Below are 247,734 nucleotides of genomic sequence, written 5' to 3' on the forward strand. Positions count from 1 at the left end.
TTCTCCCACATCCGCTTGTCACACTTCCCCTTAAATTTATCAATACTATTCACTTCAACCACTCCCTGTGGCAGCGAGTTCCACACTCGCACCACTGTTTGGGCAAAGAAGCTCCTTCTGAATTCCCGATGGGATTTCTTGGCGACTCTTTTTATATCGCTGGCCTCTAGTTATGCTCTTCCCCACAACAGGGAACTTTCTCTCTACAACCACTGTTCCACAGTCAGTCACATCAAATAACTGAGCTGGCAACTTGACAGAGACACGTGACAGGGCATCACTAATGGAACAGAGCAGCAGTGGAAGTTACAGATTTACACACTGTGACAAGCAGTATCTCAGCACCACATTCAGCTTCAATAGTCTCTCCTTATAAAGCAGCCTCAATACCATGTGCCAGTTGTGGATAACAGTGATGGATGATGCCTTGACATTGTCACAGGCTCAGATCCTAAGACCCACATTGTGCTGTGTACAATATGAAATTAAATTATTCACACTTCTTCTACAGCCAGAGAAGATGTTTCTTATTAATAAACTCTGGGACAGACACTAAAGAAGTGACAATATGCAACTCCGACCCAAGGTGCCCACCTGTCAAAGTGTTCTTTTCTTAACTATTGCAACATTGAAGAGATGTCAGCTGTCAGGGAGGCCTCATCTATTGTGAAAATCCAGAGCGAGGTTAGATATCAGGAGGTGGTTTTTCTCCTGGGGGATAGAGAGCCTGTGGAACAAGCTGCTGACTTTCCAATGAATATTCCAGGATGTAGGGTCTTCAGGCGAGACAGGGGAGGAGGTAGAAGAGGAGGGGTATTGCAATATTGATCAAGGAATCAATTACAGCAGTAAGGAGGGATGACATCTTAGAAGGCTCCTCAAATGAAGCCATATGGATAGAATTGAAGAACAAAAAAGGAGAAATCACATTGCTGGGAGTGTACTATAGGCCCCCAAACAGTCAGAGAGAAATAGAAGATCAGATATGTAGGCAAATTTCAGAGAAGTGTAAAAATAATAGGGTAGTAATAGTGGGGGATTTCAACTTCCCCAACATTAACTGGGTTAGTCATAGTGTGATAGGTTTAGAGGGAGCGGAATTCTTAAAATGCATCCAGGAGAGCTTTTTAAGCCAGTACCTAGAAGATCCTACAAGAGAGGGGGTGGTCCTGGACTTAATTTTAGGGAATGAAGCCGGGTAAGTGGTAGAGTTATCAGTGGGGGAACATTTTTCAGATAGTGATCACAACTCCGTTAGATTCAAAGTTGTTATGGAAAAGGACAAGGATGGGCCAGAAATCAGAGTTCTAAATTGGGGGAAGGCTGATTTTATTAAGATTAGATATGATTTGGCCAGAGTGGACTGGGAGCAGATACTTTTAGGTAAATCTGCGTCAGAGCAGTGGGACTTATTCAGGAAGGAAATAGGGAGAGTACAGGACCAACATATTCCAGTAAAGTTAAAGGGTGGGACCAACAAATCCAGGGAACCCTGGGTGTCGAGGGGTATACAGGATTGGATAAAGAGAAAAAGGGAGGCTAATGGCAGATACCGAGGGCTTAAAACAGTGGAGGCCCTAGAGGAGTATAGAATGTGTAGGGGGGAACTTAAGAAGGAAATTAGGAGAGCACAAAGTGGGCATGAAAAAACATTGGCAACTAAAATAAAGGAAAATCCAAAGTTATTTTACAAGTACATTAAGAGTAAGAGGATAACTAGGGAAACAGTAGGGCCCATTAAGGACCATAGTGGTAATTTGCGTGTGGAGCCGGAAGACGTAGGTAGGGTTTTAAATGAATACTTTGTGTCGGTGTTCACAAGTGAGAGGGACGACATGAGTATGGAAATCAGGCAGAAGGACTGTGATATAATTAAAGAAATTAGCATAGAAAAGGAGGAGGTCCTAAGTGGTCTGGCAGGCTCATAAGTAGATAAATCTCCAGGCCTGGATGAAATGTGTCCCAGGCTGTTGAGTGAGGCAAGGAAAGAGACAGCAGGGGCACTGGCAATAATTTTCAATACCTCTCGGGCCACAGGAGAGGTGCCAGAGGACTGCAGGACTGCAATGTGGTACCGTTATTCAAGAAGGGAGGAAGGGATAAACCAGGGAACTACAGGCCAGTCAGTCTAACCTCAGTGGTGGGGAAACTATTGGAAACAATTCTGAGGGACAGAATTAATCTACACTTGGAGAGGCAGGGATTAATCAGGGACAGTCAGCATGGTTTTGTTAAGGGGAGGTCATGTCTGACCAATTTGATTGAATTTTTCGAAGAGGTGACCAGGTGTGTAGATGAGGGCAATGCATTTGACGCAGTCTACTTGGACTTCAGCAAGGCTTTTGATAAGGTCCCGCATGGGATACTGATAATGAAGGTAAGAGCCCATGGGATCCAAGGCAATTTGGCAAATTGGATCCAGAATTGGCTGAGTGGCAGGAAGCAGAGGGAGGTGGTCGAGGGGTGTTTTTGTGACTGGATGCGTGTCCAGTGGGGTTCCACAGGGATCTATAGGACATAGGAGCAGAAATTAGGCCATTCGGCCCATCGAGTCTGCTCCGCCATTCAATCATGGCTGATAGGTTTCTCAACCCCATTCTCCCGCCTTCTCCCCGTAACCTTTGATCCCCTTACCAATCAAGAACTCGTCACATGGTGCCAACTAAAAAAAGACCCATTTACGCCAGCTCTCTGCTTCCTGTTAGCTAGCTAATCTTCTATCCATGCTAATGTGTTACTCCCTACACCATGAGCTTTTATTTTCTGCAATAACCTTTGAGGTGGCACATTATCAAATGCCTTCTGGTAATCTAAGTACAGCACATCCACTGGTTCCCCTTTATCCACAGCACATGTGACTCCTTCAAAGAACTCCAGTAAATTGGTTAAACATGATTTCCCTTTCACAAAGCCATGTTGACACTGCCTGATTGCCTTGAATTTTTCTAGTGCCTGCTGTAACATCTTTAATAATAGCTTCTAACATTTTCCCTATGACAGATGTTAGGCTAACTGGCCTGCAGTTTCCTGCTTTCTGTCTTCCTTTTTGAATAAAGGAGTTATATTTGATATTTTCCAATCTAATGGAACCTTCCCTGAATCTAGGGAATTTTGGAAAATTAAAACCAGTGCATCAACTATCTCACTAGCAACTTCTTTCAAGACCTTAGGGTGAAGTCCGGACCTGGGGATTTGTCAGCCCACAGCCCAAACAATTTACTCAATACCACTTCCCTGGTGATTATAACCTGAGTTCCTCGCTCCCATTTCCTGATTTACAGCTATTTCTGGGATGTTACTTGTGTCCTCTATAGTGAAGACTGAAGCAAAATACCTGTTTAATTCATCCGCCATCTCCCTACTTTCCATTATCAGTTCCCTAGACGCAATCTCTATAGGACCAGTGCTCACTTTGTTAACTCTTTTCTTATTTAAACATCCATAGAAACTCTTACTATCCATCTTTATGTTACTAGCTAGTTTCCTCGCATATTCTAATTTTTCTCTCCTTATTAGTCTTTTTGTCATTCTTTGCTGTTGTTTATATTCTTTCTAATCTTCTGACCTGCCACCTGTCTTTGTGTAATTATATGCTTTTTCTTAAAGTTTTATACTGTCTTTAACTTTTTTAATTAACTACTGATGGTGGGCCCTCCCCTTGGAATTTTTCACTCTCATTGGAATGTAAATATTCTGTGTATTCTGAAATATCCCTTTAAATATCTGCCACTGAACCTCTATTGACATATCCCTTAACCTCATTTGCCAGTTCACTTTAGCTAGCTCTGCTTTCATGCCCTCATAATTGCCCCTATTTAAGTTTAAAATACTAATCTTGGAAGCACTTGTTTCTCCCTCAAAATGAATGTAAAATTCAATCATATTATGATCGCTGCTACCTAGGGCTGCCTTCACTAGGTTATCAGTTAATCCTATCTCATTGCTCAATACCAGGTCTAGTTTAGCCTGTTCTCTGGTTGGCTCCAGAATGTGCTGTTCTAAGAAACTATCCCGACAACATTCTATGATCTCCTGATCTACGCTACCTTTGCACATCTGATTTTTCCAGTCTATATATAGATTCAAATCCCTCATGATTATTGCTGTACCTTTCTGACAAGCTCCCATTATCTCTTCTTTGACACTCTGTCCTACTGTGTAGTTACAATTAGGGGGCCTGTACATCACTCCCATAAGTGACTTCTTACCTTTATCATTCTTCATCTCAATCCAAACCGTTTCTACATCCTGGTTTCCTGAATTTAGATCATCCCTCTCTAATGTGCTAATACCACCATTAATTAACAAAGCCACGCCTCCACCTTTTCCTAACTCCCTGTCCTTCCTAAATATCATGTACCCTTCAGTGTTCAGGTCCCAATCTCTGTCATCCTGTAGCCATGTCTCTGTATTGACTATCAGATCATACTTATTTATTTCTATTTGCACTATCAGTTCAATTGTTTTGTTTCAAATGCTACGTGTGTTTACATAGAGCCTTTAGTTTTGTCCTTTCATTATTTTTGTAGCATCTAACCTTATCTGCTGATATACCCTTAAAATTGTACTCTCTGTCCCTTCCTGTCACAGTCTGTTTCGCATTTCCCATATTAATACCTGTCTCTCTTGCCTTGTTTCTGCTCTTTGGTTTACGACATCTTCTCAAATTTGATCCCTTGCCCCCACTATTCAGTTTAAAATCCTCTCTGCTTCCCTAGTTAGGCGGCTCGTGAGGAGACCAGGCCCAGCACAGTTCAGGTGTAGATCGTCCCAATGGTACAGATCCCACTTTCCCCAGTACTGGTGCCAAGGCCCACAAACCGGAACCCACTTCTCCCACACCAGCCTCTGAGCCACACATTCTTTAATCTTATTTATTCTATGCCAATTTGCATGTGGTTCAGATAATAATCCAGAAATTATTACCTTTGATGTTCTGATTGTTAATTTAGTGCCTAGCTTGTCATACTGACTATACAGAGCCTCCTTCCTCATCCTGCCTATGTCTTTGGTACCTACATGGACCACAAACACTGGATCCTCCCCCTACCACTGCAAGTTCCTCTCCAGTCTTCAGTAGATGGCCCGAACCATGGCACTGGGCAGGCAACAAAACCGTCTGTATTCTTGCTTTTTGCTACAGAGAACAGTGTCAATCCCCTCACTATACTGTCCCCTACTACCACTACATACCTTTTTGCTCCCCCCACTTGGATGGTTTCCTGTACCATAGCGCCATGGTCAGTTTGCTCATCCACCCTGCAGCTCTCACTCTCATCCAAACAAGCGGAGAGATCCTCAAACCTGTTGGAAAATTGCAGAGGCTCACACTCTTGCCTCTGGGTCCCCTTGCCTGCCTCACTCGCAGTCACACCCTCCTGGCCCTGGCCACTGACCAAGCCAGAAGACCCTATCCTACATAGTGTGACTGCCTCCTGGTATAAAGCATCCAGGTAACTTTCCCCCTCCCTGATGTGTCACAGAGTCTGCAGCTCAGCCTCCAGCTCAATGACTCTGAGCTGAAGTTCCTCAAGCTGCAAACATTTACTGCAGGCGTGTTTGCCCTGGGTCACAATGTTATCCAGGAGTACCCACATGTAGTCTTGATACGTCACCTATTCTGCCATCCTTGAGGTGTTATAAATAATTACTTAACTTATTTATGTTGCTTTCTTATATATTTGATGTCCCTTTACCACCAATTTGTGTACTATTTTAAACCTTAGTGATAGAATAGAACTTACCCACTTCCAGATACTCACCAAACAGCTAGCTCCTTTCCCTGTAAGTACAGCAAGAACCAATTTCTATAGGGTGAGAAAGATAGAAAAAGGAAACAAACATGTCCTACCCCACCCCCCCTTCCCCCCCACCACCCCCTCCGAGAGTGAGTTTACCCTGTCTAAACTGCAAGAAAGAACTTAGCCAACTTACACAGTACTTTCCAGTTACTGCTAATTACAAACTAGATTAGATTTTAAGAGCAAAATTTAAGAACAGAATTAAAACTCCCCTCTCAGCAAGCTCCAAATCTTCACTCAGTTTGTCAGCTACACTCAATCAGTTTGCCCTGGTTGCCTATGGGCAGTCAGAGGTGAGTTTCCCATATTTTTATCTGGTTTCTCACCTCTCCCAGAAGATCACATGCTGCTGTTGGGGTGGGGTTGTCTGTATTGTGATGCACAATGGAAACTCACTGTGTGGAACAGGGCGGACAGACCAGACAGGCTCTTCCTGTCCTTCTGCTGGCCGTGATATTTGTTAAATCCCAATTTTCCTAACAAAATGAGTCACGGTCCTGGAGGGTGGCTCACCACCACCTTCTCACAGGCAATTAGGGATGTGAAATAGCAACATTTACATCCCATGAATAAATAAAAACAACCCACTAACCTCTCTGGGATGGGGTCTGCTGTAATATCCATCACCAGGAGCAAGGAGGCATCAAACATTGATGTTTCTAATCTTACAATAAACAGCAACTGTACACTATGTAAAGTAGTGAATGCAACAAATTGGTCTTGCCCATTAATGGACGCTGAGGATGTGAATGATCTAATAGAGGTTTTGAAGATGATTCAGGGAGTTAGATTGAGTAGATAGAGAGAAATAATTTCCTCTGGTTGGGAGGGGGGTGGCACGGGGGGAAAGTACAGAAAATGGGGGCGTAACATTAAAGAGTGAACTCAGCCATTCAGGGGTGATGTTGGGAAGCACTTCTTCACACAAAAGGTAGTAGAAATCTGGAACTCCCTCCTGCAAATAACTGTTGAGGCTGGGCAGTCAATTTAATATTTCAAAACTGAGAGATAGATTCAAGCAAAAAGCAAAAATACTGCAGATGCTGGAAATCTGAAACAAAAAGAGAAAATTCTGGAAAAACTCAGCAGGTCTAACAATATCTGTGGAAAGAGAAACAGAGTTAAAGTTTCGAGTCCGTTTGACTCTTCTTCAGAGTGATAGATACTCCTGTTTCTATATTCATTTCCTCCTTGTGTGGAGAGGTGGTTTTCATAGGATTGAAACTCATTACTAAACTCATCAATTGGATTAATTTGTAGAGGGAACATGCACTGAGCCACGCAGAGTGAAAGCTCCTGATACAATTTTGGGTTAGTGCCTCCCAGCCTAGTGAAGGGAAAAGCAGCCTAGGTTCACACACTTTATTTCTCTTGTGGAGTGACTCTGGCTGTAAGTTACGGGTGAGAACAGGATCTATCCTGGCTATGGTGCCCCAGGGGCCAAACAGCCCACCGATGCTCATATATGAAAGACCGATGGCAGAAAGCACTCATGGAATTGCAGTCAAGCAGAAGTCACTACCCCTTCGGGGAGGATGGGCAATCAATTATTATAACACTCCACAACAAATGGCTACATAGTTATTGTGTTAACATGAAATGTAGATGGCAGGTTTCATTGAAGCAACAAGACTGTTGTGTTAAGCTGAGGCTGTGTATGCCCTATCGGAAAGATCCAACGTCACTATTTCAAAAAAAAAAAGTAGGGGAGTTCAACCTGGTGTCCAGGCCAATATTCATCCCTTCAGACACAACACTAAAACAGATCATCAGGTTACTGTTGTTTGCGGGAGCTTGCTGTGTGCAAATTGGCTGCCACATTTCCCCCTGCATTTCAACCTTGACTACATTTCAAAAGTGCCTCATTGGCTGTGAAGCGCTTTGGTACGTCCTGAGTTTGTGAAAAGTATTACAGAATTACAAGTCTTTCTATCAGTTAAACATGCTCCTCTCAAACACAGATCATTAATGTAACCCTTAATGGTGATCACCTTGTATGGACATTAGAATTAACATTAAGACTCTTCCAATTACAGGTATCTCACTTTGTGCTTCCTCATGAGGTAGAGTGTGCAAGGGCTCAAAACAAGCACTTGAACAAAATATTTCATTGTGCGGAGTCAACAGAAATCAGACCTTTAAGGGGGAGCTGACTCTGATCCTGCAACAGGCTATGTGATCTCCCAAGGTGTTGGAACACTGTGAAGTAAAACCAGCATAGTCTTCAGGTGAAGGAAAAGTTAAAGGGTGGAGGATTATGGGGCCAAGGTATGCAGACATCATTAAATCAGTCCTGTTTGAAAATCACAGATTCTGTTCTTAACTACAATTATAAATTCCTACATCCATACTGACAATAGAAACCTCTGTAAACTTGTCACGCTGTAATTACAATCTCCTGCCACTGGTGACACTGCAGAGCAAAGTCTTTAGAGATACTTCTCTTTATAAATGGAACCATCCGACTTTATAATAGAAAGAGTTGGCAGGAAGTGCAGGCAGACATAAGTCATGTAACATTGCAGACTTTTAAAATGTCAACAGTTTGCAAACAGACAAGTGTTCAGTGTTTGAAACTGCCTGCTGCTGTGACATGGAGAGAGGCAGCTAAGCCATTGTATTGTTCAAACTCTCCATGGGGCAGATCATTCACCTTGCATTGCTTTGTGGGCAGGATGACATATTTTGAATGGCACTTGAGCCATAGAAAAATATCTTTTTCGACATTACTTATAAACAAAAATGGAATACTGTACTTACTCATTGTGAGATAGCTTTACAGTACAAACAGTAATGTCACCCTTCCAGCAGTGCACTACAAAGGTAAAAGCAGCACCACCCCATCGGCCATCTTGCTTTGTAAAGTTGTGATGTTATTACCTGTAGTTTCCTAGAATATGTTTCAGAACACCCAGCAGTGTACCTTTAATTACTAGGGACAAAACCTCATCTACGCCATTTGGTTGCTGGCAGACCCTGGACAGTGTTTGCCTGATCGCTCTCACCATATCTGATAAGCTCTAAACATCCTTTCGCTTCTTCACAAGATCGAACCTTATTGTGAGGCGAGCGCAGGACCATTCTGAGGTGCAAGATTTGACTGGCTCCTTCTAGAGCTGACCCAAGTCTTGTTATCGTCAAGTTTTTAATAGGTACATCTGGAGGCCGGCAGGAGTGTGTGAAAGATGGCTCAGTTGTGCAAAAGGCATGAGTACCTGCTGTGCTGCTCGGTTTGAGTGTAAAGCTCTGTAAACCAAGAAATAAAATGTAAAAGTGCTCGAACATTGATTTCCCCAATGACCAGACTCTAAAATAACTTCTATAACAACCTATTTACTTTAATAATTGCTACAATAAATTAATTTAATGCACATTCTTTTTTTAAAGAAAAAATATCCAGTTATCACATCATTTTATGAATGTGTCATGTTTATCCAAAAGAAAAGAACCTGTTTGGGAACAGAGTGACAGGTTATCGGGATCTTGATCAAAACCAGTAATGAACGTTCTCTTTCTTTTCCATTCTTCTCAGATAAAAGCAGGACAAATTGGCAGGGGACAGCGGTGGGTGTTGGTGTGGCAACAAACAGATTGTTAAGTGTATGTGATTAAATATCCTGAAGTTTAAAAACATTAAATGTTCAATATGACAGAACTCGGTTCTGCGTGGAACATTGCAGCTCAGGCTCGTGGCCGCAGTTCTTCGCGTGATTCCTCCCACGCTCAGCTCCCCCAGTGGACAGATCCAGCTATACCACACACACTGACAGAAAGAGGGGAGCGGGCGCTGATGGCAGCTCTTGGGTGCCCAGTTAAGAGTTGACCCCCTCGGTTTCTACTTTGGCTTGCCATCGAGGGGCAGGCTCTCCAGGAGACACTTCAGCTGCTCCTCTCCCAGTTTGATCTTGTCCTCCAGCTCCCTTTGCTCAATGATGAGGGCCGATTTCATCTTCACAAAGTGCTCGTAGTCCTGGAAGAGCTCATCCGTCAGGTGACTGGAGAGGATGTCAAACACCACCCGCTCCCTCCTGTCCAAGTTCTCCTTCAGCTCCTTTGCATCTTCGTGCTGCCTGGTAAGGAGCTTTTGTTTTTGAGTGAGGGTCCTCTGCAAACAGAGAGAAAAAAATGCAAAGCATGAATCAGTTAAATATTTGATAAAACTCACCCCACTCATTTCTGCACAAACACTGAGGGAACTACATTTCCTGAAGCCGCTGTGAAGAAACCCTCAGGCAAGACAGCTCTCCACACCCTTGTTCCAAAATCAACTCCCCGTTAAGGATATGATTCTGGTTGTACTCTCAAGTAGGTGCCGCTGTTTGTTGGGGTGATGCTTGGCTTATACTACCTCACGCCAGTTAGAGTGTCAGCAGGCCATTCAACCAGGAAAGGCATCTCCAGAATCCTCACACGTGGGCTCTCTAGCAAAAATCACTGGATAATGTTCAGGAGTAGGATCCCAGGCCAATTAATTCTCCTTGGAGCTGAGGTATTCCTGGTCTATGTGGATGAGCTCCTCCCTGGGTACTATACATAATTAACTCAGAGTTCAGGACAGCCTTGGACTTTAGGCACCATTTTTGTTTCAGTGGTTAGAATCCTCACATCTGAGTCAAACGGTCATGGGTTCAAGCCCCACAGCAGAGAGCTCCTCACAAAACCCAGGCTGTCAGTCCAGTGCAGCATTGAGGGAGTGCTGCACTGTCAGGGGTGCATCTTTTGGATGAGATGTTAAACCCAAGGCTCAGTCTGTCCTCTCAGGTAAATGTAAAAGGTCATATGGCATTAGCAAGAGCCGGCAAGTTCTTCCCAGTGCACTAGCCAATATTTCTCTCTCATCCAACATCACCAAAACAGATGGTCTGGTCATTATTTCACTGCTGTTGCTGGGATCTTGCCGTGTGCAAATTGGCAGCTGCAGTTCACCACATTACAAACCGTGATGAAAAAAGAATTTCATTGGTTTTAAAATGTTTCAGAATGGCGAAAGGCACTATATAAATGCAAGTTCTTTCATCTTCTTCATTCTGATAGCCAGCATTGACCAGTGAATCTGCAAGGACACCAGGGTTAGGAATCTCTGTCCAAAAATGTTGATCTCTTTCAGTCTTTGCTGTTTGTGGTTCTAGAACTATCTTCATCTTTTCTCCATGGTATACGACTAAAAGGAAACAATTACTTTCAATGTCATGGTTATGTGCACTTAGGTGCCTGGAATACAAAGTATGGATAGGTCTCTGGAATAACTGGTGAGTTATTATTTAATATTTGGTAATAGTTCTGTTAGCAGTGCAAATTATTACATTCAGGAGCTGAACTTAATGATTATGAGGTGGATCAGATCGCTGCACACAGCAAGTACAGATTGTTTTCTAAGTGATCAGACTTTGAGGGTGTCACTGGCATAGAATCATAGGAAGTATACGGCACAAAAAGAGACCACTCGGCCCATCCTGTCTGCACCAGCTGATAAACGAGCTACCCAGCCTCAGCCCACTTTCAGCACTTGGTCCGTAGCTCTGAAGGTTACAGCACTTCAGGTGCATATCCAGACGCCTTTTAAATGAGTTGAGGGTTTCTGCCTCTACTACCCTTTCAGTGAGTTCAGACCCCTACAACCCTCTGGGAGAGGAAGATTTTTCCTCATCTCCCCTCTAATCTTTCTACCAATCACTTTAAATCTATGCCCCCTAGTCACTGACCTCTCTGCTAAGTTAATAGGCCCTTCCCATCCACTCTCTCCAGGCCCCTCATAATTTTGTACATCTCAATTAAATCTCCCCTCATCCTCCTCTGTTCCAAGGAGAACAACTCCAGCCTCTCCCATCTTGCCTCACAGCTGAAATTTTCCAGTCCTGGCAACATCCTTGTAAATCTCCTCTGTACCCTCACTAAGTGCAATCACACCCTTTCTGGAATGAGATGACCATGACCAGAACAGCACATAGTATCGGCATGGCTGATATTTATTGTCTATTCCATGTTGCTCTCAGGTGATGGTGAGCATCCTCCTTTGCAATAAGTCAAAGGCCACTTCAGAGGGCAGTTGAGTGGGACTGAAGTCACCTACATGTCAGACTGGGCAAGAACAGCAGCTTCCCTTCCTCAAGAGCGTTGAATGAATCAGTTGACCTTTTCAACAATTTAATGGTTTCATGATCATTTTTACTGATCCTAACTGTTCATTTCCAGGTTTTGTAAACTGAATTCAAACACTCAAACTACCATATTGGGGTTGGAACTGACATTTCATGACTTATCAGCCCAACCTCCGGCTGACTAGCCCAGTATCATAAACACTACACTAAATAATGACATTGTTGCTTTTGTGTGGCCTCTCTTGTTAGGTGGCAAAGTCTTGAACAATGCGGGAAGACACAAAACCACATACCCGCTCATCCGGAGAGGCACTCTCCTCCAAGGTGTTGAGGGCATTCTCTACCCTGGCCAGCCGACCAGAAAGGGACAGCAGCAGGTTGACTATTTTGTCCAGATCTCCAATGAACATTCGGAACTTGTCGAACTCGTTGGGTTTGCAGACCTCTTTGACGAAGGCCTCCACCTCGTCGCCTAGGAGATTGTTGGCCTGGATGTCATCCTGTAGACTTTCTCGGGCCTCACGCAGCACCTGTAGTTTCTTGCTTATACTGTCGATCAGCTCTTGCTGTGGGACCAAAACAAGACTTCATTCTGCTGAGCAAAATTGATAAAAAAGACCCCCAGGATTTTCAGAAACACTGCACCGCAGAGCCAATCTTCCCACAATCTCAGGCTGGCTACACTTACACTTGAAGACCTTGATCTTGGATCCCTCTTTTTTCATGGATTTTCATTGTGAGCCCTCACCAAAGTCACATGTTTAACAGCCTAAGACTATGGCTGAACATAACTGGCTGTTATGATGCAGCAGTGATTGGGTGTGAAAAGGAAGAAAGTGAATTCTTTGGCTGCTAACCACACAGCAGTTCTTAGTTTCTGCAAATGGAACTTGGCAGTAGAAAAATTGGAATAAAGAACCCTCCTGGAAACAGATCGATCATTGCCTCCTAGTTTTAATCAGTGGCATTATGAAAAAGAACCCACTTAGTTTACAGATTTATGCACTTCAGACCTGTGGAGATGCTGATTTGTAGACATTTGTTACATCAATACATTCACCACAGGCCACATGTCGGTCATGTAGCTCCAGATGTGGCTAATTGCATTTGTGATTAATAAATAAATAACAAATAATAAACACAGTCATTGGGATTATGATCTCAATATTCATATTTGCATGGTGTGTGCATATGAATTTTAACCCTTCTTTGCACTTTTTGGTAAAAGGTTGAAATGAAAAGCAGAGTGCTGGGGTGTTTTTTGACTGCTGTGAGTGCCTTATTCCCTGGTTCGATGTTTAAATACACACACGGAGTACATTTACCTGCAGAATGTGATTGTGTGTACGGGGTTTTCTGCTAAAATGAGTGCATGTGGCTAAAACCGTGGCTCTGTATCCAAACCTGTGGCTAGTCAGTGATTTTTATGGAGAGCAATGGACCACAGAGTCTGACTGACAGCATTCCACAGATTACTGAACCTTTAGTATGGTCAGTCAGAAGTTTGGCATGAGCACAGAGCCATGTTTTAAGACTCTCTAGTTCAAGCTACTGTGAAACCTACACCAAGCTGAGGGGCTGCTCTTTCCCCACCATGCAGCCTACAGTAATACCCTTACCAGCTTCCTAGTTCAGATGGAGAGGCAAAGACTTTGGGTCCCCTAGCGATTCATGAAGTCACTGCTAGAGTGTAGCCAGTTACACAGAATACCAAAGCAATCAGTAGCTGCCCACTACATATCCCAGCTCTGACCTACAGCAAGTCATGTAGGCTTCATATCAGATTTTTGTTATCAATCATGTTCTCCTGGAGCTAGCTGCAGCCCAAAGAAACTCTGTGTATTTAACCTGCCCCCTCCAAGAAGCACCTTCTAAATTCTAAGAAGATACCAGCTCTCATCTTCAAGGGATAGACTGGGATTTTGCAGAACGTGGAACTCGATACCATATGGAGTAGTGAGGCAAACAGCAGAGATGCATTTAAGGCTAAGCTAGATAAGAGCATGAAGGAGAAAGGAATCGAAGGATATGTTGATAGGGTGAAATGGGAGGAGCTCATGTATATCATAAACATGGGCTTCGTGGGGCTGAATGGCCTGTTCCTGTGCAATAAATTCTGTGTAAACAAGATAATTTTAAAACAACTTGAGGTCGCTCACTGCGATCGCAACTTAAGAAAATAAACAGCTCTTTAAAAGTAGTGATATAGATTCTGCTCTGTGTAATGGCTCCATTCCAAGGGGAACATCACCTCCCATTTTAAACATCACCTCCCATTTTAAACAAAGATGCCACATCATGCCACGACACTTCAGAGAGCTCTACAAACAAGCTTTACAAATGAAGAACACATTAGGAGCCACAAGCATTCCAATAAGTGCGACAGTCATTGCTGGATCTGAGCCAGCTATAGCTAAGGCAGTTTAGAAGTTGCATTCTATTCTAAGCAGAGGCCAGGTACTACAGTGCAGTGCCCCTCAGTACCTCAATTCCTTAGGCTGAATGAATTACCAGATGAATTACCTTCTTTTCTGTCAGGTCATGATTGAGTTCATCTTCGGAGTCCTCCTCTTCCTCCATCTGCTGCTGCATATCCTTCATCTTATTCAGCAGCTCAGCCTTCGGTGCAGATGTGCTGTAGTAAGTTGAGCTCGTGGTGAGAGAGACTCCAATGGGCATAATCTCTTCTTCCCTGGTCAGAGACACAGCCCATAATAAGCACTAAAGCACCGCATGCCAAATTTCATCAAATAAAGTGACCTCCATTCGTGTACTATCAGCAGGGGCACACTGCTGGCTTTCTCCTCAGCTGACTGAGCTACTAACGGCCAAGAGCTGAGTGCTTTGCTATCTAATGCTGGGCAAATGTTTACTGGTTTGCTGTAGCCCTGATGGGAAGGAGTAGGAGCCAAACAGCCCTAAGAATTGAGGTCAGGCACATGCCAGTGTCTGTGGAATATTGGGGCTGAGCAGTGAGATTTATAGAGAACAAGGCTGACTTTTCTCTGCCTTCTGAAGTGGCTGCTCGGTTGTATTAAACCTGCTACTCAATGGTTCAAGGAGGTCAGCTTCTCAGGACAATGAGGGACGGCCAATAAATTCCAGTCTTGCCCGCGATACCCACATCCCTAAAATTCCAAACAGGGAAGAACTGCAAATGCTACATTAATGAATTCCAGTGAGCTGAGATCTCTGGGCAGACCCCTCCCTGTGAATTTTCCTAGCTGCTTACTCTTAATCAATGTCCTTACCTTTCCTCTGTAGCCTTGGGTGAGTAAGATCGACTAGGAAGCCGCTTCCTGCGTTGCTGTGCTTCCTGCAAGAAAGTGTCATCTTTGGGGAATATCCCTTCCATCAAATCCATGGTGGTCTTCATTTTAGAATTAGGAGACAAAATATCAGCCAGGGATCGATCTTTGTCAACGATCTCCCTCACCAATTCCTCGGACTTGATGTCCTCGACGCTCTTCTCTTTAGTTGTCACATGGCTGGGCACAGGAGAGAGTTCCTCGCTCTCCCTCGAGCTGCTCGCTGCCACTTCAGACTGTGTGGTGCTCAGACTGGTCTTCCTGACCCGCTCTGGCTCCAGCTCCTGTCTGGAGTACGCGGCAAAGAGTGAATAAGGATTCTCGCAGGTCCCGATGCTTTGCAGCTGCTCTTTGTTGCCGAAGCCAATGAGGTCCACGTTGTTCAGGAGGTTGTGTCGACTTTCCTTCTCCGTCTGGCTTTCCGAACACACTATTTTAATCGGCACCTTCTTGACCGTCGTGTTGTTCTCCGTCACTTTCTCGATCCTGTCAAAAGATAAAGAAACATTTCTCAGCAGAAAGGAGGCACGAGGAGGGAAGGAGACAGCAGTGCAAAAGGTCAGTCAGAGAGGAGACAACAGGTCCTCTGCTGCAATGGCTGTCCAGCTTGCTTCGAGACCAGTCTTCAGCTATTCACACAGACCTTTCTCAATGTGTAAATCAACACACAAGCTGACTGGCTTCTCAAGGTAGCCACAAACATTACTTCCCTTACCGTGATTAGCTGCTAAATCTTTACACTGAATGCCACGAATAATCATTCTGGGTGGAATGACTGATAAGATTGCTAAGTGACCACAAGTGAATATAATGTATTGAATGGCCGTTTGCAAGAATGCATGAATAATAAAAGGCAGCGCTGCGCAGCTAACCCAGTCCACCTTTAAGACCGTTTACAGAAAGGAGATCGAGTAAAAAGAAGCCAGTCACAAGGAGAAAGAACTAAAGACACAAGTGCTCATTGTCTTGCTTCGCATTCCTACTGTGGAGTCTCACCCACTGAGAACACACAATGGACATTCCAGCATGATTTGGCAACCGTTAAACACTGCAACATCTGATAGGTAGCTCCTGGGGAGTTGTCCCAGTTCCGCGGTGTGACTGCTGATGCACATTTCTCTTCTTTCAGCAATGGCTCTGGTCTCCGAATCAGAAGGGTGCTGCTTTAACTTCCACACCAGCTACTTGGCTGCAAAACCTAGGCTCACATGTCAGTGCAGGACTGAAGAGGTGCTGCATTGTCAGAGTTGCCATCCCAAGTGGGCATAAAACATTCCACGACACTGTTTGAAGAACAGGGAGTCCCCCCCCCCACCCCGCCCCCACCCCACCCCCACCTCTCCCCACCCTGCCCCACCCCACCCCCACCTCTCCCACCCCACCCACCCCGCCCCCCACCTCTCCCCACCCCGCCTCCCCACCTCTCCCCACCCCACCCCACCCCCACCTCCCCCACCCCACCCCCCCACCTCCCAATGGCCCAGTGTCCTGGCCAATATTTACCTCTCAAGCAACATCACAAAAACAAATAATCCAGTCATTCATCTTACTGCTGTCTGTGGGAGCTTGCTGTGCACAAGCTGCATTCCCTACATTAAAACTTTGTTAAAAGCAAAATACTGCGGATGCTGGAAATCCGAAACAAAAACAAATATAGCTGGAAAAAACTCAGCAGGTCTGACAGCATCTGCGGAGAGGAACACAGTTAACGTTTCGAGTCCGTATGACCCTTCATCGGAACTAAGGAAAATTCTGATGAAGGGTCATACGGACTCGAAACGTTAACTGTGTTCCTCTCCGCAGATGCTGTCAGACCTGCTGAGTTTTAAAACTTAGTTATTGGCAGGTCTCTGGAATGTCCTGAGGCTGTGAAGATCCTGCAGAGACAGAAGCTATTCTTTCAAAGTAAACAGTTCAATCTGGGCACAGTGAAGGCAATAGGAGTCCTGCTCTGGTGGGCTGTGTATTCTGAAATTAAAATCTCTCTCTTTGACCAAGCTTTAGTCGCCTGCCCTCGTATCACTTTGTGTGACTCAGTGTCAGATTTTGTTTTTTAACATCCCTTGAGGTGATTTATGACACAAACGCAAGTTGGGTACTATAATGTGCTATAAGGGCCACCTCCTCTGGCAACGCCACTTCACAATGCTGCAAAGGAGGCACACAACACCGGGAACAGCTCCTGTTGAAAACTTCTGTTTGAAACACAAGCTAAAAATTGAAAAAAAATAAAGAATTGGCTCTGCCAGGCGCCTGCTTTCTATCATCGGAAATACCATCTGAATTTGGTGTCTGGCTTAAACCTGGAGCCTCAAATTGCAAAACAAGAATGGGCACTGCCACTACATTGCATATCCAGCCTCCATATGAAGCTGAGAAACAAGGAAATCCTCTCCAGACATAACCCTTCCCATAGCACCATATAGCACAGGCCCATTGTGTCTTTACCTGCTCTTCCCCAAATAGCCCTGCAAACCATTTCTTTTCACATGTTTATCCAATTCTTTGTCGAAAGTTACCATTGAATCTGCTTCCATCACTCTTTCAGGCAACACTTTCCAGATCATAATGGTGGCGTAATGGTTATGACACTGCACTCGTAATACATACACCCACAGCAGCCAGTGGAGTTTAAATTCAACTAATAAATGTCTAATATAAAACCAGTCTCAGTAATGGTGACCATGACAACAATTGTTGCAAAACCCATCTGGTTCACTAATGTCCTTTAGGGAAGGAAATCTGCCGTCCTTACCTGGTCTGGCCTACATGTGACTCCAGGCCCACATCGATGTGGTTGACTCTTAACTGCCCCCCGAAATGGCCTAACAAGCAGTTCAAGGGCAATTAGAGATAGGCACCAAATGCTGGCCTGGCTGGCAACACCCACATCCCACAAAAGAATTATTTCAAAACTTGCTGCGTAAATAAAATTTTCCTCATCTCCCCTCTGGTTCTTTTACCAATTACCTTAAATCTGTGTCCCCTGGTTAACAACCATTCTGACACTTTGAACAGTTTCTCCTTATCTGCTGTCTGTAATTCTTCCATAACTTTGAACACTTCTGTCAAATCCTCTCTTAACCGACTCTGCTCCAAGGAGACCACCCTCGCCTTCCCTGGTCTACACATAGAACTGAAGCCCCTAATCTCTGGTACCAATCTAGTTAATCTCGTCCGCACATCCTTAAAGGCCTTGACCTCCCTCCTAAAGTGTGGGGCCCAGCAATTGACACAACACTCAAGCTGAGGCCTAACTAGTAATGTTTAAAAGTTTGCGCACTCTCAGTTTGGAGCTGACAGTAACCCCCCCCCCCACCAACCCCGCCTCAAGTACCACACCTAAACTGCCGTACACCGTGAGCAATCTCGGATAGGGAGCATCTTTTGGCTATTTGACGTTATGGGGCATCACACCATGGTTCATTCCTGTGTGCACCCAATGCTCACATACATGAATTTGCCAGCAGGAATCGTTATGTAACGATCATGAGGGAGACTGAGGGCTGTCATTTATCAACCTCCTCCTCCAACAATCCAACAGCGTTGAGGCACTTTCCAGAGATCAGCCAACAGGAATCAAATCTGGCACTTTGAGCCTCAGCTATTCATTGCCCTCAGGAATTGTGAAAGTGGGGCTCATATAAATCCCAAACTTAAAGAGGCTTCTATATTCGTTACCTAGGAACAGAATTAAATATGTGCACCCTATTAGTTTCCTCATTTTCTGTCATACTTCCAAAGACAGGCCTTTGTACATCCTTAGGCCTTCTTCATGTAATGATGTTCTTGGTCTCACCGTCTCTACTGACCTTGGATGTAACTTCCACATCTCCTCGTCTTCCCTTTGATTCTTTTGCCAATGATCATTAATCTGCGTCCTCTGGTTACCAGCCCCTCTGCCAGCTTAAGTTTCTCCCGAGTATTCTATTAAAACCCTTCGTGGTTTTGAACACCTCTACTAAATTTCCCCTTTAACCATCTCTGCTCTAAGAGGACAATTCTAGTTTCTCTACTCTCTCCACATAACTGCCCTGAGAGAGGGCATAACTATTCAGCCTACTGGAGGGCCCACCTAACACATCCCCCATTGTTAAAGCTCCGTTTGCTCCTTAGTGCAAGGCTCCTTCGACAGCATCTTCCAAGCCCACAAACTCTACACCTAGAAGGACAAGAGCAGCAGCACACATGGGAACACCACCACCGGCAAGTTTCCCTCCAAGCCACTCACCATCCTGACTTGGAATTATATCGCCGTTCCTTCACTGTCACTGGGTCATAATCCTGGAACTCCCTCCCTAACCTACACCACATGGACTGCAGCGGTTCAAGAAGGCAACTCACCACCACTTTCTCAAGGGCAATTAAGGGTGAGCAATAAATACTGGCCTCACCAGCGACGCCCACATCCTGAAAATGATTTTTTTTTTAAAATAATTAGTTAATAAATAATTACCTGGCCAGGTCATCATCTTCCACAGTTAGCGGGGGCTTATCAGTGAGTTTCTGTGGTGCAAATTGCGGAGAAGGAGACCGAGAAACATCCATCGGTAGCTTTGGGATGAAATGGAACGCCGAGCTTTTATTATTGTCCTCTTTCAGCAGCACTTTCCCAAGGTGGGCATCCCTGGAGGGTTCGCTGAGCTGAGGCCCCCGTGAACTGTTGTCACCACTGGTAGCAGAGCGCGGTGGTAGATCGGTGCTACTGGTTGGTGCTTCAGTTGTGCCCACGCACAGCGGGTCAGGTGGACCCTGCGTGGGCTCCGGCGCAGGGGCTGCCCCCGAACACGGGGGCTCCTGTTGCCTGTTCTTGTCGGTTTTTGGTGGCGCTGTCCCTTTCCTCCGACTGGCCGCTGCCAGTTTCTCCTCAGCCCAGGCGAGATCCTCACCTGTGGCCCAGTACGTGCTCAGCGTCTGGTTCGCAGGACAGGCCTGCAGATGGTCCAGTTCAGGTTTCCTTTCTAACTCGTCCCCATCCGCTCCCGGGTACCGGTGCCCGCTCAGCATGGTGACTGGGCGCTCATGCCATTCCTGAGGCAGATTCTCACTCGTTTGTGCATTTCTTTCAGACCAGTTGTGCTTAGAATTTTGCTCCAATGGAGATTTCTGTCCCTCCGAGGTACTCTCTATACTCCCAGAGTGTAGGCGTCTGCCAATAATCAAAAAACATAATGTAAGCTTCAAGCAAGGTTTAATCGTTGAATCTTACAGTGCAGGAGGAAGCCATTTGGCCCTTTGAACCCTAGCTGGCTCTTTAAAAGAGCTAATCAATTATTTCCACTGCCCTCTGCTCTTTCTAAATGGAGTTGAGGTATAGATCAGTCGTGACCTGTTGGAGTGATGGAACAGGCTTGAAGGGCTGAATGGCCTACTCTCTCTTCCTGTACACCACTAAGACACTAACGATTGTAAATCTTGGATGGCTGGTTCCCAATTAAGACCGAATCAGTGTCATATTAATATCATTCTGAGTGGTCGTACTGCTGCATTGGCAGTTACCAATAAATTGTTTTAAAGGAACTACCTGTCTTAAATTTAATCATAAAAAAAACCTTAACATTTTTTTCAACCATAAAGTTCTTAGCCTCCAAGATCATCTTTATCCTTCTTGTAGTTTGTTCCCTTCCAAACGAAATTTTTAAAAGAACACATTTTATCTAATGGACAGAATCACAGCACAAAATGAGACCATTTGGCCCATCACACCCTGTGCTGACTCTTGAAAAGCTGTTCACTCAGCTCCATACAGCTCTACAGCTTTTCTTTGTAACATATTTATCCACTTCCTTTTTCAAAGTTATTTATTTTGGAATCTGCTCCATTCCTGGTCTAACATTTCACAATGGCAAAGAAGAAGGAATTGCACCGAGCCTCTATGTTGCTTTGTTAAAATGATTTTAACTTGATGCACTCCACCCTGGCCAACGGCAACCAATTTTCCCCTCCAATTTATCAAATCTAAACCCTAACTTTGAATATCTCGTAACCATCCTCAAGTTTGAATGGAAAGAGCCTCCTGACCCTGGGATTGTCTATATTCCTTCATTTCTCTATCTTCCTCACAGCTTTGATCTCTTTGCTAAATTAAGACACCCAAAACTGGCCACAAGATTCTCTGCGTTCCTTCAGGGTTAAGTGACAGGACAGAGCAGGCAGTCAGGTAGTCAGGGCTGTGTACCTCACAACAGACGGCACAGGATCAGTACACTGGGCTCAGGGTGCAGACCCACCCTTCATTGTCACATGTAGAAAATGTGGCTGCAGCCAGGAGGAAAACGTTGACTTGTAACCACTGTTACCAAGGATGCCTTACACAGAAAACCACCCTAACAACAAAACAGAGCCTAGTTACGAGCTTGACTGCAGGCCTGCACAGGTTGAAGTTTCACACAACTATTAGATGTTTCTTACCACACGTTGGCATCATTAGCACTGCCTCCCAGAATATGGGGATGAGCTGACAAGGTGGGGCTCTAGGCTGTGCTAACAGGGACAGTTAGGAACTCAAAAGCTTATTTCCCAAATCCAAGTCTAAAATGATCTAAGAATTCAAGAAAGAAGAAAGGAAAAATTGCATTTAGATGGCACCTTTCACAACCGAAAGCACTTAGCAGCCAATTAAATATTTTTGAGGTCACTGTTGTAAAATAGGAGACGCGGCAGTTAAATTGTGCACAGTAAGATCCCACATACGGCAATGTGATTACAACGAGATCATTTGTTTCTTTAAGTGATCTTGGTTGAGGGATAAATATTGGCCATGACTCTGGAGAGAACACCTTTCCTCTTCGAAATCGTGCCATGAGGGCTTTTATGTTCCACCTGAGGGGCAGATGGAGCCCCAGTTTAATTCTTCCTCTGATATTGCAGCACTCCCTCAGTATTGCACTGAAATGTCAGCCTTCATTACGCACTCAAGCCTCTGGATCTTGGATCCACAACCTTTTGACTCAGAGGCATGAGTGTTACAACTGCTAGAATCAGAGAAACAACGTGTTATTTTACAAAGAGCCATGCTTAGCATTGCTGAAGATGGAAATGCCCAATGTTCTACTTAAATCGGATCCTGTCAGTATAGCTGCCTGGCAATGTGTGTGGTCTATGGCCCCCTCTGTTGGCCGTTGATTGGCATAACCAGAGTGGTTATGGGGAGTAATGGAGCTTTTTGGCCTGACTCTCTTCTCCTGTGTGGAAAGTTCTGTTCAATGCCCAGTTTGTCCAGGTCTAGATTGCAACTCAGATTAACTTGGAGCTCATCATACCCACGTGTCAGTCTGTGTAAAAGAAATCAGCCGGGAACACACGGTTATGAGGCGAGCAACCCGAATGTGTCTTTTCAAGGTGGAAAGATCAGACTCTGGTTCAGTTCACAGACTTCAGTGTGAACGAAGGGGCTGAACTGGAAACAGGAGAATCCCCATCACCCTTCACAAGGAACCTTTTCTTTAACAAATCACTGAAAAAACAATCGAACTTGAATGGAGAGGCTATTTGTGTGTGTGTGCCTGCACGTTCTTGGATAATCTGTTTTAATGATGGTGGTTGAAGGCTAAGTGTTGGATCAGACATCAGGAGATGTCCTTGCTCATCTTTCAATTGTGCTGTGGGGTCTTTTAGGCTCACCCAAGATGACAAACAGGGCCTCTGTTTCATGTCTCTTCTGAAAGATGGCACTCCAACAATGCAGCAATCCCTCAAGTACAGTATTGGAGTGTTAACCTGGAACACAAGCCCGTAACATGTCCAAGAGTAAGTACCGGGAATGTTCAACTCTCGAGTCACATATTCTCCTGATTTCAATAATGTCTATACGGGTGACTGTGCTGATGATCCAGCAATGAGTGAGCTGACCTCATCAGCGAGTAGTTCAGTCACACAGACAGGCAGACCTGATTTAATACCCGGTCTGTAATGAATTACCTGACCTCAGTAAGTTTTCATTCCAGCTGAAAATGAATAGAAGCTATAATATGTCTCTTCTGTGTTTTTCATAAATATATTGTTTTTTCAGTGTATGGGATATTTTAATACTGTGTCACTGTTTATTTAACTCTCTAGCACAGAAAATATTAAGAGTCAGGTAGATTTAACCCAAGCCCAGGAGTTAATCATCACTATGTCCCCTTTATTCAATCTATTTAAGTTTTAGTTTCGCGGTCAGTTAAAACAGTCAGTGCACCGAGTCAATCATTCTTCAAACAGCACAAAGATTAGCAGCATATCTGTCAGTGTCACAAAGCACATGCAAACAGTGAGAAGAATGGGGTTGAACCCAGCATTCTGACTGGCACAGGCTGCATTCAATCTCATGCAACATGCTGTATAGGTCTTACAGTTCAGAGGGAGCAGAGAGAGAGAACAGCACTTCCAAGAATCAGTTGTGCCCAGAGGAAAGATCCTGCAAAGTGTGAAATAACCAATCAGGTTCATTTATTGAGCTATCATCTCTCCAAACCTTTTAACACCCCTGTGTCTAGACACACACAGTGCAACACCAAATCCAACTTACCAGAACTGGTGAAAGGAAGGAAGGAAGAACCTACATTTATATAGCAGCTTTCACAACCTCAGGATATGCTAAAGTGCTTTATCACCCAATGAAGTACTTTTGAAATGTCTCAGATGTAATATAGGAAATGCAGCGGCCAATTTGCACACAGCAAACTCCCACAAACAGCAACAAGATAATGGCCAGACAATTTGTGTTAGATAAAAGCAAAATACTGCGGATGCTGGAAATCTGAAACAAAAACAAAAATAGCTGGAAAAACTCAGCAGGTCTGACAGCATCTGTGGAGAGGAACACAGTTAATGTTTCGAGTCCGTATGACTCTTCAACAGTTCTGAATCTGTGTTAGATGTTGGCTAAGCGATGAATGTTGACCAGGTCACTGGGAAGAACACCCCCGCTCATCTTCGAAATAGTGCCATGAGGTTTTTATGTCCACCTGAGAGGTCAGATGGGGTGTCAGTTTGACTACAGGCAGTGCCGCACTCCCTCAGCACTACACTGCAGCATCAGCCCAGATTATGCGCTCAAGCCTTTGAAGTGGCTCTTGAACCCACAGCTTTCTGACACAATGGCAAAAGTCAAAGCTGACACCAAAAGCAAGCGCCACAATAAGTGCCCACCATAACCGCTGCTTTTAAAATAGAATGCTGTTTCTTTCTGTCCTCTCTGGTCTTTCTGGATCACACAACAACTGTGACCAGTCTACACCAATCCCATTATCCACTAAGTGGATCACATGTCCACTAGAGTCAAAGTAGGGTTGTCAATGCTGATTGGTTGTATTCATCACATGTTCTCCCACTTCTAACAGCCACCCCGCTATGCAATCCTGGTAATTGGACAGACATGGTCATCACCGTGACATCCCGCCTTCCGAAATCAATTAGGAAGTGAAGAGACGGATATTTCTTAACTGTTAGCCGAACAACCTTTTCTCCCCTCATCTCTAATATTTTTTATGACTAATTAACAAAAACATCCAAACAAAATTAATAAAAACTGTACCAGTTGTTTTGTTTTGAATGATTTTTCTCCAGCAGTTACTTGCAGGAGAGTTTGTGGGGGGGGGGGGGGGGGGGGGGGGGGGGGTGGGGGGGCCTCATCTCCAATTCATAGAAACATAGGAGCAGGACTAGGCCATTCAGCCCTTCGAACCTGCTCTGCCATTCAATAAGATCATGGCTGATCGGGTTGTGGTCAACTCCAGTTTCCTGTCTGAAGCATATAACCATCGACTCCCTTGTCTATCAAAAATCTGAATTTATTCAAGGCAAAGTTAGACAATGACCCAGCCTCCGCTGCTTTCTGGGAAAGAGAATTCCACAGGCTGACAACCCTTTGAGAGAAAATCTTTTTGCCTCATCTCCCTCTTAAATGGTAGCCCTCTTATTCTTAAACTGTGTCCCCTGGTTCTAGTCTCTCTCACAATTGGAAACCTCCTCCCAGTATCCACCCTATCAAATCCCTTCGGGATCTTGTATGTTTCAATAAGATCACCTCTCATTCTTCTAAACTCCAATGGATACAGGCACAACCTGTTCGACCTTTCTTCATAAGATAAGCCCTTTATCCCAGGAATGAGTCGAGTAAACCTTCTCTGAACTGCTTCCAATGCAGTTATACTCTTTTTTTCAAATAAGGAGACCAAAACTGTACATAGTACTCCAGATATGGACTCACCAAGTCCCAGTACAGCTGCAGTAAAACATCTCTACTTTTATATTCCATTCCCCTTTCAATAAATGCCAACATTCCACTTGCCTTCCTAATCGCTTGCTGTACCTGACTTTGTGCAATCCTTGTACCAAAACAACCAGATCCCTCCGTACTGCAGAGTTCTGCAATCTCTCTCCATCTAAATAATTTGCTGCTTTTCCATTCTTCCTGCCAAAGTGGACAGGTTCACACTTTCCCACATTATACTCCATTTGCCAATTTTTTTGCCACTCGAGTTAACCTGTCCATATCCCTTGGCAGATTCTCTACCGCCTCTTGACAATTTACTTTCCTACCAATCTTGGTGCCATTGGCAAATTTAGCTGCCATACATTCAGTCCCTTCATCCAAGTCATTGATAGAGATTGTGAATAATTGAGGCCCCAGCACTGATCCCTGTGGCACTTGCTGCAGCAAAAAGATCCACTTATCACTACTTGCTGCTTCCTGTTAGCTAACCAATCCTTTATCCATGCCAACTCGTTAACCCCTACACCACGTCATCTTATCTTGTGGAGTAACCTTTGACATGGAACCTTATCAAATGCCTTCTGGAAATCCAAATACACCACATCTACAGGTTCCCCTTTATCCACCTCGCTTGTTACTTCCTCAAAAAACTTTAATAAATTAGTTAAGTATGATTTCCCTTCCACAAACCCATGTTGACCCTGCCTGATCAAATTATGATTTTCTAAGTATTTTGCTATAACCTCCTTGATAATGGATTCTAGCAATTTCCCTATGACAGACATTAGGCTAACTGGCCTGTAGTTACCTGCTTTCTGTCTCCCTCCTATCTTGAATAAGGGTGTTACAATAGTTATTTTCCAATCAGCTGGGACCCTTGCAGAATCAAAAGAATTTTGGAAGATTATAACCAATGCCTCTACTATCTCTGCAGTCCCTTCCGTTAAAACCATAGGATGCAGGCCATTTGGTGCTGGGGGCTTGCCATAGATATAATAGTTTTTGCAGCATCTTTTGCCTAGTGATGGCAATTGTTTTAAGTTCCCAGAAAAATTTTTTTTGGAAAAATATACTTTATTCATAAAATATCTGAAAGAACATTACAAAACATTTCTAAATGGCCAACACAAAAAGTGCAATCATATTCAACTTTCCCACATAGATCATGAGGTGCTTCAACACAATCAATGAACATTACAGACATTTCAATATGGTTATTACAGACAGACAGTGCAATGGGATTCAAGTTATCGACATAGTTTATGTTGCACTCTGAGGTGCTTCAATACAATTATGATACATTTAGTTTTCACTGCATACATTCCTTGTGAGTCATACAGCCCGAGGGGTCTATACAATTCCCAGCCCCTCGGCGCACTCTGGCAGAAAGGTCTTAGACAGCGACCTTTCCCCATTGCACCTTTGCACTGGCTACCCCAAGCTTTAGTGTGTCCCTCAGCACGTAGTCCTGGACCTTGGAATGTGCCAGTCTGCAACACTTGGTCGGGGACAACTCTTTGCACTGGAAGACCAACAAGTTTCGGGCAGACCAAAGAGCGTCTTTCACCGAGTTGATGATCCTCCAGCTGCAGTTGATGTTCGTCCCGGTGTGTGTCCCTGGGAACAGCCCGTAGAGCACAGAGTCCTGTGTCACAGCACTGCTCGGGATGAACCTCGACAGAAACCACTGCATCTCTCTCCAGACTTTCTTTGCAAAGACACATTCCACAAGGAGTTCCCAGAAAATTCCTAGAAAACTCCAAGGACAATCCTGGATGGTTGGCCACCCTGGGTCTAGGGGAGATTCCCCAGCCTCACCCAACAGCTCCTCACAGTGACAATGACTGAAAACACAGTGGCTTGGGGGGAAATCCAATCTGCATCCTACCACCCCTTGACCCAGCAGGTGCGCGGTGGATGACAATAATACACGGGCAATAAGAGAATATCAAACTCAGACCTGCTGCTGAGGCTGGGAGGCTAAACACAAAAACATCTACCCATCTTTTCTCTTTTCAAATGCTGTGCATTTTCAGCCTTTCATGTTATTATTTCAGACTGGCTGTTTCCCTCTCATTTTAAATATGTTTTGTTTAAATTTCAGAGACGCATGGAGATCATTTGCATCCCTAACACCACTCAATATATTCTCCAAATATTTCCCAATTTTCTTCAAAAAACAATCACAATTGCATCAGGATACTGAAAAAGACTTGCAGTTATATAGCACCTTCCACAACATTGGGATGTCCCAAAGCATAATCACTACCATAATGTAGAAAATGTGCGCACAACATGGTCCCACAACCAGTAACAAGACGGTGCCCAGATAATCTGTTTTCGTGATGTTGGCCAGGGGTTAAATATTGAGCAAGGCGCCAAGAGAACTCCCCTGCTTTTCTTCAAATAGCGCCATGGGATCTTTCACATCCATCGAACAGGACAGACACATCCTTGGTTCAAAGTCACCTGAAAGTTGGTACCTTCGATGATGCAGCCCCTCCCCAGGTACTGCACTGGAATATCAACCTAGACCAAATGCCCAACCCTCTGGTGTGGGACTTGAATCTCCAATCTCTGACTCAGAGGCAAGATTGTTAATAACTGAGCCATGGCAAACGCTTGCCAAGTACACAATGTGCCCAGAGCACAAACTTCTAAACAGCCTTTAAAGCAACAAGTTGGCAATTTTGGTTACCAACCTACCCTTGGCAGTCTCACTGAGGGAGGGTCCCCATGGTATATAACTCATATGAATCTGAGGCCAGATTTAGTGACATAGATTCAAACTGATCAGTACTCCAGTTTAAATTTCCCAAGTTCATGATAAACAGCAGCTAGGGAACAGAAGGATAGAGAGAGGGGGGCAATGATTCCTCTTTGGAGTGGATTCAGACTGAGTTCCACAGAGGTGCAAGGACAATTCAAATTCAAAATCCCCACCTCACTCAGACCCTTCTGTGCTCGAGGGTGTCGGGGAAAATAGTGCCACAGAAAATAACCCTTTTGAAAAACAATGAGTCATGAGCATTCTCTCATTCTCCCACGAACTCCTCTGACCCAACCAAAGTAAACATTAACTTCACACAGTTGTGGTGCCAATGTGGAATGGTGTTTATGAATTTACAGCAGGCAGGTGTGTATATACTGTGTGTATCGTGAGAGATTAGAACAATATAAAGAAAGCAGAAAGATCCAGCTCCTTGGATCCCTGTAAAAGCACACTTTGGCAAGGGAATATTCATGCTTCCGAAACCTCCCCCCACCCCCTCTGCCAACAACAAAAATTCCTGGCTGGGTGGTGGAGGTTGGTTTCATAGACGACAGTCGTCCTCCTCATTCTCACTCAAACAGATGTTATTCAAGGGGAAGCTGTCAGCTATTTGATCACAGGAGACATCGCTGCCTAGGCTGATCCCAAGCCTGCTGGACAAGTGAACTTCCAACAGGGCCAGGCATCACAAGCAGGATTCCCCACCCATTTTCTTTCCCTGACATGGAGGTACTGATGCTAATTGTAATGCTGCTACCCCTGGCCCTAGCTCACATTACCTAGGTCAGCAGAGTCTAGGCGCTATCTTTAATTCTACTACACACCAAAAGAGTGTAGAATTCCAGACTTCACCCATTTGTCTTTTCTCTGTTTTCCTCTGTTCAGTTCACCTCAGACAAGACAGCAAGATTTGCCTGTGCCAACATTCCATAAGCTGCTAGTGCAGAAGTGTGGGAAAGACACTCTCAGCTTAAATCCCTCAGTAATAAAGAATTGCATTTGTATAGCAGTTTCAGTAACCTCAGAATGTCCCAAAGTCCTTTACAGCCAATGAGGTACTTTTGAAATGTAGTCACTGTTGTGATGTAGGAAGGGAAGCAGCCAATTAGCTCACAGGAAACTCCTACCAACAGCAATGGATAATGAGCAGTTACTCAGTTTTTGTGATGACTGAGGGAGAAATATTGAACAGAACGCTGAGGGAAAACTCCCCTGCTCTTCTTTGAGCAGCACCGCAGGATCCATTACATTCCCGAGAGGGAAGACAGGGCCTCAGTTCAACGCCTCATCTTGAAAGATGGCATCTCTGACAGTGCCGCACCCCCTCAAGTGCTACACTGGAGTATCAGCCTAGAGCATGTGCTCAGGCCTCTGGAATAGGAGATCATCCCTCAACCTTCAGACTTTGAGGGAAAAGAAAGCCACCAGGGAGTCACAGCTGAGAGCTGCGAGGTTAGGAATCCTCTACGATGATTGCTGATGGGGGAAGGTCATTTGTCCATATTAATCTACACACCCAGAAAGACCTTAAATAAGCACATTTCCACCAGACCCCACCCCCCACTGCTCCCCCCGCGCCGTGGTGGTATCCAATTGCATCTTCAATAGTATAACGAATCTTTACACTGGCTTTAATGTTTCAACTTCTCCTCTGTGCTCTGAACTAGATATAGTGCTCGAGGTGCAGTCTGAGCAGAGGACTATATACTTGATGGCTTTTCTCTGTTTGGATCTATGATACCATATTCGATTAGCGCTCTCAGTGTTGAGATTAGGCGCTCAGTGGGTGGAAATCTCAGACATGAGCTCTGGTATCTCAATCCCCTCCTACTCCTCTGCCACCCTATCGAACCACCTTATCCTGTCGTCATTTGTTTTTGGCCAAAGCTGTCAGTAAACCAGTCAACGGGCAGAAGGGATTTTGTGGTTGATAATGTGTGAACGTAGTCTCACTAAGAGGTAAACCTGCCCTGTATCCAAAGGCACTGCATTCCTGGAGGACAACAACTCTTATCAATAAATCAAAGAAAAGCTCACTTTATTTTTGCTGGGAGCTGTCCCCAGAAGGATTTCAATCTCAAAACGGTTATGGACAGTTTGTTGTGAGGGCTTGATGTAGTAACTGTACCGTTCACCAGGAATTCACAGACAAGAATACGCTTCCTCCATAAATGGGCTCATCCAAAACTCTGCTGCCCATGTCCTCACAGTACCTAGTCTTGTTCAGCCCTGTGCTTGCTGACCTAGGTTGCTTCCCAGTCCAACAACACCTTGAATTTAAAATTCTCATCCTTGTGTCAAAAGCCCTCTATTGACCTCACCCACACAACCCCCCACCCTCAGTCCTGTCTCTGTAACCTTGTCCAGCACTATAACCCTCCAAGATCTCTGCACTTTTCCAATTCTGGCCTTCTGTGCATCGCCATTTCCCTTCACTCCACCGTTGATGGCCATGCATTCAGCTGCCAAAGCCCGAAACTCTGGAGTTCCTCCCTGAACCTCCCCACGTCCTCTCCTTCTTTAAAAAGGCTCCTTTAAAACCTGCCACTTCGACTACATTTTTGGTCCTCTGTCCTAATGTGGCTCAAGGTCAAATTTTGTTTAATATCATTCCTGTGACGAGCCGTGTGCCATTTTATTACATTAGTGATGCTATATAAATGCAAGCTTTGTTGTTGCTCCTGTGTTTTAATGTGAATGGCAAACGCCACCAGTTGTGCTAATCTTTTTATTTATGAGTGTACAGACTGATAATACACAGTGACACTGCCAAGTTTATCCTTCCCTACACAGACATCAAACAGCCGAGGTTTGAACCTTGAAAGGTTTCATTATTTCTTGGCCCAAGTTACTTGAGCTTTCACTACTCACTGTTTGTAAACCTATTTGTAAATCTGTCTCTGATCCCCTCCCCATCCAGCTGCATTAGCCAAGCCCCTTTCGGGGTCCTCTTTACCCTCTCTAATATATTTCTTGTCCTCCCTCCCTCCTCAGTCCCTTTACCTCAGAGCTTTTGTCTTCAATTCTCTGATTCTGTTTTTTTTTCCCTCCTTGCTGGTTTAACTGTCCCCTTCAATCCAGGGTCTCCCTATGTTAATCCTCCCTATCTGCCCCTTGCACTCTCCCCACTCAGCTCAGCAAACCCCAACTCTGTCCCTGGGGGCCTCTCCCCTATAGGTCTGTCCTGCACTCATCTCCTTGACTCCAGCCATACTTTACAAACTCTCTGACTATATTCATCCTCAGGATGCAGACAACGCAGGTAATGCCAGCATTTACTGCCCAACTCTAGTTGCCCTGAGATGGTGATGAGATGAGCCTTTCCTGTGACGCGCTCGGCAGCACTTGCATACGACTGAGCGGCCATTTTGGAGGGAAGGTAAGAGTCGACCATGCTGGTGTGGGATTGGGGCCACATAGCTCTCAGGTCAAGTAAGGATGGCAGGTTCCCTTCTCTAAAGTACAATGAGCCAGTTGGGGGTTTTAAACAACAGCCTGACAGCTTTCGTGGTCGCTTTGACTAACACTGGCCATTTATTTCCAGATTTATTTTTAAGCTGAATTCAAATTCTCAAAGCAGCAAGGTGGGATTTGAACTCCTGTTCTCAGGACTATTTAGCACAGCGACACAACCACGACACCACAGTCTCTCTCTTACCCAGCATGGACTTCCCGCCACTCTGTACTACTCTGGCAGTGTTGCCAGTGCCAGTTTGACATTTTCCTGAAGGTTTCATCACCGATTTCCAACTACAGCTGCCCCACCACTTGGGCCAAACAGCCTCATTCCCTCATCCTCAATATTTTGTATATAATGAGTTATCAAAACCATTCAAGGAAAATTAAAAACACACGCAGGCTTTAAATTTTTTTAAAAACATGCATTTCATTTGACGATCTGTATGATTTTTCTGCCAAGTTGCTGAGCCTCGTTCAATTGGGAGACTCCAAAGGCCGTGTTGAGAGGGCAGGAGCTGAAGCCATTGCTGGCATTGTCCTTGCTACACTGGGATGGAATAAGAGACAAATTATTTTTTCTTATTTGCTTGTGGGATGAGGGGGACGCGGGCAATGACAGCATTTGTTGGCCGTCCCTAACTGCCCTTGAGGAGGTGGGGGTGAGGCCACAGGGAGGGGAGGAAATTGAGGAGATGCTGACCCAGACCCGGCAGCTCGCCTTTCCTGCCAGTGACTGAGGGGACAAGTGAACAGTGGGGTGTAGGATGGGGACAGCTGTAAACACTACCCCGGTCCTCCCTCAACCTACGAACGTCACAGATTTCTGAGGTGGGGCCCAGGCCATAACACAGCACCTCGCTGTAACCAGGGGTCAGAGCAGAGGCCTCAGACAACGCCCGATTGTCACGAGAGGTCACTTTGTGAGCTTTTTGAACATCGGCCAGAACAGCAGAGTGTTTCAAAAGCCAATGTGACACAGATTTACTGATTCTGTGCTGATGCCCCTCTCACACAACAGCCTCTTTTACAATGGTGCTCTAGAACAGTAAAGCATTAAGACAGTACAGGACTATTTAAAGGGACCATCCCTACCTAAAGGAGGCCAGCTGCATTTAAAAAGTTCTTGGCAAAAAAACAACACAAGTGATTTATCTCACTATATAAACACAACAACAACTTTATCTATATAGCACCTTTGGCATAGTAAAATGTGTAAAGGTACTTCACAGGAACACAATCTTATAAAAAATTACACTGAACCAAAGAACAAGTGGCTAAAATCTTGGTCAAAGAGGGTAAGTTTTAATGAGTATATTAAAAGTGGAGAGCGAGAGAGGTGGATGGAAAGCAGAGTACCTTCTCATTTGTTTTTGTAGCATGTGGGTGATTGGCTTAAGTATGTGGGCCCTTTAAATTTTTTTTGCACAGCCATGCCTGCATGGTATCATAAAAGGGCTCACTTGTGGGCAGTCTCCACGGGAACCTCCGGTTGGCTGCACGCTCTTGCAGCTTAGAGGGAATTAGAGGGAACACTGATGAAGAGATACAGTGGTTTAGGGAGGGAATTCCAGAGATTCAGGCTCTAGTGAGCTGAAGGGGGCACAGTCGTCAGTGCAGGAGTGAGGAAAAGAACATACAAGGCAAAGGCTTGCCAAACAGTGTCACTTCGAGTGAGACAGTGTCCCTTTAAAGGAACCGTACAAAGGACAAGGGAGATGAAAATCCTACGTCAATATTTTGATTCTGCTTAAAAAGCCAGCACGGAGTCCTGCTTCATTCCCACCCATACAGTGAGCAGTTAAAGGGTACTTTCACTCCCAACACGGGGGGCTCAGAGGATACGGGAAGCAAATTGCAGAAGTAGAACTTTCCTCGGGAGTTGGCAGAGCATGGGTTACCTGCCTAATTACCCGACTCTCTCTCTCTTTCACATCCCGTGATCTACTACAACTCTGGCATCATTACAGCAAATTCAAATAGACCTGACATATGCTTACCATTCGCTCCTCGCTAATTTGCATTTCAAAGAGTTCACAGGGAAAAACCTTTTTTTTTGCATGTTCTAGTTTAAGCCAGAACTCTTGCAAGACTTTCAAAAAAGCTGCGTCCCTCTCTCATCTCCAAACATTCACCACCCCTCCACCTCACTCCGACCCTTCCTTTGCACCATGAAGAAATGTATGAGAGGGGTAGAGTGTGACAGCCAACTCCAGAGGAGAGGAACAGCCCAACGAGTAAACACACAGCAGCATCCGGTGATTTAAATAAAATTGCTGAACACAATTAACCATAACTTTAAAATAGCAACGGGCGTTTGAAAAGCTTACACATTGCTGCGCACAAATTTCCTCACTTCTCCAGAGAACTTACCTCTGTCTGCTAGAAAGAAGTCCTACCCCCTCAGCTAGAGATGACTGTCTCGCTCTCTCTCTCTCAAGTTTAAATGACAGGACCCTCTTTACAACGTGACTGCTTTCAAAACATCTCCCTGTTCCAAATGAGTGAAGCTCTCACTCCAGGCTTCCTACACCAGGCTGCCTTTGCTGTAATGAATTACATTCGAGTGACAATCTCACAGATGTTCCACCATAAACCCCACCCACCCCACCCCGCACTCCCTCTGTGCCCCACCCATACCACACAGCTGATTGGCTGAGCCTGCACATTACATCGCTGGCAGTGACCTCACCCAGTCAAAGGGCTGAACCAACCCCAAAGCTTCAGTCTGGCTCTCCCATCAAAATGTTCCACAAACGCTTCCAAAACGATGAAAGAAACATGCACATTAAAACCAAAATGCCTCGAGCTGAAACATCGATTTGCGGATTACATCTGCACAATTATTTTTCCCCCCCCCCCTATTTTGCTTGATAAAAATCCTACCGGCATATCAGCAGCTGGGAGTGTTCCCCTCGGAGCAGAGAATGTTAAAATGAGCTTTAATAGAGAAGTTCAAAATTATGTGGCGTTTTGAGAGAGTCAACATGGAGAAACTGTTTCCACTGGCAGGAGGGTCGGTAACCAGAGGATGCAGATTTAAGATCATTGACAAAAGGGCCAGAGGGGAGAGTAGGAGAAATATTTTTACGCAGCAAGTTATGATGATCTGGAATGCACTGCCTGAGAGATTGGTGGAAGCAGGTTCAATAATAGCTTTCAAAAGGGAAATGGATAAATAATTGAAAAAGGTGACCAATATGGTAAGTGCAGGGGAATGGAATTAATTGGATGGCTCTTTCAAAGAGTCAGATGGGGCTTCCTTCTGGGCTATAAGATTCTAGGAATGCTCAGATTGGCTTTTGTTTTGCCACCTGTAATCTTTCTAGTTTGAATCTTAGTAGAAGATAAAATAAATGATTCTAAGTTGCATGAACAGATACTGATCGTAACTAAAGTGAATAGAGGCACTGAGTATAAAAGCAAGGAAGTTACAATAAACCTATATAAAACAACTGATTCAGCCTCAACTGGAGCACTGCGTCCAATTCTGGGCACAGCATTTTAGGAAGGATATGAAGGCAGTAGAGAGCATGCAGAAAAGATACATGAGAATGGTTCCGGGGATGAGGATTAAGTGGGTAGATTGCAGAAGTTGAGGCTGTTCTCCTTGAAGAAGATTAAGAGGAAATTTGATAGAGGTGTTCAAAATTATGAGGGGTCTGGGCAGAGTAGATAGTGAGAAACTGTTCCTGTCAGCAGAGAGATCGAGAACCAAGGGGCATTGATATAAGGTGATTGGCAAAAGAAGCAACAATGCCATGAGGAAAAGCTTTTTCAGGAATGCACTGATGAGAGTGTGATGGAGGCAGATTCAATCAAGGCCTTCAAAAGATAACTGAATAATTATCTTAAGGGGAAAAAATTTACAGGGCTACAGGAAAAGGCAGGAGAATGGGAAGCTGAGTTGCTCTTCCAGAGAGCCAGCGTGGTCACAAGGGGTCAACTGGCCTCATTCTGTACTATAAACTATTCTATGATTCTATGACTGTAAAGTAGGCTGAATAGAGACTGTAAAATAGTGCAACCATTTTACGGGTTATCAGTTTTGCATTTCCTGTGGTTGTTTTATTACTTCCCTGTTTATCTTGGATTCTGATAACCCAAAACGTTTGGCCAATGGAACTTCAGACTTTCTTAGCACCCTGTCAACACGAGGCTTTTTCTAATTTCCCCACCCACCCCGCCCCCCCTCCCCAACTCAAAAACAAAGGTATATAAACAGAAAATGTTGGAAATACGCAGCAGGTCAGTCAGCATCTGAGGAGAGAGAAACAGAGTTGACATTTCAGGACAATGGCCTTTCATCAGAACTGGTTTGCCAACCTGAAGTGCTAACTCTGTTTCCCTCTCCGCACAGATGCCTCCTGGGCTGCTGAGTATTTCCAGCATTTTCTGTTTATATTTCAGATTTCCAGCATCTGCAGGATTTTGCTTTTGTTTGAGCATTAGGTGGGACACTCCAGGACCTGCAGTTAGGCAGGATTGAGCATTCCCAGATTAGACATGGACTGCCAGATGGAGTCAATGCACAGTTTGGTTCACCTGTCCCCTTGATGCCCCAAACCCCACTCCCTAGGGTTATATGGCGTTTAACCCGAGTGTTTTTTTTGGAATGCGTGGGGAGTTTATTTAAATGAGCAGCTCCTTTAGATTTTTCTGCACACAGGCGGTAATTTAAAGAGGCTGACTTGTATGTGGCCTACAGGAGCACTTTCAGCTCGGTGCACTGCTTAGAGGGAGCATTACACTGAACCAGCGAAATACTCTCGAGTCCCACTCACTTTCACAATGACATAGCTTTGACTTGGGTTTAAGGCTTGGGGCTGCCAATTCCATCCCCCCCCAGGATACTCCTGGAGTCCAGGAGAGCGAGAAGCATTATGGACGATGGAGCCCATGGGGTGGATGGGCAATAGGTGCTGATTCCCCACAATCGGGGTGCTTTATCCTGAGACCTCATCAGGGCTCCCGCTCCCTGACACATAATAACAATGCCCACCTGATATACCCGGGGGCTCAGAGCCACTGAACCACCCATGTACTGGTCTCAGTTTCTATGGAAATAAGGGACACCCTGACAAAAAATAGAATCGTTTGTTTTCAGGTTTGCCGTGCACTTTTAACTGGACCTGGTTTACATTTGCTGCAAGCCATTGGCCTCCAATGCTCAGTCAATGAAAGGCTCACATGCTTATCATGGAAGGGAAATGATGCCACTCTAGGGGGACAGTCAGCAGATCATGCCCATCCTCTGGTGTCCGGCACCGATTCTCATTATCATGCACTCAGTGCCAAGAGGCCATGCCGGTACCTGGTGGAGCTCACCCTTCTGTTGACGTGTGAAGCCAACCCAGCCAGCAGGTGGTGTTCACGACACTGAATGAACTGACACTCTGGCTGTGGTGCACCAGCATCACCCTCTGGGCATGCTACCCCGGGGGTGTGATTCATCACTTTCTGCTCTCGTGATTAACTTGCGAGAGTGTCATTAGCACTCAAACTTAAATCATCGTCTGCCTGCATTACATCTCTCTTCCCCTTCTTTGCTGTAAGCACAAACTCCTCACTACAGCAAGGCCTTGTAAGGGCCTACTGCCCCCACCCCTGGACGTCAATCAGCAGTGGAAACCATGGCTGATTCGCTGTGTTTTCCTTCCGCCCAGAGAGTTTCAAACAAATATCACACATAAAACCCTTAGCGTCATAACACAGAGATTCCCCTCGACAGTTCTGGATTGTGAGTCTGATATTCCTGAAGTAAGGCAGCCATTTTGCAAAGGTCAACAAGCTATGGGTGAAACGATCACGATGTTTCTGCGAGGACGGGAACAGGGCCCGCAAACCTTCGCATGTGCAGGATGTGTAGGGCAATTGTTGGCCACTCGATAATCGCGGGACTCTACTGCACCAGGACTGAGTTTCCACTGCGTGACTACTACACTATGGGCTGGCTTAGTTTATACAGATAGCAGACTTTTGTTAGAACAGCTGCAACTCAGCGGTGCTCTCTAAACAGACTCCACAGTGAAAAAGAAATGATTTGTGCCACGCCAGTGAGAAAAGTGCTGCCCTAGGTGTCTTCTTCTCCTCTGGCATCTGCCATTAATAGGCCTCGCTGTTGGTGTACACCAGCTCTGGGACTGCTTAACTGTTCACAGCGGCAAGGCTGGAGACCCTAATACATCTCATCACGAGCCATTTGAAAACAGTACAGATGCACCTGTCATTACGGGTGAGGCCATCGAATCCGTTTAATTCCTTTTCTCTCGCACATGCCCAGTTTTCTTTACCCCACCTTTGACATCCATGCCATTAACCGTCATTCTGAGCTCCGGAACGCTTTCCCCAGAACTCTTCACCTCTCATTCTCCCTTTAAAAAGCTCTGTAAACTCCTTTCCTTGGCTGAGCATTTGGCCTCCTGTCTTAATATCTCCACCTTTGGCTCAGTGTCAAGTCATTTTGTCCAATGCACCTTCTGTGCTGCCATCTGGGATGTTTTATTGCTTGCCGTCTAAATGTAAGCACTTGTTCCAATCAAATATAGCCGCTTTAATTATTATTTGAAAGAACGTGTACACACACTGCGCCTGTTTCAGCTAAACAAAATTAGTGACAGCCATTCGCTGGTTCAGTCCTCAGGCCAATGCCTTAACCAATCAGAGTCAAGCTGCCTGGTTTAAATTTCAAACAACGCTTAACAGTTAACTATCATTCACCATTAATTGGTGCACTCTCCATGGCAAAACCTCTACCAATCAGAGTCCACTTGTCAACCAATCAGCACTCTCTTCTCATGCAGTATAAAGTTGTTGCTTCCCCTGACATTGATATTCTTGTGATTGTCCTGATGAGTTCAAGACGAAAAGCTTCGACAAAATGTCTATTTTCAGCAATATCTTGGTATGTTGGGAGACCTGTGCATCATTCTCCCATTACCTTCATCTAGATCGTGAATAAAAATAGTAATGGTCTGAACACCTTTTCCTGTGAGACATGTCTCTAAGCAGCTCCAGATCTACTGCTATAAAATGTCGCTCCTGACTCTTCAACCTGCAATCCTAAAGAACATGGTTTCCTGCTGGAAGTGCAGCACTAAGCGAACATCAGAACCTATATCAAAAGGTTAAGCAATGTCAAGAAGAAAAGATCTATTGGTCTATCTCCCTAACAGTGCTGAATGACTGCAGTGGAGATAAAACATTTCACAGAATGAAAATGACATCTTTAGCTGTTTGACAGGAAAGTTTCAGCACATGGAAAGTTTCTGTGATGTTTGAATGTTACTGTAATCAATGAAGTAATGGAGAGAGTGAAATGAATCAGTGGCAATGCAGGGACAGGAGGACATCATTCAGCCCCCTCCCAGCCTGCTCTACTTTTCAATGAGATCATGGCTGATCGGAACTTCAGCTCTATTTATCCAACTTAGCTCCATATCTCTCAATACCCTTTTCCCAACAAAAACCTATCAACCTCAAACTTGACAGCTCCCATTGACCCCCAACGCCCACAGCGTTTTAGGGGCCGAGAGATCCAGTTTTACTACCCTTTGTGTGAAAACGTGTCTCCCGATTTCCCTGCTAAATGGCCAGGCTGTCGCTTTGTTTTTGCCAAAAAGCTTCAACTTGAGGTCAAGGGCTGACAATGCAGGTGAGTTAACAAGTCCTCAACACAGGGTCTCCACTGAATTACACAATTGCTTTAGGGCTCGATCAATGACACGTATTTGTTGAAGACATCCGACCTAGTTTCAGTGCAGGAGGCTATAATTTCAGCGTTGGAGCTGCTAAATATCCTGGGACAACTTCCAGAAACCACCCTTCCCGACAATAAAAATCTAGCTCCCCAGGCTCGGTTAAAATAAGACCACAAGAGGTCACAGCTCATGGGTCCACATCAGTGCACAGGAGGTACATCACCTCGTGACGCCCTTTATTTACCCACCTTGCGGGAAGGCTTGACCTTCCTCCTCCTGCTTTGGGAGCTGAACAGTCCATCTCCTTCTGGTAACCTTCGGGATGTCTTCTCACTTCGATGGGAACAACCTGCAGAATGGTTACAACGGGAAAGTTCTGTTCATCAACCTATTACTTAACGTCTATAAGCTGTATTTCATGCAATGCAAAGCAGCTAATTTTGAAATCAAGCTCTGTTAAAGTGTAGAGATCTTGGCCGTGGGCTGGTGTTGGGATTGGTGGGGTGGGAGGGAGGGGCGGTTGGTTATGGGGAGGAGGAGCAAGAGATTGCTAACTTGCTAACTGTGCAGCCTTGGTTTCCTGTACAGCTCACAAGCCTCCCTGATTTTTTGTTCATTTACCATGTACTTATACCATCTTAAACCATTTTGGTTTCCCTATACTCAGGAATGCGTCCCAACCAGATAATTGTAGGGTTGAGGCCTGAGCCTCTCATGTAAGCCTGCCTCCAGCTCTTGGCAGAGAAGAGCCAGTCCTTCGACTGTGCCACTGGATTTACAGGAGGGGTAAAATGGGTCTTGGAAAACAGGACAAAGCACAGCGACATCTCAACATTACATTACTTTTCCACTGACTTCGTTTTGAGCTTCTGCCAAGAGCACCATATTTATTCTGGGGAGAGAATATAGGAACAGGAGGAGGCCATTGATCTCCTTGAGCTGCTCCTCCATTCAGTGAGATCATGGCTGACCAGTGACCTAATTCCATATACCCACCTTTGCCCCATATCCCTTATTACCTTTGGATAACAACAATCTATCAATCCGAGATTTGAAATTAACAACTGATCTAGCATCAATTACCTGCTTAGGAAGAAAGTTCCAAACTTCTATCATCCTTTGCGTGTAGAAGTGTTTCTTCATTTCACTCCCTAAAGGTCTAGACTTCTTTTAAAACTATGCCCCCTAGTCCTAGGCTTCTCAACTAGCAGAAATATTCTCTCCATATCTACCCTGTCCATTCCACTTAATAGCTTGAAGGCTTTGATCAAATTAAAGGGGGAGGGGTTGCGACAAAGATGGTTTGTTCCTATTCCACTTGACAAAGATTTATGGAATGGAGGGATGACAGTCTAGGATTTGGTGGCCTAGATAACCAGTCATCCTACCCGGATTATACACTGCCAAGATAAGGGAAAAGAACTCCAAAACAAGCTGGCAAAAGCACACGCTAACTTAGTCCAGTAACAATGCAGGTCGGACCATACTTCCATGTGGGTTGGGGAAGAGAATGATGGCGGAGAGAGAGGTGAGTGCTACACTTCAGTAACTCAGCCAGATCTTCTGTTGTGAAAGTGGAGCATGATTGCTGGAAGGCTGTTCAACTGTGAGGAATATCACAGTCAAATCCACAACCTGTCCCCAGCCAACATTACCGAGAAGGTCTATCCAGCAGACGTCACCGGGTAACAATCAGGATGGGTTTTTTTTTTTACCCTGTCCTTTCCTTAGACGAGAAATTCTTAAAACAAAATCAGCATGCCTAGGTCCAGCCCAGGAGGCAAACCAGGGACTTCCCTGATCCATACAGTGAGGAGGCAGGTGTTATTGTGGAAAGTTGCATTCATTGCCGATTCCTATTGGTCCCAGGAGGCAATCCTAAGGCTCACATGAGGCAATTGGAGTTAGATCAGTTGGAGCCAAGGTTTCACCGGTCATTTTATTCTGGAGCCAGTCCAGGAATTAAGCAGGCATTTTGAATTCAAGTTCAAAATTTGAGGGCAGGAACCTTTACACAATATGTGGAAGGCAGATTTTCACTGCAACACCACCTTCCCATCGGATCTTGAGCAAACCCAAAACCACGGGGATTGCTGCTTTTTCACAGACTCTCTGGGGTTGAGCCGAATTTCGGTTAACCCACAGCTGAGTCTGCGCCACACAGTTGTCCTGTGTGGCTTCTTCACTGAGATTTACTTGTCCTTTGACCTCCCACTCCCCTCCCCCCACACCGGCCATGAGCAGAAGCAGCTTGATGGCATTTCCGTTTGGTGAAACCCTGGGCTTTAACCAGCGCCACCGTGGCCATGCATTGCCAAATTCTGTGGTTACGCACGTTCGCTCCACAGTCACCGCCACTGAGGACTGTGCAACAGCGACTCAAAAGTAAACCGACCCCACAGCCTTCCCATGGGGGCTCAGGTTGCCAACTCTGGTTGTCCATATTCCTGGAGGTCTTGTCACATGACTTCCCATCTGGCACACTCCCCGACACTCCTGCCATTGGTCCATGCTGGCAGCTTCCACCTTCCCCACACCATCTGGAAAGCTAATAGAGACTCTTCCATACCTGATGGTCGATTCTTGACTGTCAGTCAAACAATCTTCCCACCACCTCACCATCTCCAATATTTTCTATAATTCATGAGCAAAAAGGTGTACAAAGGAAAAGAAAAGAAAAAAACACCCAATTTTATTTACATAGCGTAATGATTTTTTGCCCTAGTTGTTTGAAGCAATGTCCTGGAGATTGGGGTAGGGTTGGCTATCCTAATTACTCTGTTCCCCAGAGAGCATCTTCATCACCTCAAACTAAAAATGAGCGATTCCACAAATGGGAATGTTTCCTTCCAATGACAAGGCTGGGAATGACCAATTCCCCCATGATCATGTGGCCTTGCCCAAGGTTAACAGAATCACTGAAAGCCACAAAATACCTTAAAACAGTCCACACAAGCTCTTGTACACAGATAGGTGACTTCTACAGATGATGGGAGTTTTGATCAATGTGGTGCAATACAATTTCTTTCTGTCAAAATCAGTGACTAACACCACACATGAGTGATGAAGTAGGTAATGTGTAACATCTGGCTCATCAGCTGGGGGTGGGGAGGGGCGATAGAGGAACAGGAAGCAAACTAAGAGTGCATCTTTCTCCTCAGTGTGGTTACCAGGTTGACAATCTAGAGAACCTGCCTTCAAAATCCACCATAAAATGCTGGAATCAGTAATTGTGACCATGAAGCTGTTGGATTGCCATAAAAACAAACTGGGTCACCGATGTCCTTCAGGCAAGGAAGCCTACTATCCTTACCTGGTCAGGCATAGAGGTGACTCCAGGCCCACACCAATGTGGTTGACCCTTGACTGCCCTCTGGCTCAGCTGTCTCAGGCTGGCAGCAGCTCCAGTAGAAAGCAGCTCACCGCCACCACCTTGTCTGATCAGCCAGGGGCGGGCACTAAACTCAGGCCTCGCCAGAGACGCCCACATCCCGAGAATGAGTAAGCCTGCCGGCTGGGAGCTTGAACAAAGCTCATACATCAAAGTAGCAGCAGTGATGGTTGGGGCAGGTCGGCACACTCTGGTTTAACAGGGAACACACAGTGAGAGACTAAGGCAGGGCTTTCTCTATGACAAAGGTCTGACTGTGTGATGCGGTTTCCAAGTACTTGTGTAGGCGTACAGTCATTCCAAAGAAACCTCAAGGTGTGTAAACATGAGCCATCCAATAATGCTCTTTATTTGCATTCCTTGCCCTGTAAATTTGCACTTGTGAAAAGGACCAAGCACAGCTTGGTGCTGCAATAATGTGTAGACAAAATTACACAAGAATTCCAGAATAAGAGAATAATTCAAGCCCTTGAGGCTGCCCTGCCATTCAATTAGAATACGGCTGATCAGTATTCTAACTCCACTGAGCTGCCTTGGCTCCATATTCTTTAGTACCCTACCTAACAAAAAATCTATCAATCTCAGTTTCTGACATTTCCAATTGACCCCCAGCCTCAACTGCTTTTTGGAGGAGAGTGTTCCAGATTTCCACTACCCTTTGTGTGAAGAAGTGCTTCCTGACATCATCCTTGAACGGCATAACTCTAATTTTAAGGGTACACCCCCGTGATGTGGACTACCTGCCACCCCCACCACCCTCCCCTCCACCCCAGCAGAGGAAAGAGTTTCTATCTACTCGCCCTATCAGCCCCTTTAATCATCTAAAACACATAAATTAGATCATTCCTTAACCTTCTACAATCAAGGAAATACAAATCTAGTCTATGCAACTTGTGTTCATAATTTAACCCTTTAAGCCCCAGTATTGTTTGGCAAATCTAACATGGACAAGGACAACACAAGTGATCCTTGCCATTAGAGTCTTTGATGAGGTTTTAATAAGATCCTGTGAATCTATCGCACTTAATTAACAAGTACAAAACAAATGTTGGAGGTAATCTTTTAACTTAGCTCTGGAAAGTAAAACTGGCATTCAGGCTCAAGTAGGAACCACCTGATTACAAAGGAAAGGAATATAAAAAAGGACACATGACCCAACATGGGTAACGCAAGAATACATTAGCAGGAGTACGCCATACAGCTCCTGAGCCTGCTCCACCATTCAATAAGATCTAAGCTGATCTTTGATCTCAACTCCACCTTCTCGCACTAACCCCATCTCCCTTAATTCCCTTACAGCCCAAAAATGTCTCCACCTCAGCCTTGAATATACTCACTGAGAATCAAGGTAGAGAATTCCAAAGCTTCATAGCCCTTTGAGTGAAGACATTTCTCAGTCATCTCAATCCTAAATGGCCGCCCCCTTATCCTGAGACTATGTCCCCTAACTTTGGACTCTCCAGGCAGGGGAAACAGCCTCTCAACATCTCCCCTGTCAAGCATTCAGAATCTAGTTTCAATGTGATCGCTTCTTATTGCTGTAAACTCCAGAGGCCTAGTCTACTCAATCTCTCCTCATAGGACAATGCTCACATCCTAGGAATCAACATAGTGAGCCTTTGTTGTATTCACTCTAAGATAAGTGTGTGGAGACATTTTTTTGAATTGTTTCATGGGCAAGGCCAGCATTTGTTGCCCATCCCTAACTTCCCTCGAATTGAGTGGCTTGCTAGGCTATTGCAGAAGGCAATTAAGAGTCAACCACATTGCTGTGGGTCTGGAGTCACATGCAGGCCAGGTAAGGAAGGCAGATTTCCTTCCCTAAAGGACATTAGTGAAGCAGATGGGTTTTTACATTGTCATGCTCACCATTACTGAGACTAGCTTTCAATTCCAGACTTTTTATTAATTAGATTTAATTTCCACCAGCTGCTGTGGTGGGATTTGAACCCGTGACCACAGAGCATTAGCCTGGGCCTCTGGATTAGTAGCCCAGTGACATTACCACTACACCACCATCTCCCCCTGAGAAACTGTAAACAGTAATCCAGGTGTGACCCATGATCCTGATTGTATTTATTTATTTTTATTAATTTACGAGATATGGGCGTCGCTGGCTAGGCCGGCATTTATTGCCCGTCCTTAATTGCCCTTGAGAATGTGGTGGTGAGCAGCCTTCTTGAACCGCTGCAGTCCATATGGTGTAGGTACACCCACAGTGCTGTTAGGGAGGGAGTTCCAGGATTTTGATCCAGTGACAGTGAAGGAACGGCGAGATATTTCCAAGTCTGGGTGGTGAGCGGCTTGGAGGGGAACTTCCAGGTGGCGGTGTTCCCCATGTATCTGCTGCCCTTGTCCTTCTAGATGGTAGTGGTCGTGGGTTTGGAAGGTGCTGTCTAAGGAGCCTTGGTGAGTTTCTGCATCTTGTAGGTGGTAGACACTGCTGCTACTGTTCGTCAGTGGTAGAGGGAGTGAGTGTTTGTGGAAGGGGTGCCAATCAAGTGGACTGCTTTGTCCTGGATGGGATCAAGCTTCTCGAGTGTTGTGGGAGCTGCACTCACCCTGGCAAGTGGGGAGTATTCCAGCACACTCCTGACTTGTGCCTTGTAGATGGTGGACAGGCTTTGGGGAGTCAGGAGGTGAGTTATGCTCCAGAAGTTGGGAAATTAACCTCACGCATCCTTGGTTGCCCTGACAACCAAACGGCCAGCTCAGAGGGCATTAATACACAACTCCAGTGTGGGACTGTAGTCATGTGAGGGGTGCAACGGGGTTGCAGGCTTTGGTGAACTAGTTGTGTTTTTTAAACAACAATCTGTTTTGGCTTCCACAGGTCGCATTTTTCTGGTGCCAGGCCAGTTACAAACTCAAAATCTGATTGCCACAATTAATAGAGCCCTTTAAAATTATGAAGGGGTTTGACAGGGTGAATGCAGAGAACCTGGCGGGAGGAACCAAAACTAGGGGACGTCAATGTAAAGACAGTCAACTCATAAATCCAAGAAGAATTGTCTTTACCCACAAGGTGCTGAGAATGTGGAGCTCGCTACCACAGAGAGGAGCAGAGATGCACTGCAGGGGGTGCTAGTTAATGAAGTAAAGGAGAAAGGAAATATTATACTGATGGAGCGAGATGAAGGAGGAGGCTAGACTGGAGCATAAACCCCAGCATAGACGGTTCGGCCAAATGGCCTGTTTCTGTGAAATCCATTCTGCGTCAGTCAATGTGAACAGTGGACTGTACAGCTGTCAGTACAGGAACCAACCCCTCAGCCTCCAGCTGGTGGCCCAGATATACATTTCACGTAAACCCTGTTGTCGAGGTGTTGTCTTGTTAAGTCACGGGGCAATGGAGAGACGGCCGTCTGTCTGCAAGAGTCGATATCACAGCAGCTGGCACCCTCAGCACGTACCCGAACTGCTGTGTAAATCCGACCCACCCTCGCATAGCCCAGCTGGATTTCACCACCCTGTGGGAATCCTCAGGGCAAAGGGAACGTGATAAGAGTTCGGAACTGTGTGTGTTTGCAGCGCATCGCTTGCTCTGGGAGCTCAAAGTGCAATGCTGGACAAACAGACTGCTTACTTTAGGAAAAAACAATCACCTTAGCAACAATCAAGAAGCAGAGGGAGGGTAAAGTGAATTACCTGGATGTAGAAGTCAGTGGAAGGGGAGGATCTGGATCTCTCATGCACATACTGTGGATCCACAGGCTCCTGGAAACTCTGCTCAAGGATATTGTCCGCAGAATGGAACCTTCCGGAACTCCTGGCCTCTGAGAGCTTCCTCTGCTCTCTCCATGTTGCCTGGTATTCTGCAAAAGTACCCAGCCGCTGTGGTTCTGCTTTGTGCCCACTGGAGTCTTGGTCACCTGGGTACCCAGTGGGGGTTGGCCGCTCAGGGAGCCTGTTCGGTTGGACCACAACGTTCCTTGGCGGCCAACTGCCCCCCGGATCACGTCCCCCCTGGGCGCTCTCACAGCCCAGCGAGCTGGCCCGGGCTCGGCCTTCAGCCTCAGAAGGGCAGTCCTCTGCTTCAGTGCTGCTGCTCTTCCCGGACTGCCTCCACTGGGCCTCCCCACCGCTGGGACGGGGCCCTTGTTTGGGTGCTGGCCTGCTGTAGGCCGGGGTGGGGCGGCCTGTCTTGCTGCCAACTTCAAAGAATTGCCGCCTGTCCGCAAAGGAGCTCGGGGGCACCGTGCCCGGCTGAGGGGCCTGAAGGTCATCGGGCACGCCCACCTGGTTCATCTTGTCTGGCTCGGAGTAGGAGCGCAGTTTCTGCTCCGGGGTCAGCCTCTTCCTGCCACCCACACGGGCCAGGTGGTGAGTGGTGGCTTGCGCTGGTGCCCTGGGGTTGCCAGGCAACGATGAGGGGGGACCCTCCTTGGGAGCGTGAGTGAGGGCCGGTGCAGGGTAAGCAGGCGTGCGGCGGTCTGACAGCATGGGTTGGCGGGGGACTACCACAGGCCCCAGGTCTCTCCGTTTGAAGGAGGTGGCCCTGAGGACCCGGGCCTGAGCCTCCTTCAGGTCGTCCTTGTAGGAAGCGGAAAAGGAACCGTCCGAAGGGGCGGCAGAATTGGGCGGGGGCTCCTCCTGGCAGCTGCCGGCAGCTGCCTCCACCTCTGAGGTGCCCGACAAGGCGGCGGCACTTTTGCTCTTCTGCAGCTGGGCCCGCTTCATTTGGATCTCGTGGCGCAGGGCGGTGGCAAAGCGATCACCCCGCCGCTGCTGCTTGACCAGCGGGTGGACGTCAGGCGGCGGTGGGTGGCCAGAGCTGTCAGCCCGGGGTACTTGCAGGCTCCGGCTTTCCTGTGCTAGGGAATGGAGCATCGGCGTTTTGTCCGGGCAGATCATTCCGCTCCCCATCTCCAGCCAGCAGGGGTCCTGGGGCTGGTACCGGCCTCCGTCACAGTAACCCAGCTGCTGGTAGGACTGAGTGGCCGTGTGATCGGGCCCGTAAACCGTGCCGCCGCTTGCACTGCCACCGCCTCGCTCTTCCTCGTTGAGCTTCTGTGCCCCGTTGCCCTGGGCACTGGTCCTCACTCTGGCACTCCCTTCGAGCCTGCAGACGCCGCTGCTGTTGTTGTTGTCTGGGGGAGAAGGCTGATATCGGGGGGGCCTGGGGGATGGGCTGGGGGCTGCCATGTTGCTGCTGGGCGCTGGGCTCGGGGGGTAACTCACTCCTTTATAGCCATCCCGGCACTCCACCTTGACCCGGGAGGGTCGCAGGGCCACCTGGGCGGGCTGCCTGGAAGTGACGCAGTAATACCGGCTCTGGCTGCTGTTGTCTGGGCTCGGCGAGCTCTCCAGCCTTGCGGGAGCCACAGGGGCTGTTTTCATTGGCCTGGCTTGGGTTTGATCGTAACGCTGAGAGCTCTCAGCCGACAGTTCTTGGGGGCAGTGATAAAATGCTGAGCTGGGTGCTGTCCCGGTCCTGTCCAGGCCAGTGTGGTAAAAGGTGCTTTCATCGCTGTACTGCCGCTGGTGAGACGAAGGGAAAGTGGGCAGGGAGAGGCGGACGTCGGTGCTAGACAGGGAGTACTGCAGCTTGCTCAGATTGTACTGCCTGCTATTGTCTAACAAGGCCGGGGGAGACACATCACTCACGTACGGAGGGCTGGGCTGCCTCACCCTCCTGCTCTCACCCACCAGCCTCTGCTCACACTCAACGGCCTCTGAGGCCCAATTCCCCGGGAGTTGAGGCTTCTCTGAGGCCTGGTGGCGAGAGGCCCCGTTCCCATCACTCAGACTGCTGGCATGCGCCTTCTCGTGCACTTTGGTGGCAGCGAAGCTGTCGCTGCGGACAGGAGGGGGTGGGGGAGGAGAGATCCTCCGGGGGGCACGGGTATCGCCGGCGATTCTCTTCTCTGGAACATGCCACACTGGCCCGAAGCTTGCTCTGCCCGAGCTGTAGTGCCTGGAGGCGAGTTGCTCCTCTGGCCGTGAGCTCACTCCATCTTCGTTTGCCAAGTGTCCCTGTTTCTCCTCCAGGCCATCCTGATCGGCTGCACTCTGACCCTGCCGTCCATTACCAGGCCTTGAGGCCTCCCAGTGGGACATCCTGTTCAACATGTGCTCAGTGGAGGATGAACTGTCGCTTTTGGAGGAGGACAGGGTGTAGTCCGGTGTGCTGGAGCTGGTGGAGAATGAGCTGTAAGCTGAATCCCGCTTGTTGTGCTGAGCAATGTGGTCCATGCTGTTGCTGGATTTGGCAGGGGACAGCCTGCCTTGCTGGTAGATGGGTGGGGGCTGGTCGAGGCTGTCCATGCTTCCCAGAGAGCTGAACTGGTCAGAAATGCGGTGCAGGTTGGTCTGGTCCCATGTGTTGGAGAGGTCATTCGATGAGGAACTGGAGAGAAAGCAAAATGGAAGATGGGGTTTGAGGCACGGCTATACATATAACAGGCATCTTATCATACAGTACAGGAGGTCAATCGGTCCATCATACCACTGCTAACTCTTTGAAAGAACTATCCAATTAGCCCCACTCCCCTACACGTCTCATTCTCAAGTATATATCCAATTTGCTTCCATCACCCTTTCAGACCAAAACAACTTGTTGCCAGAAAAGCTTTCTGTTCAGCTTGTTAATATTAAGAGGTTTACAAGATTAACATATTTTGGGGCTGTCGTTTTAATTTAGGGTATGTGAAGGGGGTCGTGTGACCTGTTCTGAAATCTGTCTGATATTAAGCCTGGGTGGTTTGATTGTTAGAGATCAAAGGAAGGCTTAGATTGTTCAACTGAGGAGAAGGTGCAAGTTATTTACACTTGGAGACAATGGCAGCAATATCTGAGTTTGCAATGGATAGACTCTAAGTTGTTCAAAGTCCCAGGAAGGTGTTGAAATTATGGGTTGTGAACAGTTGTGCTGTAAGCTGTTTACTTCTAAGAGGAAAGGAAGTTAGGATCAAGGATAGCTAACCAGCATTCCTACTTGGATACAGGTTACTGTGTTTCGCGTTGTTATGGGGAAGAGTGCAGGGGAAGCGCATTTTTAAGATCATGTTACAGGCTTCCCTACAAATCAGTGAATATCACAGACTGACAGCAGCTCTACGTGGTCAGCAGAGAGAAGAGGCTGCTGGGTTCCTGAGCTACCACAGCCAGACAGCGGGGCTGGAGACAGTCTCTAAGGATTCCAGGAGGTATGGTCTGGTATGGCAGGGGTAAGAAGAATCATCAGAGCAGGCTTTACTGCTGGTGGTGTTTTAAGAAACTCTCCAAAAACTGAGGAAAATCCTGGAGACAATCACTCGAAGTTACTGTCCAGTGAAACAGGGATACGGAAACCCACTGGAAGCTGGGAGCAAACGTGGGCTGTTTGCTAAAAAGACTGTAATTCCATGGATAGTGGGCGATAGGTTTAAAAGGGAAATGTTCCTCTCTGTAGTTTTAAGTGTAAGTTGCCTATAGAGAAAGAAAATAGTGTTTAGTCAACAGTGTGTTTTTAGTAATTTGTTACTTTTTGTTCCTTCATGGGATGTGGGTGTCGATGGCAAGGCCAATATTTGTTGCCCATCCCTAATTACACTTGGAATTTAGTGGCTAGCTAGGCTAGTTCAGAGGGCAGTTAAGAGTCAACCACATTGCTGTAGGTCAGGAGTCACATGTAGACCAGAACAGGTAAGGATGGCAGATTTCCTTCCCTAAAGGAGATTAGTGAACCAGATGGGTTTTTAGAACAATTGATAATAGTTGTCATGGTCACCATTACTGAGACTAGCTTTCAATTCTAGATTTATTAACTGAATTTAAATTCCATCAGCTACCGTGGTGGGATTTGAACCCATGTCCCCAGAGCATTAACCTGGGCCTCTGGATTACTAGTCCAGTGACATTACCACTACTCCACCATCTCACCTTTCCTGTTACAGTAAACGCTTTAAAACATGAAATCTTGAGGTGTCGCTCTTTTATCTAAAAATTGGAAATTCAAATCGCTTTAAAAGTTATCGGTCTCTACGGAGATCATAACAATCTCTTCTCTGGTTCTTCTGAAGTTATCTTAAATCTGCCTCCTCTAGTTATAGACTCAGCCACAAATGGAAACAATTTCTCCTCATTTATTCTTTTTAAAACCTCCTCATAATTCTGAACACCTTTACTGAAACGCCCCTAAATGTCCTCGGCTCAAAGCAGAGCAATTCCAGGTTCTCCAGCCTCAACCGAACGCGGGATCCCTCAGCCTTGGGGTTTGTTTCGGTGAAACTGACTGTGTTCTGAAAGCTTTGGGGTGGTTGGTCAAGAAGAAAGCAGTTCCTGAGGCAACTAACCCCTGGACAGTGAACAGCGGCTGCCTAGGTGAAGTTAGGGTTGCCAAGTCTCCAGGATTGCTCTGGAGTCTGCTGTGACTGAAGGGTGATCTCCAGGACACCGTAACCAGCGACCAGAGAGAAAGAAATATTATAGGGGCCATTAAGAAAAAAAAAAATGTACGTTTATGGGTTGAAAAAAAATATTGGTGATGGGGGAAAGAAAGGCAGTTTGACAGTGCTAGGCAGTGGGAAATCATGTGATGGAATTTCCAGAACTATGTCCACGCACAGTTGGCAACACTTGAGTGAAGTACCAGAGGGAAGCTGACAGTGAGAAACCTATAACCCAGAATGATTCTCCTTCAGAAGGTGTGGAAAAAAAACACCAGCACTGGTCTCTCAGTTGATAAAGTGTTACTGGCGGCAAGTTGATGGATCACCACTAAAGATTTATGGCTATTATCCAATTATTTTCCTCAATTTGCTCTTCTAATCATTCTAAATACTTTAAAAAATGCTTTAAAAAAATCAACCACTGTATAAAAATTCCTGTACTGCAAAGACAGTTTTATTTTTTTTCCTGTTTGGAAGAAAAAGCAAACGACCTGAAGTATTTTGGATTTTACAATATGCTCTTTCAATTCCAGAGTCATTGAGTCATTGCAATTCTCCCATCGAGTTCATTCCCGGTCTCTGTAAAGAAATCCGGTCAGTCGTAAAGAAATCCAGTCAGTCCCATTCCTCCTGCTCTATCCCCGTGGCCTTGCAAGTTTCCTTCCCTCAAGCTATGAAGGAAAACTGAAAAGAATGGACCAGAAGCCCTGGACTCGACCCTTAATTTGACCAAAGCCAGGAGGCATATTGGGAAGCGTGGCCAAGTTTGAAAGGTATTATGGATATTATTACTGCTTTGGACTGTTGAAGAGAGAACCTAACTGCGAGACCTTCTGTACCATCAGGGAGATAAAAGCAAGGTTAGAGATAAGACAGCTGTCAGGCTGGGCCTTGGGCAACTCGCAAATGTCAGCAAGGTATTCCGCAGCAGCAGCAAATATATAAAAGCGGCTGTGACTTCTAGGAGGCCAAACTGGAACCATTCAAAGAAGATGTCAATGTAGAATTTAACCCTCCCGACCCTCAAAACAGATCATTCTGAATTTCAAGATAAGGTTGTAAGCATCTTTAGCTACAAAACTGTTGTATCATAACATCATTAAAACCAATTATTTATAAAGGTTTCACAATCCCAGTTAATTCTCATCTCTCATAGTCAAAGGAAAAACAGAACAAAACAGAGTTAGAGGCCAACCTCTCATTGTGGAATGATAAGGCAGTAAATGCAGTAAGGACTCCTTTCTACCAGTCAGGGATCAGACCCAAGATTAAACCAAATGGAAAAATCTTAGAAACTAAGACAGTGAGAGTCGCAATGTAGAATAAGCAGAGGAAAATCAGCAGAGGCCTAGTCAGAGTCGATATAGCAGAGACGGATGGGATCACAGTAGCACATCATGGAATTTACACAAAGAAAACAGGGTTGTATACTATACCACGATGACCATCACATTCACAACCACATGAAAATACATGATGTGGAATGGAGTGAACCTTTAATAGAGGTGTTTAAAATGATGGAGGGATGGGACACAGTGGATAGAAGCAGACTGCTTCCAGTGCTCTGGGATAGTCCAGATCAAGGGGAAGACGGATACATTGATTAAATGTAATAGAATTAGGACTCAGAGCAGGAGAAAATGTTTTACGCAGAGAGTTGTGAGGCTGTGACATGATTTAATGATTGAAGCAGAGAACATATCAAGAATCGGTTGGAAAAATGGCTAATGGGATATGGAAACAGAGAGGGCAAAGGATTAGGATACTGCGCATGTAGAGGGTAAACACCATCACAAACCCGTGAGACCGAATGGCCCGTTCTGTGTTGTACTTTTTATGTGATGGGTCAGGAGTCTGGATACATCGTAATCTATTTGACGTGTTATTATACGACCAAGAAACCATCCTGGAAGGGATTTTCAGGAACAACAACAACTTATATTTATATAGAGCCTTTAACATAATGAAATGTCCCAAGGCATTTCACAAGAGCATTAAAAAACAAAGAATGACACCAAGCCACATAAGGCGATATTAGAGTAATGACCAAAAGCCTGATCAAAGAGGTAGGTTTTAAGGAGTGTCTCAAAGGAGAAAAGTGAGAGAGGAGGCGGAGAGGCTTAGGGGGGAGATTTCTGGAGCTTGGGGCCAAGGTAACTGATGGCACAGCCACCCAATGAAGGAGTGATTAAAATCAGGGATGCTCAAACGTGTCAGAATTAGAGGAGCAGAGATATCTCAGAGGGTTGAGGGGTTGGAGGAGATGATAGAGATAGGGAGGGGTGAGGCCATGGAGGGATTTGAAAACAAGGATGAGAATTTTAATATCAAGAAGGTTTCTGGACCAGGAGCCAATGTAGGTAAGCGAATACAGGGGTGATAAGGGAAACAGGACTTGCTGTGAGTTAAGACAAGGGTAGCTGAGTTCAGGATCATGTCAAATTCAGACAGGGTAAAAATTTGGAGTACCAGCCAGGAGTGTGCTGGGATAGTCAAGTCTAGAGTTAATGAAGACAGAATTGAAAGTTTCAGTAACAGATGAGCCGAAATATGAGTAAGGTCGAGTGGAGTTATAGAGGTGGAATTAGGTGGAAATTAGTACAGACTGGTGGACATAATGTTGGCAGGAGTTTACAACCAGAAGAAAGCAGGTAAACAGTAATGTGGGGAGAAAGGATATTATTTACAAGGAGGTTAGGGGAGTTAGTGCTGGAGGAGGACACGGAGCAGCTTTCAGAGTCTCAGCATCGCCACATCCAGCTCCTGGACAGAACCAGGAGCACATCCAGCTCCCGGACAGAACCAGGAGCACATCCAGCTCCCGGACAGAACCAGGAGCACATCCAGCTCCCGGACAGAACCAGGAGCACATCCAGCTCCCAGACAGAACCAGGAGCACATCCAGCTCCCGGACAGAACCAGGAGCACATCCAGCTCCCGGACAGAACCAGCACCATGAGGTATGATAAAGCAAACTCAAAGATTTCTCCACTCGAGCCATCTTCTCATAATTACTCCAGAAAACTGTAAGGGAACAGCTGGTTACAAAGGAAGACAGGAACAGGAGTATACCATTCTGCCCATCAAACCTGCTCTCCATTCACTGAGGTCCTGGGCTGTTCTTGAACCCCATTACCCAAGTTTCTCCACATCCATTGATATGGGGGTTGATTAAATCTGAAATTCTGGAATGCAGCGGGAACTACTCTGGCAGGAATGATCTGGACATCTTTGATGCGCTTCCCCTCTTGTGGTATTGTGACCATCAGTACGACCAAACTCTGTAAAAATCTTTTTGGGTCATTAACTTTGGTGATGTAAAGTAGGTACCATCCCTCCTCCTGATACGCCGGGAACTAAAGACCAAACACTATCTCCCCTGTCGTTGAAGTCTTCCCTTTAACATAAGGAGACTCCACCTGGTATATAGTTCCCCAGGTGACAACAATAGTCATCCCCAATAGCCATTTTCCATAATTCTGGGTAGTTAATGTTGGCAGGCTATTCAACAGGGTATGGCCTCATCACAATTAATTCAAATCCAATCATCAACTGACATCACACAAAGATCAGAAGCTTGTATTTGCTCTCCTTAGGCAGGAGTCACTAAGGTACACTTAGTGCTTCCCCCCCCCCCACCACCTCTCAGTGAGTCCAGGTAATTCAGCACAGACCCGATGATTGAAGCTTGGACTTCAATGGGTTTTCTACATCAATGATTAATGCTTTATGAAATGCAGGTTACTACAGGAAACATTGAGGCAGAGGGGTGAAAACATAAAACCAGCAGTAGTGGAGATCACAAACGAAATGGTTTTGAAGTGGCAACAGAAGGTGGAAGAAGAAACAAGGGTTTGTAAAATGTTCGCAGGTCTGATTCCCACTTTAAAACACTAACTCCCAGATAAGCTCCTCCAGCTAGATCTCAACACTTTACAGACGACAGACTTAGGGGCAATTTGAACAATGTTCCATAAAAATAACAAAGGGGCTAGAGTGTGTTTATGTGAAGGAGCCAGGAGGATTTGCCAGACAATAAGTAAACCCGTAGGACAGCCCGCTGGCTCATGTGGTAGACGCGGAATCTCTGAATTCTGTCAAGCAGGAGTGGAACCTGTATCTCGCCGGAGCAGTCACCCCTCTGCTGTAAAAAGGGAGCGATCCTGTCATGTTATTTTGTTGTTATGTGGCCTACTTGACTCGCTTCGATCTCCCAAAAGGCTTGGAGAGGAATTTCAGGTGACAGGGCCAGTGATGGCTGCACCAACTGAAGGCCGAGTGAAGAGAGAAGGAGAAGCAAGGCGGCCAGATTTGGAAGGACGTTGGCGGAGGGTGCAACAGGGGGGAACATCAAGGCCACAAACAGGTTTCTCGACACGGAATTCAAACTCAAGGCCAGGGTGCTGGGGGTGGGGGGTGGCGGGGAGGGGGTCATTTTGACTCTTTGCAACAGTGTCAAACAGGTGATGGTGGATCGGCTGCCCTACTAGACCTTTCCCCTTTACATTTCTATTAATCTTCTTCACCAATGAAACAAAAACATACATGGCCTAAAGACCAAGAGGTAAAGTATTCCCCCCCCTGAGTTGAAATGCGAGGTTTGCAGGCATGACAGCAGGAAAGAAACATGGCGGACTGAGGCACTTACGTGGCGTGATACCTTGAGTGCCACGATGAATACACCCCACTGGACGACAGCTGCATCATGGCAGATTCCGGCTGGCTGTCGGCGAACTTTGTTGAATGCCAAGAGTGGGGCCTACTCACTGGCTCGTTACACCTGAGGGGGGGCAGGCAAGAAAAATTTACAAGTGAAAAAAAAATAGCAAATTAAACCGGGTTTTTTTTTTAAACATATTTTTTAAATCTCAATCCGTTCAATACAAAAGCTGCCTCAGGAATGTGCAGCATCACACAATTCAAAGAAAAGGGTAGAGCGATGCTCTAATGAACTGGGCAGGCATGTGCTAGTCAAGTAAGGCCTCTCTTAAACCAAAGCTTACAGGGAGGGCAGCAACGAAGCACTCATGGCAGGGCCCTTAGCTGCCAATCATTTTGGCTTACTGTTATTTAGTACGCAGGGTATTCTCAAAATACGCTGACTTTAATTCAGGAGGCTAGCTCTGTCACAAACACTTCACAGCATTCAACTGCAGAACTGAACTAAACTTCGCTCTGTAAAATGCAAGTGAGGCCTACCTCAAGTTAGACAGACCAGTGAGTCTTACAATAAAAACACTTCGGCTATTTTTTTCAAAATGCAGTGAAAGTGACTCTAAATCACATTAGCTTCAGGTATCAATTTTCACCTGGCATTTTTAAAATCAGTAAGAAATAGTTATTGATAACAGGGTTCAAGAGTGGCAATCTTGAGAGGCCTAAGCTCACTGGGCGCTTTTGATCTGGCAAAGCAATGAGCAATAGGTGCACTTCACCTCTAATGACAGGTCATTAACTGGAAAAAGGACAAAATATCTTTAGGCTACACAGAAATATCACAAGGTCAACTTCTGTCAGATTAGCCTTTTCACCTGGCGACTCTGGCTGTCAAACACTCTCAGTTGACTAGCTCAACGAAGGGGTTTACACTCAGATGGAATTTCAGACTTCTCTTTCAATTACCATGGCTATGGAATTACTCTTCGCACCTGCACTTAAAAGTCCTTGTATCGTGTCCAAAGAATTAACTGCCGTGTTCAACAAGCACTTGTCCGTTCAAGCGGAGGGAGCTTGACATCAGTCACTAAAGGCGGAGAGGGAGGGGTCAACCTATTCTCCAGCTTCTTTGATCCGGACCATCAAACGAATCCGGGTGAATGGGCAAAAAAAAATATATCTTCAGAGAGATGAAGGGTGATAATGTTTCTTAAGATCACAAGGCTGCATTCATGGTCTGTGCGTTTCTGACCACTGGGGACCTTCACTGGAGCCTGGCATTATCATGAACACCTAACCCGAGTGAGAACCTACAATTCCTTCCTGGAGAATACCCAAGCCTCACACCAACACAAAGTCTATTTTAGCAAGTTTCTTGGATGGTTCAACCTATTCTATGCGAGAGCATAGGAACTGTAGGAGACCATTCAGCCTCTCCAACCTGTTACTGGAACACAGGAACCGGAGTAGACTATTCAGCCTCTCAAACCTGTTCTGCCATCCAATTAGATCATGACTGATCTTAATTCTACTTACCCGCCTTTATCCTTTAATAATCTTATCTAACCAAAATCCACCAATCCCAGTTTTGGAATTGCCAATTGACCCCAAGCCTCAGCAACCTTTTTTGTTTGAGGGGTGGGGGTGGGGCAGAGTTCCACTACCCTGTGTGTGAAGAATTGCTTCTTGGCATCACTCCTGAACGGCCTGGCTTTATTTCCAGAGTCCTTATTCAGGACTCACCTACTAGAGAAAATAGTTTGTCTCTATTTTCCCTTTTTGAAACCCTTTATCATCTTCAATTGGATCACCCATTATCTTCTATATCCAAGGCTGGCCTGAGCATTCTGTCCTCATAATTTAATTCTTTTAGCCCTGGTATCATTCTTATACTCCTCCAGCGAGCTGGTGCATGTTGTTTAATAAAAATACTGGCATTAATAGCAAAGTATGGTGAGAAAAATTGGACAGGGAAATTGTAACAAGTGTGAGCTACCCAAAAGACTTTGTGTGTTACTGATAAACCACCTGTGACGCTGCTCATGATAGTGGAGATTGTGTGACAAGGGTTCCAGATAAAAATGAAACGGGAAACGTTGAGAGACAGAAATGCAGAAATAGGATACTCTAGGTCAGTCACAGGAATTTCGAAGGATGCCTCCATAAGGTGAAAACCTACAGGGATTTCAAGGAGAAAAGCTTCAATAGAATAGGAGAGACCGAGGTGCACTTGTTCTAAAATCCAAAATGCTGGGAAACGCACATTGGAGCCGATGTGGCGCCGTCTGCTGGATGGAGGCCTGAACCACAGCCGCTTTTTGTGGCCGGAGGTGAACAGCAAATTCCCATTATAAAGGTGGATCTGAAATGTTGGCAGAAAAGCTTTGTTTAAAAATTGTGACAACAGGAATTTTCCTACTTCCCATGACTGAGAACTCTGGCTGACAGATGGAAGAGCCACCAAGTACCAGTACCTCTGGGGATATTCGCTGCTGGCAACATATTCAACTATTCCTGGTTGTGGGCCTTTCATCATCTAGCAATCACTATGCTTCTATCCTGAGCTGGTAGCACATAAACAAACTAAGCCACGAAAGCTGGCGCATTGCCACTAAAAACTCAACTCATGTCCTTCAGTGAAGGAAAACTTGGTCTGGCCTACGTGGTTGATTATTAACGGCCTCAGGGTGACTAAGGACAGATACTAAATGCAGTCTTGTTAATGTCACCCACATCTCAAGAACAAATATTTTAATAAAGCGCATACAAGTATGTAATCCTGTATGATGATCAGAAATTCTACCCTTTACTGACATAATGGGAATTGTCTTGTACTTTCCTTTCTTGGGCCATTGTCAGACATGTGGTGCTAAGGATCTGCACCAATAACCTGGACTGCTTCATACTGGAAACGGAAAAAGGGAACCAAAGCTATATTCTAGCAACAGAGGACAGTCACGATCACGTACTCACATCACAACCATACAGATACCAACATGGATTGTTAAACAAAAATGGAGGAGTAATGTAGAGATAGTCAAAGATTGGTGTTCTAGTCTGCCATTGGTCAGATGGCTGGTGAGGAGGGAAAGCATTGGTGGTACTGGGAGTTGGGGGATGCAGGGAGGAAGGGGTAATGGGTAAGCGTGCTGTTACCTCATGGAATTTCTCAAGATCTTCGTCAGAAAGCTCCTTGCCACTTCAGCTTCTGTTTCAGGAGGAATTTTCTGCGCTACAATATCCACCATTTTGCCCTTCCTGAGTAAGCCAAAGAATGAAAGGAAGAAATTCAGCCAAGCAGAGGTCTAGAGACAGAAAGGAGGTGTCGGAAAGTGCATGTGGTCACAGCCTCAAGACTAGGCCATAAAGTTCAAAGAAAGGCAAACAGTTCTGGGTGGAACATGATCTTGATACCATTCTGAATGCTGACTGGCAAGGAAATCCTTCCAACCAACACAACCACACACTCTAGGCATGCATGAAGCACTCCTGTATTACAGGGCCCAACCCTCATTGGCAGATATATCATCATCTCACTGCTACAATTAGAATGGCGCTTGTATTTGGGGCCCCATTTTCCAATATTCAATTTCTCCGGCTGTTTTCAAAGGCGGAGAGTTTTGGCGAGTTAGCACCCAGTCATTCTCGAATGTCATCCACCAATCGTGTTACTTCTCCATTCCCCAGAGGTTTCCCATTTCTATCCCAACAAGGTTTAAAGTCAGGTGACCCAAGGATATTGTAGGCAAAGGCACTGATACCAATCAATTTTCACTCATCAACCCCCACAAAGAAGACAACATGGATTCCCTCCTCATGGGTGTCCCCACCAACTACATTCAGTTTCTGAAACATCTGGGAAAGGTCATCAAAATTTTAATTTTTATGGTGCCTTTCATCTTTCCCATTACAGCACAAAACGAAGCCATTCGGTCCATCATGTCTATTCCAGCTACAGTATGAAGGGTTATGGGGTCCAGGCGGGCAAACAGAGTTAACATGCAGATCAGCCATGATTTAACTGAATGGTGGAACAGACACAAGGGGCTGAATGGCCTCTTCCTGCTCCCACATCACTCCACTTTCAAGTATCTCATTCCCGACCTACAGCACAGAAGAACTGGCTGGCTTCAACTAGCTGACCTTTTGTTTTTTGCAACACAATACCGCACTTTTTTATTCTTCTGCTCGGTGCAATATTTACAACGGCCTTTTTTTATCGGAAGGCAGCAGCAGGTAAAATAGATGCAAGTTTTATAATGAGAAAGGGAAACAAGGCTCAGCCATTTCTCCTCCCCAGTAAAGCTGAAAGCTTCACCCGACAAAATAAATTCTGGCTTCACTGATAAAATGGAAGACCCACTCAAAACGAGTTTTGACCTGCCAGACCCTGGACAATATTTATCCTGATTTGGGTTGTTCCTAATGTGTTTGATCTGATACCTTGCGAGAACAATACTGTGGGGGCTTGGTGGGGGGGGAGGCTGGGGCAACAACCTGGCACACGCTTAAGCACGTGCTGCAATCCTTTCAGTGCCGATCAGCACAGGGCAGCATAAATCCAGCCTCACCTCTCTTCCTCACCTCTCCACAGCCTTAGGCTTGCTCGCAGTCCAACGTGGCTTCTTCTCAATTCTACTTCCTGCTATGTTTCTGTGGTGCCGTATTGGCCTGTCCTGGCCTAGTTCTGCTCCCTCTTCCCTTCTCCACCCTATCCCTGGAAACCAAGCAGCCTGTTTCATCTCCAATGCCTGCAGCTATTCATTCACAGACGAGCCATTTGACAGATTCGATTTGGTTATCAAAATACCCTCAGGAGTAGCTGTGAATGGACTGGGCTACTTGCTTTCAAATCTACCCTGTCGAGCCCCTTCAGAATCTTGTACGTTTCAGTTCCTTATCCTTCTAAACTCCAGACAGTATAAGCCCAATTTATTCAGACTCTCATTATAGGACAACTCTCTCAACCCAGGAAGCAATCGAGTGAACCTTCCCTGGGCTACCGCCAATGCAAGTATATTCTTCCTTAAAAATGGAGACCAAAACTGTGCACGGAACTCCAGGTGTGGTCTCACCAAACCCCTACACAACTAGGGTTGCCAACCCCCCCCAGGATTGGCCTGGAGTCTCCAGGAATTGAAGATTAATCTCCAGTACACTGACTGCTGTGTGCGACACTGGAGAAAAATCATTGGGATATCCAAAAGATTTTTTTTTTTGATCATTTCCTTTAAACATTTTTCTTTACCAGATATAAAAATATTGAAAATAGGAGAGAAAAAGGCAGTTTGGCTGACAGTCAAGCAACATCTAATTGGGCAATAAGTCTTTTTGTATCCAATTGCTGTAGGAAGGCAGTGCATCACAAGGATGGATGTATTTTTTTTAAACAAAAAGTGATAGTTTTAATCACTATCAAACCAGATTATAATGATGTCATACTTTGAACAAGCATTGGCTAACTATTGGCTGGAGCATGGAGGCAAGTCATGTGATGAAACCTTCAGGAGTACATTTAATCACATTTAGCAACCCTATACTCAACTGTAGCAAGGCACCACCCCCATCAGTGCAGCATTGCCTCTGTACAACACTGAAGTGGTGATCTAGATCACATATTCAAGTCTCAGGAGTGACTTGAACCCACAATCTTCTGACACAGAGTGAGAGTGCAACCACTGAACCACGGCCAGAAGGAACCAGAATTAACTCAAAACAGGTCTGACAGCATCTGCGGAGAGGAACACAGTTAACGTTTCGAGTCCGAATGACCCTTCAACAGAACTAAGTAAAAATAGAAGAGAGGTGAAATATAAGCTGGTTTAAGGGGTGGGGTGGGACAGGTAGAGCTGGATAGAGGGCCAGTGATAGGTGGAGATAACCAAAAGATGTCATAGACAAAATGGACAAAGAGGATACATTGTTTTATCTCTACCTTTTAGCCTATTTCGATCCCTTCCCCCCACCCCACCCGGGCTATCTGTACCTTGCTTGTCCTGCTTTCTACCCTTAATTAGCACATTCCTTAGATAATATCACCACCTTCAACACCTCTTTGTCCCTTTGTCCGTGACATCTTTTGGTTATCTCCACCTATCACTGGCCCTCTATCCAGCTCTACTTATCCCAACCCCCTTAAACCAGTTTATATTTCACCTCTCTTCTATTTTTACTTAGTTCTGTTGAAGGGTCATACGGACTCGAAACATTAACTATGTTCCTCTCCACAGATGCTGTCAGACCTGCTGAGCTTTTCCAGGTATTTTTAGTTTTGTTTTGGATTTCCAGCATCCGCAGTTTTTTGCTTTTAACTCAAAACAGGTTCACTTCCAGAACAAGTTAACTGTTAATTGCAGGAATTAGAAAGAAGGTTTATGGGGCTCCTTTGACTCCGGAATGTTATTTGGAGTGATAATAGTTTTCCTGGGGTGCTGGGCCAAGCGTAAACAACCATTTGTCCATATGGCAGCAGTGCGGGAATAAAGCGATCAGCAGGATCTATAAGCTTTGAGAGCAGCTGGATTAATAATGCAGAGCACAAGGTTCAAAGGGGCTGCCGGCTCATAAATGCCTCAAACACGCTCACTGCATTTGTCGCTGGCACTCTGCCATTCAGGCTGTCCGCACAGTGATCAACATACAGGGCAGGTCCAGGGAAGGATGTGCAGCGACTATCCCTCAGAGAGTCTCTTCAGGATTCAGCCAAGGCCAGCCTCAATCCAGTGTGGCCCACAATAAGCCAGGCCGTCAATCCTCCCCTCCCAGTGGATATACATTTCTACTTGGAAATTATACAAACCCAAAAGCGTATGAGAGGAGTGCTGTCCACTCGCTCTCCACACCTCACTCTGCACTCATCCTGTTGGGCTCTGGGTCCAGCTGGTACAACAAATTTCCACACTTCTCAATATTTTTTTTTAAGAGCAATGTTTTCAAAACATTAGCTGTGGGTGTGGGGGACGGAACACCATCGGTGAGCTCACACTGAGGATCATTCAGTTTACAACCCTGTGAAAAAGGTCTCTGAAACACATTGCTCACATTGCAAATTTACAGTCCAAGAGGAACTGTTAACTTGTTTCAAAAATCTCCAGAAAATAAGAAGACTCGAGAATGAAAGTCACAGTACCAGTGGGGACAGGTATGTTACTGTGTAACACTGGGGTACAGTACTGGTGGAGACAGGTGTGTCAATGTGTAACACTGGGGTACAGTACCAATGGGGACAGGTGTGTCAATGTGTAACACTGGGGTACAGTACCAGTGGGGACAGATGTGTCACTGTATAACACTGGGGTACAGTACCGGTGGGGACAGGTGTGTCACTGTATAACACTGGGGTACAGTACCAGTGGGGACAGATATGTCACTATATAACACTGGGGTACAGTACCGGTGGGGACAGGTGTGTCAATGTGTAACACTGGGGTGCAGTACCGGTGGGGACAGGTGTGTCAATGTGTAACACTGGGATACAGTACCGGTGGGGACAGGTGTGTCACTGTATAACACTGGGGTGCAGTACTGGTGGGGACAGGTGTGTCAATGTGTAACACTGGGATACAGTACCGGTGGGGACAGATGTGTCACTATATAACACTGGGGTACAGTACCGGTGGGGACAGGTGTGTCAATGTGTAACACTGGGATACAGTACCGGTGGGGACAGGTGTGTCACTGTATAACACTGGGGTACAGTACTGGTGGGGACAGGTGTGTCACTGTATAACACTGGGGTACAGTACTGTTGGGGACAGGTGTGTCACTGTATAACACTGGGGTACAGTACTGGTGGGGACAGGTGTGTCACTGTATAACACGGGTACAGTACTGGTGGGGACAGGTGTGTCACTGTATAACACTGGGGTACAGTACTGGTGGGGACAGGTGTGTCACTGTATAACACTGGGGTACAGTACTGGTGGGGACAGGTGTGTCACTGTATAACACTGGGGTACAGTACCGGTTGGGCCAGGTGTATCACTGTATAACACTGTGGTACAGTACTGGTGGGGACAGATCAATCACTGTATAACACTGGGCTACAGTACTGGTGGGGACAGATCAATCACTGTATAACACTGGGCTACAGTACTGGTGGGGACAGGTGTGTCACTGTATAACACTGGGGTACAGTACTGGTGGGGACAGGTGTGTCACTGTGTAACACTGGGGTACAGTACTGGGGGACAGGTGTGTCACTGTGTAACACTGGGGTACAGTACTGGGGGACAGGTGTGTCACTGTGTAACACTGGGGTACAGTACTGGGGGACAGGTGTGTCACTGTGTAACACTGGGGTACAGTACTGGGGGACAGGTGTGTCACTATATAACAGTCAGACTCTCCTGTAGAGGCAGGTTTCCACTCAGAGCTCCACTGTGTCACAGGAACAGAAGGAGGCCATTCAATCCCTCGAGCCGGTCCCAGCATTCAGTTAGGTCATGGTTGATCTGCATCTCAACTCCGTTCAAGGATCTTGCCTTAATACCCTCGCCTAAAAAACATTTATCAACCGTAGTTTTTCAAATCTTCAACTGATTCCCAGCCTCAATAGCTTTTTGGGAGTGGGAATTCCAAATATCCACGAGCCCTTGTGTGAAGAGGTGCTTCCTGACATCCCCCTTGTGGTACCTCCCCATTTCCTTTCTCGGGTCTCCCCACTAGACACAGCCAACCACAGCCGAGGAGGTCGCACGGCAACTCATGCTCCAATCACTGCCGGCGTTGCCCTGAAGCCAGCCATGCTGGCCTTTGGGTAAAGCAAGAGTCAGCCACCATATCCAAATACAATAGGGCATTAGAAAAGAAATCAAACTTAAATGTGTACACTGCATTTCGCATCCTTAGAATGTCCCAAAGTGCTTCACTTTGAATGAAGAACTTCTGAAATGTAACCACTGTTGTAATGTAGGAAATACAGCAGCCAATTTGCAAACAGCAAGCTCGTGCAAAAAGCGATGTGATAGTGACCAGATAATCTGTTTTAGCAATGTTGTTTGAGGGATAAACATTTCCTAAGGATAACTTCCCTGCTCTTCTTCTAAGAGTGCCATGGATCTTTTACATCTAACTCAGAGGGAAGATGGAACCTTTGGTTTAATGTCTCATCCAAAAGATGGCACCTCCAATAATGCAGCACTCTGCAATGGAGTGTCAACCTGGGTTTCGTGTTCAAGTCTTGGGGGTGGGGCTTGAACCCACAACCTTCTGACTCTGAGGCAAGAATGCAATCATTGAGGGAAGGCGACCTGGAGCCCAGAATGAACTCAATGATGTCTACTGCACAAGGCTGCTTCTAGTGCCATTGTACTGGAAGCTTCATAACAATCGAAAACCAACCTTCAAGCTATTGGCCTCATACCCCACAACAATTGATATCATGTAGTTGGCACATTTACACTACTTCAATCCCCCTTTCAATACTCACACAGAGGTGGCATTTAGTTTTTTTTCAGTGCTAAGTTTAATCTGATTTTAGGATTCCAATTCAAGTACATAGAAAATAGTTTCTCCTATCGATGGAGTTAGATGAAGAGGGATAAGAGGAGGTTCATGTGGAGCATAAGTGCCAGCATTGACCAGTTGGGCCGAATGGCCTGTATCTGTGCTGTAGACTCAATGTAACACTGTCTCTGTTATCCACGCGCTCTCTTTCTACAGAACGCTACAATCAATGGCCAATGTTAATATATTACTTATAACAGCAGGGCCGATTCATCTTGAAGTCCGTATTCCATGTGCCACTACAGGATCTACCAGACAGCACAGGCTCTGGAAACAACATTAACCAGGTCCACCGCAGGGGTAGTTCTCACCCCTGATATCATTTTGGACATTAAACCCAGCAGTTTAAACCAGGAGCTGAACTGATCACCTCACTCCTATCAGGCCCAGATAGTTGAATTATTTAAAAATTTTAGATTTTCACACACACACACACAACCTTTAAAATGTGCACTAGTACATTGTTTTGTACATCAAATCCATGCCCCTCCTCTGAAAGTATGCAAAAAACCTCATTAGCAACCATGCCCCTGGTGTACCAAATTTATCCTGCTTAATCTGGATGGTCCTGGAGTCTTCAGAATTAAAGGATGATCCCCTGAACACTGCCGCAAGCAAACAGGGAGAAGAATTATAGCCACATTAAAAGATTTTTTTCTTCATTTTCTTTGAACATTTTTATCTTTCAGTTGTAAAATATATTGGAGATGGAGGGGGTGGTGCGGAGGGTGGAAAACAAAATCTGTTTGACAGCCAAAATTAATCCAAGTGGCTCAAGATAAGTCTATTTGTTTTCTGATTGGCTGTGGGAAGATGGTATGCCCGGAAGATGGACCGATGGTGAGAGTGTGGGGGCAGGGCAGTTCGAGGCGGGAGGTCACATGATGAAACATTCGGACACCAAGTCAGGGATGGCAGAGTTCGTTATACAGTGGATAATCTTACAGCTTCTCAGGATGAGGAGAAAGATCTGCAGGGTGCAGTGGTGCTGGAAGCGTGTTGCTGCTCACAGTCAGAACCAAAATGGCAGCACAGTGCCATATGTCGCTGGTGTGCCCTGCCCACTGCGGACGCATGCAACCGACTTCCAATCCCCTCCATCCTATCCAAAGGCAAAATGCTGCCGATGCTGGAAATTTGAAATAAAAACAGGGAAGTGCTGAAAATACGCAGCAAGCCATGCAGCATCTGTGGAGGGAGAAACAGAGTTAACCGTTCAAGCCGATGGTGGTTCTGATGAAAGGTCATCACCGTGTTTTACTCTCCATAGAGTTTCCTAACCTGCTCAGCCCCTCCATCTTTTGACATGTTCACTCTTGGGCTGTGGGCATCACTGGCAAAGTTCCTAGTTGCCCTAAGACCGTGGTGGTCAACCTTCTTCTTGAACCGCCAGGCAGTGGACTTGATGCAACGGGCATGTTGACGTGGCACTTTTTTGTTCATTCTTGCATGTGAGTGTTGCTGGCAAGGCCAGCATTTATCATCCATCCCTAACTAGAAAGTGGAATCAGGTATCAGCCAGACCAGGTGAGGACAGCAGATTTCCTTCCTGAAAACACATTAGTGAAGCAGCTGGGTTCTTGACAACAAAACAACAGCTTCATGGCCACGTTTACTGATACCAGCTCTTTATTTCCAGCATTATTATTTTTAAAAACTCAAATCAAATTCTCAAGTCGTGATGGTGGGGTTTGAACTCACATTCTCTGCACTAGATGTTAACCCATGTCTCAGTTGCTGCACTCTCACCTGAGTCAAGAGATTCTGGGTTCAAGTCCCACTCCAGCCACTTGAGCACACAATCTAGGCTGGCGCCTCTGCGCTGTACCTGCAGAGGTGCTGGCTTTTGAGTGGAACACTTAACATCAACCCCGTCGGCTCTCTCAGGTAAACGTAAAAGGTTTCATGGCGCTATTTTGAAGAAAAACAGGCAAGTTCTCCCCAGTGGCCTTCAACCAGCACCACTTATGTTCTTGCTGTTCCTGGGAGCTTGCTGTGTATAAATTAGCAGCTGCACTTCCTAAATCACAATAAGCGACTACATTTCAAAAAAGTACTTCATTGGCTGCAAAGCACTTTGGGACATCTTGTGGTCACCAAAGATGCTATATAAATGCAAGTCTTTCTTTCAAGTGCTTCTATAAATCCAGCCCCATGGGTTACCAGCCCAATAAAGGAAATGCTGAACTGAGGCAGGCAACAGGAGGAGGATGGGGGAGAATAAAGGCTGCATGTTGTAAAATCATGGCCGGGATTATTGTTTTAGTGTCAGGACCTCACCTGGGTCCCACCCTGCACCAAGCTGGAAATAGTCACCCAACACAACTTTCCCAGGAATGGAAAATTCCACAGTCATTGGAAAATTCAGCCCCATGGGTCCTGGGCAAATTGGAGGTGATTGAGTAATTCTCCAATTAATGGTCATCCAATTTAGGACACTGGCCGGGTTCTCGATGCTGGAGGGCCAATCGGAAGCCTTCCAATATGAAGAGCAGTACATAGTGGATGTACATAGGGGAGAGTATGTGGAGCATCAAGGTGGAGGCACCCGCTCAGCACTTTGCAAAGTCTTTAAAAATGGTGCCGTTGTGGAGGGGGGGAAGGGCCTCTACAGGGCGGCCTGTGGTTGGCGCTGTGACCATCTTCCGGTAGGGGAGAGGCAAGTTTTAAATTATTCTGGATCTCTAGCCTCTCGGTCTGCCACCTGCGGCCGCCTCTTTTCACTGGCCCCCTCTCAGCTACGGCGGACTGGAAAATTCCAGTCGCTACAGGAGGGAAGTCTTAACAGGCTCCCTGCTGTTTGCAGGCAGACAGCCATTGGTGCTTCTGATCCGGCCTCCATGAAATTCTCCGGAGGCAGGGAGGTGCCAGCAAACCAGTATGCTACTCTCCCAGCTGCCTCTGGTTCCACCTCCCCAGCCATTGGAAGATTTAGTCGCATGGTTCCTGGGCAGAATGGAGATGATTGGATAATTCTCCTGTCAATCACACCTGGAGACGGCATAATTTGTACAACTATCCTCCACTCTCTGCACTTTTCTGGAGGAATAATGGAGAGACTGGCTGCTGTAATTTCCATTGAGAGTTCAGAGATTCCACTTGCTAAGGAAATAAGACTCCACTGCAGCTTATGTCCTACCCTGGCTCCAATCATTGACCGACACAACAGTGTCAATATTTACTCTCCACATAAAAACTCTACAAGCCCTTGTGCACTCTCCTCGGATATGGGCTAGAGGATGGCCTTAAACTCCTGAGGGCCAATTATCCAGCTGCCTTCTCAGTTGGTACGGTGCCTGACGCAGGCAACAGAAATCAAACTGCACACACCACTGTGCCCTCCAATGTCTGCACCACAAAGCTTAGGACAGACAATGGGTTGTTGCTGCTTTGTGAGCCGCAGAAATATTTTGAAAGCAGCTTAGGAATTGGAAATTACTGTACAGCCGTTAAAAGATCAGCAAGCTTGGCCGCATCTATGCAGAAAAACTGCAATGCAGGTTCCAGCGCGTTCAGCAGATTGCTTGAAGAACTAATCCTGGATAATTCACTGTAGACAGCTCACTGTCACTGTCCAAATCTACAAATCCACACTGAAGTTAAAAAGAAAGAATGATGCTGGTAAATCCTTTGTTTACACGAAGGCCAGAGTAGGGATTTGGGGAACAAAAACAGAAAACGCTGGAAAAGCTCAGCAGGTCTGGCAATATCTGCGGAGAGAGAAACAGGGAGTTAACGTTGCGAGTCCGTACCACCCTTCTGGAAACATTAACTCGGTTTCTCTCTCCACAGATGCTGTCAGACCTGCTGAGATTTTCCAGCATTTTCTGTTTTTTGTTTCAGGTTTCCAGCATCCCCAGTGTTTTGCTTTTATCTTAGGGACATGGGGAGCTTGCTATTGGCTCAGTCACATGGTTCAAAATTAAGAGAGTTCAATTGTGAAGGAACTGAGGCTGAGGGGAGGGGGAAAATCCCCGAGGTGTCAGCTGTGGCTTAGTTAGGATCTATCTTGCCTCAGAGTCAGAACATTGTAGGTTCAAGCCCCACTTGGAGACAAAATCTTATCTTATCTCAGTGCTGCACGGTCATACCGAGATGAGGTTGTGAAAGGAACTGTATAAATGCGAGATTTTGTGTTTTTTTTAAAATTGGTCATACCCTCAGGTGTTCCAGTTTGTGGCTTAAGGTAGGTGGTGTGGGGAGGCTAATCATGAGTCAGTCTTCTGATCAATGATAATGGGTCATCCAAGTGTAGCCACCAAGCTACCATTTTGTTTTGTCTTCAAGGTCATTCAAAACAGATGAAAAAACGGCAACTTGTGGTCAGGGCAACAGTGGGGTGAATGTGATGCCTTTGGTGGAGAGCTTTGTGCCCTGAGTGCACCCGAAAATTGGACCCATGTCCCTTAAAAAGACTGGTTGGGACAGTGCAGGCTCAGAATGATCTAAACCCACAGCACACAAAAGCTTCCTACCAGGAATGCTAAAAATGACACACACTCGCTGATACAATAAAAGGAAGTTTCCAACCAGATTATCTTTTAACAATAATGAAACGAAGTGCGACAGACACTATTGGTGGTGGATTAAACCCACATCACTGCCTCACCCTAGACTGTTTTTCTTAAGAACCATTCTCAGTCAAACATGAAGAAGAACTAACTTGATCAACGTAACATTGGCATGAAGAACTAACTTGATCAGCGTAACATTGGCATGAAGAACTAACTTGATCAGCGTAACATTGGCATGAAGAACTAACTTGATCAGCGTAACATTGGCATGAAGAACTAACTTGATCAGCGTAACATTGGCATGAAGAACTAACTTGATCAGCGTAACATTGGCATGAAGAACTAACTTGATCAGCGTAACATTGGCATGAAGAACTAACTTGATCAGCGTAACATTGGCATGAAGAACTAACTTGATCAGCGTAACATTGGCATGAAGAACTAACTTGATCAGCGTAACATTGGCATGCAGGAATAGGAGTCCATTCAGCCCCTCGAGCTGGCACTGCCATTCCATTAGATCATGGTCTGTCCTCAACTTAATTCTCCTGCCTTTGTTCCATGTCCTTCAATATTCCTACCCAACAACAATCGATTTCAGGCTTGAAAATTTCAATTGAAGTATCCAAAGGTTTTTGGAGGACAGAGTACCATATTGTCACTATCCTTTGTGTGGAACAACTGCCTCCTGATTTCCTTCCTCGATCAGCTAGATCGAATTTTAAGCTTGCGCCTCCTTGTTCTGTATTCCCCCAGGAAACAGTTTCCATGTATCTATCCTGTTGGATTCTTTGAACATTTTAAACACTTCGATCACACCAACCCTCAATCATCTAAATTCAACAGAAATTCAGCCAAGTGAGACGTTAAACTGAGAACCCCATCTGCCCTCTCAGGTAGATGTAAAAAAATGCCGTAGAGAGCAGGTAAGTTTACCCCAGTGTCCTGGTCAATATTTATTCCTCAATAAACATCGCAAAAACAGATTATCTAGTCATTATTACATTGCTCTTGATGGGAGCTTGCTTTGTGCAAATTGGCTGCTACATTTCCTATGTTACAACAGTGACCACACTTCAAAAAGTACTTCACTGATTTAAAGTGCTTTGAGACATCCATTGGTGGTGAAAGGTGTTATATAATCACAGAATCACAGTGCAGAAGAGGCCCTTCGGCCCATCGAGTCTGCACCGACACGTGAAAGGCAAGTCTTTCTTTTATCTTTCAAGATTCGATTACTCAATTTAACCCTTTAAGTCCCAGTATTGTTAGAATGAATTTGTGCTGCAGCCCTCTAAGGTGAACGTATTCTACTTGACATACTGGGCCCAAACCTGATGCAACTTCAGGTGGGGCCTGACCAGAGTTCTGTAGAGTTGTAACTTGCATCTCTTTGTACTCCGGCCCTCTTCAGATAAAGGCCAATATACTCCGCACCATTGTGAATGTTTTTTGTGTCTGTTTACCAGTTTTTAGTGATTTATTTACTCCCAAGTGGACTCCCAAATCTCTTCGCTCCTCCATTGTTTCTTAGAAAATATTCCAATTTCTCCAAGGTGGCCAAACTCACCTCCATTTGCCACAGTTTTACCCACACACCGAAACCTATCCACGTCTCTCTGGAACTTCCTGTTCCCCTCCAAGCCACTCACCGTCCTGACTTGGAAATATATCGGCCGTTCCTTCAGTCACTGGGTCAAAATCTTGGAACTCCCTCCCTAACAGCACTGTGGGTGTACCTACACCACATGGACTGCAGCGGTTCAAGAAGGCAGCTCAATACCACCTTCTCTAGGGTAATTAGGGATGGGCAATAAATGCTGGCCCAGCCAGTGATGCCCACATCCTGTAAATGAATTTTTAAAAAACTACCACTGTAACTGAGGGAGTTGATCTGCCACATTATCACATCTCACAATGGCTCTTGTGATTTTGCAAGCTACCAGGAGGAACGTGATTATGGTCTGGGGGGGGGAAAAAACATGATATTAAAATGTCACCTTATTTAGGGGTAATAGTGAGGAAGACTTACACAAATCAGGCCTCACTTTGTCAATGAGGGACTTGGATTGGATTCTGAGAATTAATCCTTTCACTACTTTGTGGATACTGGGATACTCCAGTGTTTGTCTCTCTCTCACACACAAGAGAGAGAGAGAGATACAGAAATACTGAAGCTTGGCTGTGTCACAGGTAGTTAGATGCATGGAGTTACCAGTTGGCCAAGGACCACTGAGAGCTGGGTCACAAGTGACAGGGAGGTGGGCTACTCCCCAGACAGGTTGTGAAGTATCAAATGTCACTGCCTCTTCCCCCCACCCCCCGTAGAAAAAATTAAAATGTGCTAAGACATTTTCATGACAAAACTTGCTCTTGGGGCTGCTCAGTTCCTTGATGTCCTGTTCTAATTTGAGGTGAGCATCTGACATATGTCCACCTCTGTAACACCACACACCTCCCCATCTATTGTAGCCCATTTACTGCTGGGACCTACATCCATACCCTCATCGACCCTGGCTTTCTTACTCCATGACACTCCTGGCTACCTCCCCATTCCCCATAATCTCCAGTTTATCCAAAACTCCATATCCTATCAAGATGTTAAGGCCCTGTTTGCTTTCCCAGGTGGATGAGAAAGATCCCATGGTACTATTTCAAACAAGAGCAGGGAAGTTTTCCCTGTTTTCGTGGCTAATGTTTACCTCTAAACCAAGACGTAAAGACAGATTATCTGGTCATCATATCATTGCTGTTTGTGGGATCTTGCTGTGTGTAAATTAGCAGTTGTGTTTTCTATGTTACCACATTGAGTACACTTCAAAAGTACTTCATGGGCTGTGAGGCAACTTGGGGTCATTAAAGGCATTATATAAATACATGTTTGTTTGTTACCCTGCACCAAATCTCACTCATCCATCACCAGTGTCCTTGCTGACCTATGTTAGTTACAATGCCTCAAATTTAAAACTTTATCCTTGTGCTTAAATCTTTCCATGGCCTCACCCCTCCCTGTCTCTGTAACCTCCTTCAGCCCTACAATCTCATGCCCCTCCCTCACCGCAAACTCCTGTTGCTCGTCCTTCTTGTGCATCGCCAGCATTTCACGTGAACTGTGTCTTCAGCTGTCCACATCCCACACTCATTAAACCTTCAACCTCTCTATTTCCCTCTCTTCCTTTAAAGCCCTCCTGAAATCCTGTCTCTCTCTGACCAAGGTGGCAGTCACCCCTCCCAATTGTTCTGTTTTTGGCTTAAGGCAGTTTGAGGTTCAATGGGGTGTGTTAAATGCAACATAAATTGCATTTATACATTGCAGAAAACACAATATAAATACAAGTGATTGTTGTTAACAAACTGCAAAGGGATTTGGAATTAATGTTAAGTGATCCAGCTCATTTCCTCAGAATGGTAGTATCCAGTTACTCCTTCATATCCTATGAACGTGGTTTCCAGTAATCCCACTGGAGCTAAGGAAAACCAGAACATTCCATCATTGTGTCAGCTTGGGACAGCAGTGATCTGCAGAGCCAGAAGGCACTGAAGACAAACCCTGGACTTCAGCACATAATCTAGGCCGACACTCCAGTGCAGTACTGAAGGGGTGCTGCACTGTCAGAAGTGTTGACTTTCAAATGAGCCGTTAAATCAAAGAGCTTTCTGCTCTCTCAGGATGGATGTAAAAGATCCCATGGGCACTACTAGAAAGACCCCCAAAATTCCTGCCTCAGCTAACCCCACCAAAATTGGTTGAGTTTGTCACTTAACTCAATTGCAGTTTGTGGGAGCTTCCTTTGTACAAATTGGCTGCTATGTTATGTTTGTTTGCAAAACAAAGAGAGCAATTCATGGATACAGAAACATTTTGAAATGTCCTGAAGGCAAAATAAGGTGCCCGATAAATCCAAGGTCTTTTCTTATTTGGAAGACATCTGATAACACACTGGTGATGTACTCTGGGGTGTTTTACTACATTAAAGGTGCTATATAAATGCAACTTGGAACTACAGGGGGCAGCAAGTCAATAGATTATTTCTCCTGAAAGGTGTACAGTTGTGCTGGTGGATTACTACACAAACACACGTCTAGATTCCTAGCCCATGGATCATACTGATTCTGATTGATTCAAGGCAGTCAGACAACTTCAAGGAGGTCCAAGAGGTCTATTCATGGAGGACACCAAAGCCAATGTCGTTTTAAGAGCAGAAAGATAGCGACTGGCAATTCTGTACAAAGCATGAGCCGCCAATTAGAAAGATAAGGCCGCAGGCTTTTCATTGTTGCCCTAGTAACTGTGAAGGAAGTGTAGGAGTTGTCGAAAGGTTTTCAGAGTTTATACAATCTTGTGTATCATTGTGGAGAGATAAATCTCTTCAAATATAATACAGTACTGTCATTAGTCAGGATTTTTCTTTGCAAAATATCAAAAAAGGAACTTTTTTTTTTGTGAAGTCAGCCAGTACTGCATAAAAACGCAATTCAACAAAAGAAACACAGCAGTCACAATATAAATAATGAACATAAACCAATGTGTATAAACAATAGCAGCAAACTGCATTTATCTAGTGCCTTTAATGTAGTAAAGCATCACAAGCCACATCACAAGAGTGTTATCAGTGGTCTTCACCCTGAGGCTGTGACACAAACTCCTTTACTACACCATCTGTGCTTGTACAGTGAGGCAGGCCAATGTAGTCAACAGTGACTCTATCAATCAACAAAGGGCATCTGACCACACACCAATAGGAGTGTTGGGCACTACTATGTACCCATTACAATAACAGCATTTATGTAGCATTGTGATGTATTTAAATGTTCCAAGGTGATTCACTGGATTATAATCAGATTAAAATAACACCAAACCAAAGTAAGAAGGAAGTTAGAACAGGTGACCATATATGTGGCCACAGGGGTAGTTCTTGAGGAACTTCTTAAATGAGGAGAGAGGCACTCTATTGTGAGGGAGCACCCACGGAGGGCCTTCCCTTGGGGTGGGAAGATCAGAAGAGTAGGTTGCTCCTGCGTTGCTGTTATACATCTCGTGATTCGCTGCCGCGGGTAAGAACCTGGTCATCAGGTGTGAGGCACTCTCGCTGTTGCTGTACGTGGCGCAGGTCTGGCCCATTCCTCACTCCTGCACAATGGCGATCACCCGAGCCATCTTTCGCTTTATCTGGAGGTCGAAAATGGGACGCGATGTACAAGCCTCTAGAAAAGGGGGGGGGGGGGGGGCGGAAAACGTGCCCAACATCGCCCTCATCCTGATGGCCACCTTTGTGTGTGGCTGCATCAAGCTGTGCGTAGACCCTCAGTACGCAAACACCAAGTGTCACTACGTGCTGAGGTTCTACCTGTCCCCGGTGTTGCGAAGGATGGGTCTGGCCACGCTGCCGCGGAACGCTCCAAGTAGTTGGACCGTGCCGTACCACCTGTCCCTGGTGGAAAAATTTATGCAGAGAAATACCTTTGACCACAAGTCCATCAGGCAGTGGTCAGCACGTAACGTCTTAGAGGCCCTGAGGGAAAAGGAGAGGGTGGATCCTGTGGGATGGTTCCCCAAGCAGACTGTCAAAGTCATTTGGCAGAATGCCTCATCGCCAGAACTTTCCAACAAGCACCAAGATGTAGCTTGGCTGGTGGTGAGAAAGGCCCTCCCCTACACGCCAGGAGTCTCACCCCCTCTGCATGTTGCCCTCGAGGTGGCTGTGGTGAGGAAGAGACCGTTGTTCACCTCCTTGTGGAATGTGCCTTTGCAAAGAAGGTCTGGAGAGAGATGCAGTGGTTTCTGTCGAGGTTCATCCCGAGCAGTTCTGTGACACAGGACTCTGTGCTCTACGGGCTGTTCCCAGGGACACACACCAAGACAAACATCAACTGCAGCTGGAGGATCATCAACTTGGTGAAAGACGCCCTTTGGTCTGCCCGAAACTTGTTGGTCTTCCAGTGCAAAGAGTTGTCCCCGACCGAGTGTTGCAGACTGGCACATTCCAAAGTCCAGGACTACGTGCTGAGGGACGCACTAAAGCTTGGGGCAGCCACCGCAAAGGCGCAATGGGGAAAGGTCACTGTCTAAGACCTTTCTGCCATAGTGCACCGAGGGGCTGGGAAAAGTATAGACCCCTCAGGCTGTACGGCTCACAATGAATGTATGCAGTGAATACTAATTGTATTATAATTGTATTGAAGCACCTCAGAGTGCAACATGATGTATGTTGATAACTCCAATACCATTGCACTGTCTGACTGCCTGTAATGACAATATTGAAATGACTGTAATATGCATTGATTGTATTGAAGCACCTTGTGATCCATGTGTAAAAGTTGAATCTGATTGCACTTTTTGTGATGGCCATTTAGGAATGTTTTGTAATGTTCTTCCAGATATTTTATGAATAAAGTATATTTTTCAAAAAATAAAATCTCGTGGTTGGGCGCTAGCCTCCCGAGCGGGTAACTGGCAGCAGGGGCTACCTGTCGGGCATCCTTACTGTAGAAGGAGCAACGCTGGGGAAGTCAGTGGTGAAATTCAGGCCTTTGCAGTCCTGAGTTTGAATTGTACAATATATGAACTGTCAACAGTCAACACTAACACAGCTCACACCTGCTCATCACAACACACAGTGTCATCTGTATCATGTCCCTTCACAAAGCAAATGAAGAAGAGTCTTCAGAGTGTCGTATGATTCCTTTTGGGACTGGTCAGAAAGACTCGGATGTTTCTTCCAGTCATGTGCATTCCTTCATGCACAGTTGTATAAATACTGTCGAACATTAACACTCTATCACCTGTGAGCAGATTCTTGACTATGGACTCCCAGGTTCACAGCCCCATCCCTGGCGCCAATTCTGCATTACCACAGGATTTGGAAATGGACCCAGGTAGAAGCCTGCGTGTGATTTTTGTTTAACGTGGGGACCTGGGAGCGCTCGAGGGGTTGGTGATCAGATTTCAGTGATGTGTCAAACCATGATGACTGGGATCACCTTGCCACTGAAGCCTTTGCAGCCAATGAGATGCACTATATTCTTACACTATAACTATAAAACAGGGATGGCCTCTTGGTGATCAAGCCCTCTAAGTCCAGTTGCTTGTGCTTAAATTTAACTGGTACTGAGGTTATGGTGCTAGAGTGTAATCTAGAGGCTGAGATTAATAACAGTGAACCTGAATTTAAGTCCCACCATACTTATTGGAGAATTTGAAGCCAGTTTAAAAAAAATCTGGAAGTAACCAAGAAGCTTCCGAGTTATTGTAAAAACCCAACTGGTTCAGTAATGTCTCTTAGGGAAGGAAATCTACTGATCTTACCCAGCCTGGCCTGCAGGTGACTCTAGTTTTCCACCAACAGTTGGTTCCTAACAGCCGACTACAGCAGCCTAGCTAGCCACTCGATTGAATCAAATTGATTACAGAGTCACCACACGGACTGGAGCAGTTCAAGGTGGTGTCCCACCACCACCGATCTCACAGTGCAATGAGGTAAAATCAGAATACCAAGACCCGTCAACGTCAGCAGCTCGAGACAGATGCAAATTCACGAGACTGTAGGTGTGCAGCTTGTAATGATAAAAGCTCAGACCTATCGCCACCAAGCCCCTCAACATCCCCATCCACCCCCCCAACATCCCCATCCACCCCCGCAACATCCCCATCCACACCCCCCCAACATCCCCATCCACCCCCCCAACATCCCCATCCACCCCCCCCAACATCCCCATCCACCCCACCCAACATCCCCATCCACCACCCCCAACATCCCCATCCACCCCCCCCAACATCCCCATCCACCCACCCCAACATCCCCATCCACCCCCGCAACATCCCCATCCACCCCCCCAACATCCCCATCCACCCCCCCCAACATCCCCACCAACCCCCTCAACATCCCCATCCACCCCCGCAACATCCCCATCCACCCCCCCAAACACCCCCATCCACCTCCCAACATCCCCATCCACCCCCCCCAACATCCCCATCCACCCCCGCAACATCCCCATCCACCCCCGCAACATCCCCATCCACCCCCCCCAACATCCCCATCCACCCCCCCAACATCCCCATCCACCCCCCCCCAACATCCCCATCCACCCCCCCACAACATCCCCATCCAACCCCCCACAACATCCCCATCCACCCCCCCCAACATCCCCATCCACCCCCCCCAACATCCCCATCCACCCCCCCAACATCCCCATCCTGTTATTGAGTGTCCTATGTATAAACAACCTAGAAATTGGAATGATTTGCTGAAGGCAGTACCATTAGGGGATGAAGGAATATACATTGGTCCTTTCCAGAGCGATCCTTCAAACACAATCATTCCAATGCCCTCCCCGTTGGCCCTCCCATTCGCATGCCATCTTGCATCAAGTCTTGCTTGCCCATCACCCCTGTGCCCAGAGACCCACACTGGCTCCCCCTCTGCCAACACCTCAAATTTAAAATTCTCATCCCGCGTTCATATTCTGCATGGCTTTGGCACCCACCATACCTCTGTCACCTTAGGCCTGACTGCATCTAGCCCCCACCTCCCTGCACCGCCCAAATCTCTCGCCTCTGACTTCACCCCTCCTTTTGTCCCACAATTGGCGGAGGTGCCTTCAGTCACTCGGGGCTGACACTCTGGTATTCCCTTCCTAAACCATTTCCCCTCCTCCTTTCTCTCTCTCCACTCCCCTCCTTTAAGACCCATCTCTTCAGCCAAGTTTGCGGCCACCTTTCCAAAGATTTCCTTCTTTGGTTTGGTGCTGGGATCTTTCCCATCAGCTTTCTGTGAAGAACCATGGGACATTTTTCTCTGTTAAAGGCACTACATAAATGCAAGTTGCTGTTGTACTTGAAGCGTGTTTCAGGTTTTTAATCTGGACAAAATCGGAGCACTTCACTGCGAAAATTAACAAAGATCGGGATGGACCCCTGTTATTTGTACATAAAATGCTCATAAAGGAGAATATCTCCCTTTAAAAGGGACCTCCTAGTTTACTAGGGAGAGACCAAAAGCAACACTTCTCCTGCCGCATCTAACTCTTAGAAAGGCTGCAGTCCCTTTTCACAGGTACGTAGAGGATGAGTCACCTTACAGAACTGAAGGAGGCCATTCAGCCCATTGAGTCCATGCTTACTCTCCATTGAGCATTCAGTTAGTCCCATTTCTCCGTTTGACCTAGTATCCCTGCAGGTTGATTTCCTTCAAGTGCCCATCCAAGTTCCTTTTGAAATCATTGATTGTTTCCGCTTGCACCACACTCTCGGGCACTGAGTTCCAGGACATTACCACTTGTTACATAAAAAAGGTCTTCCTCCCATCTCCACTGCACCTCATGCCCAAAACTTTAAATGTGTCTCCCCCTAGTCCTGGCACCATGAGCCAAAGGGGACAGTTTTTCCTCATCTACCTTATCAAAAACCTATCATAACCTTGTACACTTCTATCAAATCTCCCCTCAAACCCCTTTGCTCCAATATCCAACCAAGTCAGTCTGTTGTCATGACAAAGGGCATTTGCAGTGGGGTTTATTATCTTGCCCATAGCTATCTCTCATTATAAGAAAGCACGGTCAAAGATTGAGAGGAACCAGGAACAGGAGGGGAAGAGGTCAATAATCACCTCAGCAACATCTGTCTCTCTTTTGATTTTACTCTCCCCTACATTCTCATTATAAACCTCTAGCCGTCCCTCTACTCACTGTCCAGGCTCCTCTCCCAATCGGCACTATTCAACTTAGAGCAGGGGGATTCGCCCCAGGGTTCTCACTAATATTTATCCTTCAACCAGCAGGCTATCTGGTCATTAGCTCATTACTGTTTTTTGGGATCTTGCTGTGCATAAACCAATTGTCACACTAACCCTACGTTACAGCGGTGACTCCGCAGCAACTACATGGAAGTTCTTTCTTTTATTCTGTTGACGAGGTGATCCACAGAAATGAAACCAAGCTATAATGTGTCTGTGTGCAGTGCATTAGTGACAGGAGCCAGCCAATGCAGGGAGGCAGCTAGACTGGGAATGTCACGTTGCCGGGGGTATCCGTGTGGAATTTGGGGGGGGGGGGGAGGGAAGAAAAAAAAAATCACACTTGACAGTTGAACATGGGGACTCAAAGGTTGTAGCACAGACTGAGGAAACCACCACTGCTCGTCAACTCTTTAATGCTTTTAAATGCTGTCTCAAAGTATTCACGAGCAGGTGTGAGGCCAGAGTACCTGGAGTAGACGGCAGCAGTCGGCATGTTTAAATAAAGATACAGCAATTCTCACACATCATACAAGGCAACACGCTGCTGCAGCTTAAAGGAATTCTTCTACAAAGGGGATTTGGACAGGCTTAGTGAGTGGGCAAGCACATGGCAGATGGAATTTAACAGGGATAAGTATGAGGTTATCTACTTTGGTAGGAGGAACGGAGGTGCAGAGTATTTGTTAAATTATGAGAGGTTAGGTGGTGTTGATGTCCAAAGGGACCTGGGTGTCCTTGTTCATAAATCACAAAGCTAGCGTGCAGGTGTAGCAAGCAATTAGGAAGGCAAATGGTATGTTGTTGGTCTTTATCGCAAGAGTACAGGAGTAAACATGTCTTGCTGCAATTGCATAGAACCCTGATTAGAACTAATCTGGAGTATTGTGTACAGTTTTGCTCCCCTTTCCTAAGGAAGAATATACTGGCTGTAGAGGGAGAGAAGCGGAAGTTCACCAGGCTGATTCCTGGCATGGTGGGACTATCTTATGAGGAGGGATTGAAGAGACTGGGCCTGTATTCTTTAGAGTTTAGGCTGGACAAGATAGATGCAGAAAGGATGTATCCCTTGGCTCGGGGGGTCTACAACCAGGGGACACAGTCTCAGAATAAGGGGCAAGTCATTTAGGACTGAGAAGAGGAGGAATTTCTTCACTCAGAGGATATTGAGTCTTTGGAATTCTCTACCCCACAGGGTTGTGGAAGCTCAGTCATTGAGTATGTTCAAGACTGAGATCTATAGATTTCTAGATACTAATGCCATCAAGGAATATGGGGATTGGGGATAGCGGTGGCATAGTGGTACTGTCACTGACTAGTTTTCCAGAGACCCAGGGTAATGCTGTGAGGACCTGGGTTCGAATCCCACCACGATGGTGAAATTTGAAGCCAATAAAAAATCTGGAATCAAAAGTCTGATGACGATCATGAAACCATTGCCGATTGTCGTAAAAACCCATCTGGTTCACTAATGTCCTTTAGGGAAGGAAATATGGCCTCCATGTGACTCCAGACCCACAGCAATGTGGTTGCCTCTTAAATGCCCTCTGAACAATGCTGCTAATAAATAGCCAGCGATGCCCACATCCCATGAACAAATAAAAAAAATGTTAAAAAGCACGGGAAAATAGCACTGAGGTGGATGATCATCCATAATCTAGCTGAATGAAGAAGCAGGCTTGAGGGGCTGAATGGCCTACTCTTGTTCCTATCAAGTTCTTCCCAGTTTTAAACCTTCTGCACTGAGGTGCCAGGGGTGCCTTCTTTCAAAGAATATGTTAAAGGTCCCATTTGCCCTCTCAGACGGATATAAAAGATCCCATGGCACTACTGGAAGAATAGAGGAGTTATTCCTGATATCCTGACCATCTCAGCCAACATCACTAAAAATGGATGATCCAGTTATTACTATGTTATTTGTGGGAACATCCTGTGTGCAAATCGGCCGCTGTGCTTAATTCCTATGACAACAGCAGCTGTATCTCAAAAAGTATTCGGCTGGCTGTGTGCGATGTTCTGACATCACAAAAGGCGCTATATAAATGCACGTCTTTACCCTGCTGTGGAAAGAATACACAGGGGTGCTCAGCCAAGTCACAACTGCTTTAGCCATTAGCTGCTCCACACCACAATGTTGAGCTTTGGCTGCAAGTTTCGGGGTGTGGGGGAGGGGGGTGAGGGAGAGAGGACTACGTCTGTAATACACTGCACAAGCTGAGTGCCTGTGGCATTAACCATTTCGTCAAAAGGTGGGGTGCAGGGAAGTGTAGAGAGTCTCCTAACAGTGAACAAACAGGCTGCTTGCACAAAGACTGCACCCGAGCCAAACACACTCACCAAGATACATCAGCAGGGTTGGAACTTACCAAATCGGGAAGGCACAGGGAGCGACACACTGATTAAAAACACTTCACATTCCACTTACAGTTCGAGGCAGACAGAAGGACATTGTGTGTCACCGGCGGACACCCAAGTGTAAACTGGAAGCTCAAGTCACCTCAGTCCACTGCACATCAAGCCCGGCCTGCAAATTCCTCAGGGCACTTTAGAGAGCAGCGGGAACAATGGAGCCGGAGTGAGCTGGGGTGGGTTTTACTGGCTGACTTGGGAGGAGATGCAACAAACAATGAGGCCAACAGGAATGGGGGTTAGCCTCGGTGTGAAGGCAAGCTTGTAGGATGCCCAGACAGCTAGCCACACATGTAGGCGACACAACATTCCTCACATAGTCTCCGACCCCAATGAGCTCAGTTCTTTCCCTCCCCCTCTCCTCAGGTAATTCCTACTGACCGTTCCCTTCCAATTCCCCAGCCAGAACTAAGCAGAGCATTAATGACCGGCTCCCTCTGCAGCTCGGATTGTACAGATATGTCAGACAGGCCTACTCACCCCATGCCTTCCCTCTGAAACCATGGCAACACGTGTGGCCCACTCAATTAGCAGTTATTGTTTAACAAACAGCTTTTCTTCAAGGCATTGTCGGTGGGGGTGGGGGTGGGGGGAGGGTGTAGGAGTTGAGGGGGTTTTCTTCCCCCCCCCCTCCCACCCCCTCCAATGTGAGCATTTGCCTTCCTCCCTCCTCCCAAGTGCGTTAGGATTGTCCCGGAGACCCCAGCAATTAAAAATTAAACACTGTTGCGAGCAGCCCACGGGAAACAATCATAGGGGCACTTCTTGTTTTCATTTTTCTTTGAAAGGCTTTTAATTTTTTTTTTCATTTGCAGCATTTATTGTCCATCCCTAATTGCCTAAGGTTGGATACAAGTGAGCAGCCTCCCAGGCCTTTTCAGGTGGCCAGTAAGAGTCAACCACGTTGGTGACACTGGAGTCACTAATAGGCCGGAGGAGGTAAAACCAGGTTTCTGTCCCTAAAAGCATCAGTTCTAGCCCCTATCCAGCACCTTCATGGTCATTTTTTGCCGGTTCTTGTTAAACTGAATTCAAATTCTCCGAATGCCACAAAAGGATTTGAACTCGCATTCCCAGGATTCCTAATCCAGCAATTTAACCTCTGCACTGCGTACCATCATAGAATAAAGGGTAGGTATGGCTCTTCAGCCTTCACTGCAGCCCAATGAAGATTAACAACTGTGAGATTGGACATGGGAAACCACATCAGCTCCTCTCCCCCAGTTAGAGAATCCAGACAGGGATGACTTAGGGCCTTGCCTGAGGGCACGATACTGAGACTGGTTGTAGCCATGGGACTTTACCTCAGTGATGTAGTTAACAGCAGTCGTCACCGATTCATGGTGTAAACTCATAGGAAATGACAGCTGGGGTGAAGTGGAGGAGAACTGTTTGTGGTGGTAACTTCCTTAGAGGGCACCACGCCTTGCCCACTAGTGATTGCCAGTATCTGGTACAAGAGGCCATTTATCACCTGTGAATCTAGATAATGCTCAAGTGTTGGCTATTTGACTGTGGATGCATCACGGACGAGCCTAACAAGTGTTACCATCCGCCAGGCAACCCAATCTGTTTGATTTTGCCATTCTGTGGCCCAGGGAGTGCTGAACCCAAATGTCATCACCCAAAATGTCATCACCCAAATGTCAACACCCAAAATGTCATCACCCAAAATGTTTCTCTTATCTCAGAATCAGCTGACAGCACAAACTATGATAGGCGCTGCTTCTCATTCAATCAGGAATGTGTTCAAACTCAACAAAAGTTCAAGATCAACAACAACTTGCATTCATATAGCACCTTTATCAATAATAAAACATCCCAATTGGCACTTCACAGTAGGGCTTACAAACTCAACAAAACTCATTTTACACAGGACCCTCTCAGTTAGTAGTTCTGTCAAATTCACAATTAGAGGTGAAACGATGGCTCCAACTCACTCCCCCTCCCAACCATAGGGCGGGATCATCCCAGATTTGCACTAAGTGTGGTAGAATGGCGGGGAAAAGGTCGTTTTACCTGCCGGCTGCAATGGCAGCTTTTCACGCCGTATTCCCACCTCACTAATTATGCAGCCACAGGAAACACACTGTCTCATTAGTGGGCGGCCTCTGAATCGCCCACCACGCTGTTACCTCACTCCACATCCATATTTAAACTGCAGCCGTGCACACAATACTCCATGCTTGCAGCTCAGGGCTGCTCCAATGAAGACATGGCCCTGAAAGCCAAGAAAAGTTGTGACCTATCACTGGAATGCCTTTTGGAGGCCCACTGTGATGTCCTCTGGCCGCAGGAGATCCAGCCTTCTCACCACTCCGGCTTGGAAGGTGGTGGCTGTGCTGGTCAGTGCCAATGCTGCACAGAAGAGGCCAGCCATCCAATGCAGATAGAGGATGAATGATCTCATCCGTGCCCCCAGGGTAAGGCAACCATCTCATCACTCTAAACTCACACACTCACAAGCCCATCACACATTCACTGGCATCTCACTCACTGCCAGCTCAAGGGACATCACCACCCATACTCACACACACCCTCACATCACCGTCTGGCCACATCTCCTCTGGAGACTGCCTCCTCAGCCCTCCAAATCTTGAGGCCACTTACACAGATCAACATGTGCCCCCACACGCACCCTGGAATGACCAGCTTCCCCCTGCAACCTCTTCCCTTGCTTGTGGCCACTCCTCTCCCTTCCCCAAACAAGCCCTGACCCTGCAGCCATCAAAAAGCCACCCCGGCCTTACAGCTGGTCAGCTTGGTAGAGACCTGCCCATGAGTCCTCCCTAAAAGTGATGTGGTGCTGTCTGCGAAGCCTGGCGCTGATGACCACGAGTGCTGCCCGAAGCAAAGTAGACAAACAAACCCTGAGGTCCCGAGTGACGTGCAGCTCACCAGGTGCACGTCGCTTATGTACAGTTGTGAAACACGCTGGCGTGCAATCATGCCAACATGCCAGGATGATCCAGCGTGGGGGGGAATGATTCTGGCGAGCAGTGCTTATATCGATGTGTAGATGTATGAAAATGAAGTCCCGATGTGCGGTGCGGGAAACGCAACCCGCCATTTATGGGCGGAGTGGACAATCACAAATTGGTTTCAGGGCTGTGAGAAACCGATTTTTGGCCTTCCTGTCATATTGTCCGCTCACGCCCGCCATGACACCCAATGCCAATGGGAATGGAAAATTCCAGACCTAGTTTCTTTGTGCACCATCCATGGCTCATTCATTAGTACCCTCACCTCCCGAGTCACCTGGGTTCAAGCCAGGCCTTTTGAGCCCACAATCTAGGCTGACACTCCAGTGCAGTATTGAAGGTTTGCTGCACTGTTGGAGGTGCTGTCTTTCAGATGAAACATTAAACCGAGGCCCCGTCTGCCCTCTTAGGTGCATATAAATGGTCAAATGGCACTATTTGAGGAGCAGCCGGTGGCCTGGCCAATTTTTGTCCCTCAAACGTCACCCAAAGCAGCTAATCTGGTCACCAACTCAGCGTTTGCGGGATCTTGCTGTGTAGCAAAGTGACTGCCATATTTCCTGTATTACAACAGCGAGGACTCTTGAAAAATATTTCATGAGCTTTAAAGGGCTTTGGGACATCCTGAGGTTGTGGTAGGCACTATAGCAATGCAAATTATTTCTTTAAACAAGACCTTGTTAATAGCACAGAAAAATTATAACACGGCAGTCGATAGCACCACATTCTGAGGCCTTTCAATAGTCAATATCCGCAAAGGCATGCAGGATTCTATATAAATGCAAGTTCTTTCTCTCCTTCAAAGCACAAATCTATAGCAACCTGAATTGTAACACAGCTATTAGTTTATGAGCGCACAGAACCATAAAGCTATACTTCCGGAGATCAAAAAGTCTTTGAAAACATATACTACTTTAATAGATAGGTGAGGGGGGAGTTACAAAGCGGTAACACACACTGACGGGCTCCGCTGGCATACAAACTGCAGCAGTAATCCTCGCGGGGTTAATATATGTTATCTAAACCCACAGATTATGTTACTGCCCTAAACTAGTGAGATCGAAAAGGACTGTCTCGGGGGAAGTGCTACATTTGCGAGTTTCAAATAACTGGTGCATGAAGTAAAGAGTTGGTTTGAAAGTGAGCCTCAGTGTGGTGAATGCAAGGTACGGTGCTGCGGATTAATGCACTTAAAACAGTGTGCCGCTCGCAGTGTGTGTTACTGCAGGTACAGTGAGGGTTACCAATTCTTGAGGACGGACCAGGAGTCTAAGCAATTGTAGCTTAACCTGCTACTGAGAGAAACTTGGGCAGAAAAGAACATACAGGCATTTAAAAAAATTGTGTTGCACTCTCTTTGAACACTTCTGTTTACTGGTTATAAAAAGTTTGGAGATGGTGGAAAAACAGGCTGTTTGGGTGAGGTGGTTGGAAAACGTCCAGGACGACATCCAACTAGAACAGGCAACCCTGAGTGCAATGATGATAAACAGAAAGCAGGCCTCAAGTCTCCAATGTAAATGGGATACTGCGTACCAGGGTTACTGTGTACTGAGGTTACTGTAGTTACCGTATACAAGGATTATCATGTACCACTGTCACCGTGTACAAGGAATACCACCCAGGTTACCATGTACCAGGGCTACGCTGGAGTTGGAAGTCACAATTGGAAGTCAAACAATTGAACATTTGGAAACTGAAAACCATTTTCTCACTGTACACTCACTACTTTTAGCCATGTCACTCACAAACACTCCTGGGATCACACCTTTCTCTATTTTGACACCTTCCTTTGTGTCATATGTTCAGAGATATCCGATATTCCGGTAATCTACCCAGAATCAGCAAATCGGAAGTCACTGGAATATCAAAGACTTCACTTTTTTTAAGAAATCTTTCCTTGCAATGTCTAACGCAAAAAACTGTACTTCTATTCATCAAACGTACTTGAGGAATGAACGCAGGCTGTAGTGCCTGAATCAGAAGGAACCTTCATTTAGAATTTAATACCTCTATCCCCTGAGACGGCCTTTCCCTTTTAAGGTAGATATGTATAGATGTATTTTTTTTGGCTCAGCTATAAGATGTGTACAAACTCCTTCAAAGGAGACGTGTAAGAATTTGGCTGGCGACTTATTTTTGGAAACACATACTCTTGCAGTTGGTAGAGTTATGAAAGTTCAGAATATGAACTTGTATTTCAAGCTTTGCATGTTCCAAGCTTTGAATATAAACGTGTATTTGACCTACAGTGTACCTCACTTGAGGTCATCTTTTTTTGGCTCAGCAACTTCAAAAGGTCCCATCATGGCTGACATATGACAAAGAAAGGAAAGAGCTGGTATTTATATAGCAATTTTATATAGCACAACCTCACGACATCCTGAAGTGTCATCACTGTTGTAAGAAATGTGAGCCAATTTGCACACAGCAAGGTCCAACAAACAGGAACGAGACCTTGCTGCAGCATAGAAACATCAGTCCAGTGTTTGGGTGATGTTGGTTGAAGGATAAATATTGGCCAGGACACCAGGGGGAAACCACAAACTGTTCTTCAGATTGGTGCTGTTGGATTTTATTATGTGCACCTGAGAGAGCAGATGGGGCCTCAGTTTAACTCTCAGCTGAAAGAACACATAGTCACAGGGCGTGACTGATGCAACAACAGCAGGAAAATCTCTGCATTCCATGTTTGCCACAGAGTGTTGACATCCCTTTAGTGAACTCTGTGCCCTCTGATAACTGTAGAGTAAGGGGTAAACATCAGAAGCACCTGATGCTAATGCAACTATGATGCAATGTCACATGACTAAGTAACAGAGATGTCCTACTTCTTCCAGAGTTCCCAAGATGTACTTAGAGCTGTAAATAAATAATAATGTTTTTTATAAACAACAATCTTGAGTTGCTTACTTAAGGAAGACAAACCCCGAAGAACCCCATCTAGACCCAAACAAGGCTAAACAATAACCATTACAATGTGGCCTTCAGATTGAATATGCAATGGCCTAAATATATAAACAGTGAGAGCTTGGGCCAGAAAGTGAAGAAACGGCCTAAAGATACCCACATTTATAAGAGCTTCACTGATGGGTTGTTGGTGCCTCTTTGACCTGAAGCCAGCTGGAACTGGAAATGGATTCGGGCACCAATTATATTAAAGAATACCATCAGCTTTCTCCCAGTCAAAAGGTGCCCTTCCCCTTTAAGTGCCTGGAAGTTGAACAGGCTGGGTTCTTATCTCCAGGAAAGAGAAGGGTGACGGGTGACTAAATGGAGACCTTTAAGATTATGGATGGATTTGATAACCTAGATGTAGAGAGCATTTTTCCATTTGTGGGTAACACCAGAACTAGGGATCATAAATATAAGATAGTCACCAATAGGAATAAAGGAGCAGGATTAAGCCATTTAGCCCCTCTAGCCAGATCTGTAATTCAGTGAACTTACAGCTGCTCTGTTACCTAACTCCACATACATGTCTTCGGTCCATATCCCTTGTGTCCTTTGGTTAACAAAAATCTAGCAATCTTAGTTTTAAAATTAACTGATTTAGCATCAATTACTGTCTGTGGCAGAGAGTTCCACACTCTAACACCGTGGCTAATTTCAATCCTGGAAGGTATAACTCTAATTTTCAGACAATGCCCTCTAGTCCTGGACTCCTCAACCAGCAGAAATAGTTTCTTCTAATCTACCCTAATCAGCACCCCTTAATATCCCACAAGTATAGATCAAGTCATCACTTAACTGTCTAAATTCCAGGGAATAGTTTACATCTTCTCCCCTTGTAATTTAACCTTTGGAGTCCAGATATCAATCAGGTAAATCCATGCTGTACTCCCTCCAAAACCAATATGTCCTTACTAAGGTGTGATGCCCAGTGTCAGGAAGATATAATAATTCTCATAATGTTATTGTAATTTATTGTAAAATAGTGGTATCCGTGTCTATATGTGTGTGTGAGGGAGTGTGTGTGACAGACTTAATTGGATTAAAGGCAGTTGGTCTGAAGGCTTTGATGTGGTAGAAGCTGAGCTAGGTTTGAAATGTTAAGTAGGTAAACATAGGTGTCAAGGGAACATTTGCATTTTTAAATATACCGGACTAGATTGTTTTCAAAAGAGTGAGTGAAATGCGTCACCTAGCCAGTTGAAGTTCAGAAACAGTGCGTTTATTTTTCCCAAAGATTACTGATAAAATTGAGAAAGATTTTTATTATTAAAGGCAAGTCCAAAGACATAGTGAAACAATAGGAATTTGCATTCGATGGGGAAAATATGTATAGAGGAGTGAAGGCTGTGTGTAAGGGTAGGCATTTTAGGATCTAACAAGTATGAAAAGCCTTCGGCATCTATGCCTTAAACTGCTGTCTGCAAAGAACTAAAGTTAAGGAAACTTACTTTGAATTGGATTGTCAGAGTATTGTGTTTCTTTGCCAGGGTCTTTTAAAATCTGGGTGTCTAACTGCTGCCTTAACGCAAGTATAACTGGGAGTCAGATTGAGTAGGGAATTTAGAAGTTATTATAGTAGTAATTTGTAGACATATGTATGTGCTTAAGATCATTTCTCTTATTAACAAATGTTTAATCTAGTTTTGTAAAAGCCTATAAGACTTGGTGGTCTTATTACTACTGAATTCAAGGCACGCAACTCAAAATGTATACAAATTACAAAACAAGTTGTGGCAGTTGTTTCAAGTTCCCCGTTGGGATTTGAACAACTCAGCATTTACCATCAGCTGTGTCATAACACCCAGAACTGCTCACACTAACTCCAGGGCTTTGTGCGGCATGACTTCTATCCCCTTGTATTCTAGATATAAAGGCCACAATTCCACATAGCCCTTTCTGATGACTTTCTGTACTTGTTCATGATATTTTAATGATCTATGTACCTGAATTCCCAAGCTTCCTGGAATCTCCACTGTGTCTAGCATTTCATCATTTAGAAAGTGCCCTGATTTCTCTCTTTTCAGTCCAAAATGGGTGACCTCACATTTGCCTACATGGAAATCCATTTATCATTGTTTTGCCCATTCACTTCATTTATTAATAATTCTTTGCAATGTTTTGCTTCTGTCTACAATGCCACCTATCTTTGTGACACCAGCAAATTTGAATGTGTGGTTTTCTATCCCTTTAGCTAAGTCATTAATAAATACGGTGTACAGTTGAGGTCCCAGCATAAATCCTTGAGGGACATTAGTCACATTCTGCCAATTAGAATGCCTACCCATTATCCATACTCTGTCTCCTTCTGTTCAGCCAATTTCCTGATCAGGTCAATAACTTGCCTTCAATTCCATGCTGCAACTTTAGCTAACAGTCTACTAAGGGGAACTTTATCAAATGCCTTCTGGAAGTTCATTTAGGTTCATTAGGCTCTTGTCCTCTACTTTTTGCTTTATTCATTCACAGGATGTGGGCTTTGCTGGCTGGGCCAGCGTGTATTGCCCATCCCTAGTTGCCCTTGAGAAGGTGGTGGTGAGCTGCTTCTTGAACCGCTGCAGTCCCTGTGGTATAGGTACCCCCACAGTGCTGTTAGGGAGGGAGTTCCAGGATTTTGACCCAGCGACAGTGAAGGAATGGCGATATATTTCCAAGTCAGGGCAGTGAGTGATTTGGAGGGGAACTTCCAGGTGGTGGTATCCTTCTAGATGGTAGTGGTTGTGGGTTTGGAAGGTGCTGCCGAAGGAGCCTTTAGTCACCTCTACTAAATGTTCCATTAGATTCCATCTGCCATGATCTACTCTTCACAAATCCGTGCTGGATCTCTTGAGCAGCTGATACTTTTTAAGCAAGGCTTTCCCACACAGATCATAGAATCTCACAGCACAGAAGGTGGCTGACCATCTGGCCCATTGTACCTTTGCTGGCACACTGAAAGAGCCATCCAATTAGCTCCACACCAACCCACTGCCAGCACCCCCTTCCGCTCCTGCTATTTTCACATCCTTGCAAACAGCCCAGTGGGGAAAACAGTGGGACAACCCAACCAGAGGCCTTGCACTTTCCAGGTCTTTCTGTTTATTTTCTTCCCAGCTACTCTGGCCTTGAACTATATCTCACCCATGATGTAACCAAATAACCACTGGTCCATTGGTAAGAGGGAATGCATTTATTTGCATCATCATTCCACTGACTGAAATCAAGTCACAGATTCAACATAAGTCTGAATTTCCAGTTTCCATGACAACAGCGTACACTGCGATGAGGCAACACTCCAAATCCAAAATAACTGTTCTCCGCAACTATCATTCATTCTAATTCTCGAAACACTAAACACTCGCATTGGCTCCAAAAGTTTCTACATGGGTGCTGGTGACTGGGCTGCTGGATTCCAAAGCCAGATGTTATTTAACCGATGGGGGCATGCCCATTCCAGCTGCTTAGACCACCCAATGAAAAGAGCACCTCCCCAGCAGGTGCAGTTAGCTAACCCATGCTACAGGCATCCCACTGACACCAGGAACATCATAACTGCTAGACAGGAAAAGGCAAAGGTCTACCTTCTACTATGCTCGGAGTCACATGTTACAACAATAACGCAGTGTTAACTAATCATAGAAATCAATTTCTATCTACAACAGACACAGACTGGAGGTGAGGAAAACTCTCAGTGCTGGAGAGCTTGGGCTCCATAGGTCCAAAGTCACCTTTTCCTCAAAGGCACATTTCACTTACCACACTCCATGTCTGAAATGACTTGTAAACTGTACTCCAAAATATTATTTTCTGAAAGAAGTTTCTCTCATTTTCAAGGCTAACTGCTTCCACCACCTCCACAGGTGGTCTATTCCATGGTCTGTTCACGGAAATATTGTTTTGAATTTACTCCTCTTCAAGTCCAGGCCGTGTCCTCTAGTTTGACTGTTCTGGACAAGGTGAATTGGCTCGTCTCGGTCTACACTAAAAGCAGCGATCACATCAGTATAACCAGCTCACAATATTCACACACACACACACTCACACTGTGGGGCTATTTTGTGAAACTGTTCCATTCATATTGGTGCTTCATTTCAAACTTGCTTTGCCCACCTCAGACAAAAGAGACACCTTTTCTTTTCCTATCCAAAAATCCCCTTCAATGGTCAATCAGTCGGAGTGTGGGAAGGTTACAATTACAGGCAAAGGCAAGAGAGACCAGTACATGCGGGTGTGTGGGTTACTTTTAAGCAACTGATCCCTGTCTTACGAGGTGGCTTTACTCCATGTTTGTGCCAGGGACTAACTGCGCTATGTGGCATTCACCCACAAGGCATTACACACCACATTGTGATGCCATCGCTTTGGATTCATGGGAAACAGACGGCAAATAGTCATCTGGAAATTTCAAATCAATGGACTCCCAGAAACAATTTTGTGCAACATTTTGTGCATTTATATAGCACCTTTTAACACAGTAAAATCCCCTAAATCACCTCACAAGAGCATGATCAGACAATCAAAATGGGCACCGAGTTATAGATTTGATCAAAGAGTTAGGTTTTAAGAGGCACCCAGAGAGAGAAGCAGAGAGGCTTAAGGAGGGAATTCCAGAACTTAAAGCCTAGCAGATCAGCCACCACTGATGCAGGATTAAAAATTGGGGATGCTCAAGAGGCCAGAATTGGAGGAGGCAGATACCTTGAAGGGTTATAGAGTTGGAGGATGTTAAAAATTTAGGGAGGGGTGAGGGCATTGAGGGATTTGAACACAGGAGGACTTTAAAATCAAGGTGCTGGTGGACCGGGAAGCAAGGTAGGTCAGGGAGTACAGGGGTGATAGGGGAATGGGACTTGGTGCAAGTTAGGATACGGGAAGCAGGGTTTAGGGAGAGCTCAGGTTATGGAGGATGGAAGATGGGAGGCCGGTTAGGGGAGCATCAGAATAGTCAAGTCCCTATTGTTCAGGCAAAGTAAAGTAAGTACAGATCATAATCGCTGAGATTATAACCTGGTACACACTGCAAAATGTGGAGTTTATTGAGAGGTTTTCATATAGAACTCTAGTTCACTTTAGTGCTGCTATCATTAAGTGAACACTAGTAGATCGGCAACTGGCTGCTCTATGTTCTCAGTGTGTTTGAGTCTGCATTGGTCAAAGAGAAGATAAGCAGTGCAGTACAGTGAAAGAGGTTTTAATGCACGTGTCTGCTGTTATGATCAAGAGCAGTTTATAGAGTCTAAAGAATCTCTTCACACTCATTTAAATAGCAGTTTATGTACTGTGTAATATGAAACCTGGTCACGTGAACTAGACATCAGGATGGCACTGCAAACAGCACTGTGGAACCACAACATGGATTGCAGCAATTCAAGACAGGGGCTCACCATTGCCTTCTCAAATTCACACTCGGAATGGCCATTAATGCCAGCTTTGCCAACAATAGTAAATAGATGCCATAGGTATGACGGACAACTTCTTAATCTCAGCGTTGGACTTATGTAATTATTGAACAAATCCTGAGGCCTCAAGTTCATCTTTGAATCTCGCCCACAGGCAACAACTCGAGTGCATTCAGTTGGCACCTGCACTGGGCATGAATCTCAAGGTTTTGCCACGCGGCTTGCCAACCCTCCAGGATTGTCCTGCAGTCCCCAGGAATTGAAGGTTAACCTGCTTGGACAAGGTTAAATACAATACAGGATAGCAAATGCTTTATTAAAAGGCTGTTCATTTTCTAATTAGCCAGTAAGCACCATGAGGACAACATGTTGATGAGCCAATGGTGGAAGAGCAGGTGTTGGGCCAGTTGTTAGAGATAGGAGATCATGTGGTGAAACATCCAGGAATATGCCCAGCCACAGTTGGCAGCGCTGTTTGTCACACTTGCCTCAAGAAGACATCTTCATTTGCATGGCCCAGTTTTCCATTTCATTACAAGCTTCCAGGGGCACAGAAAGAAGCCCCAGTGTAAAGCTCACACATTGCTGTGGGAAACATACCCCAGCAGGTACATAACAAAACTCATTGGACATGAGACCATGTTTAGGGAAATTGCAAAATCTACATCTCAGGCCCTCCATCCTAGTTTCACACCCAAGTAGTTGCATCTTGAGACGACTCACCAGGATATAGACTGCTGAATAAAACAATTGAGAGTTTTGGGAGATTGGCACATTTTACTGGCAATACTTGGACCTCTGATCTCCTCAGCTGCTCAGATCTGCCTCCTCTCAGACCACCCCCTCTCTTTCCTCCCCCTCTCAGACCGCCCCCTCTCTCCCCTCCCCCTCTCAGACCGCCCCCTCTCTCCCTTCCCCCTCTCAGACCGCCCCCTCTCTCCCTTCCCCCTCTCAGACCGCCCCCTCTCTCCCATCCCCCTCTCAGACCTCCCCCTCTCGGGGCCACCCCCTCTCTCCCCTCCCCCTCTCTCCCCCCTCGGGGCCACCCCCTCTCTCCCCTCTCTCCCCTCCCCCTCTCGGGGCCACCCCCTCTCTCCCCTCCCCCTCTCGGGGCCACCCCCTCTCTCCCCTCCCCCTCTCGGGGCCACCCCCTCTCTCCCCTCCCCCTCTCAGGGCCACCCCCTCTCTCCCCTCCCCCTCTCGGGGCCACCCCCTCTCTCCCCTCCCCCGTCGCTCCCCTCCCCCTCTCGGGTCGCTCCCCTCCCCCTCTCGGGCCGCCCCTCTCTCCCCTCCCCCTCTCGGGTCGCTCCGACGCTCCCCTCCACCTCTCGGGTCGCCCCGTCGCTCCCCTCCCCCTCTCGGGCCGCCCCGTCGCTCCCCTCCCCACCTCGGGTCGCCCCGTCACTCCCCTCCCCCCCTCGGGTCGCCCCGACTCTCCCCTCCCCCCCTCGGGTCACCCCGACGCTCCCCTCCCCCCCTCGGGTCACCCCGACGCTCCCCTCTCCCTCTCGGGTCACCCCGTCGCTCCCCTCCCCCTCTCGGGCCACACCATCGCTCCCCTCCCCCTCTCGGGGCCACCCCCTCTCTCCCCTCCCCCTCTTGGGGCCACCCCCTCTCTCCCCTCCCCCGTCGCTCCCCTCCCCCTCTCGGGCCGCCCCCTCTCGGGTCGCCCTGTCGCTCCCCTCCCCCTCTCGGGCCGCCCCGTCGCTCCCCTTCCCCCCTCGGGTCGCCCCGTCGCTCCCCTCCCCCCCTCGGGTTGCCCCGACTCTCCCCTCCCCTCCTCGGGTCACCCCGACGCTCCCCTCCCCCCCCTCGGGTCACCCCGACGCTCCCCTCTCCCTCTCGGGTCACCCCGTCGCTCCCCTCCCCCTCTCGGGTCACCCAGTCGCTCCCCTCCCCCTCTCGGGCCACGCCATCGCTCCCCTCCCCCTCTCGGGTCACGCCATGACCCTCAGGTCTTCTCACTCCCCTCCCCCCTCTCTCTGATCACTCTGTCCCAGGGATCAATTAAAAAAAAACAGGAGCCAATTGTAGAGGAACAGGCTGGGCCAGCAGAAAGCAGATACAGTTGTGAACTCTATAAACATATAATATTGCTGTAAAATTATCACAGCCTAAATCCACTCCAATAGTACGTGCTTTTCTGTAGTAGCAGCAGCTCAGAGTGTGCTGAATGCTCAGGAGATTGAATTTAGAATCTGTCGGCGTTTCCAGTGTTGAGTGGAAACACAGCAGCGCATACTGCCAGCAGGAGGCTAGAGAATACTCCGGCAGGAGTGTCCGAAGACAGTCATTCACTGAAGATATAAATGCCTCAGCCTCTTGAATAGAAAAATGCAATGGAGCCCCAGCTGCAGTGTTAGTTCTGGGTAACACACCCCAGGAAGGTTACACTGGATCAGAGGGTGTGCAATGCTGGTACACCAGAATGATACCGAAGATGGTTACATAAACTTGGCTTTGTATCCCCTTGAGGTTTAGACGGTTGAGAGATGGCATGATTGAGGAGTTTAAATTGATAACCAGATTCAGTAGAGACAGAGATTTGCTGGGGAACCCAGACCTCAGAACCTCCCAAAGCTCTTTACAACCAATTCGGTACTTTTTGAAGTGTAGTCACTGTTGTAATGTAGCAACAACAGCAGTCAACTTGTGCACAGCAAGCTCCCACAGACAGCATTATGATAAAAACCATATGACCTGTTTTAACGATGTTGATTGATGGATAAACACTGGCCGGGATACGGCAGAGAAACCTCTTGCTCTTCTTTGAAGTAGTATCATGGGATCTTTTACATCTACCTGAGTAGGCAGCTAGGGTCTTGGTTTGACTTCTTGTCTGAAAGCCAGCGCCCTCCGACAATGCAGCACCCACTCAGTACCGCACTGCAGTGTCAGACTGGATGATGGGCTTGTGCCTCTGGAGTGGGGTCCACTGACACGGAGATGTGTGCACTACTGAGTGAGCCAGGGCGCACTCCGGCTCTGGGTCATTAGTGCACTGAGGGAGCCCAGGCCAGTAAACAGGCCTGGGCATCAAGAGACCTGACTTCAGTGACTGCATGCTTTATAACTGGTTGAAATGTTTCTCGAGCTCCTGCCAGGGTGATTAGTGGAGTTAATGTAACACATTTAACACTGTGTCAACAGCAAAAATCCTCACAGGTCACCTCAGCCCACAGGCCATCGGATTGTCAATTATTCCTCACTCAGAAGCTGTTTTGTTTCCTCACACGAGGTTCACCTTCAATAGAAAAACTCAGAGTGTGTTCAGAACAGACTCTTTGGAGGATTGACAGACAGGTGGCACTGAAATCTGGGCTTCTGGAGATATCTCAGACAACACAGGGACTGAGTTCGGCTGAGGAGACAGTTTTAACTTTGATCGATAGCGTGAGGCGGCGAATATTTATCCGCCTGTGTTTATCCACATCTCTCCCAGTTTCCATTGTCATGGCACTCACAGCAAGAGCTGGATACCAGGCACCCGATAATCTGATTGGGTGTTGACCCTTCTACACCATTAGATATAGACAACATTAAAACCGCACCCCCCCATCCCCTCCCCCGCACACGGTTCCTCCTCAAGGATTTGTTGGGATTAATGTAGATGAAATGATCATGCCTTGAAATTGGAGGCAATGAACAAGCAGGAACACCACCGGCTATAAAAAGCAGACAAAACTCCCGCCCATCCGGTGCCGCTGAATTTTCTCCACGTGTTTTCCCTCTCCTGGTTATCCATCCTCTTTCTGAGCACCGCATGGGCTGATTCCAGCGCTGTGGCCTAGGCCTCTTACACTGCCCCCTGCCTTCTCTGTTCCCCACCCCCAGCTCCATGGGGTTTCCCTGCACCCCTCCCACTACTCCCCGCTCCATTCCCTCCTGCCTCCACTGGTCAACTGTCCAAAGTGCACAAATCTATCAACAAGCAAACTGATAGCCTTTCAGTGCTTGGTCCTATTAATTTTGTTTGTATCTGTGTGGGAGTTTAGACTCTGTTGAATATATCATCAGCTGCAGTGGAAGTGATGGTGGGGAGCAGGAGGGTAAATGGAAAAATATAGGCGCGTGCGGAAGCAGGGAGCATGTGCGAGAGGGAGAGGGAGCGTGTGGGAGAGACAGCGTGCGAGAGAGCGAGAGCATGAGACTGTGTGGGAGTGAGAGATTGCTGAGTGTGTACTTGCGTGTGCGAGAGAGAGTGTGTGCGAGAGTGAGTGTGTGGGGCGTGTGAGAGTGTGCACGTGTGTGACAGGGCGCATGTGAGTATGTATCAGGCATGTAAGAGTGGGGCGTGTGAGAATGTGTACATATGACAGTGGGTGCACGCCTGAGATTATGCGTCTGTGCGCGCACATATGCGAGAGAGTGCATGTAAGAGTTTGCGCATGCGTATGAGTGTGCGCGCATGTGAGTGTGCATGTGTAAGAGATGTGAGAGTGTGCATATGTGACAGTGTGTGCATGCTTGTAAGAGACTGTGTGGGTGTGCATGTGAGTGTGCACGCATGTGAGAGAGAATGTGGGTGACTATGAGAGTGTGCGCTAGTGATTGAGAGTGTGCGCTAGTGATTGAGAGTGTGCGCTAGTGATTGAGAGTGTGCGCGTTCCTGTTAAGAGAGTGTGTGCATGTTTACACTCACTTTTTCCTCATATCATGTTTCAGCAGCTGTTAAGTGTAGATCTGGTTTCATCTTACAGAAGATTGAGTGTGACCGGGCTCACTGTGACCGGGGTGTGAGTGACCGGGCTCAATGTGACCGGGGTGTGAGTGACCGGGCTCACTGTGACCGGGGTGTGAGTTCTGTGCTGCGGTTAGGTTTGGTGCTGTCTGTACTGATGTAAATATTATGTATCAATTAATTTGCACTAATTATTCAAACTGTAAATTCCTCGCTGTAATATAGGACTTTGGGTGACTGTCATACACATCTGCAGACCATTAACTAGAACATTAGTACCACTGATGTGTAAATGTGTCCAGTCTAGAAATGACAGAATTAATACTCTGATTTTACTTTCATCTCAGATTGTCAGATAGTGATTAAGTTAGAAGGACACAAATGTCAACATTGGTGCCTCAAACCGTACTCTAAATCGCACCAACAATTTTCAACCAACAACTCCTGTGCTCTCTGACCTCTCCTGGATCCCAGTGCAGCAGCTCCTCCAGTTTAAAATTCTCCACCTCCCTATCTCTATCATCTCCTGCAGCCCTACAGCCCTGTGAGATATCTCCACTCCTCTAACTGAAGCCTCTTGAGCATCCCTGATTTTAATCACTCCACCATGGGTGGCTGTGCCTTCAGGATGCTGAGGCCCTAAGATCTGGAACTCCCTCCACAAACTTCTCCACCTCTCTCTCTCCCTCTCCCTCTGAGTCGCTCCTTAAAATCACTGACCAAGCTCTCACCAGCTGTCCTAAACTGGGGCTCGGGGTCAAAGCTAATCTGACAATGCTCTCGTGAAACGCTTTGGGACATCTTACATTGATAAAGGCACTATACAAACTTAAGTTGCTGTTGTTGACACATTGTTCCTTATAAGTTTCAATTATACTGCCCTCTGCTCTTTCTCCTCTCCCGATCTCCCTATGTTGAAATCAAGCCCGACCACAGTTCCTCTCGTTAACTCAAGTTTTTCCCCAAGTGCCTCCGAAACCTGGGCCTTCACCTTCCGAAGCCTTTATTCCCCTACGCGCTTCTGGCTTCTTAAGCCCCTTACTTGGCCACATCGAAACATGAACCAACTTCACCTTATATTTCACTGTGCCCTTTACATCCTGCACCATTGCCTTGATATTGGTTTCCGCTATAAATAAATGCAGCCAAGGCCAGCACACGCTCTCTCAGGTCACCTTGACAAGCACAATAATTCCACGCCCACCCCAAAAACAACTTCAAACTGCATCCAATGCAGCAAAAGCAACGACAGTGGTTTAGTTTCTCCTGTCAGTACAGGCTATGGTATTGGGGGTGGCTGTAGAAATCATCTCGTAACCCAGAGGTTGTGAGGTCAAATTCCACTGTGACAGATTAAATTCAATAGATTTGATAATAAACCCAAAAAGAGTTATTACAAAAGAAAACACTTGAAAGCGCCTTTACAACCTCAAACCATCCCAAAGCATTTTATATCCTTTGAAGTCGTCACTGTTATAACGTGGGGAGACAAAGCAGCCAATTTGCGCACAGCAAGCTGCCACAAATATCAAAACACCAGATCACCTACTTTTAGTGATGTTAGCTGAGAGATAGATATTGGCCAGGACACTGTGGAGAACTCCCATGCTCCGCTTCAGAATAGTATCACGTGATCCTTTTATTCCCAGCTGAGGGGGCAGACAGGGCCTCCGTTTAACAGCTCGTCTAAAACATGGTACCTCCAACAGTGCAGCGTTCCCTCAGTACTGCACTGGAGGGTCGGCCTAGGTGATGTGCTCAAGTCTCTGGAATAGGACTTAATGCAGTAACCTTCAAATTCACTGATCCCTGGCTGATTACCGTATACACCAAACTGGTCCATTAATATCCTTCGAGGAAAGTTGGGCTGAGCATCCTTCCCAAACCAGTCTTGTCTACAAGTAACTTTGGTTAAAGACTAGTTAGTGACTCTCATGCCCTCAGAATCCAGAGCCAAGAACAAGAATTTTTTTTAAATGCGCAGGTCAGAGGAACGACATTATCCTGTAACTTCTCACACGTGTTTTGTACCTATTCCACATACCCTGGGCTTTTATCTTCAATAGGTCTAGAATTCAAGGAGGTTTCCTTGCATTTAGTTCACAAAGTCTATTCCTGAACGATGTAACTTGGCTTCTGCAACTTGCTGTCGCAATCACCCAATAGACGCTGCCCCTGAGCCCTGCTGATGTAACCGTTACCATGGAAACCTGGCAGCGTCATTAACTGAAGGACTGACATGGGGGAGGCCTTCATAATCTCCGTCTTTATATAAACTGGAGGAGATCTACAGCTGGACACCAGCTGCTCAGACAGGGATGCACTGTACTGTTACCTGGAAACAACTTATACATCCACAGCCGTTACAGCAATGCCAAACTAACAGGGGACTGCTGAACGAAAAAGAGAGAGGCAGAGAAAAAGAGACTTTTGCATTTATATCGTGCTTTACAGTCAATTAAGTATTTCTGAATTGTAGTCAGTTGCATTGAACTAAATTACTATCAATTATTGAAATGTTTCATTGGCTAAAACGCTGGATTGCTTCAAAATCGCACCATGAGATCTTTTCTGGCCACCTGAGATAGCTTGGTTTAACATCTCATCAGAAAGACGGCACCTCAGACAGTACAACAGTCCCTCAGTGCTGCACTAGAGTGTTGTCCTTGATCATCTTAATACATTGGTTAAAAATGTCCCATCATGGGCCATTATCTCATTTTTTTTTTTAAACCATATTTACCCCCCGGGCCCTGCCTTAGTCAGCCCACAGCACAGCATCTTTGAATGATGGGAAAATTGACCATCTGAGATGAGAATTGCCTAGGATAGCAGTTGCTAAATTTTCCACCTGCTTGTCTTGTGGGTTAAGAGTGGTAGGACTTTGGTCCATAAACCTTTATGACTGAATAACTTGTATCCTATTGTTCTGTAGCACAGTGCATTGAAGAAACAATGGCACTACCCAAACCAGATTGTGCTGACCACCAGAGCAGCTTAACTGGAATGTTCAATGATGAGTGCAGCAGAAGCTTAGCGGAGTGTTTCGTAACTTGCCATTATTTTTGCACTGAAGGCAATAAATATGCCCCTCCTGAAGGTCTTGTAGTGCACTCATTATCAGCATTACATTCAAACCCCAGTCCAGAGACTTGAACACATCTTGAGACTGACACAAAGTTCAGTACTGAGGGAGCGCCGCACTGTCAGAGGGTCAGTACCGAGGGCTGTGCCACACTGTTGGGGGGTCAGTTCTGAGGGAGTGCCGCACTGTCAGAGGGTCAGTACCGAGGGCTGTGCCACACTGTTGGGGGGTCAGTTCTGAGGGAGTGCCGCACTGTCAGAGGGTCAGTACCGAGGGCTGTGCCACACTGTTGGGGGGGGTCAGTTCTGAGGGAGCACCGCACTGTCAAAGGGTCAGTATCAAGGTAGCACTGCACTGTTGGAGGGTCAGTATCGAGGGAGCGCTGCACTGTTGGAGGGTCAGTATCGAGGGAGCACTGCACTGTTGGAGGGTCAGTACTGAGGGAGCGCCGCACTGTCAGAGGGTCAGCATCGAGGGAGCGCTGCACTGTTGGAGGGTCAGTACTGAGGGAGCGCCGCACTGTCAGAGGGTCAGCATCGAGGGAGCGCTGCACTGTTGGAGGGCCAGTATCGAGGGAGCACTGCACTGTGGGAGGGTCAGTACTGAGGGAGCGCCGCACTGTCGGAGGGTCAGCATCGAGGGAGCGCCGCACTGTTGGAGGGTCAGTATCGAGGGAGCGCTGCACTGTCGGAGGGTCAGTATCGAGGGAGCGCTGCACTGTCGGAGGGTCAGTATCGAGGGAGCGCTGCACTGTCGGAGGGTCAGTATCGAGGGAGCGCTGCACTGTCAGAGGGTCAGTATCGAGGGAGCGCTGCACTGTCGGAGGGTCAGTACCGAGGGAGCACTGCACTGTTGGAGGGTCAGTACTGAGGGAGCACTGCACTGTCAGAGGGTCAGTATCAAGGGAGCGCTGCACTGTCGGAGGGTCAGTACTGAGGGAGCACTGCACTGTCAGAGGGTCAGTATCGAGGGAGCGCTGCACTGTCGGAGGGTCAGTACCGAGGGAGCACTGCACTGTCGGAGGGTCAGTATCGAGGTAGCACTGCACTGTTGGAGGGTCAGTACTGAGGGAGCGCTGCACTGTTGGAGGGTCAGTATCGAGGTAGCACTGCACTGTTGGAGGGTCAGTACTGAGGGAGCACTGCACTGTCAGAGGGTCAGTATCGAGGTAGCACTGCACTGTTGGAGGTGCCATATTTTGGATGAGATGTTAAACTGACACCCCATCTGCCCTCTCAGGTGAAGGTAATAGATCCCATGGCACTCTTTCTATAGCAAGGGAGCTTTCCCCGGTCTCCTGGTCACCAGTTATCCCTCAAGCAGATCCCTAAAACAGGTTTTCTGATAATTATTTCTGCACGTGGGAGATAGCTGTGCCCATACTGACTGCACTGTTTCCTTTATTGCAACTGTGAGCACACTTCAGAAAGTATTGCGCTGTCTGCAGAGCACTTTGGAACATGGAGATTGCAAACGGTGCTATATAAATGCAAGTCATTGTTTCTTTAAACAATGAGACTTTGTTAACAGCATAGAAAAGCTCAGCACTCGTTCTCTCAGAGAGTTATAAGACAGCAGGTAATTTGAACATGCATTCTGAGGCTGATCCATCACCAGAAGCCTCAGGTGTGAAGTGAAAATTCTCCTCCTGCCGAATATCTATCTGAACAGACGCTAATCCAGGTTTGAGCTCATACTTACTCAACAGTTAGCAAGAACAAGTAGCACTGAGCCATCCAGGTCACATACCGCAGCTTTGGAAACACTCACTGCCTCTCTCCATCTCCGACCCACTCTTAGCTTTCCGTCCTTTTACAAAAACTCCTCCTGTTCAATCCACAATATGGCTCGTGGTCACATCTGTGCGACCTCGAGCAGCCTGCGACCAGCTTACCTATGGCCAGAATGAGCCATGTCTCACGAGGGGAGGGGGGGGTGGTAATAGAAATCCTCTTATCATTGCAAACACCAACTCAACAAGCTCCTGCTGCGAGAAACTGTCCCATTAATCACTAATCCCGGTGAGCTGCTCCTCTTTTCTAATTTGCGTGAGACTAACCAGTGTACAAATCAAGGACTAAATGCTATTCCGCATGACAAGGCACATGGGAGAAATCACTGGGGCTCCCACTGATGCCTATTCATTTCTGCCCACTGCTTAATCTCCACTCCTGTTACAGCTGGCTGCTCGCAGGAGGATTGCTGGGTGCCTGCTATCGACTTGGGGAGCTCTGCTCAGCTGTTGTCCACGGGCCGTTCAAAAACCACTCTACAACATTGCACACCTCAGCCACCTCTGTTAAAGTGTTGGCTGTGGCTAAGTCACACTTGCCTCTGATGAAAACAAAAAACTACTGCGGATGCTGGAAATCCAAAACAAAAACAGAATTACCTGGAAAAACTCAGCAGGTCTGGCAGCATCGGCGGAGAAGAAAAGTGTCAACGTTTCGAGTCCTCATGGTTCTGCTGAAGGGTCATGAGGACTCGAAACGTCAACTCTTTTCTTCTCCGCCGATGCTGCCAGACCTGCTGAGTTTTTCCAGGTAATTCTGTTTTTGTTTTCACTTGCCTCTGAGATAGTTGTGGGTTCAAGACCCACACCAGGACCCTGAACACAAAATCCATGCTGAGACTCCAGTGCAGCGCTGAGGGAGTGCCGCTCCGTCAGAGTGGTCATCTTTTGGATAAGGTGTTAAACCGAGGTCCCGCTTGCCCTCTCAGGTGGGAATAAAAGATCCCGTCGCACTATTTCAAAGCAAAGGAAGGGGACAAAAGCAAAATACTGCAGATGCTGGAAATCTGAAGCAATAACAGAAAATGCAGGGAAAACTCAGCAGGTCTGACAGCATCTGTGGAGAGAGAAACAGAGTTAACATTTTGAGTCCATATGACTCTTCAGAGCTACAGAGAAGTAAAAATGTGGTGAAATTTATACTGCTTAAGGGGGGTGGAGCAGGTGAAGCTGGATAGAAGGCCAGTGATAGGTGGAGGCAAAGGAGAGATTGACAAAACTGTCATGAACAAAAGGACAAAGGTGATAGGGAAGTTCTCTCTGGTGCCCTGGTCAATATATATCTTTCAACAGACATCACTGAAAACAGATTATCTGGCCACTACCACAGTTGTGGGATCTAGCTGTGTGTAAATTGGCTGCCCCGCTTCCTATATTACAAGTTGCTACAGTACAACAGTGCCACACAGTACAACAGTGCCACACAGTACAACAGTGCCACACAGTACAACAGTGCCACACAGTACAACAGTGCCACACAGTACAACAGTGCCACACAGTACAACAGTGCCACACAATACAACAGTGCCACACAGTACAACAGTGCCATACAGTACAACAGTGCCACACAGTACAACAGTGCCATCACCCATAACATGAACATTTTCACAGGGTCTCCACAGAACCAGAGGGCCTTTTCTCTTCCTCAGCCTGTTATAATTTCTACTCTTGCCCCAGCTAAGCTCAGCTAATTCAGTGCAGAGCAAGCTTCAGTCCTGGGCTGCTTCTTAGTGCCATATCTACAGTGCATCTCTTCACTGAGCCACGAGGAGAGCCTGAGCTGTTGTTCTTAATGGTTCCACCAACGGATTTTCTTTCCCCTGACAATGTTGTGTCTAAGTACAGCTGCCTCACCAGCAGATGGCAGCATGGAAGCAGTGGCACAAGAAACCTCTGCAGGTTGAGGAAAGGCCATTCAGCCCACCTGGCCCCCATTGCTTTCAACAGATTCTGTGCCTCAAGTGCGGTGAACAATCTTAATTCAAGCTCCTGTGAAAACAAAGCTGGCAATTATATACATGACTGAAGCCAGGGTATTGACCTTCCAAAGCTCACAACCACCACCACCTCCTTGTTCTTAGGCAATCCCCAAAGACCATGGAGGAGCTGCTTCCACACTGGGTTCGATGGAGCTGTTTCCACACTGGTTCAATGGAGCTGTTTCCACACTGGGTTCGATGGGTTCAAAGACGATCAAGTCCAACGCACGATCCACAGGCTCTGCCACATACAGGGCAGGTGGTGCTCGAAGGGTCGGGTAGATGGAGTGTCTGCAGGTTTGTTCACTCTCTCCGCCGTCTTGACCTCACTTTTGCACATTCCTGACGAAGTCTCTCCAAGTGTTCAGTGCCTTCCGGAATGAACCATCTCTCTTTTGGTCAGTCACAAGTCAGAAATGCCCTTGAGTCAGGAGATGTTTGATCTCTTCAGGGATGCTTTGAGGACATCCCCAAAACACTTCCTCTGTCCTCCTGCCACAACCCGGGTTCTGAGTAGAGCAATTGCTTCAGAAGTCTGGTGTCAGGCAGACAAACAACATAACCTGTCCGTTGGAGCTGGATTTGAGTGATTGGCACCTCGATGCTGGGCATGTTGGCTTGGGAGAGGACTCTGTTGTTGGACCGTCTTTCTTGCCCCTGGATTGGAGGATCTTGCGAAGGCATCGCTGGTGGGACTGCTCCAGTGCTTTGAGGTGTCTGCAGGCTGTGCAAGTCTCTGAAGCGCATAGGAGCATGGGGATCATTGCTGCCCAGTAAACCAGGACCTTAGCCTCGGGTTTGAGATTGTGGCCCTCAAATACTCTAATACTCTTTAAATCAGTCAGCCAAAGACTTAGCTGGTATTGTCACTAACTAGTATCCCAGAGACCCAGGGTAATGCTCTGGGGACCTGGGTTCGAATCCCACCACGGCAGGTGGTGAAATTTGAATTCAGTAAAAACCTGGAATTAAAAGTCTGATGATGACCATGAAACCACTGCCGATTGTCGTAAAAACCCATCTGATTCACTAATGTCCTTTAGGTAAGGAAATCTGGCCTACACGTGACTCCAGACCCACAGCAATGTGGTTGACTCTTAAAATGCCCTCTGAACAGGGGCAATTAAGGATGGGCAATAAGTTCTGGCCTAGCCAGCGATGCTCACACCCCACGAACGAATAATAACTTTTTAAAATCCTGACTTGGAAATATATCGCTGTTCCTTCACTGCGGCTGTGTCAAAATCCTGCAACTCCCTTCCTAACAGCACTGTGGATGTATCTACACCACAGGGACTGTGCCAAAGGCGTGTCACCACCCTGTTCTCAAGGGCAACTAGGGGTGGGCAGTGATGCACCAACAGTGAATGAAAAGTGATTGATTCCTCACCAATCTGCACTCTACAACAGGTTGGGTGCACAGAGATTTTGATCAGTGTTGCATGTCTATATGTATCCTTACAAGCTTACACATATTCAATATTCATCCAGGAAACCAATATTCCAAAGAGCTCACGTGCATTAAATATTCCTGCAATATTCCACAATTCTGCATCGATGTGGGAAAACAACTTTCTGAAAATCTCATCTTTCTTGAGACTTATTAATGGGTACACATTACCTCCGTTCCTACACTCATAAATGTGCCAGTGAGCCTGTAACCTGTTCAACTGCCCCAGTTTCTCAGTGATTTAAGCCAAAGATTAAAGATGCGACATCTCCACATTCACTGCTCTAACATAAACAGGATCTCTGTGAGCTCTCATTGCTTGGTATTCTAAAGCCCTGTGATTGTGGCTTTTCTCTGAACTCTCCCTGGTATAACTCAACATCACCTCAGTAAAATATGTGGCTGACTATGTGCATCATATTATGTCCTTTGTTCTCGGGATGTGGGCACTGGATACTGCAAAGGCTGTGGGTCCTGACAACATCCCGGCAAAGGTACGGAAGACTTGTGCTCCAGAACTTGCCATGCTCCTAGCTACGCTGTTCCAGCACAGCTACAACACTGGCATCTACCCAATATGGAAAATTGCCCAGGTATGTCCTGTTCACAAAAAGGAGGATAAATCCAAACTGGCCAGTTACCGCCCCATCATTCCACTCTCGATCATCAGTAAAGTGATGGAAAGTGCTGTCGACAGTGCTATCAAGCAGCACAGAGACTACAATACCCTGCTCACCAGTGCTCAGTTTGGGTTCTGCCAGGGCCATTTGGCTCTAACCTTGGTTCAAACATGGACAGAAGAGTTGAACTGTAGTGATGAGGTGAGAGTGACTGCTCTTGATATCAAGGCAGCATTTGACTAAGCATGGCATCAGGGAGCCCTAGCAAAACTGGAGTCAATGGGAATCAGGGGAAAAATTCACCGCTGGTTGGAGTCATACCTAGCACAAAGGAAGATGGTTGTGGTTGTTGGAGGTCAGTCATCTCAGCTCCAGGACATCACTGCAGGAGTTCCTCAGGGTAGTGTCCTCAGCCCAACCATCTTCACCTGTTTCAGTCTGTACCCAAGACCTGGACAATATCCAGGCTTGGGCTGACAGGTGGCAAGTAACATTTGCGCCACACAAGTGCCAGGCAATGACCATCTCCAACAAGAGAGAATTTAACCATCGCCCCTTAATATTGAATGGCATTGCCATTGCTGAGTCCTCCACTATCAACATCCTGGGTGTTACCATTGACCAGAAACTGAACTGGATCCGCCATATAAATCCTGTGGCTACAAGAGCAGGTCAGAGTCTGGGAATTCTGTGGTGAGTAACTCACCTCCTGACTCCCCAAAGCCTGGCTATCATCTACAAGGCACAAGTCAGGAGTGTGATGGAATACTCTCCACTTGCCTGGATGAGTGCAGCTCCAACAACACAAGAAGTTCACCACCATCCAGGACAAGGCAGCCTGCTTGATCAACGCCCATCAACCACCTTAAACATTCACTCCCTCTACCACTAATGCACAGTGGCAGCAGAGTGCACCAGCTACAAAATACACTGCAGCATCTCACCAAAGCTCCTTCAACAGCACCTTACAAACCTGAGACTCTACCTTCTAGAAGGACAAGGACAGCAGGTAGATGGGAACACCACCACCAGGAAATTCCCCTCCAAGTCACTCACTGTCCTGACTTGGAAATATATCGCTGTTCCTTCACTGTCACTGGGTCAAAATCCTGGAACTCCCTTCCTAACAGCGCTGTGGGTGTACCTACACCACATGGACTGCAGCGGTTCAAGAAGGCAGCTCACCACCACCTTCTCAAGGGCACTTCGGGTTGGAGATTAAACCCTTGCCTCGCCAGCGATGCTCACACCCCATAAATGGGTGGGATAAAAATTTCTCATCTGATTCAGTGTCAATTGTGTTTGATAAAACTGCTGTGAAGGACCTGGTGAACATTTCACTATGTTCAAGACGCTGTATAAATGCTGTTGTTGTTGTTATATGGCTCAAAAGCAGATACAGCCCATAGCGGAAGGGGAGAAAAACACCATTGTCATGACTGCATGCTTTCCACAGTCAAATACACGTAGCAATAAAACCAGTCACTAAAACCCTCGGGCAGATTAGAACCTTCAGCTCAACAAACAGGCCACATGTGGTCTTGTCATTTAATGGAATTTTCTTAATTTAGTTAATCTCCCGAGAGAAAAAACTAACAGGTAACAGCCCCAAGATAAGAATCTCCAATGTTACCCTGGCTTTCAAGGTAATGCAGCAAACCTCCAGCACCTTAATCTGCTATTCCAATCTGCATTCTTTCTAGTTCGCTAATCATACTCCACACAAGATATTTCCATTAAGTATTTCAGACTAAGGGTCAAACGTACAAGCTCCAAGTCCCCGGAATCTGATATTTGAGGTCCAGGCAACAGATGTAATTTCTTATTTTGTACAACTGGAAGGTGAAAAGGGCCCATCACTTTGTGAAAGGATATATTCTAAGTCAGAAGAATAAGGTCTGTTTATACGAGCAACTTGATATATTCACAAATTAATGAGAACAAGGACTTAACGCTTTACCTTGGGCTCCCAAGACTCAGTAACAACTTGCATTTATCTAGCACCCATCACTTAGTAAAGCATTCCAAGGTGCTTCATAATAAGACCAAAAGTTGACAATGAGCCATTAGGACAGGTGACCAAGAACTTACCCAGAGAGGTGTGTTTTAAGGAGCACCTTATAGGGGAGGGAGGGAGGGAGGGAGGGAGGGGTACAGAGAGAGAGAACGGGAGAGAACGAGAGAGCAAGAGAGAGAGGCAAATGAATTGGGGGATGCTCAAGAGGCTAGAAGGGGAGACATTCAGAATCCTCAGAGGGTTATAGGGCTTCATCAGTAGGTTAAAGCAATAGGGAATGGGGACACATGGGTGGATTTGAACATTTATTTTAAATTTTAGATTTTATTAAAAAGTAGATTTTAAAATTGAGGTGTTGGTGGATTGGAAGCCAATGTAGGTCAGTGAACACATGGGCGGACAGGACTTAGTGCAAGTAAGGACACGGGCAGCGGAGTTTTGGATAGCTCCAGTTTATGGAGGATGGAAGAAGGTAGCTGGTCAGGAGCACATAAAGTCTGGCGATAACAAAAACCTGACTTAATTATTCTTCATCTACGTTTTTCCAACCTTGGTGGGTGCTCTCTGCCACGTTACCTTGGCCACTGCACCAAACCTCCTTGGTCATAGACAAGAAACTGGGCGAGAATACCAACACTGTAGTAACAGCCTCCCCTGCTATCAGGGGTCACGTGGTGTTCTTGGAGGCTCTGACCAATCCAGGCGGTGTGGGGCTTCCTGACGAGAGTCCAGATCGAGCATGTAGCATCTGAAAAGCTCTCTGTAATAAAGTTTATCTGTTGCCTTGCTGAAACCTTTCCACTCTGTCAAGTCATTCATGATGGGAGAGTTTTATTTAAAACTGTAAAGAAAATCATAATTTAATAGCAGGCTAGTGAGTTGGGGCCACGTTTAAGTTTTCTTCATTTTTAAGTTGTGGGCAGGCTTCGGGCCTACAGGCTTCATCAGCGAGAGAATTCTTCAGCTTGTCTCGGCCAACTTTCAAACATCACCTCATCTTGGCCGCAGACGGACAAATCTCTTACTCTCCGTTCACTGCTCAGTCACACAACATTAGCAATAACATTGTTCATCTTCTGCCAACCCTGGGCAGATACTTGGGGTCGCCTATACTGCTGAAGAACAGTAGAGCTCATTGCAGAGCAGTTGGCCATTCAATCATGCAACATAAAACACATCTCACCTATAAACACAGCCTGAACTGCAAGATGGAAGTCTTGAAGATTTCCCATAGTACACTCAAGATAAGCAAACAAGTGAACACAGGGGAAACCCAGGGGGTTGAGATACATTGATCAGGGATCCCAGGTTCAATCCCTGTCCTGTATCAAGTTAGTTATCTAAGGCAGTGAGGTGCCACCAGTGGCCTGAGACCTGCGAGAGGCAACTGCTGCCTGTCGGGTGAGGACAGGACTAATTCCAACTGTGATGCCTCTGTGGGTGAATGTCCATCAGACATCAGACATTAAACTCATGAAGTAGCACCCAACAGAAGAATGAGGGGCTTGCTTGACCATATTTAGAACAATCAAAAAGAATATTTCCAAATTACCCACTTACCCAGATACTGCTCTTGGCCAACACAGGCAGTTTAGCTCTGCATTATTCATCCCCAGCATTATATAGACATGATTGACCAACAGGATTATCATTAAATTCACATTACAAACCACTGAGTGTTTGCTTCTGTTGATGGCTTAGTAGCAAGCGTACATTATGCTCTCACGTTCAATCTACGAGTATACACCTGTTGCAATGCTCGAGAGGTCAGTGAATGTCCAAACCGACTAGTGTGTGTCCGTGCTGACCTCTGACCTCCAGTGGTGCATGTCTGTGCTAACCTCTGACCCTCCAGTTGTGCGTGTCTGTACTGACTTCTGACCCTCCAGCAGCGTGTGTCCGCGCTGACCCTCCAGCGGTTTGAGTGTCCATGCTGACCTCTGACCCTCCAGCAGTGTGTGTCCGCGCTGACCCTCCAGCGGTTTGAGTGTCCATGCTGACCTCTGACCCTCCAGTAGTGCGAGTGTCCGTGCTGACCTCTGACCCTCCAGCAGTGCGAGTGTCCGTGCTGACCTCTGACCCTCCAGCAGTGCGAGTGTCCGTGCTGACTCCTGACCCTCCAGCGGTGCGAGTGTCCGTGCTGACCTCTGACCCTCCAGCGGTGCGAGTGTCCGTGCTGACCTTTGACCCTCCAGCGGTGCGAGTGTCCATGCTGACCTCTGACCCTCCAGCGGTGAGAGTGTCCGTGCTGACCTCTGACCCTCCAGCGGTGCGAGTGTCCGTGCTGACCCGCTGGCAGCAGGGACTCACCAAATATCAAACGTTTCATGTAAAGTAACGATACAAAACATTGCAACCTGGGTAATCCAGAGCCAGAAATCCTGTTCCAACTCTGGCACTGCCCAATGTTCATGTCCTTATTGAACTCACTTTCGGTGTCCCTCCTGTACTGAGGAGCTTGGCCTTTGCTGCGTTCCTCAATGGCAAAGAAAAGCTGTTGAAGTTCAGCACCGTGAGCACTGTTCCACACCATCCCTATTAGCTTAAAGCTGCACTAACCACTTAGCACAGGAAAAGAAACACGCCTTTTAACAGTCTGCCGTCCCGAGTTTCCTGAATCCAGGACCTAAAAGGTTTTCCAGAACCTTTCCTGGGGGCGAACAGGGAATGCAGCAATGAGAACAGATGCATATTTAGACAGAGCTTCATGTCATTGCTCTCACTAAATGAAGAGTCCCTCAGTGTAACCCAGAGATGTTTATTCAAATCACAACAAAGTTACTCCAACACCACCAATTTGCACTGATGTAGCACCTTTAACAGTGTCAAACAGCCCCAGGTGCACTTAACAGGGATGCAAATCAGGCAGAATTTGACACGAGCCACTTATGACGATATTAGGGCAGGAAAACCAAAAGCTTGGTCAAAGAGGTAAGTTTAAAGGAGGAAGTTAAAGGAGCAGAGTAGACAGGGGTAGAGAGTGCGAGAGGTTTAGAAAGTGAATTCCAGAGTTTAAACAACTGAACACGTGCCCAGTATTGGTGCAGCGATGAAAACTGGGGATGTGCAAGACTCCGGAACTTCAGGAATGCAAAGATCTTACAGCGTTGTAGGGCTGGAGGAAGTTACAGAGGCAAGGGGGGGTTAAGGCCATGCAGGAATGAGAACCCTATGAGAATTTTAAAATCACAGCATTGCCGGACTGGGAATATGGGGGTAACAGGTGAACGGGTGTTAGCGCAAGTCAGGATACAAACACACAGAGAAACGCTTTCACCATTGACTGCCGATGACCCAGCCATGGGCACCACGGTAAGTGGATATGACACAGTCTAGATAGAACTAACTCCCCCCATTCAAAAGTTGGATCAATAGAAACAATGTCCTGGCCTCTCAAAGCTCAGTGTGCCTGGAGACTGATTTCCCCAGACTGCCTCACTGCCAGACTGTTAATGAGAGAACTTCTTTCAAACTCTGGACTGGTTATTACAACCTTGAATTCACTTTGTTCTGTCCTGTGCTGCAAAGGAATGTCAAGTATTCGAGCACAAATCCCCAGTTCATTCACCTGAGTGAAGGTCATGAGACACTATGCCTGACCTACCCACAGGAACAGAAAGCTCAGGATTTGGCCTTTACCATCCCCTTCTCTAGAATTTCAAGACATCCCAAAGTGTTTACAGTCAATACGCACACAAGGTCCCACAAGCCGCAATGTGACAACGGCCAGATAAACTATTATTTTAGTAATATTGGTTGAAGAATAAATATTGGCCAGAACACGGGGGAGAATGTCCCTGCTGGTTTTTTAAATAGTGCCATGGAATCCTTTACATCCACCAGAGGGGGCACAAAGAGATCCATTTTAACCTCCCATCTACAAGGCAGCACCTCCAGCAGTGCAGCACTCCCTCAGTACAGCTTTGGAGTGTCACCTGGATTATATGTGCAAGTTTCCTGAGTGGGTCTCGAACCCACAAAATTCTGACTCAAGAGGCATAACATATACACTCAGGTACCCCAGACACAAGACTGCCCGGGGGGCAGGGTGGGGCACAGACAGGCCTGGGGGGCAGAGTGGGGCACAGACAGGCCTGGGGGGCAGAGTGGGGCACAGACAGGCCTGAGGGGCAGAGTGGGGCACAGACAGGCCCAGGGGGCAGAGTGGGGCACAGGTGGGCCCGGGGGGCAGAGTGGGGCACAGACAGGCCCGGGGGGCAGAGTGGGGCACAGACAGGCCTGGGGGGCAGAGTGGGGCACAGGTGGGCCCGGGGGGCAGAGTGGGGCACAGACAGGCCCGGGGGGCAGAGTGGGGCACAGGTGGGCCTGGGGGGCAGAGTGGGGCACAGGTGGGCCCAGGGGGCAGAGTGGGGCACAGACAGGCCCGGGGGGGCAGAGTGGGGCACAGACAGGCCCGGGGGGGCAGAGTGGGGCACAGACAGGCCCGAGGGGGCAGAGTGGGGCACAGGTGGGCCCGGGGGGGCAGAGTGGGACACAGACAGGCCCGGGGGGGCAGAGTGGGGCACAGACAGGCCTGGGGGGCAGAGTGGGGCACAGGTGGGCCTGGGGGGCAGAGTGGGGCACAGGTGGGCCCGGGGGGCAGAGTGGGGCACAGGTGGGCCCAGGGGGCAGAGTGGGACACAGACAGGCCCGGGGGGGCAGAGTGGGGCACAGACAGGCCTGGGGGGCAGAGTGGGGCACAGGTGGGCCTGGGGGGCAGAGTGGGGCACAGGTGGGCCCGGGGGGCAGAGTGGGGCACAGGTGGGCCCGGGGGGCAGAGTGGGGCACAGGTGGGCCCAGGGGGCAGAGTGGGGCACAGACAGGCCCGGGGGGGCAGAGTGGGGCACAGACAGGCCTGAGGGGCAGAGTGGGGCACAGGTGGGCCCGGGGGGGCAGAGTGCAGTAGCTGAGGGCCAGGTTTAGAGTCTGTTCTGCGTATTCCACTGAAAATGATTACTCCCTGTTTACAATATGACCATACGATGAGGTTAATACAGTTCAATCTCAAATATTCATTCATACATTTCTACATTCTCACAGGCAGAGCTCTAGACAGAGGTAGATGATCGACATTCGACCAACATAATATAAAATGCAAGTTCTATCCACTAGGTGGTGAGACAGAGCCCAGTTACACATCCTGCAGGTATAGAGAGATATCCAGGCTTTGGGTGACAGCATTTCTTTAATATGGCATTTAATTTTTTTTTAAGAAACACAAACAAGATTGAAACTATGGTGCAGGGATAGAGGAGAAACACCAGAAAATGAAGTGAACTCCCCACCGCTTAAAGGCATCGATGTTAAAACTGGCAACCGATAAATCAGTGGCTGAATCAGTAAATAAGTTTATTGAACTAATTGAACTAAAGCTACCTTTTAGTGAAATGTTGACTTTGAATAATAAATAACAATATTTTGTGATGAATTGATCCAGTTATTCTTCGGTTGTGTTCAGTCTCTCGGATCTCTATCGCTTCTCCTCGTCAAATCCCCCAAATCCTCGTCAACTGGTTCAATGTGCCAGCCCCCAATCTCTGCTGACCCACCACTCCCCTCCACCCAGCTCTCCTACTCTGCTCTGCCCCACTTCCCCCCCTCTCCCCCACCCTTCCAGATCAGTGGTGGTTCCATTTTGTTGCCATTACCTTCATGCCCTTATCTACCAAAAATCAAACTCGGTTTCCACCCCCCCACAACAACTTTTTGAGGGAGAAAATTCCAGATGTTCACTCTCCTGCTCGTCCTCCGAGGCGAAGATGACCATATTCACCATCTGGGGTGTTTGGTAGGGTTCCGGTGGGTAGGTAGGTAACTGCTAAGGCTGATCTGCACCCGGAAGGTTCTGCTATAATAAGGACAGGGCACTGTGGACGATCGAGTTGCTGGCGCGCGATTTCCTCTCCTTGCGTTTTCTCTCCGCCTCTTCTATCAGCTTGCTTTTGAAGGAGGCCACACAGTTTTTTATTTGGCTGTGCCAGGTGCAGCGATTCTCCCAGAACTCCAAGTTGATATCAAAGTCCCACCATCTGATCTACAGGAACTTCCAAAGGCAGCTCAAGTAAAAGTGGTTGAGCTTCTTGGTAAGATGCTGGTACACAGTCTAAGTCTCAAACGCGTAGAGCAGGATGGGCAGGAACTACTGCTCTGTGCACCTTCAGTTTGGTCGGCAGACTTACTCCTCTTGATTCCCAGACTATGTTTGAAGCCTGCCAAAGGCTACACTGGCTTTGGCGAGAGAGACTCATGATGCTGAAGTAGCTTGGTTGTGAGAGTGTTAGACTGAAGATCTAAAAAGGTCCCTGGTTCAACCTGGGGTTTCAGCAGGCTCGATTTTCACTACCCTCTGTATGAAGAAATCTTTCCCGTCATCACCCCTGACCAGCCTAGCTCTAATTTTAAGGTTACGTCAGCTTGCAGTACCAAGGGAGTGCTACAATGTCAGTCTATTGGATGAGATGTTAAACAGAGGTCACACCTGCCCTCTCAGGTGGGCATGAAAGATCCCATGTACTATTTCAAAGAACAGGGGGGTTTTCCATGGTGTTCGTCAGTATGTATCCCTCACCCAACATATAAAATCACATCAGTCATCTCAATTTCTCTGCTCCTCTCACCCACTCTAACCTGTCTCTCTCTGAACTTGCTGCACTCCGTTCTCTCATATCCAACCCTGATATTGTCATCAAACCTGCTGACAAGGGTGGTGCTGTTGTTGTCTGGCGCACTGACCTCTACCTCGCAGAGGCTGAGCGTCAACTCGCAGACACTTCCTCCTACCTCCCCCTGGACCGTGACCCCACCACTGAACATCAAGCCATTGTTTCCAGGACTGTTACTGACCTCATCTCCTCTGGAGATCTTCCTTCCACAGCTTCCAACCTGATAGTCGCCCAACCTCGGACGGCCCGCTTCTACCTCCTACCCAAAATCCCCAAACAGGACTGTCCCAGCAGACCGATCGTGTCAGCCTGTTCCTGCCCCACGGAACTCATTTCTTGCTATCTTGACTCCCTTCTCTCTCCCCTTGTCCAGTCCCTTCCTACCTACATCTGTGATTCCTCTGACACCCTATATCATATCAACAATTTCCAGTTCCCTGGCCCCAACCACCTCCTCTTCACCACGGACGTCCAATCCCTCAACTACACCTCCATCCCCCACCGGGATGGTCTGATGGCTCTCCGCTTCTTCCTCGAACAGAGGCCCCAACAATCCCCATCCACCAGTATTCTCCTCTGTCTGGCTGAACTTGTTCTCTCATTGAACAATTTCTCCTTAAACTCCTCTCACTTCCTCCAAATAAAAGGTGTGGCTATGGGTACCCGCATGGGCCCCAGTTATGCCTGTCTCTTTGTGGGGTATGTGGAACATTCCTTGTTCCAGTCCTACTCCGGCCCCCTCCCACAACTCTTTCTCCGGTACATCGATGATTACTTCGGTGCGGCTTCATGCTCTCGTCGGGACCTGGAAAAATTTATTAATTTTGCTTCCAATTTCCACCCCTCCATCATTTTCACATGGTCCATCTCTGACACTTCTCTTCCCTTCCGTGACCTCTCTGGCTCAATTTCTGGTGATAGACTGTCCACCAATATCCATTACAAGACTACCGAATCCCACAGCTACCTCGACTACAGCTCCTCACACCCCGCTTCCTGTAAGGACTCAATCCCATTCACTCAGTTCCTTCGCCTCCGTCGCATCTGTTCTGATGATGCCACTTTCAAAAAAAGTTCCTCTGACATGTCCTCCTTCTTCCTTAACTGAGGTTTTCCACCCACGGTTGTTGACAGGGCCCTCAACCGTGTCCGGCCCATCTCCCACGCATCCGCCCTCACACCTTCCTCTCCCTCCCAGAAACATGATAGGGTCCCCCTTGTCCTCACTTATCACCCCGACAGCCTCCACATTCAAAAGATCATCCTCCGCCATTTCCGCCAACTCCAGCATGATGCCACCACCAAACAAATCTTCCCTTCACCCCCACCGGCGGCATTCCGTATTCCCTAACCCTAACCCTAACCTTCCGGGACACCCTGATCTGCTTCTCCATCAACCCCTACACCTCAACCCCCTCCCACAGCACCTTCCCATGCAACCGCAGAAGGTGCAACACCTGCCCATTTACTTCCCCTCTCCTCACCGTCCAAGGACCCAAACACTCCTTTCAAGTGAAGCAGCATTTCACTTGCACTTCCCTCAACTTAGTCTACTGCATTCGTTGCTCCCAATGCGGTTTCCTCTACATTGGAGAGGCCAAACGCAGACTGGGTGACCGCTTTGCGGAACACCTTCGGTCTGTCCGCAAGCATTACCCAGACCTCCCTGTCGCTTGCCATTTCAACACTCCACCCTGCTCTCGTGCCCACATGTCCGACCTTGGCCTGCTGCAATGTTCCAGTGAAGCTCAATGCAAACTGGAGGAACAGCACCTCATCTTCTTACAAGGCACTTTACAGCCTTCTGGAATGAATATTGAGTTCAACAATTTTAGATCATGAACTCTGTCCTCCATCCCCACCCCCTTTCTGATCCTCCTTTTTTCCTATAATTTATATAGATTTTTCTTTTCCCACCTATTTCCATTATTTTAAAATGTACTTCCATCCATTGTTTTAGCTCTACCTTTTAGCCTATTTCGATCCCTTCCCCCCACCCCACCCCCACTAGGGCTATCTGTACCTTGCTCATCCTGCTTTCTATACCCTTAATGTCGCCTATTAGCACATTTCTTAGCTAACATCACCACTGTCAACACTTCTTTGTCCTTTTGTCTATGACATCTTTTGGTTATCTCCACCTATCACTGGCCCTCTATCCAGCTCTACTTGTCCCACCACCCCTTAAACCAGTTTATATTTCACCTCTTTCTATTTTTCCTAAGTTCTGTTGAAGAGTCATTTGGACTTGAAACGTTAACTGTGTTCCTCTCCGCAGATGCTGCCAGACCTGCTGAGTTTTTCCAGGTATTTTTATTTTTGTTTTGGATTTCCAGCATCCGCAGTTTTTTGCTTTTATAAAGTCAGTTATCTGTTCATCATCACATTGTTACTTGTGGGAGCTCGTATGTCTCCTACACCAGTGAATACACTTCAAAAGTACTTCATTGATTGTAAAGCACTTTGAGACATTCCAAGGTCACAAAACGTGGTCGAGAAATACATCCTTCTTTGTTCTTTCCTCTCCTTAAGGCATTGAGTCACTCCCTGGACCATACCTCGAAGCAAGGTTAGGCACCCAGGTAGCCAAGCTCATTCTTTGAAATATGTTGAATCAAAGGTCGTCTGGGAGGGGACATTTCAGTGGCATCACAGAATGAATTATTGGTAATGCTCCCTTCACTACATAAAGGATTAGACTCCAATTCAGTAAAACACATGCCACATGGGGGAATCCAGCAGAAACATCTCTATCACAGAACCACGGTCATATCACTGGGTATTTAAATATCCTGGCAAGCACCTGCTCCAAAGCAAATGGATTTAGGTGGTATTATTTAATGAATTTCTGCGTCTCTAAAGGAATAATGGACAGACTCACGTTAGTTTTTATAAAAGTGTAATTCTCGGGATGTGGGCATCATTGGCAAGGTTGGCATTTATTGCCCTTCCCTAGCTGCCCTGAGAGGATGGTGGTGTACCTTGCTCGTGAGCCACTGCAGTCCTGGTGGGGAAGGTGCACCCACAGCACTCTTAGGATGGGAGTTCCAGGATTGTGATCCAGTGATGATGAAGGAATGGCGACATCTGTCCAAGTCAAGGTGATGCATGTACCTAACGTTAGTTAGTTGCCACAGGTCTGAATTGCAGTTTCCAAACAGCACCACTGAGTGACTCATCATGTGAAACCCAAGTTGAGAACTGTCCCAGCTTTCTGAAGTTCTCCAACAAATTATAAAATATTGAGAGTTTCATTCAAGGTCTATTCTGCATTAACAACAGCGCTTGAGCCTACTGCCCATGAATGATTTACAAGGAGGGACAATCCAAAGCTGAATCTTTCACATTGTACTCAGCTGGAAGAAAAGACATGAAACCAATACCCTTAACACTTCAGGCTTGTGTTACGAACAGTGAACCTGAATACTACTGCTCCAAAGAATGGGTTTACTACTGAGCCACAAACTGAAGCATATGCTCAGCAATCTCTCTGCCTCATCAGATAGAAAGACATGCATTTATATAGCGCCTTTCATGACTGAAGGATAATCCAAAGTGCTTTACAGCCAATGAAATACTTCTGAAGTGCAGTCACTGTTGTAATGTCGGAAATGCTGCAGCCAATTTGCACACAGCAAACTCCCACAAACGGCAATGTAATAATAACCAGATAACTTGTCTTAGTGATGTTGGTGGAGCAATAAATATTGCCCTTCAAATCAGGAGAACTCACTTGCTTTTCTCTGAAATAGTATTATCCATGACAGGAGAGACGGAGTTCCGGTTTAAGGTCTCATCTGAAAGCTGGCACCTCAGATAATGCAGCAGTCCCTCAGCACTGCGCTCTAATATCAACCTAGGCCATGTGTCAAAGTCTTTGCTGTGGGGCTTGAACCCATGACTTTCTAAATACAAGACAGTTGTGTGTTGCACTGAGAAAAAATTAACATGGGATTCACAGCTGGCAACCATTATTGAACTAACTTTATTTACACCTCCCCAACACAGAGGGCAGCAAAGAGGTCAATAGAACAAAATTCTCAGTTCTTGCAACATGCTCCAGAGACTATAGTGTTACCACTGAGCCAGAGCTGACACTGCTACATCTAAAATGAGCATGAGGTTTGAGATGTTAAAGAGAGAAAGAACTTGAATCTACACAGAGCTTCTCTCATACTGAAGATGTCCCAAGAGCTTCACTACCGTCCAAATCACTTAGATTGCCCAAGTTTAAAATTGGGCAAATAGTGCAAAACCAATTTCCATTACCGTTATTGTTAGCTTTAGCGTGTTAAATGTGGCGGCTACTTGGAAAAGCAGGAGGCATTCAGCCAGTCGTTCACACCTCATTAAGGCTCACTGCTGAATGATAACAGAGCTCAGAGGGTATGTTACTTATACATGAGCTTCATTCCATTGAATTTAGAAGATCAAGTGGTGATCTAATCAAGTTCTTTAAAACAATAGAAGGAACAATAGGGTTGATGCAGAGAAAATGTCTCCTCTCCTCTGGTGGGAAAATCCCGAACAGAAGGAGGCAGTTTACGAGTGAAATCCAGAAGGACTCTCTCACACAAAGAGCAGTGGAAATCTGAATCTCACCTCCCAAAAGTCTGTGGATGTTGGGGGTCCAATTTCAAGACGAGATTGATAGATTTTTGTTAGGTAAGGGTATCAAGGGATATGAAACAAAGGCTGGGAAAATGAGCTGAGGTACAGGTCAGCCACCATCGATTTGCATGGATCAAGGGGCTGATTTGCCCACTCTTGTTTCTTCTGCAGAGGAGATCATCTTCAATCATAGATCACCTGTTATGGGTTTTTCAAATAACAGTTTCACCTACATCTAAAATTCCATCTCTAATTACAGGTGATTGTACAAAGACGCACATTTTCTTGACATACAACAGGCCAGCAATCTTACTCTCACCTCACAGTCACTCAGTGGGTCTTCACTAAAAGATGAGTAAATTACCAAATTGCTGCCACAATCAGCTGCTCATGAGCTTGCAAAGAATGGCAATAATCAAGTCTCAGTCTTTCAAGGCTCAAAAATGTTCCCAAATATGGGAAAGGGGAAAAGAAGACTTTGTCGTAAAAAAGCACCTTCCACCACCCCAGGACGTCTCAGGGTGCTTTTCAGTCAATGATGTGCTTTTGAAGAATGCCCACTGTTGTACTGTAGGAAATGTAGCAGCCAATTTGTGAACAGCAGGTTCCCACAAACAGCAATGACACAGTGCTCAATTTATCTGCTATTTAGTGATTTTTTAAATTAATTTATGGGATGTGGGTGTCACTAGCAAAGCCAGCATTTGCTCTGGAGGGTCATACAGACTCGAAACGTTAACTCTGTTTCTCTCTCCACAGATGCCGTCAGACCTGCTGAGTTTTTTCCAGAATTTTCTGTTTCTGTTTCAGATTTCCAGCATCTGCAGTATTTTGCTTTTATTTATTGCCCATCCCTAATGGCCCTTGAGAAGGTGCTGGTGAGCTGCCTCCTTGAACCGCTGCAGTCCATGTGGTGTAGGTACACCCTCAGTGCTGTTAGGGAGAGAATTCCAGGATTTTGACCCAGCGACAGTGAAGGAACGGCGATATATTTCCAAGTCAGGATGGTGAGTGGCTTGGAGGGGAACTTCCAGTTGGTGGTGTTCCCAGGTGTCTGCTGCCCTTGTCCTTCTAGATGGTAGTGGTCATGGGTTTGGAAGGTGCTGTCTAAGGAGCCTTGGTGAGTTCTTGCAGTGCATCTTGTAGATGATACCTACTGCTGCTATTGTGCATTGGTGGTGGCGGGAGTGAATGTTTGTGAAAGGGATGCCAATCAAATGGGCTGCTTTGTCCTAGATGATGTCAAGCTTCTTGAGTGTTGTTGGATCTGCACTCAGCTAGGCAAATGGAGAGTATTCCATCACACTCCTGACTTGTGCTATGTAGATGGTGGACAGGCTTTGGGGAATCAGGAGGTGAGGTACTCAGCACAGGATTCCTAGCCTCTGACCTGCTCTTGTAGCCACAATAATTATATGGCTAGACCAATTCAGTTTCTGGTCAATGGTAACCCCAGGATGTTGATAGTGGGGGTTTCAGTGATGGTAATGCCATTGAACGTCAAGGGGTGATGGTTGGATTCTCTCTTGTTGGAGATGGTCATTGCCTGGCACTTGTGTGGTGTGAATGTTACTTGCCACTTGTCAGCCCAAGCCTGGATATTGTCCAGGTCTTGCTGCATTTGGACATGGACTGCTTCAGTATCTGAGGAGTTGCGAATGGTGCTGAACATTGTGCAATCATCAGCGAATATCCCCACTTCTGACCTTATGATGGAAGGAAGATCTTTGATGAAGTAACTGAAGTTGGTTGGGCCGAGGACACTACCCTGAGGAACTCCTGTAGTGGTGTTCTGGAACTGACATGATTGACTTCCAACAACCTCAACCATCTTCCTTTGTGCTAGGTATGACTCTACCCAGTGAAGAGTTTTCTCCCCGGTTCCCATTGACTCCAGTTTTGCAAGGGCTCCTTGATGCCATACTCGGTCAAATGCTGCCTTGATGTCAAGGGTGGTCACTCTCACCTCACCTCAGAAGTTCAGCTCTTTTGTCCATGTTTGAACCAAAGCTGTAATGAGGTTAGGAGCTGAGTGACCCTGGCGGAGAACCAAACTGAGTGTCAGTGAGCAGGTTATTGCTAAACAAGTGCTGCTTGATAGCACTGTTGATGACCCCTTCCATTTACTGATGATCAAGAGTAGACTGATGAGGCGGTAATTGGCCAGGTAGGATTTGTCCTGCTTTTTGTGCACAGGACATACCTGGGCAATTTTCCACATTGCTAGGCAGATGCCAGTGTTGTTGCTGATATTGATTGAGGAATAAATACTCGCTGATGATAACTCGCCTGTTCTTCTTCAAAATAGTGTCTTGGAAGTTTTAATATCCACCTCAGAGGGGTTTATGAGACCTCTGTTTACTATCTCATCCAAAAGAATTTCAAATCTTCCATACTCTGATTGAATTTATGTTTAATGCATTCAGAAATCCATATTGCATGAATTTGAGATGGTAGAGATGAATCATCCATGTAACATATGAGAGTTAGACCCACTTAGAGGGAACCAATTTCATTGTGTGAAAGGCAGTAGATACAAGGCACAATGAAGACAAATACAGGAATCTAGGGGGGAATTTTAAACATTATCACCTGGCTAAAAACAGTTGATAGCAAATCAGCCCCTGGTTTACAGACTGGCAGATTTTCTTTTCAATTGTGCCTGTATTTTCTGGGTTTTGTCCAATGTTAAAAGTGTGGAAGATATGGGATCTGTGTAAACAGAGCAAATAACTATGTATCTCCTTAACCAGACTCCAGCATCATTTATGAAGCACAAAGCTTCTGAACGACAAAGTGGTCATTAGATATGAATTCAATGTGAAATTATGTACAGAAAGTTAAATAAAGAGATGGAAAGGAATGTGAGACTAAGGGGGATGGAAAGTGAAGGTAAAAATAAATGTATGCAATGTATTTTTTAAAACCCCAACAATAATGAAAATTTAAAGGAATGAAACACCATATTTGCAATAGCTAATTTTCAATGTCAGAGGCGTTATTTTCTTTGTTCTTTCTTGGGATGTGGGTGCCACTGGCAAGGCCAGCATTTATTGCCCATCTCTAATTGGCAGTAATTAAATCTGATCACACTGTAAAAGGGTTACTTACACAGGAATGGACAAGCCCTAACTTTCTGTGGCAAGGTTATCCTGTGTCTAGAATGGCAGTAAAGAAATTTCATGCTGTTTCATACATTTCGATGGGGGATCCAGGCAGCGAGATGCTGCTTTCATACAGCTTCTAAAGGGACAGCGCATCTCGGACAGCAACATCTGGATTTTCATGTTTAACTACGCACATGCTCACTAGACGTTGGTGTCCAATTTATGCATAAGAACAGTGAGCATTGTTAGCAGTTAATTCTGGGCCAGTGAACCAGATTTTACATGTTTATGGTTCTTAAAGAGTACATCAGTCAGCAACTACCTGTGTTGAGACATGCACAGTTAAATGCGCAGGATGCCCGGCTCCTCCAGAAGTTGCACTATAACAGCACCTCGCCGAGAGACTCGGCATTGAAACATATGAAGGGTGTGAAGTTGTGGTACTTAACCAGTAAATACCCATAAACTCACCAAAAAATTAGGGCTTGCCCATTCTAGCATAAGTAGTTAACAGTGGGTTAAGACTTAATTGCAAACCTAGCACTGAAACTTAAATTTTACAAGTGTGGACTCTTATTCCTTCGGATTTTAATTATTTTTGGGCATTTTTAAAAATTGAAAAATGTAAATAATATTCCCTTTTTCTTTCTGTATCCCTTCCATCTCTCTATAATCTGATCTTCCTTTTCGTCTCCTTATTTTGGTTTCTGCACCTGATTTGACGCCGAATTAAATATTTTAACTTGCTTTTTCTGGTTTAGGCTCTGCATGGCTCAGTAAGAATTTTTCAATCTGAGTGGTGGAGGAGAAAAGCAATTCCTTGCTCTGCTCACGCAGATTCCAAGATCCTTGTATTGAGTACCACACTGTTTGAATTTCCAATCACTGCAAGTCCCAGAAAATAAACCCAAAGTCTATGGGCAAGTGGAAGAGGGAAAAGTGGCCAGCACTGTTCATTCGCTGCTGACCACACAATCTGGGCCATCGTGTTCAGACAGTTAATTTCACAAAAGCCAACTGTATTTCACAGAATCTTACAATGCAGAGGGAAGCCATGCATCATTGTGTTTGTGCCATTCCATCAGAGCCCACCAAATAGCCTCACTTTCCTGCTCTTTCCCCATAGCCCTGCACATTTTCCTTTTCATGTATAAACCCAATTCTTATTGAATCTGCTTCCACCAGCCTTTCAGACACTGCATTCCACATTGTCACAATTCACTGTGTAATAAGAAAAAATTCTCCTCATCTCCTCTCTGGTTCTTTTACCAGTCAACTCAAATCCTCATCCTCTGGTTACCATGCCTCCTGCCAGTGGGAGCAGTTCATCTTTATTTACTCTATCAAAATCCTTCATGATTTTGAACACTTCAATTAAATCTCTGATCTAAGGAGAACGATCCCAGAATCTCCTGTCTATCCACGTGCGCTGTATCATTATGAATAATGGCATTATTATAAATAAAGGTTTTCCTTGTTGTCTGTATCTCACAGGAAGGAAATCAGCTGACAAAAGATGTCCAGGAAATTATACTTCTTAAATTTGCCAACGAAATTCATTCCTCACAATTGTGACAAGACTTCAACCAACCAAATTCAAGAACAAATTCGAGAACCAAGAAGAAGCCCGCAAACTCCTAAGTTGTTTTGAACCCATCCTCCCTCCTTCAACAGTTGCTGCTTGGCCTACTGCATGTATTCCGGTAGGTCCTGCTTTTAAACTGATCTGCTACCTCTGCACCAACGACAGAGGTCTTCCTTCAAGATGAGTGGCCCAGGTTTGAGCAATTATGCCCCTGGGGTTTGTTTTGTGCCTCACCTTCTCACCACCATCTTCAGAGTCCTGTGCGAACCTTTCACAAGGCAGATTGCCTCTTGCCTGTAGCCGGTGAGGATCACATCGTTGATGCTGACCATCTCATCCCCGACTTGAAGCTTGCCCATCGCCGCTGCTTTGCTTCCCTCCTCAATCTGCAATGAAACAGACAGATTGAACAAGCACAGAAATTCTCAATTTCACACCCTCCCTCCACTCCTCCCAAATCAGTTCATTTGTGGTGATCTGCAATGTCCTGCCTGAAAGGATGGTGGAAGCAGATCCAATTCTAATCTCTCTCATTCCTATGGAAAATTATCACCATTCATAAACCCAGAACAACAGGAAAGGGGTGCTCTTGAATCAGGTAACAGTACAATATAGCACTTGACCGAGTGTGACCATCATGGAGCCCGAACAAAACCTTAGTCAATGGGACTCAGAGGGAAAACTCTCCGCTGGTTGCAGTCATACCTAGCACAAAGGAAGATGGTTGTGGTTGTTGGAGGTCAATCATCTCAGTTCCAGGACATCACTGCAAGAGTTCCTCTGGGTAGTGTCCTAGGCCCAACCATTTTCGGTTGCTTCATCAATGACCTTCCTTCCAACATAAGGTTAGAAGTGGGAATGTTCACAGATGATTGCACAGTGTTCAATACTATCTTCAGATACTGAAGCAGTCGAAGTTTGTGTGCAGTAAGAACTGGTCAAAATTTGTGCCACACAAGTGCCAGCAATGACCATCTCCAACAAGTGAAAATCTGACCATCTCCCCATGACATTCAATGCCATTGCTGTCACTGAATCCCCCACCATCAACAACGAGGAGGTCCCTTTCTCCTTTAAATCTGCATCATTGCACCTCTCCTGATTAAACCAACCCTAGACCTCACCATTCTTGCAAAATACCATCCAGTCACCAGCCTCCCTTTCCTCTGCCAAGTCCTAGAACAAATTATCTCCTCCCAAATCCAATTCCACCTTCCCTGGGGCTCCATGTTCGAATCCCTCCAATCAGGTTTCCGCCCCTACCACAGTACCAAAACAGCTCTTACTAAAGTCACCAATGACATCCTACGTGACGGACAAAGGTAACCAATCCTTCCTCGTCCTATCTACAGCCTTTCTCACGATTGACCACGCCCATTCTCCTCCAACACCTCTCCGCTGTTGTCCAGCTGAGTGGGACTGCACTCATGGGATTCCATTCTTGTCGATCTAATACTCGGCAGAGATTGACCTGCAATGGTTTCTCATCCTGCTACCACACTGTTACCTCTGGTGCCCCCCCCAAGGATCTATCCTTAGCGCCCTCCTATTTGTTATCTAGGTGCTGCCTGGAGGCACATGTACACTTGGGACACCCGGCTCTACCTCACCAACACAGCTCTCAATTCTCCATTGGTGCTAAGTTATCAGAATGCTCATCCGGCATCCAGGACTGGAGGAGCAGAAACTTCCTCTAATTAAATGTTAGGAAGACTGAAGCAAACATCCCTCGGATGGTTTCCATCTATGTGTGGAATGAATTTTGTCTTGTGCACCAATATTAAGGCAATGTGCGGATATGCGCCACGAGCAGGAACAAAAAACCTATATGTAACATATATTTTTAGCATTTATTTTTAAAATGTTACCATAGGCATGGAAGAAAGAACGTCAAAGCAAGCAATAATTAACAAAATGCACTGCTAAAGGCGTTAGTCTCATATGAAATCAAATAAAAAGTAAACATTGCAAAATTTTCAATGCTTTTATAGAACGTTACTTATATCTGTTCCTTTGATGCCTGAAATCAAAATTTTTTTACACTTTCTTTAATGCTTGAAATTACCAACTCTCTTGATAACTTACCAAATTTTCAATATCTACCACATGCGAGGGGGCTCAGGAGGGAAGGGGCTCGGGGGCTTGGGAGGGAAGGGGAGAGGTGGGGGGAGAGGCGAGGGGGCTCGGGAGGGAAGCAGCAAGAGGCCTTGAGAGGAAAGTGGAGAATGCAGGGAAGCAAGAAGAGGGCGGATGTGGCAAGCCAGGGGATTCAGAAGGGAAGCGGCGAGATGGAGTGGTGATAAGTCAGGCCCATGTGAGTGACAGTAACAATGACGTGCGCGGCACTCCATGGACAGGTATGCAGCCGAGCAGGCAAACCAGGCCACTTAGAACTGAAGCTGTTACTTTCCATCCCTGCTCCAAACCCTGTTTCCGAGCTGTTGACTCCTTCCCTCTCCCGGGCAACAGTCTGAGATGAAGCCAGTCTGTTCTCAAGCTCGGTGTCACATTCAACCCCGAGATGAGCTATGACCTCATATCCCTGCCATGACTAAGATTGTCGATTCCACCTCCATAACAGTGCCTGACTTTTCCCTGCCTCAGCTCATCCCCCATTTCAGCCTTCCTTAACTCAAGACTCGACTATCCCAATGCACTCCTGGCTGGTCTCCCATGTTCTACCCTCTACAAATGGGATCATCTGAAACACAGCCGCCCATGTCTTCACTCACAACAAGTCCTGTTCCCCGATCTCCCCTGTGTTCGCTGACCTACACTGGCTCCTGGTAAAGCAAGGTCTTGACCTTAACATTCTCACCTTTGTTATCCAATCTCTCCGTGGGAGCTTGTTTTGAGCATAATGCTGCTGCATTTTCTACACGTGTGATGTGTCAAGTGCTTTGGAATGTCCCAAGGTCATGAAAGACACTATATAAATGTAAATCTCTCTTTTGGAAAGATTGAGAGCCATCAAGATAAATGAGCAAGTGCAAAATGGTGTTTATGTTTGTGTTGACCTATTTTTTCAAGTTCCACATTCTGAAGCAAATGGAGGGATGAATTGACTCCTGGTCCACCTCTCAAGCGAAGGGAATGGTTGGGAACTGGAACAATATTTGCATAACTCCCAGGGAGGGGGAGCAGGAGGGGCAGCATCAAATCAAACAGGTGCTCTTTGTACTAACTGTTGGTATAAGGACAACTCCCTGGGGAGAGGGTAAGTGAAAACAAAATCTAGAAAATGTTGTTCCACAAACAACTCGAGCCTCACAGTGACATTTGTTTTATTTTTATTTTAAAGAAAGGCATTGTGTTTTTGGCACTAGCTTTAACCCTAGCACCAGGTTGGTTAGCAGTTCAAGCGGAGTACTGTACAAACTGAAAACGTTGCTCTCCCTATAACACACACAGACACACATGCATGCACAGGGAAACAGGCACAGGCAGACAGGCAAAGACAGCAACATCTTAAACCGACAGGGTCTGGGAATCCTGCCCTTCAGCCCCCATTTCAGTCGGACCATCGACGTTTATCTGATTAACAGGCTGACCAGCTACAAAGACAACAAAGACAGCTGTTCCAGCTGAAATCACTGAACTCAGTTCTGCAAAGCCCTCTCCCACACACTCATGGGAGCGCCCAAGGGAATGAGGCCATTATAACCTACCAATACTATAACACCGGCAGAAAGATGTGTCAATGGCTTATCAGCACTGAGCGCACATATTACTGGAGAATATTGCCACATTCATGCAGATACGCACACGTGAATAACAGCGGAACAGGACAGCCTGCTCTCAGCTCCTCTCGAGTTTATCAAGGAACAGGACGAGGCTATTCAGCCCTTTGAGTCCATCCCACCAAACAATTAGATGATGGTTAATCTGTAATTTAACTTCATTTAGCCAACTTTGATGTAGATCCATTGGCAAAAACCTAGCGAGCACAGTCTTAAAAATTGACCCCCAGCATTCAGAACTTTTTAATGGGGGGGGAATTTCAGATTTTCACGCCTCGTTGCATGGAAGACTGCTTCTTGGTTTCATTCGGCAAAAGTCTGGCTCTAATTTCAAGATCATATTCCCTCCTTCTGGATTCCCCCAACAGAAGAAATTGTTTCCCCTTTTGTACCTGATCAAATCCCTTGATCTTTTTAAACACCCCAAGACACTTGAGCTCAGCTTGTCTAAGGTTTCAGTGAATAAATAAACATTATGTACCTGCAATTATGTTCCCCATGGAGCGAGCAAGTCCCCATAAAGTTTAATTTAAGAGTCTGTAAAGATGTATAACTTTTCATTTTTAAAATACCTCAATTTTCCCAGATAAGTTACTCCTGGCTGTAACGGAGAATCATTGTTGACAGCAACGTGCTGAAAAGGACACCAAATATAATGTAACAGGTAAGAGTTCATTTTCGGATGAGGGCATCGCTGGTAGAGCCAGCATTTAATGCCCAACCCTTCTTCGCTTAAATTGAGCGTGGCTTGCTGGACTGTCAGGGCTCACACTGATGTGGGACTGGAGTCACGTATGGGCCAGACTGGGTATGGTCGGAAGGTTTTCTTCCCAAGAGGACACTGGTGACATTAGCTGGATTTTTACAGCAATCCAACAGCTCCATGGCCCCTTCCACTCATACCAGCTTCCATTCTCCATCTTACATCTTTAAATTGATCTCAAATTCTCAAGCTGTCACAGTGGGATTTGTTGCTATTATAACTTAGCTATTAATTATTATAACTTAGCTGTGATGCTATGTCGTACGGCTCTATGAGTTGTTAGCACTGTCTAAATCATTTCCTACATTACATTTAAAAAAAGATATTTCATTGGCTGTAAAGCGCATTGGAGGATCCTATGGTCATGAAGGCACTACGTAAATACAAGTCTTTTCTTCTTTAAATCTGCTAAAATTACAAGAAAACTTTCATGTGCTTCAACTATTTTCCCTGGCAATGGAAGTGATGGGAAATTGATACGGGGATACAGTGCGGCTATTTTACAGCTCTGAAATGGGCACAAGCCAGACCAATATAGCACTGGGACATCCTGCAGCCTGTCTGCACAGGCATATAAACCCATCACTAAATTGGTGCCACAATATCCACAATACTGAATAAACAGCTGCTGTGCTAAGGTGCCCACAATCACTTCATTTTCAGGGGTGGAAGAGAACCCGGTCATCTCAAAATCCACCTGCACATCACGTGCCATCCCAACATCTACTGGCCGTTGACGAAAATGCCAGCATTTTAGGGGCACCTTCACCACCTGGACAGCAATGCTTCAAGGAGAACATTCAGCACCACTTTCCCAGGGCAACGAAGGACAGACAATAAATCCTGGCCTTGCTAACACCAAGTATACCCTCCAGAACCGTGGGCCGCATGTACTTGTTAACCATTTGGAACCCACTACTGCTCTTGTGCTTACAAGTGAATGGCCCTTGAACAGCCGTATCAAGTGGTCAAATGTTTGGCAGAAATGTAGCTTGAAATGAATCTTTTGATAATGATTCTGTAATTCAGCCAGTCTGCAGATACCGTACCAGATTTTCAAAAAGGTTTCCATTCCACACAGGCACTTGGGAGGAAATCTTTGTCCTAGCAAATCCAGGGGGATTGATAATTAGTCGGGGAATAGCGACGGAACCCACCCTCTTCAGGCCTGACCAAACTGTAACAATTCTCCCGGATTTGTCACATGGTCTTCCACAGACACCACTGGCCTGTATCAATCTGTTTTCCTACCTGAATCAAATTTTTAAAATAAAATGAAACTTACATTTCCATAGAGCTTTTCACAACTTCAGGCCGAATTTGATGTATATATGACATGTAGTTTCGGTCATAATGCAGGAAACCCAGCAACTGATTTGTGCACAGCAAGCTCCCACAAACAGCAATGTTAGAATGACCAGATCATCTGTTATTTTTGTGTTGGTAGTTGAGGGATAAATATTGACCAGAACCCCAGGCAAAACACTCTTGCACTTCCTTGAAATAGTACCCTGGGATCTTTGACATCCCTGAGAACAGATGGCACCCAGGAATATCATCTCATCTGGAGGCCGGCACCTCCAACAATGCAGCTCTCCCTCAGTTCTGTACTAGAGTGTCAGTGTGTATTCAAGGGAATGATGTGGGGCTTGAACCCACGACCTGCTCACTCAAAATAAGGGGTCTCCCATTTAAGATGGAGACGAGGAGGAACTTCTTCACTCACAGAGTCATGAATCTTTGGAATTCTCTTCCTCAGAGAGAGTTCCTCAGAGTGGTTCACTGAATATATTCAAGGCTGAGTTAGACAGATTTTTGATTGGCAAGGAAGTCGAGGGTTATGGGAAGGTAGACAAAAAAGGGAAGCTAAGGCCACAATCAGATCAGCCACGATCTTGGGCTGAACGGCCTAGTCCTGCTCCTAATTCTTATTTAGTGGTGACAGTACAGCAGAGAAAACCAATCACTTTGTCTCCCAGTATCCCCACAGCAAGTCACTGCAAAATGATCCAAAATACAGGCTGCCTTGTCCAGTCATTAACCAACAGAATAGAGGCCAAGGGCAGCATCCTACTGCTGTAGCTAGCTGAGCTCAGCTACGCAGCACAGTCTGGAGCACAACGTAAACTGACCATTTCTGTACTATCGTGCTCAGAACCACAATGATCAGTGGGCGTGTGCATCCAAGACATTCCCTTCATTTTTTTTAAAATGACATCCAGCTTCTTCCAGAATCAGGAGCAGACCAATTCCCCTTTAATAATCACCACAGATATTCTGCTTACCAGGGCGCCAGACCTGCGAGCAGTAAGAGACAACACATCGCCTTTAAATCTTTTAACTCAGTACGTTGCTGCACTCCCAAACATCACGTCCAGGAGACCACTGGCATTGAGGTTTCTGCAGTTTCCGAGAGATAAAGGGAACAATGTAGTGAGGCAAGCTGCTTATCTGGGACTATTAAGGCAGTATGATTCATTCACCCTCTCTCGCTAAATCCAAATAAAAATGAGGACATTGGCAACCTGCTGTGAGGAGGAGCACAGGCAGACTCCACGTTTTCTCCTCCCAGAAACATCATCAAATACAAGGGTCAGGAAGTAATTTCCAATCATTGTCTTTGACAAGTCAGCTCCATACAAGTCCTGCTGCCTGTTTCTCCCCTCCCACTCACAGCAATGACAGTTTGAGATGGCAAACACCAAGAGAGGCAGAAGCCCCAACAGGGTCATCTAAATTCTCATTATTGGATTGAATACCTCTGGAACCTTGTCCAGCCCTACAAGCCCCTGAGAGGTGTGAAATTTTGTTGGGCAATATCCTGTGAAGCACTTAGGGGTATTTCAGTAAGCTAAAGGTGCCATGTAAAGGCGGGTTGAGTTATAATCTCCTTTCACAACCAGAAGTTGGGGTTTGAATTCCGTCACATTGGATAAAAAGGGTCACCCGCAGATGGGGTGGAGGGGTTCTGATTGAAAGGAGTTGGGAGCCTTCCCAACCCAGTCCCATCACTTGTAGGACCACTGTACAGAGGAAGCCAGCAGTCTGTCAGTCCCACCCAGACTGGGAAAATCACACTGTTACAGAGCAGATTGAGGTGATTTTCTGGGACTGGGAATTCAGGTTCAGGTGCATTACTGAGACGGAGAAGGTGCTTTATTATATAAATGTGTCCTGTGCTATGTTTGACTTTGTTACGTCTGTTAGGACATTGAGTGCAGGATATTGGAAATGAACATTCCCAGTGTCCTTCTATATCATCTGCAACACTTTCAAACTTGAAGTCATCGCCTCCTTCTTTGAATAACAAGCAGCATACTCTCAGAATTTTACAGCAAGGTCTGAGTTTCAGGCCTGACCTGACCACAACTTTTCTAAGTCAGGTCAGGCGTTAAAACTGCTACCTGTGACAGCAGACGGTATCAGCTGTATCTGCTTATCACTAAGAGGCGGGCGGCAGTGAAGAGGCCCAAACACCTCCAGAAAGACTGACAGTTTTGGGGAGTGGGGGTGGGGGGGAATGGGGTGGTGAGTGAGTGCCTGGAGGTGGTAAGCAGGGTCCTCAATAGGGGAAAACGCCATTGAAAAGTGGGCGAGTTAAGCCTCAGATTAACCAACAGTCGTCCATAATGTGCCAGGGATCGACACAGCCACAGTCCAGAATAAGCTGACAAAAGACACAGTCTCAGACACAACGCCCGGGATCAAGGTGTTGCACTGGGTGTGAAGGACAGTCACTGGAGATCAGATTGTGATCAACCGAGATGAGCATATAAACAATCAGGGATAGAAAGAAACCTCTGGTCTAACCAACCTGTCCTACACAATTGTGATATTTTATATATCACAATAATATACTCTCATAATGAAGATGTTAGGTATAAAGCATGATACCATCTTGGCCTCCTCCCGAGGTCCCCAGCATCACAGATGCCAGTCTTCAATCAATTCGATTCACTCCACGTGATTTCAAGAAACGGCTGAAGACACTGGATACTGCAAAGGCTATGGGCCCTGACAACATTCCGGCAATAGTACTGAAGACCTGTGCTCCAGAACTTGCCACGTCCCTAGCCAAGCTGTTCCAGTACAGCTACAACACTGGCATCTACCCGGCAATGCGGAAAATTGCCCAGGTATGTCCTGTACACAAAAAGCAGGACAAATCCAACCCAGCCAATTACTGTCCCATCAATCTACTCTCCATCATCAGTAAAGTGATGAAAGCGATGGATCAACAGTGCTATCAAGCAGCATTTTCTTTAGCAATAACCTGCTCACTGATGCCCAGTTTGGGTTACTCAGCTCCTGACCTAATTACAGCCTTGATTCAAACATGGACAAAAGAGCTGAACTCCCGAGGTTAGGTGAGAGTGACTGCCCTTAACATCAAGGCCGCATTTGACTGAGTGTGACATCAAGGAGCCCTAGCAAACTGCAGTCAATGGGAATCAGGGGAAAACTCTCTGTTGGTTAGAGTCATACCTAGCACAAAGGAAGATGGTTGTGGTTGTTGGAGGTCAATCATGTCAGTTCCAGGGCACTACTGCAGGAGTTCCTCAAAGTAGTGTCCTAGACCTTCAGCTGCTTCATCAATGATCTTCCTTCCATCATTAGGTCAGAAGGGGGGGATGTTCACTGATGATTGCACAATGTTCAGCCCTGTTTGCGACTCTTCAGATACTGAAGCAGTCCATGTCCACTTGCAGCAAGACTTGGACAATATCCAGGCTTGAGCTGACAAGTGGCAAATAACATTCACATCACACAAGTGCCAGGCAATGACCATCTTCAGCAAGAGAGAATCTAACCATCACCCCTTGACATTCAATGGCATTACCATAGCTGAATCCCCCACTATCAACATCCTGGGAGTTACCATTGACCAGAGACTTGAACTGGATTAGCCATACTGTGGCTACAAGAGCAGGTCAGAGGCTAGGAATTCTGTGGTGAGTAACTCACCTCCTAGCTTCCCAAAGCCTGTCCAGCATCTACAAGGCAGAGGTCAGGAGTGTGATGGAATACTCTCCACTTGCTTGGATGTCAACACTCAAGAAGATTGACACCATCCAGGACAAAGCAGTCCGCTTGATTGGCACTCCTTCCACAAACATTCACTCCCTCCAAAACCAATGCACAGTAGCAGCAGTGTGTACCATCTACAAGATGCACTGCAAGAGCTCACCAAGGCTCCTTCGACAGCACCTTCCAAACCCATGACCGCTACCATCTAGAAGGGCAAGGGCAGCAGATAGATGGGAACACCACCACCTGGAAGTTCCTCTCAAAGCCACTCACCATCCTAACTTGGGAATATATCACTATTCTTTCAATGTCACTGGGTCAAAATCCTGGAACTCCCTCCCTAACAGCACTGTGGGTGTACCTACACCACATGGACTGCAGCGGCTTAAGGCAACAAATCACCACCACCTTCTCAAGGACAATTAGGGATGGGCAATAAATGCTGGTCTAGCCAGTGACACCCACATCCCATGAATAAAAAATGATGACCTATTCACTTAGCTTAGTGAGCGAAATCACTGAGTGGGTCTGCCACTGATCCACAAGCCCCAGAGGTTCACAAGGTCAATGGGCTGTGCTGATGTTAGCTGATCTGAGTCAGGGCAGCAAAAGCGGAGCAAATAATGAGGGAAAGATTGGAAGGAAGCCCACTTCTGATTGCCAAGGAAGAACACCATAGGGGCCCCTGTTACCTGTAGAACAGAACCTGTTCACCTGGGTGCCCTTGTATATGGATCACAAAAAATTAGCATGCAGGTACAGCAAGTGGTTAGGAAGGCAAATGGAATGTTAGCCTTTATTGCCTGCAGAATGGAATATAAAAATAGGGAAGTCTTGCTATAGCTGTGCAGGGAATTGGTGAGGTCTCACCTAGTATACTGTGTTCAGTTTTGGTCACCTTACTTAAGGAGGAATATGCTTGCATTGGAAACAGTTCAGGAGAAGATTCACTAGGCTGAGTCCTGAGATGAAGGGTTTGTCTATGAGGAAACGTTGAGCAACATGGGCCTAGACTCTTTGGAGTTTAGAAGAGTGAGAGGTGATCATATTGAAAAAAGATTCTGAGGGGGCTTGACAGGGGAGATGCTGAGAGGATGTTTCCTCTTGTGGGGGAATATAGAACTAGGGGGCAAAGATTAAAAATAAGGGGTCTGCCATTCAAGATGGAGATGAGGAATATCTTCTCTCAGAGCACTATTAGTCTTTGGAATTCGCTTCCAAAGATAGTAGTGGCTGCTGGGTCATTGAATATATTCAAGGCTGAGTTAGACAGATAGATTTTTGATCAACAAGGGAGTCGAGGATCATGGGGGACAAGCAGTAAAATGGAGTTAAGGCCACAATCAGATCAGCAATGCCTTTATTGAGTGGCAGAATAGGCTCGCTGGGCCGAATGGCCTACTCCTGTTCCTCTTTCTTATGCTCTCATGACAAGGAAAAACAGGAAGATTTTGCTTAAATTGGAATCTGATTATATTCAAATCAATAGCTGAAATATAGGAAAATTTTCAACCATGTTGATAGTCACAAAACTACAAAAGCCTTTAAAAAAAAGAGGATTATGGGGTTTAAGTGGAAATGCTGTTAGCTGCTAATTATTGGATATGTGGCCTTTTCACCCTGACTCTCTTTACTAGTAACCAGTTTCCACGCAGGGCCACGCCCAGCAATAACAACCTCCTCCTGCGAGAATGCAACCAATTCTCTAAGAACCCAGCGTCTGCCCTCCACACCCAAAGCTGTATACCTTATAGACGAGCTTATTGTAAGACACCTTGTCAAAAGTTGTCTGAAGCCCCTCATCCAAAACATGGCACTCTGACCATGCAGCACTCCCTCAGTGCTGCACTACAGCATCAGCCTAGATTTGGTGTTCAGGGGTGGGGCTTGGGCCAATGGCTTTCTTGCTCCAGTAAGAGTGCTACTACCACTGAGTCTCAGCTGACACTGAAGAAGAGGCCTATAGTTTCAGTGCACATAACACATGGAGGGAATCTTGCCCCTCTCCTAATAGCTCAACAGCCAGAAAACATTCCATAGAAACATAGAAAAGTTAGAATGCAGAAGGAGGCCATTCGGTCCATCATGTCTTTGTCAACTGAAAGAAGTAATCCAGAGTGATTCTACTTTCCAACTCTTGGTCTGTCGTCCTGTAGGTCACTGCACATATCCAAATATTTTTAAATGTGATGAGGGTTTCTGCCTCCACTACCCCTTCAGGCAGAGCCCCACCAGCCTTTGGGTGAAACATTTTCTCCTCAACTCCCCACTAATCCTTCTACCAATCTATGCCCTTGGTTATTGGCCTCTCTCCTAAGGGAAATATGTCCTTCCTCTTCAATCTATCTAGACCTCTGATAAGCTACCTCAAGTAAATTTCCCCTCAGTTTCCTGAGTTCCAAGGAAAACGACCCCAGCCTATCTCTAGTTTTCCTCAAAGCTAAAATTCTCCAGTCCAGGCAACATCCTTGTAAATGTCTTCTGTACCATCTCTGATGTAATCATAGCCTTCCTGTAGTGTGGTGGCCAGAACTGTACACAGGACTCTAGCTGTGGCCTAATTAGTATTTTATGGAGTCTGAAATAGCCTCCCTTCTTTTATGTTCCATCCCTAGGCTAAAAAAGGAAAGATTCCCTTGTACCTTAACAACTTCACTGATTTGTCCTTTACTGTTTGGGGATTTGTTGACATGCACTCCAAGGTTCCTCTGCTCTGCTTCTCTACTCTTCTCAGTATCCTCTCATTTATTGTCTATTCCCTTGTCATGTGTATCCTCCCCAACTGCATTATCTCCATTTCCTCTGGATTGAATTCTATTTGCCACTTTTCTGCCCACCTGACTAGTCCATTGTTATCTTCATAGAACCTACAGTTTTCTTGCATCCTATCAACCACACAGCCAATTTTCGGTAGTATCTACAAGCTTCTTAATCAGGTCCTCTACATTTAAATCAAAATCATTTGATATATGCCATGAAGAGCAAGGGACCTAGTACTGAAGCCTGTGGAACCCCACCACAAATAGCCTTCCCATCACAAGACCATTATCCTTTCTTTCCAGCCACTGAGCCAACTTTGGATCCAACTTGCCATTTTCCCTTAAATCCTACGGGCTCTTACTTTTCTGGCCAGTCCATCATGTGGAACGTTGTCAAAGCCTTGCTAAAATCCACGTAGCCTACACCAAATGCACTACCCTCATTGATCCTCTTTGCTACCACCACAAACAATTTAATCAAGTTCGTCAGACACGACCTTCCCTTAATGAATCCATGTTGGCTGTCCTTAATTAATCTGTGCCTTTCTAAATGACAGTTTATGCTGACCCTCGGCATATTTTCCAATAATTTGTCCATCACTGAGATTAGACCAACTGGTTTGTAATTATTCAGTTTATCCCTTCATTCCTTTGTAAACAACAGTACAATGTTAGCAGTCCTACAGCCCTCCAGCACCATGCCTGTAGCCAGAGAGGATTGGAAAATGATGGTCAGAGTTCCCTTTATTTCTTCTCTTCCTTCTGTTATTCACTTTCAAAAATGCTGAACCCCTTAATATTTCCTCTCCCACTCTGTTTATCCCAACCAATACTTCAGACTCCTCCTTAACTACAATGCCTACATTTTCCCCCTCTTTCATGAAGAGGAATGCCAAGTATTCATGAAGTAGCAAGGCCACTTCTTCCACCTCCGCACACAGGTTACCTTTTTGGTCTTTGATTGGTCCTAACCTTTCCTTAGTTACCTTTTTCCTTTTTGTGTATTTATAAAACATCAACGGATTTTCCTTGATTTTGCTTACCAATGTTTTTTCATGTCCTCTGCTTTCCCAGTTTCCTTATTAATTCCATCCCTATGTTTTATATATTTCTTTAGGCCTGCTGCAGTATTCAGCTCTCAGTCTCACACATTAGCTTTCCTTTTTTGCCTTATCCTACTCTGTATACTCTTTGACATCCAAAGGGCTCTAGGTTTGGGAAGCGCCCCCCTTTTTCCTTCTGGGAGATATTGCTCTGAACCCTCTGAATCTCTCCATGGAATATCTCCACTGTTCTGACACGGATTTGCCATGCAGTAGCCGTTTCCAGTCCACTTTGGCCAAATCATATCTCAGCTTTGTAAAAATAGCCTTTCCCCATTTTAAAGCTTGTACTCTTGGTCTATTTTTATCCTTTTCCATAACAATGCTAAATCTAACTGAGTTACGATCACTACCACAAAGATACTTATCCACTCATACCCCATTCCACATTCAGCTTCATCTGTCCAGCTTCATTTCCAAAAACAAAATCCAGAAATGTCCCTTTTCTTGTTGGGTTTGCTACATACTGGCAAAAATAGTGCTCCTGAATGCATTTCAAGAATTCTGCACCCTCCACACTGATTTTATTCCAGTTATTATTAGGGTAGTTGAAATTCCCAAGTAATATTGCTCTATTGTTTTTGTATTTCTCATCTACTTTCCTACATATTTGCTCTTCCATCTCCCTCTGAGTATTTTGGGGTCTATAGTACACTCCCAGCAATGTGATTGCCCCTTTTTTTGTTCCTCAGTTCAACCCATATGGCCTCATTTGGTGATCCTTGTTGCATATCATTCCTTTCAACATCTGTGATTGTTTCTTTGACCAATATTCAACCCTCCTTTTTTTGCTTCAGCTGTGATATCATTGGAATCAATTTGGACCACGACCTCTGGTTGTTCACCTTCCTCCCCCGCCGAGGGAGGTGTCAGCTGTGGCTCAGTTCATAGCACCCTCGCCTTTGAATCAGAGGGTTGTGGGTTCATGTCCCACTCCCGGAAACAAAGAACTGTGATTGTACCCGAAAGAGTTGCAATCTGTGACTGTTGATAACTCAAAAGAGTTTCCTCCCCTGCCCCCCGAGAATGCCCTGCAGCTGCTCAGTGACATCCTTGATCCTGGCACCAGGGAGACAACATACCACCCTGGAGTCCAGTCTACAGTCGCAGAAGCCCCTATCAAATCCCTTATCACTATTGCTTTTATGACCTCCCTCCTCCCACCCCCTGTACAGGTGAGCCATCAATGTTGCCATGGTCTTGTGTGTAAACTCCCCCACAAGACCTGCCTCAATGATGGTTAGGATACACACAACACATAAATATGGGCTTGAGGCATAATTCTTATTCTTGTAACATACGCACATTTGATCTCATTAATCAGAGACAAAAACATGATCCTCACTGGTTTAAACCAAATACCAATAGAAATTACTATGTGGATACAAGAGACATAGTTTTAGCCATGTGCACCAATTTTAATCAAAAACCCCTTACACAAGTCACACAATAAAGGTAAATGTACTTCATGTGTGTATATTTATTAACAAATGTCTACCACCATCCAGTAACCGAGGAAGTAAACATACAAACAACCAAAAAACTCTCAGACTCTCTGCTTTTCAATTCAATTTGAAGTTCACATGCATACCCTGTGAGAATATGTGTATTACAATCACCCCACCCCCCTTCAATAACTGTGTCTATTACTCATCATTTATAAACTGATCAAAAATGCAGATTACCACATTAGGATTCATTGGACAATGCTCGGTCTGGAATGAAACAATCCAAAATGAAATAGAATTGTCAGTCTATTCTGAAAGTGCTGCCATTTGCACATCCACAACACACACAAGGGTCTCCTCTCACCCTGCCTAACCCAGACAGAATGCACACCTTGCTGGTGAATAAACCGCTGGCTTGCTCGGTGAACTCTGTTGATAAAATAAACTCTTAAACAAATACTAGTCAAATGTCCAACTGGTTTCACTTCTTGCCATACAACATGCAAATCTCACTCGTAAGAAACTGAGCATGGTTTTTACTGAGATGAAACGAGGGCCAGTCTCTGTCCATCCAGCAGTGAGTGCTGCTGCAGGGGAATCCAATTCTACCACTCTGGATTCCAAACAGATTAACACTTCATTCCAAAGACATCGAAACAGCGCACATTTTGACACGATATTCTATTTTAATTCAATTCTTACTTTTCCTGTCACTGGAGCATCTTCTTTGATCATTGATCACCGAGCCTCCCTCTCAATACGTGACCAGCTTGTATCGTCCTATTTATTAGTCCGATTTTAATCACTCCAGTATTGGAGACCATGCCCTCAGCTGCCAACGCCAAAAAAAACTGGAATTGCCCCTCTAAATCTCTGCTAAGAAGCACCTCCAAACCTACCTCTTTGACCAAGCTTTCCATGCTAATATAGCTTTGTGCGGCTCAGTCTCAATCTTTTACTTTATACCACTCCTATAAAAAGAGTCCTGGGTCATTTTAGTGCATAAACACGGTATATAAATATAAAAATTGTTATTGTTTGACTTTCTTTTGGAACAGTAGTAACCCCTAGGTGAATCTGATGAACCCTATTTAATGCAACAGCATCTCATTATTCTGCATTATTTCTTTAAACTTGATCAACTCAGGATTTCCTTTTAAACTAACGCCGAAGGTTGCCAACTCTCACGGACTGCTCTGGGATCTCTGGGCACTGCAGGTTAATCTCCTGAACACTGCTGCAAGCAACCATGGGAGAAAAATTATGGGGGCGGGAGAAAAATTATGGAGGCCTGAGACAAAATTCAGTCTTCTTCCCCCAACTTCTTTGAACACTTTCATTCCCCTCATTCCCGATAACTAAGAAAAGCGCCATTTGACTGGACAGGGCAGTTGAAGGCAGGGGTTCATGCGACGACACCTCCAGGAACACTACCAGCCAGAGTTGGTAACCTACCTAATAGCCTTTGTCATGAATTCAGAGTGAGTGGGCATCAGTTGGATATGGTTCTGATTGAAGGCAGGCTACTTCCATGATTTGAGAAGTCTGGTTCTGTTCAATGCTGTGCTGCTTTAAGTAGCAGAGGTCATATTGAATACACTATGGACTCAGCCTCTGCTTAATGTCTTTGCCCTCCTATAGAGAGACATTTGCTGCCACATGCTGTTTGACATACTCAACTGCTTTTTCCTACAAGGATGGGCTTCTGATCCCACACAGCATGTATAAGTCAAAACCCTAATGCTGCTTAAGGCAAACAACACATGAGCCATCTGTTGGATTCACACTGTTCTTGCAACACTTGTGTATAAGCAACTAAAAGTCAATGTAAAGGGCCTCTTCAGGTATAGGCTATAGCTGAGCATTAAAATGCCATATTTGCTCAGAATTTGAAGCCAGAGTGATTGTCGGACACAAACAGAAACATAAGCCCATAAGGGAGGTAAGGCCCCGATCCTCAACTGAAAGCGATCAGTAATGAGCCTGTGGCTTGTTGCTGACTAAAGAAGCATTAACCGGTAAATAGTAACCATCCTGTAACCATTGCCCCTCAAGAGATTGAGCCACTTAAGAGTGTCAAAGTTCAGTGAAAGTCCCAGCTGAGAGAGTATTCACGTGGTGAGCTGTCGAGCTTTGGAATCAGCACTGATTGCAAGAGGAGACTGAAAAAGCCCCTTAGTGCTCATAATGTTGGGACTGCTTATAAATTATATGAAGGGCTTGGTTTGGGCTTCAAACAGCGCTGTAATTTGGAACTGTCAAGAAGGAACTCAACCTACAGATGACTTGGCAGACAGAATCACATTACTGGAAAATTCTGTATCGCTTAGTTTCAGTATTTGCTCTGCTCCAGTGATTCCCTTCATTTCTGAGAGCGTTTCCAGTGGAAAAATCCCCTGGGTGATTAAAGGATAACTCTGACCTGTTGTTACTGAGTAAATCTGAACCACCTCAGGGCATCCCAAAGCACTGCACAGCCAATGAAGTACTTTTTGAAGTGTAGTCACTGTTGTAATGTAGGAAATAACGCACCCAATTAACACATGGCAAGGTCCCACAGAAAAGCAATGTGACAATGACCAATGTGTTATAATGACATTGGTTAAGGGATAAATAAAGCAGCTTTGATGCAGGAAAATGTCCCAAGACACTGCAAGGGGGTATTTCTCAGACAGATATACAATTATTGTCAAAGCTCAGTGGGGTTTCCATACGGGTGCAAGTACAACTTTTGGCACTTTTCAGGGTTCGGACTGATTGCTCTAGTCACCTATTTTATATGTTAGATTAGTTCCCAAGCAGAAAGCCGAAGGCAAAATACTGCATTTGCTGGAAATCCAAAATAAAACCAGAAGATGCCTGGAAAGGGTGGAGAGAGGAAGGTAAGATGAACGTTTAACGCCAATTACCTTTTGTTAAAAACATGACAACTTCCAGTTGCACTGGAGAGTCTTGGCCCTGAAACTGGCTCTCCCATCCCCATCGCAGTCAAGAATCTGTGATGAGAGGGAAGAGAAGTAGGAAAACAGAAAAGAAAACAAAGGAGAGAAAAGCAGAAGGGAGCGTGCACAGAATAAAATTGAACAGCAGAAGGATAGTAAAATGAGTATTGATGCATTTCACTTAATGTGCGTCTGGACAGTGAATGTCGATAGGCTAATAAACTATGGCCAGGCTTTTCAGGATGACGGGGCTTCCCTTCCCACCAACCGAGGAGTCAGCCGAGAATACATCCCTGCCGATACTGCCTGCTCCACAGCCATTTAGCACTCCAACAAGTATTTATTGGTTGGAGCTGGGACTTCTGCCCCTCACTTGGAAGGAACTCCCACCTTGGAGAGCTGATGGCCAATCTAATTGGCCATCAGATCTCTAGTTCCAGCAGCGCCAGAAGCTGCAGTGGACAGGGCTGGTCCCCATAGCCTACGTCCCTGGAGTCCAGGACCAGGTAAGTTTTGGTGGTTTCAGGGCAGGGTGAGGAGGCGAGGCCCAGGGGGGTGCCCAGGGGAATGCAGGTGAAAGTGTTGGCAGAGAGGTCAGGAGGGAGAGGGAGGATCTCCAGGGGCCAGTCCCTTTGAGGGGGGTGTCCGATGTTAAAAAGGAGGCTGATGATGGAGGCATGCCCCTCCCACCCCACCACCACTCCCAGCTGGAAGGCCATCCGTGAAATTTTATGGCCACCCCCTGCCGACAAAGTAAAATTCTGTCCTATGGTTGGGAGAAAAAGGAGTCTTAGGAAAGCCTCGCCTCAATTCTATATCCAAAGCCACATGATTGAACTTCTAGCAATGAAGAGCAGGAACCATTTTTCCTACTTAATCTTGAGGGGCTGAGACCACCCTGGCTGGGATCACCCACTGGGTAAACCCAGGGAATCAAGGAGCTCTGTACCTCTGAGGCATTAGGAACTGACCCATTCTCCTCCACCATCACCACCTCCCTAAGGCGCTGTTCATCGATAGACCTGAACCTTTCCTTTGGAATGGTAGTATATTTTGTGCAAGTTGAGAAATTTGTTAAACCTAACAGTGCCTCTCTGACACAGCCAAAGGGAGGTAACATGCCAATACAATGACCATATTATTTTTAGATTTTCACACCGAGTTTAAATTTTCTCCCCCTCACTTGACGCACAGAGGTTGTAGAGAAGCTGATTGAATCAGTCAGGGTTCGAAGACTCGATGTGTACTGGTCGGTCACCAGGCAAGCCACAGATCACAGGTGCTACGTGGGAGCCGCTCCCATTTGCCACGAGTGTTTCAACAGAGGGATGTTTTCCATTTGTCTCTCACCTGATGGAAATTTTGAGGAATGTCGTGAGGAATGCAGGCTTTCCTTGGAGCACTCACTGCGACCGGAGCACATTCTGATAACTTACAGCCAAGCTCTTAAAATTGATTCCACATTTGCCAACAACATTCCTTTCATGTCAGGTCTGCAGCAAAGGGTAATAAATTCTGACAGGCTGCAGAAACAGTGAGCTCCTGTTCAGTGTGAGATGGATTTTCAACAATTGCTTTTGCACTGATGGAAAGAGTGGCAACCCATCAGTGCTATACAAAGACTCATTCCTCCTTTCCCACAGTTAGGCATTCATTTTGTCCCCACCCTCGCTGTAAGGGGCCAGCGGTGGCTCAGCTCATTGCACGCTTGCCTTCTGAGTCAGGAGGTTGTGGGTTCAAGTCCCATTTCAGGGGCTTGAGCACAAAGTCCTGAGTGCAACATGACCTATGTAGATAATTCGAATATCATTGCACTTTCTGTGATGGCCGTTTTGAAATATTTTGCAATGGTCTTTTAGATATTTTATGAGTAAAGCATATTTTTGCTAAAAGAAAAATCCAGGCTGGCGCTCCAGTGTGGTACTGAGTGAGTGCAACACTGTCAGAGGTACTGCCTTTCAGATGAGACATTAAATTGCAGCACTGTCTGCCCTCTAGTTTAGCTCTTCCCCGCTCTGCCTATTCGCTTATAACCTTTCATAATTTAAAGAGCCCCAATAGGTTAGTCTTTGCAAATCTTTCACACTCTTCCCCGTGCCTCCAAATCCATATCACCTCCATATAGGGTGACCAGAACTGTATATATACTCTACTCAAAAAGCTCTTTCAAACAGACCTATTTACCAAGCTTTTGTTCCTCTGATCTAGTATCTCCTTATGTGGCTAGGTGTCAAATTTTGTTTTTAAAATGCTCCAGTGAAGCATCTTGGGACGTTTTATTCCTTTAAGTTGTTGTTTGGCATAAACAAAGTTCGATACAGGTTCAGCATAACTTCTACACTTATCAATTGTATCCCTCTGGAAATAAACCCTAGTGCCTGGTTTGCTTTTATGGCTTTATTTCCTGAAACGTGTCAACCAATTTGGCACTGCAGAGAACTAACCTTCTATGCTTTGAAAATAGTGCCATGAGATCTTAAGAGCCCATCAATATAAGATAGTCCCCATGAAACAAAATAGGGAATTCAGAAGAAACATCTTCACCTAGAGTAGTGAGAATGTGGAGTTCACTACCACAGGAAGTAGCTGGGATAGCTGGTATAGATGCATTTAAGAGGAAGCTAGATAAGCATATGAGGGAGAAGGGAATCGAGGGTTCGGATGATAGAGTTAGGTGAGGAAAGATAGGTGGAGGCTGGAGTGGAGCATCAACACTGACATGGACTGGGTGGGCTGAATGGCTGCTTCTGGGCTGATATATTCCAGCTTATTTTTTACATTACAACAATGGCTACATCTCAAAAAGGACTTCATTGACTGTGAAGAACTTCTGAGGAGTCTTGAGGTGACAAGTCCCACATCACCACTCTCCAGTCAAGAACTTCCCCATTTTTATGAAAATACTTAGTGCTATGCCAATGCCTAAGAGGTACAGCCGACCAGTCCAGATATCTCACCCTCAAGTCTTCCCCTTCTGGCTTGCAGAGGCTGAGCTAGTGAAGGAGCACTTGGATAAACACCTGAAGAGAAACCATTTGCAGGGCTATAGGGAAAATGCTGGAGAGTGGGACAAGGCGAGTTGCTCTTACAGAGAGAGCCAACGTGCCCATTTTATGAGTCTATAGCCGTTAACTAACCTCTCACCTGGACAGGTGAGGACTTCACTACCTGTGTTTTCATAAGCATTCGTGAACACAGTGTGTCCAAATCTTCGACAACTGTAGCTTTGCGTCTTCAATCCTGCTGCCGTCCATGTAGTTTCTACTTGGGTACAGGACTGTCCATGTACAATATGTCAGGTTTCAGGTTTTCGCAGCCAGCCTGTGCAACCACAGTTCAAGTCGTTTTAACATAGTGGGGCCTGGGTTCGGGTTCAGGAAACAGTTCCCACAATTTAGAATCGTACTTACAAATTTAACGCTGAGCTGCTGATAATTTTTGCTGGTTATCTACAGAGACTCTATCCGGCTGATTCTCCCACAGCGCTACTATTGATACGACGGAGGGGTAATGTCAGGCTTACCAGTGCACAGACACATTCCAAGCATACTTACAGGCCCCCCCGATTCATAGCTCTAGGCAACCCAAAGCTAATCTCTCTGGATTTCGGAAAGTGACTCATGTCCCTGTGGAGGGAGCGAGCGAGCAGACAACATCAGCCAAGCAGGATGAGTGTGTGGATTCTCAGTAGATCAGTTTGGAAGATTAATAAACATGGTCAGGCATCCAACTGAGGCCAACATCAAAGCACAAGGTGGGGGAAAGAGAGAGGCGGGGAAGGGAAGGGGTACTAGGTAAGATATCAGTCACCAGGAAAAAGAAAAGGCTCACAGAAACATGAGGGTCAGAGAACAAGATAGAAAAGAGGGGGAAAAGATGTGGGCTGGCAAAAAAAAACAGAGTTTGAAGCTAACATATTAACATCTTGAGAAATGGCTGCAACTTTTAAGCTCCATGAAAAATGTACGCATTGTTGGAAATGCTCTAAATAAAACCATTGCCCAAGTAACTCAGAAGACAAAAAAATAAGAAGTAAATCAATCTAAGATAAGGCCCGAGATTCTGTGAGTTCATCCAGAAAGTGAGTTTAGAACGTTATGGGGTGATCAATCAAGGAGTTTTAAAAAATAAAGAGGGATTCAACACAAAGAAGCTTTTTTTATTCCAAGGCGGGGAAATCAAAACCCAGGGTGCAGAACGGTCAAATTAGAACACAGCTACTGCACAGCAAAAACGCTCAGTGGAAATCTAGAATTCTCTCTCTCTCTCAAAAGGCTGTGGGTGCTGGGGGGTCACAGCAGTAAAGCAGGGAAACAGATTATAAAACTGCGTTTTAAATTCCACGGGAATACTTTTCCACAGGCCACACCACAAATAAGTTTCTGTTGTTTCAGCGGAACCCAATATTCTGATCAAAGGAGAGGGCAAGTCATTACCGCACAATACCTTTCCCTTATTCAACAGTTATTGGCATTCCTCTTTTATGCAATTCTCCCCCCCACCCCCATCTCTCTTGTGCCCTCCTTCTCTTAGACGCTTCTGAAAACTTACCTCTTTGACCTAGCTTTTGGTCACCCCTGTTAAAGTCAATTGTTGCTTAAAAAGTTCTATGAAGTGTCTCAGGAACGTTTTCCTACATTAAAGGCACTACACAGAGGTAAGTGATTTTTGCAGTTGGACAATGTGGAAGAACTGATGCCTGCAACAAACATGGCCTCATCAGCACTGCTCTAATAGGCAAGTGTGGAAGACAGACAAATATTTGCAGCCAGATGTAGTCCCATTAATGACACTTCATTAAAAACTTAGAGCATCTCCTGCCCAGACTGAGAAATGCTTCATCTTTCTCTCTATCCCTGCATTTCAGTGGATCTGCTCCACCTCCAGCTAATCTCGATCCCCAACCTAATGCAGCATTTCTTGAGGACTCCAAAAACAGTGCATCTTCACTTCTAAAGTAAGAGAAACTTACATATTAAGCTTAGGAAAATTACTTTTTATTTTGTATTCATTCATGGATGTGCGCGTAGCTGGCTAGGCCAGCATTTATTGCCCATCCCTAATTGCCCTTGAGAAGGTGGTGGTGAGCTGCCTTCTTGAACTGCTGCTGTCCATGTGGTGTAGGTACACCCACAGTGCTGTTAGGGAGGGGGTTCCAGGATTTTGACCCAGTGACAGTGAAGGAACGGCGATATATTTCCAAGTCAGGATGGTGAGTAGCTTGGAGGGGAACTTCCAGGTGGTGGTGTTCCCATCTATTTGCTGCCCTTGTCCTTCTATTTGGTCGCAGGTTTGGAAGGTGCTGTCGAAGGAGGCTTGGCAAGTTGCTGCAGTGCATCTTGCTGATGGTACACACTGTTGTTAATATGCATTGCAGGTGGAGGCAGTGAATGCTTGAAAACATCCCTCTTTCACTCACTTCACCCCAACTCTCTCGTGTTCACTGAAACAACTACAAGCTGCTTCACTCTGTTCTGCCCCCCCCACTAGAAAACACAGAATCTGAACTGACATTTCAGTGTAGCATTGAGGAGCTGCTGCCTTTCAGATCCAAAGTTAAACCAAGGCTGCTCTCTCAGATGAAAATCTCTCTCCCTAGAGCAGTCCCTCGAAGTGAGGAGGACAATTGCCATGGAATCCATGTCAAGAGTTTGCACGTGGAGGCTTTTAACATGGAGACACGCTGCAGCTACTCATGGTTCTGGTGGACCAGGAAACTCTCCCGCTCTTAACGCCTGCCATAGGCATATCAGAAGAATTTACAGGCCAATAACCTGTTTGGCCACGTTATGAACACACCTTCCGTGGCCATCAAGTCCTGCAGTGGGGCTTGAACCTGGAGCTCCTGGCTCAGAGGCAGGGATGCTACCCATCTCACCACAAGACCTCCTTCAGATGATGTAAACGATCCCATGACATTATTTCGAAGAGAAGCTCTCCCAGAGCCCATCCCTCAAGCACCACCCCCCCAAAATCAGATCATTCATTCATTTTCTGTTTCTTTGGGCTCTTATAGCTCATTAACTTCAGTGTCTCTTTGGTCCACATCACATTTATTAAACTTCAGAAGTAATTCATTGGCTGTAAATCACTTGGGACCTACAGAATGTGATGACATTTATATAAATGCTAGTTCTTTCTCAATTTTAGAAAGAAGCATGATCAATTGCTGAAAGCCAGCAAAAAGATATTAAAATGACACCAAATTACCTGTAGAAATAAATTATAAAAGGGCATTACTGAATGAAAATAAGATCACATAGCCATGTTGCACACATTCACACTGCAGCACCGATCGTGGCAATGATCAATAAACTAGCTTCAGTGCAGACTGCCCAAAGTGCACTTGGTTTTGGAGTCAGAAATACATGGGTTCAAGTCCCACTCCAGAAACTCGGGCACTATAACCAGGCTGACTGAGGGAGTGCAGCACTGTCAGAGGTGCCGTCCCTCAGATGAGACATTGATCCTAGGCCCTGTCTACCCTCTCAGTTGAATGTAAAAGACCCCGCGGCACTCTTTTGAAGAGCAGCAGGCAAGTTTTCCCCCTGTATCCTTGCCAATATTTATCCCTCAACCAATATCGCTAAAACAGATATTGCTGCTGTGCTTGGGACTTTACCGCTTGGAAACTAGCTGCTGCATCAAAACAAAAAGGAGTTCATTGACTGTAATGAACATTGGTATATCCTGAGGTTGTGAAAGGCACTATAGAAAGGCAAGTCCTTTCTTCTGACCCCTTTGTGTTCACCAACACCCCTCACCCTGCAAAAAAAGTGGCACCCTTCAATCTTGATTTTGCATCCATTACACATGACACAACAAATGTGTAAAGAACATGGTGAGTTTGGTGCTGGCCACTACCTATGGTGATTGGAGCACCAAGTCAGCTAACTTTTGCCCAGCTCTCTTTCTTGCTGGAATAGATGAAAGCAACTCCAATTTCATTAGCAGGATTGAGGTCAGAAGATAATTTCGGGGTGCTCAGAGAATATGGCACCAGCAACAAGAGCGCTCAAAGGAAGCATTCCCCACTGGAGCCAAGTGGAAAGTCTCCCATTCCTGGAATGTCTGCCAATGCTTGTTGCCAGGTGCTGACGTTACACTTCAATGAAGGATGCTTTGTCTTGCAAATTGTAAATGCCAGATTGCAAAAGACCTGAGCATTTCCTGGTTCCATATCACATAGCTGGGGCTGATGTTGCAACTGAGGAAACCTTTCATTTAAAGAATTATTTAGCCAGGATATCGAAACAAAAGGGCCCCACAAGTTTAACATCGAGTCCAACCCCTGCAAAGATTGGGCCCAGTCTGTCCCACTGCAAAATTGATCTGCTATGCCCCAATTTTACATCCGAAACACCAATCCTGACTCCTAATTTTCCAGAGTTATTTTTTTCCATCCTGATCTTTCATACTTACTCTCAGGCACCTCCTTTAAAGGTTAATAGCCCAAGTTTCTCCATTATATCCTCATTACTCTTTCAGGTCTTTAACATCGCCAAGTTTGACTAGAGGAGAGTCCATTGCTCAATGTTTTCAGTCCCTCAGCAACAATACTCTTTTCATGCCATTTATTTCTGCGAACATAAACAACCATCACAAACCTGACTTTCATCTGACGTGTAAGTGTGAGATTGCAGCATACTGAAGAGGCCTGGATCATCAGGAATTCAAGACCTTTGAACTATGGCCCATTCTGAATTCAAATAGGCCTCTTTAGAGTTGCGCTGGATGGCGGGGGTGGGGGGGGTGGGGTGGAGTGTGTGGAGGAAAGAAGCACAGGGTTACAGACTGTGCAAAGTTACAAGAAGCTAAGATAAAATCAAGAAGCAGCGACAGAAGAAATCAGAAGATCCTCATTGATGGGGAAGAAATCTAGAGCAAAATCGAAAAATTAATTTTCAACTCCCCAAGTCCTTGGCCTGCACTGGTCCATACACTAATAGAGCACATACAATTCTGCAACATCTTTACAACATCCTGCCATTGCTACACTCTGCACTCTCTCTCTCTCTTAGTATTTTTTCCCCAAATTTTCAAATGAAATATTAAACCAAGGCTTGATCTGCTCCTCAGGGCAGGTAAAAGATCCCACAACACTGTTTCAAAGTAGAGCAGGAGAGTTCTCCCCATGTCCTGGCTAATACTTAGCTCTCAATCCACATCACTAGAATTGATTATCTGCTCATCGTCTCATTGCTGCATGTAGGATTACAGTTCAATGGCTGTAAAGTGCGTGAGGATTTCCTGATTGTGAAAGGAATGCTGTAAATGGCTCTTATTTTTGAGCTGGCTCTTCTGCGTCACCTTTAATGCAGACACTTCACAGATCTCCAGGGATAACTGACACCTCATCACAAATTCAGAACATCCTGAAACACCATAGTCAATTAGTTACTAACAACTACTGTTGCTCCATAGGCAAAACCGACAGTCAATTTAAACTCAACAAGATCCCACAAACAGCAATGCAATGAATGACAAGTTAATCTGTTTGTGTTGAGGGAGAAACCGTAGTCACAAATCACGCCTGGCGACATCCACCTGAGAAGGAGCTTTGGTTTAAACCAACACCGACAGCACAGCATCTCTTCGGTACAGCACTGAAGTTTCAGCCTAGGATACATCAAGTATTGTAGTGGGGCTTGAACCCTTAAGAGGCGAGAATGACAGAAACCGAGCCAAGTTGACAGTGAGCCAACTTGCCACAGCGTGACATGAAATTCTTACAAGATTCACTAATTACAAGGAGGTCAGGTCACATTCAAAACTGTCAGGGATCAACCAAACAATACCAAATTCAGTTGCTAGTCAATCCATGGGAACCATTCCAGAATAGCATGAGTAATTTAAGTGTCCAGTTTCTCCAAGGTAAAAGACAGAATACAAGGGAAGATATAAACCCTGCATGACCTCGCACAGATCAAACTGCATTTTTGAAGCAGCTCAGACTTCAGCTACCCCCAATGCACAGGAAATCTTCCTCCCGGGTCTTCATTCTTCATTTTCCACAGATTTCTACCCTTTCACCTCTAAACCACGCAATTCATCAGGTACGTGCTAGAAACTTGGATCTGCAGGGTTTCTATATGAGGTCATGATCATTATCCATTCTCCTGCTGCACTTTGTAAACAATTCAAGGATAAAAAGTGTTAAAAATAAATCTATGGCAAGGGAAGGATAAAATCACACTTCTTGTATTGCAGGCAGCATTACAACTCACTCTTAAAACCTTTTAGACTGAGGCCCATCACTCTAATAAATTAGTAACTAGATTGGTATCAAGTTGCACAACTATATATGCAACTTGATACTATATATATATATATATATATGAGCAGTTGTTTCAACAGTTGGTGACCATTTAGTTCACATTTGGGCAGATGATGGGGGCATTTTAGCATCAAAGCACATTAATTATAAAACTTGAGGTGCATTCAGGTGATCAGATCACAAAGCAATAGCATTGCTTTCACCACACAAAAAAAAGTGCATTTATCTAGCTCCTTCAGTGTCATAAATGCCCCAAGGGAACTCAGGAGTGTCATCAGACAGGATTTGACAGCAAGCTGCACAAGGAGGTATTAGGAGATGTGTCAAGGTAGGTTTGATGCAGTGAGTGACATAAAGGAGAGAGAGAGGTAGAGGCACAAGAGATTCAGAGGAAAGAATTCTAGAATTCGGCCTCATGCAGCTGAAGGCAATGATGGAGGAAAGAAAAATGGGGATGAGCAAGGGCCACAACTGGAGGGATGCAGAGATCTCAGAGGGTTGAAGGAGATTCCAAAGACAGGGAGAGGCGAGGCCATGGAGGGATATGCACATAAGGATGAGAATTTTAAAATCAAGGCATTGCCTGACTGGGAGCCGAGATAGGTCGCTGAGCACAGGGGGTGATGGGTGAATGGGACTTGGTGCAAGTTAGGCATCGTGCTTTTTTTTCCAAAAAGGTCAATCCCCAGAACAAACATACATAAACTGGGTTTCACAATAAATCACAATTCACTTAGGTTGACATTGCATCATCTCAATGGGTAATCAAGATTTAGCCTATCAGGCAAGCAGCAGTGTTCCCCTAAAATTTAGCTGTTCTCCCTTAAGGTCAAGTGCATGCTTCAATGAATTTGGCGGACGACTGGTTTTGCCATCGGATCTGGTTGGACCACAGAACGCACTATCAGATCCTACTCTCACCTGCTAAAACTTCTCACTATTCCAGGGTCATCCTTCAATGTAAAGATAACACCTGAGTTCTTTTCTCTATTGCAAACCATCTTCTTAAATCTTTCTAGCGTCTCCTCCACCCTCGCCACGAGCAATAAGTGTGAGGAGTTCATGGACTTCTTTGCCATTAAGATAAAAACCATCCGATCAGCGACCTCTGCTGCCTCCCTCCCTTCCACTAGCCCACCAGGACATACTTCCTCCAAAGCTCCCTCCAATGCCACAGCCCTAAACTCACGACTTTCTCCAGTGTCTCTCCTATCTCCCCTCATGCCCTCTCTGAGCTCGTTCTTCTTGAGACCCACCTTTTGTTCCCTCGACCCTATTCTCACTAAACTGCTGACCACCCTGTGTTGGCTGATATTGTTACTGATTTTTTTTTCTTCATGTTGTCCCCTTCTCCTCAATAAATAACCTTGAGCCCACCATCCTTGCAAAGTACTGTCCTATCTCCAACCTCCTTTTCTACTTTGAAGTCCTTGAACATGTTGCCTCCCAAATCCATGCCAACCATTCCCAGAACTTCATGCTTGAATCCCTCCAATCAGGTTTCAGCCCTTGCCACAATACAGAAGCAGCTCTTATCAAAGTGATAAATTATATCCTATGTGACTGCAACAAAGATAAGCTTTCCCTCCTCGTCATTCCCAACCTGTCTGCAGCCTTTCTCATAATTGGCCACACCACCCTCCTCCAACACCTCTCCCACTGTCATCCAGCTGGATGGGGTTGCACTCTCCTGGTTCCACTTTAACTAAGTAATCATAGCCAGAGAATCACTTGCAGTAACTTCTCTTCCTGCTCCTACATTGTTACCTCGGCTGTCCCTCAACTATCTATCCTTGGTCCCCTCCTATTTCTCATTCACATATTTTAACACAGCGACATTATCCAAAGGCCCAGTGTTAGTTTCCACATGTACGTTGACAGCACTGAGCTCTTACCTCACCACCACCTCTCTCAACTCCACTGTTGCTAAACTATCAAACTGCTTATCTCACAGCCAGTACTGGATGAATAGAAACTTCTTCCAATTAAATATTGGGAAGACTGAAACCATTGTTTCTGATCCCCACTCCAAACTCCGTTCCCTAGCTACTGACTCCATCCCTCTTCCTGGCAACAGTCTGAGATTGAGCCAGTCTGTTCACCATCTTGGTATCATATTTGACGCAAGATTAACTTACAACCTCATATTCACACCATCTCCAAGGCCACCTATTTCTATCTCTGTAACATTGCCTGATTTATCCCCTGTCTCAGCTCATCTGCTGCTGAAATGCTCGTTCATGCCTTTGTTGACTCTAGACATGAACAGTCTAATACAGTCCTGGCTGGTCTCCCACATTTTACCCTCTGTAAACTTGAACTTATCCAAAACTCTGCCATCTGTGTCCTAAATCTCACCAAGTCCCATTCCCCTTTCAAATCCTCTCTAACCACAGGTGAGGTGCCAGAGGACTGGAGGACTGCTAATGTTGTCCCATTATTAAAAAAGGGAGGAAGGGATAGACCAGGAAAGTACAAGCCAGTTTGTCGAACCTCGGTGGTGGGGAAGTTACTAGAAAGAATTCCAAGGGACAGAATATATCTGCACTTGAAGAACACAGATATTAAGGGAAAATCGTGTTTGACAAATTCGATCGAATTTTTTGAGGTAACCAGAAGCGTTGATGAGGGTAATGCATTTGATGTGGTCCACATGGACTTTAGCAAGGCTTTTGACAAGGTCCCTCATGGCAGACTGGTCAAGAGAGTAAGGGCCCATGGGATCCAAGGCAAAGCAGCATGTTGGATCCAAAATTGGCTGAGAGGCAGGAAGCAGAGGGTGATGGTAGAGGGATGTTTCTGTGACTGTAAGTCTGCTTCCAGTGGGGTTCCACAGGGCTCGGTACTGGGGCCCTTGCTGTTTGTGGTGTACATAAATGATTTGGACTTAAATGTAGGGGGATATGATCAAGAAGTTCGTGAATGACACAAAAATTGGTAGGGTGGTAAATAGTGAGGAGGATAGCCATAAACTGCAGGAGGATATCAATGGACTGGTCAGGTGGGCAGTGCAGTGGCAAATGGTATTCAACCTGGAAAAGTGTGAGGTTGTGCGCTTGTGGTGGGCTAACAAGGCAAGGGATTACACTATGAATGGTAGGACCCTGAAAAGTACTGAAGGTCAGAGGGATCTCGGTGTGCATATCCACAGAGTCTGCAGGTAGCAGGGCAGGTAGATAAAGTGGTTAAAAAGGCATATAGGAAACTTGTATTTTATGCTTCGGCTAATAAAAGCAAGAGCAGGGAGGTTATGCTGGAACTGTATAAAACGCTGGTTAGGCCACAACTGGAGTACTGTGTGCAGTTCTGGCCACCACATTATAGGAGGGATGTGATTGTGCTGGAGAGGCTGCAGAGGAGATTTACCGGGATGTTGCCTGGAGGGTCTGAGCTATGAGGAAAGATTGGATAGGCTGGGATTGTTTACCTTGGAGCAGCGAAGGTTGAGAGGGGACCTGATAGAGGTGTATAAGATTATAAAGGGCATAGATAGGGTGGATAGGAAGGCACTTTTTCCATTAGTAGAGGGGTCAATAACCAGGGGGCATAAATTTAAGGTAAGAAATAGAAGGCTAAGAGGGGAGTTGAGGAGAAGTTTTTTCACCCAGAGGGTGGTGGGAGTCTGGAACTCACTGTCTGAAAGGGTGGTTGAGTCAGAAACTCTGATAACATTCAGGATTTCACAAGCTCAGTTCAAACGTCATTGGTACCATTTTAAGAGGGAGCTTGACTCCAGGTTAGTAGTTCACGCTTGCACTGGTTTGTTGGTAGACAGGGAGGGAATGGGGGCATTTGTATTATGGTAGTCCTCCTATTGACTCCTGTACTTAGATATTCACTTGCGCTGCCATAGCTTCCAGGGCTATGGGCCAAGCGCTGGAAAATGGGATTAGTGTAGTCAGATATTTGTTGACCAACGTGGACACGATGGGCTGAATGGCCTCCTTCTGTGCTTTAAACATTTATGAGTCCAGAAGTTAGAAAAGTGCCAGATTCATTTTACACAACTTGCTTCATTTTTAGAGACACCTACCTGAAGTGCAAGACATTCACTTCCCAAATACCCCTGTGGTGGCCTAGGCAACTGCAGGGAGCCCATTTGGTGCTGGAAGGGTTAATGAGAAGTTGATTGTACGCCTCGGCTTAAGAGAAAAATACTACAACCTTGAGATGAATACAATCTTGCCTGGCCACAGTTGCAGGATGAGCCCTGAGACATTCCATTTTGTTTTTCTCAGGCCGAATGTAATAAGGGTTGTGATAAACAACTGCATAACCAAACATCTGTTGTGAGGTAAATGGAAATTTACTGGAACATGGATTGGTCAGTTAACTTATGCAAATAAGCGGATAGGTTTGTTGCAAAACTTACTGATTGGCTGTAAAAATGCTTTTAACAAGTCTGCATGTATTCTGCTACGAGACTGTACAGTAGCTCTCATTGTGCTGTCTCCCTTGTGCACAAGTAATAAATGGGGTTTCTACGTAAGAAATGATGCCTTGGTGTGATTAATCTCCGACAGTTTCTTGGAGGTCCCACCGAGATGACTAACCCCTAGGGTTGGGTCACGGAGCGCCAGTGTTAGGACCTCGCGGTTCAAGGACTCCTCAGTCCGCGGCAGCCCGATTTGGACTTCTGGGGTTCGTTGACCCGCGATCTGCCCTCACCTGCCTGTGGCTGACTCTTAGGGTAAGTCATCTATTTGAGTATTTAGGAGATTAATTTGTAGCGGTCTGGGACCGCTCTGGCCAGAATATACTCGTGGTTGGTAGCCCCTGGAGTTGGAACTGAGTGAGTGTGTGATTGCGGCTCGGGGTCTGGGACCCCTCGAGCGTGTGAGTGGGCTGATTGATGAAAGTAGATTACGGGTCAGGGACCCGCCAAGGACTGGCCTTTCTTAGTTATTAGATAGAGAATGGGTAATTTGGCATCAAAGAAACCCCAAGTTCCCCCTCCAAAGGGAACCCCAAATGCTTATATGTATGTCCATTATGGACCTGAAAGTGTCCAACATGTTTCTGAATGGGTTAAGTAGACCCAAGGTAAGGGAGAGAGCTTCCCACCAGATGGAACTTTTAATCGGGACAGAACTGAGCGCTTAGCACATGCTTTAAGGGAGGTAGAGAAGTCGGGTAAGAAGAAGGTTGGTTGGCCTGCGTATGTCCAGTGGAAGGATGAAACGCAGAGGCGAGCAGAAGAGTCGAGGAAAAAGAGTCAAGAATGTGAGAAAAGACGAAAGCAGGTCGATAATAAAGGGAAGTCCAGGATCCTGGTCGCGCAGCCCCTAGCGCCTCTGTTGTCCGATGATGAGCTCAGCGATCGGGACTGGCCTGTCTACCGGTCCCCTCCTCCTTACGATGATCATGGACGGGTTCAGTCCCCGGCTGTGGCTGCCCAGCCGGCTTCGCCGCCTCCTGGGAGCGCGCCAGAACCTGATAGTACTACCAGTGTACAAACCCGATCCCGCTCCCAACGGAGATGGCACTCGGAATCAGCCCTCCCAACCGACCCTTCGTTCTCCGGCACCCCGCTGCATCTGCCAATGAGAGCATACTCTAATCCTACAGGGGGTCAAATGCAAGTCTACCATCCATGGACACCTTCCGAATTACGGGCGATTGTTGAATCCACCCCCGACCCTAAAGAGGGAGCTGAGAAGTTTATACAGAAACTCGAAATTCTCCGTAAATGTCATAGCCCCAACTGTGATGATATAGGTGTGGCTCTTGATACTTGTCTGGGTACCCAGCGTTGGCAAACAATTTGGGAAAACTGTGAGTGGCCACCACCCGGCCCTCCACCCATGGATCAGGAGACACACCTCTGGCAGTGCATTTGTGCGGCCACGCAGAAGGCTTTCCCTGACATAATTGATTGGCACAAAATCCACGGTACGGTGCAAAAACCCGACGAGGATGTTTGTGATTATGTTGAACGATTCCGTTCTGTTTTTGTAAAATGTTCTGGTGTTAATCCTCAGGATTCTGTTCTGGCCCTTGTTAATGCTCTTGTACAGGGATTGCAGCCTGATCTTAAGAAAGCCTTTACCCTTACTTGTATTGGGTGGGAGGGTAAGGAAAATCTTCAAGAAATCATTAGCAGCCTCCAACATTGTGAGTGCCAATTGAACCGATATCAGAAACCCCTAAGGAAAGGAATAATGGGACCGGCTTTAGACGACCCAGCAGCACCAGCAGCGACCCCTCCACCCATCGCGTCTCCACTCGCACCAGCCCCTATATTTTACGCTGCCCCTCAATTAGCCCCTCAGTTGCCCAACTTTTACAATTGCCAGCCCCAATCTGTTATGTGGCCTCAGAATATGTGGCAGCCTAATTGGCAACAAGGTGCCCAGGGGAATCGACAGCGAGGGAGAGGCAGAGGCTGCCAGGCGGGACCAAAGGTGGGGTGGCCGCTCAAATTGTTTCAACTGTGGCCAGGGGGGTCATTGGGCCCGAGACTGCCCTCGGCTCCCTGCAGCTCCGCCACAAGCGGCACCTCAGCAGGCACCGGCCCATGCCTCTCAGCCGATCCCCTACTCGGTAGCTAATCCATTTGGGGGCACGACACAATAGGGTTGCCACACCCTTTTACCTCTCATTACCGTTGAGGAACCCACTATCCCTTTGTCTGTTAATGGCTGTCTCTTGAATTTCCTTATCAATACTGGAGTGACTTATTCTACCCTTCAGCCTGTTGAGGCTCCTGTTGTCACCCCCTCTAGGGATTCCATTCCCGTCGTCGGGGTCTCGGGACAACCGCTTTCAATGCCAATTTCCGAAGAAGTGCCCTTTCACCTGAACGGAAGAAAAAGATCCCATCGATTCCTCCTCAGGGCCGACATCCCGGTCAATCTTTTGGGTCGTGATCTCCTCTGCAAACTCGGTTGCACTTTAGACTGCTCTAATAATTCTATCACTCTTCAAGTTCCCGAGTCTACTTACTCCACAGTCATCGGCCTTCTACAGGAAGATGCTTCTCGCGTTATCCTCACGTTTGGTGGTGGAATTTCGGACATTGTGATTTATCCGATAAACTCAAGACTGTGCTACTCCGGCTTCTGACCGACCGCCATGTTTTCGCCGCGATAGCCATCCACCCGCCCCTGCAACACTGGCTTCGGGATCTTCACTGTACAGTGCACTACTCTGCCTGCTCGGATCATCAGTATGCCCGTGAGGTAACAAGCCATCTGGGTGAGTGCTATGTTCTTTCTATACCTTCCCTTTGCGTCGGACCTGAAGGGGTTGCTGGTTCTGTGTCCCTTCCTCCAGCTGCCCAACCACTTTTTCATGCCCGGGATGTTGCACCTCATGTTACCCTCTGTGTCTCCGCTGGGTATCAGGCCAGGGACCTTGGTCCTATGGTGTACCGCCCTCAGTGCACAGATCCCCAATCATCTGTGGAATTGATGGACAGCTACCTGAATATCTATGATCAGGCCATCCAATTTTTTCCCTCTATGCCCCTTGAGCATCCTGCCTATTTTCAGCACCATGCTCTAGGCAGTGTAACCACTGGTTCCCTTGATGCCTTGGTAACTATCCCCGATACCTTGTGGGCAAAGGGTCCTAATGATGTTGGTCGAGTATTATCAGCAGAACCCTTTCGGGTACGTTTGGATCCCTCTAAACCCCTCCCTTGGAAAGCTCAATACCCTCTTAATCCCGAAGTGATGGAAGGCATAAAGCCTGTCCTCCAAGACCTTTTGAACTCTGGTGGTGTTGTTCCCACTGTTAGCCCCGGCAACACTCCTATACTCCCCGTGCGGAAGCCAGGCAAGAATACCTGGCGGTTTGTCCAGGACTTGCGGGCGGTAAATGCTTGTGTGATCCCGGCCTATCCAGTGGTGGCCAACCCGGCTACCATACTTAGCTGTGTTCCTCCTGACTCCACTTGTTATACTGTTGTTGACCTCTGTGGCGCCTTTTTCTCCATACCCATACACCCTGACTCTCAGTTTCTCTTTGCCTTCACCTTTTATGGTACTCAGTATATATGGACTCGGTTGCCCCAGGGGTATACGGAGAGCCTGACCATTTTCTCCCATGCCCTGCAGGCTGATCTCACCGATGTCTCCTTTCCCGGAGGTTCTACTCTCCTCCAGTACGTCGATGGCTTGCTTCTTTGCTCTCCATCTGAGCAGACTTGTCTCGACGACTCCCTCACCTTTTTTGAAAGCCTTAGCCCGTAAAGGCCATAAGGCCTCCTGTGAAAAGTTACAATTTTGCCAATCCCATGTTGAATACTTGGGCCATGTTCTTGATGGCCCCACTCGACTCCTATCCAAACGCCTTGTCGAAAGCATTATCTCCCTTCCCCTCCCCTAAAAAGGATCTGACTCATTTTCTTGGCATGACGGGGTATTGTCGGCAGTGGATCCCTAATTATGCGGAGATCACTAGGCCCTTACAGGATCTCGCCCTCCCTTCTGCCCCTGAGGACCTCGCTTGGGAGTCGGACTCCCAAGCCGCTTTCACGGCTCTCAAGACGGCCCTTATTTCTGCCCCTGCTCACGGCCTTCCAGATTACACTAAGCCTTTTCACCTTTATGTTCACGAATGTTGTGGGTTGTCACAGGGGGTGCTTACCCAGTCCCATGGAGATGCCCAGCGGCCGGTTGCTTACTACAGTACTCGCTTAGATCCTGTTGCGCGCGGTTATCCCTCCTGTATCCGATCCGTTGTGGCAGCCTACCTCACTGTCGTCGCCGCCCAGTCCCTTACCCTTGGATACCCTGTTGTTCTACATGTTCCCCACGCAGTCGCGGCTCTCCTTAACCATTCAGCTACCCAACACCTTACCGCTGCCCGTGTCACCCGCTATGAGACAGCCCTTTTAGGGGATCCCTCGTTAACTATTGTACGATGCACCACTCTCAACCCCGCTACCCTGTTACCCACGGAGGAAGACGGCGAGCCTCATGATTGCTCCACTATTGTCCAGCACTCCACTCTACCTCGTCCAGATCTACAGGATCATCCTCTGTTAAATCCCGACCTCATCCTTTTTGTCGATGGCTCCTCTACTCGATTGCCGAGCGGCGATTTTCTTACCGGCTATGCTATTTGTGACTCTTACTCTGTTATTGAAGCATCACGCCTCCTGCCGTCCTGCTCTGCCCAGGCCGCTGAACTTCTCGCCCTTACACGAGCCTGCATACTTGCTGCCAAACAATCTGCCAATATCTATACCGACTCTCGATACGCTTTCAGCATGACACATGACTTTGGACAGCTTTGGAAACTCTGGGGATTTCTCACATCAGCAGCAACCCCCATCCGCCATGGACAGCTCATCGCTAATCTTATAACAGCTATCCAGCTCCCCTCCTCCCTTGCTGTTATTAAATGCTCTGCCCATACACAAGGCAATGATTTCGTTTCTCAAGGTAATGATAGGGCTGACCGTGCTGACCGTGATGCCCGTGCGGCCGCGGCCGGTCTTACTGGGTCTGTGGTTCCCCTTTGTTATCAGGCTGCAACCCCCTCTCCTGTAGCTAGTCTAACTGATCTTGTTCACTTGCAGTCACAGGCATCTACCCGTGAATGACACAGTCGGACTCAAGCATCGTGCGCACAACGCTCTGACGGCCTCTGGATTTCTTCTGATGGCCATGCAGTTGCCCCTGCTTCACTCCTGCCCTGGATTGCCCGCATGTTACATTCATTTACCCATGCGGGCAAAGGGGGGATGAACAGAATGGCACAGCAGATGTGGTTTGCACCTGGGTTTGTCGCCATGGCAGCTAAAATAGCTTCACAATGTCTGCTTTGTCAACGACATAACCCAGGCAAGACGCCCACAGTGACTGCTGGTACGGGACCCCAGCCATGGGGCCCGTTTGTACACCTACAAATGGACTTTATACAAATGCCTAAATGTATGGGATATAATTATGTTTTAGTTATAGTATGTTTGTTCTCGCGATGGGTGGAGGCATATCCCACCCGACAGAATGATGCTATTATTGTTGAAAAATTGTTGTTACGTGAATACATACTCAGGTTTGGGATACCAGAGATTTTATCAAGTGATAATGGGCCTCATTTTATTGCTAAAGTGATAAAGGAACTGCTGAGGGCCTCACAATGAAACCATCACCTTTCCTGCCCATACCACCCCCAGTCTACTGGGGCGGTGGAAAGACAAAATGGTATTCTGAAAAACAAACTAGCTAAATTATGTGAAGAAACCGGTTTGAAATGGCCTGAAGCTCTACCCCTGGCGCTCATGACTATGCGCTTTCACCCTAACCGTACCACCTCCCTCTCTCATGAAGTTGTAATGGGACGTCCCATGCACTTCCCGGTGGCCCCACCCTTGTCTGCCAGGGAAATGGACATCCACGCTATGGATGAGGGAATGATTACATACTCTATAGCGCTCACTAATTCTCTCAAAAGCTTGCATTCACAGGTAATAGAAGCTCAGAAAAAGCCCACCATTGAAGACTGCCATCAATACCAGATCGGAGACCTAGTCCTGGTTAAGACCTTCAGGAGAAAGAACTGTTTGGAACCTCGATGGGAAGGACCTTTCCAAGTCCTGTTCACCACCCATATGGCCATGAAGGTTGAAGGACGACCTTTGTGGATCCACGCATCGCACGTCAAGCGGACGCTAACCTCAGACGGAAGTGCTTGTACAGGAACTTTAACTGAGCCGTCAGAATGTTGACTCTGATTTGGATCCTGTCCTGCGCAGCCCTTGCAGGGGCATGGACTACCAATTCCGCGGTTCAACGAATGCAAGTCAATCGAACTAAATGTTGGATTTGTACTCATTTTCCCGTTAACCCTTCCTCCTCAGAGATGCATTTTCTGACTTTCCCCTCAGATTCTACATGGTTCCTAGGTAATACAGGGGCCCTCATTCATCAAACGCCCATTTGGAGACGGGAGCCCACCTTTGTGGTCATTAAGGGGCCGGCCTGGCTATGCGTCAGGAGAAATTATACCAAGGGTAGTACTCGGTTGGGTGAGTTGCCATTAGGTTCCTGTGCCTACCTTGCTGATTATGACCACTGGGAGGGTCGATTTCTGTTCCACAACCACTCTGGTCCTATGACTGCCTTTTGGGAGTGCAAGGCCAATGAGACGGCATGTCTTTCACAGGTCCCAAGATCTGAGGCTAATCTCACATACTTTAACGTGAGTGGGTGTGATTGCCAACGATTGTACAAGCTCACCTCAAATTATTCCACCTCCACTTGGACCTCTAATGGCTGCTACACTCAAGAATCTGGGCCTTGCAATTACAAAAATCAGTCCGGTTGCCCTGACTTGCTGGCCCTGCGAGCGTTGCAGCTCAGTCAGACCTGCCACATCCGCTGGTATGCCCAGGCAAATTCTTCTCTCGTCTGGAAGTGGCTTAACTTTTGCCAAAATTCCACTTATTGATACCCTACCCTTGTCCGCAATGGCTCATTTTGGCTTTGCTGAAACAGGGCGTACAAAACCCTCCCTGCCGATTGGGCGGGCACCTGCACCATTGGCTATATTGTTCCTGAGGCCTTTGGGGTCGAGCACCTTGCCATCCACTCTCTCCACAGCCATCTAGGGCCTGTGGGGCATCATAAACGATCAACCTGGAACCCGCTTGTTACCCGTAACACCGGATTCCACAAGTTTGTCCGGGCCCTCATCCCAGGTCTAGGGGTCTCAGAGCAGGAAAAGGCCATTGTTAATATCTCCGCTACAATGGAACTTATTGAGAATAAGACTGTTGACGCCATTCAGAGTCTGCATTGGAGGCTAAGTTCCTTCCCAAGGTTGTCCTCCAGAACCGTATGGCCCTAGATTTCCTGCTAGCAGCGCGGGGGGGAGTCTGTGCGGCTATTAATGAAACATGTTGTTTCTACGTTAACAAGGACCAGAGGATTGAGACTGATGTACATTTCATTCAGGGCCAAGTGCGCCTCCTCCATGCAGTTGCCCAGGAAAAATCCTTTGACTGGTGGGGGTGGCTCCCTAATATCGGCGGGTGGTTTGGGGGCCTTTGTAAAACCCTCCTCAAATACCTTGTCATAGGTCCTGCCCTACTCATTGTCCTGTATGTAGTTATCCAGCTCGTCCTCTGTTGCATCCGCTCTGTCTGCCGACTACAGAACCTCCAGAGTCCTGGTGGCAAGCCAGCTATCTATTCCCTCCCTCTCCTCAGGAATCAGGACCCCACTGAGGATGAAGCCCAGCGACTAGGATACATAGAACTTGGCTAAGGGTGGTGGATTGTCCCTTTAGGACAAAAAGGGGGAAGTGTGGTGGCCTAGGCAACTGCAGGGAGCCCATTTGGTGCTGGAAGGGTTAATGAGAAGTTGATTGTACGCCTCGGCTTAAGAGAAAAATACTACAACCTTGAGATGAATACAATCTTGCCTGGCCACAGTTGCAGGATGAGCCCTGAGACATTCCATTTTGTTTTTCTCAGGCCGAATGTAATAAGGGTTGTGATAAACAACTGCATAACCAAACATCTGTTGTGAGGTAAATGGAAATTTACTGGAACATGGATTGGTCAGTTAACTTATGCAAATAAGCGGATAGGTTTGTTGCAAAACTTACTGATTGGCTGTAAAAATGCTTTTAACAAGTCTGCGTGTATTCTGCTACGAGACTGTACAGTAGCTCTCATTGTGCTGTCTCCCTTGTGCACAAGTAATAAATGGGGTTTCTACGTAAGAAATGATGCTTCGGTGTGATTAATCTCCGACATCCCTTTGGTTATTCAGTCATGCTGCTATTACTCAGGTACCTACTTGAAGCCCAGCAAACATACCTCAGTGACAGAATTGAACATTCCCCACCTCCCCTGCCGGAGGACAGCCGAGTAGTAACAGTGATGGAATAGGAAACCAAAAGCTGAGTGAAAATCCAGGCACAGAATAAAGGAAAAGGAGCTGGCCATTCTGTCCTTCAAGCCCTTTCTGCCCTTCAATTAGATCATGGCTGATCTGCTTCACAACTCCATACCCTCTTATCACTCACCATCCTGACTTGGAAATACATCACCGTTCCTTCACTCTCACTGGGTCAAGATCCTGAAAACCACCCTCTCCCCAACAACACTGTGGGTGTACCTACACCTCATGGACTGCAGTGGTTCAATAAGACAGCTCATCACCACCTTCTCAAAGGCAATTAGGGGTGGGCAATAAATGCTGGCCCAGCCAGCGAAGCCCACATCCTGTAAATGAATAAAAAGAAATCCATCCACCTCAGTTCTGAACAATTCAATTGACTCAACACTTTTAGGAGAGAGAATTCCAGATTTCCACTCACCTGTGAGCAAAAAAAATACTTCCTGATTTCAATTCCTGAGTGTTAAGATCTTGCTGCCTAGTCTGTTAGCTGTGATTCAGATGACAGCACTCTCACCCTGGGTCGAATGTTTGGTTCTTGCATTTATCAAGCACCTTGAACATATTAAAATGTCCCAAGAAGCTTCGCAGGAGCATTCTCAAATAAAATTTAACACTGAGCCTCATAAGGAGGCATTATGACAGGTGGCCAAAAACCTGGTCAAAGAGGCGGGTTTTAAACAGCGTCTTAAAGGAGGAGAGAGAAACGGAAGGGTTAAGGGAGGCAATTCACAGAATGGTGAAGGGATGGTTTGGGGACAGAGCACCCAAGGTGGGGGAGAAACAAGCAGAAGCATGATGTCAGAATGAGCAAAGAGTAAAGGATAATAAGAGAAATAGAAGGTGATGAGTTCACATATGGAGCCACAGCCAAAACCTGCACACAAATGGACAGAGGGAATTTCAAATTACATAGACATGGTTATAAAGAAAGACTAGGATAGATATGTCTTGGTAATATACAGAGAGTAAACAGGAGGGCTACCGTAATACAAATGTCCCCCATCCCCTCCCTGTCTACTAACCAACCAGTGCAAGAGCTAATCAGGAGTCAAGTTCCCTCTTAAAGTGATACCAATGACATTTGAACTGAGCTTGTGAACTCCTGAACTGACCAGATCACATACTTCAGTGTGCAACATTGCCACGTCTCGATTAGCTCTGGGACTGCTAATGTCCTCACCCACATTCTCTCCTCCATAGTCTCCATCTTCTAATAGAGTACCAATGAGCAGAGTCAGAGATTTGCCAGTCAGATATTGCTGCAGGCAGTATCAGTATTGCTTGCATTCCTTTCCTCATACTTTGCAACAATCATATGTACAGACTTGAAAGGGGTTTTTAAGCTAGAAAACTGCCAAATAGCTTTAATACAGTAAGACAATGCAGTAAAACGTCTCTTCAAAAGATGTCAAGATTAACTGAAAAACAGCTTTGCTTATTGGCAATGTTATTGCTGCTGGGCTGTTCGATCGATATGTTATACTGTGAAGGTACACAACCTGAATCCAACAATTCAGATACACTACCTGAATCCAACAATTGATGCCGTGTATATCATCATCACATTTAAAAAGCTACACTGCGTTTCTTATGTAATGCCACGTTTTTAATGCATGAACCTCTTGATCATGTCCCAGTGGGCAATCTCATACTTCGTGTGGTTTCAGGCACTATTTAAAGCACGCAGCTTACTGGTTTCAGGTTTCATTTCTGGGATCCTTGTAACCTCTTAACGAACAGTTTCAAAATCCATGTCCCAATTCTCAGATTATGTTCCGGCACCAGACTCTGCTGGCCAGCCTGCCATCTTCAATCCTCCATAAACCCAAGATAAAAGCAAAAAACTGCGGATGCTGGAAATCCAAAACAAAAACAAAAATACCTGAAAAAACTCAGCAGGTCTGGCAGCATCTCTTCTTGTCCCACCTCCCCCTGCCTTAAACCAGTTTATATTTCACCTCTCTTCTATTTTTACTTAGTTCTGTTGAAGGGTCATTCAGACTCGAAACGTTAACTGTGCTCCTATCCGCGGATGCTGCCAGACCTGCTGAGTTTTTCCAGGTATTTTTGTTTTTGTTCTCCATAAACCCAAGCTCATTCAAAACCCTGCTGCTGCCCGTAACTGGCCTCAGCTCATGGGTAAGATCACTTCATTGATCACAGGATAATAACACTAGGGGACCAGATCTGATTAAAGGCACATGCCACCTCGATGGGCAGCTGGGTTCTGGAAGTTCCACTGCCACACAAGACTGTTAGTCTCTGCCACAACAGGTCAGGACTCATCTCATCTGCACCATAGAGAATGTTTTTAATTAGAAAAATAATAAACTGTATATTTTACCTTTAACAGCTGCTGGTAACTACAGAAGCAGCTCCTCCTTTCTGCTCCAGGGAATCCCATTCATGACGATCCTTTCTCACCTATTCCAGATCTGTTCACAGGCCCAGGACATACTGCACTGATACTGAAGCAGACACGTGGGGCAGTCATCACTCCCAAACTCCTGTCATACCCAACAAGACTCCCTGAGATCAACAGGTTGCCTTGAATCAAGGGATATGAAGAGGAGCTGGGTAAAACGAGTCAAAGTACAACTCAGTCGTGATGTAACCGAATGGCAGAACAGCCTCAACAAGAACTTACATTATTTATACAGTAATGCAATGAAATATCACAAGAGTATTACCTGACAAAACTTGACACAAAGCAAGGAGATATTAGGACAGGTGGGCAAAAGCTTAGGCAAAGAGTTTTAAGAAATGTCTTCAAGGAGATATAGAGTGTTTAGGAGATAATTCTATAGCTTAAACAGGTAAAGACAGGGCTGCCAATGGTGAGGTGAAAGACATCAGGGATGCACAAGAGGCCAGATGTGGAGGAACACAGGGATCATTTAGGGGTGCAGGTGGTTTTTTTTTAAATTAATTCATGGGATGTGGGTGTCACGGGCTGGGCCAGTATCTATTGCCCTTGTTCAGAGGGCATTTGAGAGTCAACAACATTGTTGTGGGTCTGGAGTCACATGTGGGCCAGACTAGGTAAGGATGGCAGATTTCCTTCCCTAAAGGAGGTTAGTGAACCGGATGGGTTTTTACGACAATCGGTAATGGTTTCATGGTCACTGTCAGACTTCCCATTCCAGATTTTTATGGAATTCGAATTCCACCATCTGCCGTGGTGGGATTCGAACCGAGGTCCCCAGAGCATTACCCTGGGTCTCTGGATTACCAGTCCAGTGACAATACCACTATACCACCACCTCCTCAAAAAATACAAAGAGAGGGTGGGGGCAAGGCTATTGTGGGATTTGAACAAGAGAATGAACATTTTAAATTTGAGATGTTGGAGGATTGGAAGCCAATGTAGGTCAGTGAGCAGTGCACAGGGGTGATGGCTGAATAGAACTTGATGCGAGTTAGGATACAGGCAGCAGGGTTTTGGAAGTGCTCGAGTTTAAGGATGATGGAAGGTGGATGGTTCAGGAGGCTGAATGGTTTACTCCTGCTCATATATTTGTGCTTTCCAGCGGAAATCCCAGCATGGAACCAACTATTCCATTTCTGTAAAACATACTACACTCAGGGGCACGACTGGTTTCTCTGAAAGAGTGTGGGGAGGAAAAGGAGGGCTGCAATCATACAGCAACACAAACCCCTTCACTTAGGAAGTCTCTCCAATGCCACATGCTCAATCCACCTCCGATGATGCTGCACCCTGGCTGTGAGATGCCATCGTAGTGGATTCAGAAAACTGCCCAGTCCGGTCTCTTCGGACTGGGTCCCCCTTTATCGAATACTAACTTGGAGGAACTGAAAATGTCCTGTATAATCCTGGTAGAATCCTTGCACCTCCTTTTTCCTGTGTGAAATCTACCTTAGAGCCTCAAAGAAACAACAGAAATCTGGGACACCTAAATTGGTTACTGTCTCCCGACAGAAAGAAAGAATGCTTGGAGATTTATTTCATGACATATCATTTCTTGCTCAGCCTTGCAATACTGTCATCATGGCCTCTATATGTAAAAGCGTCTTGCACAATAATGCAGTCCCTTTAAGAATAAATTCTTAATTACAGAGCGATCAATTTACTCTTAAATATGTTATTCCCAAGGAGCAATTTGAAAACTCAAGAGAATGGCGTGCACTCAAAATCCTGCTTTCCACCACTAACAGCCCCACCCTGCTAATCTTATTCCTGTTTGCTAACTCTGCCAGAGATAATATTCCCCAGCAGCAGGGCATCATCTAAACACAAACACATTCTGAGCATAATCGGCCAGCAATAACTGCAGAGCAGTGAGCACAGAGCAATCTTCTGCTGCTGTATCTTTCCATAGCCGAAGGCTTCTTCGACCCAAGTGCCTGTGATGATGTGGGAAGGAAGCCCAGTAGAGTGCAAACTCCCGCAGCAGCCGTCTCTGTATCCCACCTGCTCTCGGATAGGGTCATCAACTCTCCCTGGAGTCTCCAGGGTTTAGAGATTAATCTCGAGGATACTGCTGGAAGCAATCGGTTGGGGGGGGTGGTGGGGAGAATCACAGAGGCATTGAAATTGTACTTTTAACGGAACTGTATTTTAAAAAATTATTCAAAGACATTTTTTCCACTAGTTATAAAAATATTGGACATGGGAAAAAATGTATTTGATTGACAGTCACAAATCAGCCAATGGTAACAAAGTGTCTAACTGTTTTCCGATTAGCTGTGGTAAGGTGGTGTATCATGAAGGTGAACATGTCAGGCACCCAAAGGTGGAGGCAATGACAGAGCCTGCAAAGCGATATAGACAGGTTAAGTGAGCGGGCAAAAAAATTGGCAGACGGAGTATAATGTGGGAAAATGTGAGGTTGCCCGCTTTGGCAGGAAGAATAGAAAAGCAGAATATTATTTAAATGGAGAGAAATTGCAGAATGCTGTAGTACAGAGGGATCTAGGTGTTCTAGTACATGAATCACAAAAAGTCAACATACAGGTACAGCAAGTAATTAAGGTGGCACATGGAATGTTGGCCTTTATTTCAAGGGGGATGGAGTATAAAGGTAGGAAAGTCTTGCTACAATTGTATATGGTATTGGTGAGGCCACACCTAGGTAGTTTTGGTCTCCTGAAGTGAGGAGGGACAGACTTGAATTGGAAGTAGTGCGGAGAAGGTTCATTAGATTGACTCCTGGGGTGAAGGGACTGTCCTTTGTGGAAAGGTTGAGCATTGGGCATATACTCATTGGAGTTCAAAAGAATGAGAGGTGATCTTATTGAAATGTATCAAATTCGGAGGAGGCTTGACAGGGTGGAAACTGAGAGGATATTTCCCCTCCTGGGGGGGATCTAGAACCAGGGAGCACAATTTCAGAATAAGGAGTCTCCCTTTAAGATGGAGAAGAGGGATAATTTCTTCTCTCAGAAGGTCATTAATCTTTGGAATTCGCTCCCCAGAGAGCAGTGGAGGCTGGGTATAATATTTTCAAGGCTGAGTTAGACATATTTATGATCTGCAAGGAAGTCAAGGGTTATAAGAGACAGGCAAGGTGGAGTTCAGGCCACAATCAGATCAGCCATCATCTTACTGAACAGTGAAGCAGGTTCGAGGGGCTGAATGGTCTACTCCTGTTCCTATTTGTTATGAATCTTATGTTGGAGTGGAGCAATTGGAGACAGGAGTTAGGTGACGCATCTAGGATTATGTCTAACCAGAGTTGGCAACCCTAGTCTCAGATGGAGCTATGAATTAAGATGATGGTCAGGAAAAGAAGTGGAAAAGAGATGTACAATTTTGCTCGCCAACAAACCTGAGCATCATTCTGCCCAGTGAGCGTTCAAATGAACCAGCAACCAAGGGGAAATGGAATTGCAGCCGGAAGTCAGAGATTCTCCCCAGCTCCCACCCTCCATCCCAGACATGGTCAATTCCTGTGGCCTTTACTTCAGAAAAGCCAAGTCACAGCTTGGGTCATCACAGAATATTTCCCACAGGGCAAGTTGCCAAATCTCAACTGGCTCACCAGAAGTAGGCATCCTGGCAGAGAAAGTAAATCAAACTGAAGGACAAATTGACTTGCGGTATTCTCAGTCCATTGCCAGGAATTGACTGTAGGGTGGCGTCAGGAGAGCCCTCCAAGTAGGTCACTTGGGCAGGCAACAGTGCACTGAGTGTTAGGAACTGAGAACAGCATGGGAATCACAAACAGTCACTTCATAGAGGAGATCATGGAGTTGGGGAGTCAGCGAAGAGAAACTTTTCCTTTTATTTTCAATGCTCAACATTTCAAGGAAAGCAGTGTTTACACAAATGCAACTTTCTAGTACAAACACTCTTCCATTTTCCATCAGTAAGTCAATAACCAGCAGCTTATATGAATCAATTTCTTTAAAATACACTCTTTGCTTTCTTTCTTTTCCAAGCTGTCTGCTTCTTCAGGAGGATTTGCTTATTTCTGCCATATTCCAGGTGTAGAGGTGATGAGGACACTCAAAAAAGACATTGGCAAAAACATGGCTAGTGGAGTGTCCCAGAGTTGCTGAATGTCAGTGTTTCACCATAATTATAAATTACTTGAATGAAAGAATAGAGAACGGTATATCTACATATGCTGATGACATGCAGTAGTGTAAATGGGAACAGGAAATTGTAAAGGGACATTGATAGGTTAAGTAAAATGGGAAAAACTGGGCATTGGGGTTGAATGGAAGAAGTATAAGGCCAACCACTTTGGGCCTATGAAAGTTAGATTACAGCATCTTTTAAATGATGAGAAACTAGGAACTATGGATATGCAGTGAGATTTAGGGGTCCCAAGTACAGAAATCAGTAAAAGTTATGGACAGATACAAAAAGATAATTGAAAAGGCAAATAAAATGTTGGCCTTTATCTCAAGTGGGCTGGCATACAAGGTGGAAGTTATGTTGTAGCTGCACAGAGCTCTAGTTACACCTTATCGGCAGTATTGCATTCAATTCAGGTCATCGTATCTCAAAGCATATACTGGCAGTGAAGGAAGCAGAGGGCAAATTCACCAGAGTGATGCTTGGGTTAAAAGGGGTAAATCAAGGAGACAGGTTGCATTGACAAGGGCCAGAAAAAGAGGCCAAAGTCCACTGACTTCAGCAGGACCAGAAGATCCCATCCAAGGTGTGTATTCCCTGAGTAAAGAAGATTAAGAACATAAGAACTAGGGGCAGGAGTAGGCAATTCAGCCTGCCCCGCCATTCAATATGATCATGGCTGATCTCATTTCGGCCTCAACTCCAATTTCCCGCCCTCTCCCCATAACCTTTCAACCCATTACTAATTAAAAATCTGTCTATCTCCTCCTTAAATTTATTCAGCGTCCCAGCATCCACTGCACTCTGAGGTAGTGAATTCCACAGATTCACTACCCTTTGAGAAAAGTAATTTCTCCTCGTCTCTGATTTAAATCTACCACCCCTTAGCCTAAAACTATGGCCTCTCGTTCTAGAATGCCCCACAAGGGGAAACATCCGCTACTTTGTCTATCCCCTTTAGCATCTTATACATCTCAGTTAGATCTCCTCTCATCCTTCTAAACTCTAGCGACTATAGGCCTAAACTGCTCAATCTCTCCTCATAAGACAAGCCCCGCATCTCTGGAATCAATCTAGTGAACTTCCTCTGAACCGCCTCCAATGCAACTACATCCTTCCTCAAGTAAGGGGACCAAAACTGTGCACAGTACTCCAGGTGCGGTCTCACCAATGCCTTGTACAGTTGCAACAACACTTCCCTATTTTTATACCCTACTCCTTTAGCAATAGATGCCAAAATTCCATGTGCCTTTCTTATTACTTACTGTACCTGCATACTAGCTTTCAGCGATTCATGCACGAGGACACCCAGATCCCTCTGCACTGAAGCATTCTGAAGTTTCTCTACATTTAAATAATAAGTCGCCTTTTTATTCTTCCGACCAAAATGGATAACCTCACACTTATCCACGTTAAACTCCATCTGCCAAATTTTGCCGCATTCACCTAACCTGTCCAAATATCCATTTGTAAATTTCTTATTTCTTCACTGCAACTTACTTTCCCACCTATTTTGGTGTCATCTGCAAATTTAGCTATAGTACCTTCTATCCCTGAATCCAAGTCATTAATATAGATTGTAAATAGTTGGGGCCCAAGGACCTGAGGCACCCCACTAGTTACAGCTTGCCATGCAGAAAAAGACCCATTTATCCCGACTCTCTGCTTTCTGTTGGTTAACCAATCCTCTATCCAAGCTAATATATTACCCCTAACTCGGTGTGATCTTATCTTATGTATTAATCTTTTGTGCAGCACCTTATCAAAGGCCTTCTGGAAGTCCAGATATGTTACATCTACAGGATCCCCTTTATCCACTTTGCTTGTCACATCTTCAAAGAACTCTAGCAAATTAGTCAAACACGATTTACTCTTCATAAAACCATGCTGACTCTGATGGGTTGCATTTTGACTTTCCAAATGCCCCATTACTACTTCCTTAATAATGGATTCCAACAATTTCCCAACAACAGACGTTAAACTAACTGGTCTATAGTTTCCTACTTTCTGCATCCCCACTTTTTGAATAAGGGTGTTATATTAGCATTTTCCCAATCCACTGGAACCTTTCCAGAATCCAGGGAATTTTGGAATATTATAGCCAATGCATCCACTATCTCCGCTGCCACTTCCTTTAAGACCCTGGGATGTAGGCCATCAGATCCTGGGGACTTGTCACCCTTTAATTCCAATAGTTTGCTCAGTACTTTTTCTCTAGCGATGGTGATTGTTCTAAGTTCCTCCTTCTCTATACCCTCTGCACTACCTGTTACTATTGGGGTGGTATTAGTGTCCTCCAGTGTGAAAACTGAGGCAAAATATTGATTAAGTGTCTCTGCCATTTCTGCGTTCCCCACTATTAGCTCATCCTCCAAGGGAACAACATTCACTTTAGCTACTCTCTTTCCTTTTATATACTTGTAGAAGCTTTTGCTATCAGTTTTTACATTTTGCACTAGTTTTCTTTCATAATTTACCTTTGCTCTTTTTGTTATTTTTTTAGTAACCCTTTGTTGATCTTTAAAAGTTTCCCAATCTTCCAGCCTGCCACTGACCTTTGCAATTTGGTATGCCTTAGTTTTTGCCTTTATGTTATCTTTAACTTCTTTGCTTAGCCATGGATGCTTTTTCGCCCTCTTACCATCTTTCTTCCTCTTTGGAATATATTTTACTTGGGAGGAATTGAATATCTCCTTAAATATCTGCCACTGTTCATCAACTGTCCTACCTTGTATTCTTCCTACCCAATCCACTAGGGCCAAATCTGCCCTCATGCCTATGTAGTTACCTTTGTTTAACTCCAGAACACTAGTGTGGGACTTGAGTTTCTCGCTCTCAAACTGAACTTGAAATTCTAGCATGCTATGATCACTCTTCCCTAGAGGATCCTTGACTATGAGATCATTAATTAATCCCATCTCATTACACAAAACCAAATCCAGAATAGCCTGCTCCCTGGTTGGTTCCACAACATATTGCTCCAAGAAACAATTTCAAATACAATTCTATGAACTCTCCCTTGAGGCTATCCTTGCCAATTTGATTAGTCCAGTCTATATGCATATTAAAATCACCCATGATTATTGCTGTGCCTTTCTTACATGCTCCCAGTATTTCCTGGTTTATACTGTGCCCTACTACTGAACTACTGTTTGGGGACCTATAAATTACTCCCACCAGGGACTTCTTTCCCTTGCTGTTTCTTATTTCTACCCAGACTGACCCTACGTCTTGCTCTCCAGTACCTACATCATTCCTTACTATAGCACTGATCTCTTCCTTTACTAACAAAGCTACACCACCTCCTTTTCCTTCCTGCCTATCCTTCCGAAACACTGAGTACCCTTGGATATTCAACTCCCATACCTGTTCTCCCTGTAACTACGTCTCAGTAATCGCTACCAAATCGTACCTATTTGACTCTATTTGCGCTGTTAACTCATTAGTTTTATTCTGAATGCTACGCACATTCAGATACAAACCTTTAAGTTTGCCCCGATGTCAATTTTCCCTACTCTTATATGATTCTTTGGTGCAACATGGCGTTCACACACTCTGTCCCTTCTCCTTTCGCTTTTTGGTAACAATCAACTTCGTCACTAACCTGCACTCTTACCCTCTCCTTAAACTTTGATTTTTTTATAATTCCATGCAACTGAACTCTCTCCCCCACTATTTGGTTTAAAGCCCTATCTACAACCCTAGCTATGCGATTCGCCAGGACACTGGTCCCAGCATGATTCAAGTGGAGCCTGTCCGAACGGAATAGCTCCCTCTTTCCCCAGTACTGGTGCCAATGTCCCATGAATTCAAACCCATTTCTCCCACACCAATCTTTCAGCCACGCATTTAACTCTTTAATCTTATTGACCGTGTGCCAATTAGCTCGTGGCTCAGGTAGTAATCTGGAGATTATTACCTTTTTGGTTCTGCTTTTTAATTTCACCCCTAGCTGCTCGTATTCCCTCAGCAGAACCTCTTTCCTCGTTCTACCTATATCGTTGGTACCTACGTGGACCACGACAACTGGATCTTTCCCCTCCCACTCCAAGTTCCTCTGCAGCCCAGATGAGATATCCTTAACCCTGGCACCAGGTAGGCAACACAGACTTTGGGACTCTCGATCCTGGCTACAGAGAACAGTATCTATTCCCCTAACTATACTATCCCCGATTACAGCTACATTTCTCTTTTCTCCCCCCACTTGAATGGCTCCCTGTACCACGGTGCTATGGTCAGTTTGCTCATCCTCCCTACAGTCCCCACTCTCGTCCACACAGGGAGCAAGAATCTCAAACCTGTTGGATAAGGGCAAGGGCTGAGGCTCCTGCAGTGCTACTTCCTGGATCCGTCTACCTGCCTCACTCATAGTCACACCCTCCTGTCCCTGACCACTGGCTGAATTTAAGGTAGTCAATCTAAGGGGTGTGACTGTCTCCTGAAACACAGCGTCCAGGTAACTCTCCCCCTCCCTGATGTGTCGCAGTGTCCGATGCTCAGACTCCAGCTCATCAACTCTGAGCCAGAGTTCCTCAAGCAACCAACATTTGCTACAGATGTGGTCACTAGGAACCACACTGGGGGCCACCAGCTCCCACATCATGCAGCTACATCACATCGCCTGGCCCTGCATCTCTATTTTATTTAATTAGCTTTTCAATTTGTTTTTAAATTTCCTACTGGTCTTTAGTTTATCAATCTGTAAAATATTTCTCCTATTTACCTTTAATCTGAAAGCAAGTTAGAATAGAGATTCAAAATACACTTTTTAAAATCAATTGGAACTCACTCTCTCTGCTGAGTTGAAGCTGAAGTGTTAGGCCTCCGATCCTTGGCCCCAGTAGTCACTTTTAAGTTGAAATCAACTTAGAATAGGTAGTTCAAACTAGCAGTTACTTACCAACCAATGAACTTACGGTTTTCCTGTGATATCACTCTTTGTTTTTTAAAGGATGATCTAATTCCTGTGTTTAGGATAATGAAAGGAATTTATAAGGTAGATAGATAGCAACTATTTCCTCTCACAAGGAACTCCAGAACAAGGGGACATGGGCTTAAAATTAGTGCTATGCCATTCTGGGGTGGTATCAGGAAACACTTGTTGACACAAAGGGCAGTGGAAATCTGGAACACTTTCTTCCCCCACCCAGCCCCCACCAAAAAAAGCAGTCAAGGATGGGGGCCAACTGAAAATTTCAAAACTGAGATTGATAGATTAATGCTGGTTAAAGATATGAAAGAATGTGGAACCAGGCTGGAGAGGTGAAGTTAAAATACAGATCAGCCATGTTCTAACTGAACATCTGAACAGGTTTGAGGGTTTGAACAGCACACTCTTCTTCCGATCTTGCATATGGCTGTCTAAGAGTGAGCAGGATCTATGGGGCCAGCCATTCTCCCATCATGTTCCCTGGGACCACTATCAGGCACAATGATCTTGGTCAAATCGCAGGCAGTTACACGGGGTCCATAGCGTTGAGTGTCCAGGAGCACACTGTGAAGCTTCATTCCACATTTCAGACAGTCCCCACTGGGTGACATCTTTTGATTATCTGCTCCTATCACTGCTTGCTTATCCCCACAATCACCCCACCCTCAACTTCTCTCTCTCTCTCCCCCCCCCCCCCCCCCCGCCCCCGCACCCCCCCCCCACCTTAGACCAGCTTATATTTCACCTCTCTCCTAACTATACTCAGTTCTGCCGAAGGGTCATGAGGACTCAAAACGTTAACTGGTTTCTTCTCCACCGATGCTGCCAGACCTGCTGAGTTTTTCCAGGTAATTCTGTTTTTGTACTGGATCCTTAGTGAATCTCATATAACCAGGCGGACCAGTGCAGCCTCAGGGACAGGTGCTCAAAATTGAACACAATACTCCAACTGGAACTTATTCCGTGTTTTCTGAAGGTTTAACATTGCATCTTTGCTTCTGTTCTCTATTCATAGCGTCAAGAATTTCGTGTGCTCTTCTTTTTAAAAAAAGGAACAGCCATCTCAACTCATCCTACCACCTTCAAAAACTTGTGTAAGTACACCCCCAGGTCTTTCTGTGCCTGCATCCCCTTTAAAATTGTATAATTTAGTTTATGTTACCTCTCCTCATTCTTCCTTCCAAAATGAATCACTTCACATTCCTCTGTATTAAATTTGATTGGTCACATGCCTGTCCATTTCTCCAATGTGTCTACGTCCTGCTGAAGTTTGTTACTATCCTCTTCACTGTTTACTAACAGATCTCAATTCCTAAAACATGAATATGCAGCTCAGACTTATGTCATGTATATTCCAGTTGGCTGTGAGGCCCAGTAAATGAGTTCCAAACCAATTTTTTATCTAGTGCCATGAATGCAGAGTACAGAATGTAAGAGAACTCTGCACCAATTGTCACTAAATACACAATCTCACTCAAAGGGGCCATAAATGGGTTTGAGGGCTAAAGAGGATTAGACAGGGTTGCATCCACAAGTTCACTGCACCTTTGAAGTTGGCTGCTCCTGTAGGATTGAGGGTTAAGGAGAATTGTTACAAATAACATCTCCCTGCTTGGGATCGTGGAAGTACAAAGGGAATTTGGGTGATTGGATCTGCAAATCACTAAAAGTTAGATATAAGTACGGCAAGTAATCCAAAAGGTGAATCAAACATTGGCCTTTATCTCAGTCTGGGTCTGTTGTGGACTAATTGATAAGAGATCGATCGCTGTGAATAGTCAACAACTCCATTATTATATTTCATTTCTATATGTCCTAGTTCTGATGAAGAGTCATACGGACTCAAAACGTCAATTGTATCCCTCTCCACAGATGCTGTCAGACCTGCTGAGTTTTTCCAGGTATTTTGCTTTTATCCATTATTATTGTATCATGTGACTGCCAGGGTGGCAGAGGGTGAGTTAGATAGACCTTGTTCTTTTCACGCCTATTAGTTCTTGTGATCTTTTCCTCGAACTGGTTTCTTGAACTCAGCTATTTATGAAGAAGATGGGGCTCACTCTGCTCACACCAAACTCACTCCTGGGCCACAAAATATCCATTGATGGAAAGAAAAACAACAACAAAAGGTGCAATGAAACCTCCATAAAAAACATTAATTTGGATGACAGCCAAACTGCCGCTAATTAACTTCAGTATTACGGTTAGAAAAGGAAAGCCAATGGTTGGATGGACTTACATAATAGGTCCACGCCCAAAGATAGCCACCCCACCATCTTCCAAGCTCAACACAGCCTACGGGGGTTTGAAGGTAGTTCCTAGAGGTTGGATTCATGCAATGGCTTTGTCATCCTAACTGTTCACTGTTCCTAATTTAATCTGTAATTTAATCTCTAACCATCTTTCAAAAAACTATGCTTCAAATGCAGCTTGATTGATCAAGGGTCTGCTTAGATTGAAGCACATCAAGTGCCAGCTTCAAGCCTGTGGGGCTCAGACCAATTCCTATCTGCACTGAACAGTGCACAGTTGAGTTTCGGCTTAGGAGGAGTCAAGTTTAAGACTGAACTCCCACTGTAACCATGGCGTCACTGCAAGGCCATTTCACTTCACCAAAACAAGAAAGTTGTAGTCAGGGCTCAGCCTGATTGCAGGGCAGATCAGAGTGAGGTCCTTTGAGGGAAGGAGTCACATTACTCTGGAGCCAAGTCAGGCTATTAATATAATGCACAACCTCTTAGAATTAACTGGAATTTCAGTGAGTCAAGGGAAAACAAGAATTTTATTTCCACCGAATTGAAATACTTCATTTAAGAGACAAGCTTTCAATTCTAAAGCACCATTACAATAACAGCACTATCACACTGCAACATGTACAAATATGTGCACATGTTTTGATATATGAACTTCTGTTTGCTGAAGAAGCATTCATCTGAAGGCCTGCAGCCAATTCTAAACACCCCCGCAATTGCTGCAAAGGAATTTGGAGTCACAATCAGTCTGCAAAAAGACAGTGACAATCGCTCAAGGTAGGCAGCCAGAAAGCAGGAACCACAACTAAACAACACTGAATTGAAAAATCCAGATGAACTCTGCTGCTGGGTCAATATCTCAGGTGAAATGAAGCTTGATGAGGAGATCTTGGCTTTTAATGGTCGTCTGCTGCGGTACTTGGAAAGCTTCAGGCAGGAGGCTGGAAAAATCCCAAACTCACAATGGCCACACCACTCTCAATCTCTAATGCTTGCGTACTAAGCAGACTGCCGTATGGTGTTGGAACTAGGACTACAGATCAGAGGCAGGAATACAGATTGAATTCATTTCATATGTGTTTCTTGAGAAAGATCCTTGGGATCCATTGGCAGCTTAAAGTTCCCAACACAAAACTAATGAAACTATTAAACTCAGCAAGTATTATGGCAACGCTCAAGTGACATAGACTGCAATGGCTAGGTCACATCGTTAGAATCACTGATGGACACTTACTGAAAAATGCACTGAATGGAGGGCTTGATGGTGCTGGGTGGCCAAAACAAAGAAACAAGGATTCAGGCAAGTGAGATATCATTTCATGCCAGATTGACTTCAGCTACTGGGAGCAGTCTGCACTTGACTGAAGAGGTTGGCACCAAAGTCTCCACACTGGAGCATGCAAATTTGAAGAACTACGTCTTTGGATTGCCATAGAAAAGTGCCATCACTGGAAGGAGCAGACAGCCGTAACCTCTGCACCAGCAAATGACCACCTCAGATGCCTCGACTGCAACTGACAATGCTTTGTTTGAATTGGACTGTACTCCCATCTAAAGACTCACAACTGATGAGAAGAAAATGTACCAGTACAGCTACAATTACACCAGACATTAGTGTTTACTATATAACAAATGCAGCAGCAACTACATTAAACACAATATCCAATGTGATAAGTGCAAGTACACCTACAATTGCAAGATGGCTGTAACCAGTTTACACAGTACAAGTGGACAAAAATATAAGGGTTTTCTACAAAAGAAAACACATTTATATCAAAGGAACATCAACATGAGCTCCGCCACTGGCTTTACTGGGAAGCATCACTGCCTGATGTGGAAGTCACCCACACAGACAGGATGTTTCCACCATCGATCCTTGCTCTCTGCTGAGTTAGTGAAACTCAGTTGGAACAATGCTGGGACTACAATGGCTTTGGCTCAGGATTGGGATGGGTTGCGGGGGCAAAAATCTCAGGCAAGGCTCCTTGATCACCTTCGATTGGCTCTAGCTGGATATCAGGCAGGATTCAGTTGGCCTGCAGTGCCCCTGCATTTAACAGATTGAGCAACTAAGCTAAATCTGAGGGAAGAATAATCACTTGACCAGATACCAGAAGTTGGCTCATGTAGAGTGTGTAATATTTTGAGGAGAAGGCAAAAGAAACAAGAGGGGAAAAAATTGCACCAACATTAAGTACTGTGTTGTTGTGGAGAAGCCCACCACTGTCCTGAACACTTCTATCATTAGCCTAGTGTCAGCTGTCTCTCAGTTAACATCACTTTCTCACACAAGTCAGAAGGTCATGGATTCAAGTCCCACTCCAGAGACTTGAACACAAAAATCCAGGCTGACACTCCAGTACAGTACTGTTAAAATGCTGCACTGTCACTGGGATGTGACATGAAACCAAGGCTCTCAGGTGGATGTAAAACATCCCATGGCAATAATTTGGTAAAGAACAAGGAAGATGTCCTGGTGCCGGGGCCAATATTTATCCCGCAACCAATCCCAAAAATAGGTTATTTGGTCATTTGTCGTATTGCTATTTGTGGGATCTTGCTGTGTGTAAACTGGGTGCCATGGCTACATGGCAAAAATGGCTACATGTACTCAATGGGCTGTAAAGCGTTTTGGATGCTTTGAGTTCACAAAAGTGCAAGTTCTTTTTTTCTGTTACATTGTAAAACAGGTGCTTTATGGAGTGGTCAATAAAAAATATAGTCACACTTATTGGAAGCAGCCTTATTTTCCTCTAGCAATCTTTCACTCAAATAAAGTAAAAATCATGGGAAACAGACAGAGTGACAAAATTATAGCAAACTGGGGAGCTGCTGCCTTGGTACATCCAAGATGTATTCAAGCAACTTGAGCAGTTTGGCTGCATCCGACTAGGGTTTTATTAAGACATGAGGCAGATATAGGTTTGCTAAACGTCCCGGATTGTCCAGAGTTTTAGCGAATTGAAGATTAATCTCCAGGACAAGCAACTCCCAAGAGAAAAAAATAATCAGAGTGGCATTAGACAAAATGGTGTTTTTTCATCTTCTTTGAATACCTTCATTTATTGGAAACTAAGTGGGCAAGGAGGGGGCAGGAGGATCGAAAGCTGTTTCAGTAATCAAATTGGGTAATGAATAGTCTCTTCCCTTTCCAATTGGTCTGGGAAGATAAGGTGCCTGGAGGATGGACCAATGGCAGGAGAGTGGATCGGTGGGGCAGCTGAAGGCAGGAGGAAGTCACATGCTGAAGCTTCCAGCGTTGTCAATCCAGCCTGCACTCAACCTAAGCCCCTCACTCTGCAGCCAGGAAGATTGAAGAAGAGTTCAAAGGGTCCCACTCAATTTCAGCGGTGTTCCAGTCCTACAGGACATGCTGTCAGTTTATTTCTCACCCTCTGCCTTGTGTTTGTGGTGGCTTCTAGCCAAGAGCAAAAAAACACTTAGCTGTCCAAAAGCAAACAAAGATATGTTGCAACAAGAACAAAACAAACTGCTCCCTAATCTTGGAACAGGCATTCCATATATTAGAGCTCTACAGGAAGTCTTTAAAAAAGCACTGCTTAATGTTACCCTGCTTATAGTTGATCCCATTTGAAGAGTAAGGGAGTTCTCCCAGTTGTCTTGGCCATTACCTATCCATTTTGAAAAACAGATTATCTGGTCAGTAGTCTCATTGGTTTGTGGAGCTTGCTGTGCACAAATGTGCAGCCTTGTGACAACAGTGACAACACTCCAAAAGAACTCACTGGCACTTTGGAATATTCTGAGGATGCGAAAGGCACTATGTAAATGCAAACTCATGTCTCATCTTCCCTCATCACTTTTAGACTTGAATACTCCAATATTCCCATTCTAAATTTGAACTCGTTCGAAACTCTAGCAGCATCTTAGTCCCAATGGCCTGTGCTGACCGGCCTCTATCTTCCTCACAAACCCATGACTGAAGATAACACTAGTTCGATGTATTTTTGAAGGTTTGATCATGCAGCATTAGATCACCTAATGTCTGATCATGTGACACTTGCTCACAGTTTGAAAATATGCAGTTATGTGGTGCAATCTGCATTTCCCCAGCCCTGTCTCCTGTTATCTTTCCAGTTCTGTGATGTACTTTGGTTCATTTTACAACCCAAAAGTCTCCAAACAAGTCCAACAGCATGGTGCGAGGAGGCCACATTCCAAGCCGCTGGAGGTGGCCAAGTCCCTTGTTTTTCAAATCACAAAGAAGTTAATCTCTCCATTCTATCCTTGAAACATCCAACACAAAGAACAGCGTCCAGCTCCGACCCCATTTCTGACCTCCTGCTAAACCCGTGGCACTCTGCTGGGGGTGCACACTCTACCTCAAACTCTGCTGCTGAAATACTTCCAAAGGCATCCGTGGAATGCAAACATTCCTGAAGTACAGGGACTGTGGGCACCTTCTGTTCCTTATAATTAAAAGAAGACAGGCTCACTACAGTCAGAGATTAAAATTCACCACAGTTACAGGATCAGTCTTTACTGAAAGCTTGCAGTTCTCTTACTTCTATCAGCTATGTGATAGCAGGCTTTACTGACTCCCACACCCATTTCAACACCTCTTTTGGGGAAGCCTCAGCCTCTGCTAATGGCAGATCGACACCACTGGCTGGGGGGCAAAAAATGAGCAAGCCACTTCATGGTTTAGCGGCGAGTGTCAAGGAACCCAAGGAACAGGAGGAGGCCATTCAGCAACCTCGGGCCTGTTCCACCATTCAATTTGATCATGGCTGATCAATACATCAACTCCATTCACCCACCTTTGTTCCATATTGTTCGACACCTTGACGTAACAAAAAAGAAAATCAAATAAACTCTGTCCTGGAAATTTCTATTGAACCCCCATTCCCGACCTCACCAGCCATTTTCTGGCCTGTGGGGAAAGGGGGCGGGGGTTCTGTGGGAGAGGGGAGGAGAGAGTACCAAATTTCCACTATGCTTTGTGCCACACAATTACTTCCGGATTTAACTCGTAAACAACCTCGCTGAACTCACAACCTTGAGATGCCAGAGTGCAACCAACTGCCCCAGGTTGGCACAGTCGCTATCAGCGGTCCAGGAAACAGAGCGCTACAATGAAACGCAGTAACATACCGAGGGGCACAGAGTCTAAGAGAGTTAACTTATAGGCTACTTAAAGCTGGAGGTAAAAGCAGTAAGAAACCATATTTCAACTGCAATATTGTCCTGTCCCTCTGTTGGGGAGGGAGGGGGGGGTGACTTTAATTCTTCATGTCCATTTTGCAATGCTCAGTCTGCAGTGCTGTCTTTGCAGTATTACTTTGTGTTCTTGCATGGAGGTTGACAATTAACTCATCAGCCGAGGAAAAGCACAGCTCTGCCGCATTTCTGCTGCAAAGTCAATTGATCAAAGTGCAAGATGAATTCCAGCGAGGGTAAATGCACAGTCACGCTTGCCAGTGCAAACTTGGCTTTGAACATCCTCTGATCTTGCTCAAACATTTATCTTCTGACACCAGTTCAAGGCTTGCTGCAGCGGAGCTGGATTTAATAATTTACAACCATTCCGATTCCCTGAGATTTAGAGGAATCCCAGCAACACCGGCCAACAAAGCTCCTAAAACAATTAATTGGATGCGGTACAGTAGATCTGGAGAAACTATTTCCTCTGGTAGCTGAATCCAGAATGATTATAATCTCACATTTTGAGCTAGACCATTCAGGAGTGAAATCAGGGAGGTGGTGGAAATCTGAAACTCTCTCCTCCAAAAAAAAAATGCTGCAGATACTCAGGGCCAATTGACACTTTCCAAACTGAGACTGATAGGTTTCACTGGGTAAAGGGTACTGAGGGACCTGGAACAGAGATTCAAATCAGTCAAGATCTAATTTTAAAAAAAGACTTGCATTTATATAGCGCTTTTCACAACTACCAGATATCACAAAGCGCTTTACAGCCAATGAAGTACTTTTTGAAGTGTAGTCACTGTTTTAATGTAGGAAAAATGGTAGCCACTTTGTGCACAGCAAGCTCCCATATACTGTACAGCAATGGGATAATGACCAGATTATCTAGTTTTTCACAATGTTGATGGGGGGTAAATATTGGCCAGGCATCCAGGATAACTCGCCTGCCCTTCATCGAAATAGTGACATGGGATCTTTTGCATCCACCCAAGCACACACATGGGGCCTCAGTTTAACATCTCATCTGAAAGACAGCACCTCCAACAGTGTAGCACTCCCTCAGTACTGAACTGAAATGCCACCCTTAAATTTTTACGCTGGAATAGGACTTGAACCCAGAACCTTGTGAGCCAGAGGCAAGTGCTACCCACTGCACATAGAATGCCGGAACAGGCTCAAGGGCTGAATGGCCTCCTCCTGTTCCTGGGCTTGAGCCTGCTGAACAAAGCTTACAGTCTGGCTCCATCCATGTTAACAGTTGTATGCGGAGCAGCCATTCTGATCAGACCCACTTGATCCAAATGAATTGGTCTGAAAGGCAGGATGACCTGCTGATGACATTATCCTACTTACACAGAGGGGTGGGGTATACAGAAAGAGCCGTGAAATTAGATCATTACGTCAGCCGTAAAAAAAACAAGATTACAAAACCTTTTTTGTGCTGCACAGTGGTGGAACTGGAAATACAATGTGAGCTTGCCATAGCCCTGCAATATGACTTGTTTGTAAAGGTCTTTAAGAAAGAGTAAGACTGACCCTCCAGTAATGTGCGGTAACTGTGATAGAAAAGAAAGAGTGAGCTTGCATTTATATAGTGCCTTTCACAACCTCAGGGCACCCAAAGTTCTTTACAGCAATGAAGTCCTTTTTGAAGTGTAGTTACTGTTGTAATGTAGGCAATGCAGCAGCTAATGTTCACAATACAGAGATCCCACAAACAACAATGACTCAAATGACCGGGTAATCTCTTTGCGATGTTGGTCAAGTGATAAATGCTGGTTAGAACATTGAGAATTCCTCTGCACTTCTTCAAACTGGTGCCATTTTACATCCATCTGAAGGGCAGATTGGGTCAGTTGTGGCTCAGCTGGTCACACTCTTGGCCTCTGAGTCAGAAGGTTCGGGGTTCAAGTCCCACTCCAGGATTTGAGCACAGAAATCAATGCCGGCACTCCAGTGCTGCACTGTCTTTTGGATGAGAAGTTAAACCGAGGCCCCATCTGCTCTCAGGTCGACATAAAAGATCCCGAAAAACTATTTCAAAGAAGGGCAAGGGAGTTACCCCCAGTGTCCTGGCCAACATTTATCCCTCATTCAACATCACAGAAACAGATAATCTGATCATTATCACATTGCTGTTTGCAGGACCTAACTGTGTACAAAATGTGCAGCTCTACACAGCGAGTGTTGACAGGCTATTCAAAGAATGAAGACATCACAGGCAATAGCCAATCCAGTCCTAGCATCTGCACCATACATTAATCAGGACCCCAGAAATCCCCCCAATCTGGAAGACTCTATTTCCACAGTAAATTCAGTGTTTTAATGTGTTGCAATTTGGTTTATCCCCAATCTTTTGAACAATTATGCCAGCGATAGCTGATTCAATCTCACTCTGTACTGGACCCCAGGACATAACAAATGAGGATAAGTTACTGGAATAGGTTTCAGCTGTAGGGAGGGTGGGGATAGGGTTAAAATAAAACCAATCCTATTCTCTATTAACATGGGGAGTGGGAATAGTGAGGTCGTGTAGTGGTTATGTTATTGAATTAGGAATCCTGAGGACAAACAATCCAGGGAATGGAATTACAAATCCCACCATGACAGTTTGAGAAGATGAATTCAGTTTTTAAAAAAGGGTCTGGAAATAAACTGGCATCAGGAAAAGTGAGCCAAAAAGGGCGAGGACAAATAATGTAGCATGCTGATAGCCAAAGAGGATAGCATATTCAGATCTGGCCAGGGCAGTCCGGGTGAGTTAAGCAGGATGGAAGGATTCAAACCCAGGTCAGCACAGAGCTGGGAGATGATGAGGTTTTTTTTGAGAAGAGGTTAGAGAAAGGGCAGTAGGCGGAAAAGACCGGGAAGGTGGAAGATGGGTGGGGAATCAGGGTTGAATCATTTCGAGGATGGGTGTAACAATGGCGGTTTGGAAAGGAAGAGAGGCATCTGTGCAAAGGAAGTTTCTAATAAAGTCAGTGAGAATGGGGACCAAGATAGATCTGTTCAGGAGCTGGGAGAGGAGGGGGCTGAGAGCAGGAGAATCTCATGGAAGAGAGGTCGTTTTTGGAGGTGGGGGTTCGGGGATGGGAGATAGGATAAGGAATCAAAGGCAATACGAGTTGGAAGCCTGGGCAGGGGTGCTCAGGAGGGGGAAGCAGTGCGGTGAAGATAGCAAAGAATCTGCAGTTTGGGAGCTGGGTAGAGGAGAGCAGGTGAAGGCAGCAGAGGCAGGTTTGCAGATGATCCCAGAAGGTGAAGCTAAAATAATCCACCAACTTTTCAGGCATAGTGTTGGAGCGGGGGGCAGATGGGTGAGTGGGTGGAGTTTGAGGAGGCTTCTCAGGTCAGACAGAGCGAGTCAGGTTTTACCCCTGTCCTCTAGCTGGAGAAGGATCTGGTTGAGTACAGTGAGGAGTGGTAGAGCTGAACTTCATAATATTCAATGTTGAAGGGAAGTTATTTTGACAATTGTAGCAACAAGAGAGACATTTGCCTTTAGAAAGTCAGAAAGTCAATGTTTGGTTTGACTGTTCACGCTTCCTATATGATCCTTAAATCATTATCTTGCTTATTTCTATCCACAGGTTGTCCTTTAACGCAACAGATTTGAACCCGTTAATATTCGCAGGAAACAGCCTCTGCGGCCTGGGCACATTGCCATTTAGAATGCTGTGCCCATACAGTAATGTAGGTCAACTCGTGTAAGCCAAGGATCACTGGCAATCTACTCTCCTTTTTTCAAAAATCTGATTTTCAGGATATGGGCACACTTGCCAACTCTGGTTGGATGTCCTCCTGGAGGCTACATCACACGGTCTCTTGTTGCCAGCCATCACACCCTTTTTGGTTTTAAATATTCCGCCAATATTTTTGTTTAACCAATGCTCAAAAATGAAAAACATTTTTTTTTAAGAGCTCCTATAATTTCTCTCCCAGGTTTGCTTACAGCAGTGTACTGGGGATTAATCTTGAATTCCTGGAGTCTCTAGGGCAACCTTTCCCTATGTAGGCATGACTGACACAGCTGGCACCCCTAGTTGCCCTTGCCTTCTGGTAGAACGGCACTATGTACTCTGTTCATGGCGCACGCTTAGAAAGAAAGAAGAACTGAAGTCGACAAACTCTACTTTAAAAGGAATTGTACCTGGTAGTAGTTACGGATCAGGAGGATGGGGCAAGCCCTGGGCCTTCTGTAGAGTAATCAGGGCATTCAGCAGGTTACACTCCAAATTTCAGTCTCCGATCTGTTGAAATGTCCAAGCAATTCACACAGGCACAGAACAGAACAGGAAAAGGCTAGGAGTAGGAGGAAAGCACTGGGAAAAGAGAGAAAAAGAAGGAAAGGCAGTATGAGGACAAATAAATAAAGAGCTGAGGCAGACTGTGCAATTAGCAAAACAGAGAAGAAAGGAGACCCAAACCAGAGCCGCAGAAAATAAAGTTGGGAAATGGAAATGCATTCTTAGGATTTTATTCCTCATTAATCAATCTCCCATAGCAGCACATACAAAGTCAAAACTAAACACAGGCTTCACATAAAGCACGATTAGAGGGTGATGGGCATCTTAACCAGGCATGCAGAAATCATTCAGTCCCCATTTTAATATCATGTATTCTGTCATCAGTTTTATATAATATACAATGATTTGATATTATTATTTATTTAAACTTGCAATTTGGAAAAGACGACTTACATTTATTGAGCTTATCCCCACCAAACTGCTAACCACCCAACTCCCCTTCCTGCATCCAGTTGAATATTGTTAATATAAAAGCAAAAAACTGCGGATGCTGGAAATCCAAAACAAAAACAAAAATACCTGGAAAAACTCAGCAGGTCTGACAGCATCTGCAGAGAGGAAAACAGTTAACGTTTCGAGTCCGTATGACTCCTCAACAGAACTAAGGAAAAACAGAAAAGAGGTGAAATATAGCTGGTTTAAGGTGGGACAGGTAGAGCTGAATAGAGGGCCAATGATAGGTGGAGATAACCAAAAGATGTCATAGACAAAAGGCCAAAGAGGTGTTGAAGCTGGTGATATTATCTAAGGAATGTGATAATAAAGGTACAGATAGCCTTAGTGGGGGTGGGGTGGGGTGGAAGGGATCAAAATAGGCTAAAAAACAAAGATAAAACAGTGGATGGAAACACATTTAAAAATAATGGAAATAGGTGGGAAAAGAAAAATCTATATAAATTATTGGAAAAAAGGGGGATCGGAAAGGGAGTGGGGATGGAGGAGAGAGTTCATGATCTAAAATTGTTGAACTCAATATTCAGTCCGGAAGGCTGTAAAGTGCCTAGTCAGAAGATGAGGTGCTGTTCCTCCAGTTTACGTTGAGCTTCACTGGAACAATGCAGCAGGCCAAGGACGGACATGTGGGCATGAGAGCAGGGTGGAGTGTTGAAATGGCAAGCAACAGGCAGGGCTGGGTCATGCTTGCGGACAGACCGAAGGTTGGTGACCGCTTTGCGGAACACCTTTGGTCTGTCCGCAAGCCTGACCCAGGCCTCCCTGTCGCTTGCCATTTCAGCACTCCACCCTGCTCTCATGCCCACATGTCCATCCTTGGCCTGCTGCATTGTTCCAGTGAAGCTCAACGCAAACTGGAGGAACAGCACCTCATCTTCCAACTAGGCACTTTATAGTCTTCCGGACTGAATATTGAGTTCAACAATTTTAGATCATGAACTCTCTCCTCCATCCCCACTCCCTTTCCGATCCCCCTTTTTTCCAATAATTTATATAGATTTTTCTTTTCCCACCTATTTCCATTATTTTTAAATGTGTTTCCATCCATTGTTTTATCTTTGCCTTTTAGCCTATTTCAATCCCCCCCCACCACTAGGGCTATCTGTACCTTTATTATCACATTCCTTAGATAATATCACCAGCTTCAACACCTCTTTGTCCTTTTGTCTATGACATCTTTTGGTTATCTCCACCTATCACTGGCCCTCTATCCAGCTCCACCTGTCCCATCCGCCCCCCTTAAACCAGCTTATATTTCACCTCTTTTCTATTTTTCCTTAGTTCTGTTGAAGAGTCATACGGACTCGAAACGTTAACTGTGTTCCTCTTCGCAGATGCTGCCAGACCTGCTGAGTTTTTCCAGATACTTATGTTTTTGTTTTGAATATTGTTAATTGTTCCTTCTCCTCTTGTACTGTCCTCTTCCCCTTTCAATCCATTGTAATCAACTCTCTCCTCAAAAAATCCACCTATGACCCCTCCATACCTTTGCAAACTACTGCCCATCTCCAAACTCCCTTTCTGCTCCTAGTCCTTGAATGTGTCATCACCTCCCAAATGTATTTCCCTTTCCTGGAACCATGTTTGACTCCCTCCAATGAGGTTTCTGTCTCATCCACAGTACCAAAACTGCTCTTGGCAAAGTCACAATTGACATTTTATGTGACTCTGACTATCCTCCTTGTCCTTGTCAATCTGTATGCAGCATTTGACACGATTGATGACACTATCCTCTGTCATCCAGCTGGGTGGGACAGTTCTCATCATGTCTATTTTTCCCCACCCAACTGTAGCCAGAGAATCACTACAATGGTTTCTCTTCCCATTCCTGTACTGTTGCCTCTGGGAGCCTCCTGTTTCTCATTTACATGGTGCCCCTTGGAAACATCATCCAACGAGACATCAGGTTCTGCATGTACACTGATGGCAGCCAGCTCTAGCTCACTAACCCCTTTCTTGACCCCCATGATTTGTCACACTACTTGTCTGACATCCAATATTAGATGAGCAGAAATTCCCTCCAACTAAATGCTGGACGCACCACAAATTCCGTTCTATGATCAACAACCCAGTTTCTCTCCCTAGTAACTGTCCAAAGTTGAACCAGTCCATACGCAACCTTGGTAATGTGTTTGGCCCTGAGATGAGCTTCCAACCACATATTTGCTCCCTCACTAAGACTGATTCCATCCACCTCTATAACATCGCCTGATTCCACTCTGCCTCGGATCATCCTCATTCATGCCTTTATCGCCTCTAGATCTGATGATTCCACCCTCTCCCGCCCGCTCCTGGCTTGTCTCACACCTTCCAAATTTGTGCTCATCTCAAGCTCAGCTGCCTATATCTCAATTCACACCAAGTCCTGTTCACCCATTGCCTTTGTGTTTCCTGCTCTGGAAGTACATCAAATTTTAAAATTCTCATCATTGTTTTCAAATTCCTTCATGATTACACCACCCTCCTGCACCCCCCACCCCGCCCTGCCCCAACTCTAATCTCCTCCAGCCCTACAAGCCTTTGAGATAATTGCACTTGTGCAATTCTGGCAGCTTGAGAATCCCAATTTTCATTGTTATCATTCCTGCTAAATGGAGCAGAGTGGTAATGTTACCTGGCTAGTGCTCAGCTAGCCAGACTGATGCTCTGGACACAGTAGTTCAAATCCCACCATGACAGCTGGAGTGATTTTAAATTTAATTAATTAATAAAATGTGACTCTCGTTAACAATCATGAAACTACTGGATTATCATTAAAAACCCATCCACTTCACTAATGTCCTTCAGGGAAGGAAATCTGCCGTCCTTACCCAGTCTGGCCTACACGTGACTCCAGACTCTCCGAAACGTGGTTGACTCTTACTACCCTCTGAAATGGCCTAGCAAATCACTCAGTTCCAGGGAAATGAGGGATGGGCACATCCCAAGAACAAATAAAATATTGTAGGCCGTATCTTCAGCTGCTTTTTTTTTTATTATTCATTAGATCCTAAACTCTGGAATTCCCTCCCTAACCTAACCCACCTCTTCCCTGTCTTTTTCTCTTCCTTCAAGATGTTCCTCAAAACCGACTCCTTTGACCACATTTTTGGTAATCTATCTTGATATCATATCTTCCTTGGTTCAGTGTCAAATTTTGATTGGGAACGCTGTCATTAAGTGCCTTGTGTCATTATGCTGCAAAACAGTACTATATAACTGCAGACTGTTGTCACTTCTACCTCAGGATATCCCGATTGCTTTGCAGCCAATTTAGTCATTTTTGAATTGGGGTCACTGTTGCAAAGTAGGAATCCACAGCAGCCAATTTGCACACAGCAAGGTCCCACAAACAGAAATGAGGTAAATAACCAATTAAGCCTAATCTTTTCACGATATTGGATAAGGGATAAGTATTGGTCAAGACATGGGGGTAAATGCCCTGCTCTTCTTTGAATAGTGCCATGGGATCTTTTACATCCACCAAAGAGGGCAGACAGCCATTTAAAAGTAGAGTCAACTGGGCCACAGGAATAGAACTCAATAGTGGCTCTTCCAAAGAGACGATACGGGTATCATGGACAATGGGCTTCCTTCTGTGCTGGAAGATTCTAGAAGTTTCTTTGCAGTACAAGCCAGGGAGCAAAACTGAATGTTATATAAATGCAGACAAATAAGTATGACAAAAACAATGCAACAGGAGGTAAGTTTGGTAGACAGGAAGTATGCATGGATGTAAATTTTTTGAATATTTTACAGAGTTGCCAGGTTAACCCAGCACCTCAATTCTTTCCTTTCCCCTCTTCGAAGCATGGACTTCTTATTGGGGCAGGATCCCTATGCTCTCACGCAAACAGCCTTTGTTTAGATGGAACCTTGATGATAAGTTGCAGCCAACTGCAGATGGCATCACAGTCATGCCCAATTCTCCCTTCTTCCAATATTTACACTATTCTACTTCAAACAGGGGCTCGTTGGACAGCAATCAATGTCAACTTACCCCTCCCTAACCTTGCGGTGCTAAGTCCCGTCCAATAATGTGCCTCCCCATTTGCCCCACCCCCCTACCCACCCCACACCGACTCACAAATTGAACTCAGCTACAGGGAAGATCTCAAACGCTTGAACCATCTGAACTAAATACATTCACTAAGCAACTGGACAACCCTGGAATAACATTATGAAGACATTTTCTTTAACAAAAAAATCACTGAGATAGAAACTGAGAGGTTGCATTCATAAAAGTACGCACAGACAGAAATTGACCCTGTGAACCAAGAGAAATCACTGAGTATAAGCACCACAAACCCCATTGCAAGGGGCCTTATCTTGGTCATTCCTTCAGCAATGAGCAAAAAGAGAACTGAAATGGTCCGAGTCCTCCCTGACCTTACCTCATGCACCCTCCGAATAAGGGCTGCTGTAGGCAGCATTGGCAGAGGAGCTGGTCAAATAGCTGGTTTACTGACTGTGGTGTGATTGGGGGACGGGCAAATAAAACTTTTTTTTGTCTTGAACTGCAAGTGGTGTCTGAACTCGAATGAATGGTAAGGCCTTTAAAGTTAAAAATAAAATCCTACCCACAAATAAATCACTCCTTTGACAAATCATCACGTTTGATAAAATTGTGATCTTTGACATCGAAGGATCTGGCGCACAATGGTAAATTAATTTTATAAATCTTGCATTTCAGGATTCTTAAATTTGTTCTAACTTGTATTCTTATTTTATCAAAATATTTCTACAAATTTTTTTATTGAAGGTCCAGGTAGAAGCAATTGGTACAACAGATCAATTGTTTTTATTTGTTTGTGGGATGTAGCTGTCACTGGCTGGGCCAGTATCCGTTGCCCACCCCTAATTGCCCTTGAGAAGGTGGTGGTGAACTGCCTTCTTGAACTGCTGCAGTCCACATGGTGTAGGTACACCCACAGTGCTGTTACGGAGGGAGTTCCAGGATTTTGACCCAGCGACAGTGAAGGAACGGCGATATATTTCCAAGTCAGGATGGCGAGTGGCTTGGGGGGGGGGGAACCTGCAGGTGATGGTGTTCCCTTGCGTCTGCTTTCCTTGTCTATATGGTAGTGGTCGTGGATTTGGAAGGTGCTGTTGAAGCACCCTTGGTAAGTTGCTGCAGTACATCTTGTAGATGGTACACACTGCTGCCACATGTGTTGGTGGTGCAGGGAGTGAATGTTTGTGGATGGGGAGCCAATCAAGTGGGCTGCTTTGTCCTGGATGGTGATAAGCTTCTTTAACATTATTGGAGCTGCACTCATCCAGGCTTTGGAGAGTATTCCATCAAATTCCTGAATTATGACTTGTAAATGGTGGACAGGCTTTGGGTAAATTTGTTGCAATTCCATGTTGTTCATGGATGAGGAAAAGGTGTTGTTTCTTGTCAGTGTGTGAAACTAGCTCTGACATTCAGAGGTAAATTACCACCTACATTATGCACCTCTTATTACCCCATCACAGCTTCTAGTGGGCACCTCTCCTGGTATGTACTCAAGTCCAAATGGACTCTCATTGGCTATTGCTTCAATCCATGGAAGGAAAGGTTAAACATTTCTGTGCGCGTTTGCAGCCTGAGGAGTTTACGGAATCAGCCAGAGGATCTTTCATCACTGGGGCTTTTGCTTTTGCCTGTTGCCTTGAGGGGGTAATCTGGCATCCTTTGGTGTGCCAGAGCTTTTGAACATTTCTCGTCTTGCAGACAACCATGTCTGTCTCACCTCGCAGATAAGATGCAATGTCAGGTAACTGATTACTTTGGGTGGGAATGGTGGCAGGAACAGGGAGTGACTTGCTAAGTCAAGGGGGAAGGATGTGGACGGTGCACCAGCATAATCTTAGGGAGCTCAATAAAATATTAAGCATAAAGGCAAAAAACTGCGGATGCTGGAAATCCAAAACAAAAACAAAAACACCTGGAAAAACTCAGGAGGTCTGGCAGCATCTGTTGAAGGGTCATTCGGACTCGAAACGTTAACTGTGCTCCTCTCCACAGATGCTGCCAGACCTGTTGAGTTTTTCCAGGTATTTTTGTTTTTGTTTTGGTAGTTTTATACAACTGGGCAGCTTGTTAAGCCACATCAGAAGGCAGCTAAGAGTCAACCATGTTGGTGTGGGAACTGAGTGACATATAGAGCAAGACTGGGTAAGAAAAGTAGGCTTTCTTTCCTAAAGGATATTAATTAATCAGTTGAGTTTTAGAGTTCCATGGTCACTTTTACCAACACCAGTTCTTTTTTTTAAACTTCCAGAGCTTGTTTTAAAAAACAGAATTAAAATTCTCAAGCTGCCTTGGGGCGATTTAAACTGATGTTCTATAATATAGCCACTACAGTAGAGTGTGCGAGCCACATTTGGTCATGGGTATATGTGCCACTCCAGAGACTTGACTAGAAAAATCAACGCTGACACTCCTGTTCATTACTGAGGGAGTGCTGCACTGTCAGAGGCATTTGAGACATTAAACTGGGTCTGCCCCCCCCTCCCCGCCCCACTCCCGGTGTCCTGGCCAATATTAATCCCTCATCCAGCATAATTAAAACAGATGATTTGTTCGTTATCTCACTGCTGTTTGTAGAAGCTTTCTGTGAGTAAATTGGCTGTTGTGTTTCCTGCATCAGTGACTACACTTCCAAAAGTATAGCTATAAAGCACTTTGGGATATCATGAAGTGGGGAACTGCAATATTGGTGTCAATGGGAGTTTCTTTTCATTTTAGCGCACAAACTGGACTCTAAAACACCATGGCAAAAAGGAAAATCTAAACCCCTGTACAATTTGAAAAGCAAGGAGACAGTCTCATTAGGAGAGTTCAGTATTGAATATTTAAAATACAATATCGAGTGCAGTCAAATCCAACTCTTGTGGCCATAAGGAAAGGCTGTTGTTATTGGCTCACCTTTACACGCTCTCTCAGTACAGCCATGCATTCTAACCAATTGCACTGGATTGTTTACAAACTGTCAACAAGATTAATGAGTATAACTTCCTCTTCTGTCATTATTAAACAGAAACTCGGGAACAATAAACCAAATGCAAAGGGAAGAAGCAAAAACAGCATTAACAAATCTTTGCTTCGAATCGGCTCTCACAAGAATGAAGCCTTTAATACATCTTAGCGGAATACAACACTAGTATAGTGTCAACTTTGAGTGACGGTTGGGATGAGGGGTGTTATAGCAATTTAAACCAGTTTCACAAGGGTTTTTTAAATTCATTCACAGGATGTGGGCGTTTCTAGTAAGGCCAGCATTCATAACCCATCACCAATTGTCTTTGAGAAGGTGCTAGTGAGCCTTCCCTACAGAACATCAATAAACCAGATAGCTTTTTTCAAATAGCAATTCAGCAGTTTCCTGGTCACCATGACAGATACTAGCTTTTTATTCCAGATTTATTTCACTAAATGTATTTAAATTCCCTAAGTCCAGTATCCTGTCCAATATGCCACCAGTGTTATCAACACTGACCAACCATCAAGTGTGAATAAGGCAACACTGTTTTAACCACATCACTCATTTTAGTAGAAAATCCCTTATGTAAGTTCAGTACAAGTAAAAGTACCTCATGCAAGCATTTTTACTTAATATCTATCGTCATTCAGTAACCAAGCATGTAAAACATTCAATGATCAAAAACATTCACACACACGGCCTTACGCCTTCCAATTTTAACAAACAACGCTCAGAAAGGTTAAAGTTCACACACAAATATCATGTAAAAATGAGGATTGAGATCGCATGCCCAACAATATCTATTACTCATTTTTTAATTTGCTGATCAGAAATGCAATTAGTCACAACTGGATTCCCAATTAGCTGCAAGTATCCAGGGGTTAATGCACTGGACAGCTTCAAATTTATCTATCAGTTTATTATTGGGTGAAAATAAGTACAAATTTATTGTTCCCATATAAACTTTAGGTGATAATAAAAGGATACACACTTCACCTGGGCCAGGATTTTACAGCCCCGCCACAGCGTGTCTCCCCACCCGGCAGATGCGGCAAGCCATTTAAATCTCCATTCAGTTCAGCGAGACTGTAATATCCCACCAAGTAGGAGGGACCATAAAATCCTGGCCCTGATTTCTGAAACCAAACTGCTGAATGTTACATGTCACTTATTCTATATAAACAGCATGCTCCTCAATGGGCTTTCCAACTGACAACTATCCTGGGCCATTTTGGCAATCTCCCTTCTCCCATTTCACTCCCACAATCACTCAACTGCAGCATTATTGTACATTATAGTTGCAAATATGAATGAGAAAAAAAGAACTCCTGTTTACATAGTGTTTTGTCACCTCAGGACTCCCAAAGTACTTTCCAGTCAGTTAAATTACTTAAAGTTTAGTCACTGTTGCAAAGTAGCAAACGTGGCAGGCCAATTGTGCACCATACGATCCCACAAACTGCATGAGACAGCAACCAAATAATCTGTTTTCCTAATATTGATTGAGGGATAAATATTGTCCAGAATACTGAAGAGAACTCCCCTGCCCTTCTTCGAAATAGCACCATGGGATCTTTTACACCCACCAGAGAGAGCAGGCAGGGATTCACTTTAACGTCTTGTCCAAAAGCGGGCATCTCTGACAGTTCAGCACCCTTTCAAGTACTCTATTATCAGTGTCAGTCTGAATTATATGGCCAAGTCTCTGAAGAGGATTCCCTGCACTGGTCCATTTTAAGGCCAAGATTCTCCCTCTGAAAAGGCAGTTTGGTTCCCAGCATGTCCGCCAGGGACACTGGAGAAAGTATCTACCTTTGGCAGTGTCAATTCTGCAATGTGGCTTTTCAGTTTTTTTTTTAAGCGTTGCGTTCATTCAAACCTTTTCAGGAGGAGCAGCAGCCAGTGCAATGAGTTAAAGAAAGATTCATACAGCATCTTTCATGACCACCAGATGCTCCAAAGCACATTGCAGCCAATGGAGTAATTTTGAGGTGTTGGCACTGTTGTAAAGTAAGAATCCTGGCCAGACAATGATCCATCGCCCCAGGAGCTGTGTTCAAAGCAAGCCCAGGGTGATGTGGCTGAATAGCCTCTGTGGTCAGCCTGGGGCGGCTGAAGCCTCCCCCACCCCCCTCACCAAGTGTAATGATGCTGAGCAGTCTCAATGGAGTGGGTGGATGTGAGTCTATAGAAAGAATGAGCGCGTGCCCCTGATCACACACTTAATGTCAGTGTTCTGATGAAAGGTCATCAGTCTGAAACATTAACTCGATTTCTCTTTCCACAGGGACTGCTTGGACCTACTGTGTGTTTTTCTGATCTTATTTCAGATTTCCCTTTTCCACAAATTGGTTGTGGAAAATTGAAACATATCCCGGGCTGGTTCAGTAGCGGAGTGGAGTCGAGGGACATCACTGAGGCAGAATAGCGGGATTTCCACTCTGCACCCAGCCGTGCTATCCATAACTTGGGAAAGCTCAATGCTGTTACTAGGTGCAAGCACTGATATCCCTCACCTGAATGAGCACAAGTAATTTTTTTAAAAAGCTTTCCAACAAAGCATTATCCAGCTTCTCTCTTTTAGCTGATGACCAACTTGCACATTTCCTGTCAAGCCCAGCCAGAAATGTAATCATGTCATGTCAGCAGCGACCCAATCACTGGACAACCTGCTAACAATCTGACACGTTGTCACAGCAACAGCGTCGCTAAACTATCACTTCATTAAAATTCACAAACGAGGAATGCAGCAGAGTGCAGAGAGAATCCTTTTATTACCACCCCTCTTTCAGCTTGCTATCCATCAGAAGCAGGCCAGTGGATAAGCCTGGGTACTTTGCAGGGACAATACCTCTGCCAGCTAGATGCAATCAGTGGATCATAAAAGAAATTCCATTTGAAAGGGAACCTGTCTCATTTACACCTGGGACACATTGTATGAATAGGAACTGAATGAAACAAGGCCAAGTCAATCACTAAAACAGGAAGGTAACCAGACATTACACTGACAGTCATAAATTTATGGCTAGAGCCTGTCAAAAGCAATCATCAGGAAGATTCCCTTTGTAGCATGTTATTCAAAACAGTTTTTACTGACTTTAAATCCTCAGAGTCGTGAAAATAAGTCAATGAGGGATAGTGATGTAAAATGAGTGAGAGCGCATCTGGAGATGGTCGGGGGACAGAATTGGTGTGCATTAGAATCAATTTACTTTCAGCAATTTTTTTCTTTATTCTTTAACGGGATGTGGGTGCCGCTGGCTAGTCCAACATTTATTGCCCATCCCTAATTGCCCTTGAGAAGGTGACGGTGGGCCATCTTCCTGAACCGCTGCAGTCCCTGTGGTGTAGGTACACCCACAGTGCTGTTAGGGAGGGAGTTCCAGGGTTTTGACCCAGTGACAGTGAAGGAACGGCGATATGTTTCCAAGTCAGGGTGGTGAGTGACTTGGAGGGGAACTTCCAGGCAGTGGTGTTCTCATTTATGCACTGCCTTTGTCCTTCTAGATGGTAGTGGTTATGGGTTTGGAAAGTGCTACAGTGCAACTTGTAGATGGTACACACTGCTGCACAATGTGTCGCTGGTGGGAGGAGTGAATGTTTAAGGTGGTGGATGGGGTGCCAATCAAGTGGGGGTGCTTTGTCCTGGATGGTGTAGAATTCTTGAGTGTTGTTGGGAGTTGCTCTCATCCGGGCAATTCTATCACCAAATCAGGGTGGAACTGAGACAGGACAACCCAGAGTGCTGGGTTCCTAGTTGATGCGCAGTTAATCTTTTCAGGGTGACATTATTAGGGACAGGTTGGAGCTGGCGCTGTGGTCAATATTCCTGGAATAGGCATTGGGCAGAGTGTGCTTAGGAAACTAGCCAACGAGTGCTGCTGTGTAGTTCACGTGTGGCCAGCGAGTGGAGGCCATGGCTAGGCTCAGTTCTGATACCGCCTGGTCAAGCAACCTGCCCTTACTCATCATCATATATGGGAGTATGCCATTCAGCCCCTTGAACCTGTCCTGTCATTCAATCAGCTTGTGACCTCTCTGTGCTTCAACCCTATCTACCCACCTTTATCAGAACAGGAGGAGTTGGAAATGTGTCAGCAAATGTGTCATTTTGTACACAGCAAATTTAAACAAACAAATAAAATGAGTCAATCAGTTACTGTGTTTTAGCATAGCTCCACCTCCTTGGCAGGGTCTCCCAGGCACCCAACTCAAGTGAACCTCTAACAAGGCAAATAGGCATCAGTCATGACTCATTCAATAGCTCACTTACCTCTGAGTCAGAAGGTTGTGAGTTGAAGTTAGGCTCCAGAGACTTTCAATATGACTCCGCCATTCAATAAGATCAACTCCACATTCCCAGCTGATCCCCATATACTGGATTCACTTTGTGCTCAAAATCTATTGATCTCAGCCTTGAATATACTCAAGAACTGAGCCCTACCCCTTACACTGAGACTATGTCCACTAGCTCTAGAATATCCAGCCAAGGAAACTGAACACACTGTCGGTAGCACTTTTGCTACAGGGTCACAAGGTTGTAGGTTCAAGTTCCACTCCAGAAATCTGAGCACCTATTCCATGCAGCACTGAGGGAGTGCCTCACTGTCAGAGGTGATGTCTTTTGCATGCAGCATTAAACAAGGCCCCACCCGCCCACCAAGGGGACATAAAAGATCCCACGGCACTATTTGAAGAGCAGGAGAGTTATCCCCAGTGTGTTAGCCGATATTTATCCCTCAATCAACATCAGTAAAACATGAAAATCTGATCATTTATTTCAAAGCTGTTCATGGGAGTTTGCTGTAAGTAAATTGACTGCCACATTTCTTTATTATGACAATGACTACGCTTCAAAAGTAACGTCACTGTCCGTAAAGTGCCGTGGGACACTTAAAGGTCATGACAGGGGTTCTATAAATGCAAGTTTTTTCTTTCAGGTTTATATTGCTGAACCAGATAGGGGCACCAAACATTAAACTGGAACCATCCTGCATTTCACACTTCACTGAGGCCAGGGTAGCAACATTACAATAGTGACTACTCTTCTCAAGTACTTAACTGTCAAGCACGTCAGGACATCCCGAGGTTGAGGCACTTTATAAATGCAAATCTCTTCCATTCCAAGAAGGTACTTTTTATAGAGTTTTCTACAAATCAGGACAAGTTATAGAAAAAAAAAACTGAGCTGTTTACTAACTCACAGAAAGTGCTCTGCACACACTCTCACTTTGGGAATCTAGACTGCGACAGGAGTGGGTACATTATAGGTACCCAACATCTTACGTCCCTCGTACAAAGATCTCATTTAGCACAGCAAACAACATTAAATCAACAGCAAAACAAGTCTAGGCAGCTGGAGAGAGGGCTACTGAAGCCTGATGTCCTACCCTGGCCAACAACACAAGCCAGCTAAACTCTAGCTTCCCCAGCAACTCAAACCCTCTTCAGCATTATTACATGGGACTAAAATTCCACCAGGTCATAAGTCATTTGTCAGAAACCTACCTGATCTCCTGATGGCTGAATGAGGAAAAGAACTTGCATTTCTATAGCGCCTTTCATGGCCTCAGGACATCCCAAAGCTCATTACAGCCAATCAAGTACTGTTGAAGTGTAAACACTGTTGTGATGTGGGAAACGTGATGGTGCACAGCAAGCTCCCACAATATAATGACCATGATACCAGGAGAACTCCCCTGCACTTTTTCAAATAGTGCCATGGGATCATCTACATCCACTTGGGAGAGCAGGCAGAGTTCATCTGAAAGATAACATCTCCAATAATGTAAAACTCCCTCAGTTCTCCTTTGAACTGTTGGCCTAGATCATGTGCTCAAGCCTCTAGAGAGGCACTTGAACCCATGAGTTACAGATTCTGAAGTAACCCACCAAGCCATGGTTGACAGGTAACTGAATAATACAGATCTATTTGGCCTGAAGGGTTTGATCCCCAGCCTTTTGCTGAGTTTAATGGTTTTTGTCAGGGAAGAAGCAAGAGTTTTCCAAATTGCTTTTATGTCTCTGGATCAGAGGGGTGGTGGAAGAATATCATCCAAGGTTACACCTCTGGATCAGGAAGCCCGATTGGAAACCTTGTGAGTGGAGGTGAGAGGGCCATTGACACAAATCACTGAGGGTTACCCATTAAGAATTGCAACTCAGACAAAGCAACAGAAAGCAGATAGCAACCTGATGAATCATGAAAAAACAGAGCCAGAAATAAATATTTATTTATGAAGGGGGTGTTGGGAATTAATTTACTAACATTCCAGTCAAGCAGCTGAACCGATTTTTTATTCCATTTTGGATCGTGGCATGGTTACATCACAGGAGGAGGCCATTCAGCCTATTGAGTCCATGCTGGCTCTCTGTAAGTACAACTTGGTTACTTCCACTCCCCTGCCCTTTCCTCAGAGCCCAGCATTTTTTTCCCTTCAGCTGCTTATCTAATTCCCTTTGGAACGTCAGGATTGAACCTGCCTCCACCACACTCTCATGCAGTACATTCCAGGTCCTAACCACTCACTGCACAAAAATGTTTTCCTCGTGTCACCATTACTTTATTTACCACTTGCCTTAAACCGGTTTCCTCCGATTCTCGATCCTTCCACCAATGGGAACAGTTTCCTCTTATCGACTGTTTAGACCCCTCATGATTTTGAAAACCTCTATCAAATCTCCTCTCAACCTTCTGTTCTCTAAGGAAAGCAATCCCAATTGCTCCCATCTATGTAATTGAAACCCCTGATCCCTAGAACCATTCTCGTAGTGAACCCTTTCAATCATTTCCATAGCTCTTATTCAGAGCTAGATCCAGAGATTTGTGAACTTGAATTTGCTTGATACAAATTTTTATAATGTAGCAATGCATCAGAAAAGGAATGGGCCACTTAACCTCTCCGGCCTGTGCCACCATTCAATTAATTAGAAGGTGGAACTTGATGCCATATGGAGTGGATGAGGCAAATAGCATAGGCATAATACTGACGAAGCTGGATAAACACATGAGGGAGAAAGCATTTAAAGTATGTGTTGATAGGGTTAGACGAAGTGGGGAGCACAAACAGCAGAAGCAACCAGATGGACCGAATAGCCTGTAGCTGCATTCTAACTACGTAATTAGATCACAGCCGATGTGTACCAAACGAGATTGTGGGATTGTCAGCCTTGGCTCTTTGTTCCAATTGGGAAGGCGGGTTGAGTTCAGAGAAGGTTCACTAGGCTGATTCCTAGGATGAAGGGGTTGTCTAATGGGGAAAGGTTGAGCACGTTGGGCCTATACTCATTGGAGTTTAGACGAATGAGAGGTGATCTTATTGAAACATAAGATTTTGAGAGAGCTTGACAGGATAGATGCTGAGAGGATGTTTCCCCTAATGGGGGAATCTTGAACCAGGGGTCACTGTTTTAAGAATAAGGGGTCTCCCACTTAAGATGAAGATGAGGAGGAATTTCTTCTCTCAGAGGGTTGTTAGTCTTTGGAATTCCCTACCCAGAGAGCAGTGGAGGCTGGGTCATTGAATATATTCAAGGCAGAGTTAAGTAGATTTTTGATCGACAAAGGAGTCAAGGGTTATATGGGGCAGGCAGGAAAATTGGGTTTTTGGCCACAATCAAATCAACCATGATATTATTGGTTGTTGACAGGGCCCTCAACCGGGTCCGGCCCATCTCCCGCGCATCCGCCCTCACGCCTTCTCCTCCCTCCCAGAAACATGATAGGGTCCCCCTTGTCCTCACTTATCACCCCACCAGCCTCCGCATTCAAAGGATCATCCTCCGCCATTTCTGCCAACTCCAGCATGATGCCACCACCAAACACATCTTCCCTTCACCCCCCCGGCAGAATTCCGTAGGGATCGTTCCCTCCGGGACACCCTGGTCCACTCCTCAACCCCCACCTATGGCACCTCCCCATGCCCACGCAGAAGATGCAACACCTGCCCCTTCACTTCCTCTCTCCTCACCGTCCAAGGGCCCAAACACTCCTTTCAAGTGAAGCAACATTTCACTTGCATTTCCCCTAACTTAGTCTACTGCATTCGTTGCTCCCAATGTGGTCTCCTCTACATTGGAGAGACCAAATGTAAACTGGGCGACCGCTTTGCAGAACACCTGCGGTCTGTCCGCAAGAAAGACCCAAACCTCCCTGTCGCTTGCCATTTTAACACGCCGCCCTGCTCTCTTGCCCACATGTCTGTCCTTGGCTTGCTGCATTGTTCCAGTGAAGCCCAATGCAAACTGGAGGAACAGCACGTCATCTTCCGACTAGGCACTTTACAGCCTTCTGGACTGAATATTGAATTCAACAACTTTAGATCTTGAACTCCCTGGTCCATCCCCACCCCCTTTCCGTTTCTTCCCCCTCCCTTTTGTTTTTTCCAATAATTTATATAGATTTTTCTTTTCCCACCTATTTCCATTATTTTTAAATCTATATCTGTAATGCCCTGTCAGTCTTTCCACCCCACCCCCACTAGAGCTGTACCTTGAGTGTCCTGCCATCCATTCTTAATTAGCACATTCTCTTAGATAATATCACCACCTTTTACCCGTCTTTGTTCCTTTATCTGTGACATCTTTTGATTATCTGCTCCTATCACTGCTTGCTTGTCCCTACAACCACCGACCCCCCCTACCCAACTTCTCTCCCCCTACCCCCCCCACCCCACCTTAAACCAGCTTATATTTCACCCCTCTCCTATTTTTACTCAGTTCTGTTGAAGGGTCATGAGGACTCGAAACGTCAACTCTTTTCTTCTCCGCCGATGCTGCCAGACCTGCTGAGTTTTTCCAGGTAATTCTGTTTTTGTTTATGATATTATTGAATGCTGGAGCAGGCTCAATGGACCAAATGGTCTACTCCTGTTTCTATTTCTTATGTTATGTTCTTGGGTACCTCAACTCCATTTATCTGCCAGATCCCTTGAAAACTTTTCCATAACAAAGATCTTTCAGTCTCAGTTTTAAAACCTCCAATTCTTCCAGCATCCACAGCCTTTTGGAGAAAGAATTTCCCTGATTTCTACCACCCTCTGTGTGAAAGGTCACAGATGCATCTGCCTACAGCTGTGAGTCCCACTGTCTCCCCACTCAACCACACAAAAATAAATTCACTGCATTAACTCACGCACAGACAAGTAGTCACATCCCCACCTTCGTTCCCACGCACACACTCTGAAAACAGTGCAATCAGTCTGTCTTCAACATCAAATTGCCCCTCCAGAAAATGCACAATCCAATGTATACACAGCCCTTTATTAATTAGAAAGCCTCTCCCCCTAAAACTACTTATTGAATTCTCTGTAAAAATATAAATACCAATATTTTGCTTTATGGACTATTTGCTGCATATTTCCTCACTGGAAACCTATTTCTCAAGGCAGAATATTGTATAATTGACAAAAAAAAACCTTACATTTGTATAACACCTTTCGTGATCTCAAGACATGCTAAAATGCTGTACAACCAGTTGAATACTTTTAAGTTGTAATATAGGAAATACAGCTGCCAATTTCCACACAGCAAGTTCCCGCAAACAGCACTCTGCTAAAGGCCAAATAATCTGTTTCAATCAAGTTGGTTAAGGGATAGGATATTGGCCAAGACACCCAGGAGAACATCACTGTTTTTATTCAAAATGATGCCATGGGATCTTCTATATCCATTGGGAGGGCAGAAGTGGCCTCGTTTTAATGTCTCATCTGAACAACAGCACTCCCTAGGTACTGCAGTGAAGTGTCAGCCTTGATTATCAGCTTTAGTTTCTGGAGTGAGACTTGAACCTACAACATTCTGAATCCGAGACAAGAGTGAGACCAACTAGGCCAAGGTCGACACTTCAGTTTGACATTGTGTACAAGGCACTGAGTTCAGTTTGCACTACAACTGGAGTTTCCCTGGCTGGAGCATCTAGAACTGGGAGGCATAGTCTCAGGATAAGGAGTTGGCAATTTCAGACCGAGAGGAAGAGAAATTTCTACACTCAGAGGGTTGTGAGATCAATAGATTTTTGGACTGTAAGGGAATCAGGCCAGAAAGTGTTAAGCTCAAAGGTCAGCTGTGGTCTCACTGAAATGTAAGGGTTGCATACAATATTTCCTTCGATATTTCTTTGTTGGGCGTGAATTGTTTGTTGCACTGAGACGTCCCTTTAAGATAGCTGTGTATGTGTGCATCTTAAAGGGAACGTTGATCTTCTCTGGCCTGTTTGTTGTACTGTGCAGCATATTCTGGATTTCTGTGCAGCTTGGAGGGGATATTGGTCTTATAACCTGTTCCTGCACCTATTTCTTATGCAAGCCGTGTGCTTTGTGCGTGAGACATGGCAGCACAAAAGCCTTAAAATCCGATGAGCTGCTCACCAGTTTCTTGAGGACAAACACCATTCGGATTCACATTGCTAATGCAGTGAGATGTCACTTAACCCACCTGATGGGAAATTCGGCAGGTTTGAGTAGCGTGCTAGTTCTATATCCCACCTTATTTTACCCTCTATTTCATAAAAAATCATTCTCACAATGTGAGCATTGCTGGCAAGGGGCAGCATTTATTGTGCATCATCAGTTATCCTGGAAAAGGTGATGGGACAACCTCTTGCGTCACTGCAGCCCACGTGGTGAGGGTACACTCAGTGCTGTAACAGGCGCAGTTCCAGGATTTTGACCCAGTGACAATGTGGGGATGGGGAGATACGTCCATGTCAGGATGAGGTGCGACCTGGAGGGGAACTTGGAGGCAATGCTATTGCCATGCTGGCATTTGCTGCCTGTGTCCATCTAGATGGTGGAGATTGTTGGTTTGGGAGGTGCTCGCCATTGACTTCAACAGTGGTTGGTACTGGGAGAGATGTAAAATCCAAACATGCCCTGCTAGTCCTTTCTCCCTCAGCTACTTATCTAGCTTCTCTTATTCACCTCAACTATTCCACATGGTAGAAAATTCCACTTTCTGGGTTACTATCTTTAAGACTTTAGGGGAAGCAGGGAGAAGTGCAAATAAAGTGGAAGAAAGTTGAACCTGGATGGTGAAATGATTTCCTCTGGGAAAAAAAGTGGGAAATCACGAGCTGCAAACTGGTGCCACTGGGATCAGAGGTTCTTTGCTGAAACATAATTGGATAAAAATGATTTTCATAACAACCAATTGGGAAGCAGAAAATCGCAGATTTAACCAATGGTGAGAAGACATTTAACCAATAAATGAGAACCTGAGGGGACTTGACAGGGTGAATGCTGAAAGGATGTTTCCCCTTGTGGAAGAGACTAAACACAGTTTAAAAATAGAGGTCTCCCATTTAGGATGGAGATGAGTAGAATTTTCTTCTCTCAGGAGGATTGTGACTCTGTGGAACTCTATATCCCAGAGAGCGGTGCAGGCAGGGTCATTGAATATTTAAGGCCGAGTTAGATAGATTCAAGACTAACAAGGAAGTCAAAGATTATCGGAGTAGGAAGTAAAGTGGAGTTGAGGCCACAATCAGATCAACCATGATTTTATTGAATGGCGAGCAGGCTTGAGGGGCCGAATGGCCTACTCCTGCTCCTAATTTGTATGTTCATATAAGCAGGAAGAAAGCTGATAGTCCCTGTGTGGACTCAAGAAATAATATAACACGCTGCACTGATGAATTTTTTGTTCACTAAAAGAATGAGAGAATAGAAGTCAATTCTCTGTAGTAGGAAAATGTCCAGTGTGAAACTAAGATCAGCAATCTAACAATGATACACCAAAGGCAGGATGGGTCAAATGGTCTCCTACTGTGCTGTAAAGTTTCATGGTATCCTCAATCTCAATCCTAATCAGCATAAATTGTCTCAATCTCAGAGCTAATTAGCAACCTCAGAGAGAGCACAAGGATACCTGGGACTCTTCTGAGTTTGGGGTGAAAGAGAAGGCCAATCAAGAGGAAGCTTTTCTCTCCACCTGACCCATGCTGCCCTTGACTAGAGAGAGCTTAAAGGTGACACTGAAAGGAAAAGCTATTTTGCCACCCAAAGTGATCTACTAGTTTTCTACAACAGTCACTGCACTTCAAAAGGATTGAAATGACTGTAAAGCGCTTTGGGACATCCTGGCACACAAACAGCATCACATAAATGCAAGCCATTCATTCGTGCAGAGAACATAAAATTCATCAATGCAGCACTTTATGTTATTGCTTGTGTCTATTCAATCAATGTTTTTCTGCTTTCTAATTGGTTGCTACGCAAATCCTTTCTACCCCAATTATGTTTCAGCAAAGAACCATGACAGTTTCATATTCACTCCACTGTAAATCCTGAAGTTAGGCATTTTACGAAAAAGGATCACAAACCAACTGACTTGTCTCCAGAGCAGAAGGGTGGGAGGATGGAGGATGAGGAGGCTGCACCCTGAGTCAAAATCCTGGAACTCCTTACACAGCAGCATTGTGGCAGCACCTTCATCACATGGACAGTAGTAATTCAAGAAGGCAACACACATGGTGACTTCTCAAGGGCAATTAGGAATGGGCAATAAATTCCAGCCTTACCAGCAATGCCCATATCTCAGGAATGAACAAATAACTAAAGAGTGTATGATTCTCAGAGCCTGGGCAAGGCATGACATGCTGCTTGTTGGAGGGCAAGGTTGCCAACAGTGATTAAATGTATTCCTGGGGATTTCATCACGACTTCAACCCATGCTCCAGCCATTTGTTGGCCAACACATCCACCTTTGTGATGTGCTGCCTTCCTACTGCATTTAGAAAGCAAAAAGGTTCATTAACCAATTGGATGATGCTTCACTGTCAGCCAAACAACCTTTTCCCCCCATTTTCAATCTTTTTATATCTGGTAAAGAGAAATGTTCAAAGAAAATGACAAAAAAAAACCAATCTTTTTGTATGTCCCAATGAGTTTTCTCCAGGACTGCACACAGCAGTGTCCTGGAGGGTAATGTTTAATTCCTGGAGACTCCAGGCCAATCCTGGAGGGTTGGCAACCCTATTGGAGGGGAAGGGGAATAACAATGCTACATTTATCTGCATGAATTTATCTGTGTGTTTAAGTTGGAGAGGCACCATGTCCCACGGTATCCTTATCAGAATGACAATGTATAGGAAATGTGGCAGCCAATTTGCACACAGCAAGGTCCCACAGTGATATTGACATTGGCTAGATAATCTGTTTGAAGGATTGGATGAAGGATGAATGTGGTCCAAGAAACAGGCTAAAAAGCTCTCTGCTCTTTGAATAGGGCCACGGAATCTGTTATGTCCATTTGCAAGGGCAGATGGAACCTCAATTTAATGTCTCATCTGAAAGACCTCTGACAGTGTAGCACTCCTCAGTCACGCACTGCCTGTGTCAGCTTGAGTTGTGTACTCTGCAGTGGTGTTAAATATTCACCGTTCAATCACTCAAGCAAATATTCAAAGGCAAAGCCTCACAAAAGAGTTGAGGGGACAATTAGGAAGGGCAACTAGGAAAAGAAAGTGGCCATTTAGCCCCTTGAGCGTGTTCTATAATCCTGTTAGGTCATGGCTGATCTGTACCTGAACTCCATTTACCTGCCTTCGCTCCATATCTCTCGATACCATCTCTAACAAAAACCAGTCTGCCTCAATCACAGCTTAACGCCAGCACCCACAGCCTTTTATGATAAGAGAGTTCCACATTTCTACTACCCTTTGTGTGAGAAAATGTTTCTCAATTTTACTCATGAACAGCTCATTCTAATGTTAAGATTATAGCTTCTTGTACTAGACACTCCCACCAGCGGAAATAATATCTCCATATATACTTGTACAGCTCCTTATAACATTTTTAGCACCTTAATCAGATGAATCTTCTACACTTGACAGAATTGGTGTTAACAGAACCCAATGGTTTGATCTATACTGTATTAAGAGAGGCCTTTTTGAAGCATTTACTTAAAAGGTATATATCTCGATGCATGTTTGGTAATGGGCTAATGCTTCAAATCTATTGCACATTATTATTCAGACTTAGAGCTCCCCACCCACTGGACCTGGCCTAATGTCCGCAATCCTGAACATATCTGTCAGTGCAATGAATGATAATCTAACTCCCCTCCACAGAGGCCATACTGATATGTGCCCTTCCTGTTGCAATAGTCAGTGTGTTGAAGCTGTTGGGTGCGGGGGTGGGGGGGTGGTCATTGGAAGGTTTGCAAAACCGCACAGGTACCCACTGGCAGAACTTTAGGGGGAGGGGAGGCAGGGAAATGGAACATTCTGGTCACATTTAACCCACTTTGTGCTAACTCCTCAGGAGATTTTAATGCTGGTGGCTAACAAGGTTTGTTCAAAATTCCACATTCCTCAAACAGTGGGGAAACTCCTCAAGACCCCTCCCCCTCCTCGAAAAGAATGAAACATTCCAGCACTCCGTGTGCTACAGCAGTTTCTCATAAGTAAACAAGAGAAAGAATCCAGTATAATAAGCTCTTGAATTGCTGTTCTGTTACAGAGTTTAGAGCCACAGGCCAGAATTTATTTTTATTTCTCCAATAAAAATTCTTTTGCTTCCTTTCCAATTTTTTTTTCCCCACCAGAAGACTCCTGCTGAGCACCAGTAAACTTCTGGTTTCTCACCTGAGTTGGGACAGGGACTGGCACCAGGCAATTCAACCCTTAGCAGCATCTCAACAGCCTGGAGTTAGCCTTGGGAGGTAATTCCAATTGATAATTTTAAGCATTTTTTTTCCCCAAAATTGCCACAAGGGTAACTGCATCTCTGGAGAAGCTGAAGGATATGGTGTGGAGATATGGGAAGTGGGTTGACCTCCTAACAAAGAGAAGGACTGCCTATAAATTCAGATGTTGCATCTTGAGGAGGTTTAATGAACCTCTTGTCGTACCAGGTGCACTGAGCTACAGACACATACAACTCAGATGACGCACCAGAAATGACAACACGACCATCTGTACAGGAGAGTCCCAATGATATGTGAGTTTGGAGCTTGAAGTGGAGTTTCTGCTTAATTATGCTTCAACACGGACATTTCACAAAGTTGAGTTTTACCTTAACAAAAATAAAAATACCTGGAAAAACTCAGCAGGTCTGGCAGCATCTGTGGCGAGGAACAGAGTTAACGTTTCGAGTCCGTATGATTCTTCAACAGAACTAAGTAAAAATAGAAAAGAGGTGAAAGATAAGCTGGTTTAAGGGGGGTGGGGTTGGGACAGGTAGAGCTGGATAGAGGGCCAGTGATAGGTGGAGATAACCAAAAGATGTCACAGACAAAAGGATAAAGAGGTGTTGAAGGTGGTGATATTATCTAAGGAATGTGCTAATTAAGGGTAGAAAGCAGGACAAGCAAGGTACAGATAGCCCTAGTGGGGGTGGGGTGGGGTGAAGGGAAGGGATCGAAATAGGCTAAAAGGTAGAAATAAAACAATGGATGGAAATACATTTAAAAATAATGGAAATAGGTGGGAAAAGAAAAATCTATATAAATTATTGGGAAAAAAAGGGGGGAATCGGAAAGGGGTGGGGACGGAGGAGAGAGTTCATGATCTAAAATTGTTGAACTCAATATTCAGTCCAGAAGGTTGTAAAGTGCCTAGTTGGAAGATGAGGTGCTGTTTCTCCAGTTTGCGTTGAGCTTCACTGGAACATTGCAGCAGGCCAAGGACGGACATGTGGGCATGAGGGCAGGGTGGAGTGTTGAAATGGCAAGCGACAGGGAGATCTGGGTCATGTTCTACAAAGCGGTCACCCAGTCTGCGTTTTGTCTCTCCAATGTAGAGGAAACCGCGTTGGGAGCAACGAATGCAGTAGACTAAATTGAGGGAAGTGCAAGTGAAATGCTGCTTCACTTGAAAGGAGTGTTTGGGCCCTTGGACGGTGAGGAGAGGGGAAGTAAAGGGGCAGGTGTTGCACCTTCTGCGGTTGCATGGGAAGGTGCCGTGGGAGGGGGTTGAGGTGTAGGGGGTGATGGAGGAGTGGGCCAGGAGGGAATGATCCCTGCGGAATGCTGCTGGGGGTGGTGAAGGGAAGATGTGTTTGGTGATGGCATCATGCTGGAGTTGGCGGAAATGGCGGAGGATAATCGTTTGAATGCGGAGGCTGGTGGGGTGATAAGTGAGGACAAGGGGGACCCTATCATGGTTCTGAGAGGGAGAGGAAGGTGTGAGGGCGGATGCGCGGGAGATGGGCCGGACACGGTTGAGGGCCCTGTCAACCACCGTGGGTGGAAAACCTCAGTTAAGGAAGAAGGAAGACATGTCAGAGGAACTGTTTTTGAAAGTGGCATCATCAGAACAGATGCGACGGAGGTGAAGAAACTGAGAGAATGGGATGGAGTCCTTACAGGAAGCGGGGTGTGAGGAGTTGTAGTCGAGGTAGCTGTGGGAGTCGGTAGTCTTGTAATGAATATTGGTGGACAGTCTATCATCAGAAATTGAGACAGAGAGGTCACAGAAAGGAAGGGAAATGTCAGAGATGAAACATGTGAAAATGACGGAGGGGTGGAAATTGGAAGCAAAATTAATACATTTTTCCAGGTCCAGACGAGAGCATGAAGCAGCACTGAAGCAATGTACCGGAGAAATAGTTGTGACATCGATGATTACTTCGGTGCTGCTTCATGCTCTTGTCTGGATCTGGAAAAATGTATTAATTTTGCTTCCAATTTCCACCCCTCCATCATTTTCACATGATCCATCTCCAACACATCCCTTCCCTTCCTTGACCTCTCTGTCTCTATTTCTGGTGATAGACTGTCCACCAATATTCATTACAAGCCTACCGACTGAGTTTTACCTTCCCTGACAGATTAAAGAAATCAGGACAGGAGACTGAATCAACTAGGGAGAGTCCTTTGCAGGAGATGACTGGTTTAGGAATCCATTGTCTGATTTAGCTGGACCACATGGAGCATAAATCAGGTCTTGCTGTCCTCTGCCGGAATGTTCACTCTTCCAGATGCCCCCACCTCCACCAGCTTCTTTTCTCCATTACGAATCATTTCCTTAAACCTCTCTCCGAGCTCCCTCCGTCCTCACCTCAATCAAGGAGCTCATGGACTTCTTTTCACAAAGGTTGAGACCATCTGTTCGGCTCCCTCTGCTGCATCCCCTCCTTTCCCCTTGGTCTATTAAGCCAAACATTCCCCCCAAGGTCCCCTTGCGTGATATCCCTGAATCCACATCCTCCTCTGGTTTCTCTGCTATCTCTATTCGTGCCTTGTCCAAGTTCATTTTGCCCTCGAAGCCACCCTGGGCTCACTTGACTCATATCCACAATGGCCCCGTTGTTAGCTGATATTTTAAATGGTTCCCCTTTCCTTTTAGAACTACTACTATCACCTCCTTCCCCAACAAACCCACCCGATCCCCTCTGTCCTCGCGAACCAACGTCCTATGTCCAAAAATCCCTTTCCTCCCCACACGTCTTGAAGATCTTGTCATTTCACTAATGTGACCATCTTCTTCACAATTCCATGTTTCAAACTCTTCCTCAGGTCTGTGTCCCTGCCACATCACTGATTCCAAAGTCTCAAATTACATCTCACATTGAAAACAACCAGCAAATGTATTATGTACCAACTTGTTTGAGGAGAATGGGTCTTGACGAGTTAGTTGTTTCTCATCTCCTGGTGGTGGGAAAACACTTTTGCCATTAGCAGGTATTCACTGAAATTCAGTTTTGAACATTCATCCATCACTTTGCAAAGGAGTCCAAAACCTAAATGCTTATTTTAGGTGAATAGAGGCAACTGTGATCAGCAGTCTTATCATCGGGATAGTTTAGTGAAATGTAATGTCTGATGTTACTGTCCTGAGCAGGCTGTAGTGTGCAGAACCAAGGAATATAATCACCAGTGATATTATCCCATAAAAGACACCAAACTTATCCAATGTTAAGAATAAGTGGACCTGACCACATGAACATAAATTGGGCTGACTTACATGGACCCAGCTCGAGACAGCATGCCAGTCTCGAACCATTTACAGAAAAGAAACCATTCAGCTCATCTTGTCATAAAAACAGAAAACGCTGGAAAAACTCAACCGATTTGGCAGCGTTTGTGGAGAGAGAAACAGAGTTGACGTTTAAAGTCCGTATGACTTTTCTTCAGGGCCAATTTGTCGATGCCTGCTTTCCTCGAGAACAGATGAAAACTAATCCTTCCGTCCTGTTCTCCTGCTGTAGATCTGTATCTTCTGGTTCACAATATTTATTCAATTTTCAACAAAAACAACTTATATTTAGATAAAAGCAAAAAACTGCGGATGCTGGAAATCCAAAACAAAAACAAAAATACCTGGAAAAACTCAGCAGGTCTGGCAGCATCTGCAGAGAGGAGCACAGGGACACCCTGATCCACTCCTCCATCACCCCCTACACCTCAACCCCCTCCCACGGCACCTTCCCATGCAACCGCAGAAGGTGCAACACCTGCCCCTTTACTTCCTCTCTCTTCACCGTCCAAGGGCCCAAACACTCCTTTCAAGTGAAGCAGCATTTCACTTGCACTTCCCTCAATTTAGTCTACTGCATTCGCTGCTCCCAATGCGGTTTCCTCTACATTGGAGAGACCAAACGCAGACTGGGTGACCGCTTTGCAGAACACCTTCGGTCTGTCGGCAAGCATGACCCAGACCTCCCTGTCGCTTTCCATTTCAACACTCCACCCTGCTCTCATGCCCACATGTCCGTCCTTGACCTGCTGCATTGTTCCAGTGAAACTGGAGCAACAGCACCTCATCTTCCGACTAGGCACTTTACAGCCTTCCGGACTGAATATTGAGTTCAACAATTTTAGATCATGAACTCTCTCCTCCATCTCAACCCCCTTTCCGATTCCCCCCTCCCTTTTTTTCCAATAATTTATATAGATTTTTCTTTTCCCGCCTACTTCCATTATTTTAAAATATATTTCCATCCATTGTTTTATCTCTACCTTTTAGCCTTTTTTGATTCCTTCACCCCACCCCACCCCCACTAGGTCTATCTGTACCTTGCTTGTCCTGCTTTCTACCCTTAATTAGCACATTCCTTAGATAATATCACCATCTTCAACACCTCTTTGTTCTTTTGTCTGTGACATCTTTTGGTTATCTCCACCTATCACTGGCCCTCTATCCAGCTCTACTTGTCCCACCCCACCTTAAACCAGCTTATATTTCACCTCTCTTCTATTTTTACTTAGTTCTGTTGAAGGGTCATTCGGACTCGAAACGTTAACTGTGTTCCTCTCCGCAGATGCTGCCAGACCTGCTGAGTTTTTCCAGGTATTTTTGTTTTTGTTTTATATTTAGATAACATCTTTTAACACAACAAAACGTCCCAAAGGGGTTCATATGTGCGTTAGAAAGTAAAATTGCCACCATGCTGCATAAGGCAGATGGTCAAACACTTGGTCAAATAGGTAGGTTTTCCCTTAAAATTTGCAGTGGTCTCTGCCTCAGCAACTCCCTGTGGCACAGCAATTAACACTTCAGCAATCCTCTGCTGTAAAACATTTCCTTTAACCATTCTTTTCACTGACTGAATTTTAAATTGATGACCCCCCCTTCCCCTTCATCACAGGCTGCCAAACCTATTCATTCTACCAAATCCCTTCATCATTCTGAAAGCCTTTTTTCAAACATCCTCTGTTTTTACTGAAGCAGAGAATGCTTACTCTCAGTGCCACAGGTTTTTATAACTATAATTTCCTATCTGTGGCTGTATGGATTTAACATTCTTTCTACAATGGGGTTTGCAAAATTAAACGTGGCCTAACTAATATTATGAGCAAATTTACCACAGCTCATTTCGCTGTGTACTCTTATGTCCTTACTATATGAAACCTGAACCTTGATTGCCATTTTTCATAGCATCATCTATCTGCATTTCTTTCAATAAAATTATGTATCTGAACCCCTAGGTCTCTGTTCATCCACTTGTCTCAATGCGTGCAACTCCAAAACACTCAAGAAGCTCGATGCCATCCAGGACTTGATTGGCACCCATCCACCACCTTAAACATTCATTCCATTAACCACCAGCGCACACTGGCAGCAGTGTGCACCATCTACAAGATGCACTGTAACAACTCAACAAGGCTTCTCCGACAGCACATTCCAAACCCATGACCATTAACACCTAGAATGACAAGGCTAGCAGATAGACGAGGGCACCATCACCTGCAAGTTCCCCTCCAAGCCACTCACCACCCTGACTTGGAAATATATCGTCGTTCCTTCACTGTCGCTGGGTTAAAATCCTGGAACTCCCTCCCTAACAGCACTCCCTCCCTAACAGTGCCTACACACCTCATGGACTGTAGCGGTTCAAGAAGGCAGCTCACCACCACCTTCTCAAGGGCAATTAGGGATGGGCACTAAATGCTGGCTTAGCCAGTGATGCCCACATCCCATAAATGAATAAAACAAAACACTCTTCAGCATCAAACACTGCCATCTCTAGTTTAGCTCCCAAAATGCATTCTCCTAGTAACCCACAATAAGATACATTAATTTACCTGCCTTTTCCTCCAAAATTCCCCACTCCTCTTGCAATTTTCAAGCCCATCCATCTCGTATTGTAAGAAAATTTCAAAATTTTGTTCCCTATACCCAAGTGCAAAATCACATACATACAATTCCAACTTGGGGAGAAGCGAACACAATCCCAAATTTTTCTGACACCACAGAGATAGGTCAAGGAGGCCAATAAAAGGCCTCAGGCAGACATGGCCAGACCAGTGGAATGGGCAGAAAGGTATTAGATGACAGTTAATATCAATAAGTATCCTGCATGTTTGTCGACCTAACTTTGACCCTAGGGCTGAACTAATTTCAGCCCTTGTCTAATTTCAGCAATGCCTGTTTACCTTAAATCTTCATTTCATGTCCGCCAGCCAACTTTCTATAATTATTGCAATATTCTCACTTGTACCATACCCTTCAAGTTTGCTCTCAGTTTTAAATTGGTCTTATCTGAATTTAGATTTCACTCAAGATCATAAGCCGACTGCCAGTGTCTGGAAAGCAGATTTAAGGGCACAGTCGAGATCAACTTGTATAGTAGCAAAAATAACTTGCATTTATAAAGTGCCTTTCACAACATTAGGACATGTTGAAGGGCTTTGGAGCCAAGGTTGTGTGTTTTTTATCTTCATGCAACACCGTAGGGCAGCATCGGAAGGATCAGCAGGCTGTTCTTATACCTGTTGAACCACGTCATGAACAATCCTTCCACGGCCAACAAGTCCTGGAGTGGGACTTGGACCCAAAGTGTCTGGCTCAGAGGCAGGGGCGCTACCCGCTGAGCCACAAAAACTCCTTACAACTAAGTAAATACTTCTGACCTACAGTCAGCATCATAATGTCACAGTGCAAGCTCCCACAAACAGCAATGTGATAGTGTCCAGATAATGTGTTTAGTAGTTGGGAGATAACTATTAACCAGGACAATGAGAAGAACTCTCCCGTTACTCTTTAAAATAGTGCTGTGGAACCTTCCACATCCACCTGAGAAGGCAGACAGAACCCAGGTATAACATCTCACCCAAAAGACAGCACTTCCGACAGTGCAGCATTCCCACAGTACTTCAACAGAGCATCGGCCTGGACATTGGGTTAAAGTGTCTGGAGTGGAACCTGAACCCACAGCCTTCTGACTTGGAGATAAGGCCACTGAGCTACGGCTGATGCCTGGGTGTGACAACAGCATCTCCGTGTGATCAGGGCTGGTCATTCCTGTCTTCTGCACGTGCATCTCTGCAACATCTCCAAAGGACTGAGTGCGCAGTGGAAGGGGAAGAGTCTGGTTTGAAATGAAAGCTGCTTTATTCTGCAGTGAGGTGAGACAGACACAAGAACAACTGGTACAACCAGAGTCGCTCGGTTCAATCACAAATTCACACATGGATGATTAAAAAACATGAATGCATGACCATATGTTACTTCAGTCGAGTCATCTTACTTAGCTTAAAAATCTCCTTTGAACCCTGCCCCACAGTTCTGGGGCACAACTTCCTCCCTTCACAGCCTGACTGCCCATATCACATCCCATCCCCAAAGCACGAGATAGTTTTCGAGTCTTGCTCCTTTAGAAAGGGACCTTTTCACCAAACTGACTCCTCCTCACCAAAGGCAGAGTCCAACATCTTAACCTGGCAATGACTTGGAGTTTGATTCTTGGTCGAACAACATAGATTAGGGAGCAGTACAATAGAATTGTTTAAAATTATCAAAGGATGGGACAAAGTGGCTTGAAGCAGACTATTCCCAGTAGGTGTGGAGTCTCGAACAATAGACAGGCACAAGAGTAAAACTCAAGGGATGTGAAACATAGAACAAGAGAAATTTCTTCATGCAAATATCTGGGAGGCTGTGGAGTGCACTTCCAGGGTTAGTGGTTGATTCAGAAACTATGTAAATTAGGTTGGATAGATAAGTGAAAGAAGGGATCGAAGGGACAGAATTGGATGGGTAATCGATGACAAAGACTGGTGGCCAGTTTTCATGCTTTAATTTTGGTGACTAAGGTTACAAAGCAGCAATGAATTTGAGCAGTTGCTGGAATATCAAATTGACTTTCAGAGTTTGCAGCATGACATTTCTGAAACTTAAATTTAATTAAACTGTTCCATTTTTAACACATTTTATGCCCACCCCATCTTTGTTTTAAATCAAATGAGGAGTTTCTACTCAATTCCTCAGAAAGACAACACTACCAAACAAGTGGATTTATAGCTCAGATATTTAATTAGTGCTAGATTCAGACCAGGAAAGTCTTGGGTTTAAATTGTTTCAGAATTGGATAAAACGAGCACCATGCCGTAGGCAACAAATAGAAAATATGAGTCTGTAGGGACTAAAGAGCTTTTCAGTATCTCCAGGCTGTTAATAAACTCTGCACTTCACAGGCACCGGTTGCTGCAGGTAATCCTGGTCTCTCTCTCTCCCGGTCTCTTCAAAATTCTCCATGGCCAGGCAGTGTCCCTTCCTAACAGCCTCCTGTCCTAAAATCCTGGAAGAACTTTGGATTCCTCCAATTCGGGCCTCCCCACTTCCTTTGCCTCTCCACTGCTGGCCATGCCTTTAGCTGTTGCGACCCTAAGCTCTGGAATTCCCTCCCTAAAACTTCCCGTCTCTCTCACTCCCTTTAACGTGTTCCTTAAAAAAAATGTACCATTTTGACCAAGCTTTACAGTCAGCTTTTGGTCACCTGTTCTCATGTTTCATTGGCTGGCTCAGTGCCCTTGTATGAACTGCCATAGGACATTTCATTACATTCATGGTACCATAACAGTGCAAGTGTGGGATTAACATACTGTTGCTCGGACATGCCATCGATGGTTGAGGTGGGCCCCATGCTAGACATTGGCACACAGGTCACGTATTCACTGTAGCAGAAGAACTGGAGCATTTCCCAGTACAGATATCACCCGTCAGCTGTACAGTCAGATAAAGTGACAAGATGGAATTACACAGTGAATACTGCCAAAACTCTCACATGGGAAGCCAGCCATCTCAATAACTCACTGAGGAATTGAGAGTCAAAACCACATATAATGGAAACACCACACATTTAATGAAAACTATTTCAGTTGACTGCCACTCGTTAATCAACATATCGTCCAGTATAGTGGCTCTGAAGCAAACAGTGAGAAGGAAAAAAAGAAATCAAATTTTACCTTCTAAGTTTGTCTGCATTGTCACATACCGACATACAAACTAGGAGGAGTAGGTTAACTGAGGTGAATGAACTAAGCCGCTATTTATCGTGTGTCAAGAGAAATCAGTGAGAAATGAGAGCGAGGATGGACAGAACAAACTTGCATTTATTTAGCACCTTTCATGGCCTCAGGGCATCCCAAAGTGTTTTACAGCCAATGAAGTACTTCTGAAATGTAGTCACTGCTGCAATGCAGGAAAATGCAGCAGCCATTTGGCACAGCAAGGTTCCACAAGCACACAATAACAATTCATCTGTTTTTGTGATGTTGGCCGAGGGATAAATATAGGCCAGGACACCGGGTAGAACAACTCCTGCTCTTCGTTCAAATAGTGCCATAGAATCCTTTAGAACAGAGATAGCAGACAGAGCATTGGTTTAACATCTTGTCCAAAAGCATCCGCCACCTCCAGTCTTGCACTGAAGTAGAAAACAATATGGGGTTGGAAGCTCAGCTCAGGATCATTAAGACTAAGACTGCAAGCAGACTGTCCAACACATTGGACGGGTAAAAAGATGGAATTGCTGGTGAGGGATGGAATTTCCCACTATATCAGGGGCAGAAGATGAGGTCTTGTCAACGTTTCCCTGGAGGAACCTCTGTCTCATTCAAGAGTGGACGTCAGACTAACAGTCTTAAAAGTACAAGAAGCCATGGAGAGATTGAGATATCAGCGAAAAATGAATTCCAAAAGTTGCAGATATTGTTGTCAAGAGCCAGCAGGAGGGAAACAGGAACATGTACACATCTGTGCCCATCATAGGCACTAAAGTGCACAACAATTTGCATGTTGATAGTGTTTTTAAAGTAGTAAAACATCACAAGGCACTTCACAGAAGTGTCATCGGGTAAAAGTTGACACCAAGACAAAGAGGGAATATTAGGACAGATGAAAGAGGTGGATTTTAAGCAATCTTAAAGGAGGAGAGAGAGAGGAAGGGTGGTTTGGGTTGGGATTTCCCCAATATACCGGGGTGGGGGGAGGGGGGGGGGCTGCTACACAAGGCCAGAGCTGGAGGAACGCCGAGTTACTGGATGGTTGTAAGGCTGGAAGAGGTTATAGAATATGACCTTACAAGAGCATCTAGGGCTTCTTACTCCCCAAGTTAGATTGACACTATTGCAGCAGTCAGTCTAGCACCAGGAGAGTAGGGCTCACCAGCATGGCAACATTCCCCAAACCTCAGGAACAGAGATTTGCACAACTCTATCATTACAAATCACTCTTTCAACAGGGTGTCTTTGGTACACAAATTTCCAGAAAGCGAGAGCTGATTTGTACAAGCCCACACAAATTTCCCAAGTACTTGGGAAGAAATTAGGCTGAAATCTTTATGAAATTCTACAGGTAGCACCAGACAGGGAACAAAAACTTACATTCATATTGTGTCTTTCCCGACCTCAGGCCATCCCAAAACGATTTGCAGCCACTGAAATACTTTTTGAAGTATAGTCCCTGTCGTACTGTAGGAAATGCAGCAATTAATTTACATGCACTAAGTCTCCACAAACAGCAACGTGATAATGAGCAGATAATCTGATTTAGAGACACTGATCAAGGGGTAAATATTGTCCAGGGCACCAGGGAGAGTTTTCCTGTTCTTCAAAATGCTGCCATGGGATCTTTTACGTCATTCGAGAGGCCAGACTGGGCCTCAGTTTAACATCTCATCTGAAATTTACATGCATTACATAGTGCAGCACTCCCTCAGTTCTGCACAGTGAGTGTCAGCCAGATTTTGTACTCAAGTTCTGGAGTGGGACTTGTTGCTGAGGCAAGTGTGCAAACTACTGAGCCACAGATGTCACCTACAAAACCTTCCACTTATACAGGCATCCTGTTACACCCGCAAACCTTTCAGTGCCACCCCCAACCCAAGGTGCTGCCCTGACACCCCCCAGCATCTCCCCCAAGGTGCTGCCCTGGTACCCCGAACAAGGTGCAGCCCTACCCAAGGCGCTGTCCTGGTCCCCAGCACCACACCCCCCACTGCCACCCCCAAGGTGCTGCCCTGGCCCCCCGCGCCCCACCCAAGGTGCTGCCCTGGCCCCCCGCGCCCCACCCAAGGTGCTGCCCTGGCCACCCCCTTCCTGCACAAGGCGCCATCCTGGTCCCCAGCACCACTCTCTCCCTTCCCCGACCCCTGGCACATCCTGGTCCCCAGTATCACCTCCCCCCGACCCCTGGCACACCCTGGTCCCCAGCATCACCTCCCCCTGACACATCCTGGTCCCCAGCATCACCTCCCCATCCCCAAAATACCAACCTGGCCCCCCTCAGCCACCCCACCCCCCGGCACCACCCTGGCCTCCCCAGCCCCCAGCCAAATACAATTGAAAAAGGGCTGTACCCTGGTAGTTACGTTCCCTTTCCCCTAGTCCCACCCTACCCCTACAAACTGCATCCCATTCCTGTACCTGAAGAGTGAGCAGGTGACCTGCTCTCAGGCTGTCCTGTGGCCCAGCTGCTGCTCGGTTCACAAGAGGAGCATGAGGTAACTCAGAAACCAACTCTCCTTTCGTCTCTTTTCAACAACCTGGGACCTATTCAATCAGGTGTCAGCTTGCGTCCCCTGAAGTGAAGGACGATGACGTGCTCCGTCGGGACAGGAAGATTTTAACGCACGTGGGATGCTGAGATGTCTCCAAGGCTGATCAAAATCTATTTGCATCACAATGATTGGTACAATCGGCCAAAGACAACAGGGACACCAACAGGCTTACAGGCCCCATTCTTTCCAGGAAAATGGGCAAGGAATTCTTCTACAGAGAATGGAAGCCCCATGACATCTCAGGTTTAAAAGAGATGTAAAGTCAGCTTTAGAAGCATTTTTTTTTAATGATTGACAGTGAAACTAAACAAGTGGCCTTGTCCAATTGTCTGCCTAAACAGAAAAGCCACCAACCAGTCAAACTGAACGCCACAGTCTTATTCAGTGTTTCTTCCAACAGGAGTCAAAACGTATTAGTCAAAATGTTATTCCTTCCAACCACCACCGCTACCCACTCCCCCCCCCCGCCCCCCCAAAACTCTGCTTTCACCTGATGATAAGAATGTGGAATTTGAGACACTTCGGGATTACTAAAGACATGCAATCACTGGAGCAATGCATTCTGGGACTGCTTTGAGGTCAAGGCAAAGTCAAGTGTCTTTAATAATGCAGAGCTGGGTGGGGGGGAGCGGCTGGAGGGGATGGCAGCAAAGTTCAATTGTATGTGCAAAATTAAATTCCTCCCTTTTAAAGCCAACTTCTGCAATGAGCAATTTATTTTTTCACTCAAAGTATCAATTTGATCTTAATTACTCAGCGTCAGGAGCTCCCCCAATGCAAAGCTCTCTTGGCTCTGGCTCATCAACAGCTCTTCATTTATTTAACTAGCAGCGTGAAATCATGAATGTGTTCTATCAAACAGCAAAGATTCCCCCCTCCCCCACATTGGTAAATGCAGCGGCAAAACAGTACCCATTACTGCAAGAGAGAAACACTTCCATTCCCCACACAAACCATCCTTACAGCCTTCCAGTTGGTCCATTGATTTACTGATCAATTAGTGCTAAATTATGGGCAGTTCTTTTTAGACGCTATGGACCCGCACCCACTGTGAATGGAGTTGAGGACGTCCCAACTCAGTTCAGTTAAAGAACAGAGATGTTCGGTTTATTAGGCTGGAATGGGTTTAAACCAGGGTCCCACAAGTTGCGGAGACAGGGTCCAGGGCTCACTGGGAGACAGTCACCATTAGTAATTTCTTCATGTATAAAGCCAATTTGCAGGATTAGTCATTGTGGCTTGGAATGTCATAATTGCCTTTTTAAGAACCGCCCATAATCGTCACCAAGGGGAATCCCTAACCAATGCCAACAAGGCCACAATGAAAATAAAGAGCCTGCCACGTCTGCAGCAGTAATGAACATGGGAGAGTCATGTTTTTTTTATATTCGTACATGGGACGTGGGCATCGCTGTTTAGGCCAGTAGTTATTGCCCATCCCTAAATTCCCTTCAACTGAGTGGCTTGCTCAGGTATTTAAGGGGGCATTTTAAGAGTCAACCACATTGCTGTGGGTCTGGAGTTACATGCAGGCCAGACCAGGCAAGGACGGCAGGTTTCCTTCCCTAAAGGACATTAGTGAACCAGATGGGTTTTTCTGATAATCAACAATTCCTTTTTTTAGTGGTCATCATTAGACTTTTCAGTCCAGATTTTTATTGAGCTCAAATTCCACCATCTGCCATGGTGGGATTCGAACCTGGGTTCCCAGAACATTACTGGCAGAGCCCGCAGCTTCACTACTAATCAAAGAGATGCACTTCTTCCTTTCTAATGGTACTTCAATCACATATCACAAAAAAATCTTCCCCCACCTTAACTGAGGAAACTTCCTTCCCCTCCCTCTACTTTGTCTTCCCGATTCCCTGTTGAGAAACATGCTCCACAATCTCATTAAAGAGGCCATCGTTCTGTGAGGAGTTCAAACACATCCAGAGGAGAGCACTGCTAAGTCCGGCCTTGCCTGTGTATATCTTGGGCGTGGAAAGCAGAGGCTTTCCTTCTGGTTGCTCCATGTTATTGACCTTAGAAATGGTGTGCATCATTTCTCATACTTTTAACATGTCAGGGTATGTTCACAACCTACCTTTACATTGCACATCCAACATTCTCTGCTGCATACAGCCTGAAGAGTTTTACATGGGTTCCAGCCCCTCGGTGTACTATGGCCAGAGGGCCTTAGACAGTGGTCTTTTTTCACTGAACCTTTGCAGCAACTGCCCCAAGCTTTCCTGCATCCCTCAGATGGTGGATCCTGTCAGATGGTTCCCTGGGCACTCCGTCAGTCATTTGGCAGAATGTCCCATCACTTCAAACATGCTTCCAAGATGCATCTAGGCTGGCCAGTGAGAAAGGCCCTCCCTGTCAGATCCTTCCTGCAGTCTCTCCCCCTCCACACAGTTGCCGAGGCGGCTGCACTGGGGAAGAAACCATCGTCCACCTCCTTCTGGAATGTGCCTTTGCAAAGCAAGTCTGGAAAAAGACACAGTGGTTTTTGTCGAGGTTCATGCTGAGCAGCTCCTTGAGGTAGGACTCTGTTCCGTGGGCCATTCTGAGGGACACACACTGAGATAAATATCAACTGTTACTGGAAGACCATTAGCTCAGTGAAAGATGCTCTTTGGCATGCCTGAAATTTGCTGATCTTCCAGTGCAAAGAGCTGTTGACAATTGAGGGTGACTTTGTGTACAGCTTTCCCCCCCTTTATCTAGAGATTTATACATTGTATCCCTGCAAACATGGTCAATTCTCAAGTGCCAGAAAAAGTGGAAGATGACCAGATGACCGGGATGCTATGGCACATCAGCGGGGTACGGGTCTGACCAGCGTCACGTAGAACACCACCAAGAGACCGCTCAGCTGATAACATTCTTACTAATAAAGAGGGAACATCGCTTCCACATGCCCAGTCTCACTGTGGCTAAATGCTCCGTCCAGTTTTGGACACATATCCAAGCCCTCTGAACCATATCCCCAGCACCTTCAGATGGTCTACCTTGATGGTGAAGAGGACAAAGGATCTGTTGGCCCAGTTCCAAAAGAACATATTATCTGTACGATTTCACTCAATGAAACCAGAATGGACATGACACTGGGAGAATTCCCCTACTCCACTTCAAATTAAATCTGTTACATCAGCCTGAGGAAGCAAATGGGGTTAACACCTCATTGGAAAGACAGTATCTCAGACAGTGCAGTAGTCCCTTGATACCGTACTGGAGTTTCAGCCTAGATTGTCTGCTGTCATCCCCAAATTCAGAATTGAACGCACAATGTTTCAACTCAGAGGAGGGAGTGTTACCACTGAGCCCAGGATGACACTGAAGTGAAACAAATTGTTTAGTAACCCATGATTTGCGACCCTCTTTTCCTCTTGGTTAATTGTACATATGTATTTAATGTTTTTAGGATTTGCCAGGGAAGCTCCACATTAAGGAATTAACAGAGTGCCAATTTTTGACACTTTAAGGGATTCAAAAATAAGGAGTTTGAAATTAGCAGTCCCATTTCTTTCAGACATTCCAGCTTTCCCAGAACAAAAGGTCACATAACACGTCCTCCTCAAGGGCCAAATCCCTGCAGCAGGAACTGGGACTTCATTCTCTGCATTTCCCTGTACTCCTGAACGCAAAAAGGACATCCGTTGTTTAGTCAACCATTGTAACATTGAGATAAAAGCAAAAAAGTGCGGATGCTGGAAATCCAAAACAAAAATACCTGGAAAAACTCAGCAGGTCTGACAGCATCTGCAGAGAGGAACACAGTTAACGTTTCGAGTCCGTATGACTCTTCAACAGAACTAAGGAAAAATAGAAAGGTGAAATATAAGCCATCCCCCCTTAAACCAGCTTATATTTCACCTCTTTTCTATTTTTCCTTAGTTCTGTTGAAGAGTCATACGGACTCGAAACGTTAACTGTGCTCCTCTCCGCAGATGCTGCCAGACCTGCTGAGTTTTTCCAGCTATTTTTGTTTTTGCATTGTAATATTGAGGGCTTCCTCATTTTAGGTATCTTTATATATGTATTGTATATTGGACAATGTGTTAATGATGGTGCTTTAGAATCCCACGTATTTATAAACAAAGGTATTTGTTCTGTCAGTCTGTAATGTCATGGCCTATGTGGGAACATCTATCATTTCAAAGAGAAGTGGATATCACAGGGAGGAGTATGTTTGAAACCAGTAAAAAAGATTATTACCAAGTGAAGTCATGGTGTACATGCCAGTTCGAGGGCAGGTAGAGATTATAGGGGCCAAAGCCAGTTTACTGAAGTCCAGAAAAACAAGGCAGAGAAAGATTAACAATCGCTGTTCGGTTCAACAGGGAACGTGAGAGATGCATGAGGAACAGGAGGGTAAAAGAATTTGGAACTGTAGAAAATTCTCTCTTGGTAGAGGAAACCAAGTTCAGCAGGAATAATAAAAGCAGCGCTGAAAATAGGTTTACCTAGCTCTACTTTGATTCATAACAGACTTTGTAATTCATCTAAGATAAAAGCAAAAAACTGCGGATGCTGGAAATCCAAAACAAAAACAAAAATAAAAGTAACTGGAAAAACTCAGCAAGTCTGACAGCATCTGCGGAGAGGAATACAGTTTACGTTAGTTAGCAGATGCTGTCAGACCTGCTGAGTTTTTCCAGGTGTTTTTATTTTTGTTTTGTAATTCATCTCACTGACATCTTTGTATTTCACAAAACGTTACATATCTTATTCAGCCCTCGATGACACAGAGACACCCGACTAAGGTAAATGGAACGACATTTGCGAAGTGTCAAATGTTCAGACAGAGTGGGGAACCCTACTGCATCAGTGAACAGGGCCTGTGAAAAGATTTCCTTTCCATTTATGATGAATGAGGTTTATGGAGCAGGCGAATATGGTTCAGGGCAGAAAGACTCAGGTCTAAAGATGGCAATGCCAGCTCACGTCTGAAACAAGTGTAAAGATGCAATAGGAATGCAGGAAGACTGCACAGAAACATACAGTTGCTCCGTTGCTGACATGAGTAGTCCATAAGCAAAGACCAGGCATGTAGTGCAGTAAGACAATCATCTTGCATCACTCTCCACCCAGGGTACTCTAGCACAGTGGTTATATCACAGGACCAGTAACCTAGGGCCTGAGAAAATAATCCATTAGGACATGAGTTAAAATCCCACCAGGAATTTGGATTCAGTTTACATTCAGTTCAGGAAATAAAACGTCAGTATCAGGAAAAGTGACTGTGAAGCTGCTGGGTTCTCAGGAAATAAAACTCAACTGGCTCACTAATAACCTTTAGGGGAAGGAAACCTCATTTGTAACTCCAGTCCTACATCAGCATGATTAGCTTGCAGCTGTCCTCTGAAATGGCCAAGCAAGCTATTCAGTTGTTTTATCCCCGACCAGCTGTGCAAAAGGCCCACCGCTATCTTCTCAGGGCAATTAAGGGTGGGCAATAAATGCCAGCCATATCCTCCGATCAATGGAGAATCAGAGACAAGAGGCTGTCTCCAAGTGCGATGATTTAATTGTGCAGGCACACATCTGCTGATTGAAGTGGAGCCCGGAGACCAACGGAACCTCTTGTGAAGTGCAGACCTCTTACAGGGCCGACCCAGGGGGCTTGTAGTTTCCTTTATATTCAATATTTGCAGCATCTTACAAACACTTAGCAGGCACAGAAAACTAAAACAGTAAATGAGAATACATCTTGCAGCTCTTCTTCTCGAGTATCGCCATGGCAGGGTAATGTGAACCAGGCACAAGTGATCATTAGTGGAATCTGCTGAAACAGTTACACTTGATGACAATACTAATTAGCTGTGCCGAGTATTTCTTGGTACTTAGTTCTTTAGTTTCCCACATTAGTGGGGCATTATCTTATCGACAGAAGACCACAAGATTTTCAAAGTTACAGGAGCCCTTCACTGCGCAAAGGGGAAAGCACATACATGGCAGAAGGCATCCACAATTGATACAATCTGTATCTAAGCACTCCAGCAAACCTTTGTTCGAAGGAGGCTCTGAAGAACAGTTTGTTGGCAAAGAGCTTACTCTCCTAGAACAGCAAATAATTATCTCCCGACCAACATTAAAAAAAAGGCAATCCAGTAATTTACTTCATTACTGTGTGCAAATTGGCTACCACATATCTGACACCTCAAAGCGACTAAATTTCAAAAGTACTTCATTTGTCCTAAAATTCTCTGGTGAGCCCTGAGGTCAGGAAAGGCCCTCTAGAAGTGCAAGCTTTTCTATCTTACTTTTTCTTTAGACATACAGCACAGTTCTGTCATTGCATATGGAGAATCTTACAGGTTTCAGATGGGAACAGACTCTTCAAGGAAGATTTTCAACTCCTACATATCTTGTGCAGGCATACACCAATGTTTCCTCAATCGGTGTTCTCTTTGTGATGGGGTAAGTTTGAGTTTAGCCTTTAAAAACTATGAAAGTTTTTGTACATATGTAGACAGTTGCATCTGAGCTCCTCATCCCAGCCATGCCAACGCAAGAGGGCATGGAGAAGGACCAAGGCCAGGCAAGAAGGGAAATGTGTTCAAAATTTGCACAGCTCCATCAGTCAGTCAAGAGTGCCAGATGCAGAGAGCTGCAAGTAGACTAGGTGGTGAATGGCCTCGGGGTGGTGGTGCGGGGAGGCTGGGGGAGACGGCAAACATAGAACATAGCATCAGTAAAAGAAAAAAGTCCCTAAATCAATTCCAATTGTCCAGAAGGATGGGGTCGATGTCACTTGGAGAAAGACATTGTCTGGACAGAAAGTTTGAGAAGTCAGGACGGAGCCCACTCTTAAACGTTAGGGAATTCAACAGACATATTTCAAACCAGAACAGACTGAGTTCTTACTGCAGTTGCAATCTAATTCACAGCAGCACCGGCTATTGTTATTGCCTGTGAGGCTTAATATCACACTCACACACCTTGGGATAATTTCCCAGCAACGTTCAGGAATTAATGTCAAAACTAAAAGAGTTGGAAATCCAATACATGGAAAAATAGAAATAGGTGGATAAGAGAGTGAAGAATGCTGACTGGAAATTATTGGGCCCACTCCAACAATCTGTCATACACAAGCGCAGAGATTAATTGCAGTTTGCTCCATTTCATCATTTTCATCAAGTTCAGACTGTAACAGAACCTCACTGACCAGCTTAAACAATCCATCAGTGACACAGAGCACTGGCACACTCTCTCATTCTTAGTCCTGATTAAAGGTAATTGCATACATATTAAATAATATAAGTTACCTGGACAGCACACTGAGGTCAAATCCTTTCTAAGAGCGCAGAAGAAAAACAATGTTGTTGAATTTTAACCTTCCAAAAGACAATGCTGTCTACAAAAGTACCTTTTTGTAAAATAAAATAAGTGCACTGAATTAGAACTGTTGTTTGTCTTTTTTTTAGATATGAAATCCGGGTATTTCCTCCCTGTTCCCACCCTAAGTCTAGCTGAGGAAGTGTATGGATGAGTGACTCACTCTCGGGCCTCAGGCATAGGGGCTCCGAGTTGCCTACCAGATACAGACAACCAGGAAGACTAGTTAACTCTTGATCAGTTGACGTTATAAAAGAGGGCCTGCATCAGTACTTGAAGAAAGGGTTTAAGGGTTGTAGAAACATATTAACCAGGTTTTTGAAGACTGTGAAGGATGTAGCAACACAAAGCAGCTTAAGCCGAGAATTCCAAAGTGCAGGAGCTCAGTAGCTTTAAGATGTAGGGATGTGGGAGGGGAATAGAAGGATCATTAAACAGGCAGCACAGTAATCCAGGGTAAGAGGGACAATGGATGCAACCTGAGATAAATATGGAAGATTCCTCAAACATTCAGCAATGGAGGTATTGAAAACATGGAGATTTTGAAATAGATTCAGTGGAGCATGAAGGTAATGAATGGGGTAAAAGGAGTGCAAGACTTTATGTGAGACAGCACCCAGGTTGCAAACTTTAAGGTTCTCTGGGATACTCATAGAATTGTTGGCTATCCCTCGCTAGCCTGTGAGTGAGTTAGTGCTGTAGATGGGCAATTGTCTGGGGATAGAACAAGTTCATTTAGGCATGGAGCTGAAAACTCACCTTGGGTGAAATAGAATAAGTGTCACTCATAATTAAATGTAAGCCATGGCTCAGATGGTAACACTCTAGCTTCCAAGTCAGAAAGTGGTAGATTCAATGCCCATTCCAGAGACTCGCAAAATCTACACTAACACTCCGGTGCAGTACTGAGGGAGTGCTGTGCTGTCAGAGGTGCTGTCTTTCAGATGAGACATTAAACTGAGGCCCTATCTTCCTCTCAGGTAGATATGAACATCTCATGGGATTACTCGAAGAAGAGCAGAGGAGTTCCCCCCAGTTTCCAAGCCAATACATATATCACCTATCTCACTCAAACAGATTATCTAGTAATTATCATATTGCTACTTGTGTGCAAATTGGCTGACGTGTTTCTGACATTACATTTCCTAAATTTTGTGGATTATGAAAGATGAAATGGTCTCAGCATCCAAAGGGTTAATACTGTTTATAATGGCACAGATGGTGCATAAGGAGAGAAGACTCTAAAGTCCACACGGAAATGATATTGATAACACTGTACCTGGACCGCTTGTAAAGTTAATGTTAAGGGGAGATTTATGAAAATAAATGACTATTTATATAAATGAATTAATGACTCATAAGCAATCTAGCTGATATTCCTGAAATACCAGATAGAACAGGATTGTTTTTCCATCCCCCATAAACTAGTACATAGATTTCTATCAGAACCTGTTTATGCAATGTTAACTTTCTTTAAAAAGGTGAACAAATAACTGAAGACTGAAGTTAAGCCGAGATGCAGATGTTCCAATCTAATCATTTTTGGAGAGTTACTTCCCTCCAGGAGGTGAAGTAAACCAAACACATTCCCCTCATTTCACAGCTTTCTACATAGTCTCACAAAAGTAACCAACTCAACAGGCTTCCTTCCCCCTTGTATATACTCTCACCTGTCCAAACATGGACAAATGCTAGATGGGAAAAGGTGTCTGCAAGTCTAGAAACAGGTGGAATATTAGGGCCAATAATACATTGACAGTGGAGGATTTCACACACCCGTTCCCAGGTCCTCCGATTTAATGGGCACTGATTACAGCTGATGAGAGATTTGGGCTAGCAAGCTCATGTACAAACTGGCATGTGAAGTTCCCATAACAATAGCATGTACCCAGGCAACCTGTCCCATAGTGTGGAGATTACACTAAACAATATGGAAGAATAAAGAAAAATCAAAAGGCTCAAATATGAGATTTTCAACCCAAACCACCCTAAAAGGAAAGGCATGGGCTTGATTTCAACTCTACGGCTAACTGGGTTTGAGATAATTGGATATATTTTTGGAAGAGAGTGAAGTTTGCAGAGAGTGGGGAGAAGTAACTAGTGAGTTAAACCTATAAAGGGAAAGATTTATTTGGACTGAAAGCAGTATTATCTAATTTATTAGCCTCTGGCCTCATGTGACTAATTGGGAATCCAGATGTGGCTAATTGCATTTCTGATCAGTAAACAGACAATGAGTAATAGATATCATCAGTGGGTATGTGATCTCAATAGTCATTCACATGCCTGGGATCTTTAACCTTTTTTGTGTGGTGGTTGGTAAAATGCTGAGATTAAAAACAGTGTGCGTAAATGTTTTTGATCATTGTGAGTTCCTCAGTTATTGAATGGTGGCAGATGTTAAGTAAATACACACACACACCTGATGTACATTTACCTGTATTGTGAGTGTATATAAGCAGTTTTCTACTAAAGTTAGTGCACGAGGCTAAGCAGTGTTGCCGTCACCACGCTTGTGGCTAGTCAGTGATTTCTGATGTATAAACACTGATGTAATGTCTTTTATTCCTAAATATTTCCATACTGTAACTAATTAAATTGAAGGCAGAAGAACATTGTAACCCATATAGAGCAGGTTCCCGTGATTTATAAATGACCAAGTGAATGTGCTGGTGTTAAACTGCAATATTGAAAACCCTTCATGGTTTTTTTTAGAAACAATATGTAAACTTTATCAGGCAGTTGTACGAGTTAACATTTTGGGACCGTATGACTCGCTCTGAAGAAGAGTCATACAGACTAGAAATGTTGACTCTGTTTCTCTCTCCACAGATGCTGCCAGACCTGCAGAGTTTTTCCAGCATTTTCTGTCTTCATTATAGTTGTATACAATTGCTGTGCTAGTAGTGACAATTCAATAAAACGGTTGAGAAGAAGATTTTAAAAGTTACAGGGCTTGTTGGAAATAGTGCAATGTTGCAAATGATGCCCGAGAGAACAAGGGTTTGTTTCCACCATTCCTCATCCCTTGCTCCCCCCAACCTCCCTAAGTGAGTTCCTTGTTATGGGGGAGTGCAGAGAGGTGGGGAAAAAGGAAATCAGAAGCATAAGTCAGCAGCAGGCTGGCCTGAGATAGCGCAACATACAGTAAATCCTCCCTTAAAGTTGCAGTTGAATTTCTGAAAAGTGCAACTTTAAGTGGAACAACTTTAAGTGAATCAGATTTTCCCATTACAACCAATGTACAAGCTGTAGTTAGGTTCAACAGAAACTTTATCAAAAAAATTAAAATATTATAACCTGTAAGTTGAAATAATGTACATTCCTAAATTCCTACATTCATAAATTAAATACTGTATATACTCAAGTAATGGTCACTCTCGTGCAAAAGTCAAACCCTAACTTTTGGACAAAATTCCAAACTCTTTCTACTTACCACCCCCTCGCTGCTGAAGTCAAACTCGCCCTGGTGCAAAACTACTCACTGACTGAATCATAGAATAGTCCACCATTGAAGGCGGCTGTTCAGCTCCTCGTGTCTGCTCACATCAACGTGTGACGTCAAGGCTGCCACCTCGATGGTGCATGCTTATGTTCCCGCCAATCCTGCCTTCTAATATGGCAACAAGATATCAAGAAGGAACAGCAGATACACAGCCCAGTTTAAATTTAGAAGTCATTGAGATTACAGAGCAGACAAATAATCTGTAGCAACTAGAGAATTCAAGATATCAGAGAAACTGTTAAGAGATTGGACAAAGCTTGCTACACAGTTTAGGGAGATGCCCAAGAATGCCTAAGAACAGTCTCTGATCTGGGCACTCTGGAGCAGTGAGAGGGTGAATTTCAACCACTCGAAAATATTACTCGTGTAAAAGTCAACACCCTACTTTTTGGCTAAAAATTTCACCTTAGAAACTTAACTTGTACATGAGTACATACGGTAACTTTTAAAATAAAATAGATTTAAAAATATAAAAGAAATATGCTAACTCTTTCTACTTCCCTCCCATTCACCGCTTCCTTCTCCCGGTCCCTCCCTCTCGCCATCTCTCCTACAGGTCGACCCTCCCGCTTGCCACCTCTCTCCCCTGAACCCTTGCTGCAAGGGAGGGTTTGCAGAGGGGCAGTGAGAGGGAGGAAGCGAGTGAGAGGAGTTGCGAATGGGAGGGTTGGGGAGAGAGTCGGCGAGTGGGAGAGGCTGCTCGAAAAGGGTGCCATTCAGGTTACGTGACATTACCTTGGCCCCAGCACAAAACAACGCAATGCAGAAGTCCCAACGCTAAGTATGCATACTAGCCCCATTATATCTGCAACACCAAAGCAGAACGAATGAGGTAACTTAAAATGAGGACTTGCTATACTGGATGTTTAGTTTCTAAGACACCACACAAGGCAGAAAGAAACAGAAGGATATGCTGATAGGGTCAGGTGAAGTGGGTGGGAGGAGGCTCATGAAGGGCACAAACTCCAGCATGGATGAGTTGGGCCAAATGGCCTGTTTCTGTGCTATACGTTCCATGTAATTACCCAGTTCACTTACACACTCACATTTGGTAATCAGACTGAAATGATGTCATCATTCTTAAAGTAAAGCGTGCCTGTTAACATGAAATTGTACAAATATTATAACTGATGCAGAACACACAACAAATCCTAACAAAAGTAATTCAAAACCATTGCTGAAGGATTCATAGTAAATAATCCTGACTCGTGCTATTGAGTCTAGCAGAGGTTCTTTTCTTCCTCCCAAAATCTCACAAGGACAAAAAGAGACAAGAGCAGGTGACTCTTCCTTTGTACTTCGTCAAGAAGCCTGACGCGTCTTTATTCTCATCCCCAATCCTCAACTCCATCAGGCATCACCCTTCACCCCCAGGGTCTATTCCACAGGATAAATAAATGAGTGTTCAAGCAAGTTGTTCCATAAAAGAAACAGACCTGGACAATAGACTTATTCAAGAAAACAAGCAATCCAATTGATACCCACAGAAAATGAAAAGGAAATATTTTCCAAGTTTAAAATAAATATTAACCTTTTCTAAACTCCAGGTAAGTTTCTGTGACAAAGCACTTAAAAGAAAGTTAGACATTTGATATTTGTTTCCATTCATAGTAACAAATATTTATAGGATTATTAGAAAAAGGAGTAGGCCATTCAGCCCCTCATGTCTGTTCTGCCTGTTAGATCATGGCTGATCTATACCTCCATTCCATTTACCCACTTTGCTTCAACTTTTATAAGAGGCAAAAAGAAGGAGTCAGCAGGATATTTATGGCTGTGATATAGAGAAGACACAAGGTATTCTGAAAATGTTCAGTACTCAAGGGAATGTTCTCTAACAGATCTGCAAATGCTACAAAGATTCCAGGCAAAGTGCGCTTGGAGTGCAGGCTTCAGTCCAGGTAGTTTAAGTGCTTCCTGGCCATATATATCATCATTATCATTCAAACTTGGTAAAACAAATTGCCAAAAGTATCCTTTGCAAGTAACTCTCCGCTCCCTTGTTAACTCAAACACTGTCATAGCTACATTCTGATGCTTCTAAGAAAGGAAGAAATATTTGTTTGCCCTTCCTAAGCTTATTGCACATGCTAAGGAACGATGCACTGTTGAAGGTGCTGTCTTTCAGATAAGGCATTAAATCTGGGCCCCCTCAGCTCTGTCACATGGATGTAACATGGGACTATGTCAAAGTAGGGCAGGAGAGTTCTCCAGTGTGCTGGCCAATGTTTCTCACTCAACCAATATGATTAAATAGGGATTATCTAGTCATGCATCTCACAGCTGTTTGTGATGCATTGTTATGTGCAAATTAGCTGTCGCATTTCTTGCATTACAATAGTGGCTTCACTTCAAAAGCACTTCATTGTCTGTGAATAGATATAGGACATCCCTAAAATGTGAAAAGGTGCTATCTAAAATCCATGAAGAGTCTCCTCATACATGTCATTATTTGAGCTTCAGCTGAAGACAGGAATTCAGGGGAGAGAGAGAGAGCAGTTGAAGCAGCTCTAAAACAACATCCTTTCAACAGGTTCGCGGGTTGAGAAAATGCACAAGGATTGGAAGAGAGGCTCACATCCCAGCTCCTGGCTCCACCTCAATATGGCCAGTGATAACCAATCCAAAACTTCTAATATTCCTTACACTGAAGCTTAGAAGTCTCAACAATATTGTAGCCAACGTGGGATGGGGATGACCACAACTTCAGGCACTTGGGCCATGGTAATGGACATTAAAACTCAGAAAAAGAAAGACTTATGTATGGCACTTTTCACAACCACCAGATGTCTCAAAGTGTTATACAGCCAAAGTACTTTTCTGAAGTGCAGTCACTTGCAATGTAGGAAAATTACGAAGGGTCTAAGGTTTCAGTGATGGGAATTCAAGGCACTGACCCTCTGAATCCTTTACATAACACTTCACAATGCAGTCAGTCAATCAGAACATATAATGAAAATGGTCTATAAACACCACATACAGAACACCAGGCCTCTTCACAAACCAATGCTCTCCCAATATACTCCAATTCCAAAATCAGTATAGTGACAACAATCACTCCAGCAGATTTCAGACTGGAATAGGGCACAGGCAGTAAATTCTTTTCATTAACTGCAAATTCCATATTTCAGCAGAAAAATACACGCAACAGTCATGCCGATAATAAAAGCAAAAAACTGCGGATGCTGGAAATCCAAAACAAAAACAAAAATACCTGGAAAAACTCAGCAGGTCTGGCAGCATCTGCGGAGAGGAGCACAGTTAACGTTTCGAGTCCGAATGACCCTTCAACAGAACTAAGTAAAAATAGAAGGGAGGTGAAATAACGTTAACTGTGTCCCTCTACGCAGATGCTGCCAGACCTGCTGAGTTTTTCCAGGTATTTTTGTTTTAGTCATGCTGATGCATTGAGTACAGTATGTCAATTAATATTCTCAGATTGAATTCCAATTTTAAGAACTCACACAGAGCATATTGATAGATTTTCCAGTACTGACTCATTTTTGAAAGAAGTAGACCTGATTGTAAACTGTAGTTTCAGTTTTCAATAGTGTCAAAGAGCAATGGAAAATGCATCCTGTTGGTATCAAGTCACTTTCACCAGATGGTCTTTTCACACACAATCGTTAAGAGCTGTTCATTGTATACAACGTGTAGAGGTTGTATCATGGCCAGCAGTGAACTGTAACTCATTGATGACAATAACCACCAGTAACAGCATTTACCAAAGTGGCACATGCAACTCAAACATGTAAATATTGCTTGTGAAAATATTAACAGATAAACATTAAATGCTGAATGCATTCTTTTTCCACTATTTTTAACCAATTAAATAAAATGGTACCCAAATAAATGACATGGCAAGCTGTTAAGTGTTTGTCTACTAACATTGCCAGTCTTTGTTACCAAGTCATTTTAAGTGCCAGTTTGGTTTAGTTGGTAGCATTTATCTCTGAGCCAGATGGTTGTAGATTCAAATCACACTCCACAACTTGAGCATGTAACCCAGGCTAATTGTTAAATATAACATTGGGGAGGGGGGCAGGCAGGGGGGGTACCACATTGTGAAAAGTGTCATCTTTCAGATGAGATGTTAAACAGAAGCCCAATTTGCCTTCTTCATTTGGATATTTTCAAAGAACAACAGTGTTCCAAACTTGGGTGTACATCATCATTCCTTTACTGTCGTTGGGTCGAAATACTGGAATTCTCTACAGTAATGTGCGTGTACTTTCACCAGACAGACTGCAGAGGTTCAAGTAGGTGGCTCACCACCACCTTTGAGGGCAGCGCGGGGTAGGCAATAAAGGTTGACCTTGCCAATGGAATCCACATCCTGAGCATAAATTAACATTCATCCTTCAACCAATACAGTAGACAGATTTATCTCATTACTGTCTGTGGGACCTGACTAATGTGCAAACTGTCTGAACAATTAATCTATAAAACAACTGAACCCAAAGTAATTCATTGGCTGTGAAGAGCCTTGGGTTTTTGCAAGAACCTGAAGCCTCTATGTAAATTCAATTCTAAGAGGTAAAATAATTTGCAATTTATATGACGCCTTGCACAACCTCAGGCCGTGCCCAGGCACTCTACAGCCAATGGAGTACTTTTGACTGTGTAGTCACTGCTGTAATGTAGGAAATGCAGCAGCTAATTTGCAATCAGCCAATGCCAATAAACAGCAAATGTGATAACAATCAGATAATCTGTTTTTATGATGTTGATTGAGGGATAAATATTGACCAGGGCACGGCAGAGGACTGCCCTGCCCTTCAAAACAATACCACCTGAGGGAACAGAGGTGGCCTCCATTTAACATCTCATCCGATAGACGACACCTCTGACGAGTGCAGTACTGAGGGAGTGCAGCCTCTACCTGCAAGACTTTGACTTGAACCTGCAACCTTTGGACTGAGTGTGACCAGCCGAGCCTTGGCTGGCAGTTTAGCAGCGCTGGAGATAGAGGCAAGTAGGTTTGAGGACAATAAAAAGGCAAAGTGGCTGTGGAGGAGAGTGTGCAGAGAGAGCTGGCAGCCCACAGCCAGCGCAATCTGCTTCCTTACCTTGGTGATGAGGAGGGGCTCCTTGTGCTCCCGTCCCCCCCGGAGGGTGAATCCCCAGGGCGCTCCCCCGTTCAGGACCACCGCCACGCAGGTTACCCTCCGCTCCTTGGCCGGGAGCTGCTCGCCCATTGCCTGCTCCTCAGCGGCAGCAGCCGCTCCCTTTGTGCGCACACCTTCCCCAGCCATGGGGAGAGGCCGGCTCCGGCTGCGGCTCCGGCTCCAGCCGCCACTTTCCGCACTCGGGAGCCGGCAGCGGCCAGCGACTCTCTTCGGCTCTCCCCCTCTCTCTGTGTGGCCGAGCCCGGAAGACCCTCTGACTGGGAGCTGAAGGTGAATTCAGTGAGATTCGCAGCGATCCCGGCGCTGAGCTCTCGCTCCCGTGTCTCTCGCTCAGTGCCCGGGGCAGCCGGCCAGCCAGCCAGCCAGCCCTGTACCTTCCACCTGCAAACACAGACTGGGACAACTTGCCAACTCCTCCCCTCTCTCTCTCTCTCTCTCAACACACAGCGATTCACTCACCCTGCTGGGCACTGCCACACACAGCAATACCACAGCGCCGCATTCCCTTCCCAATCACACAGCAAGAGGGGAGGCCATTCAGCCCGTCCTGCTCGCTCGCCAACCCAATTCATCCCCAACCCCCTGCTCCCCTCAACTTCGTGACCTTCCCTTCCCACTTTCTATTCAAACCTGCTTCCACCACCCTTTCAGGCACAACATTCCAGATCATAGCAACTCCCTGTATAGAAGTAAGAAAATTCTCCTCTGCTTCTTCTGCCAATGATCTTTGACTAGTCTCACCTCGATTCGATTGCGTTGAGCACAGTTCAGATAAAAAGATTTTTAAAAGCCTCATCAGACTGTAACTGGCCATCCTGATCTCTCCGTGGATCTAGGTCCAGGCAAACTCTCCTGCCTGTCTTCAAACTAGGTGTTATATGCCTACCTGAGAGGGCAGGCAGGGTCCTCAGTTTAACCTCTCCTCCAAAAGACAGCACCACCAACACTGCAGCACTCCGTCAGCCGAGATTATGTGCTCAATTCTCTGAAGTGGAACTTGAACCCTTGAGCCACTCTGAGTTTAGAGTCCTGCTAACTGAGCCACGACTAACCCTCTGTACCTTCAGCACAAGAGGCTCCAAGTGGCTTTGGGCAAAGTTAAGCTTCATAAAAGACAACACCTGGGTTTGCTGCTAAAATTCCTTACAGAAAGATTGGAAGTTTTTAAGTCTGCAAGCAACAGTAACAACCACTGTTACTAACTGCATTTGTACAGCACCTTTAAATGTAAAAAAAAAAATTCCCAAGACGACACACAGAGGTGCAGGGTCAAAAAGATGGAGACTGGGCCAAGCAAGGAGGTAATGTGCAGAGAATGTACAACACAGAAACTGGCTATTCAGATCAACATGTCCATGTTGGTTTTATGCTTCACACAAACCTCCTGTTCCGATCCCAATTAACCCTTTCAGCAGAACCTTCCAGTCCCTTCTACCTCATGTTATTACCTAGTTGTCCTTTGAATCCAATTTTGATACTCACTTTAACTCCTTGTAGCTAGTTACACAGTCTAATTACTCTCTGGATAATGAAGTTTCTCCTGAATATTAGGAGAGGTGACAAAACCTTTACATTGAGGTGGATTTGATAAAAAAGAGAAGCGAGGGAATTTCGGAGCTTAGGTTCTGGACAGCTGAAGGCCCAGCTGGCAAAGGTGGGGCAAAAGGATTGGGGGCACACAAGAGGCTAGTGCCAGATGTTATGACCCTAGACCAGGCTCCCAAGTTGTTGATAGGATCCGGTTAGGGACTGATAACATTTTGTTTAAAGTAGACAAAGTTTGAGATTCAAGACACCTGCTAAGAGAATAAATCCACAAGAGTCCACGGGTTTAACAAAACTACAATACCCTTGACTAGACAAGGTCAGAAAGGTAAAACCATTTACAATATCTACCTTAAATTCTAACATTCGGGGTCAATATGAGGTACATGTGAAATAATGTGAATTAACAGTCCATTGGGGGTCGAACAGTACACATTACACGTTAAATGGCAAATGCGACCAAGACAGATTCATGGATTTCTCAACCATCGCCCGGACGTTAGCAAACACTGTGAGTCAACCAATCTCGTTGGAACTCTGTGTCTCTCTCACAAGGGATTCCAGTCTTCAGCTTTGAATACCTAACCCAGAAATTCTCTCCAAAAGTCAATCCAACTCGGACACCCTCAACGACAGCTGACTTTGCAGGGTTTCAATCTCGTCTCCCGTGATCCCATTCCCCTGGATTCCAAAGTATAGCCTCCAATACCAACTCACAAGCACAACTTCAGCTCTTCAGCCACGCTCAGCAGAACACAACTGCTCCAAAGGGACACCTTCGCCCCAAGGGCCCGCAACAAGGAGTCACCAACCTTCTGCTGCCTCCTTGGATCTACAGGGCTTCTCCTGAACCCTCTTCACTTCAAGTCTGCTTTTCCTACTTGGATCCTCTTTCTCTGCTCCTCTCTTTTTAAATTACCTGGGGCCCCCTCCTGTCCCTGTCCGCTGTCAGGGACTTTTCTTTTGGGAACCTCACCCTGACCCTTTCTTGGGGCTCCTGCCTTCAATGGCAATCTGCTCCTGGCCTCATGACCTGGGGTTTCGTGCTGTTTCCCTTTTTGCGCAGGTGTGTTGCGCCTGTCCTTGGCCCAAAGATGCTGAATTGCGCAGGTGCAGCCTGCTCTCGGCCTGCGCATACATGGAAACTCTGAGGTTGGTCGGGACTTGGAATTCCCAACCTCTGCTCTCAACTCCATGGTAAGTCTGGTTTTCATAACACAGAGAAACAAGACTGTCAGAGAAGGACTGTACAACAGGAAGGGAAGGCAGAAATAGTGAAGGGAAGGAGGGATTGTACACCGTGATCACAGCAACAGAGGAGAGAAGTCATGATTTTAAATAGAGCCACTTCACTGCTGTGCCAGAAGCAGAACCTGATTGGCAAGTTCAAACATGGAGTTCCAGGAAAAACAGGCAAGAATTTGGGAGGCAACATATTCAAAACTTGTTTGGAGATGATAAAGATTGGAGATGGGAAGTACCTGGCAAAGATACAGCAGTCAAGGGTCTTTTTTTGAGGATGGTAGTTTTGAACGGGAGGGGCTGAGTACCCAAGGAGAGGGAACTATTAACAATATCAGCTAACATGGAGGAACGGGAATAGGGTCAGGAGAGCAGGAAGTGGGTCTCATTGACAAGAGCTCGTAGAGGGCAAGAGGGGAAATAGGATGGGAGAACCTCAGTCAGTGGCAGATGAATAGATTAAATAAGGAACAAAGAAACCACAAGTTCCTCACTGGAGGTGATGGAGGAGGGAACTGGGTCATGGAGAAAAGAATCCAGAGGTTATCTTTGCATTCCAGGATGATCCTGGAGTAGCAAGTAGTTTTAGCAGGGAAAACAGGGCCAGATGGTATGAAGTGGTCGAGCCTGGTATGGCAATGAATAGTCAGACCAGTTGTACACCATTAATGCTCATTAATGCACATCCCTTGAACTCGAGAGAAGGAAGATGGGGGCCGTACTGAGGGGACTCACCAGGATAGAAGAGAATAAGGTTTTTATTGAGCAAGCACATCAAAAATGGAGGGTGTGTGTGAGCAGATGAGCAGCTGCAAAAGTATTGAGGTGATCACAGGATCAAAGATTAGTTAGTTTGAGATTGGATGTGGCATTGTAACTGTCCTGGGGGATGTAATTTCAAGAGTGGGTACAGAAACAAGGGGGAATGGAAATGTGACTGGAGTAGCAGAAACACAGAATGTACTCTGTGTGGATGGACTTCAATGTCTGTCGCTAAGAGTGGCTCACTAGATCAGAAATGGAGCTGTTCACTGATGATTGCAGTGTGCAACTCCATTCACAATTCCTCAGATAATGAAGCATTCCATACGAACTTGCTGGACAACATGCAGACTGAGATTGATAAGTGACAACAACAACTTGTATTTATATAATGTCTTTAATATAATATAACATCCAAAGGTACTTCACTGGAGCAAGATTTAACACTCAGCCACATAAGGAGATATTAGCTTGGTCAAGGAGGTAGGTTACAAGGACCATCTTAAAAGGAAGAAATGGAGGCTGAGAGGCAGATAGATTTAGGGAGGGGATTCCAGAGTCTTGGATCTCGGCAACTGAAAGCAAGGCCACCAATGGTGGAGTGATTGAAATCGGGGATGCTCAAGAGGTCAGAATTAGATGAGCACAGATATTTGGGCTGTGGGACTGGAGGAGGTTACAGAGATAGGGAGGGTGAGACCATGGAGGGATTTGAAAGCAAAGATTAAAATGTTAAAATCAAGGTGTTGCTTAACCAGCAGATAGTCTAGGCCAGCAAGCACAGGGATGATAGGGGAATGGGACATGGTGTGAATTAAGATACAGCAGCAGAGTTTTGGATGACCTCAAACTGACAGAAGGTAGAACATGGGAGGCCAGCTTGGAGGGCATTAGAATAATGAAGTCTAGAGGTAACACAGACCTGGATGAGGGTTTCAGCTGAGCTGAGCTGAGGGTGAGGTGGAGTTAGATAATGTTATGGAAGTAGAAATAGGCCTTAGTAATGTGGTCGATGATGTTCTCTCCAAGCTGTGCAGCAATGCAATAATGCAAAAGTTCCTGCACAGCCCGTGCACAAGTTAGCTTCTTTAAGTTACTTCATGGGTGCAGCCATGTAAAATTATCTAACACACACTTTAACAAATTGCCAATGCGCTACACAAAACAAATTATGGGAACGTTGATGGTCAGAAGCTCTTGCAGGATCAAATATGACACTAAGGTTGTGAAAAGACTGGTTCAGCCTGAGACAGTTGCCAGGGAGAGGAATGAAATTATCAGCTGGGAAATGGAGTTGTAACAGGGATGAAAACAACGACTATAGTTTTCCCAATATTTAATTGGAGGAAATTTATGCTCAAGCAGCATTAGCACCACACAGCTGCCAGACAATGAGCATCTCCAATGAGACAGATTCCTAAACAACCCCCCTTGATATTCAAAACTATTATCTTTGCTATGTCCTGTACATACATCCTGAGGGCCACCGTTGACCAGAAATTCAACTGGACCAGTCAAATAAATGCCATGGCGATTAGAGCACACCAGAGGCTGAATATTCTATAATGAGCAGCTAAAGCCAAAAACCTTCCCACCAGCTACAAGACAGAAGTCAAGAGCATGATGGCATACTCTCCACTTGTCCAGGTGGGTGCAGCTGCAACATCACTGAAGAAGCTCAACAACAGCCATGAGAAGTAGTGCTTGATTGGCCCTTCATTCACTAGTCAAAATATGCACCCACCCACCACTGGGGTACCATGAGTGTAATGTATATAAGGATGCACTGGAGCAAATCACTAAGGCTTCCTTGGCAGGAACTCCCAAAACCATGGCTTCCATTACATAGAAGGACGAAGGCAAAAGATGAGAAGATAATCACTTTCAAGTCACACACCATCCTGACCTGGACATATATACCCATTCTTTCATTGTCAGTGAGTCAAAAATCCTGGAAATTCATACCGAACATCATTGTGGGAACATCTTCAGCATACAGACTGCCATTGTTCAAGAAAGCAACTCGCCACCACCTTCTCAAAGGCAACGACTAAATGCTGATCTTGCACATAATGCTCGCAACCCAAGAATGAATAAAATGAAATAGAACTTTTGAAGGGAAGGAGGTAATTTTCTTGGGAGAGCCTGAATGGGGGCTAGAAACAGAATTTTGATGGTCAGCAGTTTTGTAGGAATGAAGTTGAGAGAGCTGGAGATATACTTCATAGAAGAGATGAACTCAGTGAAGATATGGGGGACGATATAGAAGATAAAGGTAGAAAGGTGAGGCTTCAAGGCTAAAGTAGGGGGGGAAATACCTAGGGCAGGTTTGACTAAGGGGGTAACAGTAGGACAATGCAGAAACAGCAGAAATATCTGAATAGATGGTCTCTAGCTTTGAGATGAGTGATGAGAAGTCTGCATTTGTTAGAGGAGGCCAGGGAGAGGGTTTGAAGAAATGATCAACAGTGTGAAAAAGTGTGCAGGATAATCCACAAGTACTAGGGCACAGAAGAACTTGTCATGGTTCTCGTGCTGGATGACTAAGCGAGTCATGAACCAGGTATGCTCAAGTAGCTAACCCTTGGATGTGAGCAAAGATGGGTGTTTTACCAGAGAGAATGATTGAGATGGGAAACAGTGAAGGTTTTGCTGGAGTCCAGGGTGTCACAAGTGGAAGTAGGGAGCAGTTGAGCAAATCAATAATTGCCAAAGTATTGTGGTGAATAGAGGGCCAAAGGCTAGACAGATAAAAGTGCAAGGGACTTAGGAGAGAGTTATTCCCAGGGGAAATGAAGGGAAAAGTGGGATTGAAAAAATGTAGGAAGATGAGGGTGATAATGAATACAAGGAAGTAGTCAAAGATAGCCTTGTCAGTGATGAAGACTATGTAAGGAGAGGCCATGGAAAATGGTGAGATGTAGGGGTAGCCATGAATATGAATAAGAAAGTTTATCTGGAGGAAGGGTGGCAAATTCAGAGGAGGGAGGCCAAGGGAAGCTAAGATTTAACTCATTGAGGATGGAGATCCACTCAGTGCTGAGGCTGAGATAGAGAGGATGTTGTGGAGAGAAATGGGGGTGATGGAACATTATAAAGGTACTGATCCAGTCACCGGGATTTTGAATGAGTTGTAACCTATGGAAAATTGTGGTAGAACCAAATGGGAGACGGTTATAGGAGGTGAGCCTAAAAAGAACAAATACATGTGGTGGGTGAGCTGTGATGGCGGATGATGTGATGGGACAATGTTTGGCAAGTGAAATCAAATGGTGTTGGTAATGGAGCAAAAATGAGAGAGGATGCAGTTCAGCGGTACACCAAGTTTCTTTCCTTCCTGACTTGGCCAAATGTGATAGCAGCACAAGGACTTTGAAGGAGCACAGAGCTACGCCACATTTGAGGAGCCTGAGTGGCGCAGTTGGTAGTGCTCCTACCTCTGAGCTGGAAGGCACTGGTTTGAGTCCCATTCCAGGACTTGCTGGCCACAGAGAACACAGCCACTGGTGCAGGCAAGCCAGCATGTTTCAGTGTTGGTCCCCACCCTGGAGAAATGGGGAGGGTTAGCAGCAGGAATGGCATCAGCTGTAATACCATCCAATAAATACTTGAAGGGAAAAAGCATAACAAGGCTATGGGGAAAGAGCAGGGGAGTGGAACTGGATGGATAACTCGACCAAAGAATCAGCATGAGCCAAATGGCTTCCTTCTGTGTTGCAAGATTCTATGAAAATATGAGAACTGAAGCCTCATTAACTTTGTATCCCTGTTATTTTTGTGCTTTGTGTGTTTCAAAAATGTTTGTGAAAATGATGATTGTGAATAAGGAGATTTGTATGATTTCTTGTCACAGAATTTACAGCCTAGATACAGGCCATCTGATTCAACAGATCTATGTTGGTATTTGCCCTGCACATTAGCCACCTCCCAACCTGCTTCATCAAATCCTCCTATTATCCTTCTATTCCTTTCTCCCATATGTACCTATCATGGAGTTCCAGGATTTTGACCCAGCGACAGTGAAGAAATGGTGATATATTTCCAAGTCAGGATGATGTGTAGCTTGGAGTGGAACTTGCAAGTGATAGTGTTCCCATGTGTACTCATAGAGTCACAGAGGTCTACAGCACAGAAAAAGGCCCTTCGGCCCATCGAGTCTGCACCAGCCAAACATAACTATTCTAATTCCATTTTCCAGTGCTAGGCCCATAGCCTTGTATGCCATGGCATCGCAAGTTCACATCCAAATACTCCTGAAATGTTATGAGGCTTTCTGCCTCTACCACCCTGTCAGGCAGTGAGTTCCAGATTTCCACCACCCTCTGGGTGAAAAAACTCTTCCTCACATCCCCTCTAAACCTCCTGCCCCTTACCTTAAATCTATGCCCCCTGGTTATTGACCCCTCCACCAAGAGGAAAAATTCCTTCCTGTCTACCCTATCTATGCCCCTCATAATTTTATACACCTCAATCTTTTGCCCCCTCAATCTCCGCTGCTCGAGGGAAAATAATCCCAGTCTATCTAATCTCTCCTCATAACTAAAACTCTCCAGCCCAGGCAACATCCTGGTAAATCCCCTCTGCACTCTCTCTAGTGCAATCACATCCTTCCTATAATACGGATTCCAGAACTGCATGCAATACTCTAACTGTGGCCTAACCAGCGTTTTATACAGTTCCAGCATAACCTCCCTGCTCTTATATTCTATGCCTCGGCTAATAAAGGCAAGTATCCCATATGCCTTCTTAACCACCTTATCTACCTGTCCCGCTATCTTAAGGGACCGGTGGACATGCACACCAAGGTCCCTCTGATCCTCGGTACGTTGCTGCCCTTGTCCTTCTAGGTGGTGGATTTGGAAGGTGCTGTCGATGGAGCCTTGGTGAGTTCCTGAACTGCATCTTGTAGATGGTACACACTACTGCTATTCACCTCAATTACTCCTTGTGGTAGCACGTTCCACATTCTAACCACCTCTCTGGGTAAAGAAATTTCCCCTGCATGCCTTATTTGATTTATTAATGACTATATTATATTGGTGACTTATAGTTTTTATCTCTCAAGTAGAAACATTTGCTCTATATTTACCCTAGCAAACCCCTTTCTAATCTTAAGGACCTCTATTAGGTCACTCCTCAGCTTTCTCTTTTCTAGAGAAAAAAGCCCCAGACTGTTCATTCTCCACTGATAGTTATAACCTCTCAGTTCTGGTATTTTTTGCACCTTATCCAGTGCCTCTATATCTTTCCAGGACTGGGCACTGTACTCCAAGTGTGATCTAACTAAGGTTCAATATAAGTTTAACCACTTGACACGCGTCTATACTGATGTTCATTTTCTGTTTGCACATCATTAGTTATCTAAAATATATATGGTTTAATTCTATAATAACTCTTATGTTCCTCACATACCCCTTCCATTATGAGAACAACTGCACTACTTGATGATCAAGGTTAGCTGGTAATCTTACCTTTAATTTTCCTCCCAGTGCTAACTCTTCCTATCATAGTTACAGGTTCAATATTGTCCTCAGCACAATATAAGAAACCTGGGTGCCCTTGCATATGAGTTGCGGAAAGTTAAGATAGAATTACAGAGCGCAATTAGGAAAGCAAATGTTATGTTAGCCTTTATTGCAAAGGGATGGGAGTATAAGAATAAATAAATCTTACTGAAATTGTATAGGGCCTTAAAACCACACCTGGAGCAGTGTGTGCAGGTTCTGATCTCCTTACCTATGGAAGGATATACTTGTCTTGGAGGGAGGGAGTGCAACAAAGGATTACTAGACTGATTTCTGGGATGAGGGAATTGTCCCATCAGGGGAGATTGAGTTGGCTAGGCTCATACTCTGCAGTGTTTAGAAGAATAGGAGGTTCTCATTGAAACATAAAATTCTTAAGGGGCTCGACAGGATAGATGCTGGGATGTGTGTTCCCTGACTGGAGAATCTAGAAAGGGAGCACAGTCTCAGAGTAAGGGGTTGGCCATTTAGGACTGAGATGAGGAGAAATTTCTTCACTCAAAGGATTATGAGTCTTTGCCATTCTCTACTCCAAAGAGCAGTGGATCTCAGCGATTAACTATCTTCAAGACAGAAATCAATAGGTTGCTGGGTATTAAGGGAATCAAGGGATATGTGGGTAGTGTAGGAAGGTGGAGTTAAGATAGAAAATCACCCATGTATTGAATGACAGAGCAGACATGAAGGGCCAAATGGCCTAATCTTGCTCCTTTCTTATGTTCTGATGGTTCTTATTTAATTTGTTCTTTAAAACCCAGCTGTTTGATCAAGCTTTTGGTCACCTGTCAGAATTTCACCTTATATGGCTTGGTGTCATTTTGACATGGTTCCTATTAAATAAAAGCCCCAAGGCACTATATAAGCACATGTTATGGGTGTCTACAGAAGTGATCCAGGGTTGGCAACTCTGGAGACATTCCTGAAGATTTCATTGTATGACTTCCCACCTCTAGCCGCCCCACCCAGTCAAACAGCCTTTCCCCCACCCCACCAATCTCCAATATTTATATAGGAAATGAAAATGAAAGTAACACTAGTTTTTTTTTAATGCCTTAATTATTTTTCTTATTGGTAATTGTTCAGAGCTGTGCCCAGGAGAGTTAACCCTTAATTCCTAGAGGCTCCAGAATAATTTTGGA

General features: G+C 45.4%; 1 protein-coding gene across 3 annotated transcripts; it reads right to left on the reverse strand.

Annotated features, from left to right (window-relative positions):
• Window positions 1-9,118: 9,118 nt before the first annotated feature.
• On the reverse strand, window positions 9,119-237,735 carry shroom2a (shroom family member 2a). 3 transcript variants are annotated; one of them, XM_078559421.1, is made up of 10 exons: window positions 237,462-237,735; window positions 125,049-125,200; window positions 55,746-55,877; window positions 46,374-49,074; window positions 39,583-39,683; window positions 19,664-20,356; window positions 15,151-15,693; window positions 14,423-14,591; window positions 12,193-12,465; window positions 9,119-9,906 (listed from the first exon to the last, which is right to left on the reverse strand). In XM_078559421.1, the coding sequence occupies exons 1-10, from the start codon at window positions 237,645-237,647 to the stop codon at window positions 9,637-9,639; spliced, it is 5,220 nt and encodes a 1,739-aa protein (XP_078415547.1). In that variant the 5' UTR covers window positions 237,648-237,735; the 3' UTR covers window positions 9,119-9,636. The 3 variants fall into 3 exon arrangements, with proteins under 3 accessions (XP_078415547.1, XP_078415548.1, XP_078415549.1); XM_078559422.1 differs by lacking the exon at window positions 19,664-20,356; XM_078559423.1 differs by lacking the exons at window positions 39,583-39,683; window positions 46,374-49,074; window positions 55,746-55,877; window positions 125,049-125,200; window positions 237,462-237,735 and adding an exon at window positions 34,008-34,164.
• Between the last annotated feature and the right edge of the window lie 9,999 nt (window positions 237,736-247,734).

Source organism: Cetorhinus maximus, chromosome 16 (genome assembly GCF_964194155.1).
Source record: "Cetorhinus maximus chromosome 16, sCetMax3.hap1.1, whole genome shotgun sequence".
Taxonomy (NCBI): domain Eukaryota; kingdom Metazoa; phylum Chordata; class Chondrichthyes; order Lamniformes; family Cetorhinidae; genus Cetorhinus; species Cetorhinus maximus.

Excerpts from the sequence above, each read along its gene's own strand:
- shroom2a (XM_078559421.1), bottom strand. The coding sequence starts at position 237,647 with ATGGCTGGGGAAGGTGTGCGCACAAAGGGAGCGGCTGCTGCCGCTGAG. Across the intron at positions 55,878-125,048 it reads CTGAAGATGGTGGTGAGAAG|GTGTAACGAGCCAGTGAGTA; the intron begins GTGAGGCACAAA and ends GCCCCCCCTCAG. Across the intron at positions 14,592-15,150 it reads CCCAAGGCTACAGAGGAAAG|GGAAGAAGAGATTATGCCCA; the intron begins GTAAGGACATTG and ends GTCTCTGACCAG.